Genomic DNA, 288358 nt, shown 5'->3' with positions numbered 1-288358 from the left:
TTTATTTGCAGAATTTCTTGTTTTTTAATTTTTAAAATGTTTCCTTTGATTTTTTACTCTTGCCTTTTCTTGTCCTTAGAATTAACCTAGGTAGCAAATGCTTAACTATTTTGTCCTAATGAAATAAGAAATAAAAAAAGAATCTCAGGGGCTGGGATTGTGGCTCAGTGGTAGAGCACTTGCCTTGGATGTGTGAGGCACTGAATTTGATTCTCAGCACCGCATATAAATAAATGAATAAAATAAAGGTCTGTCAACAACTAAAAAAATTTAAAAAGAAAAAAAGAATTTCAGAGGTAGAAAGGGAGTAAAACAAACCAGTCTTCATTAGTTACTGAATGAGTAAGAGCTTCTTGTAGTGACTGTCCAGGTTAGTTCTCTTATACCTGTTCTGTTTTCAAAGAAAATAAATGTCATTTAAAGTGAAATACTAGCTAAGTAGGTGTCTGAAATTTAAGACTCCTGTGAACATTTTATCTTATGAATATCTTGTCTATATCTATCTTATGAATATATCTATCTTATCTATATCTGTCTTATGGATATCTATATCTTATGAATATCTTATTTATAGCATGCCAGACAATTTTGAAACTATCATTGATTAATGATGTGTTATTGTAACTTTAGCTTGAGTTAAGTTATTTCAGGGTTTTATATTACTGTTATTATTTAGAGAACTGTTGGATCAAATGCAACAGTTTTGTTTTTTTTTGATCCCCAATTTCCAAAAATGAATTTAAATTTATCTCCTAATTGGGTAGAAATTTTTGCTCTGATGATAATATTAAAAGTCTAGGTTTCATGTGTGATTGGGACTGCTTTCCCCAAATGCTCTATTTTTTTCTATATTTACTGATAAAGAACAAAACCTTGTTCTCTTTTATTCATTATTTACTATATTCAATTGTGAATGAAATCAAATTATTAAAATTTGTAAACCAGGGAGATCTAATAGAAAGCAATTTTTATATCTGTTTCTCACAAATGTTTGTTTATCAGTATAATAGCTGTTTATTTCCAAAGCTAAGGTAATAATTTTCCAGAAAAGCTTATAAATATCTATGCTTTCATGGTGGTATTATTTCCATTTTCTTTCCCCTTTTCCTGCACAGCAACACATAAAACTATTATATGGCATAGTGATTTTATTCTTTACTTTAAATTACATGAAGTTAGAATCTAGGAAAAAAGGAACATATTTTAATTTATTTGTTATAATGAAAGTGCTATACCAAAGTAATTTTTAAGACCACTATCTATCAAGAACTTACAATTTAAAATTCACAGACACTTAAAAGCACATAAACTCAGAGGCAATGTAATTTGTGATCTAATAATTTCACTTAAATGAATTTATCCTATAAAGTAATGAGTTGTGGCAAGAAGTTTATGTTCAAGGTTATTTACTTATAGCATTTAAAAATATTAGCAAAATATATGGAAGTTATAAATGATCAGCAATAGATAAAGTTAGATCAGTAATGTTTAGCCATAAAATATCATACAGCCATTAAAATTTGTTTTTAAAGGCTAATGAAGTGGATTTTAAAAGTTAGGTAAAAACTAAAAAAAGTAGTTTTGTGTTTTTTTTTTTTTTTTTTACTACTTTTTAAAAATAAATTGGTTGTTAACTGGTTAAAACTGCTATTTTCTAGAGCATATATTTTATGCAGTCACCTGAGAGTAATGAGTTGGCATTTAACAGTCTCCTCAGGAAAACAGATTATTACATCCATCTTAATATTGGTCTAAGAGGAGTATCTGAAAAGTTTAGCACTTGTGTATAAAGGAATTGTTGCATGGGAGCCATCTTAATAAAATAAGGCATCTTATTTTATTAAGTAACATCTTAATAAAATAAGTGGGAACATTTAATCCTTATTTAGGCTCATTTTCTAAGAAAATAGAGAATTTACAGAGTATCTTTAAACAGTGAATACACATTATAAGAAATGTGGCGGAATTTTGGAAACTCATGATATTAGTAATATAGAAAATAAAATGAGCTTGGGATAGTGATGAAAATGGTTGTAATTATGAACAAGTAAGCATATATTACACAAAAGAATTTCTTTGCCCTAAGCTTTTTATTGTCCATAGGAAAGATTATTTACTTTCTTTTTAATTTTTTTATTTTTTAGTTGGACACAATATCTTTATTTATTTTTATGTGGTGCTGAGGATTGAACCCAGGGCCTCACATGTGCTAGGCGAGCGCTCTGCCGCTGAGCCACAACCCCAGCCCCCAGTTATTTACTTCAAACTAGCGTTTTCTAAGGCTTGTTGTAAGGGTTTTTCTTGTTGTTAGGGAATAAAACAGGATTCATTGCTCAAATAGACTACAGAAATTCTGGGTTAAGCCAGGTCAATCAGCTACCTTATCAAATGACTGCTGAGCTTTGTTATTCTCTTACCCCTATTCCCTGCCACATAGTAAATATCCCAAAGCGGTGTAAAGTATATATACCTAATTTATTTGTCCTTGGAATCCTTTCTTTTCATTTGTAGGAACTAAATATAACTTCTGAAACATGGGCTGGGAAATTCTGTTTCAGATAAAATTTTTCCAATAATAGAGGTATATGAATAATGACAGTATTGTTTACTGTATTCTCCTAGTTTAAAAAATAAGGTTAAATGATAATTGACAGTTGGAGAAGATTTTATTATTAAAGTGTTTACAAATATGGTAAATTGCTTTGTGTATTTTCCTTTGAATTTATTATGTGCATGTATTAACAGTTATAATCTCTTCCCTACATTTATTATTTGAAATTCTTCTGTTTGCTGAGACTCATTCATGGTGGATTTTTCCTTGTGTGTTTTTAGAATAGGGGCTGAAACTATTATCTTCCTGTGCTAGTGGTTATTTATTTGTTTTTTGTTTTTGTTTGTTTGGTACTGGGGATTGAACCCAGAGGTGCTTAACCACTGAGCCACGTCCTCCTCCCTTTTTTGTATTTTATTTAGAGACAGGGTCTTACTGAGTTGCTTAGGGCTACACTAAGTTGCTGAGCCTGGCTGGCCTTGAGTTTGTGATCCTCCTGCCTCAGCCTCCTGAGTTTCTGGGTTTATAGGAATGAATCATCATGCCCAGCTAAAATTAGAAATTAATGCATTATTTTTATAATAAACAAAATGCTGATGATAATCATTCTTACAAAAATGTATGCTCTTTACTTATAAAGGTTAAATATATAATGCTAGTATGAATATCAGAAAGATCCTACTGCTCTTTTTTTGTGTGTGTGGTGCTTGGAGCTACTACTCTTTTAATAGTTTTGTTGTTCTTATTTGTACACCAACCGCTTATCTTTACTTGGCTTATTATAGTACCATACCACTCTGATTTTTCTTTTAGATGTACTTTCTGTAATGGAAGATGATTGAAGACAAGGGACCTCGGGTTGCTGACTACTTTGTTGTAGCAGGACTAACTGATGTTTCAAAACCTCTTGAAGAAGAAATTCACTTCAATGATGCCTGTCATAAAGTAGCTAAACCAAAAGAACCTATCACAGATGTTTCAGTTATTATTAAATCTCTTGGGGAAGAAGTACCACGGGATTATGTGTGCATTGATGTTACTCCAACCGGACTGTCAGCAGATCTCAATAATGGGAGTCTTGTGGGTCCCCAGATTTACCTTTGTTATAGAAGAGGAAGAGATAAACCTCCACTTACAGACCTGGGGTAAGTAGTTTTTAAAAATGAATTATAGTTACTGATCCAAATAATATACTTGTAGGTTTTAAAGTTAGTGATTCATTTAGTTCATTAATAGAGATATGGTAGCTGTAAAAAAAAATAGACATGTTTACATCCAGAATCCTCTATTCTCTGTGTACTCCCCTCTACCCCTCTCTCTCTCTCTCTCTGCCTGTCTCTAATATTTTTAGTTTAGATGTACATAATACCTTAAGCATATTATAATGATTTTAGATGGATGCTTAACTATGTGTCAAACAAGAATCTTGAGGTAGATTAGAGCCCTACTTAGGGTACTGTATTGAACTTTTTTTTTGTATGTAACAACTTAAATACAATTACATAGCATAAAATTCACCCATTTGAAGTATACCATTCAGTGGGTTTTTAATATATTCACAGAGTTACGCAACCACTACCACAATATATTTTAGACATTTCTATCATGCCCAAAAGAAATCCTGTACTTGTAGTAGTTGCTACCCAGTTCACCTAACCACTCAGCCCTAGGCAATCACATTTTACATTCGGTTTTTATGGATTTTTCTATTTGGAATATTTCATGCAAATGGAATAATACTATATGTAGTCTTTAATGACTGGTTTCTTTCACTTAGCATGATGGTTTCAATGTTCATCCATGTTGTAGTATGTGTCTACACGTTATTCCTTCATATGGCTGGATAGTATTCTATCATATGGCTCATACGTTATCTATACATTCATCTGTTGATGGATATTTGGGATATTTGCACTTTTTGGCTATATGAATAATGCTGCTGAATAATCATGTATAAGTTTTTATGTAGACATGTTTTCATTTTTGTGAAAAAAACCTAGGAGTAGAATTGCTAGGGTCTTGTGGTAATCCTGAATTTAACTTTTTGAGGAACTGCCAGAATGTTCCAAAGCATCTCCACCATTATGCATTCCCACAAGTGGTGTATGAGGGTTTCAGTTTCTCTATATCCCAGCTAATATTTCATATCCTAGATAATATTTCATATTTGCCTTTAAATTATAGCTGCCCTAATGGGTGTGAGATGATAAATCATTGCAGTCTTGATTTGCATTCATCTGATGGCTAATGATGTTGAGTATCTTATCTTTTCATGTGCTTACTCTGCAGATTTGTGTGTCTTTGGAGAAATATCTGTTCAAATTCTTTGCCCATTTTTTTTTGAGAGAGAATTTTTTAATATTTATTTTTCAGTTTTCGGCAGACACAACATCTTTAATTTATTTTATGTGGTGCTGAGGATCGAACCCACAGCACCCCACGCGTGCCAGGCGAGCGCGTTACCGCCTGAGCCACATCCCCAGCCCCTCTTTGCCCATTTTTTAATTGGGATGTCTTTTTTTGTTGAGCTGTACTAGTTCTTTACATATTTTAGATACAATCCCTTATTAGTTATATGGTTTGTTAATATTTTCTTCTATTCTGTGGCTTATCTTTTTACTTCTTTTATAATATCCTTTGAAGCTAAAATGTTTGATTTTATAGTTAAGTGGTATAAGGCTCAGAGAAGTTTAAGTATTGACTAAAATAAAACAGCTAATAAGAGTTGGCAGGAACTTGAATTCATTTATATCTTCTCTGTTATTAGGTTCCTCTTTTTCTTTTGGTTAAAAAAAAAAAAAGAAAAAGAAGATCAAAAGGAGGAAAACCAAGCACTTAAGCTAACATTAAGGTTAACACAGTTGTGATTGAACATCAAATATAACTCTGAATTTTCAGTAAAATATTGTTGAGAGCCAGGATAAAAAGGGAAATTATAATTCTTTAGGAAGGCATAATTTTATTAGAAAAAATAATGTGACCAATTCTTGGCATTAAATTTGTTTATTATTTCCAGGAATTTTGATTGATTTTGAAGATGTTGCCTGTTATAACCATTTTTATATCAAAATCAGAGACATATTTAAAGTAGTAGAGCTTTAAACTTTTTTTTTTTAACCAATGTAAAGGACTTCGTTCTGAAGTTAGTGAATTCTGTGAGGAAATAACCTAATCTGTAAGTATGAAGTTTTCTTGGTGTTCCCAAGTGCTTTAAGTATTATTAAAAAAATAATGCTTGGCCTGTTCTTTATTAAAAGTTTATGATTTTACCACACAGAGTAAAGAAGAAAAAAGCTGTCTTTTACCCTGCCTTTTTTCCTTCTTTTCTGGGTGCTAGGGATTGACTCCAGGGACTTGGGCTTGCCAGGCAAGTGCTCTACCACCACTATCTTCAGCCCTTTCACACAGACTCTTATTAAAGATATATTTGAAGTTATTCTTCTTTTTCTTGGAGAAATTAAACTCTTAGAGAAATTAAAAATATATCACTCTTAAAGATGAGGGATATATTGGAGATAAAAATGTGCAAGAAGGTTCTATACTGTCTGGGCATGTAACCTTTTGTAAAATTTTAACTTTGGCCAAAATGTACATTGGTTTTTCTAAAGAAAATGCTTGGTTTTAATAAACAATCTAATTGTCTAATTTAATTCATCTAATACAGTGTGCCACACTTCTACATTTTAGAATGAATTTATAATGCCTGAGAATATAACTTTTCAAATTTAAGGGTGCTTTGTGTATTTATTTATTTATTTTTTAGGGTTTTATATGACTGGAAAGAAAGATTGAAACAGGGTTGTGAAATTATTCAAAGTACTCCTTATGGGCATCCTGCAAATATTAGTGGCAGTACCTCATCACAAAGGATTTATGTCACTTATCGAAGAGCCTCTGAAAATGTGACTCAGAATACATTGGCTGTCACAGACATATGTATTATTATTCCCAGTAAAGGAGAAAGTCCACCACACACATTCTGCAAAGTCGACAAGAATCTCAATAATAGTATGGTAAGTGATTCTTTTGCACTGGTAAAGTTAGCCACTGGAGGAAAAAAAGCATAATTCTAAATGAATCTTTTCTTGAAAAAAACATAGCATAATCACAGACTTGAAAAATGTTTTTGAAGATGTTGGCTATTTCATTTTGAGAAAGTATTTTAGTTGTATTTTCAAAAGAAGCTATGCAAAACCCTTTTTAAAAAAAAATATTAAAAAACCTAGCCAGCCGTGGTAGCACATGCCCAGCAGCTCAGGAGGCTGAGGCAGGAGGATCATGAGTTCAAAGCCAGCCTCAACAACTTAGCAAGGCCCTAAGAAACTCAGTGAGACCCTGTCTCTAAAAAAAAAATATAAAAAAAGGCTGGGGATGAACCTCAGTGTTTTAAGTGCCCCTAAGTTCAATCCTCAGTACCAACTCCCCCCTCCCACAAAAGCCAGAACTATTCCTTTTTAACTGCAAAAGCAATATGCTGTCTCTAACTACCCCCGCCCCCAACTTGTGTGCTGGGTTCCATACCATACACAGCTTTGAGGTCTTGGCTTCAGCAACTCTCCCTGATCATCAGATTTGAATCATCAGATTTTCCCTATCAAAATTTATTTCCTACAGAATCCAAAGTAGTATACTGCAAGATATCTTTACAAATTTTTTTTGGTCCCATATTTTCCTCCTTCTGTTGCTCCTTCCATTGTTCTTAATAATAAAACTTTTCAAAAGAGTTGAGTACATTTTGTCCCATTCCTCACTTTGACTGTTTATTTTGTCTCTATCATTCCATCAAGATTTCTTGTTGAGTCCAATTATTAGTTTCCTGTCTCAATTTCTTAGAAAGTTTTGATATAGGTGATCTTTTTTTTTTTTTGGGAAACCATGGCAGGAAGACAGGATGTATTCTCTCTCATGTACTAGCTTGTTTTTCTTTTTTTTCTAATTTATTTTTAGTTAAAGGTGGACACAATATCTTTGTTTTATTTTTATGTGGTGCTGAAGATCAAACCTGGTGCCTCATGCATGAGAGGCAAGCGTTCTCCCTCTGAGCCACAACCCCAGCCCTACCTTGTTTTTCTTACTATATCACCCATCATTACTTTTCTGCCTTTGCAGATGCCTTTCTATCTCCCAAACTCCTGTGTATTGGAGTGCCCCTGAGTTCAATCCTCACTCCATTTACCTTTACCATCTAAACTCATTCCCTTGATGATCTGATTATTTAAATACAGGCTATGTGTGGATGTCATCTATGTTTATGTGTCTAACCTGGATTTCTCTCATTTATTATTTCTTTTTAGGTATCTTATTTAATAGAATATCTCAAATTTCACATTATCAATATTGGACTCCTAATGTGTCTTTCCAAATCTGCTGAACTCCATAGTCTTCAAATAGAAATTCTACTTTTCTAGTTACTCAGACTAATAATCAGACTAATAATCCTTAGAATAATTCTAACCTTTCTTAGAATTCTACTACTCATTCTGTTCTTCTGTAAACTCTATTGACTAATTTTAAAACATATCTTGAACTTTACCACTTCTCACCCACTTCATTGCCACAAGCCTAGTCCAGGCCCTAATAAACAACCCTTTAAAAATGTAAAAATCACTCTTACATCACTACACTTTATATACATGTATTAAAATATCACATTATACCTTATAAATATGTACAATTATTATATGTTATTTTTAAAAGACCTCACTCTTAGCTCAGGTGAGTAAAAAGAGGCCTAGCCAGATGTGGTGGTGCATACCTGCAATCCCAGTGACTCAGGAGGCTGAGGCAGGTGGATTGCCAAATCAAAGCCAGCCTCAGACACTTAGCTGAAACCCTCTCTCAAAATAAATGAATAAATAAATAAGCAAGCAGTGGGGCTATAGCTCAGTGGCAGTGGGCTTGCATAGCATGTGTGAGGTGCTGGGTTTCATCCTCAGCACCACATAAAAAATAAACAAATAAAGGCTGGCTGTCCATCTACAACTATAAAATAAATAAAAAGTGGTGGGGATTGGTTCAATCACTGGTACCAAAAAAAAAAAAAATGTCCAATTTGGAATGGATTCAGAAAATGATGAGAAATAAGAAAATGGATATAGCAAGTTACAACTCTTTGAGTTTTGGCATAAAAGACTTCAGAAAAATTCTTGCAATATCTGGAAGGGGTATGGAGTCAAATGGAAGGTATGCAGATGAATAGATACTTCTTAATTTATCATTTCTGCCCAAGGCTTGGACTTAGAATAACTATCTGAATTGTTGTGGCTTAGTTTTGTATCAAAAAGTCAACTTTTCCTCACATTATTGGAATAACAACAACAACAACAGTTTAATTTTACTTCCAAAAGAAAACTGGGCAATGATGCCAATAAAACACAGAATAACAAACTGAAAATACCTAGCAGAGAAAAATCTGTTACTACATTTTAGATAATATATACTATAGTATCTGGAGATGCCATATTTTGTCTAGTTACTGTCTTTTAAAATTAAATATTATTTCTCTCTTTCTCTCTCTTAACTCAGTGGGGATCTGCAGTGTACTTATGTTATAAGAAATCGGTGGCAAAGACTAACACTATATCTTACAAAGCTGGTAAGTACATTTTTCAGGGCATATTTTATATATATATGTGCATTGTGAAGTAAGCTAAGGTTAAAAAAAGAAACAAAGCCTGTTTATGATATGTTAGTATCAGTACTGGGACTCTAACGTATCTTGTTGATTCTTAGTTTTATCTTATCCATATGTTTTTAGATGCTGTCTGGAAGATTAATATGAAAAAAATGTGTTTTTTAAGCCTCACATTTAAATAATAAGCAGGTATCAGTTCTCTGGTAACTCTTCTCTTTAACTTCATACTTTGTAGGAAGAAGGGAAAAGCTAATGTAAAGAGTCAAAAAATATATGGAAAAAATGTTCAATATTTCTAGCAATTAGGGAAATACAAATTAAAACTACATTGATGGGCTGGGTCTGTATCTCAGTGGCAGAGCGCTTGCCTAGCATGTGTAGGCACTGGGTTTGATCCTTAGCACTACATAAAAATAAACAAATAAAATAAAGGCATTCTGTCCATTTACAACTACAATTTTTTTAAAGTTACATTGAGATTTCATCTCACTCCAGTCAGAATGGCAATTACCAAGAATACAAATAACTGTGTTGGTGAGGATGTGGGGAAAAAGGTATACTCATACATTATTGGTAGGACTGCAAATTAGTGTAACGACTTTGGAAAGCAGTATGGAGATTCCTCAAAAAACTAGAAATGGAACTGTCTTTACTACCCAGCTATCGTATGCCTTGGTATATATCCAAAAGATTTAAAATCAGCATAGGGGCTGGGATTGTGGCTCAGTGGTAGAGCGCTCACCTAGCACGGGCGGGACCTGGATTCGATCCTCACCACCACATAAAAATAAAGGCATTGTGTTGTGTCCATGTTGTGTCCATGTCCACCTAAAAAATAAATATTAAAAAAAAATAAAATCAGCTTAGTACAGTGATGCAGACACATCAATGTTTATAGCAGCACAATTCATAATAGCCAAGCTGTGGAACCAAACTAAATAACCTTCAACAGATGAATAGATAAAGAAAATGTGATTATGTGTGTGTGTGTGTGTGTGTGTGTATGGAGAGAAAGAGGGAGGGAGAGTATAGCATTTGCTAGTAAATGGATGGAACTGGAGATTATCATTCCAGGTGAAATAAGCCAGTCCCCAAAAGTCAAAGGTTGAATGTTTTCTCTGATACACAGAAGCTAATCTATAATAAGGGGGTGGGGGATGAAAAATAGAATAGAAGAGTGGAGTAGACAAAGAGTATTAAAGGGAAGGGAAAGGACTAGAATTGTGGCTCAGTGGTAGAATGCTTGTCTGGGTTCAATTCTCAGCACCACATGTAAATAAATAAATAAATAAATGTCCATCAACATCTAAAAAAACACATTTTTAAAAAAGGGGAGGACGGAGAAGAGATGAGATAAGAACAGTGGAATGAATCTGACCTAATTTTCCTGTGTACATGTATGAATATACTTGCAGTGAATCACCATCATGTACAATCCACACAACACTAATGTAAGAAAAAACTATAAGTAAATAGCAAAAATATCAATAGGATGGAGGAAAGGGAACAGTGAGAGGGAAGAGGGGAGGGAAATGGGAAGTACTGGGAACTGAATCAAAACAACTTAATGTTCCATGCTTTTATAATCTTGTCAAAATGAATCCTAATCTTATATTTAACTAAAATAAATCAATAGATAGAAAAAAATAAAATACTAAAATAAGAAAATAGGGGAAAGCTATATATTTTTCTTTATCTTTTAAAATATTTACAATAAATTTAGTCAAATTCAATAGTTTATATGTAATTATATTTCACAAAAATGAAAAATATTGTAAACTAATTTGCAGGTTTATGATACACTGTTGAAGTATTTAATTTCTTTTTTTTCTTAGTTGTAGATGGACACAATACCTTTATTTTGTTTTATTTATTTTTATTTTTATGTGGTGCCTCACATGTGTTAGGCAAGCGCTCTATGCCTGAGCTACAGTCCCAGCCTGAAATGTTCAATTTCCAGAGACCTCAAAATACCAAACATACAGATCTTATTTATAAGATTGCAGATTCAGCCTTTTAAAATTAGAGTCCTGCACTCTTAATTTTCTATTCTCCCTAGTGGTAGAACTAACTACTCCTATTCCCAGTTTATCATTTTATTTTGTGGCCACATCTAGTGATGATTTCCTTTTGTCTTTAAGAGCTTCAGAGATGGCAACCTGTTTTCTGTTTCTAGTCCCACAAAATATAATATAAGGCCCTGCTCCTAGAATTTGTTCAATAGAAGATGCATGGGCCATTTTTAAGACTAGTCTACGTAATGCAAAATCATAGGCTAATTAAAGCTCAGACTTTTTATAATAGCTGGGATTATTTAGAAGCTGAGTTTGAGTTAACACTATTTTGATGATGTCATAATAGATAACTGCTATATTTTTGAGAATTTTTTTGCATTTGTGCTAGAAAGTACATATACTTCTATGAGATGTATAGTTTAATGTATGAAAAGTCCCACAAGGGAAAGTTATTGAGAACTGGTGGAGTGAATATATGCAAATAAACATATTGAAAATTTCAAAAAATATGCTTTATGGTTTGTGGCCATAAACTGAATTTTTAGGAGTGTATATGTGTGTTTCTACAGGATTGTCCTTTTTGTTAGCCTTAACCTAACCTGCTGAGTTTCTGTTCTCGTGACTAAAAGGCTCAGGGGTCACTCCAATTAAACTGGGCTAACTGGGCTACACGAAATAACCACACAAGAGACACAAATACCTTTTTCTTTGGGGTCCCTGTGACGGCTCCTCTGACCTTAAGGGTCCGCAGAGAGAGAGAAAGAGAGAGCTGAGCAAGAGCATGCGCTGACCCCTTTTATTGAGGAGAAGCTATTCAAATGAGGCAAGGGGTCAGGTTTCAGGGGGCTGAGTTTATCTTCATGATGTCTACTGTCAGCAGGTTGACTGACACCTGGGTGGCCACACCCAAGAGCACAGTAAGAGAAGGGGACACACACAAGGCACTTCTATGGAAGATTCTATCCTAAACAGGGCAAGGGGTTATATTACAAAGGAACAGGTGAGTATAGCTTCACCCATGGGGCTGTAGCAAGACACACCCATGCACGAGACACTGACCATCAAACCCAAGAAGGGTGGGGAAAGCTCTGCCACATTTCTGCAACTGAGCGCCTCAGCACCCAGCCGGGGAGTGTGACTTAGTCACATGTAAGGTTGGTCTCCCACACTAACCTTTGTAGATAAAGCTTGATAAATATTAAGCATTTAGTCAATTTTAATAGTTTTAATGTTCGAGAATTAAAATCTACATGAATCCTGCTGAAGCATTCAGCTATTTGATAAACATGTGTACAATGTGAAATAATAAAACAAATTTATTATCATTCAGATTATGAACACCTAAATTCAAGAGATGATGACCTAATATTTATCATTATTTTCATAGGTCTAATTTGTAGGTACCCTCAAGAAGATTACGAATCATTTTCACTACCAGAATCTGTTCCCCTTTTTTGTTTACCAATGGGTGCAACTATTGAATGTTGGCCATCAAATAGCAAATACCCTCTCCCTGTGTTTTCTACATTTGTGTTAACTGGAGCCTCAGCTGAAAAGGTACTTTGTATTTTAATAAAAGTGTTTGCAGATTTCTTGTACATTTTTCAAATCTTAAATTTTATATATTGCAAGGAATAACAGAAAAAGGAATGGGTTAAATAGAATCCATTATACATATACTTCTTCCAATTGGTTAAAACAACTATATCCAGAGAAATAAGAATTAATTTTTACTCTGTCATCTTTCCAAATGCTTTTTTCGTGAATATCAAATAATGATCCTTCATTGGTTCATTTTCTGTGATAATGAAGCTTTGAAAGTAATGCAAAAGATATTATTGAGTATATAACATGATTTAGAATTATAGCTTTTCCCCTATCCCATGCCAGGGATCAAACTCAGGGCCTTGTGCATATGAAGCAAGCACTCCACCACTGATATACATCCCTTGCCCTAGAATCATAGACTCATAGTTGGAAGGGAGACCTTGAAGTCCAGAGAAATTCAGTGAATTTCTCAAATTTGGAATTTATATTTTCTTATCTAAAATTTTCTATTAAATAATTGCAACCATTTTCTTGCAGAGAATATTGTTATAATAACTTTCACTCTTTTTAAAAATTTTTTAATTTTTAGTTATAGATGACATATATACTTTATTTTATTTATTTTTTTAATGTGGTGCTGAGGATCGAACCCAGTGCTTCACCTGCATGAGGCAAGTGCTCTGCCATGGAGCCACAACCCCAGCCCATAACTTTCACCCTTTATTTTAAAAGCATAATTTAATTAAAACACCTTTTTTCAATAAAAGAGTATGTAATACTACTACTATATAGTTCTCAAGTACACTAAGAAAGCAAGGGTGTTATCTTTTCATCACTGTGTTCCTAGTCCCTGATACCTGGCCTGGCTTATGGCAAACACCTGCTAAATATTTAACAGATGATGTGATTTGAATAAATGATACAAAATATATGTATTAAATATGTTACTTGTTTTGCAGGTTTATGGTGCTGCTATTCAGTTTTATGAACCATACTCCGAGGAGAATCTCACAGAAAAACAGAGACTTCTTTTGGGTTTAGCACCCCTGGCAGATGGGAAATCAGATAATTCTAAAACAATTCACACTAACAAATGCATCTGTCTTCTTTCTCACTGGCCTTTTTTTGATGCATTCAGGAAGTTTCTGACTTTTCTTTATCGTTATTCAATCTCTGGACCTCATGTCCTTCCAATTGAGAAGTAAGTTAGAAGTTTCTTGGTTCAAAATTTGGCAGACCTTTCTATTATGTGGTATTTTTGTACTAATTATTGAGTAATTTTTATTTCTTGAGAGTTATTTGGGGAAAATGATCATTTTATTTCTCTCAGGTAATATTTAATTGTCATACTTTTAAAGTGTTTTTAAAATAATTTTATTTAAGAATGAAGTAAATGTTTTGAGATGAATTGTTTGAAATGAATATTTTGAGCCTCTTTAAAAAGGCTTTTATAGGGGCTGAGGATATAGCTTAGTTGGTAGAGTGCTTGCATTGCATGCAGAAGGCCCTGGGTTTGATCTCCAGCACCAAAACACCAACCAAACAAGAAAAAATGCTTTTATAAAACTTAAAGATCCTAATCTGGAGGAATTTTAGAATTTTTTGTTGAGGTGGTAGTGGTACTAGGGATTGAGCCCATGGCCTCACGCATGTTAGGTAAGCACTATATCACTGAGCTATGTCTCTAGCCAATATTAGAACTTTTAAATCTAAATTTGTTCTTAGATATAATTTAGGTTTATTATGAGCCTTTAAGAATAGTCCTTACTCTAGGCATGGTAGTGCATGCTTGTAATCCCAGTAATTTGGGAGGCTGAGGCAGGAGGATTTCAAATTCAGGGTCAATTTAACAAAACCCTTTCTGAAAAAAATTTTTAAAATACTAAAAAGGACTGGGAATGTAGTTTGGGATAAAGTACCCTCTCTAGTACCAAAACAAAAGTTTTGCGATATTATACAATTGGTCATTTGGAAAATACTATTTTGCTGAGTCAAGCACATCTTCATAATGTAGACACGTTTATCATCAATATAAAAAAAACATGTTTGTTAATATTACCATCTATCTCATCAGAAGAAATTTTGATTATCAGGAAATTGTCAGGTTCATGATGGTAAAATTCTTATTTTTCACTTGCACGTTTGAATTTAATTATTAGCAGCAAGTACTATCAATTATTTTTCTTGTAGCCACAAGCTCACTTTGTTCATTTTTATAGAGAAAATATCTGCTGACTATGCAACACTGGGTAGTTTTTATTTGTCAGTCATCTTTCTGGCTTTCCATGGGTTGGAAATCAACTAAATCACTCAAACTTGCTATATAAACTTGGCTTTTCCAAACTCAAAACAATTACCGTACTTCTGTTTACAATGGAAGTGCTTTATGCATATGTTCCTTTTTGCCACACAGAGTAATTTTTATTGTGTATGGCAGAGTTGATATTTAATAAGATTAATTTTACTGCTCAAAGATATTCTTTTTAAACATTTTTTAGTTGTAGATGGACACAATACCTTATTTTGTTTATTAATATGTGGTGCTGAGGATTGAACCCAGGACCTCACACATTCTAGGCAAGTGCTCTACCACTGAGCCACAACCCCCAGCCCTTCAAAAATATTCTTAAGTGAAATTCGTGGTTCTTTTTTATATTAGTATATGGTATTAAAGAATATAATAATTGCTACTACAGTTTGGTTGGTGTCACTGCCTTGATTCTCAGGTGCCAGCAGTTTTATCCACAATGCTTTTGTATCATCAGTGCAGTTGTTAATCCAGTGAAAAAGGAAAATGATGTCTTAGTATTATTGTAAAAATAGTTTTGATCTCACAGATTCTCCCTGAATGAATCTTGGAAATCTTTAAGGATTTGTGGATCACAGTTTTCATTTCTGTTATTCTTACTACTTCAGTATTTGGAGAAGATTTGTGTCCTGTGATGGTTGGTCCCACCGTCACTTTTTTTTTTCCTTTAGGTTGTGAGTACTTTAATGGTAGAGACTAATAGCTTTATGTATTTGTTTACATTTCCTGTCATGTCTGGTGTTTTGTTTGTTTTTATAGTGCTGGGGATTGAATGCAGGGCTTTATGTTTGCTAGGCCAGTGTTCTACCACTGAGCTACATCCCAGCCCCTGCTGGTATCTTGTATACATAGTAAAAACTTAAGACATATCTGTAAAATTAATGAAATTTATTTCAGTTTTCTCTATCCATTTGAAATGATCTCACTTCTGAAAACAACCTAATTTTGAAATAGTATTTAAAGGAAAAATAAAAAACATCTTATTTCTAAAACAAAATTTTTTTATACTGTAATTTCCATTTTTCTCTGATAGCGTTCAAAGCAAAACCAATTGATCTAATTTTTTATCTGTTTTATTCTGGGAAAAAACTTACGAAGTCAGTAATAGTATTTTAAACTTGTTTGATAGAAAATTTAGTGTTCATCATTGAGAAGCATTGGAACTTTCGTTTTTCTGGAGCACTTTAAATGGTTATATCACTTCCAAAATATGAAAAATTGACTAAAAAATATATTATAAATGTAAGAAATTGGTTCTTTATAATAGTCACATCATTGACACATAGAGGTAAAAGTTGAAATGTCTTTTGAGACATTGATAAATATTGTTGAATATGAACAGCTATTGTGAAAAATTATTGGATTTAGGCAGAAGTAGTTTCAATGAGGAACATAATTTTTGAAAATTGTTCATTTCTTTTTATAATATTAGGGATTTTAGATTTGTAGGGACATAGGGATTTGACTCACCTTTGACTTGTAATGACATATTAACGTTTATGGCATATAGTTTTCACTTTGGAATCAATTGGGTTTTTTGTTTGTTTTTAAGGCATATTTCTCATTTTATGCATAAAGTTCCTTTTCCATCTCCTCAGAGGCCACGGATTTTAGTTCAGGTAAGATTTCCTTAATATGAGTGTCATGTGAATTTATTAGTGACTCTATCAAAATATAACATAAAAATGATTTTATTTATTTATTTAAAAATGTTTTTTACATATGACAGTGGAATCATAATGGATTCATATTACACATATAGAGCACAATTTTTCATATCTCTGGTTGTATATAAATTCGTGTCTTCATACATGTACTTTGGATAATGATGTCCATCACATTCCACAATCATTTCTAACCCTCTGTCCCCTCCCTTCCTCTCGCACCCCTCTCCCCTGAGTTGATCTATTTCTCCCATGTTCCCCCTGCCTACCCCACTGTGAATCAGTCTCCTTATATCAGAAAACATTTGGCATTTGTTTTTTTTGGATTGGCTAACTTCCCTTTGCATTATCTTCTCCAACTCCATCCATTTACCCGCAAATGCCATGATTTTATTCTCTTTTATTGCTGAGTAATATTCCATTGTGTATATATGCCACATTTTTTTTTATTTATTCATCTACTGAAGGGCATCTAGGTTGGTTCCACAGTTTAGCTATTGTGAATTGTGCTGCTGTTGATTGGCTGTTTTTAAGTCCTTTGGGTATAAAAATATTTTAAGTGGAGAAAAAATTGAGATCTAAAGAAAACCAGATACTATTTCATGTTGAAGTTTGAATCCTTCATATTTTATTAACTCACTCCCAGGCATCTAATGTTTTTCCCTTACAGAAAGGATTAAAAAGTTTAAAAAGTAGGTAGAAAGTAGACATTTTGAACACACAAGAAGGGATTTTCCCCTTAAAATTTGTTCTAAGTATTTGAGGGTTTGTGCCTTTGGCAATCATTTTATAAGTTAGTGTTAGTATTAGAATGGATACATGGAAATGTTATACGTTTGCATATACTGTAGGAAGTGTAGGAAGGAATGCCCATATCTTTGGTGTGATGGGGAAGTTTTAAATGATTATGAATTATTTTCCCCATCTCTTTCCCAGTTGAATGTATCTTTTCTCTTTTGTTTATGCCTGTGAGTGTGTGTGTGTGTGTGTGTGTGTGGTGCTGGGGATTGAACCCAGGGCTTTATACATGCGAGGCAAGCACTCTACCAACTGAGCTGTATCCCCAGCCCTATGCCTCTTTTTGTTTGTGCTCATGATAATGTAAGTTGTCTGCTTATTTAATAATTTATGGTGTGATTTATATAAAGAAAATATTTTCAGGTATTATCACTATGTATGTTTTACTGTGTACCACAGCCCTTAATCTGGTATCATTTAATATTAGAAACCATTTATCAAATAGATATTTATAAAATTGTAGAAATATGCATAAATTTGAAAATGCAGATAAAATTAGTTGCATTATTATATTGATACAGATAAGATGTCTAGGAAAATATCATTTTGATGACCCTTAAAATCAGTCTGAATATCTACATGTTATTTCTTGTCTTACTTGTAGGTATTTAGTGACAGAGTATATATAGCACACTCCATTTGAATACACACAGAAGATTTGTTTTATAGCGGAAGCTGGCAAAATTTTCCTGTTAAGGACCTTATACTAAACATTTTAGTCTGTATAGGCTATTCAATTTCTGTTGAAACTGCTCAGCTCTGCTTTTAGAGCACAAAATTAGCTAGATAATATGTAAAGAATAAGCTCAGCTTTATTCCAGGAAGAATTGTTTACAAACAGCCTATGAAATTGTTCTGTATAGCACTTTGCTGACCCACATTTTTATGGTATTAAGTGAATAATTTAGTCTTGTAATGTAAATTTATTAAAATTACATTAGGGAAAAGTTGAGTCAGAAGAAGAGAGTTAGGATTCAGAATAAGAAGTTCTCGGAAGGGGTCAGAGGTCAGGACTACTTTTTAGGATCTTAATGAGTGATATTAACTATTTTTAGACTGGTAAACCTGGAAACTTCATGGACAACATCATTAATTTATATGTTTTTATCAGAAAATATTGTTTTGAAGCTCATCTTCCTATTTTAAATAAATTATTTTAAATCTTCCAGTTATCACCACATGATAATCTGATTCTCAGTCAGCCTGTTTCTTCTCCTCTTCCACTAAGGCAAGTAAACTTTCATTTCTGTTTATCGTTCTCTAAATCTAGTGTGAGCTCAAGTAATATTCATATGCATTCTCTTTCTAGCTAAAGTTCAAAATGTTAATGGAAATACTTCTCATTTAACTGTTTCCTAACTAAGTTCCTTTTACTTAATATTTGAATTACAGTTTTTGATAAAGAAAAACTTTTACAATAGTATTTAGTGCGTTGTGTCTTTATTGTCATCGAACACTTACTGTTGCAGCTTATAAAACGATTTTTAGCTTCAGTTATCCTCTGAAGAACATTCATATGCAATTTTAAAATTAACCCAAATAAAAATTGTTATAATTCTTAAATAGTAGATTGGAAAAATGTGTTTCAGCATTTTGAAAGTTCAGAGAAATTATAGTGTTTTCTCTGCAGTATCTTGAAGTTTAATTAGCTGGGTAATTTTATTGTAGGAAATAGTTAGAATATAATTAAGCTATTATGTAACACATACCTAAGGGAGACTAGCTGCCATCTTTTATGTTAATTTTGTAAGAATTGCAGATTATTTCATCACCAGCACTTAGCCAGAGTGACTGTGTGTTTTTTAGAACTTTGAGGTGGAAATAAACTAGAAATATTGATGATTGTAAATCAAAGGACTTCATTTAGGTAACAGCTTTATTGAGATAACATTCATATACCATACATTTGCCCAATTAAACAATTTAGTGATTATATTGATGAAGTTCTACAGCTATCACTATAATAAATTTTAGAGAACTTTCATCACTCTAAAAAGAAACTGTACACTTCAGCAGTTAACCTTCTTTACTCCTGCCATCATTACACACACACACACACATATACATATACACACACACACATACACACATACACACACACACACATATATATATATATATATATATATATATATATATGTATATATATATATATATACCCCCTATCTAGCCCTGGGCAAGCAGGCATCTACTTTCTTTTACAATAGATTTGCCTATTTTGAACATTTCATAAAAACAGAATTATATGTAGCCTTTTTGTTTATTTCTGGCTTCTTTCACTTTGCATGTTTCCAAGGTTCACCCATGATGCAGCATGTTTTATTACTTTATTCCCTTTTGTTGCCAACTAATACTCTTGTATGCATATACAATATTTTATCGGTTCATCAGTTGGGAGGTTTTCACATTTTTGGCTACTATGTATGATGCTTCTATAAATATATGCAAGTTTTTGTGGATATATATTTTTATTTCTCCAAGAAAATTTTATTAGTTTTGCTTTGTTATAAGAGAATTAATCCAGTGAAACCAGTTGTTTCACATTATATAGGCACACTACTGTTTGACTTACTGAGTTATTTGCTTTTTTAAACTAGTATTTTGTTTGAATGTCTAAGTTTATTGTTGTGATTATTAATTTGTTTTATATATGTGTGACTCATCACTTTGTAGCTCTTGATTTCCTTTTGCTGTTATCATTACAATAGTAGGATGATATATTCATAAATCCACATTTTAATATATTTACCTTAAGAGAGGTGGACCTATAAATCATAGCTTTTCTGATGATTGCAGTGATAAATGTGCCATGTTACAAAGACTTCCGCTAAAATATTTACTTTAAATCAAAACATCCCTTTTATTAACTGAATATATATTAATTGTAGATGGACACAATACTTTTATTTTGTTTGTTTGTTTCTTATGTGGTGCCGGGGATCGAACCTAGTGCCTCATACATGCAAGGCAAGTGCTCTACCACTGAGCCATAACCTCGCCCCTAATTGAATTCTTTATTTGGATACTATCTACTAAGCAGATAGTTTTACCTAAAATGAAGCAGATAACTTTTCATTTTTCATATTCAATAGAATGCAGAAAGAGTGAATGATTTTGAAACCTCTTAAAACTGCATTGTTCATACAATAATTAGGGTGGGGAGAATAGAAGTTCAGTGGATTAGACAAAGGAGAATGAAAGAAAGGGAGGGCAGATGGGGATAGGAAAGACAGTAAAATGAATAGGGCATAACATTCCTATGTTCATATATGAATATATGATTAGTGAAACTCCACATTTTGTTCAACTACAAGAATGGGATCCTATGTTATACTTCATGTATATATAGTATGTCAAAATATAATCTACTGTTATGTATATCTAAAAAGAATGAATTTTTTTAAAAAGAAAAAACTGTATTGTTTTCAAAGTGTGTTTGTAAAGCTGGGTTTTCCCTCTGTAAGAGCAGCAATCACATTTAAAGTTAAAAGACATAATACAAATTATACCTTAATCTCAAATTTTCCTCCATTATTTCAGATAATAAGACATTTGGATCATTTTTTTTATTATACATTTTTGTTTGGATTGACAGTGGTGGCAAATTTTCAACACTACTTCAGAATCTAGGTCCTGAAAACGCTGTGTCACTACTGGTATTTGCAGTAACTGAACATAAGATTCTCATCCATTCCTTACGACCTTCTGTGCTTACTAGTGTAACAGAAGCATTAGTGTCTGTGAGTATCAGTTTCTTATTGACAATCAACTTAGTTGAAACTTAATTTATTAGTATAATTTGAAACTATTTTAATGCTTAACTAAATTTCAGAGAGTAATGAATTTATATATTTAGTTATAATTATTTAATTTGTTGTCAAGCATTAGACTTTAGGTAATAACATTTGAAAGATAGTTTTTTTATGTTTGCTGATAAATTATGCTTCAGCGTCAAAAAGCTAAATATTCCTCTACCCTTTGTTTATCCAAGATGATTTTCCCTTTCCACTGGCCATGCCCATATGTTCCTCTCTGCCCACTGGCTTTAGCAGATGTCTTGAGTGCACCATGTCCATTCATAGTAGGGATTGATTCAAGATACTTTGATCTGTATGATCCTCCACCAGATGTCAGTTGTGTTGACCTAGATACCAACACCATTTCTCAGTAAGTACATTTTAGTGCTTCTACACCTAGTAATTTACAACTACGAAATATATGTATATAATTGTATATTTTATGATTGCTAAGTAGGATTCTTTTGAGATATATTATTTTCTTTGTATTTGGGGTAATTACCATCTTTGAATTGGCTGCAATAGATTTAGGGTATTAGGAAGGTTTTATTGGAAAGAAAATATACATTTAATCCTCAGGCTTTAAATATTTAAGGAACATTATAGTTTTATTCTTGCTTAGAAATTTAGCAGAAGGGCAATTGAGATTAGAAATTGAAAAAGTTTAATTTTCTTCAAATGAGAATGGGTAAAACCACAAAATGAATTAAAACAGTATTTCTTGATTAATAGTTCAGTTCTATTTCTAATCTTATACGATCAGAATAATAATACAAAACAATGTAATAGTTTAGAGTTTTAAAATAATTTTTAGTTTATATGTAATTTTATTACCTCTACACTGTAGGAATATAAGGATTTTATAAACTTCCCTCTCTTTTTATTGGAATAATATTTAAGTTGTGACTGTTGGATTGTATTTGTATAGCTTTTTATTGTTTCTTTGTATCCCACATTTAATTGTACTTAAGGTATTCAGGGAAGAGAATATTGATATAACATTGCAACTACAAAATATGCTTAAAATAACTATGAGTTAGTCTTTCAGCTAAGCCCAAAAGCTGGTATAGATTTTGCACTTAAATGAGTAGATATGAATTAGGTTTTTTCTTATTTATTTATTTATTTTGTTAGCCCATTTCATTTTCTGGGGTTGAACTTAGGGCCATGTGTGATTAGCGTGTGCTCTACTACCGAGCTGCACTCCCAGCCCCCTCCATTTTTTAAATAAGAACTTTTCATCTTAAAGTCTTTTGATTTATTTCCAAAATTTCCTTTCCAACCCCCCAGTACTATGGATAGAACCCAGGTGTGCTCTACCACTAAGCTACATTTCCAGTACTTTTTTCCTTTTTTTTTCATTTTGAGACAGGGCCTTACTAAGTTGCTAAGGCTGGCGTCAAACTTTTGATCCTTCTACCTCAGCCTCTCTGAGTTGCTGGAATTACAGGCTTGTGCTTTCATACCCAGCATAAGTTGCATATATAGCCTGTTATTCCATTTCATTCTCTGAACTTTATGAGGTAGTTTTTATTCCTCTGCCAGATGAGTAAATCAGAGTTTATATTTTTAAGCATGTAGTTTATTCAGTCAGAACTGTATTTTGAAACTTGGCTGACTTCAAAACTTATATTCCTGCCACTATTTTTTTGGTAACTATATATGTAATAGTAATCTTATAAGTGGAAGTCACTGAATAGAAATATAGAAGGCTATCATACATAAAATCTCAAATATTAGAGAAAATACTCCTCCCCAGTCATGTTTTAGAGTAACAATATCAAGGGCAGGAGAAGGGAGTTATATGAGTAAATAATAATAATTAGATATAATCAGGTGATATGAAGGTACTTTGCATTTGCTAGTAACTGAATAAAATGGCAAACCAAATATATTCCTTTCTCTTATATTGCTCATAATCCAGTCTAGTGAGATAGGCATGTATGCCACGAATGCTAACATACAGTGGGAGTGCTGTTTTGCAGTTTCATCAAGACAACAATGTTAGGAGTGTTTCCTGCATTGAGTTCTTAGTGTCACAAGATTCCATACTCTGAAGGACATTATAAATGTAATAATAGCTTCACAGTAGGACATCTGCCATTTATCCTTGCTGTATTTTTATCTTTATCCCCATTTGTGGAAAGATAGGGTAAATTTCAAAATCATCATTCTCTGTCAGCTTAAACTTTCCCATTCACTCTTTTTTTGTTTGTTAGTTTCCAAACTGATATTTGTCCTTTTCATTCTATGGGAAATTTAGGAAACATTTTTATAAAAGAATACTCAGAAAGTTTCACTACCCATCTTTGCTAAATTTTTATTTGGTGATTGTAAATTAAACAATTTATCTTTCTTCTCTTTTTTGTCTGTGTTTTTCAAGTATTCTAAAATGAGCTACTCAAAGAGACCGAGTCAGGAGGATCACAAATTTGAGGCCAAACTTAGCAATTTAGTAAGACACTATCTCAAAAAATAAAAAGGGCTGGAGATGCAGCTTAGTGGTAGAATGTTGCCAGATTCAATTCCCAGTACTAGGAAGAAAAAAAAAGGGATGGTCTGGGGATTTAGTTCAGTGGAAGGAGCACTTGCTTAGAGCATGCATGAGGAAACCTTTGATTCAATCCCTGGTGGCACTAAATAAATAAATAAATTTTTGAAATAAACACACAGGAAAAAAAAGATTTAGCAAATAAGAAGTAGACTCATCAAAGCTATAGTTAGGTCCAAAACTTTTATGGTGCTCTACACTCTTTTCATTTCATACCCCATATATAGTTTATAGAGAAGAACTGAATTATAATAGATGTAATAAAGGAAATTATAGGAGCCTGTGCTAGAAACAAACATATCAGTTTCTATCATAAATCCTCTTTTAAATTTGTAAAAGTATTTTTAATATTATACTTTATTTAAGTAATTTAATATTATAGATTATTTCTTTTCTGAAAGATATAATATTTACTTATAATTTTAGGAAATTGAGAAACTACATATTTAAGTATACCAAAGTATTTTTGATAGACTGTATGTATCATAAGTTCCTTGAAAGTTTTATACAGTGCTTTTTCTCATATAAGAAAAACATTTTATTGGAAGATTTTTCCAATATTGAAGTGTCTAAGCATTCTGATATGATCATTAAAGACTAATTAATGATCACCAGATTCAGGTTTGTGATGGTTAGCACGAATCCAGTTTAAGTATAATATACTTGGCACCTATATAATTACAAACGTTTGAGCTATACTTAATAGATAATCCAACCTTCATATGAATTAATTTTTATATTCAACATCTCAACTTACCCTAAGAGATTTTCCTCATTAACCTAAATATTCTGTATGTGTTTTATATTGTTATTCACTGTGTTTTCTATTCTTTTTTATATATATACAAGTATATACCATCTCCCAAAGTCGGTGTGACAAATATATTGTTGTTGTCATTTAATCTCAGAACTGCTGACAAGAAGAATATAACTTGGAAGATTCTTCCAAAGAAACCCTGTAAACATCTGATGAATACACTGAATAATTTGCACCAGCAGTTGGCAAAATGTAAGTGAATAACAATTAAAGGATATAATTTAATCTGGAAAAGGGAGTTGCTCTGCCTTATTCACAAAAGGGTAATACTTATTTTATCTAAAGGAAAGTGTCTTTACAATATTTAAGGCAAATGAGCACTGATGCAAAATTTGTTAGAAGCTGAATTGGAGATTTGTAATTTAAATTTTATATCTACCAGATTTTCTTAGAAACATCAAAATTCAAAAGGATATTAATGTGACTGTTTTCTTTAATTTTACCATTACTGAAATAACATGAAAAGATGGGTTTTAACTTATATATTTTCTTTATACTATGTATTTTGTTTATACTTAGAATAGAAAGTTAATTTTGAAAATCCAAAATAAATAGTTTGAACTACATTTGAAAACGTTGATGATTTCAAAGGGATGAGTGCTGTCATATGTTTTCATCTTCAAGTGGCTCTTAATGCTGTGCTTACTTCAAATAGTTTGAAGACAGAAGTTTGCCAAAAATGTGAATTCATCAAAATGAAAATCAGTGAGAATATGAAATACTTCGGGGTAAAAAAGCTTGTGTAAGAATATATTTTGAAGAGCTGGGCACCTTGACACATGCCTATAATCCCAGTGGAGGAAGCAAGAGGGTCACAAATTCAAAGCCAGCATCAGCAACTTAGCAAGGCCCCACAACTTAGCAAGACCCTGTCTCAAAAAATCTGGGTTAAGGCGCCTCTGGGTTCAATCCCTGATACCCCTCTCCCCCCAAAAATTATTATTATTATTATTATTTATATTTATGTTTTAGCTGTTCGGACACAATACCTTTATTTATTTATTTGTATGTGGTGCTGAGGATTGAACCCAGGGCCTGGCACTTGCTAGCCCCATCCCCCCCCAAAATTATATGTATATAATCTTGAGAGTTCAGAATTAGATTATCTGATTAGAAGAGTTAAACTTTCTATTCTTTATCCAATCTTGGTACTATAACCATAACCCATTCAGAGTCCATAATTTAATACTTACTTTGTGAAATGTAGTCAATAGTGACAGTAATTTTTTTCTCATTTATTTATTATTGAAATAAACCTAGGAAATGGCCTACACTCTTGAAAGATTCAAGGTGCTTATAGTATAGTTGAAAAAAGTATTTACAAAGCAATTTTGGTAAGATAATTCCACAGTAGCTCAAAAGTATTTGGAATATGAAAACAGTGACATCAAATACAACAAGATTTTATCTTATGGAACAAAATAAAAAGAGTTGACTAACTAATTGCTCTCTAAAAGTACTTGTACTTGTTTTGAAAAGCTAAGTTGAGTATGGTGACACATGCCTGTGATCCCAGCAGCTCAGAAGGCTGAGGTAGGAGGATCTCGAGGCTTCAGCAACTTGATGAGGCCCTAAGCAGCTCAGCAGGATCCTGTGGCCTGGAGGTTAAGTGCTCCCCCAACCCTGGGTTCAATCCCCAGTACTTAAAAAAAAAAAGAATAAGAACTACATAAAATTCTCTAAGAGGATTAATTATTCCTTGTGTTTAAAAAGATGTTTAAATTTTGAAGCCATCACATACAATTTTTTTTCCTGACCCTTTGAGAATAGAGACCCATCACATCTGAATAGAATGTATTACCTACCAACAGGTACATTCTTTTGTCACCTCAAAATAAAATCAGGAAATTAAAATTTAGTATTACTACCATCCTAATCCTCAGATCACATTCAAGTTTTGCCAGTATTTTCATAATTTTATCTATGGCAGAAGGATCCAGTTCCAAATCAGGTGTTGTATTTAGTTTTAAGTATCTTCTGTTTCCTTTTCTTTAAAACAATTTTTCAGACTGGGCTTGGTAATGCATGCCTGTAATCCAAGTGACTCAGGAGGCTGAGGCAAGAGGTTTCAATTTTTAAGCCAATCTGGGCAATTTAGTGAGACCCTGCCTCAAAATAAAAAATTAAAAGGACTGGAGATGCAGCTCAGTGATAGTATCCCTGGTTCAATTCTCAGTGCTGCAAAAAATAAAAATGAATAAATAAAAACTAAAATAATAGAACAATTCTTCAGAGCTGGGGTGGAGCTAGTGATAGAGCACTTATCTACCATGTGAGAGGTCCCGGATTCCATCCCCAGTATCAAAGAAACAAACAAATTAAAACAGTTTTTCAGTTTCTTCTTCGTTTTCTTGATACTTTTAAAAATATACTTACCATTTTAGAATGATCTATAATGTGTTTTTGTCTGAGAGTCCTTTTGATAGATGCAGGTCATACATATTTGGCAGAGATGTCATAGAAGTGATGCTGCCTTCCTCTCATTGTGTTTATCAGGTTGTGCACTATTTCAGTTTGTCCCGTTATTGATGAAGGTACGCCCTTCAATACTTGATTATGGTGATGTCTACCAGGCTTCTCTACTGTGAAGTTATTACTTTACTACCTGTTGTCATAGCATTCAACCAGATAGGGGAAAGAAAGAGTTGTTTTTTTAATATTTTAATTCCTGTATATTTATCCCACAGGCATATATTGAAAACAAAAAGAAAGGTGGGGAGGGCTATTACATTTAACCCTGTGTCCAGTTAATTTGGTTGGTATGATGTGTGTGTGTGTGTGTGTGTGTGTGTGTGTGTGTGTAGATAAAATATACTCAACAGAGCCTAAAAAATAAGGTAAGCTTTCTTAAGGTTTATATATTATGAAGTTGTATAAATAAATAGTTGAAGTAACGTGAGCCCTTTTGAAAACACAGTATACCGTTATGAGCACTGGTTTTGATAGTTTGGCGAAAGCACTAACTGTGTTTGTTCACAGTACAGCAAAGACCAAGAGAAGATGGACTAATGGACTTAACAATGAATGACTATGATTTTAATTCTGGAAAGAGGTTGCATATGATAGATTTGGAAATCCAAGAGGCATTTTTGTTTTTCATGGCCTCTATTTTAAAAGGTTATAGAGCATATTTAAGGCCAATAACACAAGCCCCATCTGAGACAGCAACAGATGCAACCTCTCTTTTTGCCCTGCAAGGTGAGTGATTGCATAGTCTTATAGCTTTCACATTATTGAGCCTAGCCTTGAGATAATTCAGTTGCTTTCTGAATTAATAGTCTGTATTTATCAAGATACATACCTGTTTTTGAGGAATATGTGAATACCAGCTCTGGTGATCCAGATCTGAAGGACTAGTTCTTTCATTGGCATGTTTACTATAACCCAAAGTATGTAGAAGAAACTATCTGAAAAGTACAGAATCTCCTAAGTATATAGTACTTCACTCTGTGTGTCGTCAGATATTGGTGTTTTCAGGGCAGCCAGGTAGTGTTGGAAAAGCAGAGGCACTACTGGGATGGTTACTCCAGGCTTGTGTGCTCTCATTTGCTTTATTTCGGTTCTCATTACAAACATTACTTTCTGTCTGTGCCACAAAGTGAAAAAAGGTTGGAAATCCCCAGGGTGCAGTTGGTGTCACAGTACATATTTCCTTCCTTTTGTAGTATATAATATTTGAAAGAGAAATTCATTTAATATGTAATATATTGAATGCCTCCAAATGCTGGCTATGTATTAGTATGCAAAAGAGACATGACTGTTACTTATCTCACAGAGCTTATAGTCAAGAAGATAAGCAATTAGAAATTAATATGAGTGAAGAACTTTAGTTTATAATTTTAAATTACAGAGGCCCTTTGAAGTATTGTTTGAGCCCTGATCACAAAGGTAAGTAGAAATTTGCCAGGCAAAGGGAAGTTGAGAGTGTTTTAGGAAGAGAGACTAGTTTATGCAAAGTCCTTGAGGCTGGAAAGAACTTTAGTTCATATCTAAGTGTAGTATAATAGCACAATGAGGACATGGAAGATAAAATCAGGAAATAAACATTTACTCTGTTTTCAAAATGTAAGAGAAACATAAATGAATATCAGAAGGATTGTTACTGCTTCTTTGAAAAGCCACACCTTTTTTATTATAAATATAGAGCAATTCTTATTTTTTTTAAATTGGTTTTATTTATAAATAAAATAATTCTGACAGAGGAATGCATTACAATTCTTATTACACATATATACCACAATTTTTCATATCTCTGTTTGTATATTAAAGTATGTTGACACCCAATTCGTGTCTTCATACATGTACTTTGGATAATGATGTCCATCACATTCCACCATCCTTGCTAATCCCATGCCCTCTCCCTTTCCCTCCCACCCCTCTGCCCTATCTAGAATTCATTCCTTCCATGTTCCCCCTCCCGACCCCACTATGAGTCATCCTCCTTATATCAGAGAAAACATTTGGCATTTGTTTTTTTGGGATTGACTAACTTCACTTAGCATTATCTTCTCCAATGCCATTCATTTACCTGCAAATGCCATGATTTTATTCTCTTTTATTGATGAGTAAAATTCCATTGTGTATACATGCCACATTTTTTTTTATCCATTTGTCCACTGAAGGGCATCTAGTTTGGGAAAAAAGCCACACATATAGATAAACAGATAGATACACAGAGAGAGAGAGCACACGCGCAAGCAGCGGGCGCACAAGAGCATACAGGTATATATACCATGCAAAGCATTGGGACCAAAAATAGAAATTTAAAAAATGCTTTCAGATTTACTAGTTTATGGATCATCTTCAAAGATGGGGGCAATGGAGATAATTTTGGATGGGAATTTGAGATACCTAGGTTTATATTTCTTTTGTATTAGTTTTTCTATTGCTTACTTATTTGTTTGTTGGGTCATTTTTCTTATCAGAGATCTTAGTTTCTCTTTTGGTTAAATAGTGGGGAAGATTGAGGTTATCAATGACATGTTTGATCAGGTTTCTGCCCACTCAAAATTCCTATGAATCTAGGGGCTGGGGTTGTGGCTCAGTGGTAGAGCACTCGCCTCCCATGTGAGAGACCCTGGGTTCGATCCTCAGCACCACATAAAAATAAATCAACAAAATAAAGATATTGTGTCCATGTATAACTAAAAAAATATTTTAAAAATTTCCTATGAATCTATAAATGATGTATATTCTCACATTATATATTTATGTTGAACAGCTTTCTTAAGAAGCCGGGACCGATCACATCAAAAATTCTATAACATGATGACCAAAACACAAATGTTTATTCGCTTCATTGAAGAATGTTCTTTTGTCAGTGATAAAGATGCAAGCCTGGCATTTTTTGATGATTGTGTAGATAAAGTAAGTGTACATGTGCCCTAATTTATTTTGTGTGACTATTATAAATGTTATGAATTATAGTTTCTATTTATAGCTTTTAACAAAATCTAAATTAATTCAGTTTCATAATTGACTATAGACACTATAGAGTGTACCTCTTAAAAGCATTCTCTATGATTTTACTAAATCACGAGTTTCATTTTAACAATCAGGTTTCTTTCCCTATCTGTGCACTTATAGACTGGGTTTTTCTGAACTGTGAACCTCCAACTGCAGCATTCTTAATTTTCACCTCTTTTTGTCTGAGGTGAATGTCAAATGTTTAGTGTAGGTGAGCTACAACTATTTACCTGTCCATGCTGGAGAGTGAGGAAAGGGAAGATCAGTGGCTCAAGAAAGGGGTATCTAACCCTATATGTGGTGAGGAAGGAGGAGTAGCTTACTGTGGGTATCAGAGCCCAACCTGAAAAATCAGAGGCCAGGCAGAATAGAGAATGTATATGCCAGGCAATGGGCAGACTGCTGCAGGGTGTCAGAACTTCCAACAATTTAAACAAGACGGGAAGAGTAGGGATAACATGGGGTGGGCACAGAAAATGAGACATCATAGTTTGATTTGAATGAGGGAGGTGCCAGCTTGGTGGGGATGGGATTTGGTGTATAGGGGAGTGTCAAAGCAAAATTAGGGTGAAAGAAGTCATCTGCATGGTAGAGGAGGGGCAGTGAAGATTGGAGTATGTTCCACATGAAAGGGATTGATCAAACAAGTAAATATTTCAAAATTTCTCACTGTTGGAGAAGTAATTTACAAATACAGAAATAGAGAAAACTAGAATGAACCTTGAAGTGCTAGAATGGAATTAGAGGTTTAGTGTGGTATCTTTGGTTTTCAATAATAAATGTAAAAATAATGATAAATATTGATATAAGCATATGTGTCTATATATATTGGTAAGTATTCTCTAGCTCTGTACATTGAATGGACCTGTATGCAGTCACACCCCAATTGCAATTTATACCTGAGGCATAGAGTTTGCATCAGTTATAAATACGGTTCTCTACCAAAAGGAATCAGGACTCTTTGGGGAAATGTTGGTCTGAAGTTTAAAGCAAGGAGGGTACAAAATGAACCCTACAGTATATTATATTAGAAAATAATGAGTTGTTTCAAGAATGATAGAGACATAATAAAACAAACCCAAACACAGAAGCCAATTTGAAGGGATTTCCACTGACAAATCTGGGACAATTTGAGCACCAGATGTTAGTAGCATATTAGCCTGTTGAATAAAATAGGAAACCATGAGTCTATACAGTTATGGGTTGATCAGTTAATTGAAAGTCTGATGAGAAGCAGAGTCTTATACAGTTTCAAGGTTCTTTCTCACAGAATACATAAATAATGACAAAGGGAGAAAGAGTAACCATACAGTAGAAAAACTTGGCAGACACCACTTTAATAATCAAGTGATCAACGTGAGCATCATCAGATCAGTAATGAGGTAAATCAACATAATGTGCCCCCGATTTTTGGCAATGAGAATGCATTATCAATTCTATAATATTCCTCCCAAAGATGTATGACCTCTTTAATCTTAAGGAAATATCAGACAAACGCAAATTGAGACATTCTACAGAAACATTTTCTGTAATAGGTTAAGATTAAAGAAATAAAGGAAAAATTGAGAATTTGTTCTAGAGGGAAATGAAGAGACTTTACAGCCCAATACATGTAATACATTGTTCAGAACTGTAACACTTAGAAAAATCAGCAAAACTTGAATATTGTTCAAGGATTAGGTAGTAATAATATGTAATATGTTAGTGTTAATTTCCAGTCATACTTATGTAGGAAGATATCCTTTTTTTGTTGAAGTATATATTAAAGTATTCAGGAGTGATGAGTAACTCTCAGATTAAGGAAAAAAAGTCATTTGTACTATACTAAAAACTTTTCTATTAATTTGTGATTATGCATAATGCATATAGTGTTTGTGATTTTATGCTGTTTGTGATGATAGAGAAAATGAAGAAAACAAAGCTTTATTGTATCTCAGCAATTTATTGTAAATTATCTCAACAACTACAAATGTAAGGCTGTTTAAAGAATCCCATAACTTTTAAATTTAAGTGACTATCAAAGAAAATCAGTGATTTTGGGGGGCACAATAACTAAAATATTACTTATCTCTCAATATTCAGAAATCAGCTCAAAGCTGAATTTGACATGAAAATATCCTTTAAATAAACACCATATGTCTTATAAAAATAAGAATTGAGAAGTGATTCTCTACATTGACAATCAAAGTACTTAAATACCAACTACTATATTAGTAACTTCAGTCATTTACTTTTTTCTATGTTATTTTATTATCTGTTTTTAAAAATGTGAGGAGCTGGGCACAGTGGCGCATGCCTATAATCCCAGAGGCTGGGGAGGCTGAGGCAGAAGGAATGAAATTTCAAAGCCAGCCTCAGTGACTTAGCAAGACCCTAAGCAACTTATCAAGACCATGTCTCTAAATATAAAAAAGGGCTGGGGATGTGGCTCAATGGTTAAGGACTCCTGGGTTCAATCCCCGATACATACACACACACACACACACACACACACACACACACGTTGTGAGGAGAGATTATTGTAACTGCCTATCTCATGGTATTCAGAGTAGTGTTGTATAAACTAAGAAGTAGAAAATATTACAGCTGTCTTTATTTTGGGGTTTTATCCAAGTTCATAGATTAATTCATTTGGTTTTATCATCATGACTTAGAAATGTTATTTTTAAATGACTGATGAATAGCAGGAACAGGTTCATAAGCATTTACCTTTTCCTACAAATTTAGAACACTTGAGCAATAGTTGACATAAAAAATAATGTTTCTGGTACTGATAGAGTTAATGAGCTAAAGATGACAGAAATATCAACTCTAATCCTTAAAATATTTTGGAATAGGAAAAGATAGATATATGCCATCATCTGTTTAGAACCTAATTTATTTTCCTCTAGAAACACTGATATAAATGATTAACCTATAATTCAGATGATACTGGGGTGCAGTGTTGTGTGTTATAAGTATGTATTAATTTTTCTGTGTATGGAATGAAATTCTAAACCACTTTTTAGGACACGTAAAAATCAAATTTGTTGAGTTATAAAATACAAACATTAAATATACCTTAAAGTATATATTTTGATGAGTTTTGACAAATATATCCACATAACCATGATTTCAAAATATAGAACATTTTCGTCACCCCACAAAAGGTTTTGTTTTGAGGGAAGCTTTATTTTCTTTTTTGTAATTATTTGTTTACAAATGGACTTTCAGATCCCTGCTTTTTGTAAGTTAAGCTCTACCTGTTTACTTTGAGAAGGAGATCATGTCCTACCTCCTTGACATTTGCCATTACAGCAGTGTATCAATAACATTTTGTTAATATTTTAATCAAAATTTTATGTTTGCCTTATGTGGTGCTTATAAAATTAAATATTGGCAATAAATGGGAAGGTAAGTCTTTTAAAATAATTTCTCTTAATCCTGGTTTATAGGAATAACTGATTTTTTTGCATAAAAAGATGTTTCTGGGTTAGCCTTATATACTTTAAACATATTTCTCATATGGTTCTAGGTTTCTACTGGTCATACATATATATTCATGGAACTTCCATTATGAACGATGGTATTTTTATAACAGTTGTTCCCTGTGCCAAGCTAACTGAATCATAAGGAACCAAATTAGTCATCAGAGTTTAGCATGCTGTAACCAATAAACTTATTAATCTACATGGGAATACTGGGTTAGTTGTAGAAATCCAATTAAGAGCTTAGAAGAAAGAAATATTATATTATTTTTTTGAACTATTAATGCATCTTGTTCATAAGTTTGTATTTCACCTAAACTCATATTGTAGTGTCACATACTTTTTTGAAATATTAATATGGTAAGATGCACAAAACTTATAATTTTGCTAGATACCTAGGGTATCATTTCCTAAGTAGCATAGCTTAGTACTGATAATTAATACATTAAGTGGTCTAGGATTTTCTGTAGGTTACTATCATTTATTTGATGGGAGTCAATGCAGGAGATGATTGAAGCAGTTCCTTTAAAAATATAAATTCTGAAAAGTCTCAAAAAATAAAATTATATTAAATGTATAAACATTGTTTCTAGGCAAACTATTTTCCTAAAATACAATTTACCTGTTCAAAGTCTTAATCCAACAAAAGATCATTTATGTATACTGGATTAACATTGTACTTAAGGATTTTAATGAGTAATCAGAAAATCAAACTGAGAACATACTAAAACATAGTCACTTGCATTTGCTTTATTATAATTCCAGAGAATTTTATTAGAAAAAGAAATTTATCACAAGACTTAAAATATAAACTTCAGATGTAGTTAGAACAGAGATTGATTATATTCCTAAGTATTGTTAAGCAGAACTCCCAGAAATATAAGTAACTGTACAATGAATACATTGAGAACTGCCTTTTATATTTTAATACCATAATAAGTATAGCAAGCACAAAATATTGGTGCTTACTTTTAACCTGCAAGTGTTTTTTGATGATCAGTCACATTTTAAGAATGCTCACGTATGAGGAACTGGTGATATAGCTCAGTGGGGGAGCACTTGCCTAGCATGTGCAAGGCTCTGGGCTCAACCACTAGCACTAGAGGGGATTAAAAAAAGAATCATTTATGTGGAGGTTATCCCTTAGTTGAATGACTGTGAGCTCATTTTTTAAGTGAAAAAATCCTCTTACATCTGGCAGTTTAGCAATGGAAAATATTAAATATGCATTAACTGCCTAAGCCCATCTGTGATTAAGATTGAACAGAAATTAGATATTTTACTCTTTTGATCTTAACATATCCAAACAGAAAATATTTGACTGACTTTTAAAATCTGAAGTGAATAATGCTTAATAGAAATAAGAAAAAGAGTATATGAGAATTATTTGAGTTTCATTTATGACTAATTTAAGAACCATGTGTTCTTGTTCTTCACATGATTATATTTTAAATCCTTACAATCTGTTCCTGTAAAATGGTGCTTAATTAAGGGCAGTTTTGTGTAACAAATAGTCTTGTTAGAGTTTTTCTTGGTTTTTCAAGCATCCCTTTGCAATGTTTTCTGAGCATATTAATATCTTGTGGAAAAATATAAAGAGAAAATGAAAATTATTTTAATTTTATCCTGAAGTGGGTGTTGTATTTCTTTTTTTTCTCAATAGACACAGATGTCACTGTGCTTTTCAAAAGACAGAAATGTCCAACTGATAAATATAGGATTTATGGCATGGCTGTTTTTATAATGCTGAACTGGGATTTATTGGTACACAAGTAAAGGAAAATATTCTTTACCAAGTCATTTAATCTGTAGTGCAAAATTTTTTAAATTTTAATAGACTAATATACTGATAAATAGAAAGTTATCCTGGACCCCAGGCTTTTGCCATGAGACCTAAATGGCTAGATAGGGGGAAACAGGCACAGATCTGGAAAGGGAGAAACTGTTAAATAACTTAATTAATTAATTAAAACACCTGGTGCTCATAGACAAGCAGTCCTCTTATAATATCCCACCATGGAGATGGGCATAGTTTCTAGCATTCTTTCCAGCCTCGTTGGATACTAACCTTTTTATTCTAGTCCATCTCTTCTATTTCATTATCATTGCTAGCATTTATATTACATAACTGTGTTTCATCTACATAAATATGTTTGTGGGAATAAAGCATCTTATTTCCAATGGACACCACACCCTTCTAGAGACACCTGTGATTTTGAGTTAGCATTGACATGCTTCTAGTGTTTTTTAAAAATATTATCTCTTGAGTTTCATAATAATGACCAAGGTATACTTCATTTTTATTGAAATTTTGTTCCTAAACACTTTTATTAAATTGCTAAAGAAACAGAAGTGTGGAAATTAAAAAGGAGAAAGAACTCCATAAGTTTAGTATCCCAATGTAAAATCCATTTTGCATTTACTTTGTTTTATGTTACATAATTGTAAAAGTGTCCCAATTTTTATACATAACTAATTAGCATTTTAATAGCACTGTCACATATTTTAAGAGTAAATTTTGATTTTTCCCCCAGACATGACATAGTTTAAAATGTCATTTGATTTTGTTCCATCCCTTCCCATTCTGTTTCTAGTTACAAAAGCAATCACTTTCAGCTCTTTTCATTTACCTTAAGATTTTTAAGTAATGTTTTTATTGCTGCTCATAATTTTCTGTATTATCAATTAATGTCCTATGAACTACCACCACAATTCTTCTAATATAGTTAAAACATGAATTTTGGTCAAATAGTTGTTCAGTGTTGATATTACTGTCTTTTTGTATGTATCATAGCTAGGCTATAATTAAATTGTCTTTCATGTATAGCTTTTTATTTTCCCAAAAGTTAATAAATGCTCTGTTTTTATCTTGTATCTGTTAATAATTCATCTCTGAATTCTTGTACAGAAGTGAAAATTTCTATTTTTTCAACACATCCAGTAATCATTTGATTTTTTTTTCTTTTAATTCTTGCTGGAGTTTTCCATGCTGTCATTATAATCTGAGTTGATTGCTTCCTGGTCTTTGATCTGGCATTTTTCTTTACTATTATTTTTGTTATTGTATAACTTCCTTGTAGAGTAGGATGCCCTACTTTCTGGCTTCAGTAACTATTTTTTTTAAATTTCCTTAAATACATCTCTTGGTAGCTTAGTGAGAAAGGGTACATGGGAAACTGTGTGTTTGTGTATATGTGGTACTAGGATTGAACACAGAGACACTTTACGACAGAGGTATATCTCCAGCCTTCTTTTATTTTGAGATAGCATCTTACTAAGTTGCTGAGGTGGCCTCAAACCTGCAATTCTCTTGTCTCAGACCCTTGAGTAGCTGGGATTATAGTTGTATACCAATTGTGCCTTGTGAATGGGAGAGAAAGATTTTTTTTTATTCCCTGCCTATCTGAAAATTTCTTTTATTTTTTTCTCTGCTACTACTTGTTAATTTGGTTGGATCAAAATTTTTTTTAATTCAACAAAAATGTATTGATCATCTCTTACTTACCAGGTACCTTTTGTTGTTGTTTTAGTTTTGTTTTTAGTTGCTGGGGATATAGCAATGATCACAAAAGACCAAAATCTTTTTCCTTATAAAGTTGACATTCTATTGGTGAAGGCAGATAGATAAAAGACCAAATAAATACTTGAAATGTATAGTGTGTTAGATAATGAAAAGTTCTTCTGCAGGAAAGTAACAATAATAAAAGATGAGGGAGAAGACAGGGAGTATGCTGGGACAGAAAGATTTGTTTGAAAGTTTACAACAGCAGACAAGCAATGCCAAATGAGAAAGACCAGACATCACAACCAAGTGGCTCCCTCAGAGAAGCAGTCTGTCAGGCAGTGGAAATAACATGTGCAAAGGCCCTTTGGTGGGAGTCTGCTTACTTTATTAGAGAAAAGGGAATGACCAGGAAAATAGACTGGAGATGAGGGCAAAAGAAAGTAGGGAGAGAAAAACAAATCCTTAAGGCCTTACAGGTAGAGGAATAACTCTATTTAAAATAACAACAATAACTAAGTAGAATTAATAAAATAGACAATAAAAATAACAACAAAAGGATTCCCATTTACCAAATACCAAACATACCTCCTGTTGAAGGACTCAATAGGAGCCCCCTTGACTATAAAATGGGACACTGTAACTGTCTCCCAGGTTTGCCACCAGGACCAATAAGCAATAGGTACCAGGAGGGGTCCCGCTGATTGTGCTAGATGGCCAACTCAGCTAGGGAAGTAAGCCAAGCCTTTCCAAAGCAGGCTACTCCCCCAAACATCACTGCCATGGCTCCACCTCCCAGTCCTGTCCCTGCAAAAGTCTGGGCACAAACCAGTGAGTGCAAATACTGACCCTGAGACTACCCAGATTAAAATTTTGAAGTCATTGCTGTATTGTCTTGTAGCGTCTAGTGTTACATTTGAGAATTCTAATACCATCTTGATTTCCAATCTTTTGTACTTGATGTCTTGTTCTTTTTGGAAGCTTTTTAAATCAACATACCTTGAGTAGGATTTTTTTTATCTTAATTGAATTGGATATGTGTAGGCCTTTTTAATCTGCAAATTCATTTTTTTCTATTCTGGGGAATTTTCTTCTCTGTTTAATGTCTTTCCCTTATTATTCTCTTTTTATAAAATAATTATTATCTGGATATTGGCCCTCCAGACTGATCCTCTTAATTTTCTTTTTTTTTTTTTCATCTTTGTCAGTTTTTTTTTCATTTTGTCAGTTTCACTTTTTGAGAGATTTCTTTAGTTTTATCTTCAGTTTTTATATGTCTTACTTCTGCTATCATATTTGTAATTTCCATACAAATTCACTGAATGTTCCTTTTTTTATTCATCTTATTCTTATTTCATGATTATAAGCTTATTCATTTTATTTTGAAGGTTTCCTCTCCCTGCTCTGTCTCTGCCTCTTCTGTGTACATTTTTATGTTTGTTTATTTTGTTCTTTTTCACATTATTGTGTTCCTTGTTTCTTGTGATTTATTTGTTTAGCATTCTTTTTGAAGAGGGAGGCAAAGGAACTCATTGGAGCTCTTTCTGGGAAGGTGGGCTTGGGCCTTCTTAGGTGTGAATTGAATATCATACCTTTACACACCTATTTCATTGCAGTCCCAGTTTGATCAGTGTAATTCATTTCTTTAGGCTGATTGGTTTCCACAGGGTGTATCCTCCAGTGTGAGGTCTGGAGAGCAGAAGCCTAACAACTAGTGTTCTTAGCTGAGTGAGGAGGATAACTCAGTTTTTCTTCGTGTGACATGTAGACTTTTACTTACTTCACCTTCCTCATCTTCCCAGTGTCCTCAAGTGTAAAGTCTTTCTGGTTCACTCAGAAAATCCCAGCCAAGTCAGGTACAGTGGCACATGCCTGTAATCCCAGCAGCTCAGGAAGCTGAAGCAGGAGTATTGCAAATTCAAAGCCAGCCTTAGCAATGGTGAGGCACTTAAGTAACTCAGTGAGACCCTGTCTCTAAATAAAACACAAAATAGGCCTGAGGATGTGGCTCAGTGGTTGAGTGCCCCTGAATTCAATCCCTGGTACCCCGCCTCCTGCCCCCCAAAAAAGAGAAAATCCCAGCCAGTTCTGCCACCATTGGAGAGAGGTAGCATCCTAATTCTGTTTTTTTTTTTTTTTTTTAAAGAAAGAGTGGGGGAGAGAGAGAGAGAGAGAATTTTTTAATATTTATTTTTTAGTTCTCGGCTGACACAACATCTTTGTTTGTATGTGGTGCTGAGGATCGAACCCAGGCCGCACACATGCCAGGCGAGCGCGCTACCGCTTGAGCCACATCCCCAGCCCCCCTAATTCTGTTTGGTTGGGCTGTGGATCTGGGAGTCCTTCCTTAAATGTAGGCTTTAAATTAATCCACCTGCACTCCCAACTTCAAGGGCATCTAGTTCTATTTATTCCTGATATTTCTGAGGGTCTACAGAGCAAAGCAAATTGCTTTTTGATGTTCCTCCTCCCCCTCCCCGGTGCCAGATATGTGGCCCTCCGTTTTCATTGATTTAGTCTCATTTTGAGGGGATTTTGGGAGTACAAAAGGCAAACTGTGCTTAATTTGTCTTGTTCAAAGTGTATATAATCTTTACTGTTTTAATTTTTTTAAAATATTTTTAGTTGTAGATGGACACAATACTTTTATTTTATTTATTTATTTTTCTGTAGTGCTAAGGATTGAACCCAGTACCTCACACATGCTAGGTGAGCACTCTACCACTGAGCTACGACTCCAGTCTCATAATGTTTTCATAATAGACATTTTAATGACTGTTTCATTCAGTGAATATACCATAATTTATTGATTAACCTGTTTTTGACTTGGAAATGACTTCTAGTTAATTGCTATTGCAATCCTACAAAAACGTGTTTCATGCTAATAGATTTTTTACACATTAAGTTATTGCCCACACATTCCCCCCCTTTCTTTAAACTGTACTGGAGATTGAACCCAGGGTATTGTGCATGATAGACAAGCACCCCACTGCTAAGCTGCACCCCAACCCTTTTTAAGCTTTTTGAGATAAGATCTTGATAAGGTTACCCAGGTGTGATCCTCTTGCCTCAGCCTCCTAAATAGCAGGAGTTAATAGGCATGTGCCACCAGGCCCAGTTATTTTCTTAAAATTAGAGTACAATGAATATGTCTAGCTTTTACTTTCTAAGAAAGTCTACTAATTTTGAGTACTAACAAGGTATGTGATTATCTAGCTTACTAGATTGATTGTATAATTGTTAGTTTCATCATATAAAAGTCTTTTTGACAAACTATAAAAGAAATTTCCAGTTGGGCATGACGGCACACACCTGTAATCCCAGAGACATGGGAGGTTGAGGCAGGAGTACCGCAAGTTCAAGTCCAGCTTCAGCAACTTAATGAGGTCCTAAGCAACTTAGTAAGAGTCTGTCTCAAAAAAATAAAAAATAGGGCTGGGGATGCCTCTGGATTCCATACCCAGTACTATCAAAAAAAAAAAAAAAAAAAAGAAGAGAAGAAACCCTTATGATGAATTTTAAGTATCCTTCAACAGAATTAAAATACATGTTGGTTCTAAAAGCAACATATTCTGCCTTGTTTATATTTTTATTCTGAATATTTATTGCTTTTGTATCTTTTTAAAATAATAAACATTAATTTTATTTGGAAATAAGCAGCAATATAAAGAAGAAACTATTTGCTGGTAATTCTAAACCCAGAATAGTTAGTATTTTGGTAATTGTGTGTGTGTATGTTTATGGAAAAAGAATGCATAAATACATAACATACATAATCACTCAAAAAAATTAAGAATCATTGTGTGTGTGTGTGTGTGTGTGTGTGTGTGTATGAATGATTTGGTAGTCTTTTATTTTTCATTTGTGAACATTTTCTCTTGTCATTAATTATAATTCTCAAACTGCCCTGATGTTGAATAGTTCACTCTCTGTATAGACAATTTAAAATATTCTTTAATCCTGGAAGTTACAGTATATAATAAAGTGAATTTATAATCAACAATTTATGTAGGATTTTGAATATACTTCTTTTTAATAGAAAATTTTTAAAACTTACCTTTTTGGTATACTTTAAGATTTAATCTGTTAATAATTCTTCCAACTTATTCATTCTTGGTATGGGTTTGAATTTTTTCTTAACAAATATAGTTCTGTGGATTGTATTTTGTCATATGTTTGACATATTTAAATGAACAATTGTTCTGTCCTTTACTTTATGAGTTCTTGTGGGGCAACTTAGTCTCTATAAAGTTTTTAATTTTTCTGGATATTTTCTTGCAGTATAGTACCTAGGAAAAATAGTACTACTGAAGTGCTTTCAATATTATTGTGCCTGGAGTTTTCAGTATATGTACTTTATACACACTGAAACAACTTGGGAAAATTTGTTAGATTTAGTATAAAGTTTAAAAATTACAGCCCAATATCCTAACACATGTGTGTGCATTTAAAAAAATATTTGTTGAGGGCTGGGGTTGTAGCTTAGTGGTAGAGCACTTGCCTCGCATGTATGGGACACTGGGTTTGATTCTCAGCACCACAAAAAAAGATAAATGGAGATATTGTGTCCGTATACAACCAAAAAAATATTTAAGGAAAAAAATGTTTGTTGAATAATTAATAATGCAAAACAACATTAAAAAATACATTGGGGCTGGGGTTGTAGCTCTACTAATTAGTACTCTACTAATTTTGAGTACTAACAAGGTATGTGATTATCTAGCTTACTAGATAATGGCAGAGTGCTTGCCTATCACGAATGAGGCACTGAGTTCAATCCTCAGCACTGCATAAGAATAAATAAAATGAAAGTATTCTGTCCATCTACAACAAAAAATTTTAAAATACATATACATTGAGACATCTGGGTCCTATCCTGTCCTGTTTACCTCATTTCTCTTTTCTTTCCCATAGAGAGAATAATTTTCTTAGTGTTCTTCTAGTACTTCTTTCTGTAAATACAAACAAAAATAAATATATGTTCTTATTTTTCCTCTTTTATTACTCAAAAGATAGTATATAGTATAAAATGATTTTCACCTTGGTATTTTCATTTAATTATCTTGGAACTCTATATAGGGATAGAGAACTTTTTTCTTTTTAAATAGCTCTTTAGTGTATACTAGTGAAGATATTTTATTTAACCATTACCCTGTAGATGAACACTCATCTAATCAATATGGGTTTTTTTTAATCAGTATTTTTTAAACTTATTCAGGTCGATATGGACAAAAGTGGTGAAGTGCGACTCATAGAATTGGATGAATCTTTCAAAAGTGAACATACTGTTTTCGTAACACCACCTGAGATCCCACATCTACCCAATGGTGAAGAACCCCCTTTACAGTACAGGTATTCAAGAGGCAGAATGTTTGAGATTGAAAGAGAGAAGCAATCCATCATCTGTGACATAGCTTTCTAAGGACTGTGGTATTTTCAAAAATCCAAACTTTACAGATCCCTAATTTTTAGGTGGTAAGCAAGCTTATCCCACATCCATTATTAAGTTTTCAGGTATAAATGGAAAAAATATATAACTTTGCATAATAAATACTTGGGTAACTCTCTAATTATATCTATATAAGGATCCTCATAAATATTGATTAAATTTATTGACTTCCCCTCACTGAAATGCAGCATTTTTATTATAGAATTTTGATTTTCACTTCTCACTAAAGCTGATTCCATCACTTGCATCCCCTTTTCATTCCATACATACATTGATTAATGTAACTTAGTTTATAAAAAGATTAAATCTAATTTAGGGTCAATATTTAAGACCTTGATTTGTATAAAATAATTTTAAGCTATTCATTTTTTCATAAAGTCATGAAAATTCAGAATTATTAGAATTGATTATTGTTAATTTAGGAAATTTTGTCTGATATTGCTAAGTGCTTGGTCTATAGATTTAAATGTTATATTGTCTGCTTTCAAGTCTAATGAGGAAGAGAGAAAGATCCTCAGCACAGTAAAATGAAGCTATAATAGAGGTAGATTTATTTTTTAGTTTCTAGTGCTGTGCATTTACTACCTAAAATTGTATTTTCCTTAAAACTTAAAATTTTTAAAAATTCTCTAATAATACTTTCTTACTTCATTTATTAGACTCTAAACTTTTTAATTTTACATCTGTAATTCATTGAGTCACAGTTTATTATTTTCATTGGAAAAGGATTTCCCTGATATCCTCATGTATGGATTAAATTCTTCATTGTATAGATGAAAACTAGTGTGACAGATGTTTGTGAATGTAGATTAATTCATAGACCATTTGATTCTACTCTTACTGTTCATCCGCTAATGATGTTGCTCATATCACTTTTTGAAGTATGTCTTTTATCCTTTTTTTAATGATTTTTTTAGTTGTAGATGGACACAATACCCTTATTTTATTTGTTTATTTTTATGTGGTACGGGTGCTCAAACCTAGTGCCTCACGCATGCTAGGCAAGCACTCTACCACTAAGCCACAACCCCATCCCTTTTAGTTGTTTTTTAAAATATTTCTTATAATTTCTCCTTTCTAAATAAGATATCGCTCTGAGATTTCTTTTGTACTTTACACTGCTTAGTCTGCTTTTAGTGTTTCACTAGTACAGTTTTGTTTTACTTTCTGTGGTTTGGTTTTAACTTTTTAATTTAAATTTTACTTTCAGATTTGGTCCTCTACTAAAATTACTTAGCTTAAAAAGTTACCAGTTTTTAATATAGCATATGTAATTTTTTTTCTTGAGACTATCAGTATAATTATGTTATAATCACTGAAAAAACAATTGAAATTGGTCCTCTTAATAAAAGATGACTCATTGTAAAATGATGAGATATTTCCATAAGACAAACAAAGTGGTCTTATTATCACCCTATATTGATTCAGTGACTTTTTTTAAAGGGACATGGTTTTCTTGAACTTCTTTGCTATTTTATTCCAAATTAGCATTCTATCATTACTAATATTTTCTTATTCTATTGAATTTTCCTATAGGAATATGTAATAGATATTATTTATCATCTTTTATTATTAGGTTTCTTCTTAATTAAGACTATATGCCTTTAAAAATATTTAAAATAGGCTAAGTTTGTTACTTGGGGGGATTCTTTTCTTTTTTGCATATTTCTTCTAGCTGCTTCCTTTTAAATATCCAAAACACCTTGCTGTAGCACCCTGATGTTCATCCAAAGCAATGACATTGATGATTGCTTTGTTTGAAGAGTATTGATTTGGTGGGCCCTTTTCCAACAGCCACATTTTCTAATGTTTGCTGTCTCTTCTTTTAAAAGTTTGAGTTATTTTGTAATTTGATGTCAAGTTCAATTACATGTATTGCCCACCCCCAGATATAGAGTCTGTATTTAACTATTACACTTCTAAATATTATGTTAAGAAAAGCAGGCGCTGGGGTTGTGGCTCAGTGGTAGAGTGCTCGCCTAGCACGTGCGAGGCGCTGGTTCGATCCTCAGCACCACATAAAAATTAATTAATTAATTAATTAAAGGTGTTGTGTCCAACTTAAAAAATATATTTCTTAAAAAAAAAGAAAGAAAGAAAAGCAGCATTAGCATTTGCAATGCTAATAGCAAGATAGTTAAATTCTAAGATAGGAAGTTTTCTTAGCTTGTAACTACTGTTATCATCTATGTATGCTTGAAATTTTGTTTTGCTTTTCCAAAACAGCTATAATGGATTTCCAGTTCTTAGGAACAATTTATTTGAGAGACCTGAAGGATTTCTGCAAACACGAAAGAACAAATTGCCTTCAAAATCAAGTAGCCCTAGTAGCCCTTCTCCCATGTTCAGAAGAACAAAACAGGTACTTTTAAATTTTTGCAGTTTTCATGTAATCAAATATTAAATCTGACATTCATTCTCTCTTAATATACTTTACCATCCACAAATAACTATTATTAGATTATAATGCTCCTTATACAGTATGAAGATTCAGTAATCTGACCTAGGAAATTAACCTGAGTATCTTATTCTAGGAATTTATTGCGTATTGTATGATAAGATTCAAGAGGAAACTTAAAAATATATTAATTATGGACAGATTTTTCTATGGAAATATTGTGACCTTTATCTGCTCAACATTCAGTTCAAGAATGATGTCTGAGAATTTAATTTTTATGAGACTTTTTGCATTTTTTCCTAGGAAATTAAATCAGCCCATAAAATTGCCAAGAGGTATTCTTCTATCCCTCAGATGTGGTCTCGGTGTTTACTACGACACTGTTATGGACTGTGGTTTATTTGTCTGCCAGCTTATGTGAAAGTGTGTCATTCCAAAGTCAGGGCTCTGAAAACAGCATATGATGTGCTAAAAAAAATGCATTTGAAGAAGATGGATCCACCTGATGAGGTATCAATTATTCTTTAAAATACATTATTCTAGATTTAGGTACATAAGTATCTTTGTTTTTATACACTTTTTACCTTGTGTTTCAGGTGTGCTACCGCATTCTTATGCAGCTCTGTGGACAGTATGATCAGCCTGTGCTTGCTGTTCGAGTGCTTTTTGAAATGCAGAAAGCTGGTATTGATCCCAATGCAATTACTTATGGTTACTATAATAAGGTAATCATTTTGATTTAATGGGGAAAATTGTTTTTGTAATCATAAGACCTTAATTTAATTGCAGAAATAATTGATGCAGGGGGTTATTTGGCATTTATTTTAGAATTTCCAAAATAATTGTCTCAATGAAGCAATTTTTGTTATTCTTCATGTTATACAATCTACTTTAATATTCTTTTGCTGGATTCTAAAGCCAATGTATGTTCAGTTATAAGTATTATCTTACTAATTATTTTATTTTGTTGAATGAATAGGCTGTTTTGGAAAGTACCTGGCCTTCAAGAAGTCGTAGTGGCTATTTTCTTTGGACAAAAGTAAGAAATGTTATTTTAGGAGTAGCACAGTTCAAAAGAGCTTTAAAGAAACATGCCCCCTTATCACAAACAACTCTCTCAGGTAATTAAAGGTTCTTAAGGAATGTATATATTTTACTTTTTCTTAAAAATTAATTGAATAGTTATATTTTATATTTTTAGAAATATTGAATACTTTAAAAATATTGAATATTTTTGGGTTTATATTGCCATTAAACATATTCACATACAAGTTGGATAACCTTTATCCACAGTGCTTAGGACTGGAAGTGTTTGAGATTTGATACTTTTTTTGGATTTTGGGATATTTACATATATATGTATATGAAATACCTTTGAGATGGGATCCATTTCTAAATATGAAATTAATTTATGTTTCTTAACATAAACATACATGTTTATATACCTTATACATATAGCCTGAAGGTAACTTTATACAGTATTTTGTGGGCCTACTTTTTGATTGTGATCTATCATATCAGATCAGTTGTGGAATTTTCCACTTGTGGTGTCCTGTCAATACCCCAAAAGTTTTGGATTTCAGGGTTTTGGATTGGGGAATCTTAAACCTGTATTGGAGAACTCTTCCCATTTAAAAAACACCACATTTCACTTTTTTTTCCCCTTACTTGTTAAATGTATCAACCTTTGAAGGTCTTTGTTTTAGCATTCATTCATAATTCACAGTATGCTTCTTTATTATAGTTGTATGCTGGTTATATGGTACTTTTAATGTTGTTATTACATTAGTAAATTTTTAGTTTGAACAGCAAACTCTAATGTGTATTTTTGGTATCTCCTTGAGTAGTAAAATGCTATTAAATTGTGTTCTTAAGCAGATGGCAGTGACCTGGATGCTGTTAGTCATGGCAGCATGGATAGTGGTCATGGGACACACACTGTGGAGCAGGCATCTTTTAATACGGGTTTAATCAAAGTATATGCTACTGATGATAGATCTAGTACAGGTTCGTGTGTGCTTATGTATACATTTATTACAGTACATTTTAAAATTAGAGCTGCTAGCCTATATTTAAAAAATTTTTATTTTTAGTGATGTGTTTAACTGTCACTATTTAATTTTATATTAGGTACTTGATTTTATATTAAATTTAATAATTATATGCAGTTTTATTTATTCTTTATTTGAAGGATTATAAAGTTCTTTATTAAGTATTTACTACATGATAATTCAGTATCCAATTAACTATGGGTAGCCACAGATCTCTTCCTATCTTTTTTTTTTTTTCCCAGTTTTGGGGATTAAACCACCTGGGGCTTTGCACATCCTAGGCAGTTGCTCCACCACCAAACTATACCCCCAACTCCTTACTATGTACTTTTCTTGGATAAATTCTTTGTAATTATGAAAATATTGTTAGTTTTTTTTTTAAAGAGACGTCAAGTTCTGTTTCTGAGTTAATGATGTTGTACCAATGTCAACTTCCTGGTTTTAACATTGTTGTATGGATGTATAAGGTATTATTGGGGAAAACTAGGTAAAAGTACCCTTAGTAATTCGCTATACTGTACTAGTTTTATAACTTCTTCTGAGTCTTAAACCATTATATTTTTTCAATTTAAAACATAAAGTTATAATAATTTTAAATATAAAAAACAGCATTCTCTCACTGAAGGTAGCATTAGTTTCATTGAAATATGAAATTTATACACACACATAAACATTTTCTGTTAAAACTGATGAACTTGAAAATGAATTATTTGCATTATTCTGACTTTTTATTATTACACTTCAAAAAATTACATGACTTTTGGGGCTGGAGTTGTGGCTCAATGGTAGAGCCTTTGCCTAGCATGTGTGAGGCACTGGGTTTGATTCTCAGCACTGCATATAAATAAAAAAATAAATAAGATCAATTACACTTCTTTTTTAAAATTATATAACTTTTGGGGGAGGGAAGTACTAGTGATTTTACAAGGGTGCTTTATCACTGAGCTGTACCCCTAGCCATTTTTATTTTTTGTTTTAAGACAGAGCTCATTAAGTTGCCAAAGCTGGACTCAAACTTGTGATCTTCCTGCCTCAGCCTCCCTGTTACTAGGTTTACAGGTGCCACAGCACCTGGCTTACATGGGACTCTTTAATATAGTATAAGCACAAGCTCATAATGGACAGTTACTTTAAATATTGAAGCATTACTAATAAAATATGAAGGCTTCTGTCTCTACAGATTGCAACATTATTTTGGTCTGCCTCCTTTTATATCTACTTTTAGTAGCTGATAAGCACTTAATCAACTGATAGTAAGCTGATTGTGGTGAAGCATAATATTCATAATAATTCTTCTTTGGCTGATGTTATTTCTTAGTCATACCATATGGAATGTGGAATTTAGTTATTATAGGGACCATCCTTGGGCATTATCTCATTTAAAAAAAAATGAAGAGATACCTCTTTAATTTTAACTATGGCTTTTGCAAAAAGCTGTCTTAAAACAGTACAGAACCAGGGCTGGGGTTGTGGCTCAATGGTGGAGTACTTGCCTGGGATGTGTGAGGCACTAGGTTTGATCCTCAGCACCACATAAAAAAATAAAAACAAATAAAATAAAGTTATTTAAAAAAATAGTACAGAACCAGAGCCAGGCATGGTGGCTCATGCCTGTAATCCCCGTTCCTCGGGAGACTTGAGTTAAGAGCATCCAAGTTCGAAGCCAGCCTCAGCAACTTAGTGAGTCCCTACACAATTTAGTAAGACCCTGTCTCAAAAATTAAAAATAGGCCGGGCGCGGTGACACATGCCTGTAACCTCAGTGGCTTGGGATGAGGCAGGAGGATCTCAAGTTCAAAGCCAGCATCAGCAGAATCGAGGCACTAAACAACTCAGTGAGGCCCTGTCTCTAAATAAAATACAAAATAGGGCTGGGGATGTGGCTCAGTGGTTGAGTGCCCAGTACCCCAATAAATAAATAAAAAGGGTTGGGGATGTGGTTTACTTGTAAAGCACCCCTGAGTTAAATCCCTGACAGCAAAAACCAACCCCCCAAAAAACAAAAGCAACCAACAATAGTACAGTACCTAATAAAAGCATGGTTTTCATCAAGATTGTCTCAAGTATTAGATTTCTTTACAAGTTTATAAACCATTTTATTTTCAGTCTTGCATAATCATGATAGCCTTTTTTTTTTTTTAATCTGGGAACCTAAATTCAAACAAAAGAGCTAAAGGGGTTTCTTAAAATCACACATCTCCTAAGATTCAGAACCTTATCTTTTTGTTTTATTATTTTTTAGTTTTTGATGGACCTTTATTTGTATTTATTTGTATGCAGTGCTGAGAATTGAACCCAGTGCCTCATACAAGCTAGGCAAGTGTGCTACCACTGAGCCACATCCCCAGCCCCAGAACTTTATTTTTTGATGCTAATTTCATGGTAACAGTTTTCTAAAAATGATAGAAAGCCTAGTTAAGAAAACAATGTATTAGAAGTTTTCTTAAGTCAATGTAACTTTTGTTTTTCTTAATAACTTTTAACACTAATTTTGTTTCTTATTCCTATGGATTTGCATTCATATGTAGTTCCATAATTATTCAGTTGAATTTTGAGAAAAGTTAATTGCTTGTCAATAAATTTAAATAAGCAATACTTTTGGTAAAATCATTAGACATGCAGCTTCAGAGATGTATGTGTGAATGTTGTTATGAATTTCCTGTAGATTTTCCTCCATATACACAATGAGACCTCCAGCGACAAGTTCCATGTCTTAGTTGCAGCTCAGACTTTCAGCGAGAAAGGTCATGGACTTGTGTAAAAATTATCTGACTTGTCTGTGTCTGCTCACATAATAGTATGAATGTACAGTTCCTTTTGACTGCAGTATGGAGCCAGAAGTAAATTATTTTGAGATCATCTCTGTTACATTAATGAGGTTTGGGGAGGGGTAGCTAACAAAATAATGTTTTCTATTTGAAGTTGTCTAGACAATTTTCTATAAGTGAATCCAAACACTAATTAATATGTTGCTCCTAATTCCAATTGCTTTCACTAAAGTCATTATGATGAAACAACATAATAGCATGTTGTTTAATTTTTTCCCCAGGTGGTCAGTCTGATCTTGGATATAATTCATTGTCTAAGGATGAAGTTACAAGAGGGTATACATCTACTGAGGACATTCAAGAAGAAAAAGATAAAAAAGGGAGTGACTCTAGTTCTTGTAGGTATTGTTTTAAGTTGATATTGCATAAAATTGTGAACTTATATTTATAAAAATACAAGTTACTTTAAGTATAAACGCTAGTTTTGCTTTCCATTTTCCCATGAATTGCTTTTCTTCTCCAGTAAGTCCTCTTTACCATCTGATAGTTTCATACAAATGCTTCCAATGTAAGATGTATAGTCTTAGTGACAAAACATTCTTCAATCAAATACTGTTAGAATGAATGCTATATACCATAAGACAGTCTTACTGTGTAGAAAATTTTCTTGAAACAGAGACCCTTTTCTGAGGTATTATAATAATTTTATTTAAAATTTGCTAATGGACTGTGACTACTGGACTATAACTATATTTGGGTAAATATAGTTGTTTTTTTTTTACCCACCAAAATGTCTCTTCTACAACTAAAGAAGAAATATAAAATTTGCACATAAACCTCATGCATGACCAGTACTTAGTAATTATATTCACACTTTGAGGTCTCAAATAATGGGATGACTTATTCATGGTTGACAAATATATAGAGAGGTTTCCAATATATTCTCATTGGTTTTCAATAGAAATTGAAGACGAAAAGCTACTTCTCTTTTTGCCTCCTCCAATCTATATAGATTCCATTTCATTAGTGTTTTCATTTTCATCTTTGTAGTATCAGAGAATGAGAGTGCAAAAGGAAGTACTGATTGCCTTCCTAAGCTCAGTTATCAAAGTTCTTCCAGTATAGTCCGCCTCAATGGTACAAGTGACAACAGTGCTGTTAAAGTATCAGGAGAAAGCACAGGTGAGTTTAAAATATACATTTTTTTGTGCAAAATGAATTGTATCTATGTGGATAGTGAATCTTTATTTGTAAAGAAGTCTTAATTCTCCAGTTTTTTAAAAATATATTTGTGCAGCCTCTCATGGTATAGCTTAGTAGGTAGAGTTTTATATTTTATAACATACTTTATTCAAGCTTTCATTATTACTGAGTACAGGGGCACATATTAAACTTGTAGACTGACTTTTGAATTTGGGCTGTTGGGACTTTTTAGAAGGGGAAAGTGTGGGAGCAAGAGAGGTAATAAGTTTGAGGTAATCTATAGCTAGCCAATTTTTAAATAAGGCATATGATTCTTTAGTCTACATACTGTTTCTGGGTTTTCAGAGGAAAAAGGGTAGTCCTTCAGATAGTTTAGGTGATAATACCCATTTTTTTTCTTTTCAAGGTGTTTTTATATACTATTTTTTATTTATTAATAGAGCAATACTTAAATTAGTGGGAGAGGATATTAGCACGAATTTTTTTTTAGTTTTATTGATTTTTTTTTAAATCCACAACAATTAGCACTAATTTAAAAATGAGAAAATTGAGTTATAATCTGACATTGGCAGTTCACATAAATTATCAGTAGTTAATGGAAAAGTCAGATTAAAATCCAGGATCATACTTGTCTTCTTGAATTTTTCACCAGACTATTTTGCAGTGGTTAAATGAATGTAAGATTGAGAGCTTCTAGTCTGAAACATAATTTAAAAATTTTGGTATTAACTCACTTTTCCACCATGTTATAATCTAAGGAATATTGAAGAACTTATACTGAAATATCTTTATGTATGGCCTTATAATGATGTTTATTTTTCCATCTGTTTTTCTAACATAGTTAAAAATGCCTCTCTAACTCAAGGGTGGGTAGACAGTAGCCCAGATTTGGCCAGCATCCTATTTTTGTTCTGTCCCACAAAGCTAGCAGTGGTTTTTATGTTTTTTTAATGCTTAAGAAAAAAATCGAAAGAAAATATTATGTGACACACAAATTATTCGAAATTCAGGGCTGGGGATGTGGCTCAAGCGGTAGCGCGCTCGCCTGGCGTGCGTGCGGCCCGGGTTCTATCCTCAGCACCACATACAAACAAAGATGTTGTGTCCGCCGAGAACTAAAAAATAAATATTAAAAAAAATTCTCTCTCTCTCTCTCTCTCTCCCTCCCTCCCTCCCTCCCTCCCTCCCTCCCTCCCTCCCCCACTCTCTCTTTAAAAAAAAATTATTTAAAAAAAAATTATTCGAAATTCAAAGTTCAATGTTCTTAAATGAATATTTGTTGTAACACAGCCATGGTCATCATTTATATATTGTCCAGATGGTTTTGCACTTCAGCAGTACAGGTGTGTAGTTGTGATAGGCACCACTTGGTCTGAAAAAGTAAAATTATTTTTTATTTTTTATTATTAATTCTTATTTTCAGAAAATGTAGAGTCCTACTATCAAACAAATAAAAATTTAGATGACCTCTAATTATCTTACTTTGCATTTCCTTTTTTTTTTTTTAGTTGTAGATGGACACAAAATCTTTATTTTTATTTATTTATTTTTATGTGGTGCTGAGGATCTAACCCAGGGCCTCACGCATGCAAGGCAAGCGCTCTACTGCTGAGCTACAACCCCAGGCCCCTTTACATTTTCTTTTTAAGTAATAAACTTTAAAAAAGTTATTGGTATAACGATTTAGTCTTTCCTAACCATTTTATAACTATAACCTTAGTAACTGACATTTGATGGTCCTGTTTTGTTGTGCTTTCATGCTTAGTTTTTTCTTAGGATCTGCTTTTGTGAACTTAATAATGATTGCAAGTCATCCTGACTTTCTACCAGAGTAATAAATAACTAACTGATCACTGGCATTCAATTCTCTAATGTTTAACAAGTCAATTTTATAAAAGCCTGTAATGAATTTCGTTAGCGTGAATTAGAATTGTTAGTTTATTCTTCATATTTTTGGCTTTAAAACATTCCCATCTGTTAAGTGCTATGGGTTTATCACTACTGCCAAAGACTTATATATGGACTTACAGAAATTCTTATTTTTCAATAACATTTTTCTCTTAAAATATACTAGCATATACTAGAATTCAGAACAAATATATGGATATTTTGTTTATATCATTGGCTATGTGTGTGTATAAATACTAAGTATATATAGCCAAAACAGCTTCTAAACGATACAGGAGTAGAATAAACAAGGAGATTGGATATTGAAATAAAATCATCACCTTACAGTTCTCTCTTTATTATCTTGAGAATTTGATGCTTTGATAAACGTATATTGAACTGATGAGAGTTCAATCACAGGAAAGTTTAACTTGAAATATTCCTCTATATTCAAATTCTGGTTTTAGTATGCTTTAACACTTTGTTTTTAGTTACTCATACTAAAATATGTCATATTATAATGTATTATAATTTGTCATATTCTGAGTTGATGTAATGGCCACAGTTTTCAGTCAGTAAAAATTTTTTGGGGGCTGGGGATGTGGCTCAAGCGGTAGCGCGCTCGCCTGGCATGCGTGCGGCCTGGGTTCAATCCTCAGCACCACATACAAACAAAGATGTTGTGTCCGCCGAAAACTAAAAAATAAATATTAAAAAAAAAAATTTGTTTTGAGTTCCTGCTATATGCTACCATATGCCAGGTGCTGCTGGGAATATGGTAAGCAACAAAAAATGTAGTCCCTGCCTTCATGGAGGAAGCAGTTGGGAGTATAGTATTAAATACTATAAAGAGGATTGTAAGTTGCTATAAGAGCATATGATAGATGTGTCTTCTGTTTGGGGGGACACTGGTCAAGGAAAGCTTCCTTGAGAATATGATTTTTGAGCTTAGACCTGAAAAAGGAATAGAAAATAAATAAGGATATAGGTTGGAAAGGAAGATGTGAGGGAGGGCATTCTGAGCAGAAGAAACCATATGTAAAAGCCTGTGTCACAGTGTGTTCAGAGAAAAGGCTAGCTTAACTAGAGCACTTTCAGCATTAAATCTTAGAAAATATAATTTACAGTGGCTTCTACAAGTTGAGGTTTATTTTTCTCAAATAATAAATTCAAAGTTATTACCTTATATACATATATGATTACATGACCAGTGTGATTCTACATCACGTACAACCAGAAGAATGCGAACTTATGCTCCATTTATGTATGATGTATTAAAGTGCATTTCACTATCATGTATAACTAATAGAACAAATTTTAAAAAAGAAAAATTTAAAAATGAATATAATAAAATTCTCCCCAATATTAAAAAAAGAAAAGAAATTCAAAAGCAAACAATTATTCTAGATGTCACCTCAGAGTCTTTGCCATCAGTTTTCTTGACTTAACCAGGATTATAATATGGCCACTCTTTTCAAGGCAATAAGAATGGGAAAGAGGTTACTTCTATCCCTTTGGTCAAGAAAAAATGTTCTTCCAAAACCCTTCAGAAAGGGCCACCTTAACATCACTGGCCAGAATTAGGTTATAGAGCCACCTGGCTCAAGGAAGTTAAATAGTTCACAGCTACTGTGTTAGAGGCATGTAGAATCCAGCCTGGTCTACTAGAATTTAGCATGAATATAAATTTAGAATTGGGCATACTCTATGGGGCCTTGTATAGTCTGTTATCTATTCTAATTTGCATGTTCATAATTTTTACAGCTCTTTACAGATGTAAAGAACATATGAAACTGTACAAAAACAGACCTCAGGCCAGATTTGGCTCAAGGTGTAATTTCCCAGTCTCTCCTAATCTTTGTCTTTAGGCCATGCCATAGGACTGGCTTTACAAAGGACCCTTGTACATCTATTCAAATGCAATTACAAAGTATTATCTATAGGTTACAAGGTTCCTCCAAGTCTTCTATAATATTTAACATGTCAAGCAGAAGGTTTCCCAAGAAAGAGTTTTTTGGTTTAAGTCCTCAATCTTAAACCATAAATTGATATGGGGAGGGGGACACTTTGCCTCTCTGACATGCTATTTTTCTTGTTATTGGCATATGCTTATTTAAAAATAATAGTTTGTAATATTTTATGGTCTCAGGCTGGGGTTGTGGCTCAGTGGTAGAGCACTCACTTAACATCTAAGGCACTGGGTTCGATCATCAGCTCCACATAAACGAATAAACAAAGGTGTATATGTGTGTGTGTGTATATATATATATATTTTATGGTCTGTAGTATTACCATTTATCCCTGTTCTCCTACCTGCATGCATCATATAGTAGAAAAAAGGTACATTTTGGTAATTACCTAGTTATAGAGATCTGATTCAATTGTATAAAGCAAAGAATAGTTAACAATACTGTACCTAGATTAATACTTTTATAAGACTCCTATATAATGAGAACAATTTAGGTGATTGGAAACCTAGATTTCTGCATTCAACATTGTTATCTAAGTAATTTGGTAGAAAGCGGTAGACAGTATTTCTGAATAATGTCAAAGGGCCATTTACATTTGACTGGTATGAACTTACAATCAGTATGTTAAGAAAAGGTAAAATTATTCACATCTATATTCATAAGGATTTGGAGATTTTAAAATAAATTTTTATTTATGAATAAAATTAACATAGCTACCTTATATTGGTTTGGTGTTTTGGAGTTTGTTTTTCATTTTAATGAGCAGAAGCCTCAGAATCTCAAGATCATTGAGCACAATCACAATTGTATAACTATTTCTATTTAATCAATTCATTAAAATTAAAGAAAATTTATAAAACATAAATATTAATGTCTAGAACATACCACTTACATTTAGACAAATCTGAATTTGAATCCCAGTTGTACCATTTAAGGATTGGGTAACTTTGGGCTAAGTAATTAATTTTTCTTTTCTTTTTTTCTCAACACATAAAAATGTTGGACTGTTTTTTAATAGATGATATAAGTAATGTACCTAATATGATGTCTGTCAAATAATAGGCAGATCATGAGTACCTGCTACTATCTAGAATTTAAAATATTTAAGATGACTTGTATTTGCACATTACATTTTCCTGATTAAAAGCACTTTTCTTGTTTTATAGAAAGCACACCTGAGCTGGTCTTAATGTCATCTGTTGAGGATACAAATGAAACCGGAAACATTCAAAGTAGATGTTTCAGGAAAAGACATAAAAGTGACAATGAACCTGATTTGGAGCAGCAAATGGCCTGGGGAAATAGAAATCGTAATCTTAGTGGAGGGGTACTGATGGGATTAATGCTGAATAGAATTAATCAAGAAGCAAACACTGGAAATATAGTTGAAAAATTAGGAGCTGATGCAAAAATTCTTTCAAATGTTATCTCAAAAAGTACAAGACCAAATAGTCTTGATATTGGAAAGCCATCTTTAAGATCAAAAAGGGACAGTCTAGAAAAGGAATCCAGTGATGATGATACACCTTTTGATGGTTCTAACTGTTTGACAGATAAAGTGGATTCCCCTGTTATTTTTGACTTAGAAGATTTAGACAATGAAACAGATGGATCAAAAGTGGGATACATTACTGCGCAAAATCCCAAGAGAATTCAACGTATGAACAGTAGCTTTTCAGTAAAACCTTCTGAGAAAACTGATGTTGTAACAGGATTTGATCCCCTCTCTCTTTTGGTTGCTGAGACGGAACAGCACAAAGAAGAGGAGGAGGATGAAGATGATAGCAAAAGCATTTCAACACCATCTGCTCGGCGTGATTTAGCTGAAGAAATTGTGATGTATATGAATAACATGAGCAGTCCTTTGACAAGTCGTACACCAAGCATTGATTTACAGCGGGCATGTGATGATAAGTCAACCAGTAAGAAAAGTCCAACACTGGTCAAGGCATGCAGAAGATCTAGCCTGCCTCCTAATTCTCCTAGGCCAGTGAGACTTACCAAATCTAAAAGTTACACAAAAAGCGAGGAGAGACCACGGGATAGACTCTGGTCTTCTCCAGCCTTCTCACCTACTTGCCCATTTAGGGAAGAATCTCAAAATACATTAACTCATTCATCACCTTCATTTAACTTAGATACACTACTAGTACCTAAACTAGATGTTATAAGACACAGTATGTTCACTGCTGGCAAAGGAGTTGCAGAGAAAGCAAGCAAGTGGTACTCAAGATTCACCATGTATACCACGTCCTCTAAGGTAAGTTTTGTTGGCATTTACTCCTTTTACTTTCATATACCCACCACTACAAATGAAAGCCTTCTCGTTGTACAAATGTGTTTTAATCATTCTGTTTACACACAGCTTTATAAAAAGGACTCATGGGATGTAAAAGTTTTGTTAGGTGTCAGAATTTGAGCTGAAATAGCTTCAAAAAGAAAGAAGATGAAGGTTATGTTTATAATTCACTTTTGAAAGAAAGTGATATGTAGCTAGAGTAAAAAATTTGTGTTAAATATAAATACTGACTGAGTTTAAATATTTCCCTCAAAGTACATCATTTTTTCAGTCAGTATCCAATATGCCTTCAAAACTTACCAGCCAGACATATAATTTCTCCTTCTTTTTAGGATGATATAACTTATGATAAATCTACATAACCTCCCAAGAGCAAAAAATCTAGATGAAGTACAGAAAGTTTCTGTTTACAATCATCAGAGAACTTATAAAGCAACTATAGAAAAGAGAGGCAAGATTATAGAGAGAGAATTGCAGAGAGGAGCTGAAATTCTATAGCCACTTTTTCCCAGAAGGCATTTGCTAATTATAAGCACAGAGAATGAGTTCTAGCCCCAGGCTTTGCCTTATCAGAGAACTGTGGGAAAGGGATGGGGAATGGGTGAGTAAAACAGAAGACTTGAGGGACCTCAAATACACAGAAGGTTTTTTTCCTTCAAGACATTTTCCAAATACTGATATTACATAAGATAGGTAAACAGAAAGCATCTGAAAAATAGAGTTCCCTGCATAGTTCTGGGAACATAATAACTAGTACTGATGAGCTGCCAAGGGAAGAAGCTTTGGTGACTATTTCAGGTCATCAGTGCTACAGAGCTGTCCCTCGGGGGCACTGGTAAGCTATGGATAGACTGAGCTGGACCCAAACTGCAACCTAGACTTGACTCCTGCTCAACTCTGTGATTAGATTAAAATAGTCAGTCTTTAGGTGGCAGAGGAAAGAGTGTGCTCTTTCTGAAAGAATTAAACATCTACAGTTTTTATAGTTTTTTATATGCAGTATCTGACATTTAATTAAAGGTAGTTATGCCAAGAGACAGGACTATGGCTAGAAACCAGAAGAAAAACAGATAATGACAACAGAACCTCGGATGATCCAGATACTTGAATGAGAAAGGGTCTGTGAAATAATTATAAGATATTCACAATAGAGGAAAACACATAAAAAATGGCTGCAAAGATGGAAAATTTCACCAGATAATTAAAATCTGTTTTAAAAGGATCAGATGTAAATTGTAGAGCTGAAAAATATATTAAAGATGTGGGAGATATAACAGCAGATAAAACACAGAAAGGCTAGTAAACAAATTGGGAGGGGTGTAATTAGGAAATATCCACACTGGACGTACAGAGAAAAAATAGAAAATACAGCAGAATTGGGGGTGGGGGGAGTCATTAAAAATATTTAACATTTGTGTGATTGAGTTAAAAAGAAAGAGAATGGGATCTAACAAATACTTTAAAAACCAGTTGCACTGGACAAGACGACAAATGCCTATAATCCCAGTGATTTGGGAGGCTGAGGCAGGAGGATTACAAGTTCTAGGCCAATCTTAGGAACTTAGTGAGATTCTGTCTCAAAAAATAGAGCCAGGCTCAGTGGCACATGCCTATAATCCCAATGACTCAGGAGGCTGAGGCTGGAGGATCGCAAGTTCAACGCCAGCATTAGCAACTTAGCAAGGCCCTAAGCAACTCAGTGAGAGGCTGTCTCTAAATAAAATTTTAAAAGGGGATAGGGATGTGGCTTAGTGTTTAAGTGCCCCTGGGTTCAATCCCCAGGACCTAAAATAAATAAATGAATAAATAAAAAGTAGAAAGGATTGGGGATGTAGCTCAGTGGCAGAGCATCTCTGGTTCAATCCTCAATGCACTGTCCACCCCCAACACCTAATTGCCAAGAAATTTCCAAAAATGGAAGATACCAATTCACAAATTTAAGAATTTCTGCAAATGCCAAGCAGAATAAATACAAAGAAGACCATACGTAGTTATATATTGTTAAAATAAAGATGAAATACAAAGGAAAAATCTTAAAAGGTACTAGAGAAAAAAGATAAATTGCCTTCAAAGGAGCAACACTAGGAAATGAATAGTTGTCTTCAGAACAGAAACTATGATGTTGGAAGACACTGGTAAGATGCCTTTAAGATGCTAAAAGAAAATCACTGCCAACCTGTTTAACTATACTTAGCAAAATATTTTTCAGAAGTTTTATGGTGAGAGTTCTGGTTCCACTGGGGTAACATAAGGCCATCACAACCCATTCCCTCTAATGATTACAACTAAAAACTCCAGACAAAATATGTAAAAAATAAATAACTGGGACTTGGGTTATAGCTCAGTGGTAGAGTGCTTGCCTACCACACGTGAGGCCCTGGATTCAAGCCTCAGCACCAAGTAAAAATAAATAAATAAAATAAAGATATTGTTTCCATCTACAACTAAAAAGATATGAAAAATAAAAAATAACTATCTAAGAATTCTAAAAGAAAAATGAGCTGGCAGATTCTGTGGAGGGACCCACACAGAGGTAAGTTTCCCATTTTCTTCTCTCATGCCTCCTTACACCAAGAGCAATCACAGTGTGCCATAGCTATTCTAACAGCTAAAATTTCAAAAGAAACTCAGATTTTCTGATAGAGGAAGGAAAAGGGGCTCTGTGGAATCAAGAGTTGTATGAGAACCTCACGCAAGTCTCATCCTAACTCTTTGAGTTACACATACATGGAACAGGATGCAAACAAGCAAAGACAAGACTTATTACAGAAATTAATTAGGAATTAAACGACTGCCTACAAAAAACACACTCAGAAAGTAATTCAGTTGATTATATGTTAAAACATCGCCAGTACAATAACAGTATCCATACTACACAACCTAACATTCACATTATCCAATATAAAATAAAAAGTATTTGATATGAAATATTTGAAAGGGCTGGGGCTGTAGCTCAGTGGTAAAGTGCTTGCCTAGCATATGCAAGGCCATGGGTTCAGTCCCTGGCACCACACACATGTACATACACACAAAATAACTAGAAAAACATGACCAATTCTCAAAGGAAAGACAATCCTAAGATGATCCAGATGTCAGAATTAATCAGAAATTTTAAAGCAGCTATTATAACTAGATTCCATGAAGTATTTTTTATTTTTTTTAGTTATATATTACAGTGGAATCTATTTTGATATACTGATATAAGCATGCAATATATTTTATTCTATTTAGGATCCCAGTCTTATGGATGTACTTAGTATTGAGATTCACTGTGGTATTTTCATATATGTACATAGGAAAGTTCAGGCAGATTGATTTCACTGTATTTCCTATATGTGAAGCATTTTTAAAAAATGAAAATAAAGGAATTCTCAGCAAGAAATAGAAACTTAAAATCTTTGAGATACAAAGTCTGAAACAAACTCATTGGATAGGTTCAGTAGCAAAATGGAGATGACAGCAAAGAGTCAGTAAACTTAAAAGCTGAATAACAGAGATTACCTAATTCGCAGAACCAAGAAAGCAAAAAGACTTCTTAAAAAAAGGAACAGAGCCTCAGGAACTTGTGGGACAATATCAAAAGGTATAAATAACATGCATGTAATTGGAGTTTGAAAGGATTGAATAAAGTGTGGCAAAAAATATATTTGAAGAAGTAATAATTGAAACCCTCCAAATTTGGAAAAAGACAGATTTACAGATAGGATAGACTCAACAAAATACAGAAAGGATAAATTCAAAGTAAACCATACCTGTACACATAATAAGCAAATTAATAAACACCAAAGTTGTCCATCTGTTAAGAAATCTTGAAAGTTGTTAAAGAAAAATTATACATTACCTATAGAAGAATGAAGATTTGAATAACAATGCATTTTTATCATAATCTGTGGGGGAAAGAATTTAATGGGAAATCACATCTTTAACATTCTGAAAGAGAAGTTCTGTGAACACAGAATTTTATGTTCAGTGAAAATATTCTTTAGGGGTAAAGGTAAAAGACATTTTCAGATAAAGGAAAAGAATTCATGGGCAGCAGACATGCTGCGTAAGATGTGCCAAAGGAGATTCTTCAGGCTGAAGAAATGCTAGAAAGAAAACTGGATCTTCAGGAATGAAGGAAGAGCAAAATAAATGTAAATAGTTGCCTCATATAAAAGACTATTTCTTTGGCCTCTGAAATATCTTAAAAATACTTGTAATTGTCTAACACAAATTATAATATCTCATAAAATATAATATTATAATATTATCATATTATCTCAAACTTGGATGATTAACAGGAGTGAAGAGACTTACTCCACTGATCTTTATTGTAGTTATGTTATCATATGTTACAATACTAAAACTCTAGTAGACTGCAAATGATTACGTGTTTGTATTCCCTAGTGCAGTTGCGTAAAAATAAGATATAGCCAAAAAGCTGATAAGAATACTGAAAGAAGACAGGAAAAGAAGAACAGAGAAATAATAGACCAAAATACAGTCCCTATCAATAAATCCATATCGATAATTAAGTGATATTTGTCTGACAACCTCAGTTAAGAGGCAGAAATTGACAAAATTTGTATTACAGGACCCTGTTGCCTACCAGAAATAACACTCTTAAGTATAAAGAAACAGTTTTGTTCAAAGTGAATGGAAGGCAAAAAACTATACATTGCAAATAGTAATTGTAAGAAGCTTTAGTGACTGTTTTAATAGAAGAGAAAATAAACTTTAAGAGTATTACTAGAGACAAAGAACAATATTTTGTAATGATAAGGCACAAGTCACTATGAAGACACAACAGTTATCCATGGATATGCACCAAATCATTGGACCATGAAATAATGACACAAAAATTGACAAAATTCAAGGGAGTTCTAAAATTTTAATAGATTTTAAGACCTCTCTTCAGCTATTGGAACAGCTAACAAAAACTGCTCAAGACAGATCTGAACAATCAGCTACCATAACATAATTGACATTTTTAGAATATATGTTCAATGAGTACAGAATGCATATTCTTTACAGAATGCATATTCTTTTCAAGTGCACATGGTACACTAATCAAATTAAACTATTTATAACTTAAGTTAGCTTAATAGAGTACCAAAAATCAAATTGTGTACCATATTAACAATAAAACATTATCATTATTCATTTTAAAAGCAGGATCAAGGCAAGAAAACATGCTAACGCCTGTCATATTTATCAGTATTCTGGATCTTCTAACAATACCAGAAGATGAGAGAAAAGAAAAAAAAATATTGCAAAAGAATTAATAAACTCAGTATTATCAAGAGAGATTATCTGCTACCATTGAAAAAACTTTCAATCAGTAAGATAGCAAGAAACAAACATTTTAAAAATAACTTCCCTGTATTTGACAGCCTGTGAAAAAATAATAAATATAAGCTAATTTACCATAACAGAAGCCTAAAATGTATAGAAGCAAAACCAAACTGAAACGTGCAATGCCTACATAAGTAGAGCTATAAGACTTTAGTGAAGTATATAGTGTACCCAGTATTGAAAAGGTGTCAGTTTTTCCCAAATTCCAAGGGTAGTCTGATTAAAATACAAAAAGAAAAAGAAAATAACCCTCCAAAACAAAACAACCAAACCAAATACCAGGATAACTGAACAAACCATGTTTCACTGGTATAGAATTTATCTAGAATATCATGAGAATAATTGGGACAATCTTGAAAAGAAAATGTGGAACTACTCACCAAAATAGCAAAACAAATGCTTAAACTATAAATAAATGTGTTTTAATTAATGCAAAAGATGATAAGTGGGCCATGGAATGGAGGAAAGGCCAGAAACAAAAACTATATGTAGGGGGCTGGGGTTGTGGCTCAGCAGTAGAGTGCTTGCCTAGCAAGTGCGAGGCCCTGGGTTCGATCCTCGGCGCCACATTTTAATTAATTAATTAATTAATTAAAGGTATTGTGTAAACGACAACTAAAAAAACTATATGTAAATAGAATGGAATATGAGATAACAAAAGTTATCAAACCAGTTGGGAATGAGAATATTTTTGTTGGGATAATTAGCTGTCCATTTGGGGGAAAGTCAGATTCCTACCTCACATTGAACAAAAATAAATTTAAAAAGCCTTAGATGGATTAGACATTGAAGTACAAAGAAAGATGTTTTTAAAATGATATTTTTATCATTTTGGTGTGAAGAGACAAACCTTGGAACACATAAAGAATGAAAAGATTTGACCACATTAAAATGTTAATGCCATATGTAATGAAAATTAATAACACAACTATAGAAAAAATAAGTTGTATCATCTAGGCAGTGGGATTATAGATGTTTAAAAACATGTTTTCATACAAAAGTCTTTTTAAAAAAATAGTTATAGAGGGCTGGGGTTGTGGCTCAGCGGTAGAGCACTTGCCTCGCATGTGTGAGGCTCTGGGTTCAATCCTCAGCACCACACAAAAATAAATAAACAAAATAAAGGTATTGTGTCCATCTGCAACTACTTAAAAAAGTGGTGTTTTTTTTTTTCAGTTGTGAATGGACACAATACCTTTATTTTGTTTATTTATTTTTATGTGGTGCTGAGGATCAAACCCAGTGCCTCATGTGTGCTAGGCAAATGCTATACTGCTAAGCTACAACCCCAGTCCCACAAAAATCTTTATCTACCATATTTTCTTACATATTAGTGTAGCCAGAAAAAAAATTAACTTTTACATTAGTATCCTCAGAAATGAAAACTAATGAGCATGTGTCTTTGAAATCTAGATTATTGTGGAAAAGAATAAAATGTAATTCTAATGGTGTCTTAGTCTGGAAGATCAAGAAGGAAAGAAAACAGGAAGGAAAATAAAACAATAAATGAAGAGTCAAAGTCCTCTAAGTTGCCTTACTAAATGGGGATATATCTTGCTGAAAGTAAAAAAATTATTTCTTAAAAATTGATCTCTAGCTTGCTTACTCAAAGTAGGACTCTTTGTATAATTGGTTGGGGTTTTTTTTTGTTTTGTTTTGTTTTTTGTCCCCAGAAGTTGTTCATTAATCATTTGGGTAGTTAGGTGGTAGTGTTTCCTCTACCTTAGAGAAGACTTTTTAAATAATTTTAAATATGAAGGAAATTAAGCTTATAATTATGTCCTTAGGATCAAAGTTCTGATCGTACCAGTCTTTCTTCAGTGGGAGCCCAGGATTCTGAATCTACCTCTTTGACAGATGAAGATATCTGCCATGAGTTGGAAGGAGCTGCTTCCTCCCAAGAGAGCAGTGCCACTTCAGGGACCAAGGGAATTGATCTCAGTCGAGCAAGCCTGGAAAGTTCTGCCTCCCTAGAAGGTTTGTCCAAACAGTCCTGTTTGATTGGCAGTACCTTTACTGTTTTTCTTTATGATTTAATTTGTTCTTCAACTTTTTAAAAACCTGAAAGAAGTCCAAAGAAAAATGATAAAAGCCAAGGCACTTTTAGAGAAGACTAGTTTCCATTCCCACCCCTCATACAATTCTCTTCCTACCTTTCATTGTTTTTTTTTAAAAATGTAAGTATAAGTGGTTTTTTATATATCCTTATTACTTTCCTATCTTCTCATTCAAAAGGTAACTATAAATTCTTTCCCACCCATCACTTGTCTTCACTTAACAGTGTAACCTAAAGATCATTCCATATCATTACATAGTGGTGTTCCTCCTTCATTTTTACAGCTGCATAGTTTATCATATGTGGTTGTATCAGTTTATTTTAACTACTTCCCTATTTATCGACATTAAATTTCCAGTCTTTGTAATGCTATTGTATATACATATACATATGTACATATATATATACACACACACACATATATCATGTTATATTTTTGCAAGTGCATATTGTTAATTGTCATTCATAAGAACTCTCTTCTGAAAAAGTATTTGAGAATCTAGTGTTTAGTATAATTTCCTATCCCCTCTATTTCTTTTGAACTGGTAGTTTATACCATTACATTTTGCACTGAGAAAGATATTTTACATTATTGTTGTTTCTGAATTATTTTTAATATTTTGAACAGAAAATATCAATTTTATCAGATAATTTATGGAAATAGAAGATTCTTGCTGGGGTTATGGCTCAGTCGTAGAGTGCTTGCCTGGCATGGGTGAGGCACTGGGTTCAATTATCATCACCACATATAAATAAGTAAATAAAATAAAGCCCCATCAACAACTAAAAATATATATGTATAATTTTTTTAAAAATTCTTATATCCTTTCTCATCAATTTTAATGGTTTTGCTGTTTGTTTTTTAATAATGAACAGGATCCCTGTCAAAGTTTGCCTTACCTGGGAAATCAGAAATGACATCTTCCCTGAACACGAGTAATGCAAATATCTTCCAGAACTATGCAATGGAGGTATACAATTTTATTCAAGAGTATCTTTTTGTGTTACTTTATAAAATGTACATTTCTCAAGTATTGATGATCCTGGTATAGTAATAACAGTTTAATATGTAGCATCTGAAATTTTAGAAAACATATCTCACCTGAACAAAGTTGAAATCCAGTTTTTGGATATTCATTATTTCATATTGTTGAAGTCATATTACTTTATTAGGGCAGTTCCATTCTTTCTTTGAGATTTTCAGCATACATAAATATTTTCCTTTTTGGCATTTTATTCATTCCTTGTTATATGTATTCTCTTTGAACATTTATGTCACATTGTAAACTCTACCAATTTTGCTGTGCAAGCAAACTTTGATGAGAGTGCAGGAAGCTCTTTTGGCACTCAGTTGTCAGCTTCTTCCATCATGGTTTTTCATCTTCTGTGTCAGTTCGATGTGGATCTCTATCTCTGCAGGGTATGCTCCTATGTCCCATTTTTCTTACAATAAAAAGTTATGCTTTTATACTTTAAAACTCTTCCCTAACTTTTCTGTAAAAATTATAGTAATTAAATTATGTTTGTGAGTGTGGCTGCTGTTTCATGCTAGGTTCCATAAAGAAATTTGTATATAGCTGGAAGACAAATGATGAGCATTGATGTTGCCATTTACAAAGTTTCTGAGGCTTCGGGAATTTATGAAATTTATAAATGTAATTTCGACATTTATAGTTATCTACTGTTGAGCTTGTTAAACTGTATAGTGATAGACTAGGCTTGTTTTTTGTTTAATTCCTAATTTGATACCCTTATACACTTAGATGTTACAACCAGGTCAAATTACTTTATAGCTTTCTGAGTCCTTTCAATCACTTTACTTACTATAAACCAGTACAAATTTGTGGACCAGTACTGGTTCAGTGACCATACTTTTGAGTAGCACTGATATATAATTACAGATATCTATTTGGGGTATTCGCAGATTAATGCTTTAATTTACTTTTCCATGATAAAATTATAGCTAATTTTATAAAAATGATAATGGAAAAAAATGCTCACTTCAATACAAGTTTCTTTTATAGGCAAAATTTTGGAATGAATTTAGCTGAAATAATTAAAGATGAGCATGGTATATAATACACTGAATATAGTCCATTTCTTGTTTGTAATGTTTGGATACTTACTTTATAAAATGCTGTCTTCTCCCCTAGGTTCTCATCTCAAGTTGTTCTCGATGTAGAACTTGTGATTGTCTCGTCCATGATGAGGAAATCATGGCTGGCTGGACAGCAGATGATTCAAATCTCAATACTACCTGCCCATTCTGTGGCAATCTTTTCTTACCTTTTCTGAATATTGAAATAAGAGATTTAAGACGACCTGGAAGGTAATAATAAGCTTTTTCCACCCCTTTATATTTAAGTATCATGTCTCCAAGGTTATCTCACTTCTTCAATTCATATTCCAGATACTTTTTGAAATCAAGCCCCTCTACAGAAAGTACCCACTTTCCATCTTCCTTTTCAAGTCAGGCAAAGCAGACCTGCATTTCACCATCAGCTTCTGGTCTTGACACATCTGCTATCTCTGTTCAAGGGAATTTTGATCTAAATAGGTAAGTATGATTATGAGGAACTAGGATTTTTTTTTTGTACTGGGGCTTATTATGTTGTTGCACAGGCTGGTTTCAAACTTATGGGCTAAGGTTATCTGCCTGCCTGCCTCAGCCTCCCATGTAGCTGGGACTAGAGGCATACACCACCAGGACCAATTAAAACTGTGTTTTAACAACATATATTACACGTTTGGGATGTGTGACAGATTAATTAGCTGAGCATTTCAAGGTTTAAATTTCTGTGAAAAATAAATTTATAATCTTAAGTTCTTATATCTAGAATTAAAATTTCCTAATAGCCTAAATATTTAAATATTGAGTTTTGCTATGGCTACGCTTTATAAACCTCCAGAGTTTAAGTTATGTGTACATATGATAGTGTTTACTAGTATTATAAGATAAAAAATATGTAGAACCCTTGAAGTTTAGAATGATCATCTTTTTCATATCTCCATCTCTTCATAAATTAAGACAATACTAGCTTATACTTTGGAATACTTAATTTTCTACTTAGGAGAATTAATTATTTGTTAAAAGATTTGGAACTGATATAAGAACTATAAAATCAAAATTTATACTATTATTATATTAAACCTAATATAAGTAACCTACACTCAAATATAGAAACTGATTCTATTTTGCATAAGTGCCAACTAACCCACAAAAAAACTGAACAGGTAAAGTCTTATTGGTACTTGCATGTGCCAAAAAATAACTGTATGGTATTGGCAGGCTAACATAACCTATTTGGTCATAAATATTTAAGACAGTAAAACCAAAAATCTATGCATATATTTTCTTTTATCATAGATCTGTTGTGTCCCTTATCTTTGTCTTTTATCCACTTGTGATTGCTGAAAGAACAAGTGTCCATTTCCTCTATTTGGCATCCCTAACGGCTAGTGTGGTTCCTGCTGTATAAAAGTTGTCCACTAAGGGGTTGGGGATGTAGCTCAATGGTACAGCACTTACCTAGCATGTATGAGGCACTGGGTTTAATCCTCAGCAAAATAAATAAATTAAATAAAGGTCCATCAACCACTACAATTTTAAAATATTTTTTTAAAAAGTTGTCCACTAAATGTTTTGAACAAATGAATGAATCTTGGATATTTAATATTCACTTGCTATAAAGGAAAATATGTGTGACTACTACAGTAGTAGTCACATTAAAATATCCCATTTTAAAAGCCCAAATAACATTTCTTTTGATTTATTGTGCTATGTTCAGTTCTGATTCTAAAGAAAAGAACATGGTTCTTCTAAATGAAATCAAGTAAATCTAGCCACTGATCTGATTTTTCTTCTTTTTTTTCAATACCCAAGCAAATGTAAACTGGAGGAAAATTCCTGTGCTCGAAGTATTCAGATTCCTGCTAATAAATCAAAAACAGCTATATCAAAATGTCCAATATTTCCAATGGCCAGAAGTATTAGTACTTACGGCACCTTGGACAAAGAAGATACTGGAAGACAGAAGCTATTTCCTACAGGCAGCCTGCCAGCTACTTTACAAGGAGCAACAGTATGTATTTTGGGTTTTTTTAAATTTGGAAATGGATCATTTACATATGATTTTGTTCTCCTTGTCCTGAAGAACCTTATTAACTTTAGTTTTATCATTGTCATGGAAGAGTCTTATCCCACGATAGAATTATATTACCTTTCTACTAATCTGGAAATCATTGACAGATATTTTTTTACAAATAGTTTATCATTTATTATATTTATCATTTATGGTTTTTATTTATTCAACAGGATTCTTTAGGATTAGAATGGCATCTTCCAAGTCCAGATCCTGTCACTGTTCCATATCTTAGTCCATTAGTGGTATGGAAAGAACTTGAGAGCTTATTGGAAAATGAAGGTGATCATGCAATAACAGTGGCAGACTTTGTGGACCATCATCCTATTGTTTTTTGGAACCTGGTGTGGTATTTTAGACGTCTCGACTTGCCCAGTAACTTACCTGGATTGATTCTTTCTTCTGAGCATTGTAATAAGTATTCAAAGGTATGAGAATAAAAATTAAAAGGCACTGCTACTGTCAACTGCATAATGTTTGCATATTGCTTGGTAAAAAGTAAGGTTCATTATTATGCGAAGTATTTTTAATAACCATCTAAATCATTAGAAAAGTAGGATTGTCTTAGTTGCTTGCCTTTACAAATAATTTTTTCTTACAGTCTAGCAGTAAGACAAAATCATGGTTTTTAGCTTTCTAAACTTTACAGAAAATGTGCTTGAATTTCTGTTATTACTTCAAGAATAGATTGAAAGCAACTCTCATGAGAAGGGTTTGTGAGTTAGCCCCATTCAAATCTCATACCCCCTTCAAAAACAAGCCTAATGATTTTTTTAGGAGGATGTCTATAATTCATATTCAAGCATGTGCTACCATTCTCTTTGTTCCTTTACTCTTAATTTTTGCTTAATAGGCAGTGAATTTTTTATATGTTCATTTATTTATTTAACTTTTTTTGTGATGCTGAGGATCAAACCCATGGCCTCACATATGCTAGGAAGCACTCTGCCCCTGAGCTACATCCCCAGCCTCCATTGACATCTTTTCTTTTTTTTTTTTAGATATAGATTTTTATTTATTTATATATATAAAATATATATAATATACATTTTATACATATTAAAATATATGGTATATTTAGTTATATATTATATATATTTTTATATATTATATATATATATTAGTTGTTGATGGACCTCTTTACTTTAGTCATTTATTTATATGCCATGCTGAGAATCGAACCCAGTGCCTCTCACATGCTAGGCAAATGCTCTACTGCTGAGCTACAACCCAAGCCCTGGACACAATATCTTTATTTTATTTATTTATTTTTTTATGAGGTGCTTAGGTTCTAACCCAGTGCCTCCCATGTGCTAGGTGAGCACTCTACCACTGAGCTACAACTCCAGCTCTCCATTGATATCATTTTTTAGACCTTTATTTTTATTTATTTGTTTTTATGTGGTGCTGAGGATTGAACCCAGTGCCTCACACATGCCAGGCAAATGCTCTACCACTGAACCACCATCCCAGCTCTGATACCTTTGATATATTGTTTGTGTTTTTTACCTTTTAGTATGCTGTCACTATCGCTAAAGTCAAGAACTTTATCTTTTCCCTTTTGTATTTCTTGTATTTCACATCTATTAAGTACAGGTACTCTGATTTTTCCAGTACATCATAAATGGAAGGCAAAAAATGGTAGCTCAGTCATAATTATCTGGGCAAGGGGTGTAGACTATCAAAAATAGAACTCCTGAGGCTGGAGATACAATCTAATGGTAAAGTGCTTACTTAGCACATGGGAGGCCCTGGGTTTGATCCCCCCACATTACAAAAGAAGAAGAAGAAAGGAAGAAAGGAATGGAACTCTTGGATTCATCTTTCTATAGACTTTGGGACTCATGAGGAGGGAGAAGATTAGTCCTTCATGGAACCCTTTCTCATTTATCTCAAATACTTTGTAAAATCTTTACTTTAGAAATCATTAGCTTCAAGCCAAGCATGGTAGCACATGCCTGTAATCCCAGCAACTCAGGAAGCTAGGGCAGGAGGATCACAGGTTCAAGGCCAGCCTCACAATTTAGGGAGGCCCTAAGTGACTCAGTGAGACCCCAATTCAAAAATAAAAAATAAAAAGGGCTGGGGGGGGGCTGGAGTTACGGCTCAGCGGTAGAGCGCTCGCCTAGCACGTGCGAGGAGCTGGGTTCAATCCTTAGCACCACATAAAAATAAACAAATAAAATAAAGGTATTGTGCCCAACTATAACTAAAAAAATATTTTTTAAAAAAAGGGCTGGGGATATGGCTCAATGGTAAAGTGCTCCTGCGTTCAATCACCAGTACCAAAAAAGAAAAGAAAAGAAATTGTTAGTTTCTCTATACAACATGTCTTCCTTCAGGAGATATCAAATACATACAAATCAATCATTTTCTGTATTTTTTTCTCCTGCACACTTAAAACCTAAACAAAAATTTATGATGATTTTATAAAATACTTATAAAAAATTACCATTTAAGGATCACTAATGAATATTTTTTACTTTACAACACAGATTCCTCGCCACTGTATGTCTGAAGATAGTAAATATGTTTTAATACAAATGTTATGGGACAATATGAAATTACATCAGGATCCAGGGCAGCCTTTGTACATCCTCTGGAATGCCCACAGTAAGTGCTATAATAGAATGCAGACTTCACTCATGAGAGAGTAATCACTACTTAATTTAAATAGCCTAAATTTACATATAACTGACTTATTTCACTGTACAACTTTTTGTCTTACAGGTCAAAATCGTACTCTTTTGTTTGAGAGTGAGTGTTAAATTTGATTTTTTTAGTGCTACCTTCTAGTAGGTCCAATTTTACATGATTTGGTTTTGTTTTTTGAGTGGTGCTGTGTATGTGCTAGAGGGGTTGGTTATGTTTTGTACCATTTGGCTTTTAGCACATTGCTTGTCCCAGTTATTTTTTATTTGTTTTCATCCTTGGCTGCTAATTTCCTTCAGGGGCTGTATTAAAGGAAATTACTTTGGGTTGTCCGTCTGAAACCACAGAAACTTCCAGTCTATTTTTGTCATTATTTGTCTTCTTTTTCCTTTTTTTGCTCTCTTCATTTGTAGATTTCTATTCTTTTATCTATTGCCCTTAAATTTATTTTTAGTGCTTTGTAACTTCTTCAACAGCTGACAGTTACTATTTAATTTCTTCTTTCTGCATCGAACATTTCCTTCATCTGCTCTTGTTCTTTTACAGCCCAGAAGTATCCAATGGTTCATTTATTACAAAAAAATGATAACTCATTTAACCAGGAACTATTGAAAAGTATGGTAAAAAGCATTAAAATGAATGATGTCTATGGACCAATGAGTCAGATTTTAGAGACACTGAATAAGTGTCCACATTTTAAAAGACAGAGGTAAGTTATTCCCTTAAACGAACATATTCCTCTAAGCAATCACACCTTATTTGCCTAGTAATTTTTAGACTATATCATGTTTATGTTAATATAAATATTTTTGTAGAGAACATATAAACTATATGGATATTCATATTTTCTTCATGCTTTTTATTTCCTAGGAGTTTATACAGAGAAATACTATTTCTTTCACTTGTGGCACTGGGAAGAGAAAACATTGATATAGGTAATTCAGTATAAAAAATAATATATGACATTTACATGATGCAGTACAATTTTCAGTGTTTTCTATTGGTAGTCTTAATTTGTTCTAATAATAAAAAAATTGTTTCTTTGATTTTTATCTATTGTAAAGGTACTTTGATATTCTGGTAATGGTAGTATTAATAAAGATAAATAATAAAAGTAATGTAGCAAGTACTTTCCATGTATTATCTCTTGTAATTCTCCCAAAAATCCTATGAGAAATGGGTACGAGTATCATTTTCATATTGTTGAAAACACTGAAGGTCTCAGGTGAAGTAGCTTAATCTCACATTTCACAATACATAATAGAGCTATATTTTAACCAAACAGTCTTAATTTTCAATCCAAGGCTTTAAGTAATGTGTCCTATCACTGATAACATGAGGCTTATTCAGAAAGAATGTAAAGTAGTTAAATATATATTTTAGGAGATTTTAAACTTTTTTGATTGGTCATATCCTTCTCCCAATTATTTTTTTTTGTTTTTTTTTTAGAGATGGGAGCTTGCTATGTTGTCTAAACCCCTGGCTCTAGCAATCCTCTTGCCTTGACTTTCTGAGTACTGCGACTATTGGTCTGCACCTCTGCACCTGACTAGCTTAACATCTTAAGTTTCTACTTCCAAATCCTAAGAAAAGAAAGCAAGGAAGAAAAAAGAAGGAAAGAGAAAACATTAGTGGCAGATTTAGTGCTAGATTTAATTTAAATAGCTGTCAGTCATTGAGAGACTCAAGTAGAGTTTTGGCATTCTGTTTGCAAAGTTATAATGTTGCAAATAGTAAGATGAAAAGGATAATTGATCCACATAATTCATCTGATAGGAGTGGTTGGTTTGTGAGTTGGGTGCCCTACATAAACCCACTCATTATTTAAAAGAATATATAGTGGGTCATGATTCTCTTAGGTGATTGTACACTAGTCTTAACAAAAACAAATTACTTTTTAGCATCAGCACTTCGTTTAACTTTTAAAAAATATTTTTAGCTATAGCTAACACAGTATATTTATTTTTTTATGTAGTTCTGAGAATTGAACCCAGTGCCCCAAACACGCTAGGCAAGGGTTCTATCATTGAGCCCCAACCCCAGCCCACATCATTTAACTTTTAAAATGCCACAGCCATTGATTAGTGCCATCAGTCTTGAGGACGATATATATAATAAGCATATGCACCATTACAAGTAACTTAATCAAATGGAGCATGACGAGAAAGCAAGGGCTCTCCCCTGGTGCTGGCCTTCCATCAGTTCACTAAGGATTGGGTAAAAAAGCAGAAGTTAGCAAGTGAAGAGGGCAGCTGAATGCTACTGTCCCTAATTGGGTGTCTCAAGGGTTTATCAGATGCCATCTAGCCAGAAATGACTGTACCACCAGAGATTGTCAGCCATCATGCCAGGAGATTATAGAATTTGACAGCAAAGGTATATATGGGTGAAATGGCAAGTATCTTACAGAATGAAATTATTAGATGAGTGTGTTATTTTAAGTGAACATTTTAAGAACAAAGACTCATTTAATTAGAAATTAATCTGCTTATTTAGAAAATAAGAATGGGAAATTAACTTACATGAAAATGTCCTTAAAAGTTAGCTTTAATTCAACCTATATAGAGATCAATATTTAGTATCATTTAAAAAAAAAAAGTATGACCCAGAGATTTATAATCAGGGAACATTCTACTTAGAAGTCACATTAAGTTGCTGATCACTTAACTGAAATAAAGTTGGGAATCTTGAGAGAAATTCTGATAGATATGTAAAAATTATTGAAAATCAAGGAATATTTGAAGGAAGTGTAGTTTATTTAACCTGTAACATTCTTTGTAAGCAAATATTGTATGAATGTGCCAAACTGCCATTTCTGCTGAAAAGAGAAATAGGATGAATAGGTTCAAATCGCAACCAGGGCACTTTGAGCAGAATGATATGAATGTCTGTTTTTTACATTAATGATTGTGAAACACTGGAGAGTATTAAAAATAAGAAATTTGACAAGTGATTCTAAAGTTCAACTGGAAAACTAATATAGGAATAGGCTAGAATAAATATATAGTAAAGGAAATAATAAGGGAATTGAATGGTATAGAAGAAAATGTCTAATTAACACATAAGAAAAAAGTGATGGAAAAATTAAGATGACATGGGAAAAATAGAAAAATTGCACATATAAATCCTTCTTTTTTTTAAGTTGTAGATGGACACAATAACTTTATTTATTTATTTTTTATGTGGTGCTGAGGATTGAACCCAGTGCCTCACACGTGCTAGGCAAGTGCTATACCATTGAGCCACAACCCAAGCCCCATAAATCCTTCTTTATCAGTAATTTCATTAAATGTAAGTTGACCAAACTCTTCAACTAAAGGGCAGATCTTCTAGAAGAATGGATTTTAGACTGGGTGTTACTTGGGAGGCAATAAAAACATAATCAAACAAAAATAGATTAAATTGGACATCATTAAAATTAAAATCATGGGCTGGGGTTATAGCTCAGTGGTTAAGCACTTGCCTCACATGCTCGAGGCATTGAATTCGATCCTCAGCACCAGATAAAAAAATAAATAACGTCCTGGGGTTCTGGCTCAGTGGTGGAGCACTTTCCTCATATAGATAAGGCACTGAGTTCAATCCTACAACTACAACAAAAGAAAAGTATTTTTAAAAAATTAAAATCATGTGTGCATTAAAGAACAGTATCAGAAAAGTAAAAATATAACCTACAGAATAAGAGAAAATATTTGCATTATGTCTGATAAAGGCTTAGTAATCAGTATAAATAAAGAACTTTTATAACTTGACATTAAAAACAATCCACTTTAGGGGCTGGAACTGCAGCTCAGTGGTAGAGTGCCTTCCTCACAGGGTAAGGCACCGGATTGGATCCTCAGCACCACATAAAAAGTAAATAAATAAAAATATTGTGTCCATCTACAACTAGAAAAAATTTTTTTTTAATTTTAAAAAGCAATACACTTTAAAACTTGACTAAGTATTTTAACAGACATTTCTCCAAAGATGTAGGAATGACTAATAAACACAAGAAAAGATGCTTAACATCTTTAGTCATTAGGAAAATGAAAATCAAAACCACAATTACATACCACTTCACATCTTCTAGGATAGCTGTTGTGAGAAAAACAGAAAATAACAAGTATCAGCAAGGATGTGGAGAAACTGGGACCCTCATTTGTTGCTGTGGGAATATAAAATTATGTAGCTACTGTAGAAACAGTTTTTTTTATTTCTTCAAGATGTTCAACATAGAGTTATGACCTGACAGTTCCATCCTAGATGTATATACTCAAGAGAATTGAAAACATATATTCTTTATAGAAACTTCTACATGAATGTTCATAGCAACATTAAATAAATAATAGCCCCAAAAGTGGAAAAATCCACATATACATCACCTGATGAATGAATAAACAAAATGTAACATAATAAATGATAGAATATTATCTATAAAAAGATATGAGCCAGGTTATAGTGGTGCACACCTGTAATCCCAGCAGCTCAGGAGCCTGAGACAGGAGGATCGAGAGTTCAAAGCCAGCCTCAGCAAAAGCTAGGTGCTAAGCAACTCAGTGAGACCCTGTCTCTAAATAAAATACAAAATAAGACTGGGGATGTGGCTCGGTGGTCAAGTGCCCCTGAGTTCAATTCCCCAGTACCAAAAAAAAGAAATGAAACGAAATACTGATACATGCTACAACATGGATTAACCTTGAAAACAGACTTAGTAGAAGAAGTCAGACATAAAAGACCATATACTGTATGTACGATTAGGTTTATAATGAAATGTCCAAAATGGACAAATCTGTGGTGATAGAAAGTAGATTAGTGGTTTCCAGGGCCTAGGATGAGGGGTGGATGGGAAAAGTTTGCTAACTGCTATGAGTTTTCTTTTGGGTGAGATGAAATGATCTAGAATTAGATAATGGTGATTATTGTACAATCCTGTGAATATATCCCAAAAAACTGGCCTTTACACTTAAAATTGGTAAATTGTATGGTGTGTGAATTATATCTCAATTTTTAAAAGGTAATCTGATAATAAAAGGAATATTCAGAAAATGTTATTTAAAGAATCATTAGAGGATTTACCTTTATAGAAGCTCCTGTAATTATAGCAAGGTGATGCTAGCACAGGGAGAGCTAGAAAACTCAATAGGACAGAATAGAGTCTAGAAATAGACAAAAATATCTGTGAGAATATAAGATAAAATCATGATAATATGATAAAATCACTTAGGAAAGGCAGTCAATTATATAGTGTTGAAAGAATCATTCTAGCCACTAGGGAAAGAAGCTGAAACTTGTCAAAATGAGGCAGAGTGTTATTTTAACTCAGCCTTTTAACTATGATGATAAAAAGAATTCCAAGAAAAGATCATTTTTACCATTCCTTTATTTTCTACCCAGTACAAGCCCAGGACGTGTTCAGGTCTTTCCCTAGCCCTCTGCCAAAGGTGATTTCATTGAATGTTCAGAGAAATCTGGACTGCCAAGCTGGAGAGGCTTACTTGCTCATGCAGTTGGCTCTGAACTCAAACCGCCTCTGTGGGCACCATTGTGGTACTGTGTCAGGAGGGGGAAGATGTTCTGTTGTCTGTTGTCTCCCTAAATCAAAAATATGGAACCTGAGTAATACTCAGATTATGCATACCTCATTTGGATCTCTGAAGGGCAGATTTTTCCCCAGTGTGTGTTAAAAATTGGTAAGATAGCATAATTTCTACACAGAAATGTTTAACAGAAACTTCTAAACCCATGTTCTCCCTTTTTCACATGTGAATTGTCCTCTGCACAAGAAGTTCACAGGCCATAGAATAATGTCCTTAATAATAAAGTCACAGTCTACTAGCTCCATCTATTTCCCGTGAGAAATAAAGGGGCAAAAATCATTACATGATGTCAGAAGATACTTGGATTTTTTTCCCAAGGGTATCTCATAATAGGAAGTTTAGGGCACATAAACCAAAATAAATTCCTGTTGGGGCAGAAAATTAATGTAAAAATTTAAACCATAAAAGTTAAGAAAATATGGATAATTTTTTTTCTCTATTCTGGTGGGAGAATACCATTACTTATTCTTCCTGTGTTTATTGAGAATGAAAATCAAGGTACAAAAAATTGTATATGGTATTTTGTTTTAAATTTTGTGCTTGGTAAAATTAAAATTGGTCTATTCAATCTAGCTCTAAAATACTATGGACTTTAAGGTCTCCTGGGAGCTCTAGCCTTGAAATTTGTGGTACTTCAGATAGCAGATTGTCCTAGAGATTCCTTGTTAGCACCAAATTCTGTGGTTCTGTAGTATTATGGAAACTTGATTATTGTCTGTTTCAGACGTAAGTTTTTTATAGCTTTGTTTGTTCGTGAATTTTTACAGATGCATTTGACAAAGAATATAAAATGGCATATGATCGTCTCACACCTAGTCAAGTCAAGAGTACACACAACTGTGATAGACCACCAAGTACGGGAGTGATGGAATGTCGAAAAACCTTTGGAGAACCTTATCTATAAGATGTGTGTGTGTGTGTGTGTGTGTGTGTACATTCAGTATATATTGTATAGTTATTGTACAAAGTAATTTCACTTTTAGACTCTAAACATTTTTTCTCCAATTTTTGAGAATGCAATTGTAAATGGTTCAGAAAGTTCAGAGCACTTCTGTACTGAATGTTTTCAGAAGAGGATAGTAACAAATAGGGAGAGAACCACTTTGTTTCCCATTTCTTTTCTCTTTAACTTCCTGTAATAAGTAATTAAGTATTTTTGCAATGACAAAATCTCTTAACAAAATTGGTTGCCATAAAATATGACAACTGTCTTATGATTTCTCTTAAAAGAGACAGAAAAATCATGTATGGAACCTAAACAGAAATGTAAGATTAAAGTATGTTTTGTTTTCATAGACTCTTCAAATGTTTTGACCATGAAGTTGTATTATACATATTTTAAATTGTTTATAGTAAGTTGATATTTTTTTAATTTTTAAATTTAATATAGCAAAGTTAAAATGAATTTAAACTTATGAAGCAAGTGTTTATTTTCCTTGTCTGCTGTTATTTGAAGTATTTAGTACAACTGCAGATCTCTATATGTATATCTATATCTATATCTATATATATATATTTTATTACTTGGGAAAATTAAATTTTAAAATGTTAGTACTAGGTCAGTGTCCTCCTAGGATTGCATATTAGCACCGTAGGCCTGACTACAGTGAGTGTGTCCTGGCAAGGATGGTGTACACTGGCCAGACTGACTCATTGAGCAGAGATTCACCAGACCGTGATTCCAAAATCTCTTCTATTGCTGATATATACATACAGGACACAGAGAAAGTGGCTCACAATGCAAATATCAACTTAAATTTTAATATTCTATGTGAAAACTTATATTGGGAAATATGAAAGACAATTGACTATTCCAAATTTTACCTTATTTTAATATCTAAATATTGGAGATGTAAATTGTACTATAAAATATTTATCTGATATATGAATTACTGAGGTATTCTGTTAATACTATATATAAATATTCAAAGTATTTTTTCAACAGTAGAAAAATAATAACCCTCTAAAAATACAGCCAAGTAGAATTTCCCATATTGAGGAACTTAGCTTTTCAACCAGCTTCAGAATCTGAAGTTTGTGGAATCTAAAAATGCAGAAATCAGATAATAATAAATTGACTGTTTAAATACCATGAGTATTAAATTGACTTTTGAAAATATATTTTTAGCCACATTATTTCTAGTATCTTTTTCTTTGGGTAATTTCTGGTAAGGAAAAAGCATCCTTTGGCTGTTAGAATTATTTATAGATTTTTCAATATGTGTGTGTACATATTTGCATAGATTGCCATTAATGAAGGAAGTTTCTAGTCAGTTTTAAAGAAGTAAAATGGATGGTCCTAAATTGGATGTGTAAAGCCAATAGAGTTCATGACACTCTGAAACATCTTGGAGTCCTGAGACTTAGATCAACCACAGAAAAACTACTTTTTGATCTCATGCCATTAGTGAATAGCACCAAGCTGAAACATTTCACAGCTTTTCTACTCTGACAATAATGGAGTTTAAAAATGCAAAACATTAGTTCAATTAGTTTGACACTGAACTTGCTTACTTGAAAAATCTGGTGCTATACATATATCTGCCTTCCTTTCATTGTTGTTTTTGTTTGTTTGCTTGTTTGTTACTGGGATTGAACTCGGGCACTTTACCGCTGAGCCACATTCCTAGCCCTTTTTTATTTTTTATTTTGAGACAGGGCCTGGCTAAGTTGCTTATGGTCTCATTAAATTGCTGAGCCTGACCTCAAATTTTCGATCCTCTTGCTTCAGCCTCTCAGATTGCTGGGATTATAGTGGGATTACAGACGTGTGCCATAATGCCCAGTTGCCTCTCCTTTGTAAATACCACTCCAGTTTTATTCTTCTTTACTATTTAAATCTAAGCTTTACATTCTGTGTGAGTCTTTTGGTTCTTTAAATCATTTGAAAGTTGTCAACTGACACAGATGTTTGATAAGAGGAGGCTTTGGCATGGTAGTAAATGTCTCTCCAAACAGGATTCTGAGGTTCATTCTCTTCTGGGTTTTGTTGTTTTTATTCTCTTCCAAGAACATTTGCACTGTTGTTTACTTAATACCAACAATATGAAGGAATCATAGTTTATAGATTTCAAATATCTTGACAGAAAGGAGTGAGACAGAACCCATTCTTGATAGTTTACTCATTTGGAAAAGTAAATATAATTTTTATCTCCTCCCCCCCACTCTGATTTTGTTTCTACTTTTAGATAAATTTGTATCTCCCCTACTTTTAATCCCTAGGGATTATTATTGCAGAAAGACAGTTTTTAAAAATAAAACCTAAAACATAAACATAAAATGGTAAACCCTGCTCCAAAGAATATTAAAATAGGGATCATCCTTTAAAATAACTCTGTACAAAGGTTTTTCGGTTTTCTGTTTGACCATACATTTTAGGGAATCGTGGCCAATCATGTTGGACAGAGATGCCCTTTTACTATGTTATCTCTTATTTTCTTACACTTAGTTTTGTTTATATGTTTAAATTGTGGAAAATAAACCATGCTTTGTGCTTGTATAATCTGTTTATTACCTCCTCTCATTATGTTTGAATGTCACACATTTGTATTTTATATTGTATTTTAGATCTTCAAATTTTTCCTTCTCTTGCCACACAGGGAATTATGCAGCTGTTCATCTTGATTTATCCTTATTCAGACTTTTCTGGAATTTTTTCTTTAAAGCCCTAAAACTGCCAGCTTATTTTGTTATAAGATTTTCTAATCTGTCTCCCCATTTTCATATGTAGAAAATAATCCTGGAAAATGTAGATTAAACGTTTAGGCAGTACATACTTATTTTTACTTTATGCCGATGATTATTATTACACTTTAGTGCAACTAACAAATGTTGGCTGAGTGTATATAGAAATTTTGTGGAAAGAAAACATTTATTTGGTAGTATCCAGTAAGTACTTCAGCTTTATTTTTATTTTTTTCCACTAGAACTTAAGAGCTACTATTAGGTACTTTAAATCAGACAAAAGGGGAAAGAGCAGGCTGCCTCTTTGAGAGGGTCTTTGGCCATCATGCCAGAGTTAGTGTATGCTCTGCCTCTTCCTATTTTGTTAAAGCACTAGACTTTATTTCAGAATTTAGCAGCTGCATACCAAGTTACTTTAATATCCTTAGTACTTTGTACTACCTTCGTTCTCTGGCTTCAAAGAAAGCACATTTGCTGGCTAAATTATTTTTGTTTACAAAGTAGTAGTATACTAACCAACAAGGAATTTTCATCTCTGATTCCAAAAGTCTGTGTGCTTGTGCTTACACTCCTAAATGGTAATAGACTTCTGATAAAGGTATTATTGCCTTTCCACAATTGCTATTACTTTGGATGGCTCCCTCCTTTTGTATTTAAAATTTTTTCTTATCAAATGTGATACTGTAATAAAAACCATTGGAGCAACTGATAGACTTTTCCATAAATCAAGTCCTCTAGATTTTGTTTTATCACAGCAACAACCTAAAGACCAGAATGTACCTTCTGTTGTATAGACAGTCTTGGCCCAGGATATCCTGCCAGGCCCTGGTGGTACCCTGGGGATGATCAGACCTGCTTATGAGCACTCTCTTTGCATCTTTCATAACAGCCAGTCACAGAACACATTGCAGGCTGAACCTGCAGGGCAACAAAAAAGGAATCAGAGCCAAAGGTATTTATTGGCATTTAAAGTCAATAAAAGTATAGTAATCACCTAAATACATATAATTTTCAAATATCTGGAATAAATTCCTTTTTTATTTACATACAGAATCCTAACCCATTTAATTAGAAAGAATTTCACATTTTTTGAAATCTGGCTCAAACCTGTTGCCAAGACCATCAAGTAAATGCAACCCTAAGGGGAATGAAGAAAGTCATCCATGGCACAGCCATGAGTATCTCAATTGTCTTCCAGTTGAGATACTCATGTGGGAACACTTAAGGCTTTCTAGGCTGAATGAATGACCAAGAATTTGTCCCAGGTAACTATACAGATCATTTGCATATCAAATGAGAGGATCATCTCAATATTTTCTTGACATTTTAAGATGGTACTTTCTTTAAAAGCATGATTTTTATTCAACTGAAGATTTGTAAATGTGTGACAGAAATTTTAATTTCCAAGCATAACAAATTAATCTTTTAGAAGTTACATGAGTTTTCCATCTCCCTGGAATTTTCTTTTTCTCTTACCTGGTGAATTTCTACTCATTTGCCAAGACCCAGATTTCATCTCTTATAACTTAGTTCTGTCATAATGTGAAGTGACCAGAACTTTCTTGGTAGGCAAAGGGATGCCAGAAGTCCAGCAAACTAGGGAAAGATAATTATGTAATTGGAGTTCATTTTAATTATTAAATGGCTATCTCAGCACTTTATTGTAAAAGACCATTTCACTGTTCATCTCTCCTCATTAAGTCCGATGAAAAACATCAGATCCAGGCTGTCAGCGAGGAGGTGACTTCCTTGAGGTTAGCTGGACTTGGCTATAGACACCAGGTTGGCACCCAGAATTTTGATATTGGGATGTCCCTTCCTATTCCTGGTCCCTCATAAATGGAGACTCCACAGTGTGGCCCCATCAAGAATGAGATTAATTAATTTAAGAATATAGAATTTCGTTTTCATCAGTCTTCTCTTGAGCATTCTGCTTATATGATCTTAAGACAAGGATGAGCCCATCCATGTTTGTAAAACAAAATACCACTGGGACTCATAATTTTTACTAAATTTTTAATAAAAATTACTTTCAAATCATGGGAGTCCTGAAGTAGTGAAGCAATTAATTAAATGAAGCAGCTCATCTTTAAAAAATGTAGTTTTTTTGAACACCTTAGCCCTCCCACACCAAAATAACTGATCTTTTTTTCCCACATCACATCCGTCCTGCTATCTTCTTGCTTTAATGAATCAGTCATTCCTCCTGTTTGTAATTGAAGCCATATTTGCCATCATAAGTTAGTCACCCAAGCTCATTTTGCTCTGATACCAGTAAGGTAAAGTTATTTCTAACATGCCCCTTAACAATGCTAGTAAAAGCAGTAACCAGTGGCTTAATATACAAGCATATCAAATTCCACATAAGTCGTGTAACCACAAAATTTTTAAAAAAGTACAAGTGTCCTTTACATTAGCTACAACATGTTGTTATTGTGGCAAGCATTTCCCCTTTGTAAATTGCCTTAAGATCCACTTGTGAACCACACAAGAAATCAGTCTAGCCTTACAATCCTATCTAGGTTGACAAAAAAAAATAGCATTGCCCCACTGGATCTCTTACTTTATAAACTATATTTGGCTCTACTGACTTTGGGCTCTTTAAGATTACATCCCTTGCTGGGTACGCTGGCACATGCCTATAACCCCAGCAGCTCAGGAGGCTGAGGCAGGCGGATCACAAGTTCAAAGTCAGCCTCAGCAACTTAGCAAGGCCCTAAGCAACTCAATGAGACCCTATTTCTAAATAAAATACAAAAAGGAGCTGGGGATGTGGCTCAGTGGGAAAGTGCCCCTGTGTTCAATCCCCAGTACCTGACCCCCACATACACAAAAAAAATATTACATCCCTTTTCACTCACTAGTGACCATTGCCACTGTAAAACATGCTGGAGGGGCAGAGCCAGGGCAGCTGAATGTCAACCCCTCAAAGTGACTACTGATAGAGATAATTCAAATTTGGGTTTTCTAACAAGAACATATTTTTAAATAGCCCTTAAAGTAGTTTTCCTTCTCTAATCTCCACTCTTCCCAATTCAAGAGCAAATTATAAATTTTCATTTCTCAGGCTGCTTCCTGTTGTAATTTCACTTTTCAGAAATGTAACAATAAAAGCTAATGCTTTCTTTTAAAGCTAGAAAAATGCTGGTGTACATTTTACTGGACTATGATGTAGAATGAGAATTGATTTCTATTATTTTTCCCCGTAGCCTTAACTCCTTAAACTCAGTAACTGAACATATAATTACTGCAAGCCTGATAAAACTTCGCATCTGAACAGAAAAAGGGCACATAGCAAACTGTAGTGTGTGCTTGGAGCAGAGCCAAGAGAGTGAGGTGTAGACCCCCATCTACATCTTTAGACCCGTGGCTCTTCAGGAATGATCAGGGAACTATGAACAAGGGACCTTTTCTTATTTCTGCTGTGCATGTCTCAACCCCAGTCCCCAGTTCTTTAATTTAGAAGACATTCTGGCTTCAGGGTTCCTTCTGCAGCCTCCACAAGAGATAAATCTTCCTGAGAAAGAGGTGGGAACTCCACTCCTCCAGAGGTGAGGTTCTTGACCCACAATGAGCTTCAAGGATAAGGCTCAGTCCCAAATCACATTCCCATCAGAGACTCCGGACTATTCAGTTCACTCTCCTCCATCATGTTCATTCTTTTATTAATATAACAGGTACAACAACTTCTGGCACAATCTTATCTATGTCCATTGTGAATACAATGACTGACTCAGATAGATACAGGACAGGATATGATTCGATCCTCTAACATCACACTGATTATCAGGAATACAAAGTAAAGAAGGAACATTGTGAAGCCCAGGATCTTGTTCATTCTCCATTTGCATAATGCAATTGAAGAGATCACAAACAGGAGCATGAGAAAAAGCAAAACAATTGCACAAAACAAGCCATTGCTGCTGACTGGCACAGGCTGCAATCCATTGATAAGACAGAAAAGCAGCCAAGGAACAGGCAAGCTGCAAGATTAAAGAAATATTGTGAATATTCTTAATGTTTATAATAATTCCATATACTTAATTAGTATTTTACAGTTTACTAAGCACTTATTTTTTTCACACATAACAAAAAAAGAAACTATGAAATAGAGCGGAAATTATTAGCCCCAATTCAAAGTGAGGAAACTAAGGCTTGGGGAAATTAAAGTGCTTGTCCAAGGATTCACAGCTAATGATTGGGAAAATCTGGATTAGAACACTGCTCTGAGTTAGAACTTTATTTTCTTTCCTGTATGCTTTCTACCTTCTATATGACTAACACAGATCAATTGAATCTCTAAATTTTTAAAAATCTTTCTTAATTTTTTTATTTAGTCGTTGATAGACCTTCATTTTATTCATATGTGGTGCTGAGAATCGAACCCAGTGCCTCAAACATGCTAGGCAAGTGGTCTACCACTGAGGCACAACCCCTGACTCTCTTAAATTTTTATGACTAAAGCCTATGTCAGGATAAAGTTTCTTTAAATTCTTTAGGGGGCTCTCCTAGGCCTCTTTGCCACTGTCTGCCATCCCATTCCAATACGCATGTACACATTCAATTTATTTCTATGTATGTATCAAACTCAGGGCTTCATGCCTGCTAGGCAAGCACTTCACAATTCAAATTAAAGGGAATCACATCCAGGCCAGGATTGGGGAAATGGAAATAACGCTCTGCTCTGATGAGGTCAGGAGGACAGGGAAGAGGATGGGAACAGGAGGAAGAAGGAATTGCTTGTTTATGCAAAATGCTTTTTAGAGACTGGGCTAGCAGGAATCCAAATGCAAATGAGCTGGAATATCAAGAAGTGAAAAGTTTCCTTCCAACCCGTCTGCAAACTTGGATACCTGTGTTGGACTGTTTGTAATGGAATGGAGTGAGCTTCATTTTTCACTTCATCTGTCAATTCTAGTCAGTTACATTTCCAACAGCGCTAAAGTTCTGTGAACCCTTTGTTTGGGCTGTGATGATGAAGGAAGGATACTTTGTTGCCTTGTAGAAACAACAACTGTGCACGCCCTTTTATTCTTGTGTAATGAATGAAGCAGAAAACCAGCAAACAGCCGCGCAGGGATTTCCAGTTTTACTTCACATGCCTTGGAAAGGAACATCGCCACTCACCCGACAGTGATATCAAATATGTTACTACCCACGGAGCTGGATACAGCCATGTCTCCCAGGCCTTTCCGAGCAACAATCACACTGGTGATGAGGTCAGGAATTGATGTGCCAGCTGCCAGGATTGTCAAACCCATGATCTCTTCAGAAATCCCTATTGTTTCGCCAACCTAGTAAACCAGCAACAGTAATGAGAAACCACGGCAAGAGTCTGGGAAAACCCACAGAGCCTTCACAGCACCAACCCCAGACTACTCTGTGCAGGGGGAGCCCCTTCCAAGGAGCTCAGTGCACGCCCTCCATCTGAGCAAGGGATGGGTGGCCACAGGGAGAGAGCGAGGCCCTGCTCATCTCCAAGTTGAACTACCAGCTCCGCCCTTGCCTTCACTCCAACTATAGCACGTCTACCTTGCCCAAAGGGCTGCTTCTCCAAATATCTGTTTACCTCAGCATTTCCAGAAAACACAGACCTCTGCCGTTGCCAGGAACCAAATTAGAGGCCGCAGATGGGCGTATGGCACAAGCCCTATTGGCAGCCGAGGGAGGGGAGAAAAGCTTGCAGAGGTTTACAGCTCTGGAAGGACGATTCCAAGCCGGACGGAAAAGCCCTGGGTACGGGGACCAGGACTGGGAAGAAGCCAGACAGCCAGCAAAACTGAGCTGGCTGTCAGAGTGTGAGGGATTTCCCCAGGAGGAGAGAGGTGAACCGCGTGACAGAAAAAGTAGGGAAGGAGGCTAATAAGACACGATCGCTGGAGTGGAGAGGCTTTCTGTGCTAGGATGAATACCACACGAAACAAAAGCTGGGTGCCCACCACAATCAGATGTCTGTACTTTTAAACCTTTAGAAACAACGTAGAAACTACATAAATTCACTTGTTCCTTGATATTCCCTGGGTACTGGAAATTAATCTTGAGAGGAAAAAGTGCCCTTGGGAGCTGCTGGTGCAAGACTGGAGCTCCTGCCCTTCACTTACCTGGTGAGCCCACCACACCATGAGGTAGGAGAACATGGCTATCCAAATGATGGATCCCAGGAAGGTGATAACAAAAAGCTTTTTAGACTCCTGTTTTAAAAGGAAGAGAAAAAAAGGCTAAAGGTCTTTGGCCCTCCTGAGGGAGCCCCAGGGTCAGTGCCAAGGTCTGGTGGAAGTGATGGGAGGGTCTGGAGACCAGAGTAGGACTGAGGCGTTGTCTCCAGTGAGCGCCTTGAGGTGGATGGGCAAGAAGGTGAGCGCAGGGGAGTCCAGACAGGAAGGCACTCAACAGTCACCAAACTCAAGAGCTATTTGCTTGCCCTCGATCCAGATCCATCAGGACATCTTGTTTGGCTTTTGCAATCTCACCCTGCCCCATCCTCTCTGGACCCAAAGACAGAAAATGGACTCTCTTTGAGTAGAACACGTTAGTCAGTTCCTTCTCTACAAATAGAAACACTGGGTAGGAATATCAGTATCCACCCTGAGTTTTCAGAAAATCCCATGGAAACATGATACAGTGGCATCATTCCTAAATAATAAATCAAGAATCAGGAATTAAGGAGACTAGATCACACTATTTACAGGGACACTGATTATGAGGGACAAAAGGCACGTGTGAAGTCTAGGGGCCCCCAATCCCAGTGGTATGTCACCTAGGCATGGTCTCCCTCCAGAGCTGCAGTCATGTCGCACATCCTTGCAGTGGTGGAACCCTGCCAACCTCTCCCTCCCCTTCAGTATGAGCCCTGGGACCTAGAGGCCCCACAGCCCATGGACAGGCAGCCTGAGGTACAGCTGGGCACTCACCTGCCTTCGGACATCAGGCACCGTCAGCCACAGTGGGAGCACGATGGGCAGGAGGAAGAGGTAAATGGCCTGCTTCTGCCTGGTCTCAGGCCAGTCCAGGGACAGAGGCTCCTCCTCTTCCTCCTCCTCCTCCTCATCCTCCTCCTCATCCTCCTCCTCCTCTTCACTATCCCCTCCATCACTTCCCCCTTCATCATCTGCACCTTTCTCATTTTGGGCTTCATCTTGATTTTCAGCATTGACTTCTTGGGCTCCAGTTTCACCTTTGTCACCTTTCATGTCACCATCTTCTGCTTGGTTTTCACCTCCACCTTTGGGTTCATCTTCTTTTTCTTCTGCTTCAGTTTTGCCATCACCTCCACTTTTCTTAGTTCCTTGTTCACCAGGAGCTTTACCCTCTTCACCTGTCATTTCACCTGTGTTCTTGGCTCCAGCGGCACCTTCCTGCAATCCAAGGCCAACAGATTAATGTGTGGTGAGAGCTCTGCTTGTCCTCCTTCCCCACTCCTCCCCATTTGTGGTTTTTCTTCTCAGGCTGCGTCTGAACACTTAAATAGGAGAAAACTAGAGCAACCATTCAGCAAAATTCCCCTCCCAATATTCCTAACCATGGTGGTCTAGCTTTTTTTTTTTAATATTTTTTCTAGTTGTAGATGGACACAATATCTTTTTAAAATTTTTTTAAAATTTGTAGATGGACACACAATATCTTTATTTATTTTTATGTGGCACTGAGGATCGAACCCAGTGCCTCACATAATGCGAGGCAAGTACTCTATCACTGAACCACAACCCCAGTCCCCAGCTTTTATTTGGTCGTTTCCAGTGATGGAGATTTCACCACCTAAAACAGCTTCTGTCATCTTTAACAGTTCTTATTGGTTTGAAGCTCATGTTTGCATCAAAATTCCATACCAGCGCCATCTCTGCATGCAGGTTTACTCTTTGGAGCAATACAGAGCAAGCCTAGTGCCCGTCCAAGAGACAACTCTCTTCTCTGGTTTAAAGATCCCCAGGTCTTTCTATCATCACCCTGCCCCTGGTGCTATAGCCTACAGACTGCTCCACAACTTGATGAACTCATTCCATTTAGCTCTACCCCAGAAGGGGGACATCCAAAACTGAACACAGAACACACATACAGTGGAACAAGACTACCACCTCCCTTGTCTTAGATACTAGGCCTCTATAAATGCCGCCTCGTATATAGCATGATATCTTTGGTGGTAACAACACATTGTGGAGTCTACTAGATCTCCTAAGTTGTTATATTACTTTATACGATACCTATTTACTGACCTTTTTTTTTTTTTTTTGGTACTAGGATTTAACCCAGGGCTTGACCACTCAGCAACATCCCTAACCATATATATATATATGTGTGTGTGTGTGTGTGTGTATATATATATATATATATGTTGTAGATGGACACAATACCTTTATTGAATTTATTTATATTTTTTATGTGGTGTTGAGGATGGAACCCAATGCCTCATACAGCTAGGCATGCGCTGTACCACTGAACCACAACCCCAGCCCCTCTTTATTTTTTATTTTGAGACAGGGTCTTTCTAAGTTGCTGAGGCTGGCCTCAAGCTTGCAATCCTATCTCAGTTTCCCAAGTCACTGGGATTACAGATGTGTGCCCCCACACCCCACTTATTACACATTTTTATGTGCGGGCAACAGAGTAAATGATTTAATAATAATACCTGGCATTTACTATATTTCATGAGTCAATTCATGACATGGAATTATATTCATCTTACAGGTGGAGAAACTAAAGCTGGGATCTGAATATGCATAGTTCAATGCTTTGACCTCTTAGCCACCAAGCTACTCTGCTTTATAAATGCCAGGCTGAATGAGACCTTTGGCTCCCAGACCTGGGGAGCTTATCAAAAACAGTTTTCCCAGCAGCACAGGAGGCTGAGGCAGGAAAACGGCAAGTTCAAAGCCAGCCTCAGCAACTTAATGAAGCCCTAAGCAACTTAGTGAGACCCTAAAATAAAATATTAAAAAGGGCTGGGTTGTTGCTCAGTAGTTAAACACCCCAGAATTCAGTCCCTGCTACCACAAAAAGAAAGAAAGATAGGCAGTTTTCCTGGTTCTACGCGTCCCAGCTAAATTAGGATCTCTGGAACTGGATACCAGTAATCTGAATCTGACATTTTCCCAGGTGCTAATACATTCGTCTACAGATCAGTGTTTGGGAACCATGGACTATCTCCACACTAAAAGCCACTGATTCTTCAAAAAGAAGATGATTTGACTCAAGTCCATAACAGCTGATATCCAAAACTCCAGTTTGGCTATCCTTACATCTGCGATAGAACCAGGATGCTTTTTTCAATATCTATTTTATTATTGCCCTTTCCCACATTCTATTTTGTTTTTTGAGCTCATACAGACCTAGGTTAATGTTTTGCTGATCAGTTCTATTTTTTGACTATAGAGTTTTTAAACATTGCAATGGAGAGTTCACCTGTAAAAAGTTATAAGGCCTTTACTATTAGGTTATGTGTTATATGTATTATATTATGTGTGCACACTTGTGTTTTGTGTTATATGTTTGAATGTACGTATGTCCATATATCATATATGATGAGCACTCATGAAAAAATGGATCCAAATTTTTTTTTCACGTGATTTAAATGGTTTAATTTAAATTGGGTAAACAGCTGTTGAGGATTGTTTTAATATATGAACAAAAAAGGAGGTTAACAGATCTGTTTGTTTACTTTCACCTTTCTTTTTCATTATATTTAATAATTCTGTTGAAGGTAAGGTACATTGTTAAGAAAATTGTTTTCTAAAAAAAAAAGAAAGAAAAGAAAATTGTTTTCTTGCATTGTGAACTCACTTGTATGCATTGTGAACTATCTGTTGGTGCAGCGACTTGTGGTAGTGTTGGGGTATTTTTGCTGATGATGTCATCGGTGGTGCAATTTTTCCAAAAGGAGCCGTCAATTGGCTTGGTGTATCTTCCTCCCTTCTGCTTGTCATGATCGTTCAGCTAAAATTTGGGGGCCAACAGAGGTGAGGCAAAGAACCTCACCCCCGCCCCCCGCTGGTACAAAGGCCTCTCCACAGGTGTGGCTGTATACTGGACCGGTAGTCAGTGACGGGTAAGATCCAATTGCAATGGTACCAACCTAACGGGTAAGGACCATATGTACTATTGGACAACCTAAGGCAGGCACGGTCCCTAAGCCACATGCTCAGAGAGGGGGAGATGTTGAGAGCCACAGCCGAAGGGGCCCCAGCAAACTTCCAGCTGCCAGCAAACTTCCAGCTGCTGGCTGATGATTGGCTCATAGTGGCCCCAGCAACATCTAGCTGATTGGCTCCTCTGTGGTGATGCTCATTGGGCTGTTTCCCTGCCCTTTCAGACCACGGAGCTGCTCATTAGGGGACTTTTTTGGCTCCGCCCACGCGACCCAGCCAATTGGCCTCAAGAGCAGGAGGATGGGGGGAGGTGGAGAGGCTTCTGGTGGAGAGAGAGGCTTGTGGGAAGCCAGTGGTGGCAGTTGGGGCTCTGAGGGTTTTTCCTGAGGAGCTGTTTTGTTTGGCATGTGTGGTTCTAAAAATAAAGTTTGTTTCTTTTGACAAGTGGCTCCTGATTGTGCCCAGCCAGACTGCGGCAGTTCTCAGATTAGGTTCCCCAAATAACCTATAAGATGCTAGCTTGAGCAAAGGCCTGGACTCTGTGTCTATGTCATCTCTAGCAAATGTCACAATACTGGCAACCCTCAAAGGATGTTCAGTGATTCTCAACTCTGCTGCATTTTAATATCAGCTGGAGGCATTTGAAACCGTTGGTGTCCAAGAACCCACCCCATATATTCTGACTTAATTGGTTGAGGGAGGGACCTGGGAAATTTTTTAAGCTTCCTCCAGATTATTCCATTATATAATCAGGGTTGAAAACCTCCAGTAAAGAAGTCAATTGTTACTTGCTGAGGCCTGTGCTTTAAATTAGGAAAGAAGATTTTAGTCTGAAATAATTCCTGCCCTCCTTCCTCACCCACTCTCATCAGAGGGAGACTTCCTGGAGGAAATTAGTCATTTCAATCAATAGGTATGGAACTGTCTGTGCAGCCTGCACCCTCTTCTCTGAGGACTATCGCCCCAAAGCCGCAGCTGAACTGGTGGCCCCCTTCTTCCATGTTGGAGTCAAGGTGCCCCACTGCTTCCTGACCATAGCTGACTGGATACAAACTGGATCATCGTCCTGGCACCTGGGTTGATCCTAAAGGCTGGGAACCTGTCATTGCTCTGGACTAGAGGGCTGGGGTGGTGGCTTAAGGTTGTGGACTGACAAGGAAAACAAAGCCAGGCTGCCAAGATAGGCTGAGTGACAGAGCATGGGCACAGAAGGAGACAGAGGGTGGGCAGCAAATAGAGCGAGAAGCCACCAGATCTAGATACAGCTCCTTGTGAGATAAGTCTCACTTTTTTTTTTTCCTCCTGCAGGGCTGTGGATTGAAAGCAGGGCCTTGCATATGCTAAGCAAGTACCCTACCTCTGAGCTGCATCCCCAGCCCTTCTTATCTTCTGAGACAAGGTCTTGCTAAATTGTCCAAGCTGGCCTTGAATTTGCAATCCTCCTGCCTCAGCCTCCCAAGTAGCTGGGATTATAGGCATGTGACACCTTGCCCAGATCCAAGCTTCACTTCCTGCACTGTGGTTCCAGAGACACCTCTGTGCCCTCTTAATCCTTTTTACTTGAGCCAACCATATTGGGCCTCTTGGAACCTTCATGATAGTATAAAAATGTCTTAGATGCTGGGCCCTAAAATGCTGGATTATGAATGAGATATAATTGAGTACTTTGGGATAGGAAAACAGAGATGGAACTTGCAATCAATATTTATTTACTATAAGTCTCTTGACCTATATTGAGCATAGCTGGATGTTAGGCATTATATTTCCCTCTCGTGTGGCAACAGAGAAGACTCAGACGTGGATCCTGCCTTCAGTAACCTCACCACTAGTAGGGACTAAGAAAGACCAAAAATGCAAGGGAGGCAGTGATAAGAGCCTCAAGACAGGCACACAGCACCATGGACATTCAGATTTGGGGACATCAACGAATCTTCATAGCAGAGGAGGTATTTACAACTGGGCCTGGAAGGGTGGGCAAGATGAGGCTATCTGAAGATGGAGAGGGAATGGCATTCTAGAGCAAGGAAGCCATGTGAGCCAAGGTGTGGAGCAGAAAAACATGGAGACAAGAAATTCAGTTTGGTCAGAGCATGGTGGAAGAAGAGTTGTCAAGACAAAGCTGTGTCAGGATGTGAGACCCTGCGGCTGAGGCTAAGGTATCTGGCCAGGTGCACAGGCAGTGAGGAGCCTGGGAGGTCCCCAGGCTGAGGGTCACCAGGCTGAATGCTGTCCCACCGCATTCCAAGATGTCTGGTGTTCTGAGGCACCTGGTCTCACTGTTCCCTAGTTGCCAATAAACTCACTAACAATTCTTTGTGTTCTCGCAGTGCGTGGCACTCACAGTACATTCTTTTTTTTTTTCTTAACTTATTTTGATTTTTTTAGTTGTTGATGAACGTTTGTTTTATTTATTTTTATGTGGTGCTGAGAATTGAACCCAGTGCCTCACACATGCTAGGCAAGCACTCTACCACTGAGCCACCACCCCAGTCCACGGCAGAACATTCTTGTACATATCACCTCACTCATATTGAGATGCTAACAGTAAATTTACTGGCTACATCAGGTTTTTGTGGTTTTCAAGCGACTTCAGAGAAGAGCGATGCTTACTCCAGAAGAATGAAACTCAAATAGAATTTCAGACCTTCAGGAAGGAACTATTTTTGGCCACAAAGTCCTTCCCTGGGCTTCTTAAATCCCTCACCTGTGCAGAGGTTGGGCGCCTACCTGACCACCAGGATTCCAGATCTCCCTTAGTGTCTGGAGTTGGGGCTGGTGTGACCGTGACCACAGGGAGCTCAGCTGGTGGCTCCTCTTTAAAGGATAAACATGGGTTAGGTCAGAAGAGCGGACCAGGTTCTGGGGGCAGCTGCAGACATTGATGGGAGTGGCTGCAGGGCTATTGGAGAGCGTGGTCTCCGAAGGTTTGTTGGGGAAATTTCTTGTTGGTAGGAAAAGTAAGATGATGTGCATTGTTCTTGCCCTGTCCCCTGAGATACCTGCAGATGAGAGGTATTCACAGACATTTCCTGGCCATCGTGGCCTAGGATGCTGTGAACAGCTCGAGCAGTTGAAGCAGAGAGAGGGAGGGCACTCTCAGCGCTCAGGGTCTAATCCTCCGGAAAGGATCCTGCTGATTTTGAGACATGTTAAAGCCGTGGAACAGGATTGAGTGGAGGGAAACAGAAATTCTGGAGAGCTAATAGTTTAGGTAAGGCTCTCTCACATCTTGACTGTGTGGCTTTGGGCAAGTCCCTTGACTTCCCTGAGCCTGCATAGCCTTTTCTACAGAATGGGAAGAATGCTGCTCTACCTTCCTCCCAGGGTTTCTGAGTGGACCAGACAGACCTGGTGTGCAGAGGCCGTATGGCAGTAGCTGTCCCACTTCCTTCATCTTAGTCACCACACAGATGCTGGACGTCTGTGTTACCAGACCCCTAGTGGCCTTCCCTCATCCAGCAGAGCCTTCCCTCTCTCTCTGGGGCTGCTGATTTCACATCAATCACTAATAACCCTATCCTTAGGTAGAAGTAATAGGAAGAAGATACAGGTAAGATTTAGCAAAAAAGGAATGGGAGTCCATGGGGCTTGGGCTGTAGCTCAGTGGCAGAGGGCTTGCCCAGCATGTGGAAGGCTCTACATTCCATCCTCAGCACCACATAAAAATAAACAAATAGAATAAAGGCGCCCCGTCCATCTACAACTACCAAAAAAAAAATTAGAAAGAAATGGGAGTCCTAGAACTTTCTGGCCTTCCCTTCCTATCTAAGAAGAGCTCACAATGCCCCCCTTGGGCAGCAGCTATATATCAGGAGACCAGACTGGAAGAAGGAGGCTGGAGTGAAACCTACTATGGGCAGCCTCAGCTCATCCCTCTGACTGACTGGCTCACAGAGGCCAAGATCTGTGCCTCGGTTCCTGCCCTGGGCTGGCTGCCGACAGGAAGGAGGGAGGTGGCAGGAGAAACCCCACTGGTTCGGCCATCCTCTCACCTTCTGGTTTGCTTTCTGCTTTGGCCTGGGGTTGGGCTCTGGCCTCCTGATTCAAGCTCTCCTCCTTGTCCTGGGAGGGTGGGCTGCGAACAAGAAAGGCAAAACACCTCATCTGGGACTGCAAAGTCATCCCTACCACGCCCCTTCAGTTAGGACGGTCAACTGAGCCACCAGAGCAGAAGTGAGCAGGGAAAGGCAGGCCTGGGGGTCTCCGTGTCGGAATTCTGATCCTACTGGGTCTACTAACAGCACCCAATTTGTAAAATTGGTCTTAAATTCCCTGCACCATCTCTAACTGGCTGTGACCTTGGGCAAGTCACCCTCTCAGAGCCTACATCCTTTCTGTACAATGACATACTTGCACTCAGAAACAATAAGTAGGATTTATTTCCCTTATGAGCTCAAGTGATGGCTGCTTAAGTGATAAATTGGGAAAGATTCTGATCCAAACTTGCTGACAAAGTACCAGAATTAATCAGTGACATCTGTGATGGGCAGGGAATGGGGAAATGATGGCAAGTAAATGTGTTTTTGCCACCCTTGGACTAGATTATCAGTAAAATCCTTTGAAGCTTTCTTTTTATGAACCTTCTAGAAATCAGGGTGATAGCATTCTGTGTGTGCTGCTCCATGGGGACCACTGGTGGCCATGTTCATGAGCCTTTCCTCTCCAGACAGCCAACAAGCTCTTGGCCACACCCATTTTGACCCCAGACACGTAGAGTCCAAGCAAGGCCTCTTTCTAGATCCCTGTGCACCTTCTTCGCTGGAGGCCACATAGCAATGGGCACAGAACGGTGCTGCCCTGATTTTACAGCAAGGAAAACGGGGAGGGCAACTCTTCCCATGTGACTATGTGCCAGGCAACATGCAAAGTACTTTGGGGAGTGGGAGTACTGGTGTTGTAGGGACAAAGGAGGCAAGGCACCGAAGATAGTAGGAAACAGTTTTATTTGGCTGCAGCCAGGTTCAGAGGGTACAGCTTTTGCTGTAATCAATCAATCCCCTGAACCCCAAGTTCGGGGAGTTTCAGAGTTTTATACCCAGCATGTAAGGGGAGGGGCTCATAAGTTCACAGTCTGCAAAAGTTCACATAAAAGCAGCTTTTTCTTTCACTGTTCTGGTCAAGTTAACTCTTCAAGGACAATGCCTGAGAGGGGAAAGCTTCTTCTCCCCTTTCTTTCCTCCCCCTGCCAGCTGTTACCATGGAGCCCAATTGGTAACTTATCTTAAAAATGTAGACATCTCTGTGAAGCCCAGCTCAAGGTCAGAGGACTTGTTTGCACATTTCTTCAAAGTACTATACTGGATACATTTGTGAAAAACTAGTAAGGGGGTGTCCAGCACCTGGAGTGCTGGTATCTTCTCAGCCAGTGGCCCAGTAAACAGGGCAACAGGAAAATAGGAAGTTTATCTACATTGAACTCTTTTGTGGAGACTCTTTTGCTGACAGTCCTAAAATCATCCATGGTGGAGAGGATTTTTCTGTGGAGAAACAGGGTGCCACTTCACTGGGGTTTGAATCCAGGGACGCTCTTCCACGGTTAACCCCAGTCCTTTTTATTTTTTATTTTTTATTTTGAGACAGGGTGTTACTAAATTGCTCAGGATCTCATTAAGTTGCTGAGGCTGGTGTCAAATTTCAGATCCTCGGGCTGGGGTTGTGGCTCAGTGGTAGAGCGCTTGCCTAGCACATGTGAGGCACTGGGTTCGATCCTCAGCACCACATAAATGTAAAATGAAAATATTGTGTCCACCTAAAACTAAAAATAAATAAATAAATATTCAATAAATAAAAGTTTGTGATCCTCTGACCTCAGCCTCCCACGTCTCTGGGATTACAGCTGTGCACCACCACGCAACAGACGCAGAGTACTTCATGCATGTAATTTCACTGTGGGAAAGGAAGGAGTGACAGAGACCGAGAAGCTGGAGCTCAGGAAGGTGCTCCTCCCAGCTGTGTAGCTGGGACAGGGAAAGAGGGGAAGGGAAGGCAAATGAGAAAGCAGTGCGATGCCCTGGGGTCTGCTCCGGCTCCGCGCCTGAGCACTGGGTTGCTTGGGAAAGCAGAGTATCTAGGCCTGAGTCCTCTCTAAAAAGCCACTACCATGACACAATCGGAGTATGATATGAGGGTCCATGAGAAAAAATAAAAGTGCTTTAGTTGCTGCAAAGTGTTTCACTCATATTGTTATGTTAGCATGGATTCTGGAGCCTGATGACATGGGTGTCAACCCTAGACCTGCCACTCACACGATAGCTGTGGACCTAGGTGGATGATTTCTTAACTTCTCTGTACCTTAGACTCTTCATCTGTAAAAATTTTCCAGAGATATCAACAGATTGGATTAATTTATTCGTGAATGTGTTTAAATAGGGCCTGGTACCTAGAAATCACTACAATGTTGGCTAGAACAACATTGACAATGATGATGACAAACTGACAACAGTAGTTGAGGGCGCTGTCCCACCCAGGAGACAACACTGCTGTAACAAGATCCAGCATCCCAGATTTAAGGTAGAGGGGACCTGGCGATCCTCTAGTCCATGATGTAGGCACTGCAAGGAAACTGAGGAGTCTGGGAAGCTAGGTGGATCAAAGCCTCTGCCAGCATCCGCGATGGACAGGAAGTAGTTAACCAGGTCTGGAATTTCCTCCTCTCCACCTGTCTACCAAGTTCTCAGAGTTGGTTTAGCTGCAGCTGCCTCTGACTACAAGCTCCATCTGCCTCTGACTGCAACCACCACTATGACACCCATGGTCCCCCAAAGTGTCCTGGCACCCAGCAGCTACTGGGAGCTCAGATTCAGGAGGCCAGAAAACCCCAGAGGGTCCTTGACATTAATCAAGCACTGCAGTCTTCCGTTGAGAGGAGAGAAGCTGTTATCTAGAGAGCTCCCTCAGTTCCAGTCCAGTTGCTGAGAACATCTACTCCCTGTTGGCTTCAGGGAGTGGTGAGAAAAAACAAGTTTCCCTTTGCCTCACATCCTCGTCACACACCCTCACCTCTCATTTCCCACGCCACTGAGGAAAGCAGGTCAGCAGCAGGGTCCCCTGCACTGGGACTCTCTCTCACTCATCCCAGTGAAATCACCAGCAGAGGCATGTGACCCTGGAGAGGAAAAGCCCCTTCACCAAGAGGTGAGCTTTCAGACCACAAGAGACAACTCTTCCACTAATCAGCTCTGTGGAGAGAGTTGGAACACCTGGAAAGGACGGAAACATCTGGGTGGCCATCTGGAAACAGCACATGGACACACAAACATGTATCTGGGGAGTGTTGGGAACAAAAGCCCTGCGAGGTCCCAGCCCCTCCTGGACCAAGTCTCAGGGTACAAAATCAGGGTGAGTCTCTGAGCAGAACTGCACCCCAAGGCACTCCTGCGGTCAGTTGCCTCAAGGGTCCTGGCCTACCACACCCACAGACGATGGAGCAAGCAGGCTGCTCTTCCCAGAGATAACTCTGTCACCGGCTCCCCAAGCACTTGTCTCCTCACATGCCCTCCCCTCTCCCAGCCCAGCCGGATCATCTCCTTAGCATCAATCTCCTCTGACCTCGGCCTGGCCTGAACATCCCATAATCCTGTTAGGACAAGTAGGCCAGCTGGCGGCTCTTGGTCACAGAGGTAGCCCAGGCAGAGAGCCCTGCAGTCCCTTTTAGGAGAGTCTATCTCCGGGACTTGTCTGGAGTCTGTGCTCTCCAGCAGTGGGCAGGCATGACCCAGGGACACGGCTCGCCTCACTGGGCCGGGCCAGGCACAGCCCTAGCGTTCATCATCCAGAGGCTGGCAGGTGTTGCTAGCTCTGCTCTGGGACCCCTGAGCTATTGTTTTTCTAGAGCTGACCCTTTCACAGTGCCTGCCGAGGCCCACCGTGAGGAATTTCTGAGGAAGCTTTCATCACTTTTTCTTTGATACGCTGTTCACAATACAGTTTGCTTGTTTTAACACCTAATACCCAATATTGTGTCTTCAGGACTCTTCAGGCCCTGATGAAAATTTAAGACTCTTAAATCAGAAATGTCAGTCAGAATGCTCCCTGGGACACAGCAGGTCCTTCTTTCAGGTCATATTCAGCTCGGGCCTCAGCCTCCTGCTCAGTGGCACTCTGACCCCTTAGCATTCTCCCAACAGCTGATCTTTCTCTGAGGGCCTTCTGCATGGGCTGTCAGTTCTGGATCAGAGCCCCAGAGAAGGAGGAGCCCAAGGTCAGCAGAAGACTACCTGAGAGACAGCCATTAGAGCCTGAGAAGCACGCTGGGGCAGCTCTCTGGGGAAGGTCGAGACAGAAGGCAGGACTCAGTAAGGTGGATAGTGAGAGTCTTAGCTGCTGCCATCATTTGTCAAGTTCAACATGGACCCCACTGCTCTTTAGACACTGCTTACCCTCACCAACCTCGGAAGTGATCCTGGCAGCTCTGAGGGTATGCTTTGAGATTCCTGATTGGGAAGGGATTAGCAAGCTTCCCAGGACTCCAGAGTCAAATACAGAGCAAAGGGAACACCAATCAGAGCATCTGGGTTGTGGGGCCCTTGCTGAGGTGCCCCCCAGAAGCATCCCTGGCTAGTCATCCTGGGCCAAGCTGCCAGGCTGGAAATACTGCGCGGGATGCTGGAGCTAGCCCCAACAAAGGCCAGAGCAGGGCACTTGGCACTCATGGCCTGCCTGCAGGTGAACCCCTTTAGATTTTATAGGAAGGGGCACTGAGGCAGGTAAGTAGTGAGATGTGTGTACCAAGGATCTTAGCTTTCTCCTCTCAGGTGGCCCTCTCTTGGTGAGTCCCCTGGGGTGCCTCTTCCTTGTCTCCCAGATTGTCTGACTTTCACCACCCACACTTTTTTCTCTTGACCCTCTTCCCATCCCCAAACCACTACCTCTCAGATTTGCAGTCCCAGTTTTCCAGTTGCTGGAGGGCAGATGCACAGGTCTGGGGAGGCCTTGCTTACCTATCCCCAGGGGGTCCAGGCTGTGGATCATGAGCTGGTAGAAGGTGCAGCGGATAATGTTGTTGTGCAGAGAGGCTGAGCTGCTCCCTCCAGTTAGCACAGCAAGGGCACAGGCCTCAGTAGAACTCTGCCCAAGCCAGGGGAAGAGCCACAGGAAGATCTCCCTCACCTGCCTTCATCCCATAGAGGTCAGAGACAAAGCACAGAAGCCTTATCCTGAGCCCCCCACTGCTTTGTCTCCAAATAGGAGAGGCACGCTTCTTCCCCTCTCAGCCTTCCCTCAACTCTTCCAGAACTGGCTTCTTCTATGTCCTGTCTAATTCCCCAAAGTCTTGACAAGTAGCAGACCATATGTATTAAGGATGCCACCTTACCAAGGGTTTGCACCTCCCTGAAAGTACACCCTTCTAGAAATACCCTAATCTACACACCACGCAGACCCCCTGCCCATGGGTACAACTCTATAGGCCACAGGGCATGATTGCATTTTATCATCACCCCACCCAGAGATAAGCCAGGGTATGATCCCCTTCTACAGAAAAAGAGTGAAACCTCAAAGAAGCTAGGTGGTATGCCAAGGTCATATAGAGAGGGAATGAAAAGAGCCACGCTAGCATGCGGGTCTTCAGATTCCTAGTCCAGTTTTATTTTCTGTCTTCTTGCTCAGAAACCATCATGGGCAGGCACATATAAACACATATTTACTGTACACAGATGTGACACACACTTATTCATTGTGACACAAGTAGAAATATTATCTGATTTGCTTCGGAACATCCAAAGACAATGCTTCAGTGCTTGCCTAGTTCTCCCACCCCCTCATCCCTCTCTATCTGAACTCTTCTGCCATCTAGTGGCTGCAGTGGTGCAGTACTTCATGACAGGTTAGAGAACTTTGGAGGGGTTTCAGGCCCCAGCCTCTCCTTTCAAGTTCCCCATGATTCTGTCCATATACCCCATAGAACAAGATCAGTAAGATACAGTTTTTAAGAAATTGCATACCTTCCTGCAACCTCCAGCGCTCCTCCTATTTTCCTCTTAGTTCTGGGGCATTCTAAAACCTCCAGGCTTTTATATTAAACAATCCTACCACATTAGGACTGGAAACCAGGACTTGAGTTTAACTGGTCCAAACAGTCATTTTGCAGATGGACAACATGAGACCCGAGTTATACAGCAGGCTAGTCGTGAGGCCAGCTGGGACCTACAGGACTTAGCTCCCAAACTAGCATCTCCTGGAAACATACTCTGGAGGTGAGAGTTCCTGACAACTTAGCCCCTCCTTCCTGGCTCACCCTGGAGGTCGGAGCACAGCCCGGTTCCCTCACATCAGAACCACAGTGCCCTGGTCTACGGCTATATGCTGAGATCTGCAATGTCCGCAATGGGCTGCTTCCGTATGGCGCCCACCTGCAGCTTCTTGTTATCCTACTGCTGCTCCCCTGCAAATAGGAACAGGAATCGCAAGAACATAGGAGTCAGATGTCATGGAGAGACCTCACTCTCTCTCCCTCCTTCCCTCTCTCTCCAGGGCCAGTCTAACTGCCTTTCTGCTCCTGGATGTGCCATTGTCTCCGGTCCCCTTGAAGCCTGTATCACAGTCCCCTCTTCCCCCATTTGTAATGTTCTTTCCCTCCTCTCATCTCCACTGAAATGCCAACTGCCTCCAGGCAGCTAAACATGATTCTTTTTTATAGATGCCTATTCTTTTCCTTCAAAGCACTTTCCCCAATTTATTTATATGTACAAACAGCAAAAATGCAATAAATATTTATTCAATGAATGAATAAATGAACTGCCCTCTAAATATACCTAGTTCATTCCAACTTCTCTTCCCTGCCTAAAATGCCTTCCCCATTCCTCTTGACTGCCTAAATCCTATCCATTTTTCAGAAAATTTGGTGTGCATTCTTGTATAAAGCTTTTCCAAATGGCCCCTTTGTCCCCACCACTCTTTTTTTAAATATATTTTTTAGTGGTCAATGGACCTTTATTTTATTTATTGATACATGGTGCTGAGAATCAAACCCAGTGCCTCACACGCTAGGCAAGTGCTCTGCCACTGAGCCACAACCCCAGCCCTCCCACCACTCTTTTTTCAAATCTTTTTGTTGTTGTTGTAGATGGACACAATACCTTTATTTTATTTGTTTATTTTTATGTAGTGCTGAAATCGAACCCAGTGACATATGTGCTAGGCAAGCACTTTGCCACTGAGCCACAACCCAGCCCCCAGCCCTACCACTCTTAATCCAGCTCACTATATGTTTCTCTTCAAATGTTGCATAGCAACAGTGAGCACTTTTTGTGATATTAAAATCCAACTGTGTGATCAGATAAGAGCTAGTGTCTTGTGGGCAGTATGGAGCAGCCAGCTAGGAAGTGGGACAGCCCTAGACAGTTCACGCACGACAAAGAAAAGCATTCAGCTCGCAGTAGTTTGCTACTTTGCATTCACAACCTTGAAATACTATTTGAACTCATTGTTTAACTTTTCACACAGACACATTGTCTACCCAGCTAGACTCCTTTTTCTTTCTTTCTTTCTTTTTTTTTTTTTTGCCATGCAGTGAACTTATAATCATCTCTATTACCTGTGGCATGGTATCTTGTACACAGTAAGTGCTCAGTAAAGGTGAGCCAGATGAGTAGATACTCCCAAGGGGCCTCCAGTACTGACTTCAAGCAGCAGATCACTAATGGTTGCCCCAGTAATTCTTCACCTTCCATTGCTTCCCTCCCCCACCAACCTCCACTGCTAAACCAGAAGTGTATACACTACACTTCCTTCTCTGTTCAGCTCAGAAAAGACAGAAATAGTACCTGATCCAAGGCCACCCACCCACCCATCCAATTCATTCATTCAGTTCTTATTTACAGAGTATCTGCTGTTTATATAGTGTCATGCTATTGACTTTAGGGATAAATGAAGTCTAGGACATGGATTTTTTTATCCAGAAAGTAATTGAGACAAATATAACAGATGCAAAACAAAGCAGAATGTGGTTCATGACACAAAGGTCAGAGATGAACGTTCTGTGCTGAGCGGGCCTGGAATGCTTCTGCAGTAGGTGGAATTCAAGTTTTAAATGACAGGAAAGACTTGAGTGCTTGGACATATATTGCTGAATGAATGAATGAATGAACACACAAACAAATGAGTCAGAGTAGAAAGAATCAGTCTGAATATAAAGCAAGCACTGTGCATTTTGAAAACTTGTACTCCAATAAAATAGAAAATATCAAAGGCATCTACAAATTTCTAGAATCATATAACTTGCCCAAATTTATCAGGATGATATACACAATTTAAACAAATCAATTTCAAGCAATGAAATAGCAGATGCCATCAAAAGTCTACCAACCGAGAAAAGCCCAGGACCAAACGGATACATAGCCAAGTTCTACAAGACCTTTAAAGAAGAACTAATACCAATATTCTCCAATTTATTTCAAGAAATAGAAAAAGAGGCAGCACTTCCAAACTCATTCTATGAGGCCAATATCACTCTGATTCCAAAACCAGACAAAGACACATCAAAACAAACAAACAAAAAAAAAAAAAAACCCACAAACTTTAGATCAATATCTCTAATGAACATAGATGCAAAAATTCTCAATAAAATTCTGGCAAAATTAGGACTGGGGTTGTGACTCAGCAGTAGAGTGCTCACCTAGCACATTCAGGGCTCTGGGTTCGATCCTCAGCACCACATAAAAATGAAGAAATAAAATAAATAAATATATATATAAATCTGGCAAATCGAATACAAAAACATATCAAAAAGATCGTGCACCATGATCAAGTGGGATTCATCCCAGGGAAGCAAGGTTGGTTCAACATATGGAAATCAATAAATGTAATTCATCACATCAATAGACTTAAAGATAAGAATCATGTGACAATCTCAATAGACTAAGAGAAAGCATTTGACAAAATTCAGCACCACTTTATGTTCAAAACACTAGAAAAACTAGGGATAACAGGAACATATCTCAACATCATAAAGGCAATCTATGCTAAGCCCCAGACCAACATCATTCTAAATGGAGAAAAATTGAAGGCATTCCCTCTAAAAACTGGAACAAGACAGGATGCCCTCTTTCACCACTTCTGTTTAACATAGTTCTTGAAACACTGGCCAAAGCAATTACACGAAATAAATTAAAGGGATACACATAGGAAAAGAAGAACTCAAACTGGCACTGTTTGCTGATGATATAATTCTATACCTGGAAGACCCTAAAAATTCCACCAGAATATTTCTAGAACTAGTAAATGAATTCAGCAAAGTGGCAGGATATAAAATCAACACCCATAAATCAAAGGCATTTCTATATATCAGTGACAAATCCTCAGAAAGGAAAACTACCCCATTTCAATAGCCTCAAAAATAAATAAATAAATAAAATACTTGGGAATCAACTTAACAAAGGAAATGAAAGATCTATATAATGAAAATTACAGAACCTTAAAGAAAGAAATCAAAGAAGACCTTAGAAGATGGAAAAATCTACCTTGCTCTTGGATAGGCAGGATTAATATTATCAAAATGACCATACTTCCAAAAGCAATATACAGATTTAATGCAGTTCCAATCAAAATCCTAATGGCATTCCTCATAGAAATAAAAAAAGCAGTCATGAAATTTGTCTGGAAAAATAAGAGACCCAGAATAGCTAAAGCAATCCTTAGCAGGAAGAGTGAAGCAGGTGGCATCACTATACCAGAACTTAAACTATACTACAGAGCAATAGCAACAAAAACAGCATGGTACTGGCACCAAAACAGACTGGTAGATCAATGGTACAGAATAGAGGACACAGAGACTAACCCACAAAACTACAATTAGCATACATTAGACAAAGGTGCCAAGAACATGCATTGGAGAAAAGATAGCCTCTTCAACAAATGGTGCTGGGAAAACTGGAAATCCATATACAACAAAATGAAATTAAACCTCTATCTCTCACCATGCACAATACTCAACTCAAAATGGATAAAGGACTTAGGAATACAACCAGAGACCCTGTGTCTAATAGAAGAAAAAGTAGGCCCTAATCTCCATCATGTGGGATTAAGCCCCAACTTCCTTAATAAGACTCCTATAGCACAAGAATTAAAATCAAGAATCAATAAATAGGATGGACTCAAACTAAAAAGTTTTTTCTCAGCAAAAGAAACAATCTGTGAGGTGAATAGAGAGCCTACATCTTCAGAGCAAATCTTTACCCCTCACACATCAGATAGAGCACTAAACACACACAAAATAAAAACAAAAACAAATAACCCAATCAATAAATGGGCCAAGGAATTGAAGAGACACTTCTCAGAAGATGATGTACAATTAATTAACAAATACATGAAAAAAATTTTCATCATCACTATCAATTAGAGAAATGCAAATCAAAACCACTCTAAGATATCATCACACTCCAGTCAGAATGGCAGCTATTATGAATACAAACAACAATAAGTGTTGGCGAGGATGTGGGGAAAAGGCACACTCATACATTGCTGGTGGGACTGCAAATTGGTGCATCCAATATGGAAAGCAATATGGAGATTCCTTGGAAAATTGAGAATGGAACCACCATTTGACCCAGCTATCCCTCTTCTCTGTCTATACTCAAAGGACTTTAAAATAGCATACTACAGGGACACAGTCATATCAATGTTTATAGCAGTACAATTCACAATAGCTAAACTGTGGAACCAACCTAGATGTCCTTCAATAGATGAATGGATAAAAAAAAATGTGGCATATATACACAATGGAATATTACTCAGCAATAAAAGAGAATAAAATCATGGCATTTGCAGGTAAATGGATGGAGTTAGAGAAGATAATGCTAAGAAAAGTTAGCCAATCCTGAAAAACCAAATACCGAATGTTTTCTTTGATATAAGGAGGCTGGTTCATAGTGGGATAGGGAGTAGGAGCGTGGGAGGAATAGACTATCTCTAGAAAGGTCAGAGGGGTTGGAGGGGAGGGGAGGGTACCTGGGGTTAGAAATGATGGTGGAATGTGATGATCATTAGTATCCAAAGTACAGGTATAAAGACACGAATTGGTGTGAATATACTGTGTATACAACTAGAGATATGAAAAATTGTGCTCTATATATGTAATAAGAATTGTAATTCATTCTGCTATCATATATAAATAAAAATATATATAAAAAGTAATCTAAAAAAAAGTGAACACTATGCATTTTAAGAAATCCCCCTAATTACTTCATGACGCACCTTTAAGATTACTGGGATATCCTGTTGGACTCTCACCCAGTGAATTCTCTTTAGAGGCAAAGAAATGTCGAGGGCCAGGCTTATCCTTTGGGATAGCTGGCTCTGTCCACAGAGGGGCCAGAGACTGATCTTTGCCCCATTGTACACACCCTTAATGACTTCTCTGCCATTCAAATTTATTCAAGTCAAATATTTTTCTGTGGGTTCTTCATTCATGGCTAACCTCAGAATGCACTCTAAATTTCTAAAACTATTTACGTTTTCTTAATCAGTAATGCCAACTGTGAAATAAACAGGGCTAGTATTATTACTGTTATTTTGATAGGTGAGAAAATTGACATGAAGAGTTCATGACTCATCCATATTCATAAAAATAGTGACAGAACCTTCCTGATCCCCTAATCTCCATTTAGAGAGGTCTTTTTCCAGCATAAATAGGGAAATGAGGTCAAATCTGTATTTTTTAGTAGCTCTCTTTCAAATTATTGACATTTCAACCGGATGTAATTGAGTGTCTATATTTGGGTGTGGTCAAGGGATCCATTTAGCAGGGTTTTGGTTTTGGTTTTGGTACTAGGGGTTGAACCCAGAGGCACTATATCTCCAGCCCTTTTTATTTATTATTTTGAGACAGAGAGACTCGATGAGTTTCTAAGGCTAGCCTCAAACTTGCAGTCCTCCTGTGTCAGCCTCCCCAGTTGCTGGATTACAGGCCTGCAACACTGCATCCAGTTTCCATTCGCAGTTCTGACAAGGAGCTCCTTTCTGAATATCCCGTATCTGCACACATTGCTACATTTGCCTCTCATATCACACTGTCCTCCCTCCTCTTTCTTCAGTCTAATCACCCTCACCTCCTCTTTACAAAAATAAAATAGCAAAGGGGGAGAGGAAACCCATAAGTGTGTCATGTCAGCCAAATACCTTAGCACCTGAGATGCCTCTGGCTGGGAATGAGGAATGGGTCTCTTGCTGCTGTTTATGGGAACCTGGGGTAGAAAACTGTGGCAGGCACTCAGAGGCTTGTTCTCCTGACCTCCAGCTTCTATCTCCCACTGATGTAGCAATTTCTTTTCTAGAACGTACAATATGCACTTCCTGTACCACATACTTTAGTCTGTGATCTTTTCTTAAACATTCATTTATCAAACATATCCTGAGTCCTCAGTCAGTTCTGCCTGCACCCAGGCCACACTCAAGAAGGAACACTCTTCCCTGTGGCCCTTCACTGAGCAGTCTCCCCTGAGCCCATGTTCTGCCGTACTGCAAACCTGGAACTTCCCAGATTCCTCCTCTCCCTCCCTCAGAGCCCACACCCGCGCCGATTAGCCATCAGACCTAGTTCTTGAAAGTTCTCAGATTTGGCCTGGTCTTTCCCCTCCTCTGCCTACACACATGCAACAGGCTTCTGCCTGCTGATCTGTTCTTCTTCTGGTTCATTCTCCACCCATCAGAGCAAAGCACACCACTGCCCACTCCCTGCATTCCAGAGCCCCCTGTCCTCAGGAGGGCGTCTCGCTGCCTGAGCCTCATTCACCCCTTTCACCATGCAGTTAATACAAAAAAATATTCAGGTAATTGACATCCTTTTTTCCATAATAAGCCTTTGAAACCTGGTGTATATTTTATATTTCCAGCACCTCTCAAATTGGACTAGCCATGTTTCAAGTGTCTAAGCTGCATGTCGCTCGCAGCCACCATTCTGGAAAGCACAGCTATCACTTCTTTGTGCTCTCTCATTCCTCTGGCCTCTGCACAAGCCTACAAGACCCCAGCTCAGTCAGTAAGCTGCCTGTCCTTCAAGATTCAGCTAAGCTTCACCTCCTCTAGGAAGCCTTCTCCGACTCTCTTATCTGCTCCTGCAGCATGGAATCCCTTGGCACTGACCTACATCATTACACATGACACTAACTGTTGGTTTTACTTCTCTGTCTTCCACACTGAGGAGGATTCACTGTGTAGCTGATGAGGCTTAAACTTCAGGGTCTCTCTCGCCCCTACACATACATCTTTCAAGACTTATACCTAGTTTTGTAGCAATGACTTTATATCCTTTTTCTTGACAAGTATCAAGTCCCACAAAGAACCTGTATCACCTCCGGTTCCTCCATTAGGCTGAGCTCCCTGAGACCTGGGAATATGACTGATTTCTATCACCATATCCCAGATCTGACACAGGCTCACACAAAGGTATTTAAGATGAATGAATGTTGGGGTTCTTGAGGGCTTAGTCCTGGGCTATTTCTTTCATCTTTCAGAGAAGGATGGGTCACCCTTATTTGTGTGTGTGTTGTTTTCTATTTTATTTTTTATTTATTTGGTTTGGACAGCCTTGATTTCAATTACCATGCATTTGTTGGTGATTCACAGATTTTTACTTCCAGCCCAGACCTTGTTCCTGAGCTCCAAACTTATTCATATAACTAACTGCCTCCCGGACAATATTTACTTGGAGGTGAGGGGTAGATGCCCAAACTCACCATTTCATACTGGGAGCTCCTGAGTTTCTCCCTAAAACTATCCTTTCTCAAGTCATCTGTTTCAACCGCACGAGCTGAAAAGCTCAGCATCATCTTTGACTTCTCCCACTCTCTCACCCTCCACATTCACTTCATCACCAAGTCCAGATGACTCTGTCTTCAAAACATCTCTTAAAGATATGTGTGTGTGCATGGGGGGTGGGGCGCATGGTAGTAATAGTAGTCATCATCCCCCCACTTACTCAGTTTTGCTTTCCTCGGTTTCAATTACTTGTGTTCAACTATGGTCTAAAGATATTAAATAGAAAATTCTAGGTATAGACAATTTATAAGTTTTAAAGTGCACATTGCTCTGAATAGTGTTATGAAATCTCACCCTGTCCTATCCTGCCTGGGACATGAATCATGCTTTGTTCAGTGTATCCATACTGTATATAGTTAGTCATTTAGTAGTCCTCTTGGTTATCAGACTGACTATCTTGGTATATCACAGTGCTTGTGTGCCAGTGTTTTGTTATTTAATAATGGTCCCAAAGTACAAGAGTATTAATGCTTAATATTCAAAAATTTGCCAATGAGAAGTTATCAAGTAAATGCTATACATATAGTTTGATATTATTCCCAGATTCAGCCATTCACTGGGGATCTGGCAATGTGTCTCCCACAAATAATTGGAGACTACTTAGTCAATATATACTGCTGGATGCTCATAATAGCTGCTTTTTCCCCCCAGTGCTGGAGATTGAACCCAGTGCCTCATACATGCTAGACAAGTGCTTTATCACTGAGCAACACCAGCCCCGTAACAGCCTTTTAACTGAACTCCCTGCTTCCACTTTCACATACCTACAATTCAATTTCTACCCAGCAATTACAGAGGGACCTTTTAAACAGTACTGTCATTATATCATTCCCCTATTGAGCTTCAAATAAAATTCAAACTCGATATATGATTGCCAGCTCCCATCCTCCTCTCCAGAGGTATCCTGTACCATTCTCCCTGTACTCACTAACCTTCATTCATGCCAAATTCCTTCCAGCTCTGAGCCTTTGCAAATGCTATTTCTTCTTCCAGAAATCCTTGCCCAGTTTTCTTCTCATTCTGAAAATCTCTATTTATACCTCTCCTCACACCCCAAAAGGCCTCCCCCTATAAAGACAGTGACTGTACAGTCATTTTCCATCACATGCACTGTTTATTTCTGTCATACTCTGAAATTATCTTCTTAACTTCTTTTACTTATTTATCATCTATATGCCCACTCCCCCACACTAAAAAAATATTTGTTGGTTTTATTTCCAATCAATTCAGGGAGCAGAGCATTGAGAAATCATGCTGTTCTTTGTAGAACACCACAAATATCTAATTTTATATGAAATATCACCATATGCACAGGGAGAAAATATTACTGTGTTGTATGAATGCATGTAAACTCTCAACGATGGACATATAAATATCCATGAAAATAGCAAACTGTTGGACTAGGCATGATCAGATGTTTGAGTTTTGCTGTTCATTAGTTTTTTGGGCATTTCTTTTGTCATCTATTAGCACTCACTATCAGGTTAACACTGAAAGTATATAATCTTAAAATTGAGAATTCTGCTGGGCAAGATGGCACACACCTGTAACACCAGGAGCTAAGGAGGCTGAGGCAGGAGGATCACATGTTAAAAGCCAGCCTCACCAGTCAGAATGGCAATTATCAAGAATACAAGTAACAATAAATGTTGGTGAGGATGTGGGGGAAAAGGCACTCTCATGCATTGCTGGTGATACTGCAAATTGGTGCAACCACTCTGGAAAGCAGTATGGAGATTCCTCAGAAAACTTGGAATGGAACCACCACTTGACCCAGTTATCCCACTCTTCAGCATATAACCAAAGGACTTAAGATCAGCATACTATAGTGATATGGCCACATCAATGTCATAGCAGTTCAATTCTCAATGGCTAAGCTATGGAGCCAACCTAGGTGCCCTCCAACAAATGAAGGGATAGAAAAAATGTGGAATATTGTGTATATATACCACATTTTTTCTATCCATTCATTCTATCTATTGTGTATATATACCAATGGAATATTGTGTGTATGTATCATTCAGCCATAAAGAAGAATAAAATTATGGCATTTGCCAGTAAATAGATGGAATTGGATACTATCATGATAAGTGAAATAAGCCAGTCCCAAAAGATCAAAGGCTGAATGTTCTCTTTGATATGCAAATGCTAACACATAACAGGGCAGGGGGAGCGGGTTAGAAGTTTTTGGGATTAGACTAATGAGGGGAAGGGAGGGGGAATGGGAATAGGAAACACAGTAGAATGAGTTGGACATAACTTTCCTATACGAATATATGACCAGTGTAACTCCACATCACAACTTGTACAACAACAAGAATGGGAAGTTATACTCCATGTATGTATAATATGTCAAAATATACTCTACTGTCATGTAGAACTAAAAAGATATTTTTAAATTTTTTTTTAAGTCTAGAAGGCAAGATTAACATGTTACTAAGGTGATAAAATTATAAATGGTTTTATTTTCTTCCTTACACATTTCCAATTTTTCTGGATTCCAAATTTTCAAATTTTATGCAATAGTTATCTGTAAAATAAAAGATTTAAAAGATGACGTTTAAAAAAAAAAGTCACCTCAGCAACTTAGCAAGGTCCTAAGCAACTTAGCAAGACCCTGTCTCAAAATGAAATATAAAAAGGGCTGGGGATGTGGCTCAGTGACTAAGTACCCCTGGGTTCAATCCTTGGTACCAAAAGAGAGAGAGAGAGAGAGAATTCTTCTGTGGGTATAGAGGCACTAGAGGTACCTCTAGTCCCAGCTACTTGGGAGGCAGAAGTGGGAGAATCGCTTGAGCCCAGGAGTTAAAGACCCACCAACATAGCAAGTCCGCATCTCAAAAAATAAAATAATTCTACTCTTACCATCTTCTCCTGACAATTCCAATTGTCAGGAAACTGACTACTATTCAAGGAATTGAAGGAGGGAACCCCTTAGCCCAGGCTAGATGGGCTCCTTGGTAGCACAGGGGATTCCCGGAGACTAGATGGGCGGGGCTCTCCAAGGCCCTTAGGCCCCTGATGGCTGCTTCCAGTCAGAGCCTCCTTATTTCCACTGCAGGAGCTGGCTGTGCTGCTACTGGTAGGAGTGCTTGGGACAGATGTGAACCCCACAAGATGGGAGAATCATCATTACAGAGGCACTGACTTGATTTGTCTTCTTGGGATATTATTGACTTTTTTTTTAATATTTATTTTTTAGTTGGACACAATATCTTTATTTATTTATGTGCTAGGTGAGTGCTCTACCACTGAGCCACAACCCCAGCCCTTGTTGACCTATTTTAAAATAAATAAATAAATACTGCCAGGAAGAGAATAGCCCTCAGGGCATTCAAGAATGGCAGACTTTCCCTAGAGTTCCACATTTTGAGGTATTCTTGAGGGCAGAAGGTGAATATGGGATTTCCAAAAGGACCCAAACAAGGCCCATTTCCTGACTTGAATCCCTTTTTAAAACTTTTTTAAATATTTATTTTTTAGTTATAGGTAGACACAATATCTTTATTTCATTTTTATGTGGTGCTGAGGTTTGAACCCAGTACCTTTTGTGTACTGGGCAAGCACTCTACCATTGAGCCATAATCCCAGCCCCTGGCTTGAATCCCTTTTTTGCTATGGGACTACCTTCCTTCAGATGGCTTGCCCTTCCTAACTAATCTCCTGACTCCACGTGTAAAGAAGAACCCATCGTCCTTCAAATACCAGTAAGGCTTTCAGTTAGTCTGGCACCTCACTTTGTTGTCTTCTGACTTTCTATGACTCTGCCTGTGCACAGTCAAGGCAGATTTATCATTTTGGGCAAGAACAAATACATCAAGAGCTTCAAAACAGGAATAAAGCTTTAAAGAGAGCTATGTTGATAAGTATACTAACACTGACCATTTCCTTATTGGGGTCACAGAAAGCATCCTCCAACCAATTTAAGAGTGATGTCTGAAATATTCTTAGCACTGAATTTTTTTTCAGACATTGTCGAAGGAAAAACTCTAAAATACTACATATCTATGATCAATACTAAAACATTTGTTTATTTCTGGAAATATTCATATGTAGGAAAAAAAGAAAGAAGGAAAAAAGAAAATCTTTATTCTGATTCTGGATACTCAGGGCAGAACAAAAAGTAAGGTAAAAGGTCCTCCAGCTCAGAAACTCAACAGGTAAGTCTATTGGGTGAATATTCAGTGAGAAAATAAATCATCTGGGCTGGGGTTGTGGCTCAGTGGTAGAGCACTTGCCTAGCATGCATAAGGCACTGGGTTCGATCCCCAAAACCACATAAAAATAAGTAAAGGTATCCATCTCAACTAAAAAAAATATTTTAAGAAAATAAATCATACTCTGCTGATTGTATGTCTCCAAGTTGTCCAGGTGGGAAAATATCTGCAAGTGGGATATCTGCTCTTACTCTTAGAAAACACCATGTGGCCATTCCCAGTTGTTTATGGTCGATAGCTGCTATGCTGCAGGGATGTAGTTGTAACAAAGACTGTATGGCCTGCAAAGCCTAATGTATTTATTGTCTAGTCCTTTACAGAAAAAGTTTACCAACCCATGCATGAGTTCATCCTGCTCAGTGTACAGATGAGCCTGTTTGAAAAGCAAGCACTTTGCACAAGGGTCCCTCCATCACATTTAATTTTCTCTCTGTTTGTCCCTTCTATTGAAAGATTCAATCTTTTTGTTTCTCACATTGCTTTTCACTTAGGTGTTTACTAAATGGTGTGTTGAGTTGCATTGACCTGCCCAGGGTGTCAGGGACAGTTAGCAGTGGTGCCTGGCTTAAAATCCAGACACACTGATTCATGATCAGAGGTAAGATTATCAACTAATTGAGTAACTTTGACTTTGTTATTTATACTCTTTGAGCCTCTGTCTCTTCATTCACAAAATAGGTAGAACAATCTAATCTTGTAGTGTTTAATGAGAAATTGTTGAGCTACTGAATGTGTAGAATAGGTCCTCTACAAGCATGGACTCCTTCCTCAACTCCTTTCTCTCACTAATTACAATTCCTGGACTGATAGGTTTCTGAAGAAACCAAACCAAATATTTATGGACTTTGCAAGGAACCCTTTGGAAGATACAAAGCTCAATTCCCCATTAGGGACAATGATGAACTTGATGTTGTGGTCATCTCCTTTATACTTCACCCCAGGCTGACAGCAGAGGAAAGTGGAGGCCAGGTATCTTTTCTGTCTCTGTTTCTCTCCAAAGAGGAGTTGGCTTATGCTGCCCTCCATTCTGTCCCTTGCTTAGACTTCACAAATTGCTAGGATTATGATTCTGCTTACCAATCCCTGCTGCTTGGCTCTCAACCACTCTGCCTTCTCTATTTTTCTCTGACCTCCTCAACATTGGAGCCATGTCTGATTGAAGAAGCGCCGTTTCCTTGGCCCCTGGCTTTCTCCAGGTGATGCCTGAAGAAGAGACCCCTTAGTCAGGGTGAGGAATGAACCAGTAAATAAGTGTGAGAAAGTGAACAAGGTATGTTCATTTCCATACTTAAAATTTCACAGTTAAGGTAAAACACTTTACAGGGGTGGGTACTTAAGTTGAAATGAATATTCTCACGGTTTACTAGATCAAACATTGGCTTTTCATAGAGTTGCTTCATGAATTCAAAACAGAATAGCTTGCCCTCAGATTGCCAGTGAAGTCCAGTATAATTTATTTCCCTCTCACCAGTGAAACACAGCCAACGATACAAGCAAGGGTGGTTCTCTCTCCCTCTCTAGCTACAAGAAACCCCAGGGTGAAACTCTAAATCCACATGTATTTTAAAAACTTTTTTTTTCAGTACTGGGGATCAAACCCTGGTGTGCTCTACCACTAAACTACATCCCCGACCCTTTTAATTTTTAGTTTCAATTTTGAGATGAGATATCACTAAATTGCCTGGATCAGGCTCCTCCTGCCTGGACCAGGATCCTCTTGCCTCAGCCTCCTGAAAAGCTGAGGTTACAGGCATGCACCACCATACCCAGCTTAAAAACATTTTTAAATAGCTTGAGTTATTTTGAACTAATTTTTCTTTCTTTCTGTTTTTTTTTTAAACTCAGGGGTGCTTAACCACTGAGCCACATCCCCAATCCTTTTTAAAATATTTTATTTAAAGACAGGGTCTTGGGGCTGGAGTTGTGGCTCAGTGGTGGAGCGCTCACCTAGCACGTGCAAGGCCCTGGGTTTGATCCTCAGCACCACATAAAAATAAATAAATAAAATAAAGGGATTGTGTCCAACTACAACTAAACAATTAAAAATAAATAAATAAAGACAGGGTCTTACCAAGTTGCTAAATGACTCACTAAATTGCTGAGGCTGGCTTTGAACTTGTGATCCTCCTGCCTAAGCCTCCCCAGTCTCTGGGATTACAGGCATGCACCACTATGCCTGGCATTTTGAACTAATTTTAACGGTAACTCCTGCCTATGGATTTTTAATTTTAAATACACAGCAGTTTATTTTCAAGTATAGTCTGTAATTCAACTTGCTTTTAAAAAAAATAGTGCTGTCAATTAAAAATCACACTGGATCTGTTTCAGCAAATAGATATGAACAGAATTAGTATGCTGCTTACTGGTTGACAAAGAGCTGCTGCTAAAGCTCTTGAACTCTCTTTAGTAGGTTATAAATTCTCTTTTGGAGTCATGATTATGTTTCATTTGCTTAGCAAACTTTGCTTTGATGGTCTAGCTCTGATGAAATAGAAGATTCAGAATTCATAGACTTTAAATAAAAGCAGAATTACCTCAAAGTCCCAAGAGGCAAGCCAGAGGTGTTTGGAGCACTGCTGTGTGATGCACACCAAGGCTTCTCTGAGAGGAGAGACCATGGCTTCATGACCAGCGCTCAGCAAGGCCTGCCCTGGGAACTTCATTAGGAGGGAGGCTCCTGCTTCTTCATTTTAAATGACCTAACAGGCTTTTTTTTTTTTTTTTTTTTTTAGTCTATGGCTTCCTGGAGCACTCATCTCTTAAAAAATAGTGCTGAGTGGGTTGTTAGGAGGCTGAATTCTGACTCCAATTCTGACATTTCTTCTTTCTGGACCATCCACAAATGAGGCAAAAGGAACTCAGCTGATCAGATCAGACAATGCTTATGCTGGGTCCTGCCAGAACTTAACCCACTTGGACACAGACATTATTGTGGAATATTAGAGTTGAACAGAAACTTTTAATGATCAGTTGGACTCTGTCATTTCCCTTAGAGAGGGAACGAGACCTGTCCAAGGATCACATAGTTAACTAGAGGTAAGATCAAATTAGAGCCAGGTGTTCTAGCTCTCTGTTCAGTCTCTCACCAGAACACGTTTTTTTCAAAAATTCTAAATTTTAATCTCCCTTGCCTAGGGTACTCCCAGACTTGTTTCTGAGTTTGGTCTCCATCCTGTCTACTCATTGAAACTGTTCTGGATTAAGTAGCCACATCCTTGTATTATTTGCACGCAAGGAACAAGAAAGTAGTGGGGTCTCTGTTATCTGGGGTACTCTTACTTTAATATATCAAAGAACAAAAAGCTTTGGGCTAAGTTTTCAGAGATCCCTTCTCCAATTTAATCTAATTATCCAGATATTGAATCATCCAATGAATTTAGCAGGAAAAAACCCCTCAAAGGGACAAAGAAGTTCTTCGAAAGGAACTTCTGGGCCAGGAAGATCCAGGATTGGTGTTCCTGGTGTCTGGTCTCCATTACACACAGAGTCAAAGCTCTACCCCCAGAGTTGGCTTGTCAATGGATGAGTGGGGCTCCATTCTCTTCCAGATTGAACAAAACAAAACAAACAAGAACCCTTCCCCTCTCCAATCCTCCCACCCGCCCCCCACAGTCTAGAATGTTAATTAACAGGATTTAGTGAAAGTGAGGGTGCTACATAAACCCTGAACATCATGCACATGGAAGAGATTAGCATGTTCCCTGCTGGTATCTCCTTGAACATTCTCCAAAGCCCAACTCAAATGTCATTTCCAAAGACCTAGTCAGATCAACTCGGATTCAAATGCCTGTTTACTGTGTGATCTTGAACAAACAATTTAACTTCTTTAGGCCTCAATTTCATCTCCTACAAACAAGGTTCATAATAATAAGAACTTTATAGAATGATTAGGAATTGAGTCAAGGTCATATTTGCAAAGGCCCCAGCATATTGCCTGACGCATCATAATTACTCTGTAAATGTTGAATAAACAGCAAGGCAACCAGAATCTCCCATGACTTCGGGTCCAACCCAGCTCCTTCCACTCTTCAGTCTCTGGTTTCCCCCTCCCCTTCCCCTCCAAATCAGTTAGAGACGCCCAACCAGACTTCCTTACCTTGCTGCGATTCCCTAGAGTCATGACCTTGGCCACTGGTCTTTTTCTGAGCTGCTCTTTCACAAAGACCTCTATGTGCTTGTTCCACTTCATAGTGAACACGTAGAGGGCATAGGCTAGCAGCAGCAGCAGACTTTCCCACCAGGCGATGAGGCTGTCCAGGAAGAAGAGGATGAGCATTGACAAGTCGAGGATATAAAAGGAGATATCCCGGAACAATGGCCACCAGGTGAGGTGGAGGACCTCCCGGGAGAAGAGAGAGCAGGTGCCAATGACAAAGAGGATGTTGAACACAGCAGAGCCCACAATGGTACCAATACCCACGTTGCTGTGGGATATGAAGACGCCAATGAGGGAGGTAAAGAGCTCAGGGGCAGAGCCTCCAGCAGCCATGAAAGTAGCACCTGCCACATCCTCAGAGATCTGCAGCTTCTCTGTGATGATACTCAGGGCTGGGACAAAAAACTCATCACACACGATGGCCAAGGCCACAAACAGGTACAACATGCCAAAGATATGCAGGATCACCCAGCCCTGCTGCCGTTCCTCCACGCTGAACAGGTCCCGGGGGTACTCTCCCTGGGGATGGTCTGGCCAACTGGGAAGCATTGCTGAGGGACTGGGACTGGGCACCTCTGGGAAGAGGGAGGTTGTCAGGCTTGGGGATGGGCTGGTGGGCATGGCTGGGGCTGGTTCTACAACCACACAGTGACGGATCTGGACAGTGGGATTTGCCCTGACTTGGGGGGTTACAGAGGTCCTGGGTGCTGTGGAAGGTTTCTTTGCCAGCTCCTGGTTGGTGGCTGAGGCTGTCCTGATGGAGGGTGCACTGGTTCTGGGCAAGGGATTCCTAACACTCCGGATAGCAGTAGAGGCTTCATTTTTCGCTGGGCTGCCACCCATCGCGGTACTTCTTGTCACTTGCCTCTCAGACACAGCTGAAGTGTGCTCCAGGTCTGCTCCCTGAAGAGTTGTCTGGTTGTTCTTCCCCACTAACCTCCAGGGATTGGATGAGCTGTTATTTCCCACTCTTTTGGAGCTAGTCATGGTGTTCTTTTCTGCTATTCTCCTTGGAGATGTCAAGATGTTTGTTTCTATCTCGGTCAGGAAAGGTGGGGTGTTTTTAATTATTCTCTTAAGGGTAGCTGAGGAGGTTTCTTCCAGTATCCTCTTGGGAGAGCTGGTCTCCAATATTTCATAAGTTGCCATGGTTTCACTATCTTTCACTTTTGTCCTGGGGATGATCGCATGGCGTGTTTCCATTTTCATGAGTGTGGATGGTGCATTAGTGTCTATAGTTTCCCCAGGAGGGGTTGGGGTAATCTTCACCTTACCTCTGGCTTGAATTCGGTTGTAGCTCTTCATTTCTCCCCTGGATGATGGGCTATAATGTTTTATTGTTTGTCTGCTTGAAATTGGGGTGTAGTGATTCAGTACTCTACTTGGTGTGGTTGGGGTATTTTCCTTCATTCTTTCTGTATCTGCTGCTGTTGGGCTATGATTATTCTTTGGTGTTGGTGGAGTGATCTTGGCAATTCTTCTGGGTGTTCTGGGCGTGTTCTCCATTGTCATTCTAAGTGTTGCTTGATTCCTGCCCAAGGTGGCTTGGGGTGCCAGCATCTCAGCCTCCATTTCAGAGCTAGCTTTGGGAGGGTCAGTGCTCACTATCGTCATCACATCATTGGGGAGGTCACGGCTGGCCAGTTTTATAGGCTGTTGGGAAGAGACTTCTGCCCACAGTGAGGGGAGGCCCCAGGGTCTCCTCAGGTATTGGTAGGTAGAACCCATGATCAACAATCCCAATAGGAACAGGAGGCGACTCCAATGAAGCCGCCTTGGCCAGAGTAACCGCTTCTCCTGCACCCCCATCTTGATCAATTTCCCCATGATGGCCAGTTATGTCTGTTACAGAAAGCCTCTCATTCTGTCCATGGAGAGACTGCAGCTGCTCCAAAGTTCAGGTTAGTAATCAGGGAAGATTTCTCCATGAAGTCCAGCCTTGGGGTATCCACAAACCTGAGGAGGGAAAAGAAGTTATTTGCTCCTAAAAGGAGATCTGGGATCCAAAACTCCCTCAGCTGGAAAAGAGTGATGACGGGAACCCCAGGGACACAGAAATACTATACAGGGGGCTTTGTGGTTGGGGGCATTTATTTCTATTGGAGTAAACTAGCTATGCCCCTTACTCCAGGAGACAATGCCTGCTTTTAGGAAAAAGAGTAAAAGGGGTCCTCTTGCTGTGTAGGCATGCTGGCAGCTGAGGTCCCTCAGGTGGGTGCATGCTCCTACCTCAATCTTCCCTGGCTCCTCCCTGTGTTCCTACAAAAAGTCTGCCAGCACTCCTCAGGTTCAAACTCAAGTTGTTGAGAGCTCAGTCATACAGAAGGTGTTCGGGCCAACAGATTTCACCTTATAAAAGGCAGGAAGGCAGTGGGGAGACATGATTTTAAACCGTAGACATTAATGGGCAGCAGTAGAGGACACTGTCAGGGATATTAACACTTCATGTGTTTTGTTTTGCTTTGCTTTGTTGGACTCTCTTAAAATGATTCCACTGTATGTTCCAGAGAGGACAAAGCTTAAAAGTTAATGTCATGGAGCTTCCCAAGCAAAGTGTTGTAGAGGAAGGAACATGGAAATTGGAGCAAAGGCTGGATTCTCAGCTCTGCTGCTTACTAGCTGTGTCATCCTGAACAGGCGGAACAGTCCCTCATCTTTGAATGGGTATGCTAACCTATATTAACCTCTGGAAGGACATTTGGGGAAGGGAAACTGAGGATCAGAGGAAAACTTACTTTTCACTCTGAACCCTATTAGTTTGAACTTTTTGTTATGCACATAGTATTATATTTTTATATAATATTTTATATAATACAATTATTTTACATTTAAATTTAAATGTAATAATGATGGTATGTGAAAGGCCAAGTTTCGTCGTCGGAGATTAAAATGCACACACACAGATAGCAGTGACAAAGATGAAGCACTTTACTGCAAGCTGGTGCTAGTTTATATAGAAAGTGAGAGTCAGTTACTTTAAACCAGGAAGCTCCCTGGGCCAATCATAGTAAAGGTCAGGTCATCACCTATGGTGCACCCTGCATAAGATTCATGGGGGGCACGAACTGTCCATGTATACGGAAGACGGGAGGGCCAATTAGAAGGTTTTCAAAACAACTTGTTATCCGCCCACTGGCAACTTGCCTGTTGCCATGTTGCATTAGGGGCTCCTTATCTGAAAGGCCCGAGGAGTTCTAGCTGCCCAATGGCAATTTGCCCACCGCCATGTTTGAAAGGCCCGGGGAGTTCTCAGGGAGACTCCCAACAGTATGTGAATGGCAATGGTATTTATGTCACAAGAATTCTGAAAGACTGATTACACATAAGGTCTGTGAAAAGCATTGGATAGAATCAAATGCTACATAAGGTTAGTTTTAAACAAGAATGCAGGAAGGAAGAACACAAAACATTTCAAAGAATACTCATTTTATAAAGGGCATTGAGGCCCAGCCAAAGTAAAATTTATTAAATTTTAATCAATGTCCATAGTTGCTACAAAATTAACTATAAATGACTGGTTTTCCATGTGGTAATAAGGTATTAGGAGCAAGCTGTCAGTTATATCAGACAGACCCACAGAATCTGTTTAATATAATTCTCCATGTGAGACATGAAGACATTGAAGTCCAGAGAGGAGATGTGATTTGTTTAATATCACACAGCCTGCAGGTAGCCAGGCAGATGAGACTCTTATATCCCCAATCTTTCTAGTACACCCTGCTAATTAGAGGTACAAATGCAATTGTCTTAAAAAGCAAAAGAAGTAGGAATAAGTGAACTTTCTTCTTTGTCCTTGATTGCTATAAGTTTCATTCCATTATCTCTCTCCAGCCATCCTGTCCCTTGCTTGAACTCAGTACTTGTAGCGAGCCCAGTGTCTCCCAGAGAAACTTCCAAGGGTCCCTCTTGCCGCAGTGTGCCTGTGTAACAGAGCTAAGCTGGCACTCTCACTGATCCCACCTACCTTTAAACCTTGACATCTGGATGTCTTCTTAGTTCTGGAAACTTGTTAGAATCCAGGGTCTCAAAGAATGGGTCTGCAGCTAGACAGCAGGAAACACCCCATTCTCCTGCCCCTAGCTCCTCTATGGAATCCTAATACAAGGCAGGGTTGGTTGAGTGTGAAGGGCATGTCAGAGGAAGAATATCCAATCATGCTAATACCTGCCTCCTCTAAGAAGCTTATGAGGGCATTTTACAAGTTCTGGGTCCCAGTGCCTCTGACCAAGCCTGAGCGGGTGGCCTTTCCAGCAGGAACACAGGTGGGCTTCTTTCTGTGGGCCGCCCAGAGTAACTGGGGGAACTTCTCAAACTTGTTTCTAAGCTATGGGAATGAGAGGTCATCCAAGGTTTCCAGGCCTCAGCAGTGGAATGATTTAAGAAGATGCAGAAGGTGCTCCGAAGAAACCAAGAGAAAGTGCATGGGGTTTAAGAAATCAGAAGACCCGTTAGCACTAGGCTCCACTTGCTACTGATATAATCAGAATGTAAGCATGGGATAATAATAATAACTTGTCCTATCTGTAGGGTGGACATGAGAATCAAAATTAAAGTTGAGGGATACTCTGCAAATTTTAAAGCATTTCACACATGAAATACATTTAATTAGGGCTGAAGGAAACTCTTGGGGAAGCAGGCTGGGAAGGAATCACCTCAAGGTACCCAAAGATTTGACTCCCTGAGCCTCCTGCACCTCCAGCCCATGACTTGGAGTGGGAATGGTATAAGGCAGCTGTGGGGGGGGGGGTGTCTCACGACACTATAGCAATGATCACCCTGGAAACCACTGCAATAATGCTGCTGACTTTGCTTAATATTTACCAGCTTTCCCCTCCTCCCTTCTCTGTTTCCTCCAGGGTATACAGATGGCATGCTGCTTTAGGTTACTTTAATGTGAAACAGCAGGCAATTCTTCTCAGCTTCATCTCTGCCTCATGTTACCCTGAGTGGCCTGGAATATAAGAAAGTAACCTACTCATTCCCTCTGCTGAAACCCACAGTAGTGCTTCACCTCTGTGTCCTGGGCTCACTCTGGATGCTGGAGCCTGGAGACAGGACTAGGCTCTGCTAGTTACACACCCTTGCCTTTGTGTTACTGTGGGCAGAACCAGATCTAGTTCCTTCTCTTCTCAGACCAACTGTCTAACAGTCTCAATCTGCCCCAGAAATACAGGGAAGGAATACAATTCATGAAGTAGAATTATGAATGTTTTTTTTTAAATTGCCCTATTTTTATGTTACTTATATAACACAGAAAATTCAGGAGAGAAGCAAATTTCCAGAAAAGAGATTCCTTTCTCTTATGCTCATAAATGTTGTCAGTGAATTCTTCCTGTGTCTAACCTAAATCTTACTTGGTGGAGGTGAACCTAGTTCCATCTGTTTTATTCTCATGAGATGGTGGAACATTTTGAAATTCAACAGGCTATAGAAAAGTTTGCTATTCAACCAAGAGTAGGAACATTATATGCACCAGCCATATGAGTTTAGACAAATTACTTAACTTCTCATGAGTATAAGTAGATCTCTCATCCTGTACAATGAGAATGGTAATGACATTACCTGCCTGATAGAATTGTTGTGAGGATTAATTACTATGTAAAATATATTAATGTGGCTGGTACTATTACTATTGTTATTGTTATTATCTACTTTTAGACATCACAGTCCCCACTTACTGCTAAAGATTATAGAGGAGTGTTAGGGTGGCAGGTCTCCATATCTTCCATTGCTTCAACACTCTACTGAGTATTTATTAGTTTGATAATCTGATCAATGCATGTTTCTCTCTCTAGCAGGTAAGCTCAAAGAAGACAGGACCTTGTGCAGCTTATTTATTCCTGAATCCCCAGAGCCCAGAATAATGACTGGCACTTGACAAGGATATTCAATAAATAAGTATATTTGTTTTCAGACTGAAAAACTGTATTCCAATAAGGAAGATGCTGAGATGGGGCAACCAGGCCGCGCCTGGGTAGAGTGAGGAAGGCCTACTCAAAGACTTATGGCCTCTCTGAGAGCAAATGGCCTAAAAAGGCCAGAAACACTGCAGTGTTTGGGAAGTTGATCTGATTTTTTCCACAAAATAGGCATATTTTCACTCTCCCCTGTAACTGGATGACAGGGCAGGTGAAGCATAACAGCTCTAATCCTCACAATAGGATCAAGGGCTGAGGAAGGCAGAGCTTAGAGGCTTGGCAGGACAGCAAGCCTTCCAAATCTTGAGGCCTTTCCCACCTTCTGCTAGAAGAGAATGAAGAGGGAATGAGACATTTTAACTGATGAGGAGGGCTTCTGGGTGAGGCTGGTTTATTCTGGGCCTGCTTCTGGAGTTGATTATCAACTCTACAGCTGCACAGTGAAAAGTGGAGAAGATTTGGCAGAGATTGCAAATTTAAATGCTTTCAGGGCCTGGGTGGATAAAAGTCTGCTCTACTCAGAGTACTGGGCTGTATGGGTGGTCCACCAAGAAGGATTCCAATGTCAAGCTATTTAAACAAAATAAGGGACAAACAAAATGGTCTGCAGGCTGAATTTAACCCACAGGTACCTCTTCTGCAACCTCTAGTAAAGGAACAAGCACAGGAGCAAGTCTCCCAAAGCCTCTCATCCTCGGGTTCCTCATATATAAAACCAGGAAAGCAAGAATCCTCCTAGGACTGCCATCAGAGTTACAGCAAGAGAACCTGTGGAAAAGCACCCTGATCCGCCAGACACTGTACAATGTCATAGCCTCAAACCTTTTCTGTATTTTTATATTATATTGTTTATAGGAGTAAAACTGACTGTCTAGTTGTCACTGATAGAAATGAACAAAATAAGCCCCCAAAGGGCCCATATTGCTTTGTCTTTCTGAATCAGTACAGTAACTGGAACCAGACCTGAGGCAGGGAGATGCAAATGGTGACATTTCAGGTTGAGGGTAGTTCAAGGCAGGGTTTTGTACTCATAGTCAGGTACCCATCTGAAAAAAAGGTCAGACAGGTAGATTAGAGGATTTCAGTGTGGCTGAACAGGAATCCATGCAGTACCAGTATGATTCATAACCTCCTTCCAAGTAAGTGAGAAACAGCCCATTATGTGAAACTTACCATGACAAATCTGATTTTATAAAGGAATGCTGACTAAGTCACAAATAAGTTTTAGTATCCTGTAAGTTGACAAAGACTAAATAACTAAATAACAAAGACTAAATAACACTAGTGCTGATGAAGATAGTGGTTAGGGAGTATAAATTGGGTATGGCAACCTAAGTGACCTTATTAAACTCTAACCACGCCCCTCCTGCACTCCAACTTTCTAGTGGCTTTCCACCTCTGGTAAAGTAAAACCCCATAATGGCCTACAAGGCCTATTTCAGAACTGCTTGTAATAGAAAAACTGAAATCTGTCTAAATGTCAATAGAAAACTGGTTCGTAAATGATGGCACATCTTTCCAACAGTCAATTATACACAGCAGTTAAAAGAAATGAAGCTGGGGGCTGGGGATATGGCTCAAGCACTGCCAGGCATGCGGCCCAGGTTCGATCCTCAGCACCACATACAAATAAAGATGTTGTGTCCGCCAAAAACTAAAATAATAAATAAATATTTTTAAAAATTCTCTCTCTCTCTCTCTCTCTCTCTCTCTCTCTCTCTCTCTTTCTCTCTCTCTCTCTCTTCTCTTTAAAAAAAGAAAGAAAGAAAGAAATGAAGCTGGGCAGGTGTGGTGGTGCATACCTGTAAAAGTTTTAGGCCAGTCTGAGCAATTTAGTGAGACCTGTCTCAAAATAACAAATAAAAAGGGTTGGGGACATGGCCCAGTGGTGGAGCACCCCTAGGTTCAATCCCCAGTACTGCCAAAAAAAGGAAAGAAGCTTATGCCCAATAGTAATAAAAGCACAGTACAAAACATAATATATAACATTATTGCACTTATTAAAAAGTATAACATATAATATATTATGTTGTATAGTTAATATACACATATGTACATAGAGATAATTTTGCAAAGATTATGAAGAATGAATGTAATTCTGTCACCAATAGATATAGAATGAACAACAACAACAAAAAAAAAACCCACAAATAAGCAATTCCTTGGTACTTCATCTCTCCAAGCCAGCAGATACTAGAGGCAGAAAAATATATATGGTTACTTCTAGGAAAGGAAATGCTTATTTTTTAATTTACTTGTTTTGAAACTTTAATTTTTCCCCATAGACACAAATTACTTTTCTAATAAAAAATACAGTTTTTTAAAAATTTTTGCTTTATCTGTTTTTTTTTTTTTTTAAGATGCTATTAAGATTTTAAGAAAGTGAATGGTAAGCATGGGCAAGGGAACCAGATCATGAGGGGCCTTTAAAAATTTAGACTTCCTAGTACTTTTAAAAGGAGAGGACATTCTGAAGTTCTGAAGTTCAGTTCTACTTTCTTAGAGAAATCTAGCATCTACCAGATTTTCTCTGCTTTCCCTTTTGGCTCTTTTTCCAATAACCCTTTTTCTTTCCTGTCTATGCTCTTTCCACAAATGCATATCTGGCATCATACGTGCTGGGGAACCAGTGGCAGATAAAGCTCATTCCTGTTTACTCGAGCAAAGGCAAAGTTAATCAGAATTGGAAACATGTAAAAGCTTTTCTTTGTTCAGTGAGTCTTTCCATTATTTTAGGAGAGAAGCTTTGTCATTTTCTCAAATGCTCTGGAAAAGACTAAAAGAAGATTGAGAGCAATTAAAAGAAAAGGGCCACAGTGTCTTCATCAAACACATTGCAAGGGAAAAGTGACATGGAGAGGAAAACCTATAGATTAAAAGAGGTTGGAGATACATTAACAGATATCAATGTTTGGATCTTACTTGGATCCTGATTCAAATAACCAGAGTGTAAAATAGTAAAAATAACGATGTTTATGAGACAACTAGATATTTGAAAGCTGACTAAATACTTGATGATATTAGGGGTCTTCTGTTAACTATTTTAAAACTGATAATGATATTATAATTATGCTTTTTAAAAAGTTCTTCTCTTAGAGCCGGGCATGGTGGTGCCTGCCTATAAACCCAGCGGCTCAGACACTGAGACAAGAGGATTGTGAGTTCAAAGCCAGCCTCAGCAAAAGCAAGGCGCAACTCAGTGAGACCTTATCTCTAAATAAAATACAAAATAGGGCTGGGAATGTGGCTTAGTGGCCAAATGTACCTGAGTTCAATCCCTGGTACCCCCCCCAAAAAATGTTCTTCTCTTAGAGATACATACTGAAATATTTTAGGACAAAATGTTATGTTATCTGGGATCTGCTTCAAAATAATATGTTGGAGAAAAGTAGACAGATGTATAAATAAAACAAGATTGAAGACTGAACTGAGAGAATCTGGCTAAGGGTACATGAGGATTTATTATACTATTTCCTCATCTTTTATGTGTTTGAAATTTTCTATAATAAAAAATTTAGACAAGAGAAGGGTCATATTTATGATTTATTTGAACTTCTACTTCAGTGAAAACAGTAGGACAGGGAGGAGGGACTGACAGCGGGGAAAGGCTGGCCTAGAGCCTCGACATATGATTTAGGAGAGGAAAGGGTCCAGACTAGAGAGAGTAAGAAGGAAGATGAAAGACAAAGGACAGCACAGGGACTGTGAGAGGGGAGAGAAGAATAGGAGAGGGAAGCGGTCCCACTGCTGCTCCTTTCTCTTTTCCCCACTTACTACTTACCCTTCACCTCTGTAGATGAAAAATCATTTGGGGAACATAGCAACTAAGATTTTCCGACATCAAACCATGAAACTCCAATTCAGTCAGCAGGGCCTCAGAAGATGCATTTTCAACCTGTGCCTTAGGAGAAGCGGCTATCTGGACCTCCTTGTGAGCCCCAATACCTAGACCCTGCAAGTGGCTTGGTGTTTCTGACACTAATCTTTATTTTGCCAGACTATGACCAAACCATTCTGTCTTTCAGAGCCTTTGCAAGAGCAGTCTACTGTGTCAAGATAGAAAAAAATAAAGGAACTGGAGATTATGCAAAGGAAGCTGTGTTCATTGATTTCCTTTAATGTATCTGTGGAAACATGCAAACACTGAGGGTCTCTTGAGTAGGAAAAAGAAATTCATTACCTTTCGTGCCAATGTTCTCTGATTTTATATTCTCTGAACAACCTTTGATTTTTAATGGCACTCTAAGAAGAAGGGGGGAAAAAAATCAAGACACTTAATGGTTGCCAGGAGTGACATGGTCCTCTTGACAGTTATATCCTTTATCATCAACGTCAATGAATTGATCTTTTGCCTTGCATATTTTCTGAAAGCCTGTTATTCAGAAGAACCAGTTTCACCCATCAGCAAACTAAATAAACTTAAGCTTTAGGACTGGGTAAGGAAATGAATCAGACCATGGATGTGAGCTGGAACTACGGGAACAATGGCTGAGTTGTCACCACACATCCCTGTGAATTGGAGAAGATTAAAAATTATGATTAAGTAATCAGGCTTCAGCCTTACTTACCTAGAACCCACTGCCTGCTCAAGTATAACAAGGTCTTGAGAGCATGAGCCAGTCAGGTTGAGGAAAAAAGCTTTGAAGCAAATAGGGCAGTCTGCAGGCCCAGGGCCTTGAGGCTGGTGAAGGTATTCCCAGTCTTCCCAGAGACAAACTGCCTTATCTGCCACTTCTTTTATAAATAGGAGACAGGAGAGAACTATACGCTATTGGACCCACACTCTCCCACAGAACAAGTTGTGAAAAGTCAGACAGACTTGGTTGTTCAATTCAAAGCATTTCCTTCCTTGTTCCACGTCCTATTTCACCCCATCCTAGCTAAAAGATAAAGAGGAAAATGTCCTAGGCCTTCTAGAGGACTGTCTGTTTCCACTTGTAACCTAAGTAACACAACATTGTGTTTTGAACCACAACTTTGAACCAGTGGCCTGATGACACGCATTCAAGACTACCTCTAGCTGGCATTCCCTGGCTCCCTACATGGTTAATATGTCACCTCTTGCCTCCTGAAGGCACAGGCTACAGTGGGGAATCAGGGGGCCTGAGAGTCAGGCAGGGGGACTCGGGCTGTTTTACAGGGAAGCTGAGTGCAAATCCCTTAGTGAGGCACCTTGATCAGGGTAGGAAGAACTTTTGGAGGGGAGGCGGGCGGGGGTGGGGGTTGGCAGATACTGGGAACTAAATCCAGGGGCACTTAGCATTGAGTTAAGTCCCCAATCCTTTTTATTTTTTTCTTTTGAGACAGGTTTTTGTGAAGTTGCGGAGGCCTCGAACTTGCAATCCTCCCGCCTCAGTCTCCTGAGTCACTGAGATCACAGGCCTGTGCCACTACGCCCCTGGGTAAGGGGAACTGACTGAACCATCCCTTTCCTTCCCTCCAAGACTGGAAGCTGGAAGAGAGATAATGTGAATATTTGGGCTGAGACCAAGACGTCAAGACTTGATGTAAATTAGGCTCAGGTAAATTAAGAAAAATATAGAGTGCTAAGTAGGAGCATTTCTCAGCCAGGAATTATATTTCTAAAAGTTTCTGTCACCTAGTTCAGAGGATGTGCGGGAGGAGTATGAAGAGGCAACTAGTAGGTAACAGGACAGAAATGTGAAGGGGTCACAGCTGGCCAGGTGATGCCTACGGGTGAGTGAGGAAAGGAGCCAGAGTAAATATGGGCGGGGAGTACTTGAGAATAGGGTGAGGGAGACAGGGGGCCGGGCGGACAGACCCAGCCAGCGCTCAGGGAAGGTGGGGGCTTGTAAGGGGAATGGCGTCGAGAAGGACGCGCCCCCTAGCGTCCCTGCCGAGCTATAACCCTGCCGCGCCAGTTCTTGAGGACCCGCCCAAGCCGCACGCAGTGCCGACGCCAGGTTCCCTTTGGTCGCTCGGCCCTATAGTTCCGGCTGTGGCGCGCAGGCGGAAAGTTTAAGTGGAAGGACCGTGCCTGGCGATGGGCTAGGGGTGAGTGGGGGAGGCTGTGGGCCGCGGGTTCTCTTTCGCTGCTTATTGGGGAGACGGGTGAAGGGCGAGGGGTGAAGAAGAACGCAGGGCCAGCGCCCGGCCTTCTTGCCGCCCCGGGAGCCGGCCCACACCTTCTCTGAGGCGCTAGTTCCGGGGCCCTGCTCCCGGCCTCCCCTCGCCCTGTATCCCGGTGTGTCCAAGTCCGCGTGAACCTCACGATTTCGCCCTCTGACCCCTCCTCCCTTGAGACACGTCCAGACCTCACATGGTTTTGACTGATTTTAAAGGTAAAATGCATCCTCCGATTGCGGTCCAAATGTCGGAAGTCTGTGTTCCGTGCTGGGCGTTTCGAGATGAAGCTGTACAGAGAACTCCGAGCGACTTATTAGGGTGGACTGAAAGGAAAGCCCAAGAGTAGCGGGGACTCAGAAATTCAAATAGAATCACGCTTTGAGAGCCACATTTCTGAGAACCAACTTTTAAAAAAATGATCAAATGATCACCTTCAGGGGAGAGTCCTAAACATGGAGCAAAGTGGAGTCGGGTGACTAAGATGTATTCTCATGAGTAGGCTTTTGGAGAAAGGACAATCCTTGATGTCGGAAGCGCTGTGTGTAAACAGTACATATGGCAGAGGTTAGGACGAGGTAGCGAGGGTCACAGTCAGCCCGAGTGAGGGTTCCTGTTCTTACAAAATCGCTAGACAGGTGGGCAGAGATTTTTATTTTATTTTTAGTGAGGCCCAGTCGGCCTGAATGAACCATCCTTCAGGAGCACTCAGTTCCCTCTCTTAACGTTGTGCTTACAACCAGACTAAGTTGTTGGTTTCCCACAACTTTGCCACTGTTAAGGAGTTGCGTTTGGGAGTGGACACAAATAAATCAGAAGAAAGAACCAGCTTCACAGGCAAGATTAACAGCTGTGGTCACTCATTTCATGGTCTGGAAGTGCATTTTCATACCTGATCTACGTAAATTGTTGCCCATTCTCCTATGAGATGAGGATACTTGGGGATGACTTCTAACCTCTTTCCCTCCCTCCCTCCCTTCCTTCCTTCCTTCCTTTTTTTTTTTTTTTCTTCTTTTTTGGTACTGGGCCATGTCCCGAAGCCTTTTTTATTTTTTGAGATAGGGTCTTGCTAAGTTTCTGAGGCTGGCCTCAAACTTGAAATCTTTCTGCCTCAGCCTCCCAAATCACTAGGAATAGAGGTATGTGACACTGTGCCTGCCATGATCTCCAACTTTTAAATAACATGAAAGCCTCTATGAATGAATGGAATTACAGGATCTGGGTAAACTCTGTACCTGGGCAGAGGTGTAGGAATCCCTCTTATCTCTATTTGAAAGAGAAAGAGAGAAGGAAAGTGTTTCTGGTATTCAGAATTAAAACTTATAATATATTTTGCTGAAGAATTAATTTTATATCTGATGACTAGGGGTAGTTCATTAGTCATTATCAAATATTTGTTGAGCACCTACAATGGACCAATTACTGGGATGAGTTCTGAGGAGACATTGGTGGGCAAAATCAGACATGGTCCCTGCCTTTAGTGGGTTTATGATCTGATGTAGTATATTTGAACCTATGGTATGGGGGAGCTGGGGTTGTAGCTCAGTAGTAGAACCCTTACCTAGCACATATGAGGCACTGAGTTCGATCCTCAGCAACACATAAAAATAAATAAATAAATAAATAAATAAAAGTATTGTTGTGTCCATCTACAACAAAAATATTTAATATATATATATATATATATATATATATATATATATATATATATATATGAGACATGGGACCTCGTTTCTTGAACAACACAGCCAAGACCCAGAAAGGAAATAAAAAAGTCTGCATAGACAAAATAGTACAAGTTGATATACCTAAGCTTATCTGTTTTATCATAGAAGAAACCTACAGACTCTTATAGCCTGTTAACTTTGATATTGGACTCAGTTTTAACAAGCTTGATAAACTGTATTTCCAGCAATAGCAAACAAGATGGAAAAGATTAGAAAAAGGGAGAATCATCACACAGAATTACTGAGATAAGTGGAATGAAAGCTGATGATCTCAAAATTAGAAGCAAAATTTGAAGCCACCAAAACAGAACACAGCAGCCTGGATTCTTTCAGAATAAGGCAGTATTTCCATGTACATTCTATTTAATACTTGTACTATTTATGCAGAGAAGGGTTAGAGTGGAAACAGGATTAGTGAATTAAACTAGACTGTTTGCTTTAGAACTTGTCAAAATCTCCATTTTTCTTGGAGCATCCCTCCAGGACAGTGTTCTGCAGCACACATTTGAGAAAATGCTGATATAAATAGAAACATCAGGGTAGTAGTGTGCTGGGTAGTATTGGTATTCAAAGTGGTGATGCCTAACAGGCTGAATTACGTTTACTCACAAAGTCTAATGATGCAGAGAAGAAAGATGCACATTTTAATTTTTTTCTATCAAAATGGATAAACATTTTGGACTTCTAAGGGAGTCTGAAAAAGTAATTTTTATCTCTGATTTAACTTATTGGTGTTAGTTAGATACACAGACATTACTGTATTTGAAGATATATCTAACTGTTATATGGTTAATGGTTAATAGACTTTCAATTTGTCCTCAGTCCCTAACCTCTATTTATAGTAACATTGTTTCCATGAATCAATATGTTCGGAGACACTGCACTAACAAACAGTCTGGCCATTGTTAAATGTTTGGAATTGAATCCCAAAACATAAATTAATGAATATTAAGTTTCTAAACTGTTTATATTGACTTAGTCTTCCATAGTTGTGATGGTATATGCAGTGTGATTTTTATTAAGTTGTAGCAATGAATACATATCCTATGACTGGCTTTTCTTAGCTATTAATTCATTATATAAACATTTCTTATATCTGTGTCATTTATTTATAGCTATATTTCATTGTGTCAAGAGATTATAGTTTGTTTAACTGTACAGTAGCAGCAAGCTGTAGCTCATGAACAGGTCTGTGTATCTGTGATCTGTTTTATTTTGAGCACAGAAATATTTTCTTCTTGCTAATTCTTTTTTTAATGTATTTTTTAGTTATAGGTGGACACAATATCTTTATTTTTATTTTTATGTGGTGCTGAGGATCAAACCCAGTGCCTCACTCATGCTAGGCAAGTGCTCTACCTCTGAGCCACAACCCTAGCCCACTCTTTTCTTTCTTTCTTTCTTTCTTTTCTTTTTTTTTTTTTTTGTAGTTGTAGATGGACAGCATGCCTTTATTATATTTGTTTATTTTTATGTGGTGTTGAGGATCAAACCCAGTGACTCATGTTTGCCAGGCAAGCACTCTACCACTGAGACACAACCCCAACCCAATCTTCTTGCTAATTCTTAATCCATGAATTAAAGAACCCTTTGCTTCCTCCATTTCTACATTTTTACTTTTCTACACAATTACATAATTCCAGCTTTCATGCATATGCTTTAATTTTCTTTTCCTTCACAGTTAAAAAACTGTTGATGCTATTGAGAATCATAGTTTGTTGTTTTTGTCATGCTTAATGATTTCCAGCATTGTCTAATTTGGATTATCACTTTTCTAGTCCTTCCTTTTTATATTTTACATTTATATTAATCAAACAAGGGCACCAAGCCACAAAGAGAGTAAATGCTTGTGTTAACACTACTGTATTAAGATACTGATGGTGGTAAAAGAATGGTCAAATGCCAAATAGTACTACCATATGTCACATAGAAATGTTCTCAGTAAATTAAATTTTGGCAAGATGGTATACTAGTGCTTATTATATTAAGTTGTATAAATTTGAAAGTTATGGGAATCAAGAGCTACCTGAATTTAATGATTTTTTTTTTTTTAATCAATAGAAATACTTACGGTGGCTCTCGACTTAAGGCCATTTAGCAGATGATTTTAGGAGTGGTCCTCACAGCTAACTAACCTGCTTGTGTCCCTCTCACTGAATTCTTTGTTGGGTGCCCTCACCTCAGCTTCACTGGGGCAGACCTCCACTTATTTCTGGGAAATTGGATAAAATTGTGGTGAAAATATTTTTTCCTTCTTATGACATGTAAGACCTTTTTATTTTCCATGGCATTTCTGTTTGTAGCTCTCTGTCTGCATTCTGACTGGAAATACTGGGATCCTTTCCATCATGCCAACGGTGGTGGTAATGGACGTATCCCTTTCCATGACCCGACCTGTATCTGTCGAGGGGTCCGAGGAATACCAGCGTAAGCACTTAGCAGCCCACGGTTTAACAATGCTGTTTGAGCACATGGCCACAAATTACAAGCTTGAATTTACAGCGCTCGTGGTTTTTTCATCACTTTGGGAGCTGATGGTCCCCTTTACAAGAGATTATAACACCTTACAGGTACAAAAAGAGATGTTATTTATGTACAGGGCCCACATTTTAGAACATGGAATTATTTAAAAAGTGCATGGGTGCTTAATGTGTATAGCTACTAAAAAAAAAAAAAAAAGATTCACAACCAGTAAGGTCTTGTGCCTTTCTTTGGGAGAGCTATGAGTTGGTGGTGGGGTTGTTGCCTTGTTTTTCTTCTCTTAGTTTTCTAGAATTCTCTTTGGAAAGATAAGGACTTCAGGATACAATTCTTTTTTCCCTAAAATTCAGTGTCTTTAGGTTCAAAATTTTACTTTTTTCTACTTCCCCAAAAAACTTGAGGAAATGAAAAATAGCCCTAAAAAGAAAAAATTTAAAAAAAAAAAAAAAACTTTTTCTAGAGTAATTTAAAATAACATTGCTTTCCCAACAAATGGCTTTGGTTTATAGATGCCAAGAAATCATTTTAAGCCTTGATCAGAACCTTCTAAAGGTGGTTTTGTGTGATACACTAGAGAATTTACTTTCTGACAACATCTCTCAATCATTAATATTTCCAACAATGTTTAGCACAGTGCCTTGCCCATAGTGAGTAGTCAATAAGTGCTTGTGGAATTAAACTGAACAATTTAATAATCATTAAGCAATTTAGAAATCCAAGACCAAGGGCTGGGGATATAGCTCAGTTGGTAAAGTGTTTGCCACATATGCACAAGGCCATGGGCTCAATCCCCAGCACCACAAAAAAAAAACAAAAAAAAGAGAGAGAGAGAGAAATCCAGGATCAATATAATTTGTATTTTTAAAAATATGAGTAATAAATGTTTGTCAAATCCTTTCTTTTATTATCTGACTTTTTAAGAGACAGAAAAGCTTTTTTTAAAAAAAAAAAAAAAAAATTCTGAGCCAGGCACAGTGGCATATGACTGGGAATACTGTAATCCCACCGGCTCCGGAGGCTGAGGCAAGAGGATCGCAAGTTCACAGCCAGCCTCAGCAAAAGTGAGGCACTGAGCAACTCAGTGAGACCCTGTTTCTAAATAAAATACAAAATAGGGCTGTGGATGTGGCTCAGTGGTCAAGTGCTCCTGAATTCAATCCTCATTTTTTTTTTTTTTTGTTATTGTTGTTTTGTTTTGTTTTTTGTTTTTCCTCTTGACGGAGTCTGATTATATTATGTAGCCTTACCTTGAACTCATGATCCTCCTGGCTTAGCCTCCCAAGTATCAAGAATTATTGTCATACTCTACCACCACTCCTGATCACTCTAACCTTCTTACAAGTGATATGCTCAGGATTTCTGATACTGAGTGGTTAGGAAATTTAGAGAGTTGCTAGGAATGAGGAGTAATGGTTAAAACCAGGAGCTCTGTAGTCAGACTGCTTGGGTTCATATCTAGGCTCAGCCACCTATGTTCACAATACCTGGGAAAGTTATTTAATCTTTCTATACCTTAGATTCCTCAATTAATGGTGGGGTTAAGCTGAGTATGGTGGAGCATGCCTGTAATCACAGCTGCTCTGTAGGCTGGGGCAAGAGGACTGCAAGTTCAAGGCCAGTCTCAGGAACTGAACAAGATCATGTTTCAAGATAAAAAGGTCTGAGGATATAGGTCAGTGTAGAGTGCATGCCTAGCATGTGCAGTGCCACACACACACTCACAAAATAGGGTTTAAAATGCTGTAATGATTAAATACATGTAAAATAGTACCTACAGTGGTGTTTAGGATATAGTTAATATTCAATAAATTTTGTCATTTTTTGATGTTTTTTAAATTCTTAATTTCAAAGTTTTCCTTCAAGATCCACTTATAAAGAAATAAACTTAGGGAATTGTCAATTCTTACCTAATAAGAGGATGGAATAAAAGGACATATTTAATTATCTTCTATAGTTGAGAAAATCTGTTTTACTGGTTTTGTTGTTGTTGCTTTTTAAGAACCTATGCTTTGGGGCTCTCAGAAACACAATGTCCCTTGTGTAACATTCATATGTTGAGCAGTTTATGGTGTTTTTCTAATAACAAATTAAAGAAGTAAAGAATAATGAGCAATTTTATTTTTGATTCAATAAGGAAGCACTAAGTAACATGGACGATTATGACAAAACCTGCTTGGAATCCGCATTAGTTGGTGTTTGCAATATCGTTCAGCAGGAATGGGGTGGTGCAATTCCTTGCCAGGTAATGATCAATTCTTTTTCATTGCCCTAAGTTAAAAACATTAACCACTGTGGTGCTTTGATTTTCTTTAGGCTTTAACACAGCATGCATTCTAATTTCCTCAAACTATGTTTTATACAATTGGTATCTTTTAAAAAGAAGGCACTAAATCACTCTAATCATATCACACTAATCTAATCTAAATCACACCAATGTGCTCAGAAAGCAGCAAAATTATGCCTAAAGGAAAGAATCCTCCTAGTAAATTGACTTATTGAAAACTAGTACTGTTTGTATAAAAGACAAAGGGCTCACAGTGGAATTTTAGAACTACACTCCCTGGAAGGGATGATTATAATTTTGAATGATAGAATTGTAAACATTAGTACCATATAGTCTGTCTTCATTATCTTGCTGTAGGATTTTTTTTCAGCAGACTTTTAACCGTCTCAGCTCTCTAGGTTGTCTAAAAAGTGAGGAGTATGAATGTCATAGTCTGTTGTTCTTAGAGTCCACAGTGGATTCACATTAGCCTCAAATTACAGCAGAGTAATAGTATAAAAAAGAATTGGAAATTTGCTGTAAACAGGAAGAAAGCAAACATTACTGAAAGGAAAATCATTAATAGTCTACAACAGAAGTTAACAAATTTTTTCTGTATTTTAGGCTGCGGCAATTATTCAGTTCTAATGTTATTGCATGGAAGCCATAGGTAATAAGTAAGTGAGTGGGCACAGCTCTTTTTAAATAAAATTTTATTTACAAAGCCAGCTTTGCAAATAAACTATGACTGTGGCCATGGTTTTGCTGGCCCCTGGCGTATGGCTTTTTATTATAGTGTCAAACACACGATTCCTGAGTAGTGTAAGTGGCATTACTGGTATTTAAAAAAAAAAAAAATATATATATATATATATATATATATATATATATATATAGTCGTAAATGGACAGAATGCCTTTATTTTATTTGTTTATTTTTATGTGGTGGTAAGGATCCAACCCAGTGCCTCACACATGCTAGGCAAGCACTCTGCCACTGAGCTACAGCCCCAGACAAGTATTTTTTTTTTTTTTTTTAATTAAAAGTAAGATTGTAGTTGTCTGGGAGTGAGAGAAGAGTAAGGATTAATCCCAAAGAAATAGGAGGGAATATAGGAAGTAATAGCACTATTCTTTATCTAAATAGTAAAGATGGTGACATATCTGAATGCAGTTGTCAACACTAAGAACTGTGTAGTAAAGATTTACTACATGTAAATTATCAGTAAATCCCAACTCTTTTCAAAAGCTTTTTTTCTTACTCTGAAAGCCAGTCTATTTGATAGAATATAAACTCTTTGGTTCATGAAGACCCTGAACTACAATTAAAAGGTTAAATCAAATCACTTTTGTTAAAGAAGCCTGTTAATACCTTTTGATCAATTCCTTTGATAAGTTAAAAAAGTGGTGAGGGCTGGGGTTGTGGCTTAGTGGTAGAGCACTTACCTAGTATGTGTGAGGCGCTGGGTTCCATCCTCAGCACCACATAAAAATAAATAAATAAAGATCGTGTCTATCTACAACTGAAAAAAATTTTTTTTAATAGCTAGACCTTGCGTACCATGTAGACTTCTGCCTTTTAATATTTTTCTTTCTTTGAAAAAAAGAAGAATCTAATTTTGAGATTTACTGTACCCTGAAGGTGAGGGACTGACCTAAATCCACTTAGATTTGTTAAATGAATGAGATCCAAACACAGTAGTAGAGGTGGTAGTTATTAGTGATTTTTGTTGTTGTTGTTGTTTTGTAGTTGTAGATGCACAGCATGCCTTCATTGTATTTGTTTATTTTATGTGGTGCTAAGGATTGAACCCAGTGCCTCACATATAGGCGAGCACTCTGCTGCTGAGCTATAGCCCCAGCCCCTCGTGATTATTTTTATAATCATTTACCACCAAATTTGTTTAAATGTGGAACTTTTCACAACCAAGATTTCAGACATCTGGTCTGTATCCTCATTACCTGAGTGATTTTGACATTACATGAAATATTTCATTATCACACAGCATCTGAAAAAGCTAATGTCAAAACTAAATCATTGTGTACCAGTTGTTGGTACCTAGAAAAGGAAATTATCTGTAGTCAGTTGACAGACTTCCCAAAAGATAAAAATCTCTCCAGGGAACCTCCATTAAATATCCTTAGACTTTAGAAGTAAGTACTAAATCTTTGTATTTCACATGATGTAACCACCTAATACTGTCTCAATGGCCTATTGTCAAGTTACTGGATTAGACTAAGGAGAACAAAAATAATCCTTCCCTGGGATGCCTGGGAAGCCCACTTTACACAGGATTGCCCATAAGCAATGAGGTAAAGGAAGAAGATTTTGCATTTACTATCTGTTGTTCATATATTTTATTGGCTTTATCATATTACAAGTTAAATGTGCGTTTTTTAAAGGTCTTATACATTTCTGGCCAAGTGGCCTGTATAAATACAATTTTGAAGCAGTTGTCATTTTAGTTGCCTGGGGATAGAATTTATCATCTTTTAAAAATAAAGTGGGCTAGGGGGAGTAGCTTAGTGTTCACAGCACTTACTTAGCATGTACAAGGTCCTAAGTTCAATCCCTAGTACAGCAATCAATCAATAGATTTTTAAAAAGGCAAAGTTCAGACTTTTGGGCTGGTATTTCCTAGGGACACATATGAAATAGGTCATGCCATTTCTTTTTTTTTACTTTGATATTTTAAGTACCAATTCCTTATCTAATAGATGGGGTTCCAGTTGTAATACAATTAAGTAAAATTTGGTATGCATGTTTGTCCCTTTTTTAATTGTTCAGAGGCAAGCATTTTAAAAATTTAATTAAATGGGAAAGTAAAATGTATAGCTTTTAAATACACAGTTCCCTGAGTATTAACAAATGCATATACCTGTGTAACCACTACTATCATTAAGATATAAAACATTCTTATCATTCCTTAGTTTCTTCATGTCCCTTTCCAGAAATGAAAATGTTAAATGAAACTAATTTAATCATGTAATTTAATGTGCAAATTTCCTGTCTCTTTTTGCAAACAGGTTGTTCTAGTAACTGATGGCTGTCTTGGCATTGGTAGAGGGTCACTGCGACATTCCTTAGCTACTCACAATCAAAGAAGTGAGAGCAACAGGTTTCCACTACCTTTTCCTTTCCCGTCTAAGTTATATATCATGTGCATGGCAAATTTGGAAGAGGTAATACATTTTGCTAAGTTCTTTTTAGTTTGATTGGGTAAATTTTAGGGCTCATTTTATTTTTTTCATATATTTGATTAGTGCTTTATTGCATATACTGTAACATTGTGCTCTGTTGGTTTCATGAGACTGGCACAATATGTATTTGAAAAGACTCAGTCTGGGCCTGTAGCTCAGGGGTGGAACATTTACCTAGTATGCCTGATGCCCTGGCTCTATATCTAGCACCACAAAAAAAAGAAAAAAGAAGAAAGGGAAGGGAGGAGGACAAGAAAAAATGAAGGAAGGAAAGGGAGAGAGAGAAAAGAAAAAGACAAAATAAGACTATACTCTAGCTCTTAAATGCTCTGAAATTTCAGTGTTTCCCCATCTTGGGAACATACTTCAAGTTGTTATCCATCCTACTGATGAGTCATGAAAGGTCAAGTTCTCTTTGGTATTAGTTATTTCTCTTACCCAGGAATTATTTTATCCATTCCAGAAATGTTGACAGAGATGTACTTTGCTTTTTTTTTTTGTAGAATAACATGCCATTTTGGTATATTTTATGTATGTAAATACTTTGCTTCCTGTTTTCCTATTTATTTGGGAGATATTTGACCTTTTTTTACCTTATTTTTTCTCCCTGTATAATGTAGATAATAATGGTTCTTGCCAAAAAATGTTTAAAACACTTTGAAGGAAAGATGCTATATAAATACAAATTGTGGTCTCCTCTGAGAACCTTCACAAAACTACTTCTGAATGGAATAGCTCTCCTGGTGTCCTTGTATGTAACATTCCTCTTTGGTCACCTTGAGTCAAATTGTTATGGTTATTTCTTTTCATATGGCTGTTAAGAAAATGATTTATTTTTTGCCTGTGTTACTATGATGGTTGTAACTTAGGTGTGCTAATAGTAATCTGGTAATTTGTGCCATTTTAAAGGGGTCATCTCTTTTGCTTTGTAGCTTCAGAGCACCGATTCTTTGGAATGCCTTGAACGTCTCATAGACTTAAACAATGGTGAAGGGCAAATATTTACTATTGATGGCCCCCTGTGCCTGAAAAATGTACAGTCTATGTTTGGGTGAGTATGTGCTTAAAGCTCTTTTGCCTTCTTTGTAATCCAGTATTATAATTTGATATCCAGAAAGAATATATACATTACTCTAATTGTGTGATTGCGTTTTCTCCAAGTTGCCCATTTCTCAGATAAAAAGATTGGTAGCAGTGATTTTTGAAAGCTCACTCTTTTAAATAAAACATGACTAAATCTGTAATGCTTATAGATATTGACTTTTTTACAATGATTCAGCAATTTCAAAGATTAACTTGCTTTGGGGCTTTTCAGAATTGAAATTTCCTCAGCAGCAATATCAGATTGTAATCTTTTCCACAAATGGTCAGATTTAGTTTTGGAATTAATGTAAAGGTAAAATAAATTTTGCATCATGAAACATTACTGCTCTATCTATCTTATTACTCTCCTTGTAACAATTAATCATCATATCCTAGAAAACTGATAGATCTGGCTTATACACCTTTCCATGCTGTTCTCAAGTGTGGCCACCTAACTGCTGATGTACAAGTCTTCCCCAGGCCAGAACCTTTTGTTGTAGATGAAGAAATTGATCCTATCCCCAAAGTCATTAACACAGGTAAGTTTTCCCTACTTCTGACTTGTGGTTTTTTACTTTGTTCTCTAGGTAGGAGGATTGAAAAGAATCATATATTTTGAAACAAGGGTGGTATTGTCATTAGCATTTTTGGATCAGTGAATATATTAATTACCTCAGGGTTGGTGGATTATTGGTCTTTTATGGTGAGGTCATGAGTTAATCTCCAATCCTAGATCATTATAACCACAAATTACTAGAGTTAGAAATCATGCCCAGGGCTGGGGATGTGGCTCAAGCGGTAGCGTGCTGGCCTGGCATGCGTGTGGCCCGGGTTCGATCCTCAGCACCACATACAAACAAAGATGCTTTGTCCACCGAAAACTAAAAAATAAATATTAAAATTCTCTCTCTCTCTCTCTCTCTCTCTCTCTCCCTCTATCTTTAAAAAAAAAAGAAATCATGCCCAGATTCACTAGGATTGAAATCCTTGAAGTGATTCTTAATAGAGATTCTGAGATTGACTAGCATCATAACTACGGTCATATATGAAGGGCTGTCTTCTAGATGTGACTTGAAGACCTTGGAGTTATCTCCAATTGATGGGTGGATTCCTTGAGTGGTGGATACATGTTTAACCTCTTAGGGATAGATGCTGTCACTTTCAATCACTGCTGCAGCCTTAGTGACTAGGGTAACATTGACACTTAGATGTTTTAATAAATGATTAAAATTAATTGTGCAATAAATGTTCATTTGGGGCGCATAGAGATTATAAATGAAGGGCTAGAGCATTCTTTTTGCTTTTTGTGCTTTTAACTTTTGACTATCTGGAAGCAAGGTATCCATCTCTTTTTGTTGTGACTACGCTCTACTATATTAAGCTGCACCAAATTATTTTGTGGCTCTCAAACCAGTTAAATTTCACTTCCTTTCCACCCTTTTTTGATGAGTCATTTGAATAGGCCTTTTCTTTCCAATATAAATTTTTAGCCTAACATTTGCCATAACTTATATTTAAACCACTTTAAAATATAGTAGGCTTTTTTCTACTTAAAAAGTATCCAGCTGCTTGTCCTGATTCATTTGTTACTCAATTAAGGGGGTTAATGACAGCAAATCTCCAGAGAAGCACACTTCCTACTTGTATATGAAGTGCATTTTACTCACTACGATTCTGGTTTTTTTTTTTAATTGTTTTGAGAATATTGGTGTGTTTGTGCTTAGAAGAAAAATTGAAAAGCAATTCAGTAAAGTATTGATAGTGGTTTCCTTTTATGATGAATAATGAGTGATTTTATATTTTTTACAATTATTAGTGTTTTCCAAGTTTTTGTGTTAATTATCTATATAATCAGAAAAGAAACTTTAAAAAAAAAAATTTTTTTAATATTTTTATTGGGGCTGGGGTTGTGGCTCAGCGGTAGAGCACTAGCCTAGCTAGCTAGCACAGGCGGACGGAGGTTCGATCCTTAGCACCACATAAAAATAAAGGCATTGTGTTGTGTCCATCTACATAAAAATAAATAAATAAATAAACATTTTTAAAAATATTTTTATTAGTTATTAATGGACCTTTGTCTATATGCGGTGCTGAGAATTGAACCCAGTGCCTCACACATACTAGGCAAGTGTTCTACCACTGAGCCACAACCCCAGCCCCTTTAAAAAAATTTTGGCTACAACTTTTATTTTTTTATTTTAGGTTTTCACAAAAACTTTTGGTCATTAAACAATCTCTGTAGAGCAAAGAAATCATTGTCATATTGGCTTTTTTTTTTTTTTTTTTTTAAACATATTTATTTATTTATTTTTTTAGTTATTGGCAGACACAACATCTTTGTTGGTATGTGGTGCTGAGGATTGAACCCGGGCCGCACACATGCCAGACGAGCGTGCTACCACTTGAGCCACATCCCCAGCCCTCATATTGGCTTTGTTGAGAATGTATTTCTTTCTCAGAGAAATGTTTTTAATAGAATGTCTTTAATTTCAAAAAAGGTTGAAGTTGTTGGAGAATTGTTTGAGTTTAATGCCCCTTGATTACCCGAATACCCCTTATTCTACACAGGGATTTGACTTTTAAGCTTTTGCCATGACTGGGAGGACCTAGCCTCATAAAAATAAAGTTTACCTAATTTGTTATATAACTTAAATTCATCAAATAAAAGATAATTATCATTATTTCCTGAGCTACTTATAATGCAAATGGTTAGACTCATCCACAGAAAAGTCCAATAATGTTCCCAGTCAACATATTTGAAATTTCCACCTAAACATTGTGTTTATAAAATCTAATACATAGAAAATAATATACTTTCCCCTATTATAAATTAGCACTATGTTGATTCTTTCCTTTCAGATTTGGAAATAGTGGGATTTATTGATATAGCTGATATTTCAAGTCCCCCAGTTCTCTCCAGACATCTGGTCTTACCTATAGCACTTAACAAAGGTGAGTTTTCTTTTTATACCATTGATATATAAGAAGCATCATAATATCTAAAGTTATTCTTTAATGTTAAATAGTAGATTAGCCCATTTTGTAGAAGCTAAAGGAAAGGTATAGTTGCCAAATTGAATTTTAGAAAATAGAATATTAAATATCAGGAAAGAAATTCTGCTATCTTACATTATGGGAACACTTTAATATATATATATATATATATATATTTTTTTTTTTTTTTTTTTTTTTTTTTTTTTAAATTGTGGACACAGTACCTTTATTTCATTTTTATGTGGTGCTGAGGAACAAACCCAGTGCCTAATGCATGCTAGATGAATGCTCTACCATTGAGCCATAACTCCACCCCATGGGAACACTTTTGACACATACTTGCTGTGTGTTGGTTTGTGAATTTATAGTGGAAGTCCTCTTTTAAAGACAAGAATACTTAGCCAGGTGCAGCAGTGCATGCCTGTAATCCCAGCAACTTGGGAGGCTGAGGCAGGAGGAATGCAAGTTCGAGACCAGTCTCAGCAACTTAGAGAGAACCTAAGCAACTTAGGGAAACATTCTCAAAATAAAAAATAAAAAGGAGCTGGGGATGTAGCCTAGTGGTGAAGCACCCCTAGGTTCAATTCCCAGTACAAAAAAAAAAAAGGAGTACTTAGTTCCTCACCCAGGGCTTTGCCTTTCCTAATAGGCAAAGAAAGCCAAGTCATTATCAGAAAGTTGCTTGATAAATGTGGAAGTCAAATACAGCTTAATAAGAGGAAGAACACATCTGTTCTTTGTTTACTTATACCAAGCACATACTAGATACTCAAATACTATTAAATGAACAAATGAGCCTCTTGTGAGACCTCATTATTGCAGAAAATACCCCTTTAGAAACTGAGAAGTCATGTCCCCAAATTCAGCATCTCTGCAGTATGCTAGCCTTTAGCTCCTTAAAATCCTTTTTCTCTGTTCTAAGCTAACTATCTAGCTTATATTTATCAGCTCTTTCCAGGAAATATAGAGTCAATCAGCTTTCTACCTACTGGGTTATGATCATGTTCTATTAATGCCTGGATTATCTCAGTTGGAGGTTGGATATTCCATAACCACTCAACACATATTTATAGACAGAATCACATATTTATAGACAGATGACTCATTGTGGGCAATGTATTTATAATTTACCTTGTGTTTTCAGAGAACAACCAAATTTACCTTATTTCTAAGGCCCTGGGAGAATTCTGCCAAGAAAGAAAATTAGCAAAATGAAGTGTTTAGGGAACAGTAGGAAGGGAAAACATGGGAAGGCAGAACAGAGCCATTGTAAGGGTTGTTGAATAGCAAACTAAACTGGAAAATTCTTCCTGTTGAAGTAGAAAGTCTTTGAACAAGACTGAATGGATAAGTTTTCTTGGAAGGATATTAATTGTAGAAGATTCATCTGTCAACAGAGAACCTAGAGTTGGGAAGTCTAGTTAGGATGCTTGTAGAGTAATCATTTGTGTACCTTTGGAGACTTGCATCCTTGTACTGTTTGAATGCTGTCAGTTTAGAACACTCTTGACATCTCTGTATCAGATTCTGTTTAGACAGATGCCTGAAACTTCCAGATTCTACTGGAACTCTGGAAAACACATTTTTTTTGTGTAACATATTTATGGAGATAAAATCAATATTATATACTTCCCTCACTTAAAGTGTATAACTAAGTGATTTTAGTTTTATTTATAGACTTGTACAGCCATTATCATAATCAATTTTAGAACCTTTTCATCACCCCTGAAAAGAAACCCTATTTCTACCAACTCTTAGTTGGTAGAAACCAAACTACCAACTCTTAGTCCCCTGGCTCTAGATAATCACTAATATCCTTTCTACTCCTATAGACGTGCTCTTCTGGATTTTTCATATAAATGGAATTAATATAATATTAGAAAAGTAATTTGGGGGGGACACAATGCACAGTATTTTCTTTATTTATTTTATTTTATTTTTTTTTGTGGTGCTGAGGATCAAACCCAGTGCCTCTACCACTGAGTCACAACCTCAGCCCTTAAAAAGTAATTTTTATATAGACATTGGGAAACTGGGATGAGTTTTTTCAGCTTTGTATAATATTCCTTTACAACTCCTTTGAGTCTGGAAGTTGCCAAGAGTATGATCGGGGTTTGGAGTTTTTGTAGCTGATTTCAATCTAACCTGTTTGCTTTTTGCAGAAGGCGATGAGGTGGGTACTGGCATCACTGATGACAATGAAGATGAAAATTCAGCCAATCAGATTGCAGGCAAAATACCCAACTTCTGTGTCCTGCTCCATGGCAGCCTAAAAGTGGAAGGAATGGTGGCGATTGTTCAATTAGGGTAGGAGACTTTGTTTACATTTAGTTGAATGAGAGGAGCAATCAGTTCATTAGGTGAAGTGTTTTGCAGACTTTTCTGAAAGAAGTAGAAAGGTCCTGGTCACCTTTTTCCTCTCCCTTCTCACCTGTCAATTCCTTTTTAAACTACTCTTTTAAAATTTCCCCTAGAGTAAGTGTGGAGCTGGTTTTGGTGGTCCATGCCTTTGATCCCACGAACTCGGGAGACTAAGACAGGAGGATCACAAGTTTAAGGCCAGTCTCAGCAACTTAGCAAAACTCTGTCTCAAAATAAAAAAGGGTGGGGCATGTGACTCAATGGTAAAAAACGGGGAGTGGGGGTAGGGGACCTGGTAGGAAGAGAATAAGTGTGGAATGATCCTTTTTGGTATGTTGCATATATATATTATATTCTTTCTCAGTTTTTCTATTTTTATTTACTTAATTGGTAGGGGGGTGCAGTACTAGTGTTTGAACACATGTCCTTGCACATACTAGGCAAACACTCAACCACTGAGCTATATCCTAGCTCAGTTTTCTTCTTTTTAAATCCTATCTAGGATACCTAGGTTCTGGTTATAGTAATGCTACTAATTTATTATAATATCTTAGTAGGATTCATGGTCTCTACATCTATAAATTAAAGGAATAAAAGTAAATGAAAAAAGATGCTGATGACATTGAACATTTTGCCATGTGTCAGACATTCCTCTAGGCATTTACATATGTTAACTCATTTAATTCCTCACAACAGATTGTGTAAGTAATATCAACACTAATCCCATTTTATAGATGAAGAGTCAGAGAGGTCAGCCTTTCAGACTCAAGAGGTCAAGGAACTTGCCCCAGCTAATAAATAAAAGAGCCAGGATTCTTACCTATGCATTTTTACTTCAGAACCTATGCTCACAACAACTATGCTGTATTCCTTTCCTGTGAGGAAAGTGTTTCTAGTTTTTACCTTCTCTGCAATCTTGGAATTTGCAAAGCTGTCTGCCTCCCTTTCTCTAATATCTATCTTAGAAAAGAGGAGGTAGCTAATCACCTTCTGACCATCATTTGGAATGATGACTGATATATATTCCAGAGGTTAATATTAATTATAGGAAGCATGTCTTCATTTCTCTTTATGTCAGAGAAGAAGAATGGGATTCTTCTTTTTTTTTTTTTTTGAGTACCAATAAGTCTTTATTCATTGATTTTCCCAGGGAGAGGAGAAGGAAGGGAAGAGTCAGAATGTGTGTTATAAAATGATTAGAAAATAGGAAAGGAAGAAAGTATCTGGGTACAGCAAAATCAAATCATAATATAAAAACACCCCAATGGTCAAAGTGGCCACAAGATTGTTTAATAGGAGACGGACGAATGTAACTCCATGTTTACTGCTAGAAACCAAAGCTTTGTGTGAAATCTTGAATTTTATGGGGAGGGAGGGAGGGAGGGTGGGAAAGTATGTACCTATCTGTTCTTTCCCTGATCTCTTCCCCTCATTCCTGAAATACAGGAGACTAAGCCCCCTTGGGCTTTGGGATTCTTCTTAATAGTTGTTAATCTGCTGTGTTTCTTGGCATTCAGACTAGTGGTATTGGCTCTGAATGTGAGAATCGCCTAGGTTGCTTTGAAAAGCTGGGGACAGTGTTTACATAACAGAACAAAGACCTCATGCCCTGTGTTACAAGGGCTTCCCTGTATTGGTTCTGCTGTAACTCTGAGAGGCAGCTGAAAGGACCTGTAGGCTGCAGCTATTATACCTCCTTATCCCCCTATAGCTTACTTTCTACCCTTTGTATATGGGGTTTTTTTTTTTAATCTTTTAAACTGCTTTTGATTTCCATATATATATATATATATATATAAAGTTTTCCTTAATAATAATAAATGTCTTAGAGAAATGTAAATATCATAACAGCAGTAATCATTTTCAGGTTTCAGATTTGGCTTTGGTAAAAATAACATGCCTGATTTCACAGCCAAAGCCTGTTTCTCTCAAGAGAAAAACATAAGCTAGATTTATTTAACTTGACAGTCCCAGGCTTTATGTTCTTCTGATCTTTGGTCTTCTCTCCATCTAGTCCTGAATGGCATGGAATGCTCTACTCCCAAGCTGACAGCAAGAAGAAATCAAACCTCATGATGTCTCTCTTTGAGCCTGGTCCAGAACCTCTCCCATGGCTAGGGAAAATGGCACAACTGGGTCCTATTTCAGGTATAACCCAGATCAGATTTTACCTTACTGTTTCTTCTCTACCATTCTGAGTGTCTCCGACTGTAGTCAGGGAGCTGCCTAAGCTCCCTCATTGGTGTGCTGTGGTCTCTGAGGCTGGATGTGTACATGGAGAACCCCAGGAGAGTTTGATGTTTGAATTCAACTTTCACAGCTTAGAGGAAACCAAATTTAAGGTGATTTAAGTAAATAAAAATTCTAACTGCTTTGAGTTAAAAGTCACTCCCTGTTTTTTTCTTAGTGTACAATTTTTGGCCCAAGTAATCTCCAGTCATTCTTTTTCTTGTCATCTTGTCTTTTCCTCCTCTGCCTTGCAGTTTCCGAGATGTTGTTCTTTGTCTTCTTCTCTTGGGTTCTTAATCTCTCTTGAGTATTTCTTCAGTGATATTAGTTTCATCCTCCCTAAATCTGTAAATCTAGTCCCTCCTTATCTCTCCCTGAAATTTGAATTTTTTTTCTTTACAATTCTTAGTTGAACCTTTCCACCTGGGTATCTGCCTTAGTCTCAAGTTCAGCTTTTTTTTTTTTTTTTTCTTTTTAAAGAAATCATTATTTACCCCTTCTCCTTAAATTGTCCCTTCTTTTGATTTTGCTACTCCTTTTGATGAAGCCTTTGTGCTGTTCGATCCTGAGGTTCCAACTAGAGAGTTATCCTTCACTCATTTGGGCCCATTTCAGTTTCAGGGACACCTCCCATCTATTCTGGATGAAATAATTAGCCAGAGTTGCTTAAAGTCTAGTGGGAAGTGGACTTGATAAACAGTCTACACAAGATAAGTATTAGTCTAAAGGAGATGATGATCAAATCTGCTCTTCATAGAGGATTCCAGAAAATCTTCACAGGGGAGAGACATCCTAGCTGAGTTTTGAAGAAAAGGAGAAATTTGTAGAGCTGAAGAAGGAGGAAAGGGCTTCTAGGGAAACTAGAGCACCTATGGGAAGGAAAGGAACTGGAGTACAGATTGGGAGTTGAGGCAGATGATAGAGCAGAGGCTGGCAGGAGCTACAGCACAGCAGGCCTCATCAAAATGTGAAATATCAAGATTTTATTTTATAGATACTGGGAAGCAACCAAAGAGGAGTAATGTGTTCAGATTCTTCTAGCTACAGTGAAAACAGGATACTGGTTAGGAGACTTCATATTCAGGTGCTGGTGCCCCTGGAGTTGTGCAAAATAGCCATAATCCAAGTGAGAGATAAGAAATTTGCGTTTAGAACCAGCTATGATACATAGACCTATAATCTCAATGACTCAGAAGGCCAAGGTAGGACGATTGAAGGTTTGAGGCCAGCCTGCACAACCTACTGAGACCCTGACTCAAAATAAAATTGTGTAAAAGGACTTGGGATGTAGCTTTATGGTAAAGCACTTGTCTAGCATATGCAAGGCCCTAAGTTCAATCCCTGTCCCCCAATTAAAAGGCAGGGGCACCCTGCAGTTAGAAGTCACTATAGTAGTCCTGGAAATGGGAAGATGAAAGCCAGAACAGGGCAGTGGCTAGGAGTAAAAGATAACTAGGAGGTAGCATCAATAGTGTTTGCATATGAGAATGATCCCAGGTTTCCAGCTTTGGGTTCCAGGGTGGAAGGTAGTCTATTAACTGAAATAGAGAATAGGGAGAAAGAGTAGATTTGAGAAGAACATATTATTTGCATTTTGAGTCTGTGCCTTTGAGATATAAATAGAGGTGCTTAGAGACAATTCCTGAGGAATCTGGAGTTCAAGACAGGAGGCAGAGTTGGAAATTGAATTTTTAGTTATAAGCATATCATTGATGTTACAGTGGTTCACAAATTTGATATTTTGTGTACAAAAATAAACACTGTTCAGAAATTCCACTTCCTGGGTCCACCCACATGAGATTCTGATTCAGCAGGTTGGTCTGGATTCAGGCCCAGAAAATTGCAGAATGGTTAGTAAATATTAATATTACCCAAATGATTAAATCCAGGTGGTCCTTGACCATGCTTTAAGAAGCTCTGGTCGCAGGAAATATACATAATTTAAGGGGAAAAGAGAGCAAGAACCAAATTCCTGGAAAGCATCAACTACTAAGGTCAGTGGAAAGGGTATGAGAAAGAATAAGCAAATAAAAGAGGGAAAATAGAAGAGTGATGTCACAGAAGACAAGAAAAGAAAGCAGCTCCTGGTAGTGTCCTAGAAAGTCTCACACACACCAGATGCCAGCTAAGGTCTGAAGAAAGCCCTTAGTTGGGGGTGTAACTCAGTTATCGAGCACTTACCTAGCTGCATGGGTAAAGCCTACCCTGGGTTCACTACCCAGCACCACAAAAAAAGAAGGAAAGAAAGCCCTTTGCCCTTGAGACTTAGAGAAGATGTTAACTGAAATAGGGCCAAGAAGCTAAACTAAGAACCTGCAAACTTTCAGTAAAGGAATAGTAAATGTTTTCAACTTTGGGCCATGTGTCTCTGCCTCAGCCATTTAGCTCTGCCAGTGTAGCACAGAAGTACCAATAGTCCATATGCAAATGAATGGGAGTGACTGTGTTCCAATAAAACTATTTATTGGACTCTGAAATCTGAATTTGACTTAATAGATGTCATGAAACATTATTCTTCAGCCATTTAAATACAAAACTATCTCTTTTCTTTTTTTAAATTAAATTATATATTCAATTTGTTATACACAACGGCAGAATGCAATACATTTCATATTACACATATACAGCACAATTTTTCAAGTTACTGATTGTACATAAAGTACTTTCACACCATTTGTGTCTTCATACACAAATGGTGGTTCCATTTCCAGTTTTCCAAGGAATCTCCATACTGCTTAGGGTAATGTTGTCTAACTCATTCCACCATCATTCCTACCCCCTGCCCCCTCTCTTCCCCTCTCTCCCCTTTGCCCTATCTAAAGTTCCTCCATTTCTCCCATGCCACCCCCTTTACCATTAAGAGTCAGCATCCTCATATCAAAGAAAACATTTGGCCTTTGGTTTTTTGGGATTGGCTTACTTCAAGTAGCATTATATTCTCCCAACTCCATCCATTTACCTGCAAATACCATGGTTTTATTCTCTTTTAATGCTGAGTAATGTTCCATTGTGTATATATAGCAAAGTTTCCCTATCCATTCATCTACTGAAGGGCATCTAAGTTGGTTCCACAATTCAACTATTGTGAATTGTGCTGCTGCTATAAACATTGATATGGCTGTGTCCCTGTAGTATGCTGTTTTTAAGTCCTTTGGGTATAAACCAAGGAATGGGATAGGTAGGTCAAATGGTGGTTCCATTCCCAGTTTTCCAAGGAATCTCCATACTGCTTTCCATATTGGATGCACCAATTTGCAGTCCTGCCAGTAATGTATGAGTGTGCCTTTTTCCCCACATTCTCGTCAACACTTATTATTGTTTGTATTCATAATAGCTGCCATTCTGACTGGGATGAAATGAACTCTTAGAGTAGTTTTGATTTGCATTTCTCTAATTGCTAGAGATGATGAACATTTTTTTCATATGTTTATTGATTGATTGTATATCCTTTTCTGAGAAAAGGATACAGTCTGTTCAGTTCCTTTGCCTATTTATTGATTGGGTTATTTGTTTTTTGGATGCTTAGCTTTTTGAATTCTTTATATACCCTAGAAATTAGTGCTCTATCTGATGTGTGAGGAGTGAAAATTTGCTCCCCAGATGTAGGCTCTCTATTCACCTCACCGATTGTTTCTTTTGCTGAGAAGAAACTTTTTAGTTTGAGTCCGTCCCATTTATTGATTCTTTTTTTTTTTTAATATTTATTTTTTAGGTGTAGATGGACACAACACAATGCCTTTATTTTTATGTAGTGCTGAGGATCGAACCCGAGTCCCGCCTGTGCTAGACGAGTGCTCTACCGCTGAGCCACAATCCCAGCCCCCATTTATTGATTCTTGATTTTAATTCTTGCACTATAGGAGTCTTATTAAGGAAACTGGGGCCTAATCTGACATGATGGAGATTAGGATCTACTTTTTCTTCTATTAGATGCAGGATCTCTGGTTTTATTCCTGGGTCCTTGATCTACTTTGAGTTGAATTTTGTGCATGATGAGAGATAGAGGTTTTATTTCATTTTGTTGCATATGGATTTCTAGTTTTCCCAGCACAATTTGTTGAAGAGGCTATCATTTTTCCAATATATGTTTTTGGCACCTTTGTCTTATACAAGATAATTGTAATTTTGTGAATTAGTCTCTGTGTCCTCCATTCTGTACCATTGGTCTACCAGTCTGTTTCGGTGCCAGTACCATGCTGTTTTTGTTACTATTGCTCTGTATTATAGTTTAAGGTTTGGTATAGTGATACCACCTGCTTCACTCTTCCTGCTAAGGATTGCTTTAGCTATTCTGGGTCTCTAGTTTTTCCAGATGAATTTCATGACTGCTTTTTCTATTTCTATGAGGAATGCCATTGGGATTTTGATTGGAATTGCATTAAATCTGTAGAGTGCTTTTGGTAGTATGGTCATTTTGATAATATTAATTCTGCCTATCTAAGAGCAAGGTAGATCTTCCCATCTTCTAAGGTCTTCTTTGATTTCTTTCTTTTGGGTTCTGTAGTTTTCATTGTATAGATCTTTCACCAAGTTGATTCTCAAGTTTTTCTTTTCTTTTTTTTTTTGAGGCTATTATAAATAGCATAGTTTTCCTCATTTCCCTTTCAGCGTATTTGTCACTGATATACAGGAATGCCTTTGATTTATGGGTGTTGATTTTCTATCTTCTACTTTGCTGAATTCATTTATTAGTTCTAGGAGATTTCTGGTGGAATGTTTTGAGTCTTCTAGGTATACAATCATATCATCTGCAAATAGTGATAATTTGAGTTCTTTTCCTATCCGTATAATTTCTTTTGTCTGTCTGATTGCTCTGGCTAGAGTTTCAAAAACTATGTTAAAAAGTGGTGGTTAGAAGTGGTGAAAGAGGGCATCCCTGTCTTGTTCCAGTTTTTAGAGGGAATGCTTTCATTTTTTCTCCATTTAGAATGATGTTGGCCTGGGGCTAGCATAGATAGCCTTTACAATGTTGAGGTATATTCCTGATATCCCTAGTTTTTCTAGCGTTTTGAACATGAAGGGATGCTATATTTTATCAATTGCTTTCTCTGCATCTATTGAGATGATCATATGATTTTATCTTTGAGCCTATTAATGTGATGAATTATATTTATTGATTTCTGTATGTTGAACCAACCTTGCATCCCTGGGATGAACCCTGCTTGATCATAGTGCACTGATAACCTTTTTGATATGTTTTTGTATTCAGTTTGCCAGAATTTTATTGAGAATGTTTGCATCTATATTCATTAGAGATGTTGGTCTTAAGTTTTCTTCCTTTGATGTGTCTTTGTCTGGTTTTGGAATCAGAGTGATATTGGTCTCATAGAATGTGTTTGGAAGTATTCCCTCTTTTTCTATATCATGAAATAGTTTGAGAAGTATTGTTAGTACTTCTTTAAAGGTCTTGTAGAACTCAGCTGTGTATTCATCCGGTCCTAGATTTTTCTTGGTTGGTAGGTTTCTGATGACATCCTCTATTTCCTTGCTTGAAATTGATCTGTTTAAATTGTGTATATCATCCTGATTTCGTTTGGGCATATCATATGCCTCTAGAAATTTGTCAGTGCCTTTGATATTTTTCTATTTTATTGGAGTATGAATTTTCAAAATAATTTCTAATTATCTTTGTATTTCTGTGGTATCCGTCGTAATATTTCCTTTTTCTTTTTTTCAATTGATTTTCTTATCTTTTTAAAATACACGACAACAGGGGAATGCATTACAATCCTTATTACACATATAGAGCACAATTTTTCGTATCTCTGTATGTAAAGTATGTTCACGTTAATTTATGCCATTATACGTGTCCTTTTTTTTTGCATTACAATTCTTAGTACACATATATACCACAGTTTTTCATATCTCTGTATATAAGGTATGTTGACACCCAGTTCAAGTCTTCATACATGTTCTTTGTATAATGATGACCATCACATTTTACCATCCTTGCTAATCCCCTTCCCCTTCCCTTTCCCTCCCACCCCTCTTCCCTATTTAGAATTAATCTAATCTTCCCATGCTCGCCCTACCCTACTGTGAGTCACCCCCCTTATATCAGAGAAAACATTCAGCATTTGTTTTTTTGGGTTTGGCTGACTTCACTTAGCATTATCTTCTCCAAAGCCATCTTTTACCTGCAAATACCATGATTTTGTTCTTTTTTAATGCTGAGTAATATTCCATTGTGTATAAATGCCACATCTTTTTTATCCATTCATCCACTGAAGGACATCTAGGTTGGCTCCACAGATTAGCTATTGTGAATTGTAATATTTCCTTTTTCATCACGGATGTTAATAATTTGAGTTTTCTCTCTTCTTCTCTTCATTATCATGGCTAATGGTTTATCAATTTTTTTTTTTCCAAAGAACCAACTTTTTGTTTTGTCAATTTTTTAGGTTTTTTTCTTTTATCTCAATTTGATAGATTTCAGCTCTGATTTTAATTATTTCCTGTCTTCTACTGCTTTTGGGGTTGATTTGTTGTTCTTTTTCTAGGGCTTTGAGTCACAATGTAATATTAGGTCATTTATTTGTTGATTTTTTCTTCTTTGAAGGAATGAACTCCATGCAATGAACTTTCCTCTTGGAACTGCCTTCATAGTGTCCCAGAGATTTGCATATATTGTATCGGTGTTCTCATTTACCTCTGAGAATTTTTTAATCTCCTCCTTGATATCTTTTGCAACCCATTGTTCATTCAGGTGTTGGGGTATCTTTTATTTTTTATTTTATCATTGATTTCTAATTTCATTGCATTGTGGTCTGATAGAATGCAGAGTAGTATCTCTACTTTTTTGTATTTACTAAGATTTGCTTTGTGGCATAATATATGGTCTATTTTAGAGAAGGATCCATGTACTGCTGAGAAGAAAGTATATTCTCTCGTTGATGGATAATATACTCTATATATGTCATTTAGACTGAGTCTCACTATATTGCCCAGGCAAGTCTCAAACTCCTGGACTCCAGAAGTTCTGTCTCAACCTCCCAAGTTGCTGGGACTAAAGATTTGCACCACAATGCCCAACTAAAAACCATTCTTCTTTTGGTATTGGGGATTGAACCCAGGGACTCTACCACTGAGTTACACCCCCAGTTCTTTTCATTTTTTATTTTGAGATAAGTTGCTGAGGTGTCACAAAGTTGATGAGGCTGGCCTTGAACTTGTGATCCTCTTGACTCAGCCTCATGAGTTACAGGGATTACAGGGTGTGCTACCACACCCAGCTAAAAACCATGCTTAACTCAAAAGACAGGCAACAATTCAATCCTTGATTTGGGATCCAAGACTGGAGTTTTTAAAGCTGGAGAGTCTGGGGATGTAGCTTTGTGGTAGAGTGCTTGTCTCACATGCACAAGGTCAATCCTCAGCACCACAAAAAAGTAAAAATAATAATAAATAAGTAAAGTTTTAAGAGGAATAGAAACACAGAGGAACAAAGAGGACATTGCTGGCTCAAAATAAGTAGGAAATAGGCCCATAATTGGAGAACACAGAATACATGGTAGAGGAAGTTGTTTGTGTGTGTGTATGTGCATGAGTGTCTGTAGACAGGAGTTTCTTATGTCCTTCATCTTGACTCTGTAGCATTCCTACGTTCATTCTGTCTTTCATTATTGTTCTTGGCTTCTTTTGGCTTTACCTTTCATTTAAAATTAAAAGTTAATTATCTGTAGCCTACCGACCAAATTGGCCATTGTCTATTTTTTTAAATAAAGTTTTACTGAAACGGTCACACTCATTCATTAACATATTTTCTATGGTTGCCTTCCTGCTACAGTGGCAGAGTTGAGTATGTCAGAAGCCACATGACTTATAAAGTCTGAAATATTTGTTGTCTGTTCTTTTACAGAAAATATTAACAAACCCCTGACCTAGACTATTGTGATAGTTTCCACCAATGATGTTTATCCATAATTTAAGATAATAGCTTTCAGACTCCTTTCTGATCTAGCAACACTCCTTATATTTATTCTTCATTCACATTGAACTGTCCTATATTCATGTTGTTGTTGTTTTTTCCTTCTTTGGGTCTTTTTTTCTTTTCAGTGGGGATAATAATAATTAATATTTTGGGCTGGGATTGTGGCTCAGCAGTAGAGCGCTTGCCTAACACATGCAAGGCCCTGGGTTCAATCCACAGCACCACATAAAAATAAATAAATAAAACAAAGCTATGGTGTCCAACTACAACTAAAAATAAATAAATATTTAAAATAGTAATAATAACTAACATTTTATTGAACTTCATGCCATGCACTGTGCTAGACACTCACTTAATTCTCACTACAGTCTTAAGAAGTTGGGAGTGACATTATGATAACAAATAATAATGAATAAGATCTACCTTAGAGGGCTGTTGAGAGCATTTATCAAGGGACTATATGTAAAATACATATACAATAGACTCATAATGGTGGATACTACTGTTTTTGTGTTTTTCAAAGCAGAACATGCAAAACAGTACTAATAGTCCCTCCTACTCCTAATTCTGTTCCTATAGTAAAATTCAAACATTTTTTGATACCAGGGATTAAACCTAGAAGTCCTCAACCACTGAGCTACATCTCAGCCTTTTTAATTTTTTATTTTGAGACAGGGTCTCACAAAGTTGCTTAGAGCCTCACTAAGTTGCTGAGGCTGGCTTTGAACTTGCGATCCTCCTGTCTCAGCCTCCTGAGCTGCTGAGATTGCAGGCATTCGCCACCATATCTGGCTCTCTCTTGATGTTTATTTACACTACTAAATAATGTAAGTATATAGCTAGTTCTTGATCTTTTATATATATTTTAGATGTTATTTTTGGCTTTTTTAATACTTGTTGCCTATATGTCGTCCTGAGCCTTCCCTTCATATCTCTCCATGAATCTCCTTGCATGACTCCTACTGAGAAAGGGGTGCATGGGAAATAAATGTTTTTTTTGAGATCTTCTATTTTGGAAATGACTCCTTTATTCCATCCTTTACACTTCATTGATTGGTTGAAAGAGTTTTAAGATGGAAAATGTTTTCTCTCTGTTGTGAAGCATCACTCTGTTGCCTTTTCTAGCTTCCAGTGTTACTAAGAGGCTAGTACCATGCTGACTCCCAGGCCTTTGACCTTGGGCTGTATCTTGTCTGTACTCCTTGAAGATCTTTGTATCTCTGATATTTTGAATTTTTAAAATGATTTTCATAGTTGTTGGTATCTGCATTCATTTTGCTGTGTGAGCACAATGAACCTTTTATGTCTGGCACTTCATGTTCTTCAGTAAAGAGCACACAAATTATCTATTTGATTTTCCTATCTTTATATTCGCTGTTCTCTCGTTCAAGAGCATATTATTTGTGGTGGGGGTGGGGGTGTATAATTTTCTGTCTTTTCCTACCCATTTTTCTCTGCCTTCTATGAGGTATCTTCATCTTCACCATGCCTTTGTTTTTTTATTTCTATCTTATTTCTAAGAGTCTCTTATTCATTTTTCACAAATGTAGTATTTCCTGTCTGCTAATGCAGTTACCATATATAGGCTCCAAACAAAATTCAGGATAGGTTACGACTAGATCCTGAGATATTTGATACTAATTACTGAATGCTATAGAATAATAGGATCTTAAAAAAACACTTTCTGCCAGAAAAACCTGGGACAGCTTCATGGAGGGAGTAGGCTAAGATCTGGACCTGGAATATAGATAGGTAAGTGGACGAGTAAGGAATAGCAGTGTTGAGTGTGGGAAAAGTGTCAACCTTGGAACCAAGGCCGCTGAGTCACTATCAAACCTGTGTTAGTTCAGCCTCTCTGAAGCTTACTTTCCTCATCTTTAAAGGAACTAATAATGTCTACCTTCTAGGACTGCTGCATGAATATAAGCTGTATATGTAAAATATCTGGTATATGGCTGGAATTTAATAAAGATTGTTTATTCTGTATGTTCCTTGCACCAGAAAACTATATTCTCTAGGTACAATTCCTAGAACACTGTTTGCTGTATACTGGGATCTTACTATAGATAATGAATGAATGAGTGAATAAATGAATGAATGTGAATGGGAGCATATTCCGGACAAGAGGAATAACAGAAATAATGGCAGGGAAATTGGAGATAAATATGCCTTATAGGACAGTACCCGTAGGATCTCAGCTTGACCAAAAATGGTTTATATATTGATAAGTATTAATGGAAATACGTTGGAGTGTTTGGACAATATTTTTTGGAGAAGTAGGAAGGGTAAACAAGCAATTTGAGGCCAGTATTAAGGTGTTTTGATTAGTGACCAAATCAGGGTTGGAGACTATCTGGCTCAGAGAAATGGATCTTATTCCTGTTTTCAAAATGAATATTTGGGCAAAGGACTTAAGCTCCTGAATTGCTAAGAATGATTCCTACTCTGTCCCAGACTGTAGTAATAATAAGGAACAGTTAAGTTTAAGTGTACTTTGCAGATTTGTGATAGAATGTCCTTGAATTGAGAAGCAGGTGCAAAAGACAGAAACTCTGCTTATCTGCATAGCTGTCAAACCACCATGGCTTTAAATCTTTGAGTGCTCTTCACTAGTAAAAGTGTTTCTTCCCTTGTTTTCCTTAATTTGTCTGTGTATAATTTCCCTTTTTAATTATTTTTGATGCGTAGACCTAGACTGTCTAATCCAGTAGCAACTAGCCACATGAGGCTCTTTAAATTTAATTAAAATTAAATAAGCTTTAACCAGGCACTTTGGCGCATGCCTGTAATCCCAGCTACTTGGGAGGCTGAGGCAGGAAGATCATAAGTTTGAGACTAGCCTGGGTAATTTAGCAAGACCCTGTCTCAAGATAAAAAAAAAGGGGGGGGGTGGCGCTGGGGATGTAGCTCAATAGTAGAATGCCCTTGGGTTCAACCCAAGTACTATGAAAAAAAAACAAAAAAAGAATAAAATTCAGTTCCATATGTTATAGAATGCTCAGTAGCTAGTGGCTACAATTTTAGACGGCACAGGCACAGTTCCTTTCCAATATCACAGGAGAGTGCTGGGCTAGAATGTAGAGCGCTGTAATGTGTATACACAGGCCGCCTTAATTTATGAAGCAGATAAACATGTTTTTTTTAAAGACTTTAAGCTTGTTTTTCACTTTCATAGGCCTCCATTGGTTGTTTGGTCTCCTACATCAGTGGCTTCCTTCTAAGAACAGGTTCTCCATCCTGACTGAAGTTAATGGACGTAATAGGATATAGCAGATTGAGCTATTCAAAGAGCTGCTAGCCTAATTGGAAATGTAATTGATTGTGTTTTGCCAGATGTCATTTCAAGAATGTCTTTTTCTTTAAGATGCTAAAGAAAACCCTTATGGTGAGGATGACAATAAGAGCCCATTCCCCCTGCAGCCCAAAAACAAACGCAGTTATGCCCAGAATGTGACTGTTTGGATCAAACCCAGCGGCCTGCAGGTACCGTTACCATTTACTTTGCTTTTCACTGTGGACAGGAGGAGGTGTTTGGGCAGCAGGCAGGCAGACATTTGATTTGATTTTCATTTCCTTTGATACTTTATAATTCATTTACTTCTAATGTTGTTATTATTTCCAAAAAGGATTTGAGATGGCCTACAGTAAAACATGGATATAGCAAAATCATTTTTTACAAATTTAGAGCAATAAGAAACCTAGAGGAAGATCAGAACGAATTGTGCCTGGAACCCCAAGGCAAAATGTTAATTGTATTTGAGCAGTTTAGCTTTGAGCTTCCTTCTAACCAGCATCAAAAAAGAAACGTGGGTTTTATGGTTTTCTTTGTCTGATTAAAAAAAAAAAAAGAAGCGTGTCAGTTCTTCCAAAGAGACATATTTTCCTGGCATTGGATATTAATGTAAATTTTTTCACATAGTGAGGCATTGAATAATATAACCAGTGTTGTCTTTAACAATAGCTTTGAAACAAAAAATTAGCATCTTTATGGCTATTACTTTCACTCCTGCAATAGAACCCAAGCCAAGACATTACATTGTAGTTCCACAAAATACTTCCATAGGAAGCTAAGATAAACAGGTTCTTCTTTGAGCACCTCTTTACATTTCTTCCTCTGATGAGTTGAGTCTAAGCCAAGAGAAGAGGCAGTCAGGCCTCCCGACAACAAGTATAGCTCCCCTTGACTGCAGAGTCTCTTTGAGCCTGTTTTCCATGGCAGCTGAACCATGTTCTCCCTGGGCTAAGAAGTCAGGGACCTCTTCTCTTAATTGGAAAAGAAGTCTGCCTCCTTCTTCCATCCCTGACCTTAGTACTTCCTTGTCAGAGGATCAGAGGTACCATTTTTACCATCAGTTATAGCTGAATTTTATATATACATGTGTGTGTGTGTGTGTGTGTAAATAGATGGACACAATACCTTTATTTTATTTTTTATGTGTAGTGCTGAGGAGTGAACCCAGTACCTCATAGGTGACCAGCAAGTACTCTACCACTGAGCCACAACCCCAATTGAATTTTTATAAATTATTTAAATTTTGTTTTGGTACTTGATTTATTTTTTTATTATTATTATCATTTTTTGTTGTAGATGGCCACAATATATTTATTTATTATGTGGTGCTGAGGATCGAGCCCAGTGCCTCACACATGCAGGGCAGGCGCTCTACCATTGAGCCACAACCCCAACTGGTTTATTTTATTTTTTTTTAAATATCTTTTTAGTTGTTGATAGACCTTTATTTATTTGTATGTGGTACTGAGAATCAAACCCAGTGCCTCACAGGTGCCAGGTAAGTGCGCTACTGCTGAGCCCCAGACCCAGCCCTGGTTTATTTTTTATTATAGTAAAATATACACGATGTAAAATATTCCACTTCAACCCTAAAGTGTACAGTTTCGTAACATTTAGTATATTCACAGTGTTGTACAACCCTCACCACTTATAGTTCCTGAACTTTTTAATCATTCCAAAAGGAAACCCTATAGCAAGTCACTCTACATTGATTCCCAGATCATGGCAGCCGCTAATCTGCTTTTTGTCTCTATGGATTTGACTATTCTAGATATTTCTTAAAAATGGAATAATACAGGCTAAGGGTGTAGCTCAGGGGTAGAGCACTTGCCTAGCATGAGTGAGTTTGATTCCCCTGCACTGTATAAATAAAGGAAGGGAGGGAACAATACAATTTGTGGCCTTTTGTATTTGCCTTCTTTCACTGGCAATAATGTTTTCAGGATTCATACATGTTGTAGCATGTGTCAGTCAGTATTTTTTTTTCTTTCTATGGTTGAATGGATATTCCATTGCATAACTATGCCACATTTTTTCATCCACTCAGTTGGTGGGTATGGGAGTTGTTTCTACCTTTAGGCTATTAGGAATAATGCTTTTATTTTCAAGTACAAGTTTTTGTTTGAACACCTGTTTTCAGTACTTTAGGTATAAGCTTAGGAATCAGAGTGCTGGGTCATATGGAATTCCAGGTTGAGTGTATTGAGAAGCTGCCAGACTTTCACAGTAATCACACCATTTACATTCTTAACATCAATGTTATAAGTGTTTCAATTTTTCCACATGCTCATCGATATTTTTTTATTTTCCATTTTTTTTTGATAGCTGTCCTATGAAGTGTTATATATCATTGTGGTTTTAATTTTATTTTCCTAATGTAAGATATTGTGTATCTTTTCATGTGCTTATTGGTTATTTATGTATCTTCTTTAGAGAATTACCTGCTCAAGTCGTTTGTCCATTTTTTAATTTTTTTTTTTTCCTTTTTGGTACTAAAGATTGAACCCAGAAGCACTTTACCAATGAGCTACATCCCCAAACACCTTTTTAAATTTTTAAACAGGGTATCACTAAGTTTTTGAGGCTAGCCTCAAACTTGTGATCCTCCCACCTCAGCCTCCTGAGTTGCTGGGTTTATAGGCATGCACCACCCCATCTGGCTTATCTTTTTGTTGAGTTTATGTATTCTGAATAATAAACCCTTAGCAACTAAATAGTTTATAAATATTTTCTCCCATTCTGTAGATTGTCTTTCATACTCTTGATAGTGTCCTTTGATGCTCTAAAGTAAATTTGTTTTGATTAAATCAAATTTCTCCACTTTTTTGCTTTTGTTGCTTAATTGTGCTTTTTGTTGTCATAACTAAGAGATCATTGCCAAATCTAAGGCTATGAAAATTTGCCTATGGGGGCTGGGGTTGTGGCTCAGCAGTAGAGTGATCGCCTCGCACATGGAGACCCTGGGTTAGATCCTCAGCACCATATAAAAATAAATAAGTGAAATAAAGGTATTGTGTCCAATTATAATTAAAAAATAAATATTTTAAAAAATTTACCTATGTCTCTTTCCAAAATTTTTTATCATTTTAGCTCTTATATTTAGGTCTCTGATCAATTTTGAGTCAATTTTTTTATATGTGGTATGAGTTAACAGTCCAACGTCACTCTATTGCATGTGGCTATCCAGTTGTTCCAATACCAGTTATTGAAGATTCTTCCACCATTAAATGATCCTGGCATCCTATAAAAAAGCAACTAGTTGTGGGTACATGGTTGTACTGGATATTTTTCTGTGGGACAGATTAATTTCTTTTATGATCATCAAATCTTTTGAAGGAGAAAGGTGCTTTACTAATGTTGAACCAGAACACTGACATTAAACAGAAGGAATCTTTTGACACTGTAACTGTTATCCTGTTCATTTCTTGAAACATTTAGAGCCATATTTTTGTATTCTTTCCATTTTTACCAGAGAATTCTAACATTGGAATTCTTTTTACCTTTAATAGACAGATGTACAGAAGATTTTAAGAAATGCAAGGAAACTACCTGAAAAAACACAGACATTCTATAAGGTGAGATGACCAGAATTACATTAGAAGAAGATGTGCCTGGGGATGTGCCCAAGAGAAATGGTTCACGTAGCAAGAGTCTGAGGTAGGGGCCTAGGGATGGAGCTCAGTGGTACAGCATTTGCCTCACATGTGCAAGGGCACTAAGTTTGATTCCTAGTACCACCTCCCCCACCCCACCCCCAAAATAAAGACTGTTGGGTAGCTGCATGGATATGGGCAACGATTAGAAATGAATGACTTGTGCCTTTTTTCTCATCATTAGTCAGCAGAAGTGATGGGTCTGCTCTTGCCTTACAATCAAAGAATTAGGAGTGTTTAGATGGTCCAGCTCTACATAGGCTCTGTTCAGGAGGGCTTCTCCAGGCAAGTGCTGCTGTGAATGGCTGAGGGAGGCAGCTAAAAGGACCTGCACCCTCACGATCACTCCTGTGTGGGTATCTAGTCCAACCTAAGCAGTGTATGTGACTTCCTGGGATGTGAAATTGCCCAGAACATTCTTATCACACTAGAGAAACTGCTTCCAGAAATGACTTTTAAAATCACACACTTATGAATTGCAAAGTGGTCGTTCCTCATTGAGCCTAGCTAGTCTAGAACCAGTGGTTGAGAGACTAAAGTTACAAGGGAGGGGGTAGAGTCAGGAGCTTACTCCATTTCTCCTGTCCATCCTGTGTTCCACTGAAATTAGATTAAGTGCAGCGTCAGATGTGTCCTACCTTGCTAATCTTAAAATATGGCACACACAGTCACCCTCAGGCTAGCATCTCTTCTGGAGAATGTACCATTTTGTCTGGTGTTATGTCATTACCTTTATTCACTGTTGTCTTCAAACCTAATATGTAGCAAGCTGTTGAAATCAAGTAAAATTTGCAGCTTTAATCAGAGTTCAATCAGAGAGCTTCCTAGCCGCCTTATTCCCTCCCCACTTGAAGCCCATAATCCCCCCTCAGCTGCAGTCCCTGACTCTCTGCAGTTTTCTACAGAACTGGAACCTTTCTGTTAAACATGGTACACTTGTATTGTGACTTTCTGAACTTTTCACCTTTTAATAGATGTTAATAGAGAGGTGGTCAGAGAGCCTGTTTCTTTTCTGGGTTCATATAACTAACGCTATAAGAGAGCTAGAAGCCTCTGGCTTCTGTGCCTGCAATGGACAAGGAAGGGGTTATCCTTACTTTGAAAACAAAACCTCTGAGACCCAAAGGGGCTACATGGCTTGCCCAGATCACACTAAGTGGTTGATGGGACACTTTCTTCATATTTCTCTGCTTACATCTACTACCCACCTTTTTTTTTTTTTTTTTTTTAAGGCGGGACAGTCTTTCTGGCTGATTGCTCTAAACATGTTCTCTATCATTCTTTTGAATCCACGGCAGAGGAACCAGAAGGTTAAGAGCTTTCCGAGATTTGAAGCCTTTTTTCATACCCACATAACAGAGGAAAGGTGACCCTCCTCATAATTATTTGTAAATAGATTAGGTATGCAAAGTGGTCACCTCCGTGTTTAACATAACTGCTTACTTAACTATGATGAGGATGATGACCTGTGTTTGTCACCTCAGTCTTCTTATCTAGCTGCTGGTCACCTATAGAGGAACCGTTTGCCAGTTACATCATCACTCTCATTACTGCCTTCTCTGTATAAAAATTTGTCCTCACATAAAAATGGTCCCTAAGAGTTGAGGGTTGAGGAAAATTTGTTCTAAGCCAGGTACTCAGAAGGTATGTGACAAGAGCACATTTCAGGAACATTGGTGTTTATTCTTGTTCAGGAGCTGAACCGTTTACGAAAAGCTGCCCTGGCCTTTGGTTTCCTGGACCTGCTCAAAGGGGTGGCTGACATGCTGGAAAGGGAGTGCACGCTGCTGCCCGACACTGCCCACCCTGATGCCGCATTCCAGCTGACCCATGCTGCCCAGCAGCTCCAGCTGGCCAGCACTGGCACCTCGGAGTATGCCGCTTATGATCACAACATCGCACCTTTGCATACAGACTTCTCCGGGAGCAGTACTGAAAGAATGTGAAACTGGCTTTTGGAGCCTTTTTTTTTTTTTTTCCATTTTAACTGAAAATGATTTAGCGCAAAAACTTTTCCAGTATGTTCACCTGGAACAACTACCCATAAACCTTCCTGAGGCTGGCTCAGAACACCACTTACTGGTTTAAATGACTTTGATAGTCTAAGAAGGGTCTGAGGGTGGTTAGCTGGTGCTTCCTGGACTAAGACGGCTGTTGCTCCCTGAGAAGCACATCTCTTGAGAAGCTTGAAGGACTATGAGCATGGAGCTACCCCGCCTTCCTCAGGAAATTTGACTGGCAAGGGTGCAGTTTTCTGGCTTCCAGAAGCATCGTCTCCAGGTTTATCTCAACCATTTTCAAGCTTCTGTCTTTGGGATGAGCAACCCAGACTGCCTGGGATTTATTGAGTCCAAACCCAACTCCACTGTGTTCCAGAACTTTCCTTAGAACTTGGTAAAACATGGTGGTAACCCTTAGGTGCTTTTGGTATATCTTGAGATACTAACTTTTAAACAGCAATCATATGTGTAAAATGATTCCTGTCTCTTCAAGCTTTTTTGATTTTCTATAAAATAGTTTTACTGAGAAACTAATGGTCCTTTGCTTTTTCGTCTGTCTTATCACTTGAATACAGTTCAGCTTCCTAAGGGGCACAAATTCATAAACGTGACAATTTCTTGTGATCTGTACTGACTTCATTATGTCTGACTGACACACTTGGTAGCCTAAGGTCGTGACAGACCACTATTTCAGGGTCAGGCTCCTAACCCACCAGCTAGTTTCATGAACTTAGGCAAGTCCTGCAATTTCTGGAGGTTTCATTTACATCAGCAACACTTTCCCAGCTGTTCTGGAAGAATGCCCTCAGGCTTCAACCAAGCCACTATCTTTGGTTTAGCATGCTGAACTACTGTATGATATTTTGCCTGAACAAAAGACTTGAACAGTTTGAAAACCATTAGACACAAGACTAGGATTTTGATTGTAAATGTTTTTAATAGAAATACACAATCTTTCACTTTCTCAGACAGCAATAAAAGGATTCCTATCACTAAGAATACAGGATTTTGCCACAAGAATGCAGCATAATCTACTGCAAAGCTGATCTGCCCATTTACACAGTTGAAGGAATATCAGAAGTCAATACAAACAAGTGTTGACAGAAGTTACAGACATGCAAAATACCCTTCAGTGCAATGAGTTTTTTAAAAATCAGCCCGCTTATGGTAATCAGATGCTTTAGGTCAACTCAAGTTTCCACCGTGGGCTCAGTGAAATAGCATTAACTAATCCAGTCTCCCTTCCCCCAAGAACAACGGGAGTGGCAGAACACAAAGCGCTACCATGCTTAAATTGTTTTAGACAAGTGTTACTTCTAACACTTATTTACTTGGTTTATGTGGAATGTGTTAGAGGAAACTGATTTTTTTTACAATGGCCAACCATTCTAAACTTTTTTCAATTTCCCTTTCCCTTTTGGTGGGTTTCCTGCAGGAATCCTTATTAAAGGATCAGCTGGTCATTCCCCAGCTAAAGTTCCCACCCTCTGTTTTCAGTGTCCTACTGCAGACAGGTAAAAAAGGCAATCTTAACAACAGCAGAAAAAAAGGTGTTTGTGAGGTTCAAAAATGTATATAGCCTCACCCCTCACTCAGAGAAACACACAACTAAATGGACTCAGGCAGTACAGGGGAACAAAGGCTGACTTTTATGTTTGCAGTTCAAAAGTTGGGTAGGCATGTTTGGCCTACTTTAATGTTTCAGTTTGCCAAAGACTATATTGTCAGCAACTGTATCACTGACAACTGGCCCACATATTTGTGTTCCCTTCTGATCCCTGAAGCCATTGAGTTTAGAACACTTATAATGTCCCTCTTTAGTGTTGAAAACATTTCTGATTTACCTAGAAATAAATAAATAATCATGGGTGTTCCAAGGTCCCTGTTTCTCCCAAATCACTCTGTCCCTTCAATGCCCACACAGGTAAGCACTATAGTAATAGATGATGCTAGGCCAAAAGATGTCAGATGTAAAATGTGCTCCAGCCCCATCTGACTCAGAAATGTTTTATCAATGACCAAGACTAATTGACTTTCAACAAGTCAATGCCACCCCACTACGCAAGTAACCCCTTGGGTACCTTATAGGTATAGAGCACTGAAACAATATCTCTGGCATGTAAGAACCCGACGATATGAAGTGGGGTAGGGCTTAGCCTTTTGTGTCATTACTGAATACACAAGAATGAACCTGTTGTCAGATACCAGGAATCCATGTCATGCAAGTATTACATGAAGATAATATAGTAAATTCAGAAATGTTACTGGGGAAAGAAAGATAGCCTCACTGAGAATTTTTTAACTTTAAAAAAAAAATGTTTACATCAGTACAAGAAGGTAAAACTGTAAGAATCATAGATTAGGCTCAAACTGGCAAGAAACCATCTAAATCTCTCTTTTTAGTGGATCTTTTTCTTTTTTTGTCCATAGCGCCGCCTGCGCTGTTTATAAAGGTGACGAAAATTTATATATAATCCTGAAAAAGAAAAAAGAAATGAGAATGCTCATCTAATATAACCAGAAACTCTTGGGGTGAGCACACTGTATATTCTTTCTTTTTTTTTTTTCCTTTCATTTCTTTTGTTTTTGGTGGTACTTGGGATTGATCTAAGGGGTGCTTTACCACTCAGCTAAGTTCCCAGTCTTTATTTTTAATTTTGAGACATGGTGTCTCTAAGTTGCTAAGGCTGGCCTTGGACTCTCAAGCCCCCTGGCTCAGTCTCCTGAGACTGGGATTACAGGCATGTACCACTACGCAACTGTCTGTTCTTCATATTCTACAGCACTAAGTTTATTGAGGCTGTTCAGGAAGTACAACTTAGAACCATCAGTAACAATGCACAACTCTTCCCCAGGGGTTTAAAACTTAATCTCTTCCCACATTTTATTAAGAAAATTTCAAGCAAATAAAATCTTTGTAGAGTGAACAACATCTGCATTTAACTTTTTACTTTATCACATACATTCCTACTCATCCGACCATCTATCTCATTTTTGAGGCATTTCAATGCTAGGTGCAGACAACACACTACCCATAAATGGTTCTTAAAGTATAGTTCAATATTTCTTTTCTTTTTTGATACTGGGGATTGAACCCAGGAATGCCACTGGCCCAACCCTTTTTATTTTGAGACAGGGTCTCACTAAGTTGCAGAGCCTGGCTTTCAACTTATGATCCTCGTGCCTCAATCTCCCAAGCTGAGATTATAGGCATGGGCCACTGCAACCAACCAATATTTATTTTTTATTCCCTTTTGCATACAATGAAATGCACAAACAAGAAGTATAGAAATAACCTGTTTTAAAATTCAAGACAACCTCAAGAACATGTTTTAAGCAATAGTCTGAAGAAATATGAGACAAGCTAGGCATGGTGGCACACATCTGTAGTCCCAGCTGCTCAAGAGGCTGAGATAGGAGAATCACTTGAGCCCACAAGTTTGAGACCAGCTTAAAAAACAGCAAAACCATCTAAAAAAAATAAATACAATGCAATACAATGAAACTATGGAAATGCTTTTCTAGGAAGCACAATTCCATGAATTGGGAAATAGAATTAAGAGTCAGAAATTTTAATTCCACTTAATCACTGAGTAGATCCCATAGCTTAGTCTCACCTTAGTTTCCTCATTCGTACAATAGGGTTAAAAATGCTTTATTTTAAAGAAAAAGGTGTGGGGGTGGTCCACAAAAATCAAAAGATCAGTATAACATATACATGCTAAGCACGCTCTACCAGTGAGCTAGTTACAACCCCAGGAAGGCTTTTAAATTTCTCATGTTTGTAATAATAATTCAGATGTACTTTCTTTCCCCTTTAGTTCTTAGTTTTTATGAATTAAGGCAGGAATTTGTAATTTTATATACAGGTAAACTAGTAAGCAAGCAGATTGTGTGTGGCCGGGGGAGGGGAGGGTGTTCCTACTGTGAGCTAGAGGCTCTGTAACAGCCCTCTGGTGGCAGGAAGCTTTTTCCTTCCCTCCTGCCAACTGCGCTACTGCTTCTTAGAGAAGCTGGGGAGGCTGGATGAGGAATGTGCTACTGAAACTAGGAAAGTATAAAGATCTGTTTCCTACGGCATTTTATTATATTTATTTACTTTTAAATTTTTTGATTATGAGATGTGGTCTTGCTACAAGTTCAAGGCTCCTGGGTTAAAGCAATCCTCTTGCATCAGCCTCCTGTGCAATTAGGACCAAGGGGTTACACCACCAACCAGCTCCTACTCTGTTTTTTTTTTTTTTTTTTTTTTAGTTGTAGGCACCGGCGTTGTGGTTCAGTGGTAGAGCGCTTGCCTAGCATGTGTGAGGCACTGGGTTCAATCCCTGGCAGCACATAAAAATAAACAAATGAAATAAAGGTATTTGTCCATCTACAACTTAAAAAAAAAAAGGAATTCAAATACTCAGAGACTTGGGAAGAAATATTTCCTGGTGGGTGTGTTTTTGTTTCTTAGTTTGTTCTGTCTGTGGTGCTGGGGATCAAACCCAGAGCCTTACACATGCAAAGCACCTGCTCTATCACTGGGATACCCACCTGAAGTCCCTTAATGGGTCTGTTTTTGCAAAATAAATCTCTTAACTCTATTGCTACTCTCTCAAAAATAGAATTCAAATAAGGACTTTTAAAACTCTGAATCATTTCACTCTACCCTCTAAAAAGTGACATGAAAAGGTCTGTATTACAGAGCCAATACTTACCTAAAAATAACATTATAAGATAAATCTGAAGAAAAAAGGAAAATCTAACTTTGATTTTCACAGGATATGGCAATGTAAAACTGAATCTTCCTGTTTCATTGAATATTGGAATGGACTGGATCACTGAAACCGCTGAAAACAGAAACAAGAGCTTGTTAGAAGCAAATGACATCCAGTACAGGGACATCTCGTGACAGACCCCTCTAGCCTTAGCCCTCACAGTATCATTCTGAGTTGTTGGAAATGCTCCCCACTCCCGCTGTTCAGAAAGCACTTGCTGCTCTCCTCCTGGACCCCAAGTTTTCCTGAAATAAGCCTCCAAGCCATTAATAGAAAGATGAATGAGAACAGTCGTGGCCCTGGGCCTCTATTTCCCAGCCTATGAAATGGAGAAAAACCTCTACCTGACACTCACTAGGGGTTGATCAAAATAAAATGAAGTTATTAATAAAAACCTGTTAAAGGAAATTTAAAATATCATATAAATGTGAAGCATGTAGCACATGGTTAGCTAGTTTCCAAACCTTATAAAATGAGCTACAGTCTTGGAATGGTCTGGGTACCAGGGAGACTATGGCAGGAAGTCACAAGAACAAAATCACTGTAAAGTCCAACATCTCATTTATCAGATTAAGGCTGGCAGAGGTAGGAAGAAAGGACTGATCTCTTAACCATGGAATCCCCTTGAAGCTAAGCTATGAGACCTAGAGTTCCTGAAAATACCTTCTGCCAAACATCCCAGAGGGTATGTGGGAATCCACACAGTGTAACGAAGCCATGTGAGCACCTTCCAATCCATGTCAATGCAGGAAAGCATATAGAAGGGGTATCTATTGAAAATAAGGAATGCTAGTGTTAAAAGTCACTTCAGACAATGAATGCAACCCTAGAATATAAGAATCAGTTCTCAATTAACCACATATGGTTTCTTCAGAACAGAATTAGGATCCTGAACTATTTATCCACAAATTCCCATCAAGCTACTTTCTAAATCTTCAAAGGATAGGAACCCTTTTTGTTCAGCATATGCACTAGATACTTAGAATATTTTTGGCTTTATTCCTAGTTCTGATCTATGTTCCCAGTAGGTAAAGATGTCAGATTCTTCATCTCCAGATAAGTAAACTGGTACCAAAATTAAAGTATACAAAAGGCCTTTAATCTAGAACCAAACATATTCTATTTTTTTAAATATATTTATTTTTTAGTTGTAGGTGGATACAGTATCTTTTTTTTTTAATATTTTTTTTTTTTTTAGTTGTAGATAGACACAATATCTTTATTTTATTTTTATGTGGTGTTGAGGATCTAACCCAGGGCCTCGAACGTGCTAGGTGAGCGATCTACCACAACCCCAGCCCCAATATCTTTATTTCATATTTATGTGTCGCTGAGGTTTGAATCCAGTGCCTCATGTGTGCTAGACGAGTACTCTACCACTGAGCCACAACCCCACCCCCAGACATATTCTATTTTAAAAGAGATATTACAAAAAAATAAATGTGTTTCTTCCCAAACTGTAAAAGTTAAGGATCTATAATCTGTTTTGCCTTTGCACTAAGCATATCAAAGGGTACGAACTGAAGACAACCTATGTGGATGCCACCTGTTCTCTCAATTATTAACTTTGTCAAAACACCACCAGTTAAAATCCCTCTGTATGTATAAGTCTCAACCAAATAAGACTCTGGCTAAGAACAGCTTTCTCAGGAGAGAGCTGCTGCAAAGATGGAGAAAGAAGCACTCAAACATACTGGCATTTCTACTCACCTGAAAATTTCAACTGCGCTCCACATATAAAACACAAAGAACACCACAGCTTTATTTTGCATCTCTTCCATGGTGCCAAAGATGATAAACAAAATGAAATTTCTTCCAAGAAGCTATTAAAAAGACCCAAAGAGAAACGTTTTTATATTAAAAAATATATATACATGTGCCATATAAACGTATTATCTGAAACCTAACTCCACTAAATATGAAGTAAATGGAGAAGACTGAGCTCAAGTAGTTTAACCCATTTTGTCCCATCATCCTATAGTGGAACACCTGTACAAACTTAAGTATTGTATATAATACATAATACAATTATATAACATGTAATGTAATTATACATTATTCAACATAATTATAGTGTGATATAGTAATTATAATATTAATAATTGACTAATATATATAAGCTCTAAATTATTATTTGCAACATATTTTAATGCACCTGTGTTAATTTTGTTGAAATATGTATAGAACTTGGGACTTAATGGGTTAATTCTCCTCCAATTTTGGAATAAGTACTCAAACCAGTCTTTCTGGATATAATACTTTTGTATGTGTGTAAATATATCGTAAATAGTACTTTAAAACACATACGCATAGGGGCTGGGGTCGTGGCTCAGTGGTAGAGCGTTTGCCTAGCATGCAAGAGGCACTGGGTCCGATCCTCAGCACTACATAAATGTAAAATAAAGATATTGTGTCCACCTAAAACTAAAAAATATTTTTAAAAAAAGCACATGTATTCAAATACAATTTGAAGCAAACTGCCTATGAGTGTTTGTGCCAGCGTAACTCAAGTTAAGGAACAGAGTGTTACCATCATGTCACCCCATAAGTAATGACTATCCAGAATTAATCATTCCACTTATTTTCTTCATAGTTTACTGCTTGTTACTATAAGTATTTCTATGCAACAAAGTATTTCATCCAGTTTTTAAACAATTTGAAATCATGTTAAACAATTATCTGAAACTTGCTTCTTACTCAGTGCTATGGTCTAGAAATCCATCTACTTTAATGCATGTAGCCACAGCCCACTCGTTTTCACCACTATAAGGCACACCACAGGCACCACACTACATGGTATCAACTACTAAATCCTCATAATATCTTGATTTCTTCTTATGGTGAGTTCCCCAACTTGGGTTCTTTCTTAAAAGAATTTTCCTGACCTATTAGGCATGGTGGAGGCAGGAGGATCACACTTTTGAGGGTCAGCCTGGTCAATTTATCAAGATTCTGTCTCAAATTTTTAAAATAAAATAAAAGGTGGGCTGGGGATGTGGCTCAAGCGGTAGCGCGCTCGCCTGGTATGCGTGCGGCCCGGGTTCGATCCTCAGCACCACATACAAACAAAGATGTTGTGTCCGCCGAATACTAAAAAATAAATATTAAAATTCTCTCTCTCTCTCTCTCTCCCTCTCTCTCCCTCTTTCTTTAAAAAAATAAAATAAAATAAAAGGTAAGGGATGGGGCTGGGGTTGTAGCTCAGTGGTAGAGCGCTTGCCTAGCATGTGTGAGGCACTAGGTTTGAGTCTCAGCACCACATATAAATAAACAAAATAAAGATACATCAACAACTAAAAAAAAAAAACAAAGGTAAGGGATATAGCTCAGTGATAGAGAGCTTGCCTAGCAAACACAAGGCCCTGGGGTTCGACCTCTAGTACTTCAAAAATAATACCTATTATTATATTCCTGGCCTTTTGCTTGACCCTCAAACCCCTTTATTTATAGAGAGGGTATCACTGTGTTGCCCAGGCTGGCTCCAAACTCCTGGCCTCCTAAGTAGCTAGGGCTACAGGCATGCATCACCACACCCAGCTACTCCTTCATTTTTTTTTTTAATAATGGTAAGATATATATATATATGTATGTATATAATTTACCATCTTAACCAGTTTTAAGGTTATTAGGTCAGCGGTATCAAATACATTCACAATGTTTTACAACCATCACCACCATTAATCTCAGTAATTTTTCTAATCTTGCAAATGGAAACACTGGCCCATTAAACAATGACTTTTCATTTCCAGCAACCCCTGGCAATCACCATTCTAACTTTCTGTCTCTTAAGATTCTGACTATTCTAAATGCCTCATGTGAGCAGAATCATATAGTACTGGCTTATTTTACTTAATATAATTTCCTCAATCCATCCAAGTTGTAGTGTATGTCAGAATTTTCTTCATTATTACTGCATAATATACTACATTTTGGGTCATTTCTACTTTTACCTATTGTGAATAATGCTACTATCCTCTTTGTTTTTTCATAAAATTTTAGAATTTTCTTATCACATTCCAAAACTTTTTATATCGTGATTTGAATTACATTTAATCTATAAGTAAATGTGAACTAACATCATTATAATGTTGAGTCTTACATTCAAGAATATTGTCTATATGCATTTGTGTTCTCTATTCCTTCCTGTATCTCAAATAGTTCACTAATTCTCTCCTCAGCTCCACCTAATATACTATAAAAACTATCATTAAATTTTGAAATTTTGGCAGGTGTGGTGGCACGCCAGTAATCCCAGCAACTCGAGAGGCTGAGGCAGGAGAATCATATATTCAAGGCCAACTTCAGCAAATTAGCAAGGCCCTAAGCAACTTAGTGAGACCCTGTCCCAAAATAAAAACAAAATGGGCTGCCATTGTAGCCCAGTGGTAACATACCCCTGGGTTCAATCCCCAGTACCCCAAAAAAATTAAAATTAAAAAAAAAATTAAATTTTGGGGCTGGGGAAATAGTTCAGTGGTAAAGCACTTGCCTAGTATGTGAGAGGCTCTGGGTTTGATCCCTGATACCTCCAAAATACATTTTTAATTTGGTTACTATATTTTTCATTAGTAAAAGTTCTATTTGCCTCCTTTTCAGATCTGTTTATATTCTTTAGTTTCTTGTTTCATGTTCAAATAGTCAAGTTCTCATTAAATGATTATTTTCTATTTTGCATCTGACAATTCTAATATCTGAAGTTCTAACAAGCCTATTCCTATAGTCTGTTGTTTTTGCTGATTCTTGCTCACAATGCCTTATATCTTTGCTTCTATGATCTTTCGGAAGTTAAGGAACATTTTAAATAAAATTTCTAACTTGAAGATTTTTGAAACACCAAGGAGATATGAATTCATATCATAAATCCATCTAGAGGACTCACAGTCATAAATTCATTAAAAAAGTATCTCCCCCACCTCCAGCAGAACCAACATTTTAAGAATTTTTTTTTTTTTTTAATAGACTACAGTTCTATACCTGGATAAGAGAAGGCATCACTGGTGAGCTAGTGACTCCAATTGCTGCGTTGATAGTTTCCACAACTGCCAGCATCTGGCAGAAATACATCATGTCAGCCACGGTGTGGAATGTGTCATAAAAGGACTCTAAGAACACAAATACATATCAGCAGTAAATGAACTGGTAAATTTCAACAGAATTATTTCTCAAACATACATCCACTCAGATTCAAGTTTCTAACCTAACTGTACTGAAAGGGAATATGCAGAATAAATTCCACTGATTACCAGAAAGTTAACATATAAACTCTGTTTGTCTTTCTTATTTTTAAAAGACAAGGGAGGTCGGGGGAGCACAACTATGCCTCATTCAGTTACTACATTCTGTGTACTAAGCAAAGTGATTATTCTTTTCAGATTATCTTATCTAATTTGAAATTCAACTATATCATATATATTGGATGAAATCTAAACCTTTTAAAATATTGAAAACTGATCATAAATAAATGCAAAGGGGTGAAAGAATAAGAACAGATTTCAAAAACCTTAATCATATTTATATCTTCAGATCTATTAATTCTTATTTTGAGAATCTATCCTAACTAAAAAAATTTTAACAAGCCTTACTAACAAAGTTGTTCTTTGAAATATTTCTAAGTACATTAATTTAGAAACAGTCTAAACATCCAAGAGTATTGGTAAGTTTGAGTAAACTACTGTAATTCAAAATGACAGTTATTGATCATATGAGGTCAGCAAATGTGGTATCAATTCCAATCAAGTGGTCCATAAAATAATATCCTTTCTCTTCATCCCAGCATTCTCGTGACACCCTTTATTTCTACATTCTTCTTTGCAACATTCCTCAATCAGAGCATAACTGACAGTCCCTTGTCCTGCACACTGCAGGAAGTTTAGGATCCCTAAATCTACTGAATACAATGCCTATAAGTCATTTTTTATGGGTATATATATGATGTTTTATTTATTTATTTTTATTTATATATATGACAGCGAAATGCATTACAATTCTTATTACACATATAGAGTGCAATTTTTCATGTCTCTGGTTGTATACAAAGTATATTCACACCAATTTGTGTCTTCATACCCATACTTTGGATAATAATGACCATCACATTCCACCATCATTAATAACCCCATCCCCACTCCTTTCCCCTCCAAGCCCTCTGCCCTATCTAGAGTTCATCTGTTCCTCCCATGCTCCCCCTCCCTACCCGACTATGAATCAGCCTCCTTATATCAGAGAAAACATTCAGCATTTGGTTTTTTGGTATTGGCTAACTTCACTTAGCATTATCTTTTCTAACTCTATCCATTTACCTGCAAATGCCATAATTTTATTCTCTTTTATTGCTGAGTAATATTCTACTGTGTATATATGCCACATTTTTTTATCCATTCATCTACTGAAGGGCATCTAGGTTGGTTCCACAGTTTAGTATTGTGAATTGTGCTGCTATAAACATTGATGTGGCTATGTCCCTGTAGTATGCTGTTTTAAAGTCCTTTAGGTATAAACCAAGGAGTCGGGTAACTGGGTTAAATGGTGGATCCACTTCCAGTTTTCCAAGAAACATTCCTACTGCTTTCTATGTTGGCTGCCGACAAATCATTTTGACAACCAACAAACATCCCCAAAATGGTTATCCCCAAATGCCCCCAAAGAAGGCAAATCTGCTCCAAATAAAAAAAATCACTGGTAAAGGGAATTATTATCCACATATTAGTAATTTAAATCCTCAGAGTTAAGAGGTTCTATAGAAAAGTAAAAATTACATCTGAAAAATTATCGCTAATGTACCCACAATTTATAAAATTAGCTTCCATTTAAACATCTGTTCCCATTGAAGAACAAGCCTATTTATCATCTTCAAGCCTTGGTCCATCATTCTTGCCCACTGTCAGCAACATGAATAATAACCTCAAAATGAAATGACAAATCTCTTAGGAAGGTGTATGGTATTCCTGAGATCAGTTATGGCAGTGACAAAAAATTGCTCTAACTGCAGATAAAGATAATGAAGAATGAGGCAGAGTTAAGCCTATTGTCAACAAAGATGCCCCATAGGAGCCTTACAAGAGAACACTTTAAATAACAGATGATGAATAGAAGAGGCCCCTGCAAAAAATGAAGAAACTCATTGATATTTTTGCAAAAAATTTACTCAATTTACAATCCTACCACAAGTCAATATGAAAGGAAGAAAGGTATATAGTGCTGTTTGACTAGTTCTTTTAAGAAATCAGTGCAAAATTATGTTAAATTTTGTGATATATAAGGTAAATATTTTAGTTGTCTAATTTTTAAAATACTTTTCGTTGTCAATGGACATTTATTTTATTTATTTATATGTGGTGCTGAGAATCGAACCCAGTGCCTCACACATGCTAGGCAAGCACTCTACCACTGAGCCACAACTCCAGCCCTCATTTGTGTAATTTTAAATGTGACTTTTCAAGATAAAAATCTTAAGCAAATCTTTTTGTTAATATTTATAATGAAACGTTGGTATCCATTTTAAGGAGATTAACTATAAGTAGCATTTTTCCTGGATCAACTATCTTTGAAAACCAGGTCTTCCATACTTCAAAATAGAAACTTATGACCTATATTTGGCATATGGTAAATAAAAATTAGATGTTATTGCTGTCTGCCTCTGATTTTTATGGGAAATGTATCCTTGGTTCAATTCAAGAATATAAATCCAGTTTATATCTAAAATAATAGTTATTAAGAATATTAAGGGTGGAACTGGAGTTGTAGCTCAGCAGTAGAGCACTTACCTCATACGTGTGAGGCACTGTGTTCGATTCCCAGCACCACATATAAATAAGCAAATAAAATAAAAGGTCCATCAACAACTAAAAAAAAATATTAAAAAACAAAAAAAAGAAGGGTGGGGTGTGGCTCAGTGGCAGAGCGCTTGCCTCGTACATATGAGGCACCGGGTTCTATCCTTAGCCCCCACATAAAAAGAATAAATAAAGGTATTGTGTCCATCTACAACTAAAAATTTTTTTTAATTTTTAAAAAGAATATTAATAACTTTAAAATGCTTACAATACACTTAAAAACAAGCTACATAATTATATACATATCATGATTATAATTATTTGCAAGAAAAGACTAAAAGGAAATATATGAAAACCTTAATAGTAACAAGACAAAAGGTTTATTCACCTTCACACCCCATGCCATCATCTCCCAAACTTTCTTTTTCTTTTTTTTTTTTAAATTATGTCTTTGTTCTGCACCTCATAACTGCTATCTGAGTGAGTGTGCATCTGATGGGCTTAAAGACTAAGGCTTAAAACTTTATTTATTTATTTTAGTTCTCGGTGGACACAACATCTTTGTTTGTATGTGGTGCTGAAGATCGAACCCGGGCCGCACGCATGCCAGGCGAGCGCGCTACCGCTTGAGCCACATCCCCAGCCCTCCCAAACTTTCTTAAATCAGCACATTATTTCTATGAGAAAAAAGTTTTCAAAGTACTGAATGGTAATCATATACTAATGAAAAACAGGTGTAAATAGCAGAAGTATAAAACAGTATACTCTTTCTGGAAGAAATTTGACAAACTGCATCAAAATCCTTAAAAATAGTTTATGCTTTAATCTTGCAATTCCACTTCAGGAATTTTTTCTAAGAAATTTAGTAATAAGTACAATACTTTGGCTATAAGGAAGGGAAAACTACTCATAATGATAAAAGTTAGGAATATCTAAATGTCTTTTTATTAATATTTATTTTTTAGGTGTAGATAGACACAATGCCTTTATTTTTATGTGGTGCTGAGGATCGAACCTGGGTCCCACCCGTGCTAGGCGAGCGCTCTACCACTGAGCCACAATCCCAACCCCTTAAATGTCTTATAATTGGTTAAAGTACCCTATGGTAATCCATAATGTATACAGTCTTTTAAGGTAACACTGCAAAAGTATCTTTGCTGAAATGGAAAGCTGTTTATGATATTCTATTTGGTGAAAAAAAAGGCTGCATTACAGTATATATGCTACAGACCCAAGTATTTTTACATATATGGATTTGGAAAGATAAACACCAAGGTACCAAGAATCTGTTGTTCTCACAGGTGAGACTCTAGTACAGTATTTTGTGTTAATCTTTTGTGATTTTCCTGTAACTAATACTTTATAATCAAAAAATAAAAATTATTTAATATAAAGTGTTCCTTAATAGACAGCTTGACAAGCCCAGGAGTTTGCTTCTGTTTCCCACTTAGTCTAAGAAATTAACAAATACATGTTTACATGACAAGTTGGGTGGGAGCTGTCATTCACCAACACCCTTTATTCAAAAGGAGAAAACTGCAATGAGCAAACTATGACCCTGAGTGCCAGGCCTAGGTTGTTGAGGATTGGTAAGGAAGAATTAAACTAACAGCTCCGTCCATTCCACTAGGTGATAAAGAGGCTCAGAGCCAAAATAGAAATTACCAGTCTAGGCAGCTTACATTAAATACATGACCTAGATAACTCAGCAACTTTTGTTTTGTTTTTTAAGACAGGGTCTCTCTCTGCTGCCCAGGCTGGTCTTGAATGCATGGGCCCAAGTGATCCTGCCCCTTCAACCTTCTGGAGTAGCGGGGATTAGAGGTGTTCACCACCATGCCAGCTACTCAGCAGCTTTTGGACTTGGATGATTTAACAGCCAGGAGGTTCATCCAACCATGTTAAGAACTTATGTACTGAATGTCCCTATTTTCATCCCATGGGATTGTGATAAACTCATACATGACAAAAAGACCTTCACTAGCCTTGTATTGTGCTATACAGAATTCCAAAGGCTTGAAAAAAAACATGCATTTCTTCCTCTCATAAGGGACTCCAGAGCTCACAATAACTCACCTTCTATGAACCTCAGATGGAAAAATTTAGTAGGACTGAAGAGTAAGAATCTATAGGACTTTTTTCTTTTTAAACAGCATTTATTTATATTTTCCATTATACTTATATCCTTCCCCATACTTACTTCATAAAATAAAAAAATTTTTTCAAAATTTTAAAATTATCTACAAATTATTTGAAAATGTGTATTCCTTCCAATCTTTTTGCATATGCTGGTTTGTTTTCTCCCTCTTTACATGAGTATGATCAAACTAGAGAACCAACTTATATTTAAAATTTTTATCCTATAAAAATTTTATTATATGGGCTGGGGATGTGGCTCAAGCGGTAGCATGCTTGCCTGGCATGCGCAGGGCGCTGGGTTCGATCCTCAGCACCACATAAAAATAAAATAAAGATGCTGTGTCCACCGAAAACTAAAAAATAAATATTAAAAAATTCTCTCTCTTTAAAAAAAATTTTTATTATAAATGCTTTTATATTCTTATTATAAATGATTATAATATTATAAATGTTATTATATTATTATAATGTTATTGTAATTCTATTATGAATGCTTTATATCTGGTTCAAAACATTCCACTAAGTGAATATTCCAAAGCAATCTCTCACTGATAGACATTTGGTTAGTTTTTAATTTGTCACTAAAATAAATAATGCCATGAAATTTAGGTTTTGAAAATCTTTTTCTGTAGTTTTAATTATTTCTTTAGAATATATCTATGGAAGTAAAATTTCTAGGCCTGTTTCATTTGGTAAATGGAAAGAAAATCAATCCAGTTGGCCTTTTTCAAAAGAACATGGGAAACAGGAGCTATGAAAGAAAAAATGAAATGTAGGAAATACTACCAAATATGGGGGGTTACTACTAATTTTAAAGAAAGAGACTGTCACCTTTGCTGAGTAGTGGGCCAGACTACTGAGGAAAGAAAAACTAGCACTGAAATGTCATACTTGCCTTTTCCCAAGATAAAGAAGCGCACAGTCAGATTGACAAAGATCCAGGAGAATCCCAAGAACTGCACGAGATTATACATGAATAAGTATCCTTTCTTCAAGCTTGTAAGAGCTGAAACAAAGCAAAACAGTAAGCTGTTAAACACAGTAATCACAGCAGGAAGGGCAGGTATGGGGCATATCTGGATGAATGCAGCCCTTTTTCCTACCTGAGTGCCCCTAAGCTCCCACACCAATACCTGGTCCAGGTCTTCCTACTCCCATAAAGAAGCAGATAAGGAAAAATGAGGAACACTGCACTCCAAGGCATGCTTTCAGCAGTCTTTTCTCTCATAACCTTGAGAGGTAAGTATTCAGACTCAACAAAGCCAAGAAAAAAACACTATCCCTAGAATGACTGACCATTTTAGTTCACATTAAAGAAGAGAATCAAAGTTCTCAGCTTCCACTCTAGTTATCTTAATGTAATATATATTTCTTCTTTTATGGATTTTTTTTTATGATCATACAGGTCAAACTAGCTCAATGAGGTAGAACTAGTAAATAAAAAAATAAACTCTGATATCTGATCATATATTCATTTAACCAATAATTTACTGAACACCTACAATGAGATATTATGAGGGCACTACTGTGATACAAAGATAGTAATACTGCCCTCCAAGAGCTTACAATCTAAAAACCAAAATATACGATAGAAAGTGGCAAGTAAGGGCTGGGACTGTAGCCTAGTGGTACAGCACTCGCCTGGCACATGTGAGGCACTGGGTTCAATCCTCAGCACCATATAAAAACAAATAAATAAAGGCATTGTGAAAAAAAATCTTAAAAAATAAAGAAAGTGACAAGTAATTCTTGTGAAAATTTCAGGGTGAAAGAAAATGACATTAGGCTGGGCAAGGAGGCACTAGGCAAGTCTATGTGGATAAACTGGTATCTGATCTGGGCCTTGATGGATGGGGAAGAGGAGGACATAATCGAAAGGAGGACATTTCAAAATAACAGGCAGAAAAATAAGGAATTAATTTTGTCTGCAGCATAAGGTTCATGAAGGTTCAGCTAATTACAGAGTTAAGAAAGAAATAAGGAGCTTATAGGCAAGGTTGAGCCAGAGGGTGTAAAGGAAAGGATAGTTCTCAAGAGAAGAGCTGAGTGTTCAGATTTTATTGCTGGCTACAGATATTCTGCATACACACTTGGTTAATGCTCAAATAATTATAATTTAATAGTATTTAATAAATAATTTAATAATGTGGTCAATCAAAGACAGCATTACCCTAAGGTACCAAAAAAAAAAAAAGTTGAGACTTCTGGCACATTTAACTAATTGATTTTTTTCTTCAAAACTATAATTTATTATACTTCTCCATCATGAAGAACTCCTTTGTTTAAAAAACTTTTTTTTAAAATTTTTTTAATACTTATTTATTAGTTTTCGGCGGACACAACATCTTTGTTTGTATGTGGTGCTGAGGATCGAACCCGGGCCGCACACACGCCAGGCGAGCGCTATACGGCTTGAGCCACTTCCCAGCCCCTCTTTAAAAAACTTTATAAAAAAAAAAAAACAGTTAAAGCTTTAACATCCTGAAAATTCACATAAGAATTTTTATGGGCTGGGGATACAGCTCAGTGGTAAAAGTCTTGCCAAACATGCATGGGGCCCTGGGTTTAACCCTGTCACCACAAAAAAAAATGTGTGTATGTGTGTGTGTGTGTGTATGTATGTGTGTGTGTGTGTGTGTGTGTATGTGTGTATATAAAGTTTATCCCTCTAAAACATCAAAAAATTCAATCTCGAGTTTGCCTTTTTATATTGTTTCTTTTTGTCTCCACTGTCTCCTTTCTTCTGCTTTTCTAAAGAACTAAATTAGTGACTATTCAAATCTTATTTCAAACTCTTTTCCAAAAGAAATTTACTGAGAACCCCAAAATATAAAATGCTGAGATTCCCCTGGGTACCACAGAACAAAATTTAAAAACCACTGCTCTAAAATGTTCCCTTTCTTATTCATGGCTGAAAAAGTTAAATGAAGGGCTTTTATTTCATTCTGCTTTTTAAATATTTATTCTGTTATTTGTTTTGCTTATCTATTTATTTCATTCTGCACGGCACTTGGATGTCATCTGGGAGAAAAACACTAGGCTGGAGGAGTATAGCCTTATGCCAATGCACATTTCCACAGGCTTATATAAGATTTTGTTGCCATTTGCTATTAGGCCAGTCCAAGAGTCTGAGGTTCTTCCACGCTGCTATACAAGCCTTGGTATGCTAGGATGATTTCAGGCCCCAAACAGAAAGGACACATTAAAGGTAGGACTTCTAGTGTGGATGTGCACAGCTTAAGCACTGGATATAAAGAATTTCTCGTAAAATCACCCATATTATTCACTAAGGTAAAACCATTCATTCTCCTGCCACCTCACATTCATCCACACTCCTGCCTCTATCATTAACTGGTAACTACTTTAGCATAGAGGGCAACTTACTTTCAGGGGAGCCTTGGCTTTCTAGTCTGAGCTTATTTAGACGTTCTTCTTCCTAGAATTTAGACAGAAATTTTCCAAGTTAGAATTCCCAGATACCTGCAAAAGCCCACATACTGGATAAGTGATCTAACTCCCTCCATTGCCACCACCTCCTTTGTTCCATGAGGAAAATGTCCTAGCTCATGGTACTAAAAAGCTTGACGACTCCTTCATGGGAAACATTAGAGTCACAGGATGCCAATCAAATGTCTACTGAATTAAACCATCAGCTGGCTTCCAAACTGCCAAGTGGACAATCTTGCAATCTTAGTGCCGGAAAGGATAGCCAGAAAATTATCATAACCACAGAAACAAAACAGAGTATTAAGACAGGAAGCGGATTGTTATTTTATTTTTTAAGAATTTTAGAATGTTAATATAATTTTTCTAGAAGGTAAGATCATCTTTCCAACATCAGTATTGACTATCATTTATCTTAATATATAGATGGACACAAAGAATATTTATAAGAATGTGTATATACACAGGTTAGCATGCACTCATATGTATTCCCTTGTTCTGTCAGCTGAGAGGGTTTAAAAGCAATGACACCACAGTAATGAGAAGATATCCAGGACCCAGTCTTCAATAAAAACTAGACAGCTCCTTGGAGAAATGGCTATTCTAGGGCTGGAGCAAGGAATATACAAAGTGTGCCTGGGGCAGCTTATATTGCCAGAAAGTAAGGAAATGCCAAAAACAACAACAACAAAAAAAACCCAGTCCCACAATGATTGATGGAGCTTTTCCAAAGACTCAAGAACCAAGTAAAATACTCCCAATGGCCAAAACTAAAATAATCTTGAGCAACAAAATAAATAACATAGTATTCAATTATAACCCAAAGTATAAAATAAATATCCATGAGTTCACACTGATATAAATATGACTGAATAATAAATGGGCAAGAACCCAAATCTCTCATTCATTAAAAAATTACTCTAAAAGACAATATATAACTCCCTACTCCTTTAGTATGGGCTATGCACAGGGATTTCCTTCCAAAGAGTACAGTAAGGAGAGGGGAGAGGAATGGAGACAGAAATCTGGCAAACGTCACTTCAGCCAGCTCATCCAAGATTAACTGAACAATTATATGTCTTGTTGATTATATGTACCCTTGATATAAAAATGGCACTTTATCTCTGCTGTCTCCCTCTGTAAAACCCATCATCTCAGTCTAGTCATAGGAATAACATTAGACAAATACCAATCTGAGCTATAATCTCCAACATACATAAACTACTTCTCTAAAATCATGTTGCCATATCTTTAAATGAATGCATAGCCTTGTCCCTATCGTATAAAAATCTTAAGAGAAATATAAAGTAGCCCAAATAACTTGGGTTCCTCAGGATTTCTGCCTTCAGTGCCTATATCCCAGGGTCCCTACTAACCTTGGCTCTGAGTTCCATTTCTGCATCAGATTCATCCAGCCAGCGATCAAAGTCAGGGGCCAAAAACAGTGGGCGCTTCTCCTGCTTGGTGAGTCTTTCCCACCACTGACTCACCTTCTTCTGTACAGTAATGTTTACCTGCCTCTGGGTCAGTTTGTAAACCGGCTAGGAGAGAAAGCAAGAATGTGAGAATACCTCTTTCATTCCCTGAAACTGCACCAGGCCAGGCAGAGAAGCTTATTCCCCTCCAAGTCCTGATGCAAAGAGAACATCTAGGTCAAGGGCTATGATAGAGAAGAACTGGTAAGAACAATAAGATGTTTTTTCTGATTTTCCTCAAAAATAAACAGGAATAAATCAAGACAAGAAAGGCAAATGGTTCCTGATTAGCCTGGAGGGCTAGTATGAATATCCTGCCAGAGTCGTATCATGAAGGAAGTATGTTAAATCACCCCAAGGGCAACCTCAGCTGCCAGATTTTCCTGCCAAGAAAATGACTATTCCTAGCTTAGCAAATCTTTGTTGTAGATAAGCCAGCATTGATGCCAAAACTGTTCTGGATCAGTTACAACTTTTCCATAGTATCGGTCTAGGGAGTCTTCTCAACTAAACTCAAATTCTTAGAGGTTGTTCTACCTTACTGTTTGTCTACATGCCTTATTTCGGTCTCTAAGGCAAGCCCCATGACAGGTTCTCTGCCCCTTATGCCAATGCTATTACCACTACCTCAAAACAATGAGCCCCTGTATGGAGAAATCAATAAGCTCAAGTCGCCTGAGCTAAGAGTATAAAATGCACAAAGTGATATACACCATCTGATGGATTCTCTCCTTCACTTACACTTCCTGCTTTCTTTCTAAAGACCAAGTGCCTTGGCCATTTCTGATTTCTATTCGTCTCACTGCCCCTGAGCAAAGTCACATGAAAGCAACGCCCCCCCCCCCCCCCCCCCCCCGTGTGGGCTTCTTCTTCCCCTATGTAACTCTGATCTCAATGGGTGCCATACTCCTCTGTCTCACTAAAATTGGAGAATATCAGAGATGGAAGGGATCCTTGAGATCACTGGGTCCAATCCTTTAACACATGAATAAAACAGAACCCAAAGATGTGAAGAGACTTTTTCAAGCTCACATTCCTAATAAACGGTAATGCCCAGATTTAACTTAGATTCTCCAACTTTTCTCATTCCTCAGCAGCTAAAACAGAGGCTCTGTTTCAAATAGAAGAACTATATCATTCCCCTTAGTTTTTTATCTTTTCTCCCCAAGCCCCTGCCCCTCATTTCACTAAACTACTACTATTCATTTCCTAAAAAAGGAAAAGAAGTGAAAAGGAAAAAACATACCTCTGGCTTCACAAGATCTAAGAACTCCAGGTGAAATTCATAGACATTGTCTCCTTTGGCACCATGTCCCTGAGCTATGAAGAAAGAAATGTGAGTTACTTTGAACTTGAGCAGAGTAAAGCCACCAAAAGTCAGCTTGGAATAGTTCTTCCCCATATATATGCAAATATTAAGGGGTCTTGTCAAAATGTGCGAGAGTTTGTGAGCTACTTGACAGCCAGCTGAGCCAAAATTGGACAAAAGTTTATCTCCAAATGTCCTCTGCTGGTCAGTTTCAGACCATTTACTTAATCTTCCAAAGCAGCCTAGATGATGCCCACTACAAATAATAGGCAAGAAAAAGAATGTAAAAAGCAATGCCAAAGGTGTTAAAGTTAATAACTTTAACTTTCATTTACTCTGGTTCTAAATCCAGAGGAGAGACAAATCAGGTAGATGTACCATCTTGACTGTGGTTAAGGAAAGTTACAGGGTACATGAAAATGCTGTCTTAAAGACAGCTCTGAATCTAAAACCTCCCAACCAGTAACAGAGAATGAAGGGAGAAGCTAACTTAACATATCCCAAATGGAACAAAGAAAGAGAAAGACAACCTTCCTCAGCTCTTGGAGGACATGTGGAACTGGGAAGAAAATCTCTGGGTTGGCCATCCCACAGTCCTGTTCTTTGATATGGCTCCTTTCCCAAACCAAGCAGTGCATCATGCCCAGCTCCCAGTGACTGCTAGCCCCAGGCAGCTGCACTAGACATCTCTTCCCCTCTACCTTCTGCTCATTTGGTTCCCTCCCTCCTAGGGTTCTCTTCCCTCATCTGGCCATATGTAATGTAAGCAGCTTAATATCTGGTATGGTTAGCTATTATTCTCTAAGAGTATAAGTTCTTTAAGGTTGACATAGTCTATAAGCTCAAAGTGGTATAATACTTTATTATCATTTAAACTTTTTTTTTTGGCGGGGGATGGGGGGCAGTACTGGGGACTGAACCCAGGACCTGGTGCATGCTATTCAAGCACTCTACCATGGAGTGTAGATTAGATTCTCCAACTTTTACTCTCTAGCCCTTTTAAATGTATTAAAATCCCAAAAAGTTTGAGCTGTTTCTACCACTTCTCTCATCTTGAAAAGCAGATACAAAAGCCAGGTTGTACTTTCATGGGAGAATATTAAGACAGGAGAGATCCCACATAAAGCAGTAACTCTTCACTCTCCAATAACATCAGGAACTGAAAGAGGGAAGGGAGCAGGGAGAACCCACCCCACTGGGTAATGTGAATGCAGACCCACTCTCTCAGGCAGAGCAGTAAACCAGCTAAGGTGCTGAGGAGAAAAGAGATGGACCTAGAACCTCAGAATCAAGAGATTGTCAGAGATGGAAAAGCCTTAAATATCAGCCAGAGTACAGTGTTTCTCAAAATGGTTTGCAAGTGTATTATCAGGGAGCCACAAAGACTCATCAAGAACATTTTTACTTTTCGGTTTTTATTGGAATCTTAAAACATACAAACAAACAAAAGCAGCACGTTCTGGATCATCTCAATGGGGATCTTATAATCAAGTACTGCCGTGCAAGTTCAGAGGCTATTTTTGTCTGTGATCACAGCTGCAATGGAGTCAGATATCACTTACAAAGACCATACTTAATTTTTCAAATGTTTCTCAGTCTGGGTCCATGAACCACTGAGGATCCTCTGGACATAATCTTAAGTATCTATGGGTTCTTGAGTTTGAGAAAGACAGATTATAGCCCAACACCTTCATTTTATAGGACCTAGGAAGTCAATAAGTTGTTCATGGTAGTGGCAGAATTAGAGTTAGAAGACTGATGTTCTGATTTCTGACCCAAGATTCTGATTTGTTTTGTTTTGTTTTCCCACTGTACATATGGCCTATCCAAGGGGGAAGTAGGGTTTTAAACAAATTCTTTGGCTTTTTCTAGTCGTATATTTCAAAGCAATCTAATTTACCCCAAGAGCATCAAAGGGGTGAACATCAATACAAATTTAATAAAATAGATTTTTTAAAAATAAAGGAAAAACACTACTATGTCTCCTTTTCCATGTAGCAGGCTGGGCACTCTTACATGGATACTGACCTTTGAAATGCAGCACATTTTCAGTGATGCTGATGGCAGGGTTCTGTGAATATAGACCAAAGATACAAGAAGGCATTTTAATGAAAAAAATTCAATTAAATCAGGAGCTTCTTCCCACCATTTTCTCCCTAGGGAACTTAACCTGTTACCCTATTCCCTAACAGAGAATAAATATAGTGGTTTATTCACAACTCTGTAAAAGGTATCTCTATATCTGTCTGTACCTATCTGAGACAATAGGCTTCTCCAAGGAGGATTATAAACTGCTCAAACTGTGCAGAACAATCAAGTACTGAATCAGTCCATTCTGATAATGACAAATGATGCAAGACACCATGAGAGATATTACAGAGGAATGCACAAATCTCTAAGACTCAGCGGTTGAGCTATAGAACACAGAATCCATAGGAAAAGATGAGTCATTTCCTGTGAGAAAATACCAAACAGTTATCAAGAAATATACACTCAAGGCCAAAAGAGTAGTAAAAGGCAGTAAGTGTTATGAAAGTTAAAAAGAAAGTAAGCACAATGGAAACAGAATGGTTGGGAAAAGTATCTCCAAGGTGAGACCTGTACTGTAACATGAAGAATTAATTCATCTCAACAGCTAGAAGGAATGGCTGATGATAACAGGTGGTTCATTGGAACATACTGTGCCCATAGTCTAACTTAGCCTCAGACTCTAGAATCTGCAACCTAGAAGAGTTCAAAATTCTCCAAATTGTTCATTTATTTCCAGAAGCTGCTACATACCTTCAGCAGCATAATTTAAAGGGAAATTACTTAATACTTTTTTCAATGAAAGAGAAGCAACTCATCTCTTATCTCTAATTCAAGATCACTTGATTTTCTCCTAGGTAAGGTTGGGCTCTTTAAGCTCCTTCACTCATCAAAGGAAACCACCAGGATAGAAAGAAGCCTGGAGAGGGACTATGCTAATGGGCAGTGGGAGCTGACTTGTGTATAGCCAAGTCAGAAAAAGGGGGGGAAATGAAGGCTCAGTGGGGAACACTTGAGCACAGCCACACCAGAGTGACTGCATTTGCTTTTACCAGGAGCAGAGGGGCCCTACTGGTTGAGACCAATTTAAAAGAAATTCATGGCTTGAGGGGTTTTGGATCTTCTAAATTTTGTGAATTTGGGCTGCATAACTTTTAAGAGCCACGTAACCCCTGTAACTTCTCAGGGACCTTTTCCTCTATTTTGCTCAGTGCTAAAGCAGTGGGGGACACAGAGATAGTATAGGTTTACTTCTATCTAGTTAATCCTAAGCGTAGTCTTCTGAAGTACCCTTTATGGGGAAGATTTCCTATTATTTGTCACATCTTTGATAAGTCTTTAGCTTTGCTCTTATTTATAAACCACTGCACCACTATGTTGAACTGACAAAACCAAAGTTCAAGTTCACTTAGAGCAAATATTCTCAAGCCAAAAGTAGTTGCAATGTTTATCTTACCTAAGTTCCCAATTTCATTTTTACCTTGTTTACTTTGCAATTATTTTTTTTTATTTTTTTTAAGTTTTAGTTGGACACAATATCTTTATTTTATTTATTTATTTTATGTGATGTTGGGGCTCAAACCTAATGCCTTGCACTTGCTAGGTGAGTGCTCTACCACTGAGCCACAACCCCAGCCCTACTTTTCAATGTTCTTATTCAACACTTTTCAGTTGTTTGTAACAGAAAGACTAATTTGTATAGCCTAGCCCATCTTTTACTAGAAAAGAAATGCTTTTTCTTATTAAAAAAAAGAAGTGGATAGGGAACAGGTGAAAGATGGCTTTGATGTGAGCTAGACCTGGGTTCATATCTTAGTTATGTCTTTTTTATTTTATCTGATTTTATTTTATTTATTATTCTGGTACCCAGGATTAAACTCAGGGGCACTCAACCACTTTGCCACATCCCCAGCACTATTTCATATTTTATTTAGAGACAGGGTCTCACTGAGTTGCTTGGCACCTTGCCATTAATGAAGCTGGATTTGAACTTGCAATCCTCCTGACTCAGCCTCCTGAGCCACTGGGATTACAGACGTGTGCCACCACACCCAGCTAGTTATGTCATTTTTTGTTTACTTCTATCATTTATTTTCAAATTTGTAGCAACTGGCCCTTCGCACCATACCCCCCCAATACAAAAGGCGTTAAACCCAGTGACACTCTACCACTGAGCTCATCCCCACCCCTTTTTTATTTTGAGAATCTTGCTTAATTGCTTAGGGTTTGCTAAGGCTGGTCTGGAATTTGTAATTCTTCTGCCTTACTCTTTCTGAGTTTTGGGGACTACAGGCGTGTGCCACCATGCCTGACTGGACACTATCTTCCAAAGCCCAGGTCAAATGTTAATCCCTCTTTCTTCCTCCTCACCTCCAACATCAAACAACAGTTTCCTAACAACTTTGCTTTTGCACTTATTACAATAGTTATTACACTGTTCTTTATTTTTTACTGGCTTATCTACTCCTCTAAACTTGAGTTCCTTGACGAATGAAACTCTTAATGACCTCTATATCTCTTAATACTTCAATAACTGTTTAGAGACTGAATTAAATCAATTCACCCATTTTCATAATCTTTGGCATGATACAAAGAGTTCAGTGAACTACCTGCTACCTAACCCTTTAGACAGAGGGTTTCAATTCTCATTCTAATTATTAGTATTTATCTTTGCTTGGGTGTGATTAGTTTGTGCACAGACGAGTTAATATAGCAGGTCTAAAACTGCAATCTTCCAAAGTGCCTGCTTCTAAGATCAGCCTCTGGCTGGCATCTGGAAATGTGGCTTCCTACATTGCCTAACGAACAAAGTGGTTTCCTATGCCTAGACTTTGCCTACAAACTATGTGATTCTGGTGAAAATCAGCTTTCCTTCTATAGGAACCTGAAATTTTAGTACCTGATAGGCAGAGGTCACTTAGGTAACCAGTCCTCCAAAAAACATGTACTGAATATCTAAAGAGCTTCTCTGTGCAGAAACATTACACATAAATTACTGTATTTTTCCTAGCTGGAAAAAAAAGGATGGATTTTCATTTTCAATCTCCTCTGCCAAAATCTGTTACCATTCTTGGTCTTTTTTGATGTTCAAATTGTCACAAATTTGGCCAGTGGAAATCCCTTCAAACAGGTGCCGGGTCATTCTGACATGACCTTATTCCCTTTAAGGATGTTGGACTTTTCTTGTCACAGACTTGGAATTATTGGTCACTTCTTCACAGAGCCTGAGTTCCTTTAGCAGGGGAATAATAATTTAGGAGCCACTGTCTGGATGTACTGAGATGTACTCAATGTTCATCTTTTAGTGATCTAGCCAGGAATTTTAAAATCATGATGTCACACTGAAATTTCCAATTCAAATTTACTACTACAGAGCTTCTCCTTACAATTTTTTCATATTTGCATTTTTTATAGTAAAAATCTTTGTGCCTAAAAACATTAACACATCTACTTATTTGTTTTAGGCTAAAAAAGTTTCAGAATTAGAATATCAACATTTTACTAACCATAATTATAACAACTATTTGCAGGTTCTTTCTTTCTTTCTTCTTTCTCTCATCCTTAGCCCATAGTCTACTAAAGAAATAGTACTGTGTTCAAATTTACTTACATTAATTTGTTGGTATATGTTAATAAATAGATATACAGTCGGGTTCTTTTGATTGTATTTAATTTCAAGATTTTCTTTTTTATCAAATTTTATCTGAATATGTAAAATATTCATTGTTCAAAAGCCAAACTTCATTTAACAAGTCTCCTCAGAAGTCCTATCCCAGGGCTGGGGTTGTGGCTCAGTGGTAGAGTGCTCGCCTAGCATGCATAAGGCACTGGGTTCAATCCTTAGCACCACATAAAAATAAAAAATAAAGATATTGTGCCCACCTAAAATTAAAAGATAAATTTTAAGAAAAAGAAGTCCTATCCCAAACCCATTCTCCACTACTACACTTCTACTTCTCACCTTTCATTAATTTCTAGTCTATCTGTTCCCTATATCTATGTGTATTTTGCAATAATAAGCAAATATATTCATCTGTTTTTAAATCCCTGTTTTTACACAAAAGGTAGCATACAATATACATTCTTCTCATCTTGCTTCTTTCCACCTAAATCAATCCTTACCAGTTCACAGACATCTTACTCATTCTTTTAATATCTGAATAATACTCAATTGAATGTAGATCCAGTATATATCCTCTTCTAATCCCCGCCTCTTTTCAGGGGGGATACTGGAGATTGAACCCAGGGCGGCTTTATCACTGAGCTATATCCCCAGTCCTTTTCAGTTTTTATTTTGAGAGAGAGCCTCGCAAAGTTGCTAAGACTGGACTCCAACTTGAGATCCTCCTGCCTCCACTTCCCAAGTTGCTGGGACTACAGGTTCAGGCCACCACACCCAGTCTACCACTTTTTTGGTGTGTGAGGGGGGTGGGGGTGAACCCAAGGCCTCGTGCATCCAAGGCAAGCATTCTACCAACTGAGCTATATCCGCAGTCCAAACACCCCTTTTTTGATTCAAATTCATCCTATACTAAAAAACACAGCTCAAGGCCTGCAATCTTTAAAAAGAATGCCTTCTTTGGCCATGGTGACCTTTCTCTTCTAAATCAGAATGCTATCTATGTTACCGATTTCTCTGCTCCTCTCTTTTCCCCAAGAAAAATATCTTTAAAGGTAATCAACTTTTATCTCTTCTTCCTTACCACAAATTTACTTGTAATATTTATTTTATTTATATACTGTGGTGCTGAGGATTGAACCAGGGCCCTGCTCATGGTAGACAAACACATAAGTTTACTTTTAAATACATTCTGACCTAGTCTCCATGCCCACCACCCACCACTCCACTGAAACTGTTATCGGCAAGATCACCAATAACCTATGAATTGCTAAATCCCCTTGATACATATCTAACCTCATCTTACTCAACTTATCAAAAGCAGCTGGAGGGCTGGGATTGTGGCTCAGTGGTACAGTGCTTACCTAGCATGTGTGAGGCACTGGGTTTGATCCTCAGCACCACATGAAAATAAACAAAATAAAGGCATTCTGTCCACCTACAACTAGAAAAAAAAATTGAGAAAAAAAAAAAAAAGCAGCTGGACACAGCTGACCACCCCATTGAAATGCTCTTCTCTCCTGGCTTCTAGAACATCACAGGACACTATCTTGGATTTTATGCCACATAGGCTTTTTCTTCACTTTTTTTTTGCTAATTCTTTCTCCTCTGCTCAACTTCTAAATGTGTAAGATCTCCAGCACCCAACCCTGGTTCTTTTCCTCTCTCTCTCCTACAGGAAATCTATTAAGGCCTAATAGATTATATATTTCTCTCCAATATATCTCCAAATCTGTCCATGGCTCTCTCCATCTCTAAAGTCCTCTTCACTGTCACTATAAGAAAAAGCCACCCTACCTTTTACCCATACTACTACAGCAACCTCTCTAAATGGTCTTCCAGATTTCACTTCTCTTTATAATCCACAGAGCATCCCAAATAATCTTTTCTAAAACACAAATCCTAAGAAGTGACCCTTCTACTTAAAACTCTTTAATAGTTTCCCATTGCTTTTACAATGAATCGCAAGCTCCTTACCATGGCAACAACACTCTACATGACCTACATCTTGCAAATCCCTCCAACCTCATCTCCCTCTAACATATTGCTCACTTACGACACTACAAACATACTAATATCCTTTCTGTTCCTGGAACTGACCAAGCTCTGGCCTGCTTTTAAGTCTGTACTCTTGTTGGAATGTTCTACCCCCAACTTTCTTTTTTTCTTTGTGATGCAGGGGATTGAACCCTGGGCTTGTGCATGCTAAGCATGCTCTCTTTCACTGAACTACATACCCAGTCCCATCCCCCACCTTTCTGCCTAACTCATTCAAGCTTCACTTACCTGAAACATCACCTCCTCAATGAAGCCTCCCCTGACCACTCTATTTAAAATAGTCTCTACCAGGTAATTATTTATTAATTTATCTATTGTCTATCTCCCTCAACCTGAAGATAGTATCTTTAGATGTGCTGGTCACCACTGAATATCTAGTACTAAGTCCTGCATCTGAATCATTGTGAATGCTCAACAGTTACCAAATTAGTTCACTGCTTTGAGTCTGTACTGTGGTTATAAACAATTTTGATTTATTGAATTTTTATTATAAAATTTTTAAGCAATCAAACACTGAAAAATATAACAAACATCACCATACCTATTATCCATCAATATTTTGCTTTATTTGACTCAGTTTTTAAAAAATTGAGTTATGAATGCAGTTACACAATTACTGCTGTTTTAGTCAGTTTTTTTTCACTGCTATGATGAAAGAACCTAACCAGAACAACTGTAGAGAAAGAAAGGTTTATTTGGTGGCTCATGATTTCAGAGGCCTCAATCCACAGACAGAGGCTTCATTCCTCAGGGCTCGAGGTGAGGCAGAACAACATGGCAGAAGAGTGTGGCAGAGGGAAGCAACTCACATGAAGATGAGAAAGCAGAGAAAGACTCCACTCTCCAAATACAAAATATATACACATAGCCATGCCCCCAATGAACCACTTCCTCCAGCCATACCCCACCGGCCTCCAATCATCACTCACTTAATCCCACCAGGGATTAATTCACTGATCAGGTTTAAGGCTATAACCCAATCAATTCTCCTCCAAACCTTGCACTATCTCACAAGTGAGCTTTTGGGGACACCACATCTAAACCGTAACAACTGCCCTCTCTCCCTCTAATACATCCCATCCTTGCAAGTTATCATTATTTTAGAACTGGAGTTTATCATCCCCACTCTATTTCTTTATTCACTTAATAACCTGTTGAATATTCATAAAGATATCTAGTACTTAGATATAGGTATTATATAACAGCATTATATGTTTACATAAATAGTTTCATACCGCTTATATTAGTCTTCAACTTGCTTTTTGAGCTATTTAAAAGCTTTAACTGTATAGCTAGGTGGATCCATTTCATTCATTTTAGCTGTTGTATAGTGCGCCACTGTGCAAACGTACCACAATTTATCCCTTCTCCTATTGATAAAAATTGAGGCTGTTTTCAATTCTGTGTTGCAACCAACATTCTATCTACTTGTGCATACGTGTAAGAACTTCTCTAAGGAGCAAACTTCCAAGTCATAAGGATATGTACATCTTCAACTTGACTAGAGAGAGCCAAACTATTCTCCAAATCAATTATTTCAATAAATACTTCCATCATACCAACCGTATAAAAAAGTTTCAACACTAAATATCCTCACAGTTAGCAATGTCAGACTTTCTCATTTTTCCAAATCTAATGCAAGAAATAATAGTAATCGTGGGTTCAATCCCCAGCACCAGAAAGAAAGAAAGAAAGAACACAGTATCCTATGATTTTAATTACCTGTCTGATTATAACTTTTTTCAGGTTTATTGACTCTTCATGTACCCTTTTACTCTGAACTGTTTATATAATCTGCTCTTTTTTTCTAAATAAATACATCATTTTCTTACTCATCTGTAGGTGTTCTTTAAATAGTCATTTGTCAGTTATATATGCTGCAAATATCTTCTTCTAGTTGGTCTTATTTGTCAATCTTTATCTTTAGGGTTTAAAGACACTTTTCCCTGATCCAATATCACAAAGATAGTCTCCTATATTTTAGTAGTCTTTCTTCATGCATTCAAGTCACCTGAAACTGATTTTTTGTGTATAGCTTAAGGCAGGATCTTATTTTATTTTTTTGCCATTTGGATGACCAATTCTTCCAGTCCAATTTCCCAAAGGGCTTTTCCCTTAATGTGCAAGGTCATTTTGGTCGTACAATTTCTCATGTATAGATAGGTCTGCTAATAGACTATTCTGATGCATTGTTCTTAGTGTCTGGCCCTCTCATCTAAGGCTTAGTATCACAATTAGACTAATCCCTCACACTTGAATAGCACACTAGAATTTACAAAACACTTTCAAATCCATTATCCAATTCAACTTCAAAAGAGTCCTGTGAATTGGGTGTTAACACTCACTTTTATTTGAATGAAGAGACTGAGGTTCACAAAGGTTAAGTGCATTATCTATGGTCACCAGATAGCAAGTGAAGAGCAAGGACCCAATCTCATGCCTGCAGTTACCACTTTTTCCACCAGACTCCCTGTTAGATGTAGGCAAGAATAGTTTCTGTCAAATGGCTCCCAGGGCTATGCACTTTGTCCACATACAACTAAAACAAACAAAGGCCTTGATAAATGAGCAAATATTTCAACAGCTTTGGTTGTGGAAACAAACCTGTCCATTATGCTTCCCTTGAATATAAACTCTACTCTGAAAGTAATGCTGCCCCTGCTACCTCTTTACTAACTACTCATTTCAAGCACAGACAATGACAATATTTAAGTGGTTACTGTCCACACTCATGCACATCATCAGTGGTTTCTCATCAGTCATTAACCCTGCAGCTCCATGGACAGAAGAGGATGTGACAACTGGACAGTTGTGTGTCTCAGCAGAAAAGGCACAGAGCTGATACCCCAAAGTAGTATTCAGTCCTTCAGAACTAGAGTTATGTGACACACTACAGATAGCAGGAGGCATTAAAGAACTATCTAAGAACCCAGCACCTACCTTAATGACAGACAAGAATAGGTTCCTCTGCCGCGCGACCAGCGCACGAGCTTCATAAAAGAAGGTTCGAAGCATAGAATTTTACTAGTGAGTTTTAAAATTAAAGAGACATACTCTCATTACCTTTAATTCCCAGCTCCCGAGACGGCTTCTCTTAGCTCCCGCCTCCAGCCACCTAATATGGTGGCAAAGTTTACAGAAGAGGCTAGCGAGAGAGGGAAAGCATGCCAGAGAGTGAGCTTTTATTGGGGAACAAAAAATTCAAGGGAAAATCCCATTCAATGAAGGTTGAGGGGGGCAGCAGTCCAAGGTCAGGGTCAGTGACTGGTCTTCAGGTCAGTGGCCAGGCACAAAAAATCCACACGGACAAGCCCTCATACCTGGGACAGGGTGGGGAAGGCTCTCACACAGTTGCATCTAAGCGCCTCTCACCCAGCCAGGGAGGTAATAACTCAAATCACCTCCCACAGGTACCATAAATGGTTTTGATTGAACAAATAAATGAAGTGCTTCATCATGAGCCAGAACCACTGGTTTCAACAGCCCCTGCATGGAGCAATCAATTAATAAATTTTATAAAAAGGGCAGTCCTTGACATTCGGAAGCAGGCCTCTTCCAGCTAGACCAAATCATTCTCTTATCAGACACAAACTATCTCACAGAATACCAATCTCAGACAAGATTACTCTGAAAACCTGATGAGACAAAGACCATTTCTTAAATTTTTCATAAGCACAGACGAACACGTGGTCACTATGCCACCCACAAAATATCAAATATCCTCTCTCTCGGCTGAATGGAGTCCTACTTCTCTACAATATACATGTTTTATTCTTGGGCTAGATTTTCCTTCTTACAGATAAGAATTATTCAGATGCCCAGCCACAGAAATGCCCCTATGACAGCATTTAATCTATATTGAACCCCCACTTCCTTAAACCAGCCCCAAATCACAGAAGCCCAAATTCTACAATCAGTTCTAATATCCTCTTAATGAGACACACCATTCCTCATGGTGTGTGCTCTCCCTTGCTGCCAGGAGTAATAATAAACCCAACTTGTTTAAACACAGGTGCATTCCTAGTATTCTTTGACTGCAGGGCATTGACACAATATGTCAGAAGTACAAGTATCTGAAAATCTATACCCTTTCTCTTTCTGGAAAGTTCTCCCAGTATCAGCTGGATAAGAATACATCTCACTTCTGAAACTAACTAAATGAAAGAGGTTTTAAAAAAAAAAAAAACATTTTAACAGTAAGAACCTGGTTCAACATCCAACTCCAATTCTACCAACAAACCCATGAACAAACCTTTCTTTTATATGATAACATGCTTCCTTCTAGATAGAGTGCCTTGAAAAAGTCAAAGTCTATCCAACTTATCTTTGTAAATCTGTAATATCTTATACATGGTAGAGGATTTCTTTTATGAATGGGATTAACATGTTGTTTTTAAACTAATGGTAGTTGAAACGAATGCTTCAGAATCACAGATGTGAAAGTCCATTAAAAAATAAATAAATAAAAAAACTGGGGGAAAAAAAGACTTTTTTCCCAAAAAAAATTAAAAAAAAAAAGATTTAATTCTCAAAAAAAAAAAAATACACTTTTCTACAACTTCGTGTTTTTTCACTGTTATATATTTGAAACATGTAACTCTAAACTTCTAAATATATCAACTATGATTAACACCTGTTCATGTTACTTAACTAAGAGGTTTAGATCTTTCAAGAAAATTATAAGTATGGTGCATTTTTTTCATTTGTCTCACTAATTTCCATTTCTTTCTGTCATCACCCCTTCCCTTTAAAAATATCTTTTTTCTTGTGGATTCAAAAACATGCCATAATATGCATTTAGAGAGAACAGGGCCTGAGTTTATTTAATTTGGTTTACATACTGCTTAATGAATACTTAGAGGGACTATCATAACACACGTTCTGTACTTTTTTAATTGATTGTTGGAAGAACTCTCTAGTTGAGAACTTTGATCCTCATCTACAAAAGATTTTATTTTTTCTACTTCAGTAAACACCTTAAAGCAGAGTAGAGGAAGACAGCACATAATATTTATTCACCCTCAGATGGAAAAATATAATTCAGTTTGGTTGAACATATTAAATGACACACCATGCAATGCCATAGCCTACTTAAAGGCATTCTGACAAGCATTATGTTCATCTTTCAAGAGGAAAACAGGTTTATGTTCCACAATCAAGGATTAAATTCAACAAATTCACTTCAACACTCAGAAAGCACCTACACTTTGCAAGACAACATGCCAGGCGAACTGACAGATCAAAAAAAAAAAAAAAAAAAAGCCTGATTCAGAGGAAGAGAGCTCAATGGAGGGAATGGGGTTACAAAGTACCATCAATGGGACCGGGTTGTGGCTCAGTAGTACAGCGCTTACCTAATACTTGTGAGGCACTGGGTTGGATTCACAGCACCACATAAAAATAAATAAATAAAGGTATTCGTCTATCTACAACTAAAAAAAAAAAAAAAAATTTAAGAGAAGTGCCATAGATGTCAAAGAGATTGGGATTAATGATGACTGTAGAAAGAACATTCCAGATCGAAAACTCCAGTTCCTTAAAGAACTGAACCCTGGATGGTTTGTTTAGAGATGTAGGGGTTCACAAGCCCTGGATTCTTCACTAACAGGGGGCTTTGGCTTGCTCACATTAAGGAGTCAAAGAGATCAAACGTAAATGCTTAATGTAACTTAAGATAATCTTTATGTTCTCTACGCACTTAGCAAACCTAAATTCACAGGCTTCAAAAAAGAGCGAGGGGATCACTTTCTCGAGGTCTTGCAAATTTTAAAATTATGATTTCCATCACTGAACGGTAAAGGAGGGGTGTGCGCCTCCCGGAAGGTGGGGAATCTTGAGAATGTCTGAAGGGCCTGACTGGACTTCTCAGGCCAGCACTGGACATCCAGTCACGGCCCAGAAAGCCACTGTCACAACGCACCTCAGACCCAAGGAGCTCATCATACGTCTCTAAGGGCCTCAGCCAACTTCGAACCCCGACGGCCAGGCCTCCAGCTTGGGCTCCACCAGGCCGTTGAGCGCGAACAAAGGAGCCCAGGGTAGCCTCCGAGTCCCGTGCCGGGCTCACAGAGCACCCAAAGGCATCTGCAACCCTCGGGGCGGGGGGGGGGGTCGCGCGCTGGAGCCCGGATCTGAGGGTGAGCCTAGAAAAAGGCCCATACACCGTGAGCGCACCGCTACGCGGATCTCGCTGGCGCACTGCAGGTTCTCCGGCACGCACACGGACAAAGGGGGCGGCGGCCCCGGCGGGTACCCGGAGCCGCGATCCCGCGCGCTTCCCGCCACCGGACCCGACCTTTTACCTGCACGTCACTCAGCTCCACGCGCAGATACAGCTCGCGATGTCGCTGAGCCCAGTAGACGTGAGGCGTCAGCACCTGATTCTCCATGGCCATAAAGCCTAGGGAGCGGGGAGGCTTGGCTCGCTATACCTCGCTGCTTCAGGTAGTGAGCGGATGGATCTGGCCGAACGCAGGCCGCAAACACCCGCGCTCCCGAGCGCCCGCAGCCTGGCAGCCTCCAGACGCCCCAAGCTCTCGGGCCGCGCCTGCGCAGTTACCGGCGGGAAGGGTGGGGGTGGGACGGGGACGGGAAGGGGGCGAGGCGAGCCGGGGGAGGAGGCGGTGGGAAGGGCCGACCCTGGCACACAGTCCAAGCCGCTTGTTCCTGATTCCCTGAAGCTCCTCTGCGTTTCCGGGGTTCTACAGGGCGCTTAAGCCTAAAAAGGAAAAAAAAAAAAAAAAAAAGCTAAAGAATGAAAAGGCCCATAGACTTATAGAGGATCAGTCAGCATGGGTAAAAGGCTTGGGACTGATATTGCTGATATTGCTGGAAGGTTCCTACCATTCTGTTATTCATTAATTCAGCCTTTACTGAGCGCCTATGCGAGCCTGGGCTTCAAAGCCAAACACTGAAACAGCAGCAGATAAGATGGTCTCTGCAGGCTTGGAAACCTCAGTGTGTTAAAAGACCCAAGTAATTACGAACGCGTATACAATGATAATGGAGACTATGGAAGCGGTTTGGGAACAGGGTCTTATTCCAGAGGGAGAGAGACCAGAGGTTTGCGGTGCTGTCCAAAAAAACTGCCTGCAATGATGGAAATATTGCACTGTGTGTTCACAAGAAGCCACTTACCACAGGAAGTTTTTGAACACTTAGAAGAATGTGGCTGGGGAGACTGGGGAGTTGAATTTTTTTTTTATTTTACTTAATAGTTAACTTAAATAGCTACATATAACTGATGACTATTCGATTGTACAATACAGGAGATCGTGTCTGTTTTGTTTTGTTATGCTCTGCTGGGGATTCAACCCAGGATGCTCTACCACTGTGATACACCCCCAGCCCTATTAATTTTATTTTAGATGGCCTCCAACTCGGGATCCTCCTGCCTCAGCCTCCAGAGTAGCTAGGAATCACAGGTGTACACCACCGCACCCGCCTTAATTTATGTCTTGTTTTTTAAAAATATTTTTTAGTTGTCAATAGACCTTTATTTTATTTATATGCAGTGCTGAGAATAAACCCAATGCCTCACACATGCTAGGCAAGTGCTCTACCACTGAGCCACAACCCCAGCCCAATTGATGTTTTATTTAACTATCTATCTCACCTGTCCACTTTCATCCCCAAGTTCTTCTGCAGTGAAGAATTTAATATGAAGCAATATTTTTATGAAAACTAGAAGTCTGGGACCAAAAAAATGAAATTTGGTTCTTTTTAACTCTGATTTATTTCTTAGTATAGTAATCCAGCCATAAAGAGAAGTCACACGAGCTCCAGAAAACACTTAGCTCAATGGATAGGTAATATGAAATATAGAAGATTTTATATGATAAATGGACTGAATTCACAAAGAGCTAGGAACTGTGATTGAAAGTTTAAGGGCAAATCTTTGAGAGCTGGACCATGAAATGTGAGGAATTGACAGAACAGCACAGGTAGAGCAGTGGTTACAAGTCCAAAAGTGAAAAGATGTGGGAGGTTCTGTGGGCCTGGGAATAAGGGCATGGAGAAGAGAGATTGCCCTCAATCATAAAAGACAGCTAGGACATGATTAGAAAAGTCTTCGCTTCAGGCAGGAGCTTATCCTGTAATCCTCCAACACATGGGAACCTAGGAAGTTTGCTACACAGGAGATAAAATCAAACCTGCTCAGCAAGATAGCCTGTCAGTGGCAAGAAATTGGTAACAGCAAACCAGTTGGAAGCTGATGTTATCTGGTATGAGCTAGGGAAAGCAGGAACCTGGATAGCCTTGAATTTAAAAATTAAGATTATTTGAAATGATGAAAGTACCTTTGTTGCACTGCCTCCGCTACAAAGCAGATTCATTACAGGGCACTTTTTTAAAAGTTAAGGCACAGAGCTGGGGCTGGGGCTCAGTGGTAGAGCACTCGCCTAGCACATGGGAGGCGTTGGGTTTGATCCTCAGCACCACATAAAAAATAAATAAATAAAGGTATTGTGTCCAAGTACAACTAAAAAATAAATATTAAAAAATGTTGGGCTGGGGATGTGGCTCAAGCGGTAGCGTGCTCACCTGGCATGCGTGCAGCCCGGGTTCGATCCTCAGCACCACATACAAACAAAGATGTTGTGTCTGCCGAAAACTAAAAAAATAAATAAATATTAAAATTCTCTCTCTCCCTCCCTCCCTCTCTCACTCTCTCTTTAAAAAAAAAAAAAAAGGTTAAGATACAAGATGGGCAAATATTTTTGAAATGGGCAAATCTTAAATAATCATCTTAAGATGAATTTCTACAAATGTTTGTAATGTAATTATCACCCAAATCAAAATCTGGAACATTTCCAGTATTCTAGAAGTTACCTCATGTCAGTATACCTCTGCCTTTCATTCTCCCTCCAATAATTAGCGTCTTGGGAGATCATCATAAAGTGGTTTTTGTCTACTCTTGAATTTCATATAAATTAAATCTACATTATCCAAAGTACATGTTGGAAGACTCGAATTGGGTGTCAACATACTTTATATACAAACAGAGATATGAAAAATTGTGGTATATATGTGTCATAAGAATTGTAATGCAAAAAAAAGTACATGTATAAAGGCATGAATTGGCGTGAGATACTTTATATACAAAGATATGAAAAATTGTGCTCTATATGTGTAATAAGAATTGTAATGCATAAAAAAAATAAAAGGGCAAATATCATATGATCCAGTAACTCCCCTTCTAATATATATTTTTTGTTTTTGCTTTTTCAAAAATAAAAATATATTGAATCTACAGTAAGTGCAACTTTTGAATCTGACTTCTTTCATTAAACACAATGTGCATCAGTTTTACCAAGTTGTGCGAATTAGTTCATTCATTTTTTCCCCCTGTGTAGTAGTTAATTGTATGACTATACCACACATTAGTTATCCATGCTCTGATGATGGGCATTTGTGTGGTTTCCCATTTATATTCCCAGGTTTATAAATAAACCTGCTATGAACATTTGTATGCCTGTCTTTTGGTGATAGATGTGCTTAATTAATTCTCTTGGGTAAATACAACTAGAATTGCTAGGTCATAGGGTAGGTGTATGTTTAGCTTTAACGGGTACTAAGCAGATTTATAAAATGTTTTGATCAATTTATTTATTTTTTTTAAATATTTATTTTTTAGTTATAGTTTGACACAATATCTTTATTTTATTTATTTATTTTTATGTGGTGCTGAGGATCAAACCCAGGGCCTCACACATGCTAGGCAAGCGCTCCACTGCTGAGCCACAACCCCAGCCCCATTTTTTTTTTTTTTTTAGAGAGAGAGAGAGAAAGAGAGAGAGAGAGAATTTTTTAATATTTATTTTTTAGTTTTCGTCAGACACAACATTTTTGTTTGTATGTGGTGCTGAGGATTGAACCTGGGCCGCACGTATGCCAGGTGAGTGTGCTACCGCTTGAGCCACATCCCCAGCCCCCCAGCCCCATTTTGATCAATTTATATGTTTATTAGCAATGTTTGAAAATTCTTATTACTCTTATATCTTTTGTAGTTTACAATCTTTTTTTAATTTTAGCCATTCTAGTGGTTGTGGAATGAAATATTAAATAGTTTTAATACAGTCTGTTTGAAAACCTGAAGCTTATCTGCTGACTTCTATGCAAGGTGAAAGTTATTGATAAACAAAAAGATTGAAATTTGGTATTTTGCCTCAGATGTTCCATGAGATAGATCCAGTGGAAGGTGCCTTGCTAGTCTGATTCGACTACTCCTAATGTATTGGAAGATGACTTCTCTGGTCTTGAGTTTCCATGTCCATCAAATTACTTCCTTCTAATGTTCTTATCATCTGTTTCTAAATTTTCTTGCAAAGGGACCCTGCTATTGTGGAATCCTCACTCCAGGAAAATTCAATAAGAAAAAGAACTGAAATGGAGAGAGTATTGTCAGGTGAGCTATATAAAAATGCAAGGTGGCAGGGAGATAAAAATACAGAGCTAAATGGCAATGCCAAGCTGATACAGGTAGGGCTGAGGGTTTTATGATAATGCCAGTCCAATGAAAATGCAAATTAAGCATGTCTGTGTGTCCTACCTTCTAGAGGTAGCCTTCCTAGCCCCATTTGGCCCAGGGCCTCTCCCTTCTCAGAGATCAGTCATCACTATCACTACCACAGGAAGAACTTGCTGTGTGCTTATTATCATGGATAAAGCCTGTTACCAATGACTTAGTCTATTTTCCTGACTTTGGCAAGTGATCAGACACATCCTTGTTCACCTTTTTACACAATCTTCTATTCCTGGAAGAGGTTGTAGAAAATGAGCTGTCAAATTTGTCTGTTTTGTGCCTCACCTACACATGGTCCACCCACACAGCCAGCCATGGTTGTCCATGACCAAAATCAAGTTTCTCTAGCTAAACAGCACAAAGCTGAGGCTGGAGAAAGAACCTGACTGGATCAGCCCATATACATGTAACCTCCTGACCATGAGGATAGGAACTGCAGCTGATCTTTAACTTCCCTCAGCCTCTCAATCAACAATTCAGAAGGCTGTGCAGAAGTGTCTCCATCCCAGGCTCAAATGCCTCCTCTCAGAGTCTGCCTTGTATGTTGGGAGTGTCCTTGCCACTGTGTTCAATTTGACCCACCTACTAAGTCCTGGTTCTCTGCACCACTTATGTGACTGCAGATCTCTGGTAAGTATGCTACCATTTCTATAAAAATAGTGGAGTAATAGGAGCGATAATAAGAGTCACATGTATGCTTTCATTTACACATCATAAAATTATTACTGGAGATTTATGTAAGAAAGCAAAAACATTAGTTTCTTGGGGGGAAGGGAACTTGGTAACTGGAGAATCCAGATAAGAGAAAACATTTTCACACTGTGTACCCATTTATTTTATTTTATTTTTTTAAATATTTTTTAAGGGCTGGGGATGTGGCTCAAGCGGTAGTGTGCTTGCCTGGCATGCGTGCGGCCCAGGTTCGATCCTCAGCACCACATACAAACAAAGATGTTTGTCCGCCGAAAACTAAAACAATAAATATTAAAAAGTAAAAAATATATATATATATATTTTTTTAAATTATCAATGGATTTATTTGTTTATTTATATGCAGTGCTGAGGATTGAACCCAGGGTCTCCCACATGCCAGGCAAGCACTCTACCACTGATCCACAACCTCAGCCCCTCACTGTGTATCCTTTTATACTTCAAAGATTTTGAATTATATTACAGGATTATCTAGTCAAAAACTTAAAAAGAAAAAGAAAGTCAGGGATAAAAGCCCTTTTTGGTTGGGTTTGGTTTGAAATATACCCCAAATCATATCCTGTAATAAACTGCTGTTAGTGTACGCATTACATGCTTACAACATGTTTCTTCAACTAAAATATAAACTTTCCTAGGCTCAGATTGCCTCCTTTGGTATTTTGTAGCATCTAACACAATGTGCTTCAGATGGCAAATGCTTACAACATATTTGTTGATAATACCCCATGCCCAAAAAGCTTTAGTGAAATTGGTGCATTCATGCTTTAATATTCACAATCTAAATTTGTGAAATCATTTTGGAAAACAATTTTATAGTATGTAACAAGAAAAAAATAGTAATCCTTATGCTGGCTGGCCTAATAATTTCCTTTTTGGAGATTTTGTTCTAAGAAAAATAATCTCAAGAAAGAAAGAGTTGTGTTGGGGATGGGGTTTTGGCTCAGCAGTAGAGCACTCACCTAGTACGTGCAAGGCACTGGGTTCAATCCTCAGCACCACATAAAAATAAAAAAAAATAAATAAAATAAAGGTTTTGTGTCCAAATACAATTTAAAATTTTTTTTTTAAAAGAAAGAGTTCTGTAGGTGTCTATGATGAAACACTGGAAACCGCACAAGGAGAATGACAAATGAATTGTAACATACTAATGTAGTGGAAAACTAACCAGTGTGCAAGGTGAGGAAGCTGCCTGATTTTAAAAATATAAAATTGCTATTACAACATTATATAGTGGTAAGCATCTTGTGTTTTCTTCCTTTTAAAAAATTTTTTTGGTTGTAGATAGACACAATACCTTTATTTTATTTATTTTTGTGTGGGCTGAGGGTCAAACCCAGTGTCTCCCATGTGCTAGGCAAATGCTTTACCACTGAAATACAACCCCAGCCCCTGTTTTCTTCCTTTATAATCCTGATACTTCTCAATTTAGAGAGCTGGCAGGAGGCAGCCACTGCTTTTCAGAAGTTGTAATAGTGGGACCAGAGATCAGGGATATCAGATGCTTCTTATTTAAGCCCAGTTGCATGTGTAAAACAGAAAATATTTTGAATCACATGCAGACTAAATACAAATTTGCCAAGTAAAGAAGAGAGAAGAAAGTTAAAATGGAAGTAATAGAGTCCCCCTGCAAAGGAACCTGGGTCTTGTCTGTACCTCCTTCTGATGGCTTCTCCCAAGCTGTTGAAATGATAGAACCTCCTTAACCCTGTGACAAGTTTGGGGATCTAGGGAAAGAAAAGATGTGTGCTCATACACTGGTATTTATGCAAGGTCCTAAGGAAGCAATACCCTAGTATAACAGCAGCAAGTGGAGACGGGATGTTGAGGGTTTGGCAACAGAGGGCCTGACCTCCATGGGTGTAGGTGTAGGTGCAAAAGAGCATTTGGAAGGGCCAGCAGTTGGGACAAAGAGGAATAGACAGTGTGAACTGATAGTTGGAGACTGATGGGTGACAGATATATCAGTAGGTGTGTCCTGGTGGGGAGATGTCACATGTGAGTAATAGCTGGCATATTACTTTCCTAGGGCATCCATAATAAAGTGTCACTAACTGGGTGGCTTAAAGCAAAAGAGGGTCAGGGATGTAGCTCTGTGGCAGAAGGCCTGGGTTCAATACTCAGCATCATAGAAATCAATCAATTAATCAAAAGAAATTTAGTCTCTCAGAGTTCTAGAGGCTAGCAGCCAAAATTAAAGTATTGGCAGGGTCAATCTCCCTCTGAAGGCTCTAGGGAAGAATCTTCCTTGCCTTTTCCTAAATTCTGGTGATTGCTGGTAATCTTTGTTGTTCTTTGGCTTGTGGAAACAACTATCCAGTGTCATATGGTTTCCTCTGTATGCCTGTGTCTCTTGGACTTCTTATAATAATATTAGTCATTGAATTTAGGATGCACTCTAATCCCATGTTATCTCATCTTAACTACTTACATCTCCAAAGATCCTACTTCCAAATAAGGTTACATTCTGATGTTATATGTGGACATGAATTTGGGAGAGGGATACTATTTAATCCAGTATACCTGTGACACAAGACATTTTAGGAGATTCTGGTGTGAACCAGGGATTGGCTACATCCACTTCAATGAGGGGATCCTGAATTGAAGAGGTTTTCCTGGAAAGGACCAAACTTATACTTCCTATTGTTAGAAATCCAAACTGTATAAATACAGTTTGGATTGAACTAAGAAAAACTAAGAAAATTAAATGTACGTAGCCTCTGTATGTGACTTGAAAATATTACTTTTGCTACACATGTAAAATATGTATACAACACAATAAAGTTATGATAGAGTGGTAGAGTAATTGGTAGATTTTTCTTTAATGATGTCAAAAAGTTGTGTTTAGACTAAAATCAAAATTGAAGACTGTTGTTGTTGTTAGATGGAAGTGAATGCAGCTTTGGGCATGCCTCTCTGGGAAGCCAGGTTTCCCAGAGTTTTCTCTTCCTTTGGTCTAGGTCATTTCCTAAATCCAGGAAGAAATCTGCTCACATCCTGTGCAGGTGGTGTGAATGGGGTTCCCCTTGGTGGAATAGGCTGGCTGAGAAATAAAAGCTAGGAAAAATAGAACAATGAAAAAAAATCACAGGACACAGAAAATAATTTCAAAAATCAGGGGTGGGACAGGCAAGCCGATCATAGGGATTGAGCTTCTATGCTCTGGCAAGATGGAGCCCACACCTGCTTTATTTATATCAGAGGACATCAAAGGCCTTCCATAGAATGTTCTTCTCTAAGAAAGGTTAAAGGTGGGCTGTCCAGTTCCCAACAGGTTATGCCCATCTCTGGAGTGACCATGAGAGATCTTCCTAGTATAGCGAAGATAAAGGTCATGTGCCTTGGGCAATCTATTGTGTGGGAGAGCCACAGATAGTTCCCAAGGTTGAACCTCAGATCTCCTTGGCTTCATGCCAAGAGAAGATCTTCATGTGTTTTTCACAGATGGTTCCCTGCAGAAATCAGTACTTTTTTTTGTTTTGTTTTTGGTACTAGGGATTGAATTTAGGGGCACTTAACCACTGAGCCACATCCCCAGTCCTTCTTTGTATTTCATTTAGAGACAGGGTCTCACTGAGTTGCTTAGTGCCTTGCTAAATTGCTGAGGCTGGCTTTGAACTTGCAATCCTCCTGCCTTAGCCTCCTGAGCCACTGGGATTACTGGGGTGCACCACTGGGTACATTTTGCTGATTGATTGGGAGTTGTACCTGAGAGCTGCCAATAAATAGCTGTATGACTTTGGGCTGCTCTCTCTGGGCTTTCGTTGTCCTTTCTGTGAAATAAAAGAATTAAGATCAATCATCCCTTAAGTCCCTCCCATTTTTTTTTCATTTGTTTTTTACAGTACTAGGAATTGAACCCAAGGCCTCACGCCTGCTAGGCACGCACTCTACCACTGAGTTATAGCCCCAGCCCTGAGCCTGTGTATATGTGTTTATGCACTGAACAATAGAGTCAGAATGAGCTCCCCCACCCAGTAGCCCCAGCCACAATACTGGATCTGTGGTATACACCTAGTCCTCCTATTTTTTGCATTCTCTGTTATCTTCATCACTATCCTCACCATCATTGATATATAAAATTAATAAATGGAGTCCATTGTGATGGTGCACTCTATAATCCCAGCAACTTTGAGGTTGAGGTTGAGGCAGGAGGATTGAGAGTTCAAAGTCAGCCTCAGCAATTTTTGAGTCATTTAGCAACTCAGTGAGACTTGTCTCTAAATAAAATATTTAAAAGGGCTGGCTTCGTGGTTAAGCACCCCTGGGTTCAATCCCTACACCAAAAATAAATAAATAAATAAAATGCCTAGTGGTGCATATCTGTAAGATCAGTTACTTAGGAGCCTGAGGCAGGAGGTTCACAAATTCAAGGGTAGCCTCAGCAATTTAGTGAGGCCTTAAGCAACTCAGTGAGACGGTTTCAAAATTAAAAAAAAAAAAAAAAAGGGCTGAGACGTAGTTCAGTGGTTAGGCACTCCTGGATTCCATTCCTGGTACCAAAAAAATTTTTTTTAAATATTTTATTTTTTAGTTGCAATTGGACACAATACCTTTATTTTATATATTTATTTTTATGTGGTGCTGAGTATCGAATCCAGGGTCTCGCACGTGCGAGGACAGCACTCTACCGCTGAGCCACAACCCCAGCCCTCCAAAAATTTTTAAATATTTATTTTTTAGTTTTTGGCGGACACAACATCTTTGTTTTTTTTTAATTTATTTTTTATTTTTTTGCAACACTGGGGACTGAACCCAGGACCTTGCACATGCCAGTCAAGTGATGACCACTGAGACATGTCCCCTCCCCTAAGTATGGCTAGTCTAGATAAGTCAAACCTATATATATATATATATATATATATATATATATATATATATATATTTTTTTTTTTTTTTTTTTTTTTTTAAGAGAGAGAGAGAGAGAATTTTTTTAATGTTTATTTTTTAGTTATCGGCAGACACAACATCTTTGTTTGTATGTGGTGCTGAGGATCGAACCCGGGCCGCACGCATGCCAGGTGAGCGCGCTACCGCTTGAGCCACATCCCCAGCCCCTCCAAAAATTTTTAAACTTAAAAAATATAGTAGGCATATAGTTTAGTGATACAGCACTTGCCTATCATACACAAGGTCCTAGGTTTAATCCTCACTATCAAAATCAATCAATCAATCAATGGAATGCCTATTATACACAAGTCATTGCAAATCACTTTAAATGTATTATTTTATTCATTCATTTCAACAGTGTTACTATTCTCATTTTACAGATAAGGGAAATACAGCTTAGAAAGGCCCTATATCACTCTGTTGAGGAGAGAATCCAGTCTGTCTGACTCCAGGAATTTAGTCTATTAAATGCGTGCACCAAAAAAAAATTTAAAAAGAAAAAAAAAATGTGTGCACCACTGCCTAGAAATCATGGGCTGCTGGATCTTGCAGGGTCAAGTTGATCTCTGATGGAGATCCAGTCTGTAAGGTTGTCAGACCAAGTCCCTAGAACATAAGACCAGAGCTGGATGGTAAATAGCCTGATTACCTGAAATTACCCTGGCTTCAGGATGCAGCTAGGTTTCCCAGGAATGTTTCTCACTTGGCCTGACCACCTTACTTCTCACTCACACTTATCTGCTGGCTGTCCTGTTTTGCTAGAATATGACTGAGTTGTTATGCTTTGTGATTTGTTTCAGTCTGCAGCAAGGGTGGACTGTATCAGCCCTGCTATGCTACCTTATCCACACCTCTTATGCTAGATAACTTGCCTTTTCCTATTGAATACCAACAATGCAGGGCAGCATAAAGCAAGCTAGGCTTTGTCACACACCCATATAAGATTTGGCAAGGTCAAGGCCTAACTGATTCAGCTGGTAAAGACAAAACAAGTCACTTTTAGATCCAGTTTGTTACTTACATATACAGCAAGATGAAGAATGCACAATGGTACCAGCTCCCTGAGGTTCTTGTCCTATACACCAAAAAATAAACAATGCTGAAACAAAAGAGGCCAGATGACTGTAATGTGAGTTGTGGGATACCCCATAAGTGAACAATCAATTCTAGATTGCTGCTAAGTGGTTTTTATATTCTGCAGCACTACTGAGGAGAGGAGAACAGAAAGTCACAGATTTCTCAGAAACTGCAAGGAGACGAGAAGTGTTTTGTGACAGCCTCCATGCTAGTGGGACATGTAAAGCTGTCACCTACAGCTTTCTCAGAGTTTGAGAAATTGTTTATTTTTGTGCTACAGATTGAACTCAGGGTGTCACATATACTAAGTGCACTACCACTGAACTACACTACCAGGTCATTTGAGGGTTTTTAAACCGACCATAGAACAAATGAGACTGAAAACTAAGAAATCTAAATTCAAATCTAGATGAGTTCATAATTAGCCATATGACTTAAGCAAGTCTTTTACCTCTTTGGGGCTCTTTTTTGAATCCACGAAGTCACATATTGTTTGCTTTTCAGGGGAGGGAGATCATATCTCTTTTTAGTAGCATGTAAACTGCACAGAAACAGGGATTTTGTCCGTTTTGTTCACTACTTGTAGCCTCATCACTTAGAACGGTGAAAGTACATGATAGAGATTTAATAAACATATATTGGATGAACAAATTTCATTGTATTTTGTTAGTATGTGTGTGTGCATTTAAAGCCTTAAAATCTGCTCTGTGGTCACAGTGAAAATTTATAAGGGATACCTAGAGAAAATAACTGCCCTTTCTTTTAGGGAGCTTAAAGAAAGCTGAGTGAAGGCTTGATTAACCTCAGAGTGAATACTTATATACTATAGAGTGGAACAGGTGCTCAAATGGATCTTTTATTAGTGCTATTACAATAAATCCTCATGGCATACCACTATAACACAAAGTTCTTTGTAGTTATAGAAAATAGGAGAGGCCCAGTTTTCCCACTGTTTCATTCTGTATCTACTATTTTTCTAGTCATCTCTTTAGGCTTCCTTTTTCTCGTTCTCTTAGCCAATGTATAGTGTAGACAAAGAAATTGTGGATTAAGGAATGTTGCTTTTTTTTTGGTACTGGAGATTGAACCCAGGGGCCCTTAACCACTGAGCCACATCCCCAGCCCTTTTTCATATTTTATTTTGAGACAGGTTCTCCCTGAGTTGCTTATGGCCTTGCTAACTTACTGAGGCTGGCTTTGAACACCCAATCTTCCTTGCTTTAGCCTCCCAAGCCTCTGGGATTACAGGCGTGTGCCACCGTGCCCGGCTTCGTTTTTATGTGTTAGTGTGATAATTTTCTTTAATTGCAATTAAGATATGTGCGTTATATCCCTTTTACAGACAGATAAAGGAACCATGGCCCAGAGATTGACCTACTGGAGTTCACTAATATTAGGACCAAATTTTCTGAATTCAAGTTCAGGCTGCCACAACTATGTGGCACTCATGTCTCCATCGCCTTAGTCTCTTCTCCTGTCATCTCCATGAAGGGGCAGAGATTTTTGCTGGGTTTGCTTCCTCATCCAATCCCAGCCTCTACAACTTTGCCTGATACAAGGACAGGGATTTTTGTCTACCCAATATGTTTGAGTGAAAAGAACGAATGGTTAAGAGGTTCGTCATAAAAGCAAGTCGCTGCCCCTTTTGGATTTCATCTCTGCTCTCCCTGACTTCCCGCGCCTCCATTGCTCCTCCGGCCCCTAGACGGCACTGTGGTGAGAATCCCACCATCTTGGGAGCAGTGTCCTTCTTCGTCAGGCCGCGCCTCCCCAAGTCGGAGGTCGGGTCTCGAGGAACCGGAAGTGCTGGGGCTGCTGCCGCCGCCTTTTAGTACCGTGTCCGGCGCCCCTAAGTATCGCGTCCTCCGCTTTTAAGTGCCGCGTCCGCCGTCGGGGTTGCAACCGGCGCCGCCGCCGAGGAAGCTGCTGTAGCCCGGCCCGGAGTGGAGGCGGCGCGGCATGAAGCGGCGCAGGCCCGCTCCGTAGCGCGCGCGCGTCAGGACGGTCCGGGCGGGGCCGGGGGGGAAGGTGCAGTATCCGCCCCCTTCTCCTTCCCCTTCGCCCGCGAGGCCTGGGCCTCTGCCCACGGGCCCTGTCCGCCTCGCCGAGGAGCTGCCCGCGCGGGGTTGAGCCGGTGGCGGGGCCCCATTTGCCGGAAGAGGAAGCCGAGACTCAGATTCCGAGTCAGCCAACGTTCACCAGGCGCCCCTGAGCGCTGGGTGCTGCCCTCCGGACTTCCACGTCCGTTATCTTAATTAAGCCTCTCTGGGGTTGGGAGGCCGGGTACTGTCTGTGCTCACAGATAAGGAAACGGAAGCTCACAGAGGCGAAGGGATTTGCCTAAAGTCCGACTGTGGCAGATGGGCTTGGGACCCAGATTTTCTGGTTTCCCAGCTGGTGTTCTTTTTTCCCTACTGCTTCACTCTAGGTCGGTTTTTGTTCCAACCACCCGCTTCAGGATACTGTCCTGTCCAACTTCCTTACACTTTTTCTTAACACTTTTTATCCTTCCAGCCCCTCTTTTCAGCATCTGTACTTCTCCTCATTTTCCTATTCGTTGCTTTCAAGATTTTGGCCCCTTCTGTAATTATGATTTTTTCGAGTAGCCGTGGACCCTGAAGAGTGAAATATCTAGGCTTCGGTGAGCCGCGGCATGTTGAAATGGGCGACTGTTTGTGGAATGCCATTTGAATGGGTCCAAACTCTAGAGCCCTTTAGTTGTTCTCTAACTCAACACCCTTATTTGAATGGGGGTGGGGGTTTAGTGCTATGGGGAGGTGTCTTGACATCCTGTTGTTGCTGTGCTAGCATAACTTTTTCTCCACTTGCCACTTTTCTCACCACCTCTCTCATCTTCACCTACTTGAGCTATGGGAGCCCAGAATTAAAACTGTTAACAAAGTATCATTTGTAATCATAGATTTTTTTTTTCAACAAGCATAATGATTCTTTTTCCAGAAAAGTTGCCCATTTCAATTATTCTCAATCTTGTGGTAAGGAAAAGAAAAATGGACTGCACTTTAAATGAGTAGGACATTCTTTATCTTATGGAAAATCTTAAATTAGTAAATTCAAGTTAGTTCCCTTTCTGCAAAAAAAAAAAAAGTGGCCTATAGTTCTTCCTATTCATCCTACTGAATTGATTTTTGTCTCTAACCATGACATTGTTAGATAAAAGAGGCACAGGAATAGGCAAATAGAAATTTTATATCTGTCATTTTTGAGGCTTTGTAATAGAAACCTCATCTTATTATTATTATTATTATTATTATTATTTTTGGACTAGGCTGGGGATCCACCTCAGGGCAAAAGCTCTACCACTGATCTATTCTGCCAGCCAGTAACTTCACATCTGCATACCCTCTAGCTTTTTTAGCTCTTCCATAATTCCCTTTAATGTATGTCTGAACATCAAGGTTTACACTACTGTTAGGATATTCTTTTGAGTAAATTGGGCTATACCATATCGGAAAATAATTTAGGATTTTGATAATTGCAGACAAAGTAATTTGGGCATATATTACATCAAAAAGTTCTCAGTTTTAAGTGCTATTTTGGAACTTTTTATACTTAATCTTTTTTTGACTACATATGGTCTGTTTTAATAATGACCAAGAGTCTTATATTATCCTGGTGAGCAGGATTGGATGGTGAGAAAAGGAAAGAGTCCTCTGAGAAGAGAGCAGGATAAGTGCGGGGATCTGTGCTTGAAGTTGGGGCACTTGAAAATGATCTCTGAATGTGGAAGAGATCTGAGCAGATGAAAATACAATCAGATAGGCACCAGGGAAGGTCCATAAGTAAAGAGGTAGGTGGGGAAATGAAAAGTATGCACTTTGTAGAGACTATGCTGACTTTATTTTAGAAACTTCAGGCCACACATTTTGAGAATGTAATTCTATACAAGGTATTAGGGAGTTCTGGAAGTTAAATCAATTATAAACATTTGTGTAAATGGCTACCATAATGCCAGGTCTGTCCTAGAAAGGGTGGAATAAACATTGGCTGTAAATATACAGAGTGGCAGAATGTCATTTGAATTCTACAGTGTGCACATGTGTGTATGTATGTATGTATATAGAGAGAAACAGTCTAGGGAGCTAGTACAATTCAGAAATATACCTGATGATTTTAACTTATATATAAGCTGATGCATCTTTTACATAATGACCCAAGAAACTGAGCAATAAGGCTTGAGAAGTTTTACTATTAAGATTCTCTGTTCTATTCCTAGCCCTATACTTGCAAGCAGTGTTTTGAAGACCAAATTCTAAATTTAACACATGTGAAATGAGCAAAATTTGTGTAGATTCTCTCACTTGTTCCTCATTTCATTAGATATAAAACTAGATTCATTGACACATTTGGTAGAAATAGGCCTCCACTAGCTTTTAGATGGTCAAACAACCATCATTGTTATAATCTACCTCACAAATATCAGTGTGTTACATACCAGTTGAGCTAACTGACTTAATTCTCAGCTGGGCTGTTTTTGTATTTTAATTGTTGGATATGAATGCCTAGTTGTAATAATATTATAAATATACCTGATGTAACAAATGAGTTTTCTGTCTACTTTTGCTATTGTTACTTTGAAAATGGTAATACAGTTCAGGGTAAAAAGAAAATAACAATATCTTGGGCACACAGTTCAATTCATTTTCAAGCCAGTATTCCATACCTAATGGACTTATTCACAGCCCATACCTGCTAATAACTTTTTCTCAAAAGTTACTTCTTATCAGAAATTGAGCTTTAAAAAAAATGCATCATCTTACAAACACAGCCATTTAGAAGTATTTAATAGTTATGTGAAATTTGGTTTCATAAGTACAATTTTGTTATGTCCAAGCCCACATGTTTTTGACATTTGAAAAATAAGTGTTAGTGTATGAAATATTAATGCTTTGGGGGTCAAACTAGTAAATTTGTGTCCAAATTTTTATCAAAATATTGATATAAACATTAAATGCTTTCTACAACTACTTTAAAGCCACTTAAGAATAGTATCTTTCTCATTTAAACAAAGCATAAGTTAGATAATGTATAATCATAGTCATGTAAGTTTCTTTGAGATATTAGTCATCTCAAGTATATATGATAGTGATGTCTAGGGCTGCACAAAAGATTCATACCAGCCAGTTAAGTATTTTGTTGTTTAGAATTCCATTTAAAAGGAAACAATATTTACACTTTCTTCCTGTAAGTGCCCTAGGAAGATTATTACAAGGACATTGTTTGTGACAGTGTTATTACTGTTCCAGTTGGGATTATTCTGCTAGTTGGAGAAATTCACATTTGTCAAATGTGTTACCTTTTTAAATGCAAAAAAACCCAACTCCCTTGGCATATTTAGCTTCACTATTGACATGTTCTTGGGTGGAGCATAGCAGCCAACTGGCATATGGCCTGTTTGCTTCAAGTGTGGGAAAGAAAAAGGAATTTGGCAAGAGATATCTAAGGAGAGCCTTTTATAAAAGTTCCCATAGGGATTTATAGTCACTGTGAAATTGACATGACCTCAATTTTTAAAATAATCTCATTTTGAACCGAGCACAGAGAAGTGGGAGCTATTGCTTACTAGGTTTCATTGCAGCTATGCTAAAAGGCATTTTTTCTTAGTGGTTTTATTTGGTTTTGCCCCTGTCAGACTGTCATTCTGATAATGTAAGACAGCCCTGTAAATAGCTTCATGTGCCTTATTTTCTAGAAAAATGCAACATGGCAGCAGCAATGGAAACAGAACAGCTGGGTGTTGAGATATTTGAGACTGCAGAGTGTGAGGAGAATATTGAATCACAGGATCAGCCTAAACTGGAGCCGTTTTATGTTGAGCGATATTCCTGGAGTCAGCTTAAAAAGCTGCTTGCTGATACCAGAAAATATCATGGCTACATGATGGCTAAGGCACCACATGATTTTATGTTTGTGAAGAGGAATGATCCAGATGGGCCTCATTCAGATAGGATCTATTATCTTGGTAAGTATAGAGTTGTAGTTTCTGAGTATATTATAAAAGTGTAAAATATACTTTTATTTGAAACACCAAAGTCTGTATTAATGATTACAATCATAGAATTTTTTATAATGAAGAAAAGCTAGAATTGGTAGATCTGTGTTTATTTCCAAATAGATAATTCAGAAAAAAGAAATTTAGTAATCAGGAGTTGTCACAGTGGAATCCCGTGAGTCTATTGCCAACTTTTAACAAACTAATTTTTTTTAAATTTAAAAATGGTATTGTCTTAACTCTCCTAATATCATTTTATATGCTTTGATGATATTTTGTTAGAGGGGAATTAAGACCTGAATATCAAAATGAAACTTAAGCATTTTTCTGTGAAACTTCATTTTTATTGAAGAAAATTTCTAAGGCATATGGCACTTGCATATCCTACATATTAATATTTATTTTAGGTCCCACAGACTGTAAAGTATTGCAGTGTATAGAAGGCTTCATATGCTGTACTGTGATTGTAGTGAGAATGCTATTTGAAAACATAATAATAAATGATTTTTTTTTTCCTTAGCCATGTCTGGTGAAAACAGAGAAAATACACTATTTTATTCTGAAATTCCTAAAACTATCAACAGAGCAGCAGTCTTAATGTTGTCTTGGAAGCCTCTTTTGGATCTTTTTCAGGTAGAAACTAAATATTGTTATTCCTATGATTTGATGTATATTTCAGATCCACATTTATTTAGAGGCAGAAATTCAATTGGGTTTATATTTGAAGTAGATATGAGTCAAAAATAATTAAAACATTTCAGCATTTTTACATGTGTGACCTTAAGTTCCATTCAATTTTTAACATCTAACTAAGAAAAATTACAATTCAGTTTTTAACTACCTTTCCCTTCCATAAACTTTCTAGTAATTCTCACATCTAGAGGAAGGAAATTGACATTAAAGAACAAATATAAGCGGGCATGGTGGTATACACTTTCAATCCCAGATAGTTAGGAGGCTGAGGCAGGAGAATTGCAGGTTAGGAGTCAGCCTGGGCAATATAGTGAGACTTTGTCCAAAAAAGGTAAATGGGGAAGATGTAGCTCTGATTTAGTGGTAGAGCACTTGCCTAGTAGGTATGAGGCCCTGGGTTCAATCTCCAGTACAAAACAAAGCAAAACAAAAAAATCTAACATATATTTCTAGAAAGATTTTTTAAAAATATTTTTTGTTGTAGATGGACACACATCTTTATTTTATTTATTTATTTTTATGTGCCACTGAGGATTGAACCCAGTGCCTCACACATGCTAGGCAAGTACTCCACCACTGAGCTACAGCCCCAGCCCTCTAGGAAGATTTTTATTTAAATCTTTAAATTTGTAGTTCTAGTGCTTAGTAACAGCAGTAACTTAAAGATACTAAGTTCAATTTTTGCTTCTTTCAGTTTTTGCTTCTAAGTAATTTATGTAAAATCAAAGCTTTAGGGTTTTTGTTTTTGTTTATTTTTTTTCCTCAGTAGTTTACCTTTAGACAAAAGTGAATAATTGAAAATATGCCAGTGACAAAATAATGATTTAGGTGCCAATGTTTCCCTTTTTTGTTTTCATTTACTATTTTCATGTTGAATATTTCCTTACTGAATAGCATGTTTGGGCTAAAATGAACTAAGATGTGATATTTTTCAAAATAATTTTTAAAAAACAACTTCTATGATAGCTCATTATTTTGATGGGCAGCTATTTATCTCAAGTATTCTTTTGTATAGGCTTGTGACTTTTCTTTAAAACAAAAAATTCCTTGGGACTAAGATTATAGCTCAGTGGTAGAGCACTTGGTATTTGTTCTATGTATATTTGAAAAGAATGTTTTGTTGTTTTGGGTAGAGTGCTGTATTAATGCCCAGTAGACCAACTTGATTGTGTTGTTCATGTCTTCTGTGTTCTCACTGATTTTCTTATCTGTTCTATCAGTTATTGAGAGAGGAATATTAAAATCTCACACTATAGGGCTGGGGTTGTGGCTCAGTGGTAGAGCACTTTCCTAACAGGTGTGAGGTATTGAGTTCAATCCTCAGCATTGCATATAAATAAATAAATAAATAAATAAAATAAAGATCCATCAACACCTAATAAAATATATTTTAAAAAAATCTCCAACCATAATTATAGATTTGACTATTTTTTTAAAATATTTATTTTTTAGTTTTAGGTAGATAAAATATCTTTATTACTTTTTTTTTTAAAGAGAGAGGGAGAGAGAGAATTTTAATATTTATTTTTTAGTTTTTGGCGGACACAACATCTTTGTTTTGTATGTGGTGCTGAGGATCGAACCCGGGCCGCATGCATGCCAGGCGAGCGCGCTACTGCTTGAGCCACATCCCCAGCCCTCTTTATTACATTTTTATGTGGGGCTAAGGATTGAACCCAGTGCCTCACACATTCTACCACTGAGCCACAACCCCAGCCCCAACTATTTATTTCTTTAGTTCTATCATATTAGTTTTTGCTTTATGTATATTGAAGCTATGTTACTAGGAGCATAAGTAGATAGGATTATTATGCCCTGATTTATTGAACTCCTTTTTGTTATGAAATGACCTTTGTGTCTGGTAATATTTTTTGCTCTGAAATTTTCTTTAATATTAAGATAGCCACCACAGTTTTCTTTTGATTTGTTCAAATATGAAATGCTTTTTCATTTTTTATTTTTAACAGCTTTATAGAAATGTAATTCATATACCATGCAATTCACCCATTTAAAGTGTACAATTCAATGTTGTTTAATATATTGACAGAGTTGTGCAGCTATTTTCACAGCCTAATTTTAGAACACTTTCCTCATCCAAAAGAAATCAGTTTTAGTTAGCTTTTTATCACTGTGGCCAAAATACCCAACAAGAAGAACTTAAAGGAGGAAAAGTTTATTTGGGGCTTATAATTTCAGAGCTCTTGGTCCATAGACAGCTGACTGCATTAGTTGGGCACAAGGTAAGGCAGCACATCATGGAGGAAAGGCCCAGTGGAGGAAAACTTCTCAGCCTATGGCAGGGTCAGGAACTAGAGAGGGAGAAGAAACTGCAGGGAAGGTGCATTCTTTTAGGGCATGCCTCAAGTGACCCACCTCCTCCAGCCACACCCCCACTCCTTATAGTTACCAACTCCAGCACATTCAAACCAAGATGGACTGATTATAGGTCACAGCTGTCATAATTCAGTTCACCTCCAAAACGTTCCTACATTATTACAGGAGCTTTTGGGGGGAGGCATCTCATATTTAAACAATAATATTCTGCCCTCATCCCCAAAAGCTCATGTCCATTTCACAGAGCAAAATGCATTTAGTTCATCTTGATTCTCTGTCCAAAAGTCCAAGTCCAAAGTCTCCTCTGAGACTCAAGACAAAGTCTCCTCTGAGACTCAAGACAAACTCTTGCTGTAAGCCCCTATAAAAATTGAAAGCAAGTTACACACAACTAATATACAGTGTCACAGTGTAAAGGTGAGGTCACAATATTTGAGTAAATATTCCCATTCCAAAAGGAAGGAATAGGGACAAAAAAGATGGGATGGGGGCTGGGCGTGCTGGTGCCCACCTATAATCCCAGTGGCTTGGGAGGGTGAGGCAGGAGAATCTTGAGTTCAAAGCCAGCCTCAGCAACTTAGTGAGGCCCTAAGCAACTTAGTGATTAAGTGCCCGTGGATTCAATTCCGGGTACCAAAAAAAAAAAAAAAAAAAGACCAGAAACCTAGCCAAGCAAACAGGTCCATATATAGAATGTAGGATACATGGCTTCCAGATGTGAAAATATCCCTATTTCCAAAGGCCCTGGGCAGCTCTACCCCTTTGGACTTAACCAGTTGTAGTGCACAAGGGCTCCTTTTTAGCCTGGTTGGCCTCCCCAACCATCACCCTCTCACGCATCACCCTGTCAGCAGCAGCCTGTAGGGATTTTGGCCTCACATTTACAACTTCACATTACCCTCTTAAGAACAGCCCACAAGGACTCCAACACTGCTATACTTTGCCTGGGATGTGAGGCCTTCCTTTCAAATCTTGGTAGAAACCTCCATGACTGCTTAGAGCATCCTGCATTCCTGCAGAACCAGCACCACATTGATGATGCCAAGGTCTGCCACCAGATCACACAGTATCTGGGACCCCTGGTATCATGGCTGCAGGTACCTCTGAGTACCTGCATGGTTCAGCATGGTGAAACAACTTCCTAGGCCCTCCTGTGCAAGCAGTAGGGCAAAAGGATGATCTCTTATCAAAGGAATTTGTACTTTTACACCCAGGAGCCTAAGGTGGGTGTGGTCTTGCTAGTTCCTAAAATGCTCTTGAGGCATCTTTTCTGTTGTCTCTGTGCAAAGTACTTAGTGTGTCTTTAAGGTCTGTAATCTCTTCAACAAGCATACATTCCTTGGCCTCAGCTTTACAAACACTTTTTTTTGCCAGACTTCAAGTTTTTAAAATTCTTAAATTCTGTTTTCTATTGACATCTGGCTAAAAGCTGCCAATAATATTCATGCCACTGACAAGATGCTATGGTGCCTTGAAATTTCCTCTGCCAGATTAATTAGTCCATCACTTTTAAATTCAGCCCCATGTAAAGTCTCATGATATGGGCAAAATGTAGCCAAGTTCTTTGCCAGAATATAACACTAGTAGCCTCTAGTTCAATTCACAATAGAGTCCTCATTCCCTCTGAAACCTCATGAACACAGTGTGCATTTCTGTTGCCAGTCTGGTCTTCCAAGCCCCCACCAAAATCACTAATTAAACTCTTACATACAGCATTCTAAAACTTTTCTAGCCTGCATCTTCAAACTTTTCAAAATTCCTTTCACAAACCATTTCCAAAGGTTTCTAAACCACATAGTCAAGTTAGTTACAGCAACAAACCCATTACCAGTACTAACTTATCCTTTTTTAAAAAAAATATATGTATGTAAATATATATATATAATTTATAGTTGGACACAATACCTTTATTTTATTTATTTACATTAATGTGGTGCTGGGGATCGAACCCAGAGCCTCACACATGCTAGGCGAACGTTCTACCACTGAGCCACAACCCCAGGCCCCTAATTTCTGTTTTAGCTTTTTTGTTGCTATGACCAAAATACCCAACAAGAGGAGGAAAAGTTTATTTGGGGCTCACAATTTCAGAGGTTTTAGTGCAGAGACAGCCCACTCTATTGCTTTGTGCATGAGGTGAGATAGCACCTGGAGGAGGGATTCAATGGAGGAAAACTGCTCAGCTCATGGCAGGGTCAGGAAACAGAGAGTGAGGAAGGGGCCTTAGGGAAAATGCATCCTTCCAGGGCACATCCCCAGTGACTACCTCCTCCAGCCATGCCCCACCTGCCTACAGTTACCATCCAATCCATTCAAACTAGGTTGGACTGATTAGGTTACAGCTCTCAGAATCCAATCATTTCACCTCTCGACATACCTGCATTAATATAAGAGCTTTTGGGGATACTTCATATCCAAACCAAAATAAAATCCATCAGCAGTCACAATCTTCCACCTCATCTTCTCTATTGCCAGGCCCTATTCTCCTTGGAATCTGTTGATTTGCCTATTCTGAACATTTCATATAAATGGGATCATATGATATATAGTCCTTTGTGATTGGTTTCTTTAACATAATATTATCTAGATCTATCCATGTGGAAGCAGGTAACTATTACTTTTATTATGTGGTGAAATAATATTCCATTATATGGCTGTACCATATTTTGTTGATCCATCAGTTTATATGACATATGGATTGTTTCAGATTTGGAGCTTTTATACATAAATCTGCTTTTAACATTAGCATATAAGTTTTTTTTTTTTTTGGTTATAGATGGACACAATATCTTTCTTTCTTTCTTTATTTTTATGTGGTGCTAAAGATTGAACCCAGTGCCTCATATGTGCAAGGCAGGCACTCTACCACTGAGCCCCAGCCCCAGCCCAGTATACAAGTTTTTGTGTAGATTTATATTTTTAGTTCTCTGAGATATATATCTAGAAATGAAATTCTGGGTCATGTGATAACTATGCTTAAACTTTTTTTTTTTTTTTTTCCGTGCTGGGGATTGAACCCAGGGTCTTATGCATGTGAGGCACTCTACCAACTGAGCTATATCCCTAGCCCTATGCTTAAACTTTTAAGTAACTACCAGACTATTTTTCATGTAGCTGCTCCATTTTACATTCCCTACCAGTATTGTATGAGGGTTCCAATTTCTATGCATCCTCATTAATCCTTGTTATGGTCCATCATTTTTTTTATAGCCATGCCAGTGGGTGGGAAGTGATAATTCATTGTTGTTTTGATTTGCATATCTCCAATGACCAATTATGCTTAACATCTTTTCATGTGTTTATTGGCCATTTATATATCTTCTTTGAAGTGAGAATAAATTTGGGATGAGAATAAAATTCTGGATTTTTTTTTTCCAGCTATCAAGTTTGGCAACTTGTTACAGAAGCCCTAGAAAACTAATGTATGTCCATTGGTGCACAAATTTTAAATTTTGATGGAATCCAATATACCTTTTTTTTAATATAAGAATTCTATGGTTTTAGCTCTTACATTTAGATCTTTGATTCATTGAGTTATTTTTTGTATACAGTGTTAGAGGTCCAGATTGATACTTTTACATGTGGATATCTAGTTGTCCCAGCACCATTTGTTAAAAAACTATCCCCATTTGAATAGTCCTAGCACTCTTGTTGAAAATCAGTTGATTATAAATGCATAGATTTATTTCTGGACTCCAGTTCTATTCCACTGTCCTATATGTCTGTTTTTATTCCAATACCATATTGTCTTGATTAACATGGTTTTGTACTGGCAGGGTGCTGGGGACTGAACCTAGGACTTTGAACATGCTAACATACACTCTGCCACTAAGTTACACCTTCTAGCCTCTGAACTAAACTTTGAAGATTAGAAAAGTAGAAATTTTGGAATTGGAAAATCTGGGTTCTCCAACATTCTTCTTTTCAAGATTGTTTTGGCTATTCTGTGTCCCTTGCAATTCCACATGAATATTAAGATGATCAATTTGTCCACATCTATATTTTGTAGAATCATATTGTTTTCTTTTTGCAGTACTAGAGATTGAACCCAGGGACACTACCACTGAGCTACATCCCTAGCAGTTTTTATTTTTTGAGACAGGGTCTTACTAAGTTACCCAGGCTGTCCTCCAACTTTTTTTTTTTAAATTTATTTTTTAGTTGTAGTTGTACATAATTCCTTTATTTTATTTTATTTATTTTTATGTGGTGCTGAGGATCGAACCCAGTGCCTTGCACACGGGAGGCGAGCGCTCTACCGCTGAGCCATAACCCCAGTCCTGTCCTCCAACTTTTAGTTCTCTTCCATTAGCCTCTTGAGTTGCCAAGATTACAGGCGTATAACATCATGCCCAATAGAGTTATAGTATTTTCTATGTATAAGATCATATCATCCACACATGGAGATAGTTGCCTTCTTCCTTTACAACACAGATGCTTTTTATTTCTTTTTCTTACCTAAAATTGCCCTGGCTAGAAGTACAATGTTGAATAGAAATGAGAATATACATTCTTTTTCCTTATCTTAAAAGGGAATGCTTTCAGTTTTTCACCATTATGAATGATATTAGCTGGGGGGTTTTCACTAATGCCCTTTTTTCAGATTGAAAAATTTCCCCTCTACTTCTGTTTGTTTGTTTGTTCAGTACTGGGGATTAAACCCGTAAGCTCTTTACTAATGAGCTATATCCCCAGCTCGTTTTTATTTTTATTTATTTATTTTATTTTGAGACAGGTATCGCCAAGTTGCCTGTGCTGGTCTCGAACTTGTGATCTTCCTGCCTCAGCCTCCCAAGTGAGTAGCTGGTATTACAGGTGTGTGCCACTGTGCCTGACTTATTCCTGTTTTATTGAGTATTGTTATCATGAAGAAATATTGACTTTTTTGTGATTTTTCTATATTCATTGAAATGATCATGTGATTTTTTTTCTTTATCATATTCATATGGTGTGGTTTTCATAAGTTGAACCAAGATTGCATTCCCTAGATAAATCTCATTTGGTCAGCTGGGCGTGATGATGCATGTCTATAGTCCCAAATGCTCTCTCAGGAGGCTGAGATAAGAAGACAGCTTCAGCCCAGAAGTTCGAGATCAGCCTAGACAACATAGACTTCATCTCAAAACAAATAAAACAAAACCAAAAAACCCCACTTGATCATGGTTTATAATCCTTATGTTGCTATATTCAGTTTACCAGTATTTTGCTGAGTATTTTTGCATCTATTCAAAAGGGATATTGGTCTATAGGTTTATTTTATTTATTTAATATTTATATTTTAGTTGTAGTTGTACACAATACATTTATTTATTTATTTATTTATTTATTTATGCCTTTATTTTGCTCATTTATTTATTTATTTATTTTTTAATGTGGTGCTGAAGATCAAACCCAGGGTCTCATGAGTGCTCTACCGCTGAGCCACAACCCCAGCCCCATATTTATTTTTTTTTTAGTTGTAGTTGAACACAATATCTTTATTTTATTTATTTTTATGTGGTGCTGAGGATTGAACCCAGGGCCTCGCATGTGCTAGGTGAGCACTTTACCACTGATCCACAACCCTAACCCCTAGGTTTATTTTTTTTAATGATGTCCTTGGTTTTGGTTTGAGGATCATACTGATCTTTTGAATGAGTTAGGAAATGTTCCTCCTCTTCTCTGTTATTTGGAAAAATTTGAGAAGGATTGGTTTGAATTCTTTGAATATTTTTTAGAAGCTTTCTTTGTGAGAGATTCTTTTGGTTTTTTGTTTTTGTTGAGGGGGAGCAGGTTTGGTGCTGAGCACCTGAGCCCAAGACTTTGTGCCTACTAGGCTGTCTCCCAGCCCTTGCAGCTGGGGAAGTTCTTTGACTACTTAATCTATTTGATTGTTATAAGTTTATTTAGATTTTCTGTTTCTTCTTGAGTTAGTTTTGGAGACAGGGACTTGCCGTGTTGCCCTAGCTTGTCTCCAACTCACAGGCTCAAGTATCCTCTTGCCTCAGCCTCCTGAGTAACTGGAACTACAGGTACATGCCACCATGCCAGGCTTTGAGTCAGCTTTAACAGTTAGTGTATTTCTAAGAATTTGTGTATTTCATCTAAGTTATCTAATTTGTTGGCATACAGTTGTTCATGTGTTTGGCATACAGTTCATATTCCTTTCTAATCTTCTTTACTATTCCTGTAAGGTTGTTAGTAATAATCCCTCTTTTATTTCCGAGTTTAGCTATTTGAGGTCACGCTTGTGTGTGGGCTTTGCGTCTCTCTTCAGTCCAGCTAAATTTGTCAATTTATCAATCTTTTTTTTTTCCTTAAATTTAATTAATTAATTTATTTTTATGTGGTGCTGAGGATCAAACCCAGGGCCTCGCTAGACGAGTGCTCTACCACTGAGCCCCAATTTGTCAGTTTTTCAGAGAATTAACTTTTTGTTTTGGTAAGGGTTCCTCTCCTCCCCCCTCAATTTTGACTACTTCCAGTCTAATTTGTATCATTTCCTTCCTTCCTTAGTTTGTTCTATTTTTTGGAAACGTCTTTAGGTGGAAGATTAGGTTTTGGATTGAGATCTCTTTTTTTATTGTACACTTTTATATTTTCCCTCTGAGTATTGCTTTCACTGCATCCCTTAAGTTTTGATGTTTTGTTTTTGATTGCTTTCAAGTCAAAGTATTTTTTTTTAAAAATTTCATTTGTAACTTCTTTGATTTCATTTGTAATTTCTTCCCTCTACTTGCACCACCATCGTCTAGAAACTCTCAAGGCAGTTATCTGGGACAATTGTAAGCCTCACCTCATTTGGTTCCCATTTCTCAGAGATCACTGTCCTTTGTTGACTGAAGTTTAGTGTCTTGAAAACATTATTTCATACATTTTTGTCTATATTCTCAGTTTCAGATGAGAGGGTATATCTGTACCCTATTACTCCATCTTGGCTATAAGTGGAAGTCAGTTTCATTTTTACCACTTGAGTTGCTGATCCATTTGGAATATGTAAGATGCAGTTCCAATTTTATCTTTTTGCATATGGCTATACAGTAATTTGAACAAATTTAGATCAGCATTCACTTATTGTAAAACCGCCACTTTTTTCTCTACCATCTTTTTCTTACTAATTTCTGTACTCAGTGTTCTGTGTTAGACTTTTCTATTCTATACATTATTCATTCTGTTTTTTATGTTTTAACTTTTTAGTATACAGTAAGGCCAATGTTGTTCCCCACATTGGTCTTTTTTTAGGATTTTTTGGACCATCTTATTCTTTCAAATAACAGATTTTTGATCACAAAGTTAAAGTACACAGTTCTCTTTATGAAAGTTAATTTCTCTGCTCTAAAATTTCTTGTATTCTAATTATGAAGCATTAAAACATTCCAAGAATGGACCAAGTCAGGTGCAGTAGCACCTACCTGTAATCACATCTACTCAAGAGGCAGATGCAGGGAGATCACAAGTTCAAGGTCATCGTGGGTGACTTAGGGAGACACTATCTCAAAATAAAAAGTGCTGGTATATAGCTTAGTGGTAAAATACTTGCCTTGCATGCGCACAGTTCTGGATTCAATTCCTAATACTGCAAAAAGAGAGAGGGAGAGGGAGAAGGAGGGAGAAAAGAATTATGGACCAAGTTTGGTGATTTTTTTTTTTTTAATATTTTTTTTAGTTGTCAATGGATCTTTTATTTATTTATATGTGGTGCTGGGAATTGAATCCAAGGCCTCACACATGCCAGGCAAGTATTCTACCACTGAGCCATGACTTCAGCCCAAGTTTGGTAATCTTAGTAGTCAATATGAGTGGAAAAGTTAAAATATAATCATATAGTCAAAATTTCTCTTGCCTTCATTGGAAACAATCTTAAGAGGTGTTTAAAAAGCTGGGTGCTATGGCGCACACCTGTAATCCCAACAGCTTAGGGGGCTGAGACAGGAGAATGATGAGTTCAAAGCTAGCCTCAGCAATGGTGAGGTGCTAAGTAACTCAGTGAGAACCCTATCTTTGATAAAATATAAAATTAAGCTGGGAATGTGGCTCAGTTGAGTTCAATACTTGATTCCAAAAAAAAAAAAAAAAAGAGAGAGAGAGAGAGATTTAAACAAATAAAATGATCCAAATTAAAAGTGTTCAATCAGTGATTTTGCTACTTTTCCTGTTGCAGCCTAACACAAACAAGTTTCCCCCTAACGGTGGGGAATGTGTTTGAAAACCCCCAATGAATGCCCGAAAACACAGATGGTACTAAACCCTATATATACTATATTTTTCTTATTCATACATTCCTATGCTAAAGGTTTTTCTTTTAAACTATTTTATTTTAGTTGTAGTTGGACACATTGCCTTTTTGTTATTTGTTTATTTTTATGTAGTGCTGAGGATCAAACCCAGTGCCTAACATGTGCTAGGCAAATGCTTTACTATTGAGCCACGACCCCAGTGCCCCTATGATAAAGTTTAATTTATAAATTAAGCAAAGTTGGGGCTGGGGATGTGGCTTAGGTGGTAGCGTGCTTGCCTGGCATGCGTGCGGCCCGGGTTCGATCCTCAGCACCACATACAAACAAAGATGTTGTGTCCACCGAAAACTAAAAAATAAATATTAAAAAAAAATTCTCTCTCTCTCTAAAAAAATAAAATAAAATAAAATAAAAATAAATTAAGCAAAGTGAGCCAGGTGTGATGGCACATACTTGTAATCCCAGCAACTCAGGAGGCTGAGGCAAGAGAATCACAAGTTCAAGGTCGGCTTCTGCAACTTAGGAGACTTGTCTCAAAATAAAAAATAAAGTTCTGAGATGTAGCTCATTGGTAACATGTGTTGCTATGGGATTCAATCCCCAGGACCACAAAAAAAAAATTAACCAAAAAGAGTAAAATATTAATAACAATATATGTCTTAGCAACCTCAACATATGGTTTTCTTTGCTTAATTTTTTTTTTAGGATTGCTTTTGTGGGGCTGGGTTTGTAGCTCAGTTGTTAGAGCGTTTGCCTTCCATGTGTGGGGCACTGGGTTCAATCCTTAGCACCACATAAAAACAAATAAAGGTATTGTGTCTAATTAAAAAGAGTGTGTGTGTGTGTGTGTGTGTGTGTGTGTGTGTGAGATATGCATCTCTTCTCTTTCTTGCTCATTATCTTATGCTTTTTTTTGGTCACACTGGGCCAGGGCCTTGCACATGTTTGGCAAGCATTCTACCCCTGAGCTGCATCCCCAGTCCTTTCTTTCAGTATTTAGTCAAGACCTTTTATCTCTTCATTTAAAGGAAGCATTTTATTACTTCTCTTTGGCCTATCTGAATTGCCTGCATCACTATTTTTGCACTTTGGGACCATTGTTAAGTAAATCAGAGATTATCTGAACAAAGTTCTACAATTCTCTGATAGTTGATCATAGAATCAACTAGAGATAGCTGCTAAGTGAGTATTGGATGGGTAGCATATACAGCAAGGATACACCAGACAAGGAAATGATTCATGTATGACACAGGAGAAACAGGATCCTGCAAAATTGTATCACAATACCCAGAATGACATGCAATTTAAAATCTATGAATTGTCGGCTGGGGTTGTAGCTCAGTGGTAGAGTACTTACCTTGCATGTGGAAGGTACTGGCTTTGATCCTCAGCACCTCATAAAAATAAAGTAAAGGTATTATGTCCATCTACAACTAAAAACATATTTTTAAAAAAAAATCTGTGAATTTTTTATTTCTAAAATATTCCATTGAACATTTTCAGACCATGGATAATGAATTACAGAAAGCAAAACTACAAAGGGGGCACTATTATATATGTAACTGAACATTAATAAATAATTTCATAGTTAATCCACAAAACTAGGTGGCATTTTAATGGGATTCTAAGGTTGTTTCTCTCTCTCTCACTCTCTCTCTTTTGTAGTTCTGGAGATCAAAAGCAGGGCTACACTATGCTGAGTAAATTCTTTACCATTGAGCTACACCCCCAGCCCCAAGCTGTCTCATTTTTAACCTCATCCAAAATTGTTTTAGGTTTGCAAGTATATACCTATATTTGCAATAATTGAATGATGTTTATTTTCAGTGTGCAAGCTTAATTTTGGAATGATATATATAAAATAACCTTATAGACTCCTTTCAAAAGTATTATTCCTTCATAGCAGAAATCATATCTGTTCCTTTAATATGTTTCTGTTGTTTAGCATACTGATAAAAGGTACAGAACCCTTATGTGATGTGAATATGATATTTTTTAAGGTAGCACTTATTAGGTTTGTTTTCTTCTTTGTTTTTTAAAATTTGTACAGATATCAATATTTCTATCTGATAAAACCCCTCATCATCATGCTGATAATTAATTACATACGTTCTTTAACAGAGATTGTAATAGATATGTTGTAGGTAGAAAAACAAAATGACAGATTTTGCTCTCAAGCTTGTTTTTTTGTTTGTTTTCTTCTAGTTAGGAACTATACTGAAAAACTGAAAGGTAGTAGCATATCGAAATAAGTAAAAAAGATAGTAATGCCTATAAAATTTTTGAAGAAAGCATAACATGCCAAGCGCAGTGGCCACGCCTGTAATTCCAGTATCTCAAGAGGCTGAAGCAGGAGGATTGCAATTCAAGACCAGTCTCAGCAATTTAGTGAGGCCCTAAGCAAATTAGTGAGTCCCTATCTCAAAATAAAAAATGAAAAGGACTATGGATGTGGTTCATTGGTTAAGTCTCTCTGGATTCAATCTCAAGTACCAAAAAAAAAAAGAAAGAAAGAAAGAAAAAAGATAACTGCTGAACTCAGGTTGAATTGAGCTAAGGTTTTGGGTAAAAGTAAAAATTGGATAAGTAGAAAGCCCTTGAGAAAGGGAGTAAAATGAGGCAAAGGGCAGGAAATAGAAAAATCACATCTTGAGTTTTTGTTTTAGGGGGGTTTCTTTTTTGGTGCTGAAAATTACACCCAGGGCCTTGCACATGCTAAGCCACAGTCAGTGGGTTTTAAGTTAGTGATGTGACCAGCTTCATTTAGGGTTTTGTTAGAAGAGTGCTAGTATATGTAATGGAAAGGTACTAATAACAGCTGACATTTGAGAACTTACTGTGTGCCAGTCATTGTGCTAAACACTTTATATATATTTTTTTTATTTAAATGAATCTTCAAAAGCTGATACAGATGATTTATTATTATATTGAAATTGAGGAAAATTACTTTTGACAAAATTAAGCTACTTGCCAAAGTCTGACTTCCAGTGAAGACTCAAAGCCTGTATTCAAACCACTTGACTTAAATGTCTGTCTTAACTCTATGTTAACTAAATTACAGTTATGTTGCAGAGAGTCATGAATTCCAAAATAATGGGGCTTCATTCTTTTTCTTTATACAGTAATCATCTAATGACCCTTTACTAGTAGGAAATATTTCAGCAGACTTCCTGAAATTAATCTGCTTGAAATTTCAGCAAATTTTGGGTCACACAAAATGTGGGCTTAGTAATATTGGAGATGCCAGGATTTCAGTGTTAAAAGCAAAGGCAAGGGGCTGGGGATATAGCTCAGCTGGTAGAGTGCTTGCCTAAGCATGCACCAGGCCCTGGGTTCAATCACCACCACCACAAAAAAAAAAAAAAAAAAAAAAAAAAAGGCAAGTTTTCAAAAGACTGGAATAGGTGACTTTCCTTTTGTTAGGCAACACTGGACTATGGAATGTATTCTCGAGAAGAAGAACTATTAAGAGAAAGAAAACGCATTGGAACAGTTGGAATTGCTTCTTATGATTATCACCAAGGAAGTGGAACATTTCTGTTTCAAGCTGGTAGTGGAATTTATCATGTAAAAGATGGAGGGCCACAAGGATTTACCGTAAGTTGTAGTTACTGCTTGTTAAATCTGATTTTGGGTCCTAAAGGTAAATGCCCAAATCAGAAAGGTAATTAACAAATAAACCAAAAAATTTAGTTTATCCAGCAAGAAATTTAGTTGCAATGAAAACAAGAAATATAGTACTAATTCCCAAATTTAAGACTTAAGTTTTTAGTAACACTGATACAATTTTTAAAATGCTCAAACTTCTCACTATATAGGAAAATAGTAAAAGGCATCAATTCCCATTTTCTGTGAAAGCACTGAGGGAGATATTGAAAGATGTTTTCATTTTGATTTTATGTGGCTTTATTCTAAGCAATTCTTTATGAACTGTATGAGCTATTCTTTTGATAGAATTATGATGATCCTGGCTGGCTTTCATTAGATTTTTATGAGCAAAGTTTTTATTGCTAAAATTAATTTAAAGTGTTTAATAAAATGTTCAATAAATAAGCATTTAGTGATAATATTTAACAAAGAATAATTTCTCCAGTAAAAAGTTGGAGCAACAGAATTTATGATGTGCTGTTATATTGTCTATATAGTACCTTCCCTGTTACCCTTAGCTTTTTCATTCATAGTTTAAAAAAAAAAAAAAATGAGTCCTTTATAAGTTAAAGAAGTTGAAAGATATTTTTTCCCTGGGGAACAACTCCCATAGTTGAAATTTTTCCTAAAAATATTTTTCATTTTATAGAAAGGGTACTACAGACAGATATGTGTACATCAACCTGATACCTACCTTAAAATGTCATTTACCTGTCTAGCAACAACCTTTACGGCCCAATTTAGTGGAAACTAGTTGTCCCAACATACGGATGGATCCAAAATTATGCCCAGCTGATCCAGACTGGATTGCTTTTATACATAGCAATGATATTTGGATATCTAACATTGTAACTAGAGAAGAAAGGAGGCTCACCTATGTTCACAATGGTAAGGCATGATTCTTCAAATCTTTTCTGAAAAGTATTTTTAAAGTTTAAATTGCTTTTGTTTTCATTTTGAAATTGAAGCAAGTGGGGTGATCTTTATATGTTACATTCAAGCTTTTAAAAAATACGGAGGGTAAGTATTCTATAATACTTATATAATGCTAGTTTGTTTTAATTCATTTTCTCTGTCTCTCTCTTTTTTTTTCCCTTGTCCTTTTGAACCGGCTTACTTTGCCACTGAGGTATAACCCCTGCCTTTTTTATGTTTTATTTTGAGACAGAGTCTTGCTAAGTTGCCTATGCTGATCTGGAACTTTCAATCTTCCTGCCTCAACCTCCCAAGTAGCCATATGACACTGTGCCCACCATTTTAATTCATTTTGGAGCAGCACTACAATAGCACCTCAGACATGATTTTCCTTTAGCATGATAAAACTGAAAAATTTCTCCAAACTGTTTTCATTAAATTAAAATTTTTCCAGGCACAATGGTAGCATGCCTGTAATCCTAGCACTTAGAAATCTGAGGCAAGAGGAACTCCTAGAACCCAGGAGTTAGAGACAAGTCTGGGCAACATAGTGAGATTTTATCTCAAATATTAGCCTTGTTTTGGGGAAAGAAACAAAATCCAGTTACACACTATCAGAAACAATCTAAAATTAATCTTTCTGTTTTGGAGAGTCTGCTTAGTTATTATTGTCGTAATAGCAAAATCAGAATTTTATAGAACTTGTATATTATGGAAGTGTTTTTAAGTTGTAGTGAAGTGACTGTAGCATCAGTCAGCAAGAAAAGATATGGATGTTTTCCTCTAAAGATTTCATACAGCTGGGTGCAGTGGTGCATGCCTATAATCTCAGTGGCTCGGGAGACTAAGACAGGAGGATCGCAAGTTCAGAGCCCGTCTCAGCAATGGCAAGGTGTTAAGCAACTCAGTGAGACCCGTCTAGAAATAAAATATGAAATAGGGCTGGGGATGGGATTCAGAGGTTGAGTGCCCCTGAGTTCAATCCCTAGTACCAAAAAAAAAAAAACAAGAAGAAAAGATTTCCTGCAAATAAAAGATGGAAAATAGTATATTGCTTTTCCTTTGAATATCTGAAATAAAGTTTAAGCTCTATAATAAAGGGTGGTGACTCTGAAAACTAATTTGTTTAACTTTTGCTTACTCTGATGTTCACAAAGTTGATTTACTGGCCATCTTTCTTAATCATCCCCTCATCATCAATTATTAGTTACAATTAATTACATTATTTGACAGAGATTATATTATAGGTAGGAAAACAGAATGATACAGTTATGAAGTATACTGAAAAAAAACAGATAAGTAAAAGAAATAGTAACTCCTATAAAAATTTTGAAGATGATGTCACTGTGTGTCATAGTAGATCAGGAAACCTTGCTAATCAAGGTTGATTTGTTCACCAACACCCCCCTACTCCCACCCACTAGTGATTGAACCCAGGGGAACTCTATCACTGAACTGCATTCCTTTTATTTTATTTTTATTTTTGGTATTTGGGAGGGGTGCTTTACTACTGAGCCAAAACTCCAGTCCTTTTATTTTTTATTTTGAGACAGATTCTTGCTAAATTGCTGAGGCTGACCTCAAACTTGCAATCTTCCTATCTCAGCCTCTCAAATCACTCGGATTACAGGTGTGTACCACTGCACCTGGCTCAAGGTTGAATATGAGCTAAATTGTTTTAGCCTGCAGTAGTTAACAGCAAACACTTAAATTTTTTTTTTTATAGTTGTAGATGGACAGCATGTCTTTATTTTATTTATTTTTTTAGTATTTATTTGTGGTGCTGAGGATTGAACCCAATGCCTCACATTTACTAGGAAAGCACTCTACTGATGAGCTACACCTCAGCCCCTTATTTATTTTTATGTGGTGCTAAGGATGGAACCTAGTGCCTCACACGTGCAAGGCAAGCATTCTGCCACTGAGCTACAGCCCCAGTCCCAGCAAATACTTTTTCATCATGAGGATAATCAGTATTTTTGAAACTTAAAACCTGAGCCATTTATATTAATAGAGTGCTAAATTAATAGTCAGGAAATCTCTTCTAGGGCTGGGGTTGTGGCTCAGTGGTAGAGCGCTTACCTAGCATGTGTGAGGTACTGGGTTCGATTCTCAGCACTGCATATAAATAAATGAATAAAATAAAGGTTCATCAGCATCTAAAAAAAATATTTTTAAAAATCTCTTAACATTCAATCAAGCAACCAAAATTTACTTAATTTCTGGTGTGCTAAATAATGTGGCAGGTACAACCAGTTCTCTATCTATAGGTTTCTCATCTAACTGCAGATCAAAACATTTAGGAAGAGGCTAGGGATGTGGCTCAGTGATAGAGCACTTCCCTGCTACATGTGAGGCCCTAGGTTCAATCCCAAGCACCACACATACAATAAGCAGAAAAATTTTAGGAAAAGAATTCCAGAGAGTTCAAAGCAAAACTTGAAATTTTTATATTTCAAGCACTATACCAAATCCCCACAAATGATGTATAGGAACACCTTGCTATGGCCTCCCACCATTTGCATAGATTCTCTTTCTCTTTCCAGTTTTTATTTGATCATTGATCATCTCATGTCTCATTCATGTACTATGCAGTTAGGCTTACAATGGTTGTGTTTGTATTGAACATGTATAGACTATTTTTTTTCTTGTATTGAAAGTAATCTCGAGATTATTTAAAACATACATGAGAATGCGCAATAGGTTAAATGCAAATACTATACTATTTTATGAAGAGACTTGAACATTCATAGATTTTGGTGTCTGAGGAAGGTCCTTGAACTAATTCTTTTCAGTACATCTGTTCTAAGGATATGAAATTGAATAAGATATAGGCCTGTTCTTCAAGGAAGCTACATAAACAGATGACAATTAAGCAAAGTAAGAGTCAAATACAAGATGTTATAGAGGACCAATGAGAAAGAGTCATCAGGGAATACGTCCCAGAAAAGATGACACCTAAATTGATACCAAATACTGTCTTATATTAGCCAGTACATCCCAGAAAAGGGAACTGTATAAGAAAGGTAGATGCAAAAGATGTTGTGGTCTGTGTGAGAAGTTAGCAGTATGGTATCCAAAAGTATAAGGACTGAGTCAAAAGAACCAGGGCAAGGAAGACTATATCTCGGTAAGAACTTTATCATGATATGGAGGTCTTCAGCTGTTGTGTGGTATGGGTTTTAGTCATTTTATAAATAAATTGTTCTGGATACTTTGTGGAAGTCATATTTGAGAAAAAAAAGATTATAACAGGGACACCAAAGCTTGACTATTGAAATTACTGAAGTTACATGACATAATACAAGATCAAAAGACAGAAGGGGGAGTGGAATAGGGAGACTCTTAAGTGCAGGTTTTAGTATTTAATGGTTCTCCCTTTGAAGTCAGGAAATCAGAACAGCTACCACTGGCAGCAGAACGATTAGGGTGATTGGCTCGTAAATGTGTGTTGAGAATCCTAGCCATTTTTTCATGCTTTTAACATTGAGTATTCACTATGTAATAGTTATTGTTATTGAGGTTGGGACTACAAAATTCTAACATAACTGTCAAAATTAGGGCATTTTTTAGTCTTTTCCTTTTATAAAATTGCTGTTCACCAGAATTGATGATTGACAGAATTTAAATTAGAAAGCATTGAAATCCTGCAGGGTGTTACATTTGTCTTTTTATTCATCTTTTTACTGCACATATAGTATATGGTGTGTTTATTAATTTTAGCACTACCTATCATGGTGGCACACACCTGTAATCCTGCGGCTCGGGAGGCTGAGGCTGAAGAATCATGAGTTCAAAGCCAGCCTCAGCAAAAGTGAGGCACTAAGAAACTCAGTGAGACCCTGTTTCTAAATAAAATACAAAATAGGGCTGGGGATGTGGCTCAGTGGTTGAATGCCCCTGAGTTCAATCCCCAGTACCAAAAACAAAACAAAACAAAAAAAACCACACACACACACAATTTAGTACTAATGTATTATTAAGAATATAGATAGAGAATATAAAATAATGGAGAACCAGATTACCTGAGTTTGAGTCCTAGATCTACCATCTGTTAATTCTGTGACCTTGTGAAGTTATTTAACCTCTCTCTTAATTTCTCTATCTGTAAAACTCTTAATTACTACTCAACATGGGATTGTTATAAGGCTTTAATGAGTTAATATTTGTGAATTGTTTAGAGCTGTGCCTGTGTGTAAAGTGCTAAGTGCTGTGGACACAAGTGTTTAGATAGAAAGAGAGAGGGGGAAGGAGCATCATCAATCCAGTCTCCTTATTTGCAATAGGTTCTAAGTGAAAGTTCACTTCAGAAAGTAAGTTTAATCAGTCAGCGTGTGCATGTTTATTCTCTGCCTAATATGATAGAAGAATTGAAAAGTAAATAAAAACTAGCTTCTGCTCCTAAATTTAACTCCTCTTATTGGGAGGACAAGATGATACCATTTATTCAGTTCATAAGTAACTCAATAATTGAGGTCTCCGTAATAAGTAATAGGGAGGTACAAACGAGTAATAACCATCCTCATATCTAAAAGAGGACAAAATATAAAATCAGGTTGTGGTATAATTTTGGGATAGTTGAAAGATTGAAGGAAAGTAAGCACTGGTCTTTGCTCTATTATTAATTCCAAAATTGAAAAAGCTCTGAAAACTCAGTTTAATTTTCATTAGCTAAGGGCTAAAACTCACTTCATCGCAAACCTGACCTGAACTGCCCTGAGGGTATTTATAATCTTAATCCTACTTAGTGAGCCTATTCATGTTTGCTGCAGGAATATTAGGGTATTGGATTACCGCTCATTTGCTTACCCTATTGGAGATGTTACATAATAAGTAGGTGTACAATAAATGGAAAATCCTCCACATTCTGAACACCAAATGCTTCTAGACTCAAATTTTTTAGATAAGGGAATATTGGTTTCTACTGCTCATTGATATGAGACAATCTAGAAAATACAGATAAGCAAAAATAAGTCAAAACTTGCCTAAGCTGGGCATAATGGTACATGTCTATAGTCCCAGCACTAGAGACTGAAATTGGAGATCTCTTTTTTTAAAAAAACTTTATTTTGCTTATTTATTTTTATGTGGTACTGAGGATTGAACCCAGTGCCTCATACATGTTAGGCAAGTGCTCTACCATTGAGCTACGACCCCAGCCCCTGGGAGGATCTCTTGAGCTCAGGAATTTGAGACCAGCCTGGCCAACCCCATAGTGAGACCGTATCTCAAAAAAAAGGGAGGGGGGACTTGTTTAGAAAATTAAAATCATAATGAGATATTACTACACACCTAGACTACACCAAACATTGTAGAACTTACACACATTGCTGGTTAAGAGTATAAAATATCACAAATACTTTGGAAAACTATTAGTTTCTGATCAAGTTAAACATATATTTTCCTTTGTACCCAGTCACTCCACTTCTAAGTATTTACTTGTTCAAGAGAAATTAAAACAAATGTTTAAAAATATTCTATAAAGAGTGTCTATGGGGGACTGGGGTTGTGGCTCAGCGGTAGAGTGCTCGCCTCGCATGTGCGAGACCCTGAGTTCAATCCTCAGCATCACATAAAAATAAATAAGTGAAATAAAGGTATTGTGTCCAACTACAACTAAAAAGTGAATATTAAAAAAAAAGAATGTCTGTGGCATTTTTATTCATAATAGCCAAAAACTAGAAGCAACCCAAACATACATTAACAGATGAATGGATTTTAAATCTATTATTAATCTTGCTATGGTATAGCAAGACATGATGGTGCATACCAGTAATCCTTGCTACCCAGGAAACTGAAGCAGGAGGATTGAAAGTTTGAGATCAACCTGGGCAACTTAGCAAGACATTGTCTCAGAATAAAAAAGAAATAGGATATAGTTCAGTGGTACAGCACTCATACGTTCAATTCTCATATTGAATGGGGTGAGGTGGGGATAGTTTAAATGGAATACAGTTTAGCAGTAAAGAGGAATGAATTACAGATACATGTGACAACATTGATGAATCTCAGAAAGAGACCAGTCATGAAGTATATAAACATTTCTGTATCACATAAAATCTAATATAATTATGATTTTGTGAATTTATTTATTTGTTGGTTTTGGTGCTAAGTATTGAACCAAGGGCCTAGTACATGCTAAGTGCTACGATTGATCTATATCCCCAGGCCCAACAGGATTTTTTTAAAAACGAGTTCCCTTCATACTATTTGTTAACAACCTAAGTGTAAACAGATAAAAGCTGAGCTGCTCTAGTTGAATGGAAGGAATGATTGAATTATGTGATCTGTAAGATCTATTCTAAGGGGCTGGGGATATAGCTCAGTTGGTAGAGTGCTTGCCTTGCATGCACAAGGCCCTAGGTTTGATCCCCAGCACCAAAAAAAAAAAAAAGAAAGAAAAAAACTAATCTAGTAAATTGGTGTGTGTGTGTATGTGTGTGTGTGTCTGTCTGCCTGTCTCTCACTGGAGATCGAACCTAGGGCCTCACTAATGTTCTAAGTCTATAAAGATGTGTTTCTTTGTATAGAAGAGTTTCTTTTTTTCATCATTCTGAGTAAATGGAAAAGTAATTTTTTTTCCTTTAAGTACTAGGGATTGAACCCAGGGGTGCTCTACCACCACATCATAACCCATTCTTCTTTATTTTTTATTTTGAAATGAGGTCTTACTAAGCTGCCTAGACTAGCCTCAAACTTTCGATACTCCTGTCTCAGCCTCCCCATTCATTGTGATTACAGGCATGCACCACTGTGCCTGGTGGAAAAGTAATAACTCTTATGGAGCATGTACTATGGTCCAGGCTTTATTCTTAGCATTTTATGTAAGTTAATTAATCTAAGCCTCATAACAACCTAATAAAGTCCCATTTGCAAATGGAATACTGCAGTGGAATGAGATCCATTTGCTTAATGTTAGACAATAGGTAAACGTTGGAGCTCAAACTTGAACTCAATCCATTTGGTTCTAGAGTTCATCACTCCACTCAGCTACCTTTCAAAATAAACGGAATTATATTGTTTTCTTTGTACTATGAAAAAATAGCTTTTTGTGATTTTGTTTTTTATGTTTGTCTAGAGTTAGCTAACATGGAAGAGGATCCTAGATCAGCTGGAGTTGCTACCTTTGTTCTTCAAGAAGAATTTGATAGATATTCTGGCTATTGGTGGTGTCCAGAAGCTGAAACAAGTAAGGAAGTTCAAAATAATGTATTATAGGTCAATTGAAATATTAAAAGATTCACCTGTCAATTGATTAAGTATACAGATTCTGAATATCAGATAATAGATACTAAAGTAATAATGATTAGATACTGGTTATGTAGAATAAATACATAGACTCTATATCTCACCATAATGAATTCTACTGAAAACAACGGTATTATAGTTTAGTACCTCAGGTTCTTGATTTTCTTTGCCAATTTTTCACCTACAAGCTGTTTTTGGTAATTTTGGCAATATTATAGCAAAATTTAAACGACCACTTCTTAATGAGTTTCTATGTATGATTAGAGCCACGCACAGTGGCATACATCTATAATCCCAGCAACTCAGGGGGCTGAGCCAGGGTTTTTACAAGTTCAAGGCCAACTGAAAAGCGTGATTGACAAGAGTTTGCATGAACAGATAACCAAACCAGTGGATGACTATGCAAGTATTTCATTGCCTGCAAAACAACTCTCTAAGTAATAACTTACAACTTTTTGACCATGATCCAGTTAGAAATTTGGTTATAATCATGATCTAATAATTTTACATATACTTTATAGATAAAACAAATTTTATGAAGCAATATTTATCCTTATATGCAGTGCACTCTGATACTATTACCCTTTCCTGTGTTGGTTTTTAAAACGTTGGTTATTATCCATTAATACCTTTTATGGCCCACACATCCAAGGGACAAATATTTATTTTTAAATATTTATATTTAATTTTAAGGTATGAAATATTTTGCCATAATTATATTTTATTAGATCAGATTTTTATACAAATAAATGATTCAAAATAACTGGATTCTATTTAAATAACACTTTGTAGGAAATATTATAAATTAAATAATTCCCTTTTTAACAAAGAATGCATTTTAAAGTATGCAAAGACACAGCCCTTCAAAAATGTCTTCCCCTGGGGCTGGAGTTGTAGCTCAGTGGTAGAGACATTGCCTAGTATGTGGGAGACACTGGATTCAATCCTCAGCACCACATAAAAATAAATAAATAAAATAAAGGTATTGTGTCCATCTACAACTAAAAAAAAATAAAGAAAATTTTAAAAAATAATGTTTTCCCCTGTTTAAAAAATATGTATGTATCATCTTCAGTTTTTTCCCCCAAAAGAACCAGTAAAAAGTAATAGGAGTAAGCAGTAACTCCCTTTGCTATTACAAAGACAAGTTATATTTTTATATGTAAAAGGCATTGTGGGCTGAGGGTGTGGCTAAGTGGCAGAGCACTTGCCTAGCATGTGTGAGGCCCTGAGTTCAATCCCCCACACCACTAAATAAATAAATAAGTAGCACATTTTGTACACAAATTATTTTTCATTATCAGAAATCTAATACTAGTGAGGCTGGGATTGTGGCTCAGCGGTAGAGTGTTCACCTAGCACAGGTGGGACCCAGGTTCAATCCTCAGCACCACATAAAAAATAAAGACATTGTGTTGTGTCCATCTACACCTAAAAAATAAATATTAAAAAAAAATAAATAAATCTAATACTAGAGGGAATAGTTAGTTATGATTATTTTCTGGAGTAATTCTTCTACATTTACAATATCTAAATTCCTTTTAAGCTCCTAATGGCGGTAAAATTCTTAGAATTCTATATGAAGAAAATGATGAATCAGAAGTGGAAATTATTCATGTTACATCCCCTTTGTTGGAAACAAGGAGAGCAGATTCATTTCGTTATCCTAAAACAGGTACTGTGTTCCATTGACCTTTGTATTCATTCATTTCCCCCTTCTAAATAAGATTTCCTCCTGTAGTCATTCTAAGGTGTAGTCAGCATTGGTTATTTACAACCTTAATAAGGATAGTGTGTTGTCACTAAAATAGATTTTAAAAATTATTTTCAGGGCTGGGATTGTGGCTCAGCGGTAGAGCGCTCGCCTAGCACGGGCGGGACCCAGGTTCGATCCTCAGCACCACATAAAAATAAAGGCATTGTGTTGTGTCCATTTACATCTAAAAAATAAATGTTTAAAAAAGATTATTTTCAAAGTGGAGATGTCTACAACACTGTTTACTTCGAGAAACAAATAAGGAGGTGGTTGAACGTGGTGGCACTTATCTGTAATCCCAGTTACTTGGGAGGCTAAGACAGGAGAATTGCGAGTTTGAGGCCAACATGGGCAATATAGTGAAACCCTGTGTCAAAAAATAAAAAAGCGGGGATGTAGGGGATGTAGCTCAGTGATCACTTGTCTAGAATGTTCAATCCCCAATACCTTCAAAAAAAAGAAAGTAAGTATCTTCTCTGCCAAATAAAGTTTTTTTAGTAATTCTGTTCTTAATAAATTAGTAAGTTTTTGTCTATTTTACTGCTCACAGCTTTCATTTTTTAAAATGGTACAGAATTTCCTTTTATTTCATACTGATCCTTCAGGTTTTTTTAGCCTCTGTTCTTTTAATATCCATATTTAAAAGTTTGAATTTAAGATGGCCTTTGTATTCATTCATTTCCTCCTGAGATTCCTGTGTAATAAAGCTCTGACTATTGGGCTGGGAATATAGCTCAGTTGGTAGAGTGCTTGTCTCATACACAAGGCCCTGGGTTCAATCCCCAGCACCACAAAAAAAAAAAAGCTGTGGCTATCTTCAGTATTACCAGCTTAACTAAAGTATAAACAGGATTGATCTAGCTCAATTAGTGCAAGTAATTTTAGATATACATTACTACTCACTTATGTCTCTTTCTAAAGGCACAGCAAATCCAAAAGTCACTTTTAAGATGTCGGAAATAATGGTTGATGCTGAAGGAAGGGTAAGTATTAAATGTTGAGTTGACTTCTGTGCCCTCTAACTAATCTAATCAATCTAGTAAGGGCCTTTGATAACTTTTTTTTTATTTTTTATTTTTTGGATTTGGACTTGCCAAGATATCTATGGATCATGATTTTTAGGTTGACCAAAAATTTTCTACTTCCAAACTTACTGCTGATTCCCAAGATATGAATATAGGGATATCCATGTTTGCCACTCCTTTCCAATAGTTTTTCTTCTTTGCCTTTATTAATTCTTCAATGTTAAAATTAGTGATTTAGTGCTTGCTTCGGCAGCACATATAGTAAAATGGGAACAATACAAAGAAGATTAGCATGGCCCCTGTGCGAGGATAACACTCAAGTTCTTGAAGTGTTCCATGTTTTTCTGATTCATAGTGGGGTTGGGAGGGGGAGCATGGGAAGATTAGACAAATTTTAGATATGGCAAAGGGGAGGGAGGGGAAGGGAGGGGGCAAGGAAGTAAAAAAGATGGTAGAATGAGATGGACATCATTACCCTAAGTACATGTATGAAGACATGAATGGTGTGAATATACTTTGTATATAACCATGAAAATTGTGCTCTTTATGTGTAATATGAATTGTAATGCATTCTGGTGTCATATATAACAAATTAGAATAAAAAATTTTATTTCATACGTGAACTTTATTATATGGATATAAATTATTTCCATATCTAATTTGTTTTCTTCATGAAATGGTGTTGAATTTTATTAAATATCTTTCTAGGCTGTTGAGATGATAATGTGCTCTTTTTTGTTCATTCTCTTAATATGGTGTGTTACATTAATTGATTATTATATTTCAAACCATCTTTGCATCCCAGGGTTAAATCTCACTTGGTTGTGGTATATGATCTTTTGAATGTGATATTGGATTCAGTTTTCTTATATTCTGTTGAGGGCATTTGCATGTATGTTCATCAGGCCGTTCTGTACTAGAATTCTTTACATTTTCTTTTCAAAGGACTTCCACATTTGCAGAAGAGCAACTCATTATTGACTTTACACTATGTATGTAGTTCTCTACCCTGAAAAGTGCCTAATACAAAGAGCCTAGTTCTCTGAATGGAACATGAAGGAAAGAACAAGGCAGCAAATGATTCATGCAATTAAAATATATTTTTAAAACCCTGCTATAATAGTCTCTGATATTCTTGAGATCAAGAAAATATTTTAGGTGGATAGGAAAAGAAAAGACAGTGGAATGAATCTGACATAACTTTCCAATGTACATATATAAGTATACCACAGTGAATCTCCCCATTGTGTACAAGAAATTAATTTTAAAAAAATAACTGGGTAAATGGCAGAAAGATCAGTAGAGGGAAGGAACTGGGGTGGGAAAAGGGAAGGGGAAGGAGAGGTACTGGGGTCTGAATTAGAATATATTCCATGTTTGTCTATGTCAATAGGGATTCTACTATTATGTACAACTAAAAACAGTTTTTTAAAAGAAAAAAAAAAAAAACTAGTGATTTGCCTTCTGTATTGGGTAAATATCTATGGAGGGTTAAATATCCTACATTTCTCTTGTACTGCTAGTTTCCATGTGGTCAGTCAGATATTTATGAACTGTATGCTCACAAGTTAAAAAGCAGTTCTCTCTGCTAGAATTTTTTTACATAACTTTACTGAGATACAATTCACATACAATACGATTCACTCATTTAAAGTTTAAAATTCCTTGGCTTTTAGTACATTCATAGAGTTGGACAACCAGTCAATTTTAGAACATTGTCGTCACTTCAGAAAGAAACCCAACACCTCTTAGCCATCATTCACCCAACCTCCCCATATCACTAACCCTAAATAACCACTGATCTGCTTTCTATCTCTAGACATTTCATATAAATTAAATCATATAATACATTGTCTGGCTGCTTTTAAATTAATGTTTTCAAATGTACCATGTTCTAGTACTTATTTCTCCTTTTTTTGGTGATACTGGGGTTTAAATCTAAGGTCTCATGCATGGCACCATTCTACCACTGAACTGCATCCCCAGCTTGAGTACTTCATTTCTTTTATTGCTAAGTAATGTTTCATTGTATGAAACACCTCATTTTATTTATCCATTCATCAGTTCATGGATATTTGTGTTGTTTATACTTATTTGCTGTTAAGAATAAAATTGCCTGAATATGTATATACAAGCTTTTGTGTGGATTTATGTTTTCATTTCTCTAGGGTATATCCTTTGGAGTAAAACTGTTAAGTCATATGTTAACTCTATGTTTAATCTTTTTTGAAAGTGCTAAACTGATTTCTAAAGTAGCCGCATGCGCTATTTATTTTCCCACTAGCATTGTATGAGGTTTCCAATTTCTCCACATCATCACCAACACTTGTTACTATCCATCTTATCTATAATAGCCATCCTGGTGGGTTTGAAGTGATAGCTCATGTTGATTTTGCTTTACATTTCCCTTATGGCTAATGAAGTTGAACATTTTTTCCTATGTTTATTAGCCACTTATATATCTTCTTTGGAGGACTATCTATTCAGATCCTTTGCCCGTTTTAGAGCATGTATTTATTTTTTAAATTTTGTTTGCTAGACCTTTAAAGGAAAAAAAAAACATTGCTTGTCCAGGGCATTTCAAACATATATTACACAAATATATTTTAAACTAAAATATAGGGAACCGAGGATTATTATTTTTCTTAGATTCTAGAGTCTAAAGTGATTAAAACTTGATTATATAATTTATTATCAAGAGTTCTTTCTTCTAGTATAAACTTAAAGGAAAAGATGTTTAGATTGTGCTAATTCTTGTGTTTAGAACTTTCTTAGGCATAAAAAGCACCAGGAAAAGTAACTCACCACTTACTGCTGTTTTTTCCTGCATCCTTTGTTCTGTTTTAAATACCTACATCTCAAAAAGAAGTCTGGTGTTACAGATGATGATTTAAGTAGACTAGTGAGTTTAATTATTTTTCTAAACCTTCTATAACAACATTCCTTTTTTCTTTTTTAATAGATTACAGATGTCATAGATAAAGAACTAATTCAACCTTTTGAGATTCTCTTTGAAGGAGTTGAATATATTGCCAGAGCTGGATGGACTCCTGAGGGAAAATAGTGCGTATGTTAAATTGTCACCTCTTTACAACTAATTTAGGATCCAGAGTTTTAGAAATGGGAGCTGCCTTCACATGTAAATTTGCAGTATAATTATTTCTGCACAGGGAATTTTTCCTGAACTAAGGGAACTGGCAGATTTATAATCCAAGCAGCATAAGTGTATTGCATTTTAATTCTCTTACTTAGCGGTTAATGGTTTACAGTGTTATTTTTGGTTGAATTGTCTGACTTCAAGGCTCACACATAAATAAGTATTTTTTTTTTTAATTTTTAGTTTTTAGTTGTAGTTGGACACAATACCTCTATCCACCTATCTTTATATGGTGCTGAGGATCGAACCCAGGGCATCGCATGTGCTAGGCGAGTGCTCTACCGCTGAGCCACAACCCCAGCCCAAATAAGCATTTTTTAATCGTATAATTTTGGCAGAAATATTTATAGAGCCTTATGAGAATAATTACGTATAGTTCTTATGTCTTATGTAGACAACAGGATTTTTATGAGACTGGCATTTGTAGGCACTAAAGGGCAAAAACAGTTTCAAAGGCCAATAATGATTTTGGAAATTGAAAGAAAACCACTTTTAAAACTCTATTCAAACTTTTTTTTTTTTTTTTTCTTGTGGTGCTGGGGATTGAACCCAGGTCCTCATGCATGCTAGGCAAATGTTCTACCTCTAAGCCATATATATGCTTAGCCCTCATACTTAACTTTTGAAAATAACTGTATTTTTAATTAGCTATTTATAAGTAATAATTTACTATATAATAAAGCAGTTCTTTCAATGTAAGTATAGAAATAATCAATAGGTGCCATGAAAGAGAATAAGGGATTATTCATTTTCTGAGAGCTTCTTTATTTCTGGTGCTTTTCTTTATTTGTTTAAATAGTGCTTGGTCCATCCTACTAGATCGTTCGCAAACTCGTCTACAGATAGTATTGATCTCGCCTGAATTATTTATCCCAGTAGAAGATGATGCTATGGAGAGACAGAGACTCATCGAGTCAGTGCCTGATTCTGTGACACCACTCATTATCTATGAAGAAACAACAGACATCTGGATAAACGTATATGCATTTTTTCCCTGTACTTGGCTAAATATTTCCTTAGAATGCTAAAGCAAATGAAGTTTTATAGCAAACTATCAAAATGCATTTTTTTAAGCTCAAAGGAACTATGAATGTTATTTCCTTAGTTTGAATATTTCAGTTGGAATGATGGTTTTAGAATGGAAGAGTGTGTAGATAAAAAGTAAATGCCATTGCAATGACATCTCGGTGTGAATTTGTTCCTGGATACGTTAGGTATCAAAATATTCAGCTTAATCTTCAGCCCTTCTTGCTTCTAAGAGGACTTTCAGAATTTAATCTACAAAAGTCTCTCTCTGTTAAGTCGGTAAACTATACCAAAATATACCAGGTTTTAATTCTTTGCATTTTTCATTTTAGCATTAAAACTTAAATAAGACACAAAATAAATATAGCCACTTTACTTCCTAACTGAATATAGGCTTAATGCATTTCATCTAAACAGACAAACATCTGTTTTCCTTCCCTGATAGAATATTTCTCTTTGAAAAACATAAGTAAAAAATGTTGTTCCTCATCATTTTGTGTTAAGATATGTATCATTAAACAAACACTGTACCATGTTTCAAAGATCATAGAAGTTTTTGGTCATATTTTTTTCCCTCAAAGTTCATGTCATATGGGTAATGTACCGATGTCGTAATAAAGTTTAGAGGGAGGCATATCTCACATAAGAGCGTGAACACCCAATCATCGCACTTATGAACCAAAGGATCTTGGTCATATCTTTTTTCTTTTTCTTTTTCCGTTTGGAAGCATGTATTTCTTGATGGATGAACACTTTTATCTAAAGTAAAGTAAATATGAAAGGCTCAGGCAAAACCTGTTATTGTAACTATACCATATCCCTAGCACTGGCAGTTCTTAATTACGTTTACCAATAATTCTTCCTTCTCTAGCTTAATTGAATTATTTATGTAGTATTTTCATTAATGTGTATAGTAAATTAAGCTATTCATTTTACAGATCCACGACATCTTTCATGTTTTTCCCCAAACTCACGAAGATGAAATTGAGTTTATTTTTGCCTCTGAATGTAAAACGGGTTTCCGTCATTTATATAAAATCACATCCATTTTAAAGGAGAGCAAATATAAGCGATCCAGTGGTGGGCTGCCTGCCCCAAGTAAGAAATCCTTTTTTATTCAAAAAAGAAAAAATGTTGGTACAGAAGGTGGGATAGACAGGAGCATATAATGTCTCTTTTGTATTCTTCATAAGCATCAGTACCTATGTCACTTAACAATATTTAACTTAAATTAGAATACAAATATATGCATGTGCAAAAATAGAACAAAGTTTTCAAAGAATGTAAAATAAATTATTAATATTAATGGGAATACTTATTTTTGCTTTATACTTTCACCTTGACTGTTTTTAGTTTGCTTAAAGTAAGCCCATATTGAATATTTTTCTAAAATATTTTTAGTTGTAGATGGCCATGATACCTTTATTTTATTTATTTATTTTTATGTGTTGCTGAGGAACAAACCCAGTGCCTCACGCATGCTAGGCAAGCGTTCTACCACTGAGCTAGAACCCCAGCCCCAATAAGCCCATATTATTTTTATATTAAAAATAGTTTTATATTTTAACATTTAAAAAATGTTATTTGGGGGCTGGAGATGTGGCACTTGCCCTAGTATTCATAAGACAGATTCTAGGTTTGATCCTTAGCACTACAAAATAAATTTAATTTTTAAATTAAATGTTATATATTATTAGTTATTTTTACACACTAGGTGTTTCTCATACTCTTCCTCTACATTGAAGTTAATTTATAATTATAGATCTTCAAATTGACATAATTAAATTACCTAAAGTAAAATTAAATATTTTATTAACTAAAGTTAATTTATCTTTAAAAACTCATGGTTCGGAGCTGGAGCTGTGGCTCAGTGGCAGAGCGCTTGCCTAGCACATGTGAGATACAAGATTTGATCCTTAGCATCGTATTTAAAAAAACAACAAACAAATAAAAAACTACAAAACAAACAAACAACAACAACAAAAACAGTCATGGTTATTCTGGGAAATGTAATGTAGAATGTATATGTAAGTCTAGAAAAAGTGAAATGGGATGCTAGGGGTAGTTCAGTGGTAGAGCATTTTCCTAGCATGCAAAAGGCCTTGGTTTCCATCCCCATCATTGCAAAACCAACACAAGAAAAAATAAATTGGTACATCAATTACTTTTCCTAGATTTTTCTAAAGCTGAGTTATAGTTTTCTACTTTGTTGTTGTTTGAAACAGGGTCTCATGCAATGTTGAACAAGCTGGACTTGAATTTGTAATCCTCCTACCTCATCCTCCCAGGTAGATGGGATTACTGGCATGTACTGCCTATGCCCAGCCTCAGTTTTCTATTTTAATAATAGAATTTGTTTTAAAATAGTAAGCACTTCATGTTAAGTTATGTTTTACTGCCATTCATAATTTAGACTTGACATGTCTTTTAAGAAAATTGTGGTTAAATATACATAAAATTTGCCATTTTGATCATATTTAAAGGTACAATTTAGTGGCATTAAGTACATTCACATTGTTGTGTGATCATTACCACCACCCATCTCCAGAATTTTTTTTTTCCCTAAACAGACTAGTCATTAAGTAGTAATTCCCCATTTCCTCCTCTTCTAATTCCTGACAACCACTTTCTATTCTTACGAATTTAACTCCTCTAAATAATCTCATTTAAGTGGACTCAAAATTTGTCCTTTTGAGATTGGCTTATTTCGTGTAGCATAAGGTCCTTAAGATTTATCCATGTTATGGCAAGTGTTAGAATTTTCTTTTTTAGGGGGTGGGGATGTGGCTCAAGGGGTAGCGCGCTCACCTGGCATGCGTGCGGCCCGGGTTCAATCCTCAGCACCACATACAAACAAAGATGTTGTGTCCACCGAAAACTACAAAATAAATAAATATTTAAAAAAAAAAAGAATTTTCTTTTTAAGGCTTAATAATATTCCATTGTATGTATATATTCCATTTTATTTATCCATTATCTATGAGGTGTACATCTAGGTTGCTTTTACCTTTGGGCTATTGTGATTAACACTGCTATGGATGTGGGTGTACAAATATCTCTTCCTGTCCTGGCTTTCAATTCTTTTTTTTTTTTTTTGTGTGTGTGTGTGTGTGTGTGTCTGTGTCTGTGTCTGTGTATTTCACTGGGACTCTAATCCAGGGCCTCCTCCATGCTAGGCAAGTGCTCTACCACTGATACACCTTCCAGGCCCTCATTTTTCAACTCTTTAGGATATGTATCAAGAAGGGGAATTTCTGAAGAGCTGCCATACTTTTTTCTTCCATAGTGGCTATCCCATTGGGACACCAATGATTGTACCTATACCATTTTACATTCCCATCATCTTGCTCAGGGATTTTAATTTCTTTACATCCTCTACAATACTTGTTTTCCTGGGTGGTTTTTGTTAATAAACATCCTAGTGGATATGAAATGGTATCTCTTAATTTTGAACTTAGTTCCCTAATAATTAATGTTGTTGAATATTTTTTTAATATTTATTTTTTAGTTGTAGTTGGACACAATACCTTTATTTTATTTATTTATTTTTATGTGGTGCTGAGGATCAAACCCAGGGCCTGGCACATGCTAGGTGAGCGTTCTACTGCTGAGCCACAACCCTAACCCCTGTTGAATATCTTTCCAGTGTTCTTATCAGCCATATATATATATATATATATATATATATATATATATATATATATGTATGTATGTATTTTTTTTTTCCTGGAGAAATGTCTTTTCAAGTTATTTGCCAATATTTAAGTTAATTGGTTTCCTTTTTCAGTATGGTTTTTTTAATTTAGTGGTTGGGAAGTAGTAAGCTGCATCCTGAGACCAGCAATAGCAAATTAAATACCATCTACTCTTTGCTAATTTCCTTAGCCTAATTTCTGTAAGGAAGACAAGATCTTGTATATTTAAGATGGCAAATTTCTTTCCTTAGAGTCTTAGCTTAGCCCTGAGTGTGAAATTGTCCTTATCAGGTCCTCTGTTATTCAGAAATTAAATCCACTTATGGAATTCCACAAAATTTAATGATAAAGACCAAAGAAACTATGAATAGTAAGTAACTAAAACAATACTTTTTGAAACAGTAATAAGATGATAACTTAAAATTTCATACCCCAGTTAAAGACTATAGAAAGTGCTGTTATCATCTTAGAACATCTCTGTTCCCCATCATGGTCAATTTTTGGGTTCCTCAGTTTGTCTACCTCTTCTTTGCTTTTCTCTTTCTTCTTTTTCATTAAGCTTTCTTGGTTCAAATTTTCTTCCTTTTCTTTTATGTCTACTTCATTTTCCTTCTCCCTACTCTTTCTTCCTTAAATGGCTACAGTGTGAAACTGTTAATACTTATTATTATGTTAAATAATGTTTTATTTTCTATCCATAAAGTCCAAAGTACTTAATTGAATTTTTGTAAGAAAAATTCTTCTTCTTCAAACTTGCAGTCTTCTGCGGTCACTCCCTACAAGATACAAGCAGCTAGAAAAATAGAAATTATTTTCATTTTCTAACCTCTTTAGGCCACTGAGAGAGCCTCATCAAGACAGAATCTCATAAAAACAAATGGGGCATGTTGTCATATAGCATGGTAAAAACTTATCCAGTTTATTTTTTGGCACATGAAGAAAAATTATATTGAATTTTTTCTTCTTTGGCTTATAGTTTGTCCCATTTCTAGAAGAAATGCTTTGTGAACTCATTAACGCCTCTGTGTAACCAAAGGTAACCACAGGTGCTTTTGAGTTATATTCTGACTTTACCCTAAGAATCTATTTTGCTGTTTTCACATTATCTACATGGGTCATTCTATTGTTATTTCAGAGTATTGTGGAAACCCATCACTTGGATTTTGTTTTCTAACTGTAGTTTTTTTAATCCTTTTAAAATAAATAATTCAGGGGCATTTAGTACTTGACACTGTTATACGACCACTACCTCTACCTAGTTCTAAAACATTTTCATTACTCCAAACGTTTTTTAAAAATATTTTTTAGTTGTAATTAGACACAATACCTTTATTTTATTTATTTTTATGTAGTACTGAGGATTGAACCCAGAGCCTCACACATGCTAGGAGTGCTCTACCACTGAGCCACAACCCCAGCCCGATTACTCCAAACATTTTTAAATGCAGCTTTTGGGGGAATAAAAACAGTTTAGAATACTATTCTGTGTTGTTTCATTTGCTTATAGGCTGGTATAAAGTACTGAATTATAACTGTAATTATTTTTAGGTGATTTCAAATGTCCTATCAAAGAAGAAATAGCAATTACCAGTGGTGAATGGGAAGTTCTTGGCCGGCATGGATCTAATGTAGGTCCTTTTATTGTACTGATATGTTTGGTCAGCATCTACTGTGTGGAAAAAAAGTCAGTAATACAACTTAATATGACCCCAGTGTTTTGAAATGTCTTTATTTTTAATTGAAAATATTAAGTTAAGGCCTAAAGGAACTCAAGTTTTTGGAAAGGAAGACTCTTAGTTTAAACTATAGATCTCACCTAATTTATAACCCTAGTATTAGTTATGTTCTGGTTACTAAAGATCATCATTTTCAAATATATTGCTGCTTCTTGATAAGGAATTAACCCATATTTTAGGGTCTAGCAAAAGCTGTGAGCTAGGATATAGTTTTGAATCTATTAGAGACTACTCTTATCCTTCCTACATTAGAAATTGTATTTACTATTCCTGTAAGTAGTTCTCTTTTATTCACCCATTTATTTTATCTCACATTTATTTTTCATCCACCACCTGCAAAGAGGGATCAGCATTTATATAGAGCTTGGATTGATAGAAAAGAGGGGGGAAATTCATCCTCTGTTTTGTTTTCAATGTGTGGCTTTTTGTAGCAATTTAATGAATTCTATTTTTTTTTAAACTTTTACTTTTTATAGTACCTTTCATTTGTTTCAGATTTCAGGTAGGTGGCCAGTTTTATTAGCTCTATAAAAACTCCAGTCCTTTCAATATGCCTGACTCATAGAATTAAGTTGATGTATGCTTCCAGGATTTAGTGAAGGCTGAAATGTGATTTCCTCAAATTGATAGATTCCATATCCTTGCTACTATAGAATTCACTGTAGTCCCCAAGGTGATTAGGACAAAGAATGAAGATCCAGATTTCTATATTTGTTTTTGTTATATTTGTTTTTTTTTCTTTTTGTAAGAACTTTAGAATATTAGAGACAGCCCTTAATATCTAATTCCACTGAGCGTTTCACATAGCCTTCTGATTACATATCCATATATATATATATATATATATATATATTTTTTTTTTTTTTCCCTCCATTTAGGGACCTTGGATGTTCCTGTCACCTGAGGGAAAAATCTTTCGGGAATTCTAGGTTCTGATAACAGAAAATTACACTAATATAATTTTTATGCAGTGTGTTGGTTGGAGGATCAGAACCGTCAGCTAATACTGAGGGAAACCCCCCAAATTGAATATAAACAGATCTGATCCTTATTTGGGAAACTTAAACGTCTCTCTGTAATCGACCAAAATGTGCATCAATTTTTTTCATGTCAAGCTTATTTTTGTGTGTTGTGACTCTCTCTTTGCCTCTTCTATTTTCCTTATATACTCTGTTTTGTTTTGTCTTTAATTACCCTTTTCCTTCTCCGCTTTTATTTTATTTTTTTCTTCTCTGCTTTTACAAATGATATTGTTCCTACTCAAAGATTCCTGATGGCAATAATTCAGTAAAGCTTTGAGACTTAAAATTATGCACCTTTTACTCTATTTTTTTAAAATTGTAGGTAGACACAATATCTTTTTATTTGTATGTGGTGCTGAGGATCCAACCCAGGGCCTCTCACGGATTAGGTGACCGTCCGCTCTACTACTGAGCCACAACTCCAGCGCCCGCACCTTTTACTCTTGAAAGTATTTCCTCAACAGAGTATGATCCTGAGATGGCACTAAAATATCAACATCACTTTTGAACTTGTTAGAAATGCAGATTTTAGGACCCATCCCAGACCTCCTAAATAAGGAACTCTGGTAGCATGGCCCAGGAATTTGTTCATTAAGCCCTCCAGAAGAGTTGAATTCTGTTGAACCTAAGTAGTTACATAAAGAAAATTAAAAACCATTATAAATGGTATTGAGGAATTGACTGGTTGTTTCTTCAGTTTTGAAAGGCCTGACTTTTAAGAGCAGAACTAGTCCTAACTTCTTGAACATTTGTTTAGTATAGCAGCTGTGTTAACTTAAGGATTTAGCCATCCAAAAAATGTCTAATGAAGAAGTAGTTTCCTGGAAAAAATGAGACATTTAAAAATACTTGCTCTTAGAAATTTATCTGTGTTGTCTTTGCTACATAAACATTTTTTTTAATTTTATTTAACACTAAACTGGTAAAAAGATTTTTTAAATGAACAGCAAAAGAAAGCCATTTACTTAGACTATTACAGTAATGTGAGAAGAATACTAAGTGAATTCATCTATGAATTTACTTGCAGTTTTTTGAATTTTGAATGATGACTTAAAATATCTTATTCAGGGCTTGGGATGTGGCTATGTTGTAGAGCACTTGTCTAGCATATGTAAGGCCCTGGGTTCAATTGAGCACTGGGCGGTGGGGGGGGGGATGATCTTATCAGTGCTTACTTATAAACTATACCACTGTTGATAGCATGATTGAGTTCACTTATTCCCCAAACTAAAGATAAAGCGCTTTAAAAAAAAAAAAAGTTGCAGTTTATAGATTTTTTGAAAATATTTTTTTAGTAGTAGGTATATACAATGTCTTTATTTATTTTTATGTGGTGCTGAGGATTGAACCCAGCGCCTCACATGTTTGAGGCAAGCACTCTACCACTGAGCTACTGCCCCAGCCCCAGATAAAACACTTTTGTAAATTTAGTTTCTTTCAAGTTTACATGAATGGTTGACCTAAGCTGCAGTCTAGAGTATTTTTTCCTCCTGTAAAAAAAATAATTCTCTTATTTTAAGAAAAGCACATGTTGTAACCAGATAGGAAAATATACAGTGTATAATTCAGTTGTTCATTTTTTTCTGGACAGTATCTGTTGTTAGCTCTAAGTCATAAACAAAACCAATCCGCTTACTAGCATTGGTAGCAAAATAAAAAGAAGCACAAGTCAAGGTACCAAATAATTCTGAATAAAATTAAAGGTTGGTCGTTGAACTACTTACTGGCTTTGCTAGAGGTTATGCTAGTACTGATTTTGTTGTTATTATTATTATGGCAGATCCAGGTTGATGAAGTCAGAAGACTGGTATATTTTGAAGGCACCAAAGACTCTCCTTTAGAACATCACCTGTATGTGGTCAGTTATGTAAATCCTGGAGAGGTGACAAGGTTGACTGACCGTGGCTATTCCCATTCTTGCTGCATCAGCCAGGTATAAGTCTATGTTGTATTAAAACCCTCTGTTCATATAATGTTCCTTTTGAATGGTGTGAAAATTGGTAAAGTTGACCTGCAGAAGCCTCATTGTCTTAGGAAAAGCTTTAAAACACTTAGCCTTAACTTCAGTGTTACATATGTACCTAATCATACTCTTACTATACTCTTGCTATAACATTAGTGCAGAAATAACAGCAGATAACCTTTTTTTGATTTTTCCTTGAGGAAAAACATAATCATTTCTCTTTTCTCTAGCATTGTGACTTCTTTATAAGTAAGTATAGTAACCAGAAGAATCCACACTGTGTGTCCCTTTACAAACTTTCAAGTCCTGAAGATGACCATACTTGCAAAACAAAGGAATTCTGGGCCACCATTTTGGATTCAGCAGGTACTCTTTTTTCCCTAAATCTGACCGTAAGTAGGCTTAGTACTTTAGTGTAAAAATTTATGTTCTATATTCACCTTTGCTGAACAAAGTCTCCTCATCTCTCACCCCTTTCTGTCCCTGAGCTGCTAAGCTTTTGATTGTTCCTACCTTTCCTATTCTGTCAACTACACAATAAGGTGGATTAGCTTTCACTCCAAGCAGGAACAGATCTAGAAAGCCTGCTGAGGCAGGAAGATTTCAAGTTCAAGGCCAGTGTCAGCAACTTAGTGAGACCCTGTCTCAAAACAAAAATTTAAAAAGCCTGGGGGGTGTGTCTCCATGATTAAACACTGCTTGGTTCAACCCCCAGTTCCAAAAGAAAAAAAGAAAAAGAAACTTTTTATTTAAAAAAAAAATTACTGGTATTACTGGAAATAATTTATTTTACTGAACTATCTTTGGTGCAGTATTAGGGCACAAGGAATACTTGTAAATATACATTAATACGATGATGACCATTATGCAGTGAAATATGGTATATGCTACTTGTTCCCCCCACCTCAACTTTATTGAAATAGGTGCTTGTTTCTAATCAGGTTTATGGTTTAACCATGAATAGGTTATACTAAACTTAGCGCAAAGTATTTTTTATAATTCTGCATGGAAACACTTCCTAGGCTTCAAAGATTATTCAGAATACTGTGTGTCTGCTTTTGAGATAGATAATTTAATATGTTTTCTTTTTTTTATTAGTTGCTCAAGACAATATTATTTTTTTCAAGATGAATATTTTTACTTAATTTTTTTATTATCTTACCTTAAAAGTGGGTGGTCAGTTATTTGAGTGTGGGGGTGCGGGGTCTGGGTTTTGATATTTTCTTCCTTGCTCTCAGATTACAGAGCTCCCATTAAGAACTCCTTTTACAGACTCTATGTTACCTACTCACAGGTCCTCTTCCTGACTATACCCCTCCAGAAATTTTCTCCTTTGAAAGTACTACTGGATTTACATTGTATGGAATGCTATATAAGCCTCATAATCTACAACCTGGGAAGAAATACCCAACTGTGCTGTTCATATATGGTGGTCCTCAGGTGGGCATATAAATATACACATACATATACACATATATACATATATATATATATTTTTTTAATGTGATTTGTTTTTAAAATATCTAGTGTTATTTAGAATAGGATAAGAATTTGAGGGCTGGGTTGTGGCTCAGTGGTGGAGTGCTTGCCTAGCACATGTGAGGCACTGGGTTCGATCCTCAGTGCCACATAAAATATAAACAAATATGGGCTAAGGTTGTGGCTCAGTGATAGAGTGCTTGCCTAGCATGTGTGAGGCACTGGGCTAGATTCTCAGCACCACATATAAATAAATAAAGTCCATTGACAACTAAAAAAAAATTTTTTTAAATAAACAAAATAAAGGTCCACTTATAACTAAAAATATTTTTTTAAAAAAGAATTTGAGCAGTCTTGGGCTTCTGCTATTCTTGACTTATTTCTAATTATCAATTCAGATTGCTAGGTATCCAAGTTTAATTGGCTAATTTGTAAAATAGTTTCTTACTTTACATTGAGGACTATGTAACTCTTAAGGGGAGTGGAATATTCACATCACTAGGTAAATTTCTTTTTTGGGGGCGGGGGGTTGCTAGGGATTGAACACAGGTCTTGTGCATGCGAGGCGAGCACTTTACCAACTGAGCTGTATCCCCAGCTCCAAATATCTTAATTTCTATGTAGAGAAACTTGTTTGGGAAATGAAATTAAACAGTTAAATGTATAGGTAAATAAAAAGTCATATATTTAGAAATTCTTGGTAGCTTATTGAATTCCCCTCTTTATTCTAAGGCTACATCTCTCAAGCAAACTAAAATACTTTACTAGCTGGTGAAGTTAATAACTATGCCATTGCTTAACACTGTAGGAAGTTTACAACTTGATTTTTCCATTTTCTGGATTAAATATTAGCATGTGGCTAATGCTGTTGACCAACAGAGTAAACTGTTTTGGATAGATGAATTGGTTGTTAATTTTTCTTTCATCATGTAACTCTTTAGATTAAGTAATATCCTTTATAATTATTCCCACTTATTTTGTATTTAGAAATGTATCTAAGTACCAAGCAGCATGAAAAATAAAACAACTACATGAGGGCTGGGGACGAGGCTCAGTGGTAGAACACTTGCCTAGAGTGTGTGAGGGACTGGGTTCGAGCCTCAGCACCACATAAAAATTAATTAATTAATTAATTAATTAAAGGGTATCACGTCAATCTACAACAAAAAAAAATATTTAAAAAATAAATATATGAGGCCGGGTGCGGTGGTGCACACCTATAATCCCAGCAACTCTGGAGGCTGAGGAGGACCATGAGTTCAAAGCCAGCCTCAGCAAGGTGAGGCACTAAGCAACTCAGTGAGATGCTGTCTCTAAATAAAAATACAAAATAGGGCTTGGGGATGTGGCTCAGTGGTCAAATGCCCCTGAGTTCAATCCCTGGTACCCAAAAAAAAGAAAAAAAATTACATGAGCCACAAAATCTCAACGATGATAATCGTGTATTAAGTTAAATCATTTTCCCATCATTAAGTATTCCAGATAGAGGAAACAATAAATATCAAGAACCTGGGGTTAGAAATAAATTGATAGGGTTGCTAATAAGATGCACCAAAGGAAATAAGGTACAGCTAATAAGATACAGTGCACCAAAGAAAAATGGTGTGAGATGAATTTAGAGATAGCCATGACTCAAATAAGCCAAAGTCTCAAAGGTCATATAGTTTAGATCTTGGACTTGGAGAGTAGCATAGTGGTAAAGCAATTGTCTAACATGTGCAAGGTCCTGGTTTCAGTCCCCAGCACCAAAAGAAAAAAAGAAAAAGTTTAGATCTTTTTCTGAAGGATAATGGTAGCCATTATAAGGAACCAGGCAGTAGTCATATGTCATTGACATTTTTAAAACATCACTATTACTTCATGAGCAAAACAGACTATAAGAGAGCTAGAACAGAAGGAGAAAAACCAGTTTGGCAGTTGTTGTAGTGGCATTAAACATCCAAAACTACAAAAGAATGGAAGACTCTCTCTCTCTCCTTCCCACTACAATCTAACTCAGTAAATATACAACAGCTATTAACTGCATGAAGATAGTATTCTTATTTAACTCGTGGATAACTTTTCCCACCTTTGGTTTTTGCCAGAGGAAAAAACAACAAATCAGATTTTATTACAATTTCAAAACTTTTTTCTTTTTTTTTTAAAGAGAGAGGGAGGGAGAGAGAGAGAATTTTAATATTTATTTTTCTTACTTTTTGGCGGACACAACATCTTTGTTTGTATGTGGTGCTGAGGATCGAACCCGGGCCTCACGGATGCCAGGCGAGCGCGCTACCGCCTGAGTCATATCCCCAGCCCCTCAAAACTTTTTGTATCCAAAATTTCTATTAAGACCTAGAGCCTTATACATAGATATTTTTATCTGGTAAACCAGTTATATTCAAAATACATAAGAAACTTTTTAGAAATCAATAAAATAAGAACTGAACTTTTTAAAACCAGTCAAGGGCTGGGGTTGTGGCTCAGGGGTAGAGTGCTCGCCTAGTGCGGGTGAGGCACTGGGCTCGATCCTCAGCACCACATAAAAATAAATAAAAAAATAAAAGCATCATGTCCACCTACAACTAAAAAAAATATATTAAAAAAAAAGTCAAAGAAGCTGGGGGATGTGTCTTAGTTCAGTGGTAAAGCACTTGCCTGGCATGCATCAGGCCTTGAGTTTAATCCCCAGCACTGCAAAAAATAATAATAGCCAAAGACATTTCACAAATGTATGGCAGCAAGTAGATATAAGAGAAGATACTCAGCACCATCAATTATCAGGAAATCCAAAGTAACACCACAGTGATAAAAACCACTAAACATCTGCAGAATGTCTAAAATTAAAATAACTAACCATACCCAGTATTGACCAGGAGTAGAGAACCCTTATGCTTTGACAATGGGAAAGAAAAATGGCACAGCTACTTTAGAAAACTAGTTTTTAAATTTTTCTAAAAAATAAATTTAGCTGACACATAATAATTATACATATTTATCAGGTATAGTGGGATAATTCAATACATATGTTATACATACACATAATATTTTTTCTCTCTCTCTCTTTTTTTTAGTGAGACCGGGTCTCAGTATGTTGCCCCCGGCTAGCCCAGAACTCCTAGGCTTAAGCAGTCCTACCTCAGTTTGGGATTATAGGTGTGCAACACCACACCTGGCATCTTTCTAATTTTTATCTGAACTTCTTTTTGTTTATTACTTAGTGTCTGCCATCGCTAATTATAGTAATGTGTTTCTTTATGACCAGGAGACTTTCTGAGAAATGTCACTAAGTGATTTCATTGTTGTGCAAACATCATAGAGTTTGCTTACATAAACATAGATGGTATATGTCAGTCACTCAAAGTGGCTTCTTGTGTGTGTGTTCATGTGTGTGTGTGTGCCTGTGTGTTTTTAGGGATTGACCTTGCACATGCTAGGTAAACACTGAGCCACATCTGTAGCCCTCTGCCCCTTTTTTTCCTTAATTTTATCTTGAGACTGGATCTTGCTAAATTGCCCAGGCTAGCCTCAAACTTTCCATCTTCCTACCTCAGCCTCCTGATAGCTGGGATTTCATGTGTATACTACTGTGCCTGGCTCATGGTAGCATCTTGATGAAATCAAGAGATGCAGCACACACAAGATGTACTGTTTTATAGTAAACTTAAAACAAAAACAAAAATAAAAAACTTTTCATTGGTGCTTGGAATTAAAATCAGGACTTCATGCATGCCAAGCACTCTCTCTACCACTGAGCTATACCCCAACCCTAAATTTTATAAGTAGGAAAACACTCTAAAATAGTGATGAAAAGGGGCTGGGGTTGTGGCTCAGAGGTAAAGCACTCACCATGTGTGAGACATAGATTGAATTCTCAGCATCACATAAAAATAAAATAAAGGTATTATGTTCACCTACAACTAAAAAATGTTTTAAAAAATTATGAAAAGTATAGTATAGTTAAATACATATACCAATAACATAGTTATTTATTATAATTATCAATCATGATATAAGGTACCTAATTCTGCTATATTTAAGTAATGTTGGCAGTATAGGTTTATTTATGCCAGCATTACTACAGACACATGATTGAGGAATTGTGTTGTGCCAGCTATGATGTCACTAGGTGATTGGAATTTTTTAGCTCCATTATAATCTTCTGGGACCACCGTCAGATATGCAGACTGTCACTGATGAAAACGTCTTTATGCTAGGCATGGATGAATAATTTTTCTTTTCACTTGATGTTTTGTTAATAAAACACTAAGATATATTTAACTTCCTAGTCATTTTGAAGTGTAGTCTCTATGGTGATAAAGTGATTGCAGAATTATCCTACTCAGCTGGGCATGGTGGCACATATCTATAGTACCAGCTACTTGGGGGGTTGAGGCAGAGTATCACTTGAGCCCAGGAGTTTAAAACCAACCTGGGAAACTTAGTGAGACTTTGTCTGAAAATGTGGCTCAATATTAAAACACTTACCTAGCATGCACGAGGCCCTGGGTTCCATGGCCAGTGTGGGATTGGAGGGGGGCACAGAATTATCCTACTTTTTACACACAGGAGAAAGGAAACAGGACTTGTCACAGTGTCCCTTTAAAAATGCTACATTTTCCCATTGCTAGTCAATGATGACCCTAGAAGAGACAACTGGGAAGGGAAGATGATCTTATTTATCCTGTGACTGTTATTTGAATGACACAATTCTTCTTCAGAGTAGACAGTAACTTTTTCTGTGGGGTGGGTTAATCTTCTTATCTAATAAATAATTAAGATCTATTATTGTGCAGTAATTTTCCTGAAACTTGAATGTGAAATTAAGCAAGAAGCAACATAAACATGAAAAGACTAGTTAATTTTGAAATAAATCACTTAGCCAGGCATATTAGCACATGCCTGTAATCCCAGCAACTCAGGAGGCTGAGACAGGAGGATTCCAAGTTCAAGGCCAACCTCAGCAATTTAGAGAGACCCTAAGCAACTTTGGTGAGACCCTGTCCAAAATAAAAAGTACTGAGAAGACAGCTCAGTGGTACAGCACTCCTGGGTTAAATTCCCAGTACCAAATAAACAAATCACTTAAAAATTACATTTTAAAGACAAAAGAATAATAAATTCTTAAGCTTTCTGCTTTTTTGCAGTGCTCTGATTCTCTTATGGTTTGTGTGTTACCATATAATAAATTTCATTAAAGTTGTATTTCTTCTTCAGGTGCAGTTGGTAAATAATCGCTTTAAAGGAGTCAAGTATTTCCGCTTGAATACCCTCGCTTCTCTGGGTTATGTGGTTGTGGTGATCGACAACAGAGGATCCTGTCACCGAGGGCTTAAATTTGAAGGTGCCTTTAAATATAAAATGGTGTGTGAACACAAAAACTTTTCTTTAAAAAAAAATTTTTTTTTTTTTTGGTGCATTGTTTAATGTGAAATCTGCAATTAGGAAAGGGTGTGTGTGTGTGTGTGTGTGTGTGTGTGTGTGTGTGTTCAGGGGTGGGAGGGAAGATGCAATTTGTGTCCTAGGCTAGTTCATGTCTACCTGTGTATATCTGTGAAGAGCTGAGAGAGAGCCACTTTTATGTAGAAATATCCTCCCTTTCCATATGGTATATCCACCTTAGCCAGAGGGCAGCACCATTTTAGTTTTCAGCATCCTTTATGCTGTTGAGGAATATTTGAGATTTGTTCTGTCCTCTGTGAAGAGGGAAACCAACTGGTTAGTCCTTCCTTGTGACAAGCCTCTTTCTCTCTACAGGAAGCTTTAAATGCTACCTTTTAGAGATGCCCCATGTCCTTTCTGCTGCTTTGGGAAATGATGAGAATCCGATGTTCCTTTTGCACAGTAAGGCAGTTACTGTGTTTGCCAGTGTATTGGACATGCTGAGTAAGACATGGGGATTTTCTCCCACAGCCAGTTCTTTGACCTTATGTTATATTCTCATGTAAGTTTTGTTTTGTTTTGTTTTTAGTTTTTGGCTCAGTAAAGTAAGATTGTGTGCACTGGCAGGCCAAGTAATACAGATAGGGTGATAGTGGTAAGAACTAGGACTTAATAGAGCTTTAAAGAAACAAATAGTATGTTCAGTTCCTAGTGACATGATGGGAAAATAGGAAGGTTAGGACCTCAAGAGTGATTCCCTCTGCTTTATTGCACTAAGTATTAAAAGAAGAAGTAAAATTAATTCCTCTTATGGGGGCTAATCTTTTGTCTGTGGGTATAGGGAAGGCTTGTTACAAGGAAGATGCTGACCTCTTAGCAGACAACAGAACAAATGTAAATGGGAAATACCCAAAAGCAAGAGTCAGTTTTTGCAGCCATAGGAAAGAATTTTTTTTTACTAAGTGATAACTAAATTCTAGGACAGACTAATAACAGAACTGTAGACACCTATTTCCAAGTAGATTTTTGAAAAAAAAAATGGGGATGGGAAATAGAATCTCAGTTATTAATGAATTCTAATCTGAAAAATAAATATTTTAGTAAAAAAGTTTATTAGCTTAAAAAGCACTCTTATAAATGAAATTTTTATGCATCAGAATCAGTGAAATACTCTCTTTTTTTTTGACAGGGTCAAATAGAAATTGATGATCAAGTGGAAGGACTCCAGTATCTAGCCTCTCAATATGATTTCATTGACTTAGACCGTGTGGGCATCCATGGGTGGTCTTATGGAGGATACCTCTCCCTGATGGCATTAATGCAGAGATCAGATATCTTCAGGGTAAGTGATTTCCTATTGTACTAATTTTTTAAATAAGGGTACTGTGTAATAAAGGTTTTTTGTAAATTGAAGATATGTGAAAATGCTTATTTTCTGAAGGTTTAGAGTTAACAATATTATGGAATGTTATGGTCTGTGTATTAAATGACCATATGAAGTCAGTACCTCAGTTGTTAGCATAATTTTTCTTAGACTCTTGTCAACTTTATAGTGAGTTTTTGACTATTTATGGACATATACCAAAAATTATAGTAGGCACTAATGATTAGTAAGACACATACATACATATTAGATTGTAATTGTTTGTTTAATTGTTAGACTGTAAGTTCTGACAACAAGGACCTCTTTGCTCTATATGCCACTGTATCCTCAGCTGCTAGATATAATGCTTGGTCCTCAGTGAATTGTCAAACACTAGCCTCTGGGTTCAATTTCCAGCACTGGAAAAGTAAAAGTCTGTGTTGAATGAATGAATCATGAATTATTAAATATTTAAATGCTCACAATGCTATAAACAAACTCTTTAAAAAATATACCAGAGAAAATGAGATGAACATAGTTAATAGGAATTAAAAGTATTATTTTTTTCTTAATATTGTAATAATATGATTTTATTTTACAATGAAAAAAAGGTGTTTTTTGTTTGTTTTGTTTTTGTGGTGATGGTGATTAAACTCTAGGGCACTCTATCACAGGACTGTATCTTTAGCCTTTTATTGTATTTTAGTTTGAGACAGCATCTTGCTAAATTGCCCAAGCTGACCTTGAATTTGCAATCCTCCTGCCTCAGCCTCACAAATAGCTGGGATTAGGGTGGAATGTACCACTGTGCCAGGTTGAAAGTAATTAGATATTTGAATACAGAACCATGTGGAAGAGCCTTAATATGAGGTAAGTTTTTAGTACTTAAATATAGTTCATTCATTGTTTTAAATTTTGTACTACAAAAGAGACTTAAAAAAAAAAAAAAGACTGCTTTTCCTACATAAAGTTAACAATTCTCATGCATTTATTTTTCCCAATCACAGGAATGAGTTTATGCTGAAGTACTCATAAGCTTTAGTTCAGTCTCCCTCTTGATAAAGGAACCTACAGTTGTATTTCAGCTAGCCCTGGTTAAGGGTTTGGTGTCAGCATGCCTGTGGAACATGAAACTTACTGAGTCACTGAGTATCAAATTGTGACCTTGGCAAGCTACTTCAGTTTTCTGAATGTATGCCTAGTAGTGGGGTTAAAGCCTAAGGGTAATTTTAGCCTGTAAATTTGTAATTTTAAGTTCTTACTGCTAGCCATGCTAGTGTCTGGAACACAATTCACTGTCAGTGTTGTCTTATGCAGGTTGCTATTGCGGGAGCCCCAGTCACTCTGTGGATCTTCTACGATACAGGATACACGGAACGTTATATGGGTCACCCTGACCAGAATGAACAGGGCTATTACTTAGGATCTGTGGCCATGCAAGCAGAAAAATTCCCCTCTGAGTAAGTTCAAGCCCTTATAAAGTTTTAAATTGTTTTTGAAAAACTTATCTTTAATGATAATGAAAATTTCAGATATTGAAAACTAAGACTAATATTTTATAGAGCACTAGAATGGCTTGACTATTGCTCAAAGCAAAATTAAAGACCAGTTCATATACTGTATTTTGGGTTTTGGGGTTTGATTTTTGTTTTGTTTTGGTTTGGTTTTTGTTTTATGGGGATTGAACTCAGGACCTCATGCATGCTAGGCGAATAATATACCGCTGAGCTACACCCCACCCATGGTTTGGGTTTGTTGTTGTTGTTTTACAAGTTGTATTTTGAAGCAATTGTTTATATTGAAAGAAGTTAAGTACACAACTATTTCAAGATGGGAAAAATTTTGTGTCTATTTAGATATGTTTTATAAGCAGTTTTTCTAGCAACATGCTATAATTATTGATATGTTCTAATTAATAAGTTATAAACAAATAATTTTTTCAAGTGTTCTATTACATGTGGGATCTGGTTAATATATTACAAATTTAATATTGAAACTATCGAATCCTTATTCTAACATTGTAGTATAAAGAAGTTAATGTTGACTAAGTGTGATTAGTTCAAAGGAATTTAGTGGTTCCCCCTAAATACTCTTACTATTTTACCTAATATTTTTATTTCTCCAGACCAAATCGTTTACTACTCTTACATGGGTTCTTGGATGAGAATGTCCATTTTGCACACACCAGTATATTACTGAGTTTTTTAGTGAGAGCTGGAAAACCATATGATTTACAGGTGAGTTATTCTATATTTTCAAATTAAATTCAATAGTCATTAGCAATAGGTTACTTTGAAATCTAATAAAATATGGAGTAAGGCCAAATTTTCAGCTGTGTCCATCTAAAGTACAGGCATAGTTATTACTATGATTGGATAAAATTGATGCTATTGAAGTTGGGCTAAAAAGCCTATTGGATTGCATGACTTGTGTATCTGTGTCTGCTTTCAGTTTATCAGCATGGAAATGATGACTGGGAATCCATTTACTGCTCTCCTTTGCTTTACTTTTCCCTCTTTAAAGAGTGAGGAGTTGCTAATTGATTTTATATTGAAAAAGGATTTTTAGGCCCAGATTATATAGTATCTTAATTTATTATTACATTGTCATTAGTACAGAAATTAGCAAGTTATCCTCCTCCATTGCTCCCTTATTCAAAAATAGATTTTAAGAGAAAGTATTCTTCCTTTTTATTTCTTAAAAAAAAAATTATATGCTTAGCTGGGTGTGGTGGCACATGCTTATAATACTAGCCACTCAGGATGTAGAAGCAGGAGGATTGAAAGTTCTAGGCCAGCCTCAGTAACTTAGTGAGATTCTGTCTCAAAATAAAAAATGAAGGGCTGGGGATGTGGCTCAAGCGGTAGCGCACTCACCTGGCATGCGTGCAGCCCGGGTTCGATCCTCAGCACCACATACAAACAAAGATGTTGTGTCCACCGAAAACTAAAAAAAAATAAATATTAAAATTTAAAAAATGAAAATGGCTGGAGGGACTGAAGTTGGACTCAGTGGTAGAACGTTTGCCTCGAATGCGTGAGGCACTGGGTTTGATCCTCAGCACCACAAAATAAATAAATAAATAAAGATATTGTGTCCATCTACAACTATAAAAGAAATTCTTTTTTAAAAAAAAATGACTTGAGATATAGCTCATTGGAGTGCCCTGGGTTCAATCCCTGTGTGTGTGTGTGGGGGGAGATTATGTGCTCATAAGAAATGAAAAAAACATTACTTTTTTCCTTTTTTATATTTCAGTTGACATTTCTGTCCAGTTAAACTATGATATATTTATCTATAGCAGTAGTTTTCAGGCTTTTTGGTCTCAGGATCTCTTTATATACCAAAAAACTTTGTTTATGTGGGTTTTATCTATCAGTGTTTCTTGCTGGGTGTGATGGCATATGCCTGTTGTCCCAGCTACTTAGGAGGCTGGGGCAGGAGGGTTGCTTGAGCACACAGATTTAAGAACAACTTAGGCAACATAGTTTCCAAAATTTGAATTTTCCTTAAAAGCTTAAATTGTGTCATTAGCAAACAAGTACTATTAGTGTGGTCCTCAAAGTGACCATATTACTTCATTTACTTTTGACAAATGTTTATCAAATACCAAAGTATGAATGATCATTGTTGTCAGTCATTCTCTGCCCAAAAAGAAGGGTGGGAGCAGGGAGTTCCACTAAAAAGCAGCAGTTCAACTTGCAACTTGGTTACATGGGTGCTTTCCTTTGAGACATCCTGTAGCACAAATGCTTTGTGTGTATTTCTCATTTCATCACTACAGAGTATTAAAAAGGCTTCTGTGGGGTTACAGTTTATAAAATTCAATTTTTTACTGCTATTTAAGTGAAATTGGCATTTTTTTCTTTCTTACTACAAGTGTGCAGTGGTGAACATTACTGTGACTTCTGGAACAATTCAATATTATTGCTTTGATTTCATGCTAAGGCACAATTGCTTTTGTATTATCAGTGCTACACAGTCAGTAAAGGCAAATAATGTTTTTTGTAGTTCTAAAAGTAGTTTTGATCTTATGTATCCTTTAAAAGGGTTTCAAAGACCCTTATAGTCTGCATACCACACTTGGGTAATGAACTGTTGGTTTACAGGAAAATCTTTCATTAAGCCTGATGGGTGTATAGGAATTACAAGACAGGGGCTTTTTTTTTTTTTTTTTTTTTTTTTGGTAGTACAAGAGATTGAATTCATGGGTGCTCTACCACTCAGCTACATGCCCAGCCCTCTTATTTTTTATTTTGAGATAGAGTCTTGCTACATTGACTAGGTTGATCTAAGCTTGCAATACTCCTGCCTGATCTCTCAAGTAGTTGGATAATATTGTAGGCTACACCACCTTGCCTCATGAGGAAGGGGCCTTAAAATAGGATATATTTATTATGTTATGCTCTTTATTATTGATCCTGTTTAAAAAAAAAACAGAGCTTTCAAGGAGATGTGTTATTAAATTTTGTTTTAATACTTTTACTTTTTGTTGTTAAGATCTATCCTCAGGAGAGACACAGCATAAGAGTTCCTGAATCTGGAGAACATTATGAACTACATCTTTTGCACTATCTTCAAGAAAACCTTGGATCACGTATTGCTGCTCTGAAAGTGATATAATTTTGACCTGTGTAGAATACTGATATACACTGGCTATTTAACCAAATGAGGTTTAATCAATAAGAGAACACAGAATTGATCATCATATTTTATACCTGCCACATAACATCTACTTCTCAAAGTAAATTTGGTGACATATAAGCATCTACAGCTTGTGGATAGTAATCTAATAACTGTACACACACAAAATTGAATGATTCATATGTCTAAGGGATCCAGCAATACCACAAGAAATACTGAAATAAGACAGTAGCACCACATATCCATACTACCCTATTTTCACTTTTAATAGCATTATAAACCTCATGGACTTAATTAGTGTATTTTTACAATATACTTCTGAGTTTATTAAAATATGATGACATTAGTGATCAGTTTGGTTCAATTCCAGAATCTCTGACTAGTTACGGATTTGATAGCACTTAAATGTAATTGAATAGCTATGCTTCATTGCTTGAGGTGTATCCAGCATGTTATGAACTAATCACTATTCAACCTATGACTTAACCAGTCATTAATGATTTTTTAAGATAACTTAGTGGCCTACTAAAGATACTTATTTTGGCTTCTGACCAGTTTTTAGCCAATTTAAACTGTATCTAGTATAAATGATTCTCTTTTTTCTTCAATGAGATGACAAAGTACGTTTTTCCTTTCACATAAAGGCAAAGAACTGTATATATAGCATGGATTTAATTAGTCTTATGATGTTGATAATTATAGACAGAAAATTTTAATCAGATGATTAGAGCTTAAATATTTGCAGGCAAGATTTTTTTTTCTCCTTCCTTTAGGAAAAGAAAAAAGTGCACATTCCCTTGCAGTCAGAAAATTTGGTGGTGCCAGTTTCCTTGTGATATTTCCCTATTAAAATGTTTCAGGGGGCTTGGGTTGTGGCTCAATGGCAGAGCACTTGCCTAGCACAAGTGAGGCACTGGGTTCAATCCTCAGCATCACTTACAAAAAATAAGCAAATAAAATAAAGGCATGCTATCCATCTACAATTAAAAAAAAATATGTTCCAGAATTTAGGGAGGTGGAAGGAATCACGTGGTGTAGGGAAAGCCAGGGAGTGGAGAATGACAGGGAGAGGAGGTGGTAAGGGTCTACTTAAGAACTAAGCACAAGTAGGTTAAACAGAAATACTCATGAAAAAATTGGAAAGTGAAATTTGAACTACTAGAATATTAGGAAACCAGAATTAAGAAATCACTCTGTTGTCAACAGAGCTTCAGACTAACATCATTCAGGGGAGGAAAACTTCCTTAGAGTTATTTTTATATTCCAGGGTTTTTTGTTGTTTTGTTATTTTTCCTCTTAATTTTAGAATTCTTTCAGATTTAAACTTTACCTTTAAATTATTGAACATAATTTAGGTATTGTGAGCTTAAAATAAAAAGGTTTCCAAACAACCCCTTTACCATAAACAAACTCCTGGCAAGCCATAGCTTTTTGTTTCAGAGTTTAAAGCCTATGAATAGTTTTTTTTTTTTTTTTGAAAGGCCATGACATTTTGTGGGTTTAGCCTTCACACTTGACTGAAGGGAGCTCATAGACTTTTAAGTACTGGTTGAGATCTGTCCTCATAAGGTTTTCGGGTACTGTGGGACCCATTGAAACCAGAGACAGGAAGGGCATCTATGAGTTTGACCCTTTTTATTACAAGCTTCAGTATTTAAAAAGTTATTACTAGTACTTTTAAATCACTCCAAGAAAAATTTCTCTATTTCTTTTTCACCACTACAGATAGTATACATTAATTCTACAGGGGGTACATAGTATACATTAATTCTACAGGGGGTACAGCCTGCCTTAGTGAGGACCTTGGCTGTGCACCAAAGGTGGACTTGATTGAGGGCCAGGTGAGAGGCAGAGGAGACGCTGAAATGGCAGGGTGACCTGGTGGTTCTGACCTTGGAGAAGGGGGATTGGGTTTTGCTGGTTGTGTATTTATTCTGTATAATAGATTTCATACTTTTCTTTATTATCTGTGTCTGTATTGATTTTCATGTTTATAATGTTTTCTCATGCCAATATTTGTTAATATTTTTTCAGTGTTAAATTAAATTGATTTGGGTAACTTTTCTTCCCCAAGAAAGTATTTTCCCTCATGACTTAAGTATATATCTGACTGTTGGAAGATGGTATTTTTTGGAGTGGTTGACCTCTGAGGGTCTATCCTTATATGCAAAGTAGAAATGGCATAAAATAGCTTTTTAGAAAGCTACTCATTTGAAACCTCTTTCCCATTGAGGTTGTTTCTTCAATATAGCATCTCTTATTTTACCAAAACAAACAAACCTTATAAAACCTCATATGTTCTTGAATTCACAGGTGTTTTCCTTTTCCATTTTGCCTTTTTTCCTCCTATCACCAGGAATGTTCCTTTTATAGCTCCCAGTTACTTAAATGCCATTCTACTTCTCTAGGGGGAGAAAATACCTGGCTGAATTTGTTTTTACAACCTGTATAGAAAACATAGTAAATTTCTCTGTACCCTGACTATGGGTAACAATAGTTATAGAAAGTAACAAAAAAAGTAGTTTTGTAAGAGCTTAAAAGCATCAGGTTAAACACCAACCTAGGTTTTTGTAGGCTTGATAAATGAATAGCAATCACCCAATGCAGTTGCTTAAACTTTGTAGAACATTATAACCCAAAATCGAAGATTCATGTGGGGTGCTTACTGAAAGAAATGCAGTCTTGAGCCTTACTCCTAAGAAATTTGTATTCCATTGATTTGGGTAGAGATCAGGAATGTGCATTTCTAGCAAGCTTTCTAGGTGATGCCAAATCAAATCACTCTGGACTATTTTAAGAAATGTGTTGGGGGGCTGAGGATATAGCTCAGTAGCAGAGCTCTTGCTTAACTTGTTCAAGACCCTGGGTTTGATCCCTACAGCTGGAAGAAAAAGAAACTCTCTAGAGAATGGGATTGGATTAAGAAAATTATAGGGAATTTTTATATTGGACTGACTCATAAGAACTTAAAACAATAGTCAGGAAAGCTGCTGATGTGTGTTAACTGTTGGTTCCTTTTCATTCTGAAAGTAGCAGAAGAAATTAACTTCGTATCCCTTTTGTCTAGAGATTCATTTTGGAATGAAGGTTTTTCCCTCAATGCCATTCATTCCTGGCTCTTTTTCAAAGGCTCACACAAGAATATAACATCACAATACATGCATTACCTTTTAAAATAATGAAATATAGATAATGATGCTTGCTCTTTTTTTTTCCTACTTGTTTTATTCCTTACAGAAGGTGTATCCCACCTTTCTATAACACGATTCTCTCTAGGTGGAATGATTCCAGTAAGATTTCATTATTATAGAATCATAAGTTTTCAAGCTGGAGTAAATCTTGGATTAATTTACTATTCTCATTCGTTAGAGGAGGAACCTACATACTACAGAGAGGAAGTCACACAGACAGTTAGTATTTGGTTGGTACTAAATTCCATCTAGATATCCTGCCTCGTGGTAGTTAAATGATATATAGAAAAGGCAGATTTTTAAAGATGTATTTATTAATATGTTCCTATAAAACATTTTAAAAGTAAACCACATAAAATGGTTAAATTTTCCATCCTAAAGTAAATGCTAAGCATGCTTATTAATGAAGCAATACTTCTAATTAGTATTTGAGATTCTGAAGTTAATTAAACTTATTACACTAAATATGTTTTCCTTGGTGTAGTAGGGGGTTTGGTGATTGGGATATAGAGTAGACCCCTTGCTTAAGCCCAAAAGCCCATCTTATAGCAATTTGATAAAAAGAGACATGGCTGTAAATTAAGATATGTAATGTGAGTGTCCTTTCCCTGCAGATAATGAAGGAATAAGGAAATTTCCCTTACCCCAGCCTTCCCAACCCTACCTATACACTTTCCAGCCAAAAATATTGACTCAGATGTCTTAGTACAAGGTGCTGGGATCTAGGAAATTGTTTTAAAAGTCCCTCACAGAGAAAAAGTCATATTTGTATGTATTTATGTTTTTACATAACCCAAATACAAATTTATGTTATATTCAGCAACATTGGAGTTCAGTTCTTCATAGAGTATAAAGTGCCTGCTGTTTTAAGCATTGACTTGTATGAAATGAATTGCATGTCTCATTCCAGTAAGTTTATGGGTTTTTTCATTTTCAGCTACATGGCTTTCAATCATGTAAAGTGAAATATTAGTTTTGTTGCATTTTATTACAGGTTCTTGGTTGCAATAAAGATGCTGCTGAAATTAATTGATTTAAATGTTCCTTCCCCACCCACTTCCCCCATTTGTACAGCCTTGCTTTGATTCATTACAGCTGTGGAGTGAATGTGCATGAAGGAGGTCAGGTGCACACAGTGGGGAAAGGATTACATGGGGGTTTAGTGTAAACACTAGCCAGAGTGCATCCCAGCCCAGTGGGTGTGTACACAGAACCACTCATGGTTCTAACAGCCAGCAGCTGATGCTGCCAGGGTAGGTGATATTTGGAACCAGTGACTACTAGTCCCCCTGAGCAGTTGGGATTTCTTAGGGAATGCCACTTGGGGTGGGTAGTGATTTGTATACACTCTCAAGGAAATTTTGAGGGAGTTCAGAATATTCTTTTTTCAGAGATGTATCTGACAATTCTCTGGTTTTTTGGAGCTGAATTAGAAAAAGGGCAGGGAGCATATGTACTCCTCTAAAATAAGTAAATATGGATTTGTCTGATAATCTTTCCAGAACAATCTGAATTCTATAACTTTCTGAAGTTGTATGTAAAATATTTCATGAACAAATGGTGGTATATTATTCTGGAGAGATCTTTGGTTAAAGACAATCTTTGAGATAATGCTACAGGAGGCTGGGGTTGGGGCTCAGTGGCAGAGTGCTCGCCTAGCACATGCAAGGCCCTGGGTTCGATCCTCAGCACCACATAAAAATAAATAGATATTGTGTCCAACTAAAAAATAAATATAAAAAAAAGGATAATGCTACAGATGAGTGTTTCCCAACCTTTTCACCTCGTGACACATATACAAAATATATATATATTTGCACGACACTCTAGAATAAACTGAGGCATGCTAGGGTAACCTGTTGAGGCTTCTTCAGCCTGAAGTTACTGGCCAGGCCCACCCCATCTCTAAAGAGATTAGTATCAGCACATATATAATCCATGTGTGGCACAATGGTTAAGAAATTTTTATAGATTACTGTGGTATCTTTAAATCAGCCTGGATTTATTGCTAATCAGAAATCAACTTTCAGCCTAGCCATATGCATCCACAGACTGTGATGGAGGATGTAGACTCTCAGTCCCTGTAGGGCTCCAGTGCTCACTTGTTCACTTATCAGAACAAGTGTGGCCTTATAGCCTCTTGACCTTCTTTTGGCCTAACCTCACCCACTCATGGATATGGAGCAGCAGTGACTGATTCCTTGGTGCTTTTGAGGGAAGCAGAATTAAAACAGCTGCCATATGAAAATCTCAAAACCAGAGTATAGTTTTAGTTTGGTAAATTCCAGGATTTAAATATTCATCAGCCTGGCTATCCACATATCTGTTGTCCTGGCCCTGCCATTCTGGAAGGAGTTCCCATTGAAATGAATTAGTTGTTTCAGCTCTGACATAGGCACCAAGATCAAGTTTGCTGTGTGCTCCTTCCTGAGAGATAACTCTCTAAAATATTTACCAGACTCAAGTCTCATTTTTTGTGTGGGGGGGGTGGGACCTGGGTTGGGAATCAAACCAAAAGCCTCACATGTATCAGGCAAGTGTTTTACCACTGAGCCCAGACTTGAGTTCTTTTTATTTTTTTTTAATATATATTATATCATATATATTATTATTTTTTTTAAGTATTTTTCGGCGGACACAACATCTTTTTGTTTGTATATGGTGCTGAGGATTGAACTTGGGCCGCGCACATGCCAGGCAAGCGCGCTACCGCTTGAGCCACATCCCCAGCCCCAGACTTGAGTTCTTGAAATGCAAGTTTAGGAAAACAATTAGCCAGGATAGTAGTCCCTACTTATCTCTAGGAATCCCACCACTACCACCACTACCATCCTCATTGGAAAGACACCCTGCAGAAGTGGCCTAGTTATTTTAGAATTCTCTTCACAGGTACAGTTCTTTGTAGGAATGTCCTCTGGCCAAGATCTGGAAACCACATAGCTCTTACATAAAATGAACTGTCCGTGTTGGCTTGATTAATGAGCATGTGTATAGTTGGAGCGGCATTCTTAAGTGCATATGAATAATAACAGTCTGCACTTGACTACTTAATGATGTGTTGCCTTGTTAATTGTTTGAGCTGTCCATTCCTCTTCCTTTGTATTGCTATTGCTGTCCTCTCTGTCTCATGCTAGATCACTGCAGCAATTCTTTACCTAACCTGATTGGGAATGAAGAGCAGAATTCCAGGTAACTTTAAAGAAACACTTGACAACTTTGATTCAGCAAGTGTTTAGCAACAGTCATGTGTCAGTTCTGTATTGGGCCATGAGAAAACAAAACTGAAGAAGACATGGTCTTTTGCTCTCAATGAACTCTCAGCACCAACTTCACCTCCTACCCCACTAGCACACCCTATAGGACACTGCCACTTCCTTAAAGACAAGCTAGTTCATTCTTTTTTGGTGCCAGGAATGGAACCCTGGGGCACTCAACCATGGAGGCACATCCCCAGCCCTTTTTGTATTTTATTTAGAGACAGGGTCTCACTAAGTTGCTTAGAGCCTTGCTAAATTACTGAGGCTGGCTTTGAACTTGTGATCCTCCTGCTTCAGCCTCATGAGCTGCTGAGATTATAGGCATGCACCACCATACCCAACTAAGGCAAGCTAGTGCTTAACTCCTCGTGGTGCTCCTGTCCATAATACAATCCAAGTTCTACCTGACATACAAGACCCTGTGTCAGCCAGGCAGGGCACATTCATCTGTAGTCCCAGCTACTCAGGAGGCTGAGGCCAGAGAATCCCTTGAGCCCAGGGATTTAGGGCTGTCTGAGCCATCTTCATTTGCCTTTACCTCTACGTGTGCCTAGGCTTTTCGATCACCTCCATGCATGTGGATTTCCTTTCATTTATATAACACACATTTTTAGTCAATCAGATTCCTCTTTCAACTTCTGCAGTGCTTGTATGGGAATCATGCCTGAGGAGTGACTTGGGGGCTAACCTCACCCTGGCCTCTACAACTTGCTAGTTTTATGGGCTTGCATATGTTTACATCATACTTTGACCCTCAGTGTTCTTAGATGTGAGATGAGAATACTAATAGAACCAACCTTCCTTAATAGATTGTGGTGCAGATTAGATGACTAATACACAGAAAGCACTTGGTTCCTGGCACACAATAAAAGAACTCAAAAGATTATCTCAGATTTAGCATTTAATTTTATACCATATTGTTTGCTACTGGTTTTGTTTGTCCAGTTAGATTTCAGACTCAGTGTAGGCACTTTTAGTCTTGTTTCATTCTCACCAAAAAATACAGAGTCAGGTATTTAATAACCACTTAGATACTTAAATACCAAAAAATTTCCAAATAAGAAATATTTGACCTCCATTTAGAGTTTTCTAAATGATCAATTATAAATTCCTAAGCACATCTACCAAGTTGCTTGTAAGAATGCGAAAGAAATTATTCAAGTTTTTTTTATTGGCATTGATGATAAAATTATTAACTGATGTATAATATTTGTACTCAATGAAAATGGTGTACTACTTTCTCTAGGATTTTCTCCCTCCCCACCCTTCAATCTAGCTGTTGCTATAAATTGCACACTTCATCCCAATTACAACATGAGAAAGTTTACTGTAACTCAGCAAATGGAGAAAGTCTTTTATCTACTGTCCAATATTGGTTTCAGTGAAGAATAAAATGAGCCAACCAGCTTCACAAGACTCCTTTAAAGTTTTTTTTTTTTTTTTTTTTTTTCTTTTTTCCTGTTCTACCACTGAGATGCTTCCCTGGTCCTTTGCATTTTATTTTGAGACAGGATCTCACTAAGTTGCCTAGACTGGCCTGGAACTGGGAATCCTCCTACCTCAGCCTCCCAAGTAGCTGCAGTTACAAACATGTGTGCTAGACCCACCTATTAATTGTACATATTAATGGAGCTCAGTGTGTTATTTCAAAACATGCATACATCATGCACTGATATCGTCCAGCCTTCATTGATTTCCTTCTCCCCTTCATAGTCTCTAGTAATCTCTAATCTCCATTCAGGTCAACTTCTCTTCTCCCTATCTCTTCCACATATGAGAGAGAACATGCATTTGTCCTTCTGGGTCTGGCTTATTTCAATTAATAATGAACTCTGGTCCCATCCATTTTGCTGCAAATGATATTTCTGAATAATATTCCATTGTATATGTGTGTGTATGTATACACACACAGGGTGAGGTATGTGTGTGTATATATATATATATATATATATATATATATATATATATATATACACACACACACACACACACACATTTAAGGATAGAAATACATAAATGAACGAAAACCCATAGATATTATATATAATGTATATATATATATAATGTATATTATATATACATATATATTAATTTCCATAGGCACAACTAGATTTCACATGTAATATAAAATTAACACCTTAGGGCTGGGATTCTGGCTCAGCAGTAGAGTGGCTCGCCTAGCACATGAGAGGCCCTGGATTTGATCCTCAGCACCACATAAAAATAAAGATTTGTATCCAGGTACAACTAAAAAATAAATATTTAAAAATAAATAAAATTAACACCTTAAATAATCCACAGATAAAACTATATATACATACACTATATATACATACATACACACACACACACACATATCTCGTTTTCTTTATCCATTCATCTGTTGGTGGGCACCTAGGCTGATTTCATAATTATTGTGAATAGTACAGCAATAAACATAGGTATACACTTATTTGGTATAGTAATCTTACTTCCTTTGGATATATATCCAGAAGTGGAATAGCTGGATCATATAGTGGTATATTTTTAGTTTCTTAAGGAACCTCCAACTGTTCTCCATAATTGTTACACTAATTTACATTCCCATGATACTTCTTTTTTCTCCACATCCTTGCCATCAGTACTTTTTTAATAATAGCAATTCTAACAAGTGACATTTTATTGTAATTTTGATTTGCATTTCCCTAATAACTGATATTGAGCATTTTTTTTCCATGTATTCGTTGGTTTTTTGTTTGTTGGTTGGTTGGTTGGTTCTGAGATTAAATTTGGGAGTACTCTACCATTGAGCTACATTTCTATGCCTCTCTCTCTCTTTTTTTTTTTTTGTTAACATTTTAATTTGTGAGGAACTATATTATTTGCCTGAAGTACTGAAGTAACCAAGTAGTTAATACATAGGAATATCTGCAAAACGGGAATATTGTGGCATTAAAAATGAGAAAATAAACTTATTAATATAATTTTTCATGTACTAAGAGAGTGTCTATACTTTTTATTTTTGAGTCAGGGTCTTGCTAAGTTGCTGAGGCTGGCCTTGAATTTACAATCTTACTGCCTCAGCCTCCTGAGTCTCTGGGATAACAGGCATGGACCACTGTGCCCAGTTTGTATTTCTTCTTCTTTTGAGGAGAGTCTTATTCAGATCATTTGCTAATTTTTTAATTGAATTACTCAGGTTTTTGTTGTTAATTTTTGAGTTCCTTAGATATTCTTTTTTTTTTTTTTAAAGAAAGAGAGAATTTTTTTATTATTTATTTTTTAGTTTTCGGCGGACACAACATCTTTATTTGTATGTGGTGCTGAGGATCGAACCCAGGCCGTATGCATGCCAGGTGAGCGCGCTACTGCTTGAGCCACATCTCCAGCCTCTCCTTAGATATTCTTAATACTAAACTTTGTCCAGTGAATACTTGGCAAATATTTTCTACCATTCTGTAGGTTGTCTCTTTACTGTTTCCTATGCAGAAGCATTTTAGTTTGATATAATTCTTTTTTTATTAGTTGCTCAAGACAATACAATGATCTTGACATATCATACATTTGATTCAAATAGGGTATGAATTCTCATTTTTCAACGTGTCCAGATTGCAGGATCACATTGGTTTTACAATCCATGTGTATACATACAGCAATCCTAGTGTCAGTTGTATTCTGCTGGTTTTTTTGTTTGGTTGGTTTTTTTTTTTGTTTGTTTGTTTTTTAAAGAGAGAGAGAATTTTTAATATTTATTTCTTAGTTTTCGGCGGACACAACATCTTTGTATGTGGTGCTGAGGATCGAACCCGGGCCGCACGTATGCCAGGCAAGCGCGCTACCACTTGAGCCACATCCCCAGCCCTCTGCTGTTTTTGATATAATTCTATTTGTCTATTTTTGCTTTGATTTCCAGTGCTTTTGGGATAATATCCAGAAGTTATTGCCTATGTCAATATCTTGAACTGCTTCTCCCATTTTTTCCTCTAGTAGTTTTATAATTTCAAATCTTATTTTTTTCAGTCTTTGTTTCATTTTTTGAGTTGGTTTTTGTACAGGGTAAGAGAGCTCAAAATTCAGTCGCCTGAATGTGGATATCCATTTTTTTTTTTTCAGCACCATTTATTGAAGAGGCTGTCCTTTCTCCAATGTATGTTTTTTGTTTGTTTGATTGGTTTTTGTTTTTGTTTTGTTTTGTTTTTGGTAACAGGGATTGAACTCAGGAATTCTGAGCCATATAACCAGCCCTATTTTGTATTTTATTTAGAGACAGGGTCTCACTGAGTTGCTTAGGACCTCGCTTTTGCTGAGGCTAACTTTGAACTCGTGATCCTCTTGCCTCAGCCTCCGGAGATGCTGGGATTACAGGTGTGCACCACCATGCCTGACCCAATGTATGTTTTTGTTGCCTGTGCTAAGAATCAATTTACTGTAAATGTCTGAGTTTATTTCTGGGAACTCTGTTCCTGTTCACACACATAAAAAGAAACTATAGACCAAAATCCCTGATGAACATGAGTTCTGAAAAATTCTGAACAAAATACTTGCAAGTAGAATCCAACAACACATCAAAAAGACCATTCATGGGCTGGGGATATAGCTAAGTTGTTAGAGTGCTTGCCTTGCATGCACAAGGCCCTGGGTTCAATCCCCAGTACCATTAAAAAAAAAAAAAAATTCACCAGGATCAAGTTGGATTTATCCCAGGGATGCAAGGTTAGTTCATCATACACAAATCAATAATGTATTACATTGCATCAACAGAATGAATTATCAAAATCATATGATCATCTCCATAGTTGCAGGAAAAAGAAATTGATAAAATCTTAGGTTCCTTCATGACAAAAATCCCTGAACAAATCATGTATAGAAGGATCACACCTCAGTGTGACAGACCCACCAGCAATATCATACTGAAAGGGAAGAAGCTGAGAGCATTTTCTCTAACATCTGGAGCAAGATAAGGGTGTCCACTCTGACCACTCTTAATTCAACATAGTACTAGAAGTTTTAGCCAGAGCAATTAGGCAACAGAAAGAAAAGGCATACAAATAGGAGAAAAGTCAAATTATGCATTTGCAGTTAGGGTACTATACATTGAAAAACCTAGAAACTCCACCAAAACATTATTAGAACTGATAAGAGAATTCAGTAATGTTGAAAGATACAAAATCAGCATAACAAAAATTGACAGCATTTTAAAACATCAATCATGAGATGAGAAAGAAATCATGAGAGCAAACCTATTCACAATAGCTACAAAAAAATAAAATACTGTGTGGTGTACCTATAACCCCAGGAACCCTGGAAGCTGAGGCAGGAGGATCCCAAGTTCAAAGTCAGCCTGTGCAATTTAGCAAGATCCTGTCTCGAAATAAAATAAATTGGGCTGGGTTGTACCTCAGTAGCTCAGTGGTAGAGTGCCCCTGGGTTCAATCCCCAATAAAAAAATAAATAAATAAATAAAAGACATTCTTTTTAGAACTGGAATGAATATATCTAAAATTCATATGAAACATGAAAAACCCCAACAGCCAAAGCAGCTTTGATCAAAAAGAACAACTCTGGAAGTATCACTATACCTGATTTCAAGACATACTACAGAGCCACAGTTACAAAAAAAAACAGCATAATATTTGCATAAAAATGGACACCATGGGGCTGGGGTTGTGGCTCAGCGGTAGAGCACTTGCCTAGCATGCATGAGGCATTGAGCTCGATCTCAGCATCACATAAAAATAAACAAAAAGGTATTGTGTCCATCTACAACTAAAGAAATATATACATATTTTTTTAAATAGAACCGTGGAAGAGGAAAAAGATCATTAGAATTTTTATTTATCTTTCAAAATATTTTTAGTTGCATATCAACACAATAACTATTTTATTTATGTGGTACTTGCTGAGGATTGAACCCAGTACCTCACACATGCTAGGAAAGCCCTCTACCACTGAGCCACAACCCCAGGCCCTGGAATATCTATTCTTTATCTCCCATTGAGGCAATAGGTTTATAAAAGTAGTGCCTCACCACCCTGATTGATATTGCAATTGCCCAGAGAGCTTTTGAAAACACTAATGTATGAGTCCCTCTAAGGATCAGTTATAACAAAACAGGGAGGAGGGGTCCTTACCATCTTTTTACTGTTTTTTTTATAAGCTCCCTGAGAGATCCTAGTATACAGCCAGAGTGGAGAGTCTTTGAGGTAGAAAGTAATAGAAGATCTTATTCACAAAATGTTAAAGCCAGAACAGATTCTTGGAAATCATCTAATCAACTGCTTTGCTTTACAGATGAGAAGCTGAGGCCGAGATGGGAACTGGTTACACCATAGTCGTATTGGTTGATTAAAAGAGAATCTACACAACCAGGAACAGTGGCACATGCCTGTAACACCAGCTACATGAAAGGCTGAGCCAGGAGTACCCCAAGTTCAAGGTCAGCCTGTACAATTTAGCAAGACCCTGTCTCAAAATAAAAATAAAAAGGGCTGGCAATGTAGTTCAGTGATAAACTGCTTGCCTGGAAGTGTTTGTATACATGCTAAGGAATGCAACTGCAACTATACACATGCTCATTAACTAAGCCAACATGGACAGCTCATTTTACACAAGAGCTATGTGGTTTTCAGAACCATCTTGGCCAGAGAACTTTCCTACAAAGAACTGCACCTGTGAAGAGAATGCTAAAATAACTAGGTTACTTCTGCAGGGTGTTTTTCTAATGAGGATAGCAGTGGTGGTAGTGGTGGGATTCCTGGAGATAAGTAGGGACAACTGTCTTGGCTAATTGTTTTCTTAAATTTATATTTCAAGAACCCAAGTCTGGGCCAGGAGTATAGCTCAGTGGTAAAGCACTTGCCTAATATGTGTGAGGCCCTGGGTTCAATTCTCAATCTAAGAAGGAAGACAGAAAGAAAATATATGAATTAAGGCCTGGAATGTACTTGCCTAGCACACACAAAGGCCTGGGTTCAATCTGCGTGTGCGCATGTACACGCACACACACAAATTAATATCTTAGAATCAAAGAAATATGGTATTTGCCTGAAATCTAAGTTCCATCAGGGACAGAGCCCAAAAAGCATGTAGTGGGTGGATCTTGGATATGAGTATCCCTAAACTTACCCAAGAGAGAAGGAGGAGTGTGGGAAAGAAAAGGGAATTTGGAAAGTGATAGAACTGTATTCAAATCCAGAAGTTTTGATCTTAAGCAAACCCTCTGCTTCCCTAACTGGGTTTCCTAGACTCTAACATGGTTGGGTGTGTATATACACACACACACACACACACATACATACATATATCAAATTATATACTTTATTTATTTATTTTTATGTGGTGCTGAGAATTGAACCCAGTGCCTCACACATGCCAAGCAAGCCCTCCACCACTGAGCCACAATCTCAGCCCTGATATGGGGATTTAATACGTTCAGAGAGTTGCTGAGGCCAGAGTGCTGAGTACAGGCCTGGCATGGGATGGGCCTTGAGAAATGATTTATGAGGTTGAAGTTGGCACTCCTGCTGCTGACCTGATCCCACCTCTCCATGGCTGCCAGTGGGAGAGTCTGCTCTCCAGGACCTGAGCTATCAGGCCCAATCCCTGGAAGAAGATATACTGGCAGAGGAAAGGAACATGACTCAGCCTCAGGGACCTTGGGAGAACAGCAGGTTCTGGGCCATGCGCAAGGGTGGGTATAGAAGTCTCCCATGGGGGTGCCCAGACTTGGTCTTGGCCTCAGCTGTTTCCCACCTGCTGACCCAGGCACTGACCTTCCTGTATTACATTTTGCTTTGAATAGAGGTATCATCAAGCATCAGGCCTTTGGTAGTGATAACATGCTTGACCTGTGAGCAAGTGATATATCCCCTCTGAGTACTAACTGCTAACATTTGTATACCAAATGCCCAACCACTTAGAGAGGTTTCCTCACTGCTTCATCCTGTTCAATTTGACCTTCACAACACAATAGGGATATCAATGAGGCATAGTATTATTCCACTCCCCTTTTCTTTTTTTTAAATATTTATTTATTTTAGTTATAGGTTGATGCTATACCTTTATTTTATTTCTATGTGGTGCTGAGGATTGAACTCAGTGCCTCACACATGCTCAACGAGCACTCTACCTCTGAGCCACAACCCCAGCCCCTTATTTTTCTTTTTCAGAGAAAGAAATTAAGCTCAGAGAGATTGTATACCTTGCCCACAGTCACAGTGCAAAAAAAAAAAAAAAAAGGGAATGCTAATCCTGGTTTCACTCATCCATAAGCAAGCCACACGAATTGAGCAGCTGTCATAAGCCTGGCTCATGCTGAGAGACCCAGGTATCTGGGGAATGTCAGAGAAGACAGATACCTTCTTTGCTTTCAAAGGGCTCTGCATCTAGAAGTAGAGATGGATGTATAAACAAGGGGATCAGTACAAAGAGAGTTGTGTTGACTGCTGTTTGAGCCCCCAGGAGGCAGAGCAGGACAGAAATTAGTGTGGGCATTCACCCAGAGAACTTGCCATCCTGTCTCCCACTGAATCTTTATCTATCGTGTGATCTTGGGCAAGTGCTTTAGCTGCCTTCTCTGTAGCATAGAGTTAATTCATGGAGTTACTGTGGGTTTGATATGAGAAAACACATGCAAAGCTCCTGGCGTCTGACCCAGAGTACTCAACAAACATTAGTTCTCTGGGCAGTAGAAAAGAGGTTGATCAGAGAAGGCTGAACAAAGGAAGAGATATTTGGATTAGGCATTAAAGGGCAGGTTTCCCCAGGTGGGAGGAAGTCATTTCAGGAGAATATAATACTTTACATACAGACAAGGAGAGAGAAAGAAGAGGATGGTGGGAAAAGGTGGAAGTGCTGGGGATGGAGTGGGAAGGGCCTTGCAGGGGGGAGTCAAGGGGGGTGTGCACCCGCCCCCAGCTCTTCTGCTTGCTTCACCTCAGGAGGCTTAGTTTGAGCCAGAGGGGACAGGTTGTGGGGCAGTACTTTGATGAGAAAAGGGCTGCTGGGTAGGACAGGTTCATGGGAGGACCCAGCTTCTAGGAGCCAGAGGGGATGCAGCTTCCAAAAGAATGGACAAAGTGACTAGTGTCACTGACCCTTCAGTTCTGCTGAAGGTGCTTCTGTGTGGCCATGGTCAGTATGTCCAGCTGCAGGTTGAGGGTCCGAGATCCAGGGGAGAGCAGATCTCAGCCTCTTGTGCTGGATGTGCAGGGCCTCATAAAGGGGGACCAAAAAGGAGCCATCTGAATCCTAGTCTTGCTGGGGCAACATGGCTTTGCACAGAGGTGGCCTTTAGGAGCAGGGGTTCCAGGCAGCAGCAAGCTGTTGATGGGAACAATCAAGATGGTGCCAGAAACAGGCTGAACAGAGCAGTATCTGCCTGGAAAGCAGAAGGGACTGGTGGCAGCATGGGGCAAGACAGCAACTGCCTGAGCAGTGTAGAGGCCTGTGTCATCTCTCAGCCATATATATATATATATATATATATATATATATATATATATATATATATATATATAAATGTTTTGATTTTATCATGGTTCTATGGGCAAATAGAGTTAAGTTCTATAACCAATCTCTAAATACCATGATTATATTGTTACTCTGATCTTGTTCAGTTTCAATGCATTATCTAGTGATGGCCTACTATGAAAGATTAGAATTTATGTGTTACCCCCATTTCCACTAAGCACTACCACACTTCCCGTACCCTGATCCTTTCAGTATAGTTCTAGTGTAATTTTTTTAAATATTTTTTTTAGTTGTAGATGGACACAATACTTTTACTTCATTTATTTATTTTTATGTGGTGTTGAGGATCAAAACCAGCGCCTCACAACACAACCCCGCAACTCCAGACCCTCTAGTGTAATTTTACTTAGATAATAGTCAATGTTCACATCATTATGACCATACAAATTTACTTGGAGAGGAATCCATGTAATAAACTGAACTCTTTATATTTGGGGGTAGGGGGTACTGGAAATTGGTCACAGGGGCACTCTGCCACTGAGCTACACCCAAGCCCTTTTCATTTTGATTTGAGGCAGGATCTCACTAAGTTGCCCAGTCTGGCCTTGGACTTGCAATTCTGCTTCCTCAGCCTCTCAAGTTGCTGAGATTATAGGTGTGCACCACTATGCTCAGTCTTTGTTTTACCTTGATAATAATCTTTCTCTAGTTTATATATTTATTATTGATTCAAGCCCAAACTCTTTAAAGTTTCCATCAATGTATGCTTAATTGCTAGTATTTGCAATGTTTTTCTGCAGTATATTTTCATTGACAACATATAAAATTTTGGATATTGAATGAGCTAAGTAGGTTTTGAGTGGCTAGTCTGAGCATACCATTGTTTAGTGTGTTGATTCTTTAGGAAAATGTGCTCTGATTTCCAGGCAGTTGGTTTATGAGTGTTCTGTGGGTATGTCCACCTATAGAATACCACTTTCTGCCCCCAAGGACCTTCTGATATTGTCTGAGATGCAACACTGAGACATGAATTACACAAAGGACAAAATCACTGTGACAGATAATCTACTGCCTGTTGAGTGGTATAGACAGATCAGTGCAAACTCGAGTTTTAAGTGATTGTATGTGTTTTTTTTTAACATATATTTTTTTAGTTGTAGTTGGACACAATACCTTTATTTTATTTATTTATTTTTTATGTAGTGCTGAGGATTGAACCCAGCACCTTGCATATGCTAGAGGAGTGCTCTACCACTGAGCCACAACCCCAGCCCCTGATTGTATGTGTTTTTTTTTTTTATTTTAATTTTTATTTTTTAGGTGTAGACGGACACAACACAATGCCTTTACTTTTATGTGGTACTGAGAATCGAACCCGGGTCCCGTTCGTGCTAGGTGAGCACTCTACTGCTGAGCCACAGTCTCAGCTCTTGTGTTTTTTAACTGTGGTAAAATATACATACATACTGTAACCCCAACAGCTTGGGAGGCTGAGACAGGAGGATTACAAATTCAAAGCCAGCCTCAGCAACTTAGTGAGACCTATCTCTAAATAAAATACAAAAATAGGGTTGAGGTTTTGGCTCCGTAGTTAGGCACTCCTGGGGCGGGGAATGAATATATATATATTCCCATTTTAGCCATTTTTAAGTGTACAGTTCAGTAACATTAAGTACATTCACAAATTTGTGTAACTATCAACACTCTCTCCAGAAACTTTTCATCATCTCAAACTGAAGACTGTACATATTATTTCCTCTAAGTTTTATTTACTATTTCTGCTTACAAAATTTAATGTATGTATTAATATTATTATGTATTTAATGCAGACAATTGGGAAAAACAAAAATGCACTAAGGAGACAATTTTTTTAATATTTATTTTTTAGTTTTAGGTGGACACAATATCTTTATTTTACTTTTATGTGGTGCTGAGGATCAAACCCAGCACCCCGCGCATGGCAGGCTAGCGCGCTACCGCTTGAGCCACATCCCCAGCCCCAGGTGAAAATTTTAAAATCTCGTAATTTTACAAATTGGTTAGGGACTTAATGAGAAAGGTATGGAAAGGAATCCCAGGATGAGACCTAACCCATTGGCTCAGATGGTCAGAGAGTGAAGATAATTATCTTTTATCTTCCTGGTTCTAACAGTGAACCCAGCCCATAAAGATTTCATCAACTGCTCTGGTTTTCCGTTACTAATAACAAACTTATTGGTGCAAATCTACAGCAGTCATTTGTTACCACTGCTATCCTTCACAGGCTGGAGATTAGCTCAGCAGGTTGGGGTGGGGTGTGTCTGGCACTGAGGCACTGGGGAAGCCCTCCTCACTTACATGTTTGGCTCCTGAACTGGACAGATTCAAACTGCAGGGGGTGGGGACAGCTAACATGGCTATCTCCATGGGATCCCCCCACACAAGGTTTCTGGAGCATGGTGGCTGTAAGGTGACTGGACTTCCTACACAGTGGCTCAGAGGGCCAAAGGTGCTAGTCTTGGAGAGAGCACCAGGCAGGAGCTTCATCCTCACCCGCTTTTTTTTTTTTTAATATTTACTTTATTTTTTTATGTGGTGCTGAGGATTGAACCCAGTGCCTCACATGTGTGAGGCAAGCACTCTACCCCTGAGCTATAACCCCAACCCGCTTCATCCCCTTTTATGATGAACCTCAGAAACCACAAAGTCCACTTCTATCACACACTATTCTTTAGAAATAAGTCACTAAGGTCAGGCTACGTCAAAGGGAGGCCAATTAAACTCTACTTCTTGAAGGGAAGAGTGTCAGAGAACTGAGGGCACCTAACCATTGAACCACATCCCAAGTCCCTTTTATTTTTTATCTTGAGACAGGATCTCATTTTCTGAAACTTGCTTTGAACTTGAGATCTTCTTGCCTCAGGCTCCTCAACCGGTGGGATTATAGGCAGCACCACTGCACCCAGCTCATCTTTTTTTTTTTTTTTTTTTAAGTTGGGTTCTTAATATGTTACCCAGACTGGCCTCAAATGCCTGGGCTCAAGTGATCCTCCTGACTCGCCCTCCTGAATAGTTGGAACTAAGGCACATGCCACTCTACTTATAGAAACTAATGACATCTTCCTTCTTCTTTCTTTTTTTTTTCCTTTCTTTCTTTCTTTTTTTTTTGGTTTTCCCCACAGTGCTGGGAATGAAAACCAGGGCCTTGAACATGCTAGGTATACATATAAAAATATCTACCACTAAACTATATCCCTAGCCTGATGACTTATTTTTGGTACTTGGGATTGAACTCGGGGACATTCAACCACTGAGCCACATCCCCACCCCTATTTTGTATTTTATTTAGAGTCAGGGTCTCACTGAGTTGCTTAGTGCCTCTCTTTTGCTGAGGCTGGCTTTGAACTCTGGATCCTCCTGCCTCAGCCTCCCAAGATGCTAGGATTACAGGTTTGTGCCACTGTGCCTGGCTGGCTTTTTTTTTTTTTTTTTTAATATTTTTTATTTAGTTGTAGATGGACACAATACCTTTGTTTTCATTTATTTATTTTTAATGTGGTGCTAAGGCTCAAACACAGTGCCTTATGTGTGCTACGCAACCTTATTCGTGCTAGACTCTACCATTGAGCTACATCCCCAGCTTGACTGATGCCTCTTGATTAGAAGATTATAACATACCAGGCACCATGGCACATGCCTGTAATCCCAGCAACTCAGGAGCCTGAGGCAGGAAATCTTCAAGTTGCCTGGGCAACTTAGTGGACACTGCTTCAAAATAAAAAAGGACAGGGGATGGGGATGTAGCTCAGTGGTAAAGCACCCCTAGGTTCAGTCTCTAGTAGTGAAATAAATAAATGAATAAGTAAATTAATAGGCTATGGATATAATTCAGTGGTACTGAAAAAAAACTATAACATTCTTTTCTGATAAGGATCAGCCTGAAGTAAGTGTGCAAAATTATCATTTTTTTTCCTCAGCATCAGATTAGCTCTTGGTGTTCCTCATATCTCCTGTCATGTCCTCCTCATGGTCCAACATGGCTATAAATTAAACAAAATGTAATTAAGATTGACAAAAATTTAATTGTTGAATGATTAAAAAAAAAAAGTTCATGGAAATCCTAATGGTGTTCATCTGGATGTGTTCTGCAATCCTTCCATGATCGCTACCCAGAAACACGCCACACTCACTTGGAAGCTTTCCATGGTACCATTTGAAAAGAGAAAACAGTAGAATATTTGAATGATTGATTGATTGATTGATTAAAGAAATAAATCAGGTTCTATATCCACTTTTAATGATGTGAACTTTTTGGAACCTCTGGTTAGAAATGTACCACATATCCAGCCCTTTTAATTTTCTCAGAGACAAAGCCCAGTGAGAGAATGGAAGTTCCCCAAGGTCACACAGAAAGCCTGTAATAGACACAGGTCAAGAACCATGGCTCTTATTCTTTATACTGAGTTTGCTTGGCCTGAGCCTGTCACTCTCTCCCCTCATCTCACACTCACATAGTCTTCCCCCAAGAGCCTGTTGCTAAAGGGAAAGAAAAAAATTTTTTTCTTAGTGCTGAAGATTGAACCTAGGCCCTTGCACATGCTAAGCACACACTATACCACTGAGCTACACCCCCAACCAAATGCTGATATATGAAATTAATTTTTTTTTGGTGGGGGGGGATACCTAAGATTAAACTCAGGGGCACTCGACCACTGAGCCACATCCCCAGTCCTATTTTGTATTTTATTTAGAGACAGGGTCTCACTGAGTTCCTTAGTGCCTTGCTTTTGCTGAGGCTGGCTTTGAACTCTGGATCCTCCTGCCTCAGTCTTCCATGCCACCACATCTGGCTTTAATTTGATTTTTGTATGGCTTGTGGAATTCTTTCTATGGTGACAGTTAAATCATCAGCTGCTTTCTGGAGGACATATAAGACCTGCCCATCTGGCCCCACCTCCCTGGCTTCATCTCCTGCCCCTGCTTTCCTGCCCAGTGCACATCTCCTATACTCTGCTTAGAATTTCCTTGGAAACCCTTCCCTGCCTCTCCCCAAGTCTGGCCTGAGTGCTCTGCCTCCCTGTCCCCATCATGGCCTACCTCACCTGGTATTATAATTGTCTACTTGCCTGCCTCCCTTGCTAGCCTAAGTGCCATGCTGGCATGAGCCCTCTTACTTATCACTGTGTTCCCAGAGCCCAGAGCAGGGCCTGACCCATGATAGCTCTGTGAGTCTCTGTGGAGTCAATAATTGGATCTGCCACTTCTGGAACACTTCCTCTTCTCTCACAGAACAGAGCCTCTGCAGAGGGTGCTTCTGCTGCCATACCCGTCAGTTCTATCTCCTTAACTTGTCAAAACCCAGTTCAAAAATCCAC

At 36.9% G+C, this 288358-nt stretch overlaps 5 protein-coding genes and 3 non-coding genes across 30 annotated transcripts in view; 5 read left to right on the top strand and 3 right to left on the bottom strand.

The window, feature by feature from the left end:
- Dennd4a (DENN domain containing 4A) overlaps positions 1-81298 on the top strand; it is a 111293-nt gene extending 29995 nt beyond the window's left edge. For 2 of the 7 annotated variants that reach the window (XM_071608401.1, XM_071608402.1), the window contains 32 exons: positions 3365-3696; positions 6315-6564; positions 9077-9146; positions 12588-12757; positions 13708-13949; positions 16609-16675; positions 18688-18746; positions 21114-21258; positions 21510-21685; positions 24775-24875; positions 27663-27881; positions 29905-30050; positions 42337-42470; positions 44794-44929; positions 45269-45475; positions 45562-45690; positions 45945-46086; positions 46841-46972; positions 50066-50182; positions 50835-50966; positions 56011-57104; positions 64268-64457; positions 65413-65507; positions 66690-66865; positions 66947-67093; positions 68420-68618; positions 68852-69106; positions 71174-71291; positions 71409-71435; positions 71877-72039; positions 72201-72265; positions 77677-81298. In XM_071608401.1, the coding sequence (XP_071464502.1) occupies positions 3386-3696; positions 6315-6564; positions 9077-9146; positions 12588-12757; positions 13708-13949; positions 16609-16675; positions 18688-18746; positions 21114-21258; positions 21510-21685; positions 24775-24875; positions 27663-27881; positions 29905-30050; positions 42337-42470; positions 44794-44929; positions 45269-45475; positions 45562-45690; positions 45945-46086; positions 46841-46972; positions 50066-50182; positions 50835-50966; positions 56011-57104; positions 64268-64457; positions 65413-65507; positions 66690-66865; positions 66947-67093; positions 68420-68618; positions 68852-69106; positions 71174-71291; positions 71409-71435; positions 71877-72039; positions 72201-72265; positions 77677-77813 (5751 nt within the window). In that variant the 5' untranslated portion in view covers positions 3365-3385 and the 3' untranslated portion in view covers positions 77814-81298. The remainder of the gene's footprint in view (positions 1-3364; positions 3697-6314; positions 6565-9076; positions 9147-12587; positions 12758-13707; positions 13950-16608; positions 16676-18687; positions 18747-21113; positions 21259-21509; positions 21686-24774; positions 24876-27662; positions 27882-29904; positions 30051-42336; positions 42471-44793; positions 44930-45268; positions 45476-45561; positions 45691-45944; positions 46087-46840; positions 46973-50065; positions 50183-50834; positions 50967-56010; positions 57105-64267; positions 64458-65412; positions 65508-66689; positions 66866-66946; positions 67094-68419; positions 68619-68851; positions 69107-71173; positions 71292-71408; positions 71436-71876; positions 72040-72200; positions 72266-77676) is intronic. The other 5 variants (XM_071608403.1, XM_071608405.1, XM_071608404.1 and 2 more) reach the window with 5 other exon arrangements.
- Positions 29713-29785, top strand: Trnag-ccc (transfer RNA glycine (anticodon CCC)). Its single transcript has one exon. It is a non-coding gene; the product is annotated as a tRNA-Gly (tRNA).
- A 3028-nt stretch (positions 81299-84326) lies between the features above and the next one.
- On the bottom strand, positions 84327-118623 carry Slc24a1 (solute carrier family 24 member 1). Its single transcript, XM_071608407.1, has 5 exons — positions 116737-118623; positions 87505-87948; positions 86695-86784; positions 85721-85887; positions 84327-84576 (listed from the first exon to the last, which is right to left on the bottom strand). Exons 1-5 carry the CDS (start codon positions 118621-118623, stop codon positions 84327-84329), a joined length of 2838 nt encoding a protein of 945 aa, XP_071464508.1.
- Positions 118624-128646: 10023 nt separating this feature from the next.
- On the top strand, positions 128647-164541 carry Ints14 (integrator complex subunit 14). Of its 4 annotated transcripts, none has more exons than XM_027926037.2 (12): positions 128647-128729; positions 132829-133095; positions 135141-135248; positions 138296-138451; positions 139402-139520; positions 139949-140091; positions 142412-142504; positions 144709-144853; positions 146922-147055; positions 158431-158549; positions 161868-161933; positions 163706-164541. In XM_027926037.2, exons 2-12 carry the CDS (start codon positions 132874-132876, stop codon positions 163955-163957), a joined length of 1557 nt encoding a protein of 518 aa, XP_027781838.1. In that variant the 5' UTR covers positions 128647-128729; positions 132829-132873; the 3' UTR covers positions 163958-164541. The 4 variants fall into 4 exon arrangements, with proteins under 4 accessions (XP_027781838.1, XP_027781842.1, XP_027781839.1 ...); XM_027926038.3 differs by lacking the exon at positions 128647-128729 and adding an exon at positions 128744-129016; XM_027926041.2 differs by lacking the exon at positions 132829-133095 and having other exon boundaries at positions 128691-128729.
- Positions 164542-164928: 387 nt separating this feature from the next.
- Hacd3 (3-hydroxyacyl-CoA dehydratase 3) lies at positions 164929-199165 on the bottom strand. 2 transcript variants are annotated; one of them, XM_027926079.2, is made up of 11 exons: positions 198918-199165; positions 186939-186981; positions 184848-184921; positions 183503-183667; positions 182067-182118; positions 179578-179688; positions 173746-173873; positions 170482-170594; positions 169435-169541; positions 168712-168843; positions 164929-166487 (listed from the first exon to the last, which is right to left on the bottom strand). In XM_027926079.2, the coding sequence occupies exons 1-11, from the start codon at positions 199008-199010 to the stop codon at positions 166411-166413; spliced, it is 1095 nt and encodes a 364-aa protein (XP_027781880.1). In that variant the 5' UTR covers positions 199011-199165; the 3' UTR covers positions 164929-166410. The 2 variants fall into 2 exon arrangements, with proteins under 2 accessions (XP_027781880.1, XP_071464501.1); XM_071608400.1 differs by lacking the exon at positions 198918-199165 and adding an exon at positions 195679-195697.
- Positions 199166-211610: 12445 nt separating this feature from the next.
- Positions 211611-271326, top strand: Dpp8 (dipeptidyl peptidase 8). Of its 13 annotated transcripts, XM_071608391.1 has the most exons (23): positions 212070-212243; positions 213457-213623; positions 215526-215795; positions 216346-216458; positions 223588-223647; positions 226498-226566; positions 230492-230665; positions 231436-231604; positions 238710-238820; positions 240426-240554; positions 241557-241618; positions 244623-244723; positions 245617-245794; positions 246782-246941; positions 251087-251166; positions 254077-254229; positions 254490-254625; positions 255554-255699; positions 260935-261081; positions 262289-262441; positions 263780-263922; positions 264588-264699; positions 266963-271326. In XM_071608391.1, exons 3-23 carry the CDS (start codon positions 215537-215539, stop codon positions 267083-267085), a joined length of 2778 nt encoding a protein of 925 aa, XP_071464492.1. In that variant the 5' UTR covers positions 212070-212243; positions 213457-213623; positions 215526-215536; the 3' UTR covers positions 267086-271326. The 13 variants fall into 13 exon arrangements, with proteins under 13 accessions (XP_071464497.1, XP_071464494.1, XP_071464489.1 ...); XM_071608393.1 differs by lacking the exons at positions 212070-212243; positions 213457-213623 and adding an exon at positions 211612-211843 and having other exon boundaries at positions 255581-255699; XM_071608388.1 differs by lacking the exons at positions 212070-212243; positions 213457-213623 and adding an exon at positions 211612-211843.
- Positions 241898-242004, top strand: LOC114085129 (U6 spliceosomal RNA). The gene has a single exon (XR_003581416.2). It is a non-coding gene; the product is annotated as a U6 spliceosomal RNA (small nuclear RNA).
- On the bottom strand, positions 246429-246530 carry LOC114085108 (small nucleolar RNA U13). The gene has a single exon (XR_003581402.1). It is a non-coding gene; the product is annotated as a small nucleolar RNA U13 (small nucleolar RNA).
- Positions 271327-288358: the final 17032 nt, after the last annotated feature.

Source organism: Marmota flaviventris, chromosome 2 (genome assembly GCF_047511675.1).
Source record: "Marmota flaviventris isolate mMarFla1 chromosome 2, mMarFla1.hap1, whole genome shotgun sequence".
Taxonomy (NCBI): domain Eukaryota; kingdom Metazoa; phylum Chordata; class Mammalia; order Rodentia; family Sciuridae; genus Marmota; species Marmota flaviventris.
This window is presented reverse-complemented; position numbering and strand designations above follow the sequence as displayed.

What these genes read in the sequence shown, in the direction of transcription:
- Slc24a1 (XM_071608407.1), bottom strand. Translation starts at nt 118,623, where the DNA reads ATGGGGAAATTGATCAAGATGGGGGTGCAGGAGAAGCGGTTACTCTGG. An exon ending in TGCCTGATGTCCGAAGGCAG is followed by an intron (nt 86,785 to 87,504) that starts GTGAGTGCCCAG and finishes CTTTTAAAACAG; the next exon opens with GAGTCTAAAAAGCTTTTTGT. An exon ending in TGGTGTGGTGGGCTCACCAG is followed by an intron (nt 85,888 to 86,694) that starts GTAAGTGAAGGG and finishes CTGGTTTACTAG; the next exon opens with GTTGGCGAAACAATAGGGAT.
- Ints14 (XM_027926037.2), top strand. Translation starts at nt 132,874, where the DNA reads ATGCCAACGGTGGTGGTAATGGACGTATCCCTTTCCATGACCCGACCT. An exon ending in ACAACTGGGTCCTATTTCAG is followed by an intron (nt 147,056 to 158,430) that starts GTATAACCCAGA and finishes TTTTTCTTTAAG; the next exon opens with ATGCTAAAGAAAACCCTTAT. An exon ending in TCAAACCCAGCGGCCTGCAG is followed by an intron (nt 158,550 to 161,867) that starts GTACCGTTACCA and finishes TACCTTTAATAG; the next exon opens with ACAGATGTACAGAAGATTTT.
- Hacd3 (XM_027926079.2), bottom strand. Translation starts at nt 199,010, where the DNA reads ATGGCCATGGAGAATCAGGTGCTGACGCCTCACGTCTACTGGGCTCAG. An exon ending in AAATGGAACTCAGAGCCAAG is followed by an intron (nt 182,119 to 183,502) that starts GTTAGTAGGGAC and finishes TCTAAATTCTAG; the next exon opens with GAAGAAGAACGTCTAAATAA. An exon ending in TGATGCCTTCTCTTATCCAG is followed by an intron (nt 170,595 to 173,745) that starts GTATAGAACTGT and finishes TCTTTTTAATAG; the next exon opens with CTTCTTGGAAGAAATTTCAT.
- Dpp8 (XM_071608388.1), top strand. Translation starts at nt 215,537, where the DNA reads ATGGCAGCAGCAATGGAAACAGAACAGCTGGGTGTTGAGATATTTGAG. An exon ending in CAAGGCCTCACACATGCCAG is followed by an intron (nt 226,567 to 230,491) that starts GCAAGTATTCTA and finishes TCCTTTTGTTAG; the next exon opens with GCAACACTGGACTATGGAAT. An exon ending in TGGTTGATGCTGAAGGAAGG is followed by an intron (nt 241,619 to 244,622) that starts GTAAGTATTAAA and finishes CTTTTTTAATAG; the next exon opens with ATTACAGATGTCATAGATAA.